Below are 288,358 nucleotides of genomic sequence, written 5' to 3' on the forward strand. Positions count from 1 at the left end.
CTACTAATATAGTTTACATGTTGGCCCCAGGATAACTTTTCGTCTAAATAAACTCCCAGGAATTTAACAGAACTAGGGTCATCAGATAGTGGCTTGTCTCTTAGAGTGAAGATTATCTGCTGAGTTTTATTTTCATTTAGCAGGAAACTATTTGCTCTGAACCAATATGCTGCATGAGTGAGTGTATTTTCAGCACAGGTTTTAAGATCATTAAGACTGTTACTGCTATGGAGAAAAGTCGTATCATCTGCATACAATACAGTGGTGGATCTAATAAACGAGGGGAGGTCATTGATCATTATCAGAAACAGGAAGGGCCCCAGTACAGATCCCTGAGGCACACCTACTCTAACATTTTCTATGTTTGACATTTCCTTACCAACACAAACTACCTGTTTACGGTTGTTGAGATAAGCTTTTAATAGTCTGAGACTGTTTTCTTTGATGCCGTAGAATTCTAGTTTCTCTAGTAGTGGCATGTGCTCAACACAGTCGAAGGCTTTGCTTAGGTCACAGAATGAGACCTGAGCAAAGCCTTTGTTTTCAAAAACTTTGAGGATGTAACTGACTACCGTGTTGATTGCATCAATGGTCGACAGATTCTTCCTAAACCCGTATTGTGTAGCATTAATTATTCCTAGATTCTCAAAGTGAGATGATAATTGTTGGTACATGATGCATTCTATTACCTTGGAGAATGTGGGTACTATTGAAATAGGCCTGTAGCTAGATGGAGAGTCTTTATCTCCCTTTTTGTATACTGGGACGATCCTAGACAGTTTTAACTCATCAGGAAAATATCCCTCAAGTAAGCACTTGTTTATACAATGGGTTAAGGGGTAGAGAATGCAGTCACACACTTTTTTTAGCAGGTTGGATGATATGCCATATATATCTAAGCTATCAGATGATTTCAGTTGTTTTATGACCCCTTGTACATATCTAGGCGATACTTCGGAGAAGGTTACCATGCTTGTATTTAGTGACTGTCTACCCCAATTTTGGGAGAGTAACTCTGATGGACTAATGTCTGGTTTGATAATTGTGTCTCCTATTTCTTTCACTGAATTAATAAAAAACTCATTGAGTGTTTGTGGTGGGATATTAATTTTGTCTTTTTTAGTATCTCTGGCAGCACTGTTAATTACTTTCCACGCAGTTTTGCATTTATTGGTGGAATTATGTATGCTGTTGGCATTGTAGGTTTTTTTGGCTTGCAGGATGGCTTTTTTGTATTCATTCCTGCATTCCACATAGGCTGATTTGGCACAGTCAGACTTCATACTATTGTATATATTGTACAGTAACAAAACTTGTTTCTTTAGATCTGTCAGCTGTTTAGTGTACCATATATTTTGTCTGTTTTGAGATCTGGATTTGTGGCTGCTGTCTATTATTTTTATTTTCTTTATGGGAATACTATGGTTAAATAGGGTCAAGAATGCATTAAAAAATCTATCAAATATTATTTTGGCTGGCAGATCATTACTTGATGTGTAATGTCCATCAACACTACAATGGCCAAACCAGTCTCTGTCAGCAAGGGAATTACGAAATGTTTTAATTTTATCCTCAGTTATGGGTCTGGTAATCACAACTGTTGGGACAGGTCTGTTTGCATTGCACCTATTGAGGGGAATTTTACTTGCATAATTTAGAGATACGGAGTCATGGTCAGAGAATGGGAACACTACAACTTCGCATGTGTTTTCAGTGGTCTTGAAGTTTACAAAGATGTTATCTAAACATGCTTTGTTTCTTGTGGGCCTGTTATTAACATGATGTAAATTGTATTGTCTTAGCAAGTTTTCCAGATCTGCAACACTACCCTTACATTTAGTAACATCAAAATCAGCATTCAAATCACCTCCTATTGCAATATCATAATGTAGCCATTTAATATTACTTAATTCACTCAATAGCATGTCCATTTTTTCTAAAAATATGTTAATGCTTCCCTTTGGTGATCTGTACATGGATACTACTATTAGCTTATGACTATTAATGATTATACCCGTAACTTCAAAGTGCTGTTCATCACACAAGGAATTTAGGTCTAGTTTGGTTATTGTACAATTGAGTGACTGGTTGGAATAAATTGCCACACCACCTCTAATGTGCTTTTTCCTACAGTAGCTATTTACTATACTAAAATTGTCAAATTTGGCAACTGCAAGTTCATTCTCATTAGCCCAGTGTTCACTCAGACAAAAAATATCAAACTGGTTATCAAGTCCAAACTCATTTATGATAAGTTCTTTATCTTTCAGTCCTTGAACGTTAAGGTAACATATTTTAAGATCCATGCTCTTATTGCTAACACACTGAACACTATGGTGATTGGTTTTCAAACGTTTTTCAGGGCTTATCTTTTGGATTTCTGCCTCTTGTTGCCTTTTACTAAAAAATTGTTCACTTGGAGTGGTAGCACATCTACTGTTGTATACCTACTCTTCCCTCCTTGTGATGATATTGTAGATGAAGCTGCTACTAGAGGAGTTGATGTAACTGCTGTTATGGTGTCTGGAGGCACTGTTGTGGCACCTGGTGACTGAGGAGAGAAGGTGGTTGCTTCTTCTTCTCCTGCTGTTGAATCTTGCTGGTGAAGTGTGATAGGTACTGCTGCTGCTGCTGCTGCTGCTGTAGGCATTGTTGTGGCAACTGGTGACAGTGGAGATTTGGATGTTGCTTCATCTTCTGCTGCTGTTGAATCCTGTTGATGAAGTGTGGTAGGTATTGCTGCTGCAGCATTTGTTATGTGTGTAGGTACAATTGCTGCTTCCACCTCTACTTCTACTGCTGCAATAGAAGTAAACATTTCTTCAGGCTCTGCTTGCGTCAAGCAAGGAACTGGAAGAGCAGCAATTACTTCTTGGTTGTCAGATGGAGCAAAAGACTTTAATTCAAACTTGCCCTTAGTTGAGTCATGATCTCTCATAAACTGAACTTCGGAAGTTTTGTAAATTTCATGTAAATTAATTGTAATATAAATAAAACTGACACACACAGCAGATAAATAAGATACAAACTTGGCCACAAATAAAGGGATTTGAAGGCCAACCAGGCCAAAAAATAGTTTAAGTTGTACTTACAGATGAAATTTGATTATTTTATGTTATGTATGTTTGTAAAACAGTAAAGGAAACAAAAGAAAAATTTGGAGTAGCAATTAAAATACAGGAAGAAGAAATTAAAACTTTGAGGTTTGCCGATGACATTGTAATTCTGTCAGACACACCAAAGGACCTGGAAGAGCAGTTGAATGGGGTGGCAGTGTCTTGAAACGAGGGTATAAAATGAATATCAACAAAAGCAAAATGAGGATGATGGAATGTAAAACTTCCTGGCAGATTAAAACTGTGTGCCAGACCGAGACTCAAACTCGGGTTCGGCACACAGTTTTAATCTGCCAGGAAGCTTCATATCAGTGCACACACTGCTGCAGTGTGAAAATCTCATGATGGAATGTAGTTGAATTAAATCAGGTGATGCTGAGGGAATTAGATTAGGAAGTGAGACACTTAAAGTAGTAGATGAGTTTTGCTATTTCTGGAACAAAATAACTGATGATGGTTAAAGTAGAGAGGATATAAAATGTAGACTGGCAATGGCAAAGAAAACATTTCCGAAGAAGAGAAATTTTTTACCATCAAGTATAGATTTCAGTGTCAGGAAGTCATTTCTGAAAGTGTTTGTATGGAGTGTAGCCATGTATGGCAGTGAACCATGGATGATAAGTAGTTTGGACAGAGGAGAATAGAAGCTTTCAAAATGTGCTGCTACAGAAGAATGCTGAAGATTAGATGGGTAGATCATGTAACTAATGAGGAGGTACTGAATAGAACTGGGGAGAAGAGGAATTTGTGGCACAACTTGACTAGCAGAAGGGATTGGTTGGTAGGACATGTTCTAAGGCATCAAGGGATCACCAATTTAGTATTGGAGGCCAGCATGGAGGATAAAATTCATAGAGGGAGACCAAGTGATGAATACACTAAGCAGATTCAGAAGGATGTAGGTTGCAGCAGGTACTTAGAGATAAATAAGCTTGCACAGAACAGAGTAGCATGAAGAACTGCATCAAACCAGTCTCTGGACTGAAGACCACAACAGCAACAATGTTTATAAAATGCACCATTTCTGTATACTGTTGTCCAGTAATATGGACAATGCCAGTATGCAGTAGGGAGGCAGTTCTGACAGATATTATTTTGGTTTTGCCATGAACCATATGTCATTTAATAAGTATTGAAACACTGGAGGGTGTGGGGCAAAGATGCTGTCTAAACATGCCTGTGTCAAAAAGAGATATGTGCATAAAGAAAGATAAACATATATCTGTATTCTCACGTTTCCTTAAGCCGATATCAAATTTTTCACTCTTCAACTATCTGTCTCTTCCCGTTCGTGATGCTCGGTAAACATGTTGTATGTGTGTCAGAGAGCTATGTGTAATTGTGTAAAAGTTTTTTACAACATATCTTCTGGAAATGGAGCCAGTTCCTTTCATCTTTAAATTATTCATCCTGAAAATGATACCTGGATGATCCACACCCTGCCATATTTGGTTATAATGGCAAAACATCTATGATTGCATTATATTGCTTTCTTGATCATGGCAATGGATGGCACTTCCCTTTCTTCAAGAAAGAAGAAGCAAATATCACTCTGTTCAAAGGAGAGTTAATATGTTAATGTATTTAGACTGTTTTAGTGGTAATCGTAGGGAGATACTGTGGTGGCCAAACTTAGATGTGTGAATTGTTGCTGGTGAAAGTATCCGCCAGGTACATGCCTCGAAATAATACACATTATTCGCACCTCCTTACAGTGCCAGTATTCAAATACTAATATATTTTGGTCAGCTGCCCTGATGTATTTCTATTATGATCCAATATTGGGTTACTTGGGACTCCTGATGACTCTAGACAAAATCAGTAGGAGGAATCAAAGACAAGGTTTCCACTGGGTCATTAGACATTATGCAAGCCACTGTAAAGAAAGCTAGCAACACAGCAAATGCTGCAGTTACCTCTGGGACAAATGACATCAAATCCACCAGCAGCACTAGCTGAAGTCGACAAATGGGAATCCATTGATAATAGACTGCACTGGCTACCTCAGCCACTATGCTGTCACCAAAGCTATGTTGACAGTCAAAGCTCCAGAACTTGCAAGGTTCTTTGGAAAAGACATCACTTTGAAGCATGGAGCACCCTTACAATGATTTGTGGAAAAGTAACTATTTGAAGTTATTTCACATTGCAACATCACTCAAAGAATAACAACTGCCCACAATCCACAGACGAGAGGCCTCACAGATGCTATAACAAGACGTTGGCAGATGTGCTCTCCAGTGTACATTGATGTCCAACAGATACTGGTATACATTACTGTTCATTGTCACAATCACATATAACATACTGAACAAGACATTACAGGCTTCACACAGTTCTTTCTTCTTCAACAGCTGAGGCAACAATAGACACACAGTTCTCATTTTGACTGGACAATACTTTTGATAATCATGTGAAACATGTAATCATCAGGACTGAATAAATAAGACAGCGGGCTCACATATGGTCCCTGAATGCCCAGGAGAAGGACCAAGACCTCTATAATGCCAAGCACCAACTAGTGAGATACGGTCTAGGCGACTTCGTATGAATTTTTACACTCATGTGGGAAGCAGGACTATTGAAACAGTTACTAGAATGCTGCTTTGAGCTGAATGTATCCTTTGCCACTTATCAAATGTCAACTACAAAGTCAAGGATTATGACTCGACATCCGAAAGACAAAAATGCAGACACATTATCCATGGCATCCAAATGAGGTACAGATTGACAGTGGGGGCAACTTTATCACGAAAACTGTAGGCCCACTCAATAATCACAAAGTTTTGATGGGGGTGAGACAGGTGGGGGGCAGGGGAGGAGGCACCTCTGATGCTCATCATGGTGAAGAGGATGTGACAACATGAGCCAAACAAAAGGATCCTGCTATACTGCCACAAAGAGGACCACTGACAAGATCTAGATCTATCATTGCTGTATTCAGCTTGAATGAGAATTTCTGAATTAGTGGGGCAGTGTTTTTCTGGGAGAGGGAATAATGCCATGACCTGTGCTGCATACAGTGTTGTGTAGGATCAGTGTCACTGGTTGGTGTGGTGTGGCTCACCAGTTCAAATAAAATCACCAGCAAATATTTGTTGTTTAATATTTGTCATTTCTAGAAGCTTCTTGGAATTCATTATGTTTTTAATGTCTGTACATTCTGGAATATTCAATATCTACATAAATAGCAGCACTCTTCATCCAAGAGGCAGTTCTGTTTGGTCTGTATGTCTGAGTCCCTAAGAATTACAGTTTCAGTGCTAATCATTGTACTTCACTAATGACCCTTGTAAGCTAACATCCCAAAGATGTTCAGGCTCACATGCAGTTCTCTTTCGACGAAATGTCTTGGCTCAAACTCATCTAGGAGTTGAACCACACATGTCGCATTACATGCCCTAAATAGACACTTGTGACCTTTTGGTTAAATTGTCTGGCTGATAGCAAGATTGTGAAATACAAAGTTAATATAACATATAATAATAGTAATAACAATATTGGAAACTAAATTAATGACCCATAAATGACATAGGCCACGCAGTTGCAATTTAGTTAGAATAATGTTTATTCAGGAAGCAAACTAATAGCGAAAGTGGTTGTATTTAGAGTTATTGTTGCACTTGAGTGCATATCCATTTGACACAGTTCGATTATTCACAATCTCATCATGAAATACAAGTATCTAAGCATGAAGTTCACACCAAGCATGCGGCTGCTTACTGCTTGGAGACTAAGCCCCACAATACCACACAACATGAATTTTTCTAAGTCGTTTCACTTCCTAGTTGCCTAAAGACCGACTGTCCGCTTTTGTGTCTCAATCCGAACTGTACCCTTTGGTGTCTCCAACCGAACTGTTCCTCTCTGCCCCTCTCTGGCCATGTTTTTCCGGGTGCTGAAATCCTTGCTCAACTGACTGTGGCAATTCCCTTCCCTGAAGCCGTCCATCTGATCGGCTACAGCTTATTCTACATTATTTTACATTTTAACATATTTAAATAATCAAAACTTTACCACCACTTTCACTTTCTAAATAAAGTGACAATAATATCCATTACATAATAAACATTAAATTCTTTTACATAAAACCAATACAATTTCCTTCTTAGGTTTGAATGCCATGGCCAGTAGCCTTGCAACAATGTGATTTCTTATAAATAAATAAACAACAAAACTAACTATTATGCACTAAACTTTACAACAAATATTCTATTACCTAATGATTCAATAAGATGTCATGTTGTCATCTTTCAGTATGTGTTGTGTGGAGGAAATGATGATCTGATGCTTAACTGAAAATACTGATAATTTAAATCTACTATATCTTTTAAACAAATAAAGTTACAGAGTTGATATTTACAACATTTGTCATTTTAATGATGCTCTTCAATATGAAATGCCAATCATTAAGATCGACTAAAGCATTCAGGTTTTAGCATTCAGATCTTTGTTACAAAACTTGTGAATTTCACTTTAACAGTAAATCCTAAACTATTATAGATATGATCAATATTCAAGTTTTATTGAGATCGCCATGAAAATTTATGAAGGATGCCATATTAAAATTACTGTGGCTTCATTCCTTGAATTACTACAGAATTAAATAGTTTACATAAGTGTTTCCCTTTATGGCCGATCTTAGGTCTGCCATATTTGACACTGCTACGTGTCCTTGGCCACAAACAGCTTCTACGGGGTTTCCCTATGACATAGGTTTTTGTCTGTCTCACTCGCATACTACTGTGCTTAGGCCTCAATAGACAACAAATGCCTGTGAGTTTCCCCATCTTGTAGTGAATCTGTGCTCTTTGTGGCATGCGGTTCTGGACAACGGGGTTTGTTTCACAATTCCTGACGGTGACGGCTGACTCTTTCAGCCATATACTTAAATGAGACTGATGTGCTCATTAACTCATCCTCGTTTTGAATTTGGACTTTATTGTGATTTCAATATGACAGTATCAATACTTTAAGTTTTATGTTCTGGTATTAATGACGTTATCAACACAATTAACCATTCAATCTTTATTTGGCTTTGAAATGTAGAAGCTACTGTACTTTTTGTCTTGAAATCATTTTTTATATTTTGTTGCAGAATAGAAAAGCTGCTTCCAAATGATGAATCAAAGTGTTTATTATCAATGAAAGATCTTTGCCCACATCAATAGGAGAATACTAAACTTTTACTGAAATGGCATCCGAGTCATGGTTAGAAGAAAAAAACTTAAATTAATGTCACCAATGGAATTCTGGTAGAGTTTAAAAGATGAATGTCCTTGTGACATAAGTTTGTATTACTGTAGTACTTCTACCATTTGCATCAAGATATGTATAGAAAAAAGGGTTCTCAGCTTATAGCTGTCATTAAATGTTCCAGGTTGCATAGTTGTGATCCATGAAACTTTTTCACTTGGAGCTGCACTGGACATTCTCAGAAGTGCAGCTCTGGACATAATGGTAGGAACGAAAAAGTTTCATGGATCATGACCTTACATCCGGGAAGATTTGCTATAAGCTGTAACATCTGGTTGTAGATGCTTTAATTGTATAATCAGCTGCTGTTTTTACAAAAATAAGTACTGCAATAGACTTGATGTTGAACCTGCCATGATGATTCAACTTCGATTCATAAAGCTTAAAGTGAATCAGATCTATGAACATATGAACCGGAACCACTCATCTCACTACAATTTAGATTTAAAAGTTATGTTTCAAAATGTCATTGAAAATTTATATTACTTTAAGAACTTTTGTGTTAATTTTGAAATTACTTTGAAATAAATATTATTTGAAATAACTGTGAATTTTTTTGCAAATAATCATTTTGAAGAATGTTGCATTAAAACATACTATAGAAACAATCCAGGAGTTGGACAATAAAAGTGGACATTGAAAAAGTCCCACTTATCGAAAATAATAAGAAACATTGCTCTATAGCAATCCAGATGGCAATTTGTTAGTCAACTGTGTGTTAAATTGTTTCTGATTAAGATATTTAAGGAGGTATGTGCGTCCAGCTAAATTTATACCACCTGTCACAGAGATGCTGAATTGTGTATGGGAGGCTCTTTAAGTGATATTTGATGAGTGATAACATACTCCACATTCTCACCAAATCAAACCATGTCTGTTCTCACTTTGTAAACTAAACTAGTACTCACTTGTGTAGAGAAGTGTGCTCTACTGATTATGTGACATGCCCCATGAAAATTATCCTTCCTGTAAGAAGATGTGTGCTACATGTGCAGCACTCAGATCAAATAAATGTCATTATAAAAAACATCATTGACTGGTATGAATTATATCACTTGGCTTATTATATGCAAAACCTGTAATCAGAAATTTTGCCATAACACACATGCCACCTGACCACTCTTAAATTTTATGTGCTTCCAACTTACTAAAGAGCTTCATGACAGTTAATTTTTTTAATTATACACCAATGCTATTTCAAGAAGTTTGCTATAATAACTATCTTCCCTCTCTCTTATGGTGTTTTCTGCTTTTTTCTACCCTTGTTCTATGTCTGGTGTGTACAATGATAATGAAAGCTGATGATGAAAGTGGATCACAATGCTCCTTGTTTGTATGTATTAATTTTGTCCTATGCAGTTGTGGTGAAAATATATTCTTTGTTTGATACAATTCCTGAGATGGAAAATCCAGGACAGAATACAAATATCACTGTTTTGGCCCAAAATTCATTGATGATGTATTTTCACATAAATATTTATTAAAGTAAAGCTGGCCTCAATCTAAAAGTTGGTTTGGATATTATTGTGCATTACTGGTTCACTATAACCAGATGTGAGGTATAGTCAGAGAGAGTGAAAGTGATGGAGGTTGCAGTCTGGGCTGTTGCCAGGGGCAAAGAGTTTTTTGTACTGCTTCTACAGCCTAAGTAGAGTCTAAAGTTCTAACGATGTAATGTGCTGCTATTTTTGGATGTAATATTTTTTCCTCATAGTTATCAAATATTGTGCAATACTATTGAAGGACACAAAGTTGGACACCTTCTAGTCATATATGAAGCAAAAACAAAGACACAGTGGGGCAAGCATCATGATCAGAAAAGCAGCCTGTGATTGGTGGAAAACCTGGGAAATTTATTTTATTATTTATTTACATGAATAGGTCAGGAGTTCACTACGCTCAGCTGGCGGCTACACGGGTAGCGGAGGCTGTGTGGCATGGACTGAGCGGTTTTTTAGGTTAGAAGGCCTCGGGAAAGTACGGGGTGGGCTGCAATCTCAAAGGGTGCATGGCAAATACAGGATGTGCTTGGATCAAGGAACAGTCGGAATTGTAGTTGTAAATTGTTGTAGTTGTGCTGGGAAAGTCCCTGAGCTTCAAGCACTAATAGAAAGCACAGAAGCTGAAATCATTATAGGTACAGAAAGCTGGCTAAAGCCTGAAATAATTTCTGCAGAAATTTTTACGAAGTCTCAGACGGTGTTCAGGAAAGATAGATTAGGCAGAATTGGTGATGGAGTGTTTGTGTCTGTCAGTAGTGGTTTATCTTGTAGTGAAGTCGACGTAGATACTCCATGCGAATTGGTATGGATGGAGGTTATACTTAACAGCCAAACTAAGTTAATAATTGGCTCCTTCTGCCGACCCCCAGACTCCGATGATATAGTTGCTGAACAGTTGAAAGAAAATTTGAGTCTCGTAACAAATAAATACCCCACTCATATGGTTATTGTTGGTGGGGACTTCAACCTTTCCTCGATATGTTGGCAAAAATACTTGTTCAAAACCGGTGGTAGGCAGAAAACATCTTCCGAGATTGTCCTAAATGCTTTCTCCGAAAATTATTTTGAGCAGTTAGTCCACGAACCCACGCGAATTGTAAATGGTTGCAAAAACACACTTGACCTCTTAGCCACAAACAATCCAGAGCTGATAGAGAGCATCATGACCGATACAGGGATTAGTGATCACAAGGTCGTTGTATCTAGGCTCAATACCATTTCTTCCAAATCCACCAAAACAAACACACAATAATTTTATTTAAAAAAGCGGATAAAGTGTCACTAGAAGCCTTCCTAAGAGACAATCTCCATTCCTTCCGAACTGACTATGCAAATGTAGACGAGATGTGGCACAAATTCAAAGATATAGTAGCAACAGCAATTGAGAGATTCATACCTCATAAATTGGTAAGAGATGGAACTGATCCCCCGTGGTACACAAAACAGGTTTGAACGCTGTTGCAGAGGCAATGGAGAAAGCATGTGAAGTTCAGAAGAACGCGAAATCCCTAAGATTGGCTAAAATTTACAGACGTGCGAAATTTGGCACGGACTTCAATGCGAGATGCCTTTAATAGGTTCCACAACGAAACAGTGTCTCGAAATTTGGTAGAAAATCCAAAGAAATTCTGGTCGTATGTAAAGTACACAAGCGGCAAGATGCAGTCAATACCTTCGCTGCGCAGTGCCGATGGTACTGTTACTGATGACTGTGCCGCTAAAGCGGAGTTATTGAACGCAGTTTTCCGAAATTCCTTCACCAGGGAAGACGAATGGAATATTCCAGAATTTGAAACACGAACAGCTGCCACCATGAGTTTCTTAGAAGTAGATACCTTAGGGATTGCGAAGCAACTCAAATCGCTTGATACGGGCAAGTCTTCAGGTCCAGATTGTATACCGATTAGGTTCCTTTCAGATTACGCTGATACAATAGGTCCCTACTTAGCAATCATATACAACTGCTCGCTCACCGATAGATCTGTACCTACAGATTGGAAAATTGCGCAGGTCGCACCAGTGTTTAAGAAGGGTAGTAGGAGTAATCCATCGAACTACAGACCTATATCATTGACGTTGGTTTGCAGTAGGGTTTTGGAGCATATATTGTATTCAAACATTATGAATCACCTCTAAGGGAACGATCTATTGATACATATTCAGCATGGTTTCAGAAAACATCGTTCTTGTCCAACGCAGCTAGCTCTTTATTCGCACGAAGTAATGGCCGCTATCGACAGGGGATCTCAAGTTGATTCCGTATTTCTAGATTTCCGGAAAGCTTTTGACACCATTCCTCACAAGCAACTTCTAATCAAGCTGCGGGCCTATGGGGTATCATCTCAGTTGTGCGACTGGATTCGTGATTTCCTGTCAGGAAGGTTGCAGTTCGTAGTAATAGATGGCAAATCATCGAGTAAAACTGAAGTGATATCAGGTGTTCCCCAGGGAAGTGTCCTGGGACCTCTGCTGTTCCTGATCTATATAAATGACCTGGGTGACATTCTGAGCAGTTCTTTTAGGTTGTTCGCAGATGATGCTGTAATTTACCGTCTAGTAAGGTCATCCGAAGACCAGTATCAGTTGCAAAGCGATTTAGAAAAGATTGCTGTATGGTGTGGCAGGTGGCAGTTGACACTAAATAACGAAAAGTGTGAGGTGATCCACATGAGTTCCAAAAGAAATCCGTTGGAATTCGATTACTTGATAAATAGTACAATTCTCAAGGCTGTCAATTCAACTAAGTACCTGGGTGTAAAAATTACGAACAACTTCAGTTGGAAAGACCACATAGATAATATTGTGGGGAAGGCGAGCCAAAGGTTGCGTTTCATTGGCAGGACACTTAGAAGATGCAACAAGTCCACTAAAGAGACAGCTTACACTACACTCGTTCGTCCTCTGTTAGAATATTCCTGCGCGGTGTGGGATCCTTACCAGGTGGGATTGACGGAGGACATCAAAAGGGTGCAAAAAGGGCAGCTCGTTTTGTATTGTCATGTAATAGGGGAGAGAGTGTGGCAGATATGATATGCGAATTGGGATGGAAGTCATTAAAGCAAAGATGTTTTTCGGCGCGGCGAGATGTATTTACGAAATTTCAGTCACCAACTTTCTCTTCCGAATGTGAAAATATTTTGTTGAGCCCAACCTACATAGGTAGGAATGATCATCAAAATAAAATAAGAGAAATCAGAGCTCGAACAGAAAGGTTTAGGTGTTCGTTTTTCCCGCGCGCTGTTCGGGAGTGGAATGGTAGAGATATAGTATGATTGTGGTTCGATGAACCCTCTGCCAAGCACTTAAATGTGAATTGCAGAGTAGTCATGTAGATGTAGATGTAGATGGCCTTTATTGGACCACTCTAGCCAACTTTATACAGAGAATTTTTCAGTTTCCTGTCAGCCCAATACTTCTTTATTCTCTCGGGTCTCATCCTTCTTTCTTCATCGGAGATCACCCTTCCTATTGTCTGTTTGTTGATTTTCGTTTGCAGTCTGGTTTGTTTGTCTGTGAGTTTCCTGATTTTGTCAGTTTTGTTTCTTAGGTCTTCCAATGTAGAAAATTTATTTTACTATACAGTATTTACTACTTGTTAAGACTGTGGTGTTTTATTTTTAAACAAAGGAAGTAAATACTAAATTTTTGTACTATTCTCAACCATGCAAAGACACATGGTATTAATGTAAATAAGTGAGGTGAAAGACAACCAATGAGTGCACTTCTTGGTGGGGTCAGTGAGTGGTGGAGGACACACAGGAGCAGGTCCTTAGAGAGACAGAAGGAGGCAGAAGCTGCTAGATGCAGATGTGTGATCAGGATATAGGATGGCATACAAGGTATTAGAAGCAGTTATTTTTATCTCCTTAAATCATTATAAATTATTGTCAGTGCTCCTTACAAAACTTTCTTGTGGGTAATTTAGCAGGAAATGACATCAGAGCAGTTAGGTAGCTGCCTGGCGTCATCTTGCTGGAGTCAGTTCTGTGAAGACAGCACAAGAAAGTAAGCTGCCTGACTACCCAAATCTGTGACCAGTATAATTGCAAACAATGGACTTGGCTGCCTCAGGTACCTTTCACATGATTATTCCACTGTTGTGAATTGGTGCTGGAACATTAATTATTAATTTCTTTCATTAATAATTCTGTAGTAAAATAAATTAGAAACTTTTGTTTTTCATCTCAGAGCTTGTGCTAGTGAGGGATATTGGTATGAATGTAGCAAGTTTTACTTTGTGTGAAGTTCATTATAACCAGATGTGAGGTATAGTCAGAGAGAGCCAAAGTGATGGAGGTTGCAGTCTGGGCTGTTGCCAGGAGCAAAGAGTTTTTTGTACTGCTTCTACAGCCTAAGCACAGTCTAAAGTTCTAACGACTTAAAGCGTGAGTGTGAATCTGGGTTATTTCAGTTTATTCCCCCAAACCACCTCACACTTCTTTATGAGATGACTTACTTGGAACTTGCAGCCACTCTTCTTTACTGGCTAGACAGCTGCTGGGAACTCTCTTGACTTCTTCTCTGTTGAATAACGCTAGGTACAGGAATTTTTAGATTCATTCTACTTAGGAAATAAGTAGACATACAATCTTTATTTTTCATCAGTTAATGATGTATTTGCCCTCCATACACAATAGAACTCCCACTTTCACATAAATATGTAACTTCCTGTAAGTCTCTCATACAGCCAAAATTGAGCTACAGTTAAAAGAAAGTTGGCTTAGATGCCATAACTTTTCTTAACATGGATCAGAAAATAAGTCTTGCCTATAGCAAGCTTACGTCAAGAGTTTTCAAGAGTTCTTTTTCAACTGTCCTTGTTTTAATAACAATAGTCAATGACACAATAAGTACAGAGCTGCATATAAACTCCATGGTTCTTCCTTACACACTCACTAAAACATCTATGGATTGCCTGACAGGCTGGTGCCATTCATCTGCTGCGTCTACTTTCTTCCTGCGACTGAGTTTAAACCTGCACACGCAAGCATGTGATGAGCAGTAGGTACGATTCTATCATCCCACACTCATATCCAGAATATCATGTGTTCGAGGCGGTAGAAGGCTGAGTGGTTCTAGAATTTACACAGCAATTCTCCAATCACTACAACAGCTGGAACAGATTGCCAGCTGGTTATGTAGAATGTATTTTTTTAGTCGTCAGTACTTTTGCTTTGAACATGCAGTTTCAGAGGTTATAATACTGAATCCAACTAAATACCAAATCTAAAACAGAGTCCCATAACCAAAACATTGTTGCACCTTAAAGGAAAAGCCAGTTTTTATGACAGCTAGTGTGTAGTGCATTATAGGTTGCAATTTAAATATTCCAAGTGTTAGTGAACATTACAGTTGTATGCTCTTGCCTTCCTCCACTCTTTGGACTGATTTTCTCAGACAGAGGCATAGGGAGGGATCCTACAGCTTAACATAAACTGTAGACTGTGGTGAAACTTGGGATTTTTCACATTAATAGATCATTTCAGAGGCAAAAAAGTAGTAAATTACACAAAAAATCTTAGAACTGAATGGGGATGAGTCCCCATATCTTTGGATATGTACTCTAGTACTAGCCCATTGAGCTACCAACTCACAGTTGCCTAATTTTTGCAAAGTTATTATGGCTTTCATAATTTTTTGCTGATTTATGTTCACAGTTTCCCAAGGTGGAAAGTGTACTTTATGGAAAAAGTCATGTTACAGTGCACATTTTTTATCTTCACAATTATATGTTTTTTTATTAAAAACATATTATGGTATCTGTTAATGGTTTTAAAAGACTATATAGTACACTTTGATGTTGTGATCATTTTCTTGAAATTTTTTGTGGTACACACATCTGAATCTATACTCTGCGAACAACTGCGAAGTGTGTAGCAGCAAGTATGTCCCACTGTACCAGTTACCAGAGCTTTTACTGCTCCATTCATGCATGGAGTGTGAGACAAATAATTGCTTAAATGCCCCTGTGCATGCTGAATAAGTCCAATCTTATTTTCATGATCTTATTGAGAGCAATGTGCAGGGGGTTGAAGCAAATTCCTAGATTCATCACTTAACGTCAGCTGTAGAAACTTTCTACCCTTTCACAGGACAACATGCATATATTTTCAAGCATCCTTCAATTCAGTTCTGTCACTAGCTTTGTGACACTCTCACATGGGTCAAACAAATCTGTGACCATTCATGCTGCCTTTCATTGTATCCATTCAATACTCTCGGTAACTCCTGTTTACAGGTGCCAACTACTAGAGCAATATTCTATGATGAGACACACATGTGTTTTGTAGGCAGTCTCCTTTATCAGACTGATTGAATTTCCCTAGTATTGTACCAATGAACTGTAGTCTACCATTTGCTTTACCTACGACAGACTATGTGATTGTTCCATTGCATATCCCAGTATGTTATGCCCAGGTATTTTTATGAATTGACAGATTCCAGTTGTCACTCACTGATGCTGTAGTCATAGGACATTGTATCTTTTTGTTTTGTGAAGTGCACAGTTTTACATTTCTGAACATTCAAAGTGAGTTGCCAATATTTGCAACTCTTTGAAATCTTCTCAAGATCAGAATGAATATCTCTGCAGCTTTTATCAAAAAATACTTCATTATAGATAATTGCATCAACTGTAGAAAGACTGGAGTTACTGTTAATGTTGTTTGCAGGGTCATTAATATATAAAATGAACAGCAAAGCCCCAACACACTTCCCTGAAGCACACCTGAAGTTACTTCTGCATCTGTTGACAACTCTCCATCTATTGTAACATGCTGCGTCCTCCTCACCAACAAATGTTCAGTCCAGTAACAAATCTCACTTGGCGCCCCATATGCACATAGTTTTGATACTACTGAATAATGGAAAATTCAGGATGGAATAATGACAATATTATTGTAGACTGCTACTCACCATATAGTGGAAATCTTGAGTCACAAACAGGCACACGGAAAGACTGCTAAACAAATAAGCTTTGGGCCAAAAAGCCTTCTGATTAAAACAAAACACACACACACACACACACACACACACACACACACACACACACACACACACACGCGCACGCAACTGCAACTCGATACTTGGCCTCTGTCTCTGGCTGCCTAGGTCAGATTGCGAGCAAATGTGCATGATGGGAGAAGCAGTCCGAGTGGTAGGGGTAAGGAGGAGGCTGGGACAGGGAGGGATAACAAGGTAGATGTGGGTGATGGTAAAGTGTGTACAGGAATGAAATGGACAGAGGATAGGTCAACTAGGTGTATTAGGTGTAGTTGGCAGGTTAGTTGGTGGGCTAGGAATTGGGGGGGGGGGGGGGGGGTGGAGGTAGTAGAAAGGAGAGAAGTAAAAAGATTGTGGGTGTGTTGGTGAAATAGAAGGCTGTGTAGCACTGGTATGGGAACAGAGAAGGGGATAGCTTGGGTGAAGGACAAAGACTAACAAAGGTTGAGGCCAGGAGGATTACGGGACCATAGGGTATATTGTAAGGAGAATTCCCACCTGTGCAGTTCTGAAAGGCTGATGTTGGTACGAAGGATCATGACGGCAAAGGCTATGAAGCAGTCACTGAGATGAAGAACAATGTATTGGGCAACATGCTCAGCAACTGGGTGATCCAGCTGTTTCTTAGCCACAGTATGTCGGTGGCTATTCAAGCACACAGACAGCTTGTTGGCTGTCATGCCCATGTGGAACACAGCACAGTGATTTCAGCTTAGCTTGTAGATCACATGACTGGTTTTACAGGTAGGCCTGCCTTTGCTGGGGTAGGTGGTGGTGGGAGGATATATGGGACAGGTGTTGCATCTATGTCTATTACAGGTATAGGAACCATAAGGCAAAGGGTTAGGAGCAGGGGTTGTGTAGTGATGGATGAGGATATAGTTTAGATTCAATGGGTGGGAGAATACCATTGAGGGAGGGATGAGAAGGCTACTGGGTAAGACATTCCTCATTGCAGGGCACTACAAGTGGTAGTCAAAACACTGGCAGATAATACGATTCAGTTGCTCCAGTCCTGGCGGTACTTAGTCATGACAGGTGTGTACTTCTGTGGCCAGACGGAATTTCGATTGGAGATATAAGGCATGGGAGATCTGTTTCTGTACAAGGCTGGGATGATAATTACGGGGCTTGCCTGAGTATGAAGCTTGGTAATTTTGACAGGGACTGCTTCTCACAACAGATGTGATGACCAAGGATAGCTTGGTACGGAGTGGGTGGCAGCTGTAGAAGTGGAAGTATTGCTAGTGGTTGGTAGGTTTGATATGGATGGAGGTACTGATGTAGCCATCTTTGAGGTGAAGGCCAACATTGAGGAAGGTGGCCTGTTGGGTTGAGGAAGACCAGGTGAAGCAATTGCGGGAGAAGGTGTTAATTTTCTGGAGAAATGTGAACAGGGTGTCTCCACCCTCAGTTGATACTACAAAGATGTCATCAATGTATCTGAATCAGGTGAGTGGTTTAGGGTTCTGAGTGGTTGGGAAGGATTCTTCTAGATGACCAATGAATAGCTTGGCATAAGATGGTTCCCATTGCTGTAGCTCAGATTTGTTTGTAGGTGATGCCCTCAAAGAAGAAATAATTGTAGGTGGGAATATACTTGGTTGTGATGCCCAAGAAGGAGGTAGTAGATTTGGAATCTTTTGGGCACTGGGAAAACTAGTGTTCAATAGCATCAAGGCCATTGGTGTTAGGGATGTTAGTGTAAATGGAGGTGACATCAATACTGATGAGTAGGGCACCATGTGGTAAAGGAACAGGAACTGTGCAGTCAGTGGAGGAAATGGTTGGTACTTTTATGTAGGAGGGCAGTTTGTGGGTGTTAGATTGAAGGTACTGCTTTATAGAGCAGAGATTCTCTCATGGGATAAACAGTAATTGGCCACAATGGGACATCCTGGGTGGTTGCGTTTATGGACTTTAGAAAGCATGTAGGAGGTAGGAGTGCAGGATTGGTAGGGGTAAGGAGAGAGATAGATTATGGGATGAGCTTAAGGATTCTAGGAGAGAGTGCAGATCCTGCTGGATTTCTGGAATGGGTCATTATGGCAGGGTTTGTAGATGGACAGCTGGCAGAAACATTCCACCAGGTACTTCTTGTGGTTCAAAGCAACATTGGTGGTTCCTTTGTCAGCAGGTAGGATAAAGTCAGGATCAGTTTTTAGGTGGTGGATTGCAGTTCTTTCTGTGAATGTAAGGCTAGCTTGTAGGTTGAGGGTTTGGAGAATGATGATGAGGCGAATGTGAGGATAAGAAACTCTGTAAAGTTAACAGGGAGTGATTTGGGGACATTGGGGGTGGATCATGGTTTTACAGAGGAATGAAAAGAGTCAGCCACAATTGTGATTGGTCTTTGGTTGAGTCTGGTTGGTAGGGTTGGTGGCAAAACAGTGTTTCCTCTGTAGGGACTGGGAGAAGGAGAGGTTTTTAACAAGACCAGCATGACTGAATTTGGGGATGGAGCAAATGGTAAGGCCCCTGAAAAGACTTAGCCCCACAGAAGTAACAATACTTTCCCAAGGACTTACCCTTAGCCCCAGTCCCAAATTCAATCATGCTGGACTTGTTAAACATCTTCTCTCCTTCTCCTGGTCCCTACAGTGGAAACACTTTTTTTGGCACCAACCCTACCATTACCAATCGGACTCAACCAAAGACCAATGTAAAGCCCTGCCTGACTCAGTTCACTCCTCCATCCAACCAAGATCAATGCCCACTGGCCCCTAATCACCCCCTGTTGACTTTCCAGAATTTCTTAACCTCGAACCTTGTCACACCATCATTCCCTAAAGTACCTCAACCTGCAAGCTAGCCTTACATCCATAGAAAGAACCGCAATCCACCACCTAAAAACTGATCCTGACCTTATCCTACCTGCTGACAAAGGATCCACCAATGCTGCTTTGAACCACAAGGATTACCTGGTGGAAGGTTGCTGCCAGCTGTCCTCCTGCAAACGCTGCCATAGTGACCCATTCCAGAAATCCAGCAGGATCTACACTCTCTCCTAAAATCCTTAGGCTCATCCCAGAATCTATCTCTGTCTTTACCCCTACCAGTCTGGCACTCCTACCTTCTACATGCTTCCTAAAGTCCATAAACCCGACCACCCAGGATGTCCAATTGTGGCCAATTACTGTTTGCCCACTGAGAGAATCTCTGCTCTATAAAACAACACCTGCAGTCTATTACCCACAGCCTACCCTCCTACATAAAAGTACCAACCATTTCCTCCACTGACTCTCCACAGTTCCTGTTCCTTTACCACATGGTGCCCCACTCATCAGTATTGATGCCACCTCCATTTATATTAACATCCCTAATGCCCATGGCCTTGCTGTTATTGAACACCACTTTTCCCAGTGCCCAATAGATTCCAAATCTACTACCTCCTTCCTGGGCACCACTTCCAACTACACTCCTGGAAATGGAAATAAGAACACCGTGAATTCATTGTCCCAGGAAGGGGAAACTTTATTGACACATTCCTGGGGTCAGACACATCACATGATCACACTGACAGAACCACAGGCACATAGACACAGGCAACAGAGCATGCACAGTGTCGGCACTAGTACAGTGTATATCCACCTTTCGCAGCAATGCAGGCTGCTATTCTCCCATGGAGACGATCGTAGAGATGCTGGATGTAGTCCTGTGGAACGGCTTGCCATGCCATTTCCACCTGGCGCCTCAGTTGGACCAGCGTTCGTGCTGGACGTGCAGACCACGTGAGACGACGCTTCATCCAGTCCCAAACATGCTCAGTGGGGGACAGATCCGGAGATCTTGCTGGCCAGGGTAGTTGACTTACACCTTCTACAGAATGTTGGGTGGCACGGGATACATGCGGACGTGCATTGTCCTGTTGGAACAGCAAGTTCCCTTGCCGGTCTAGGAATGGTAGAACGATGGGTTCGATGACGGTTTGGATGTACTGTGCACTATTCAGTGTCCCCTCGACGATCACCAGTGGTGTACGGCCAGTGTAGGAGATCGCTCCCCACACCATGATGCCGGGTGTTGGCCCTGTGTGCCTCGGTCTTATGCAGTCCTGATTGTGGCGCTCACCTGCACGGCGCCAAACACGCATACGACCATCATTGGCACCAAGGCAGAAGCGACTCCCATCGCTGAAGACGACACGTCTCCATTCGTCCCTCCATTCACGCCTGTCGCGACACCACTGGAGGCGGGCTGCACGATGTTGGGGCGTGAGCGGAAGACGGCCTAACGGTGTGCGGGACCGTAGCCCAGCTTCATGGAGACGGTTGCGAATGGTCCTCGCCGATACCCCAGGAGCAACAGTGTCCCTAATTTGCTGGGAAGTGGCGGGGCGGTCCCCTACGGCACTGCGTAGGATCCTACGGTCTTGGCGTGCATCCGTGCGTCGCTGCGGTCCGGTCCCAGGTTGACGGGCACGTGCACCTTCCGCCGACCACTGGTGACAACATCGATGTACTGTGGAGACCTCATGCCCCACGTGTTGAGCAATTCGGCGGTACGTCCACCCGGCCTCCCGCATGCCCACTATACATCCTCGCTCAAAGTCCGTCAACTGCACATACGGTTCACGTCCATGCTGTCGCGGCATGCTACCAGTGTTAAAGACTGCGATGGAGCTCCGTATGCCACGGCAAACTGGCTGACACTGACGGCGGCGGTGCACAAATGCTGCGCAGCTAGCGCCATTCGACGGCCAACACCGCGGTTCCTGGTGTGTCCGCTGTGCCGTGCATGTGATCATTGCTTGTACAGCCCTCTCGCAGTGTCCGGAGCAAGTATGGTGGGTCTGACACACCGGTGTCAATGTGTTCTTTTTTCCATTTCCAGGAGTGTATATTCCCACCCACAATTACTCCTCCTTTGAAGGCATCACCTACAAATAAATCTGAGGTACAGCAATGGGCACCATCCTATGCCAAGCTATTCATTGGCCATCTAGAGGAATCCTTCCTAACAACTCAGAACCCGAAACCACTCACCTGCTTCAGATTCACTGATGACATCTTGCAGTGTCAACTGAGGGTGGAGACACCCCATCCACATTTCTCCAGAAAATCAACACCTTCTCACGCAAATGCTTCACCTGGTCCTCCTCTACCCAACAGGCCACCATCCTCAATGTTGGCCTCCACCTCAAAGATGACTACATCCGAACCTCCATCCATATCAAACCTATCAACCACCAGCAATACTTCCATTTCAATTGCCACCAATTCCATACCAAGCCATCCATGGTCATCACATCTATAGCGAGGAGCAGCCCCTTTCAAAATATACCAAGCATTGCACACAGGGCTTCAAACACTGTAATTAATCTCCCAGACTTGTACAGAAACAGATCTCCCGTCCTTGTCTCTCAAATCACACACCACCTCTCAAAGTTCCACCGTCCGCCCACAGAAGAGCACACCTCTCATATCTAAGCACTACCAGGACAGGATCAACTGAATCACATACTTTGCCAGTGTTTTGACTACCTCTTGTAGTGCCCAGAAATGCCATCCCTCCCACAATGGTATTCCGCCACCCATCGAAACTAAACAATATCTTCGTCCATACCAGCCCAAACCTTGCTCCCAACCCCTTGCCTCATGGCTCCTATCCTTGTAATAGACCTAGATGCAAGACTTGTCCCATGCATCCTCCCACCACCACCTACTCTAGTCTGGACACAAGCATCACCCAACCCATCAAAGGCAGCCCTACCTGTACAACCAGTCATGTGATCTACAAGCTAAGCTGCGCTGCATTCCATGTGGCCATGAAAATCAACAACTTGTCTGTCTGCATGAATAGTCACCAACAAACTGTGGCTATAAAACTGCTGGATCACCCAGTTGCTGAGCATGTTGCCCAATACAGCGTTCGTCATTTCAGTGACTGCTTCACAGCCTGTGCCATCACTATCCTTCCTGCCAACACCAGTTTTTCTTTCACAGGTGGGAACTCTACTGCAGTATATCCAATGTTCCTGTAATACTCCTGGCCTCAATACATGGCCTTATTTTCCACCAACACAAACTGCCAGCTGGACCTAGCTTACCTACACCCTCCTCCACTTCATTCCTACGTGCTCCCACAAGCAGCACTTTTACTGTCCCCCTCTCCCACTGTGTTATTCCTCTGCCTTCCAGCCTCCTCCTTACCCCTACCACCCAAACTGCTTCTCCCATCAAGCAAATTTGCTTTCAGTCTGACCTTGGCACCCAGAGACAGTGGTCAAGTGTCTGTGAGTTACATTTGTGTATGTGTGTTTTGTCCAAATTGAAGAAGGCTTTTTTGGTACAAAGCTTACTTGTTTAGCAGTCTTTTTGTTGTGCCTGCTTGTGACTCTTCATTTCCACTTTATGGTGACTCAGAATCTATCCTTCCCATAATACATTCAATAATAAAAGTATGTGTGCTACTGAGTCAGCTTTCTTTTGGAATTTGAAGAATACTGCATCTACTTGACTGTCTTGTTCCATGGTTTTTAGGGTGTCACGTGAGAAAAGTGCTTGGCCTGGAGAGGATGTCATTCTATTCAAGATACTTCAATTCAATTAAGCTCAGAATGTATTATAAGATTCTACAGCAAATGTATGTGAAGTAAATTGTACAGTACTTTCATGTATCACTTCTGCTGTTCTTCTTGTACAGGGTAATTCATAGGAAGTAGTATATTTTCATTTGGTTTTTGTGAGGTTTAGCATATGATTACACAAAATAGGATCTATTGATAGCTTTTCTGTACACATTTGCAGTACTGAAAAGCCAAACACAAGTTTATTTCTTTAAAAGATCATCTCAAAAATGGCTACCAGCAATGTCAATGCATTGTTGAAGACGTTCGCCGAAAGACCTCATTGCATTATCACTCATTTCTTGAGGAACAGCCTCTATCTCTTCCCGGATTGCAGCTTTCAAACCAGTAATGTGTACTTGCCATGAAAAACTTTTTTCTGGACATAACATCACAGAAAAACGTCAGGAGATGAAAGCTGTGATTTCTCTGGCTACAGGGTATCACCAAATTGTAAGTGTAATCGATATGGAAAGTGGTGCCTCAGTGTAGTCTATGAATCATGGGCCATATGGTCTGTAGCCATATCATGTTTAGATGGCAATGTCCCTCCAATTGCAGTTGTTGTTGTTGTGGTCTTCAGTCCTGAGACTGGTTTGATGCAGCTCTCCGCACTACTCTATCTTGTGCAAGCTTCTTCATCTCCCATCGTACTGCAGCCTACATTCCTCTGAATCTGCTTAGTGTATTCATCTCTTGGTCTCCCTCTACGATTTTTACCCCCCACACTGCCCTCCAATACTAAATTGGTGATCCTTTGATGCCCCAGAACATGTTCTACCAACCGATCCCTTCTTCTAGTCAAGTTGTGCCACAAACTCCTCTTCTCCCCAATTCTATTCAGTACCTCCTCATAGTTATGTGATCTATCCATCTAATCTTCAGCATTCTTCTGTAGCACCACATTTCAAAAGCTTCTATTCTCTTCTTGTCCAAACTAGTTATCATCCATGTTTCACTTCCATACATGGCTACACTCCACACATATACTTTCAGAAACGACTTCCTGACACTTAAATCAATACTCAATGTTAACAAATTTCTCTTTTTCAGAAACGCTTTCCTTGCCATTGCCAGTCTACATTTTATATCCTCTCTACTTCAACCATCATCAGCTATTTTGCTCCCCAAATAGCAAAACTCCTTTATTACTTTAAGTGTCTCATTTTCTAATCTAATTCCCTCAGTATCACCCGACTTGATTTGACTACATTCCATTATCCTTGTTTTGCTTTTGTTGATGTTCATCTTATATTCTCCTTTCAAGACACTGTCCATTCCGTTCAACTGCTCTTGCAAGTCCTTTGCTGTCTCTGACAGAATTACAATGTCATCGGCGAACCTCAAAGTTTTTATTTCTTCCCCATGGATTTTAATACCTACTCCAAATGTTTCTTTTGTTGTCTTTACTGCTTGCTTAATATACAGATTGAACAACATTGGGGGATAGGCTACAACCCTGTATCACTCCCTTCCCAACCACTGCTTCCCTTTCATGTCCCCCGACTCTTATAATTGCAGAATGAATAAATAATCATGGCCACATACCACTCAGAACTGACATTCGCTGGCCAGCTGTTGTTGTCTTCAATAAAATATGGCCCAATGATACCAATAGACTGTTAAACAGCATACTAGGTGATGAACTTTGGGCTACCCTGTACCTTTTCATGAATAAACTATGAGTTTATGTCTGAGTAATATCAGAAGTTTTGTTCCATCATCTTTCGGGCGTGCACTCGGGACAGCGACAATTTATATCGCCCGAAAGATGATGGAACATTATGTCCGCCGGGAAAACTTCAAGAATCACATCAGAAGTTTTGTTTATTGATAAACTCCTTTGGATGAAAGTTTGCCTCATCAGATATAACAAGAATTGTCAGAAATGCATCATCCTGGTCAATCCTGTCTGTAATGTAGTGCAGAAACTATGCCTACTCACTTTATTTCCTGGCTGTATCTGTTGAGTCACTTGCAGCTTATAAGGATGATAAAACTTTAAATCCTGTTTTACAGTCCTCCACAAAGACATGTAACAGATTTGTAATATTCTGGAAGGGTAATGGACAAATTGCTGTGGGCCTTATTGTAGAGCTGCACACACTTGTTGGATATTTTCCAGTGTTTGAACTGCCATTTCAGGTACCTATGCTCCATATTGGTTACAGATGTCTCATGTCATTGTTTTATCCATCTGGATATTGTGTGTGAATTTGTAAGGGACCAAAATGCTGAGGTCATCGGTCTCTAGACTTACACACTACTTAAACTGGCTTACGCTAAGAACAACACACACATCCATGCTCAAAGGTGGACCTGAACCTCCAACAAGAGGGCCACGCAATCTGTGACGTGGCGCCTCTAACCACGTGGGCACTCCACCTGGATATTGTCATTCTCTCCAGAACATAGAAATGGCAATCTCTTCCATGGCACATTAAGTGTTTGATAGTCACAATACTCTGCCCACAACGGAAATCCTCCACTGGTTCAATACACACCTGCACCAGCCCACATTCCATACGAATTGAATGAAATACTATGTGAGTCTAATTAGATGCAATAGACTGTGCAAGCCCATCTACATCATGGCAGGGTGGCCAGTTAAAAATGTACTATTAGCTGTGGGCCACCATGTTGAGGGATGTCACCTGTGCTTTCTTTCAGCCACTATGCACAGTTTCTTATTCCTTGGATCTTTGATATATTATTGTTAAAAGAGGTGTTAACTCAGCCACAAATTCGATATGGCATTTGGTAGAGATTAAATCAGGCTCTGGAGCTTTGCTCAATTTTAACAATTTTAGCCGTTTCTTAAACCCGCTGACACTAAATATCACTTTGTCATGTTTGTAGTGGTACAAGAATTGAATTGGGGCATTACTTCTGGGTTTTCCTTTGTGAAGGAACATTTGAAAATGGAGTTAAGTTTCTTGCTTTTGCTTTGCAATCCTCAGTTCATCACCTGTTTCATCCATGAGTGTCTGGACACTAACTTTGGTGCCATTAGCAGTCTCTTCAAACAATGAGAATTTCTTCATGTTTTTTTAAAGTTCTTTCAATAATAATCTGCTGTGGTAGTCACTGAAGGCTTCACACATTGCCCTCTTGACAGTTACACATGTTTCATTCAGCATCTCTCTATCTATAGTCCTATGCTTTGTTTTCTCTCTATTATACAGTAGTCTTTGTTTCTAGAGAAGTTTCTTTACAGTGACTGTTTACCATGGAGGGTCTGTCCCATCATGAACTGCTGTATTCTGCAAGGTACATATCTGTGCACAAAAGCATTAGTAACTCAGTCCTTACTTCACTATGAAGTACAGGTGGAGCCCCATAAAAGTGACATGCAGAGCCTGAATGCCTCACAACTAGCCAATAAAGAAATCTGTTGCTTTTTTTTTTTTTCATTGCTGGTTTTGTATCTTGCTTGCTGTGAGCATCTGTTTGTCTTTGATTACACATTTGTGCAACTTTAGCTGAACTTTTATTTACCTGATATTAATTCACAAGCCATCTTGTACAACTTCTACCTTATTGATTTAAGGTTCCGTAATCATTTTGCCTTGTGAAAAATGTAAAAGGAAATGTCCAGTTTATTCAGTGGAGACAGACTTGTGACGAAGCAAGCCAGGATAATTTTACTTCCCCTCTTGTTTTGCCATCTGCATCCTTAAAAATTCATTTTTTCACTTCTGACTAATTAGACTAATTACCATTCATATACACATGTACAATCTGCATTTTCATAAAAGAGAAAAGTTGGCCCTTAGTCTTAAAGAATATACCACCAGATCTAATTTTGTGCTTTGTTTTATGTATGTAACTAATTTTCTAATTTATTTTGCCTATGCCTAGTTAGCAACTTTTGTTATAGCATGAAATCAGTAATTGTTTCGTAACTTAAATTCTATTATTGACATGTAAACATTTGGAAGACAAAATGCTAGTAATTTTAAAGTATTTATTTGGCTCTATTCAAAAAATATTAGCAAAGCCAGCCCTTAATTAATTCCAAAGTAATAAATAAACAGTTTTGTCAAAAGTATTGTTTGCATAACTATGTGTGTTAATTTCATGATTTAAACAAATAATTCGGTTTAACCCTTGTAATAGGAGAAACTGTTTAAAAGAAGGTGGTGTTCAGTAGATTTAATGAGTTAAGTTTTAAATGTAATTTCTGTAAATTTAACTTCACACCATCTGTTGTTGCAGTACCTATTATTGTGAGGATACATAAGGGCCCAATTTTTGGTCCCAAGACAGTCAGTCCACAGCCAAGTTTCAGACCAGACAAGAAACTGTGTTGGTTAGAACAACAACAATGCATCAAATTAACTGTGAAATAAGTATAACACAATTAGGGTGTGTGTTAAAACAATGACAGTGTCTATTCAATATGTACCGCAATATTCTGCAAGACTTTTGAACTTTGTGGTTAGGTTTTTACTGCTCATAGATGTTCAACAGTAAACTATTGTAGCAGTATGTGGAGGTTTGGCTGCAAACTATTAATGCAGCGGATGGAAAGTTAAAACAATGGTGCACTGGCCATATATAACTGTGAATTATTAGAGGGTTGTGAACAGTGAAAGTAAACTACTGTGAAATGCAACTGTGTGCATGTCGGCTACATTATTTAAACTAGTTAGTGTTGTACTTCCACACCCCATTTCTCAGCAAGCATCACAATGCAGTACTTTGACACTGAGGACAACAAACGAAGAAATAAAGAAGAAGAACTGTCACAGACTGACAGAGACTTATGAATTTAAGCTCTCTCATGAAAATGAAGTATTAAGTTTGGAAATGATTAAAAATTTGTTTGCATATTATGACTGAGTGATTGATGTTCTGAACTTAAGTATACTCATAATTGCCAGTTGAACCCTGATTCACTGAAGCAAAATGTAAAACAAAGCATTTAAAAATCAAGAATTGTAGCTTTGCTGAAATTTGACATACATGAATTTATGAGCACAGTATCTAGTATTTTTGTATTTTCTCAACAAACTACCAAGAGGATTTAATAGCTTAAACAGACAACTGAAGGTTTGTCTGACTAAATCAACCTGTGACTTTGTTATAGCTCCCAGTTTAAAATAATTATCACAATAATAAATATCATACATCTGAAACATGATTTAGCCTTGCTTCAGTATTTTAGTGACTAAGCCAACTATTTTGTACAGTTAATATTTTCTCTTCTGATTTCATGATTATTAGTGTTTCCAACAGTTTGAGGTAATTCAGATCTGTCTGAATAAAGAAAGAAACTATAACAAAATGAAATATATTTAACAAAAGACAATACAAAATAATGTAATACAATATTCCAAAAATATTCTTGAACAATAAAACACTATCTTTGGTATTTTTGGCAGTTTCAACTGCACTCTCAAAATGATTCACGCATGAACCTGAATGATGTGCCATTTTTTGAACATTTATAACAATGTTTTTTAATTTCTTTTGTTAATGATGTTGGACCACTGGCAAATACTGCAACATTTGGCCTGTAAAGAAATTATTGTGATTAGAATGTTTAGATAAAGGAGGAGAACAGTAAGCTATCTTAATGAAAATGGGACAAACCCTGACAACATTAAACTGAACAAATAGAGTATTTTTTTTTTTTACACAGGCATACATGTTTCTTTTGTGAAAATCTCTAGTTTTTAAAAGAATATTTGGGACCAATGAACACCACTCAGTGATACATCATATTACTATAGTAATGGTTATGAATGTACAAAAATATTTAATTTTAAGAGCAGAAGCACTGAGTTGAAGGCAGGCACATAAACAAGACTGAAAGCTTCTTTAGCTTTTGGATGAGTCCTTTTTCAGGTTGTGTGTGTGTGTGTGTGTGTGTGTGTGTGTGTGTGTGTGTGTGTGTGTGTATCTGAGAGAGAGAGAGAGAGAGAGAGAGAGAGAGAGAGAGAGAGAGAGAGAGAGAGAGAGAGAAATATCTCCAAACTCAAACTTAGTCTACAGACGAATTCTCCATCTCATATGCTTACATACCCCTGACCCTCCCTCATCACCCACTATACTCCTGGACTGGTATAAATGAACCATATCCTTTTCCAGAGCTTCAGCTATTTATCATTGTGCTTAGAAATGAGGGATGTATTATCCATATGTATTTGTAGGATGTAACTTTAATTTTAGTATTGTTAATAATGATACTTCTAGCGATGGTAATGGTTGGTTTACTGTTGCCTTTGTGAAACTTGTATCAGTGTTCCTGCAGCTGCTGCACTGGAGTGTTAAGATTCATGTAATGTGATTACTTATCATGCATGTCATATTGGTGGGTAGATAATAAAGATTTTGGAAGACACAGGTGCCTGACCTCTCTGATACATCCACCCAGCACATCCTGTTCCAGTCCTCTGACAGGATTATTCTTTTCCATCAGCAGTGGGGTCAATTGTTGAAGCAATTCAGTAATACACCAGCTCTGTTGCAGTTTCTGTGGAATGTATGTGTGTAGGACCATCAACTAATTGGCCACCTGAAAGAATGGCCATTCCCAGCTGTGGCCAAGCACTGACCTGACAGACCAGTGACAGAACATACTGCTGGCACAACATACTCATTTCAATTGCTACTCCATAACTCCTGCCATATGGATCCTTCTCCCCAACACCAGCCTCTCTGAACTACTTAGATGGGAGTTGTCCTTACTTTACCTCCTTCATTTCCATAATCCTCCTGCCCTCAATCTCTGCTAGCATCCTGCTCTACACAATGGAAATGCAATGGTTGTCTTGAATACGACCTAGCATGACAGCAAGATTATCTGCTAACATATAGGAAATTGAGTAAAGACTTTACTGACAAATTTCTTAGAACTGTTACGCAGTTGATAAAGAAGTCCTCTATTGAATAGAGTGTTCAGAAAGGTCAGTTCAATTCATTTGCACTACCAACAAGACTTTATCGATTGCAGAAGGTGCACAAAGAACATGATCCTTTAAGATCTTTAGCGAGTGTTATTGTTTCGCCCACATATTCTGTTGCCAAGTTCTTGAAAATATTATTACGACCGTATGTTGGCCGATCAGATTCATATATCAAGAATTCAGCACATTTTATCAGTAAGTTAAATGGCATAGTGGTACAGCCAGAGGACATATTAGTTAGTTTTGATATGGTGTCGCTATTAATTGTGGTTCCACTCAACAATGTGTTGCAACAGCTGAATTGGATTTTTCCTCCCAATGTTACAGAATTGTCTAAATGTTGCCTCACAACAATATATTTAAAATGGAACAATGAGTTCTGTGAACAGATGGATGGTGTCACTGTGGGGAGTCCTTAAGCCCACTTAGGGAGTCACTTAGCCCACTTATAACAAACTGATTTATGGAAGAATTTGAGGAGCAGCATTGGAAACAGTGAACAAGAAAACGAATATCTGGTTCTGGTATGTGGCTGATACGTTTATTTTGTTGTCATGTGGCAGGGAAGAACTAGATCAGTTTCACAAACATCTCAATGAGATCAATCCAAAGATTCAGTTTATCATGGAGGAGGAGGCAGGTGGAAGATTTAATTTTCATGGTGTGCTAGTTTTCAAGAAAGAAGATGGTAGCTTGGACCACACAGTTTTAGTGAACCCCCCCCCCCCCCTCCCACACACACACACACACACACACACACACACACACACACACACACACACCCTGTTTCCTACATGGGATTCCAACCACCACTCACAACAAAAGTGAAGCAATATAAAAAAGTTTGTGGATAGAGCAAGGCAAATTTGCAAACTAGAGTTGTTTGACAAAGAATTAAAACATCTCACCAACACATTACTCAAGAATGGTTATTCACTCACAGAGGTGAAAAAAGTGTTAAGACTACCATGTAGAAATCATGGCAATGTCCAAGCAGCAATGAAATTGGAAGTTTTCCTGCCATTCAGTAAGGACATTACTGACCGCATAGGAAAAATCTTGAGAAAGTGGAACATCATGGTAATCTACAAACCCACATGGAGGGTACAAGTTCACCTAAAACCTGCCAAGGATACTCACCTACTGCTGGAAAAAGCAGGAATTTATAGGATTCCATGTAGTTATGGGGAGGTGTCCATGGGTACTACAAAAAGAACAGTGAAAAAATGACTGGAAGAACATAAGGGCAATTGCAGAAGAGGGGAGGTTGACAGATCAGCTGTTGCGGAGCATACTTTGCAGCCAGGAGACCACCATATTCATTTTAATAGGATTCAAGTACTGGCAGCCACAAGCAGATACCATGAAAGGCTATACAGAGGCCATACAGATTTCAATAGGAATGAGGCAAGCATGAAATTTTATGAAATCTGGATTCTGGTCTGAAGAAGACGTATACTAGTCTTTCACCATGGTGTGACAGCAACAAGGGATGATGGCATTTGATGTGAGCCAATTGTACTCATGTTATTCTCAGACTCCCATCTCAACCTTTTCTTTGTTTTTTGTCCATATTTGTAAATCTTTAGTTTCTACTTGGACATTACAGTTCACTTTGAGTTAAGTTCTCATCTTCCATCTCTGAAAACATGAATTTTAACTGTTAGCTCACTAGCTTCTGAGCTACTTCCTTGCACCTTGTCTCTCTTACAACTGACAGAATGAAAAAAATATGTCCTTCCCTCTAGTGCTCGTGCATCTTACTCATTATTTCTGTTTATGCTATCCCTTTCTCCCGACAAAGCAACTATTTAAATGGTTTAGTGGAGGAGATAAAAACTTTTTTTAAATTTTTATTTTAAAGGCTGTCAGCTCCACATCAGTTGGTTCTGTTTGAGAGTAGGTAAGCAGATACTGTGTTACTGCCTTTATTTGTTTCCTGTGTGAAATTTAAAAGGACAATTTGAATATAAAATTAAAAAAAAATATTCTTCTCACTTCAATTCATTGGAATAAACAAACAAAATTCACAATAAAAGCAAACATTGAATGAAGTAAACTATAATTCTTTGCTTACTTACCTTCTGTACATATTTTTCCATTGTTTAAAAAGACTACCCCACTTTGGACGACCATTCTGAAGTCGGTGTAACAAAACCTTGTATTTCTGGCTAATTTCAACCTGCAAAAAATGAAAAAAATATTCAGACACGATATTTACGCTGAAATCAGCATCTTAAGTAATAAGGAAATTAGCTTTGTACTCATTCAATCTGTTATGTTGCAATGCAAAGAGAAGGGAACAGATACTAGATGAAACAGAATTATATGGAACGCACACTGTTGTAATAATAATCTGCCAGAGCTGCTCTTTTATATTTAATTCACCATTACTGATTTCAAATGATGCCTCACTCTCATATTTATATAGTTTTGGTTTTAGGTATAATTTTTAATAATGTTATAAGATCGTAAATGTTATTCTTCAATTATGTGCTACTCTTGTTTTGTCATATTTGAGCATGACTGTTACAATCACAGTCTAACATAATAGTCATGACACTCCATCATTTTTTTGTTGCCCACTGTGACATCAGTGCACCAAGCAGCCAAAAAGTTATACTGTTGAGTTTGGTGAGATCTTGTGAAAGTGAAAGCAGATCTTAATTGTTTATATTGATCTGCAGAATAGCTTTTACAAATGGGAGCACCCATAGTGCAATAAATTGTAGCAATAACAATAAGAAGGCACCACATTTGTCTTTTTTTTTACGTTTCCTAATGACCCTAGGAAGTGTGAATCGCTACTCTACAAAACAGTTTATTTACGATCTTCTTGTAACCTACAGATATTTGCTGGGGAACGTCACATTCTTTACGGACAAAAACATTGCTAGTAAAAAGCAGAAGACCTGATATTTTGCAGAAAAGTATCACATAACTACTAAAAAATGTTATATTTTCTTCACAACTTTTCCAGTCAAATCAGTGAATGTGGAACATAGGAAATGTGTATGGAATGCAATACCTACATTATTTAACATATCAGATAAGCTACCACAACTGTAACTGAAGGAAAAACCACATAGACATGATAATAAAAGAACAGAAACAATAAAACTGTTTCTCAACACAGAAGAAACCAATTCCAGAATTGTTACTGCATCTGAGCCACAACTGGCACTAATCTTCGCCACATTTGCTTCTGAAGCAAAAGTAATTAAATTTACAAAAACATTTATTTATTAGAGATTCAAGTAAAGTGTAAGAGGTTGCAAAACATCTGGCTTCCAACAAAGTCACCACATGAGAAGGAAAGTGCATATCATGATAAGAACAAACAAGAGAAATGTATTCTTTTCATGAATGAAAAATGTGATTATATTCTCTTGCTTTCAGCAGAATAAACTTCAATTATACACACATTGGAAGGTATTTCTTAATCATTAAGTTGTAACTTATGTCACTGAATCAGGGAGATTCAACTGTTTTTATACATATTTCATAATCATTCATGTCTCTTGATAATTTATTAATATTTGGAACACAAAAATGTAATACCCGTTCTGATAAGTAACTAGAAAAATAATTAAAAACAAACTTTAATTTTACAGCTGCTTTCTCACTGCTTGGGGTGCTAGTGTTGCACCAACTGTCACATGATAACATTTTTCATAGCAGTGAGTGTCGCAACTGTACATGTTAGACTGTGGTTGCAATATTGATCTCTGTGACAGAGATGTTATTTGTTACTCAATTTATATCGTTAATGAAAATCAGTTTATATTGTTTGTAAAATTCAGAAAAAAGGCAGTTCTAAATTTTACACATAACATAAACAAACTTTCATCAAAAATATTAACAAATCATAATTTGACACATAAATCAATACTGTAACAGTGCATGCAAAAATATGACAAAATAAAAGTAAACAGTAATGGAAAATTGACGTTTAAGATCTTATAATGTAAGTAAAAATTGTACATATTAATAAAGCCTTGACTATATTTACATATTGCTTGAGAGTGAATCATCACTAGAAACCAGTAGTGGTAAATAAAATATTAAAAAAGCAGCTCTGGTGGTTTATTACTACAACAGGATGCATTTCAAACAATTTGTTGGCCAATTTCAGTTGAAAGAAAAGTGGAATTTGTTGTGGGATGTCATGGAATATTCGCACTTCAGCTCCTATGGTTTCATGAAGTTCCAACTGTATGTAGCCTTTCTGTAATTGAGTTTTTTGTTGGGAAACCAAAACATCATAGATTTTCATAAGTGCTCACAGAATGTCTACAGAGAACTGGCAATGAACAGAATACAGTGAGTTGTTTTGGGTGATGCATCCGTCATTCTCGCAATGAAGTGACACTAACCTGTCTGATCTCATGTATGCCGGCCAGCCGCACATAGCTGTGATAACTGCAGTGCTGAAACGTGCGGATATTCTCATTCGAGGTGACTGATGGAACACAGACAGACACCTCACAGTTCAACTGGATATCTCTGTTGGGAGTGCTGAACACTTATCCATCAGTTGGGATACGCAAAGGGATGTGCCTACTAGGATCCTTGCTGCCTAACAGAAGACCATAAAGAGCAACGAAGGACCATCTGTGCAGAATTACTTGCACAGTACAAGGCTGATCATGACAGTTTTTTGTCAAACATTGCCATAGGTGATGAAACATGAGTTCATCACTTTGAAAAGGAAACAAAATGGCAATCCGTGTTGTGAAGTGGCACCATACCACCTCTCCTGCGAAGAATAAGTTCGAAGCTGCACCCTCAGCTGGTAAATTCATGGTGATGGTCTTCTGCGATCCTGAAGGGGTTATTCTATTTCTATTCACAGTGCAGTAATCAACTCTGAAATGCATTGTGCTGTCCTCAGGTAACTGAAGAAATGACTTCAACATGTTTGTTGTCACAAAAATGCAAATGAACTCTCCTTCTTCTCCATGACAACGCAAGGTCTCTGAGAGGAGGTTGCAAAATTTCATTGGTCTGTTCTTCCACATTAATCCTACTACCCAGATCTTGCACCTTCTAAAATCCATCTGTTTGGCCCAATGAAGGATGCACTTCATGGACAGCAGTATGTGGATGTCAGGGAGGCTTTTGATGCAGCAAGATGTTGGTTCTGATGTCAACCAGTAGGGCGGTACCATGCTGGCATACAGGCCCTCCAAGTAAGGTGGTATAAGGCCATCTCATTGAATGAAGATTATATTGAAAAACAGGATTTTGTAGCCACAAGAGGGGGAGAGGGTAATATGGTGTATTGGAATCCTGAATAAAACCAACCATTCAGAAAAAAATATGTTGTATTACTATTGAATGCCCCCAGTACTTACACTGTGCAGAAATGATAACTGAAGCATGTAATCCATTTAGGAAACTGACTCCTGGAAACTAATTTATTTTTAACTGTTAAGGGATAAAGAGTTGGAGAAGTGCTTCTTTATTTATGCCACTCATTCTATTTCTCTAATGTGTCTGGATTATTTTTGATGTTATTTAAAAAGACAATCAAAGTTTTGTTGTAGTGTTACTCTGTTACTGTTTTGTAAGCAGTTCTTCTCTCAATAAATATAATGTGTGTGATACAACAGTTTTAGTTCATTACAATAATGATTATGGGCCCAGTTGTGCTAATTGAGAAAATAGAAAACTGTGTTAGTGTCAATTAGCCAATCTATAAAACTCACACATGTGGTGAACACAAAATATCTGCCAATACAGGCTGACCATTTTCACGCATTCATCATCATCATCTTGGACAGTTTCCAGCCACTGGCTGGGTCTGTCGGGAACACAAGCCTCTCCACCGTGTTCTGTCTTTCCACCATTCCCCCTCTTCCACCTTCGTCCAGTTCTCTCCTCTTCTCATCACACATTCCTTCACTCCCTTCACCCATCTATCTCTTGGTCTTCCTCTGGGCCTCTTCCCCTCCAGTTGCAGATCAAACATCCTCTTTGGAATTCTTCCCTCATCCATTCTCTTCATGTGTCCATACCACTGCAGTCTTGATTTTTCTATCCTGTCCTGTACTGGTTCCTCCTTTAGTCTTTCCCTCACATACAAATTTCGCAATCTGTCTCGTCTTGTTACACCCAACCTGCTCCTCTGGAACTTCATTTCACTAGCCTGTATTCTACTTTTGTCGCTTTTGTGCATTACCCATGTCTCACTTCCGTATGTCAATATGGGGACAAAGTAGGTTCGGTATATAATTGCCTTGGATTTCTGTGGCACCTCCTTGCTCCAAATAAGCCCCCTAATGCATTTGTAGAACTGCCCTGCTTTTCTGCATCTTTCATTTATTTCCATTGCGTTTCCCCCCTTACTTTCAATCACGCTTCCCAGGTACTTGAAGTTCTCTACCACTTGTAGTTTTTCCCCTCCACAAGTTATATCCACATTTGGCCTATTCTTCTTCCTTGTTGTGACGATTATTTCACTTTTCTTTGCAGAGAAATGCATTCCATATTGTGCTGCCGTTGCCTCCCATGCATCTAACTGCTCTTGCACCTCCTTCACGCAATTTCCCCATAACATCAGGTCATCGGCAAAAAGCACTGCTTTCATTTTATGATCTCCAATTGCATCTGATACTTGCTGTAGGATTTCATCCATAACAATAATAAACAATAAAGGCGAAAGTGCACTTCCCTGTCGCAGCCCATTTTCCAGCTTGAACCATGCAGTACGTTCCCTCCCCACTTTCACACAACTCTCACTTCCCTCATACATTTTTCTGACTTTTCGTGTAATCTCTTCGTCTATCCCTTTTGCGTTCAGCACATCCCAGAGCTTGTCCCTACAGATACTATCATACGCCTTCTCAATATCCAAAAAGGCCATGATTAAGTCCTTCCCGTACTCATAGTGCCTTTCCTGCAGTTGCCTTACCGCAAATATGAGGTCCGTTGTTGATCTTCCCGGTCTGAAACCGTACTGCTCCTCTTGCAGTCTACTTTCAATACTGCTTCTTATTCTCTTCTCCAGCATCTTTTCATAGATTTTTCCACAGTGGCATAGCAGGGTGATTCCTCTGTAGTTCTCACATCTCCTTTTATCCCCTTTCTTGAAGATCGGGACTATAATTCCTTTCTTCCAATCCTCAGGAATTCTGTTCTCCTTCCACACCACCCTCAGCACTCTGTATAGCCACTGGGTTCCTACTTCTCCTGCTGCTCGTATCATATCCACTGTTACTTCGTCCCAACCTGGTGCCTTGCCCCCTTTCATCCTCTTGCACTTCGAAAATGTTAATTGACTGTGACTGTGTTTGTGATTTCAGGGAAAAGAAAATAACAGTAAAATGGGTAGATGTGATGGAGAACAGACACACTTCTGAGAAATTAAATGGAGTGAATTACGCTTTCTGATTGTATCAGATAAAAATGATTCAAACAGACTCTGATTTGTGGACTATAATTCAAACTGGTGGGATGGAACCTGGTGAAGGTACATCAGCTGTTGATTAAAAGGCATGTTCAACACTTCAAGGGAAGGAGCTAGCAAAAGTTATACTTCACATATGCAACGAGCAACAAATGCATATAAGAAATTTGTCAAATCCAAAAATAGTATGGGAAGAACTTCAAGAAATATTCACCCCAAGGGGTGGCAAATTTCACACTGTGCAACTGAGGCAGAAGTTATATTCACTAAAAATGAAGAATTGTGAATGTATGGAAAATTATTTAGGACTGATAAACAAAACTGTAGCAGATCTAAGGGGAGAACATTGGAGACAAAAATGAAGACTGGAACAAAAAAAAAAACCTTTTTTTGTAATCAGTTGATGTTCGATCAAAATAAATAAATAAATAAAAAAGGGGAGATTTAGCACAACCAGAGGTTGTACAGAGTTTCAGGGAGAGCATAAGGGAATGATTGACAGGAATGGGGGAAAGAAATACAGTATAAGAAGAATGGGTAGCTTTGAGGGATGAAATAGTGAAGGCAGAAGAGGATCAAGTAGGTAAAAAGATGAGGGCTAGTAGAAATCCTTGGGTAACAGGAGAAACATTGAATTTAATTGATGAATGGAGAAAATACAAAAATGCAGTAAGTGAAGCAGGCAAAAAGAAATACAAACGTCTCAAAAATGAGATCAACAGGAAGTGCAAAATGGCTAAGCAGGGATGGCTAGAGGACAAGTGTAAGGATGTAGAGGCTTATCTCACAGGGGGTAAGATAGATACTGCCTACAGGAAAATTAAAGAGACCTTTGGAGAAAAGAGAACCACTTGTATGAATATCAAGAGCTCAGATGGAAACCCAGTTCTAAGCAAAGAAGGGAAAGCAGAAATGTGGAAGGAGTATATAGAGGGTCTATACAAGGGCGATGTACTTGAGGGCAATATTATGGAAATGGAAGAGGATGTAGATGAAGATGAAATGGGAGATATGATACTGCGTGAAGAGTTTGACAGAGCACTAAAAAACCTAAGTTGAAACAAGGCCCAGGGAGTAGACAACATTCCCTTAGAACTACTGACAGCCTTGGGAGAGCCAGTCCTGACAAAACTCTACCATCTGGGGAGCAAAATGTATGAGACAGATGAAATACCCTCAGACTTCAAGAAGAATATAATAATTTCAATCCCAAAGAAAGCAGGTGTTGACAGATGTGAAAATTACCGAACAATCAGTTTAATAAGTCTCGGCTGCAAAATACTAACGTGAATTCTTTACAGACGAATGGAAAAACTGGTAGAAGCTGACCTTGGGGAAGATCAGTTTGGATTCCGTAGAAATATTGGAACACTTGAGGCAATACTGACCCTACAGCTTATCTTAGAAGCTAGATTAATGAAAGGCAAACCTACGTTTCTTTCGACAATGTTGATTGGACTACTCTCTTTCAAATTCTGAAAGTGGCAGGGGTAAAATACAGGGAGCGAAAGGCTATTTACAATTTGTACAGAAACCAGATGGCAGTTATAAGAGTTGAGGGACATGAAAGGGAAGCAATGGTTGGGAAGGGAGTGAGACAGGGTTGTAGCCTCTCCCCGATGCTATTCAATCTGTATATTGAGCAAGCAGTAAAGGAAACAAAAGAAAAGTTCGGAGTAGGCATCAAAGTCCATGGAGAAAAAAAAAAACTTTGAGGTCTGCCGATGACATTGTAATTCTGTCAGAGACAGCAAAGGACTTGCAAGAGCAGTTGAACGGAATGGACAGTGTGTTGAAAGGAGGGTATAAGATGAACATCAACAAAGGCAAAAACGAGGATAATGGAATGTAGTCGAATTAAGTCGGGTGATGCTGAGGGAATTGGATTAGGAAATGAGACACTTAAAGTAGTAAAGGAGTTTTGCTATTTGGGGAGCAAAATAACTGATGATGGTTGAAGTAGAGAGGATATAAAATGTAGACTGGCAATGGCAAGAAAAGCGTTTCTGAAGAAGAGAAATTTGTTAACATCAAGTATTGATTTAAGTGTCAGGAGGTCGTTTCTGAAAGTATTTGTATGGAGTGTAGCCATGTATGGAAGTGAAACATGGATGTTAAATAGTTTAGACAAGAAGAGAATAGAAGCTTTTGAAATGTGGTGCTACAGAAGAATGCTGAAGATTAGATGGGTAGATCACATAACTAATGAGGTGGTATTGAATAGAATTGGGGAGAAGAGGAGTTTGTGGCACAACTTGACTAGAAGAAGGGATCAGTTGGTAGGACATGTTCTGAGGCATCTAGGGATCACCAATTTAGTACTGGAGGGCAGCGTGGAGGGTAAAAATCATAGAAGGAGACCAAGAGATGAATACACTAAGCAGATTCAGAAGGATGTAGGCTGCAGTAGGTACTGGGAGATGAAGAAGCTTGCACAGGATAGAGTAGCATGGAGAGCTGCATCAAATCAGTCTCAGGACTGAAGACTACAACAACAACAACAACAACAACATTCTGTGTTGACTTCCAGATGAATAGAATGCAGTAGTTACAGCTTTGTGCAACTTGCCAGAAACTGATGCTACAATCTAAAGGTGCCTACTTGTGAATATGTTAGATGTCATGAATATAAGGAAGATAAACACTCCACAATGTTCTTGAAAACTAGTTCTGGTAATCAAAAGTACTGAAATACACCTCTTAGGGAATGGGACTAAGGACTGGAACAAACAAAGAAAGAACCAACACAGAAGGCAGTTTTGTTTGCTACAACTGTCACAAAGTTTGTCACATATCTACAAACTGTCCTGAAAGAGAGAAATTTAAAAAAGAACAAAAGAAACTAGGCACATTAGCATCAGTGCTGCTTGTGGCACAGTTACATTGATTGGTGATAACTGGACAGTGGATTCCAGAGTAACTCATCACATGGCTCCAAATGAAAATTATTTTTCAGCTGTCAATAAAAGTATTTTAGCTGGGATTATAACCTTAGCTAATGGCAGAAAAAAAGAAGCCATGGGGAAAGGTACAGTTAAGGTGAAGAAAATTAACAAAAAAGGTTTGCCCAAGGAATTCATAGCTAAGAATCCACTACTTGTGCCTGAGATTGACCATGCAATCTTATCTGTGGGGCAGCTCACTAAAAAGCATAGAAAGGTTGTTTTCAATAAAGAATGCTGCAAGATCTATGATGAACCTGGAAGAGTGCTCATTAAAACTTAGCAGGAAGATCGTTTATATTAATAAACAACATCATAAAAAAAGGAAGCAGTTCTGGGATTAGACTGTGAAAAAGGTGAAATAAACCTGTGTGATGGCTGTTTGGCAGGTAAATCAACATGAAGACTGTTTCTGAAAACTGTACCACAAGATTTGAAGGAATGAACGATCTCTTTATATCACATTGGGCCTATTGATATTCCAAGTTTTGGAGTCAACAGATATTTAATGAGTATTGTGGATGATGCAAACAGATACGTATTTGTGTGTTTCTTAAAAAATAAGGATGAAGTATTTGAGGAATTTAGGAAATGAAAGATCCAAATGGAAAACAAAATCATAAAATACTTGAAGAGAATTTGCACAGGCAATGGCCTAGAATTCTGTTCATGCAAATGGTCAATTCTATGAATCTGAAGGAATTTGGCATAAAATAACAATGTCATACACATCTCAGCAAAACAATACAGCTAAATGCCTCAACAGAACATTAATGGATATAGTAAGGTCACTGTGGTTAGAAAGTAATTTACTGAAGATTTCTTGGGCTGAGCTGATGTACACTGCAGCGTACATAAGAAATTGTGTTGCAAATAGCCACAACAATGAAAAAATGCCTCATGAATTGTGAACAGGTAGGAAGCCTAGTGTGAGACATTTACAGGTTATAGGATGCAAAGATTTTGTTCACATGCCCAAACAAAGACATTGTTATCCAAAAAGGCAGAAAATGGCATTCTTATAGGATATTCTCTATATGGTAATGGATAAATGATTTGGATACTAGAAATGAAACATGTTGTGAAATCAAGGGACTAATTTTTGAATGGCAAATGCTCAACTCAAAATAAGAAACGGAAAGAATATACTGAACTGTACAATGATGGAGCATTATCATTTCCAAGTATTGAAGATGAAATATGAAGTGAAAGGGAAGATTCAAACACTGACAAGGGATTTTGTGGTTTCTCAGATCAGAAGGAAATTTTGGAAGAAACCGAAGATAATCATGAACTTGTGGAACATGCTGCAACTCCACAATGTAGATGCAGATCAAGAAAGGGTGTAAAAAAAAAAAAGTTTTAAGCAAATGTCAACCAACGAAAATTTGTTCCAAAGAGAAGGTTTATGCTGAAAAAGCACAAATAAATGTCATGCGAGGAAGGAACAGTGATGAACTGTTATTGTATCAAAGCAGTTAATTCTGATGAGGCAGTGGAATGGATAGTTGCAATGAATGAAGAAATTGACTCCTGGAAGAATCATGATGCTTGGAAAGTGTTTGAGCTACAATCTGATGTAATTCCTGCAAAGAACAGACAGGTATTTTGAAATGATTTGCCTACTGATAGCAGCCAGTGCTGAGAAAAGACAGTGTATTGATAAGTATGATCTGAAGAGAGCATATCTGAATAGCAAATTAAAGGGAAATGTTTATATGCTCCAGCCAGAATGTTTCACCAAGAAGGGCCAAGAAAAGTTTGTCTGCGAATTAAACAAGTCAATATATGGATTGAAACAAAGTGGCAGATGCTGGAATGATCATTATAACTCACTACAAAAGCTGGAATTTATTCAAAATGATATAGGTCCATGTGTGTACGAGCTATGTTCAAAGGAATGATATGCTTACATTTGCACAAAATGAAGAGTTGAGGCAAAAGATAAAAACTCTTTTAGAAAGTTGCTTTGAAATTGAGCATTTGGGTGTCACACATGTTAGGAGTGAAATTTGAGGGCAGCAAAGATGGAGCAATTAGTCTTTGTCAGAAATAATATGTTTATAAACTACTTGATACATTTGGGCTCCAAAATTCTGAGCAAGCCAAAACCACCAATGAAAATGAAACTGAATCTCACTGATGTGAAGTGTGATGAGAAAGTTAAAAATCTTCATATCATGAGTTTGTTGGTGGACTCCTTTACCTTTCACAGAGGAGGCAACCAGACATAGGTGTCTCGGTGGCAAAGTTGTCACAATATTGTTCAAAATTTAGTATGAACCACTGGAATGCAGCAAAAAGGGTACCAAGATACATGAAGGAAACAGCACATTACAAACTTACATATTATCCCACTAGTCAAAAACTTGAAATTTTCACTGATGCTGATTGGGATACTTATAAAGGTGATCACGAAAGTATTAAAGGCTATGTAATACTACTGGCAGGATCTGCAGTGTACTGGAGGCGTTTGAAACAAACTGCAGGTGCACTAAACACAATGGAAGTAGAATATGTGTCAGTGGCAGCCTGCACAAGAGAGGTGGTCCAGATGAGAGAATTACCAATGACCCTTAAGCTGAAAGAACTGAAGGCTCAACATTTGTGTGGACTGATACTCAAGATGCAATCATACATGTCAAGAATCGTATAGCCAAATCCACAATGAAATGTACTGCCATAAAATGTCGTTTCATCAGGGAGAAGGTTACGGATGGAATGACTGACGTTCAGTTAATTTAAACAGATAAAAATCGAGCAGACTTGTTAACATAGCCACTAAATCAGAATATTAATGAATATCAATATAAGAAAAAGCTACGTTCAACTCCATTTCTATGACATAGTTGGATTATCTCTGATGTTATTTAGAAAGACAATCAAAGTGCTGCTATAGTGTTTCTCTGTTACTGCTTTGATGGCGTATGCAGTTTTTCTCTCAGTAAATATTATACATGTGATACAACAGTTTTATTCTACAACATTTACCAAAAACCATACAAATAAAAAAATTGGAACTGATTTTCACATGAAATTTATAACTTAATTTCCCACATTACAAAAACAGTCATGCCTGAAACCAACCAACCAAAACTGTCCTTGTCTCTTCAGTTTTCATTGATCTTTACAGAATAATCGACTGCTATCCATCATTATATGTAATCTTTAGTTGAAAATGATCTGCTTCTACATAATATTTGACTTCCTGATGTATTGTAAAGGCATTTGGATGCTTTCCTTTGCTGATGCTTAGTTACAATGGTATACAGAGTATTGCTAGTATTTTATTATGTATACATTTACATTTTATTGCAATTATTTTACCAATTCAGAAATGAAAATATGCTCAAGTTCTAGACTTGCTCCACTTTCTTAAGCATCACTTCACTTAGGACCTGTGCAATGAACATTAATCTAACGTTATTAAATTTCTCTCTCTCTCCCCCCCCCCCCCCCCCTCCCATGACTTTGTTTTAAAACTGGTGACCCATGATTTGAATTCTTATGAGGGGATAATGTTTACCAAATTCAATAAGCAATCTCCTGGCTTGTGCTTGTGAGGGTATAATGTTTGCCACATTCATTGAACAATCTCTTGGGTTGGCTATAAAGTCTTTTGCCCTTGACCAAAGTTTTCTCATTCATTCTGACATGTCAAATTCAGAAAAATCTTGAGCTTTTGATGACTAACTCCCTCAGTGTCATCAGGGGCTAAGACTGACTGTCATGAAACTGGCAAATCTACCAGTTTATGCCCAGAGGTTGGTACCTGATTGGCTAGAATATGCCATGATGACATCACGGAGACAGAGCATGCTGAGACGCCACTCTCTGCACCTATACATTATGTTTGTGTTCACTGTCCAGAATCACTGACAGCACGAACACTCATATCAGGCAGTGAACTATGTGAAGTCTTCCTCTATGATCTTTCTTTGTCGAGCACGTGCTCTTATGCATTGTTAAGTTCATAGCCGATGTCTCTGTTGAAGTTATTATATGTAGTGGAATTTCCACTGATTCCCTAATCACAGAGTCCCAATAGTTCCAATCATGAGGGAGAATTCTCATCTATTCAAAAGTAAACTTATGTTTATTCATTAACAGTGATCAGTCAAGAAAGGTTTTTCAAAATTGTTGTACTTCTTTTAAGATGCCAACTCAGCATGCACCTTCTCCATAATGTCATCATGGCATAATCTACCAATCGGATGCCATTCTCTGGCCATAAAAGTGGGTGCCTCACATGTTCATTCAGACTCAGACCATGACAATCACAACAGAACACAACACAACACATACTTGCTGAGTAAATTGTGTTCTACCTGAGTCATCCCAAATTTCCCAGGCTGCACAAGGGATCTCAATGGATCCTACCACACAAACTTACAACACTCATAATGGTATGGGTGTACCATCTAACAACAATAACAGCCAAAAATCCAAACTATCTTATGAGGATAATACTCCAAAACTAAAACCGAGTGAGGTGGCGCAGTGGTTAGACACTGGACTCGCATTCGGGAGGACGACGGTTCAATCCCGCGTCCGGCCATCCTGATTTAGGTTTTCTGTGATTTCCCTAAATCGCTCCAGGCAAATGCTGGGATGGTTCCTTTGAAAGGGCATGGCCGACTTCCTTCCCCATCCTTCTCTAATCCGATTAGACCGATGACCTCGCTGTCTGGTCTCCTTCCCCAAAACAACCACCCTCCAAAACTAACTGCAGTGAAGAAACTACTGGACAGTAACAGAACACCAAATGGTTTTCTTGTGTTGAAAAACTTGACTCCATGCTCTGCGCTTATTGGTAGCACATCGTGTTTTGTACACATCCACCATGGCACTCGTGGTCACAGCACCAAGTTACGAAACCTGAAGGTGAGCGTATAAGAGCCTGAAACTGGTCGTGTGTTAAATAAAAGAATGTTACAACTGTAGCGGTATTTTCAATTCTGGTAAAACACAGAAAGTTATGGTCACAACATGAAATCCATAAGCTGAAATGGAAAAAGCTGACCAAGCTATCAAACCACCAGTATTTGTAACATAATTTGTTTCTGTGACTAGAAAGTTAGTGGAGGCAAAAAACTCCTTTCACTAACATCATCAGTCGAAGCTGAAGCAAGGACTTGTACTTTCTAGTGTTCCAGCTAACAGCCACTTGCGAGGACTGAAACTATTAGCCATTCAAACATTTCTTGACACACATCAGATGTGCTCTGTCATTAGAATCTATGTAGTTTCAAGTATCTATTATGGAAACAACAACCAATTAGCCAACTACCACAGGCTCTCCAAGCTGACCAAGGCCAAAAGACAAAGTAAAGTACTTATGGAAGTTTGGGTCTGTGCTGGAAGTGTGCTCAGACAGCCAAATTGGTTAAGGCGATCACTCATGACAAATGGGAGATCTTGGTTTGCATCCCAGTCCGGCACAAAGTTTCAGTGTCAGCAATATGTAATATCACTGTCTCTGGCCACTAAGGCTGTGGCAGTTCAGCTTCAGTGGCTAGCACCAGCAGTCATGTGTATTTGAGTTGTACTTATGTGACTGCGTGTATCTTCTACTTCAGAAGAAGGTCCATTGGCTGAAAGTGTAAATATAAACCACTCTTTTTGATGTGCCTGTCTATGACTCCTCGTGTCCTCTATATGGTGAGTAAAATGGTTCAAATGGCTCTGAGCACTATGGGACTTAACACCTGAGGTCATCAGTCCCCTAGAACTTAGAACTACTTAAACCTAACAAACCTAAGGGCATCACACACATCCATACCCGAGGCAGGATTCGAACCTGCGAACGTAGCGGTCACACAGTTCCAGACTGAGGTGCCTAGAACCGCTCGGCCACTGCGGCTGGCTATGGTGAGTAGTAATCTATCCTTTTTGTAATACCATCATTATTCCATCCTGTATTTTCCATTTTTCAATAGATGATATCATCATACCTAATGCAGCTAACATCAGTAAGATTCTGCAACTGCAAATAAAATTTCACAAAGAAAAGCTCACTGCTTAAATGGATATTTTACAGCAGTGGATCATTAACAGGTTCAATATTCATGTGGAGGATTTAAGACCCAGTGCCTTTGCTTGCAAAGCTCCATTTTTAAAGTGTTTGAATGGGGTAAGGGCTAAATGTGGGTTTGCTATCTTTATCGATGATAGATACCATAACTAATTTTCTCTCTCTCAACATCAACTTACAAGTAGTGGTTGCTATTATATCTTCTCTATATCCTCCATCAGCTCCACCTGTCATAGGTCCAAGATTGATAACAGTAGTCAAGATTAAACTGACCAGCAAGAAAGACATGATCCAGATTTTGGCAGAGCATTTAGGTTGAATCACTGCCATTGCCATCCAATATCTGGCTACTGAGGGATGGTTAATGGAAGTGGTTAGGATTTCAGTTCCACCAATAATGAACTTTACAAGTATCTCTTCTCTGTGTGTGAGCTGGACCTGGAATTATCTGAGGCATGTGATGTGTCAGGAAATGGTAAAATCCATTAGAGCATGTTTTGGTACTCCACTGGAAATGCTAAAGGAAACCAACTGAAATATTTTAATCTAATGTGGGAAACAAGACAGCTTCCTGATACATGGAAGGAAGCTATCTTAATCACCCTTCTTAAACCAGGAGAGACCCAAACATGCCCAAGGTATACATCACATCCAGGCCTATTTCAGTTGTTTACAGCTTTTGTTTGGTAACAGTTTGATTTTGATTTCATGGTATATGGATCCACTGTACTATCACACCTTAGGATATTCGACACAGTCCATCATCAGGATCTTAATTTGGCCATACTTTACATCAGGTAGCCACTACTCATGGAGCGAAAGCATGCAAAATGAAACTTCCTGGCAGATTAAAACTGTGTGCCCGACCGAGACTCGAAGTCGGGACCTTTGCCTTTCGCGGGCAAGTGCTCTACCATCTGAGCTACCGAGGTACAACTCACGCCCGGTCCTCACAGCTTCACTTCTGCCAGTATCTCGTCTCCTACCTTCCAAACATTACAGAAGCTCTCCTGCGAACCTTGCAGAACTAGCACTCTTGAAAGAAAGGATACTGCGGAGACATGGCTTAGCCACAGCCTGGGGGATGTTTCCAGAATGAGATTTTCACTCTGCAGCAGAGTGTGCGCTGATATGAAACTTCCTGGCAGATTAAAACTGTGTGCCCGACCGAGACTCGAAGTTGGGACCTTTGCCTTTCCCGGGCAAGTGCTCTACCATCTGAGCTACCGAGGCACGACTCACGCCCAGTCCTCACAGCTTCACTTCTGCCAGTTTCATATCAGCGCACACTCCGCTGCAGAGTGAAAATCTCATTCTGGAAACATCCCCCAGGCTGTGGCTAAGCCATGTCTCCGCAGTATCCTTTCTTTCAGGAGTGCTAGTTCTGCAAGGTTCACAGGAGAGCTTCTGTAAAGTTTGGAAGAGAGGAGACGAGATACTGGCAGAAGTGAAGCTGTGAAGACCGGGCGTGAGTTGTGCCTCAGTAGCTCAGATGGTAGAGCACTTGCCCGTGAAAGGCAAAGGTCCCGAGTTCGAGTCTCAGTCGGGCACACAGTTTTAATCTGCCAGGAAGTTTCATATCAGCGCACACTCCACTGCAGAGTGAAAATCTCATTCTGGAAACATCCCCCAGGCTGTGGCTAAGCCATGTCTCCGCAGTATCCTTTCTTTCAGGAGTGCTAGTTCTGCAAGGTTCACAGGAGAGCTTCTGTAAAGTTTGGAAGAGAGGAGACGAGATACTGGCAGAAGTGAAGCTGTGAAGACCGGGCGTGAGTTGTGCCTCAGTAGCTCAGATGGTAGAGCACTTGCCCGTGAAAGGCAAAGGTCCCGAGTTCGAGTCTCAGTCGGGCACACAGTTTTAATCTGCCAGGAAGTTTCATATCAGCGCACACTCCACTGCAGAGTGAAAATCTCATTCTGGAAACATCCCCCAGGCTGTGGCTAAGCCATGTCTCCGCAGTATCCTTTCTTTCAGGAGTGCTAGTTCTGCAAGGTTCACAGGAGAGCTTCTGTAAAGTTTGGAAGAGAGGAGACGAGATACTGGCAGAAGTGAAGCTGTGAAGACCGGGCGTGAGTTGTGCCTCAGTAGCTCAGATGGTAGAGCACTTGCCCGTGAAAGGCAAAGGTCCCGAGTTCGAGTCTCAGTCGGGCACACAGTTTTAATCTGCCAGGAAGTTTCATATCAGCGCACACTCCACTGCAGAGTGAAAATCTCATTCTGGAAACATCCCCCAGGCTGTGGCTAAGCCATGTCTCCGCAGTATCCTTTCTTTCAGGAGTGCTAGTTCTGCAAGGTTCACAGGAGAACTTCTGTAAAGTTTGGAAGAGAGGAGACGAGATACTGGCAGAAGTGAAGCTGTGAAGACCGGGCGTGAGTTGTGCCTCAGTAGCTCAGATGGTAGAGCACTTGCCCGTGAAAGGCAAAGGTCCTGAGTTCGAGTCTCAGTCGGGCACACAGTTTTAATCTGCCAGGAAGTTTCATATCAGTGCACACTCCACTGCAGAGTGAAAATCTCATTCTGGAAACATCCCCCAGGCTGTGGCTAAGCCATGTCTCTGCAGTATCCTTTCTTTCAGGAGTGCTAGTTCTGCAAGGTTCGCAGGAGAGCTTCTGTAAAGTTTGGAAGAGAGGAGACGAGATACTGGCAGAAGTGAAGCTGTGAGGACCGGGTGTGAGTCATGCCTCGGTAGCTCAGATGGTAGAGCACTTGCCCGTGAAAGGCAAAGGTCCCGAGTTCGAGTCTCAGTCGGGCACACAGTTTTAATCTGCCAGGAAGTTTCATATCAGCGCACACTCCGCTGCAGAGTGAAAATCTCATTCTGGAGCATACAAAATATTTTATACACCCCAGCTCCTGGTTTTATCATACTGTTTCTTGTCCACCAATGGGGCACCTTTTCAATAATTGTTTGTGAGCAAAGAAGCCATTTCAGATCTGTGCAAAAAGCCATTTTTCAAAATGTGTGTGTTAAATATTAATACTTACAGGAAACATCCCTTGACTTCTCAATAGTTCTCCCTTACCATATCTTCAGAAGCTGCCTATCAAGTATGTCTACAGTGTTCCATGTTGAATAATAATTGATTCTGTTAACGCTGGAACAGATGAAGTGAAACCAAAGGCAAAAAGTTTCATCTGCTCTTTTATAACTATCAGCAAACTTACCCAGCAGAGGAGCAACTCCAGAACATAAAGGGCTCCCTCCTCTTGCTACCAAAAATGGGTAGGGGGAATAGGCTGCATTTAGCTGTGTATCAAGTCACACAGTAATATTTGAATGATGGGAAAACTGAACATCATGCATGGGAGGAAGATCCACTGTTCATTTATTGAGTTCTGTTCATCTCAACATACAGAACATTCAGGACATAGAGCAAGTCAAGATATATTGTAAGAAAAGAGAAGCAGAGATTTCACAGTCTGCTATTTGAAAGAGGGATGTGATCTCCACAATTTCTAGTATATGCACTATGCTACCTATAGGGGCAGACCTCATGCACAGCTATGAAAAGTACCTTTGTGAACAGTACATAAAGTTTGACATGTTCTAATTAACCTATCAGAAACTCAAAACACATGAAAATATCACAATAATGAAACAAAATTACTGCCACTTAGCAGATAATTGTATTGGAAAAATTAAGAAAATCAGAACAGTTTGCATAAATCAATGCTTATACAAAATTAATAGCTTGTAGATGCATACAGCTATAGCTGCAAATAAGATGTCAAATGGTAGCACTCTTATCATGTTGACTGTATGCACAATTTATTGTAAAATTGAATGTTGGGCTATTTAATTAATATTTAGTGACTATGCTGGAGTTTGGTCCAAAGCTCTTGTGTATAAGGAAGAGTGATGAGTTGTTTGTGGTCTTTTACAGTTTGTTACTCACTGAAGAGTTGACTGTAAGATAATGCTATACAACATCAATATGCATTCTGGTGTATTTACTATTTAACTTTAGTGAAGCTGAGGTGCCACAGGAATTCCTATTTATCCAAAATTTAAATAAACAAACTCCAAGCCTAATTGCACTTGTAATATATTGTATATTTAGATAGTGACAACAGGTGGGTCTTTCTCATCTTGGGGTCTGAGTGTCTTGCTGATCCTTTCCAACCTCCCCAACCCATCCCTCCTCAATGCCTGCTGAGGAAGGAACTAATGGTTTCAAAAGCTAGGATTTGTGTTTTCAATTTGAAATGTACACTCCTGGAAATGGAAAAAAGAACACATTGACACCGGTGTGTCAGACCCACCATACTTGCTCCAGACACTGCGAGAGGGCTGTACAATCAATGATCACACGCACGGCACAGCGGACACACCAGGAACCGCGGTGTTGGCCGTCGAATGGTGCTAGCTGCGCAGCGTTTGTGCACCACCGCCGTCAGTGTCAGCCAGTTTGCCGTGGCATACGGAGCTCCATCGCAGTCTTTAACACTGGTAGCATGCCGCGACAGCGTGGACGTGAACCGTATGTGCAGTTGACGGACTTTGAGCGAGGGCGTATAGTGGGCATGCGGGAGGCCGGGTGGACGTCCCGCCGAATTGCTCAACACGTGGGGCATGAGGTCTCCACAGTACATCGATGTTGTCGCCAGTGGTCGGCGGAAGGTGCACGTGCCCGTCGACCTGGGACCGGACCACAGCGACGCATGGATGCACGCCAAGACCGTAGGATCCTACGCAGTGCCGTAGGGGACCGCACCGCCACTTCCCAGCAAATTAGGGACACTGTTGCTCCTGGGGTATCGGCGAGGACCATTCGCAACCGTCTCCATGAAGCTGGGCTACGGTCCCGCACACCGTTAGGCCGTCTTCCGCTCACGCCCCAACATCGTGCAGCCCGCCTCCAGTGGTGTCGCGACAGGCGTGAATGGAGGGTCGAATGGAGACGTGTCGTCTTCAGCGATGAGAGTCGCTTCTGCCTTGGTGCCAATGATGGTCGTATGCGTGTTTGGCGCCATGCAGGTGAGCGCCACAATCAGGACTGCATACGACCGAGGCACACAGGGCCAACACCCGGCATCATGGTGTGGGGAGCGATCTCCTACACTGGCCGTACACCACTGGTGATCGTCGAGGGGACACTGAATAGTGCACGGTACATCCAAACCGTCATCGAACCCATCGTTCTACCATTCCTAGACCGGCAAGGGAACTTGCTGTTCCAACAGGACAATGCACGTCCGCATGTATCCCGTGCCACCCAACGTGCTCTAGAAGGTGTAAGTCAACTACCCTGGCCAGCAAGATCTCCGGATCTGTCCCCCATTGAGCATGTTTGGGACTGGATGAAGCGTCGTCTCACGCGGTCTGCACGTCCAGCACGAACGCTGGTCCAACTGAGGCGCCAGGTGGAAATGGCTTGGCAAGCCGTTCCACAGCACTAAATCCAGCATCTCTACGATCGTCTCCATGGGAGAATAGCAGCCTGCATTGCTGCGAAAGGTGGATATACACTGTACTAGTGCCGACATTGTGCATGCTCTGTTGCCTGTGTCTATGTGCCTGTGGTTCTGTCAGTGTGATCATGTGATGTATCTGACCCCAGGAATGTGTCAATAAAGTTTCCCCTTCCTGGGACAATGAATTCACGGTGTTCTTATTTCAATTTCCAGGAGTGTATTTATCAGTTGCACTGGAACTTCATCTCCGACAGGAAAGTATAGCCAGTCATTCTATCTCTTTGTAATTGTAAGTAAGTTCCTCACATACAAATAATGAGGACAGGCAACCACATATCTACAGATGCTAAACCCAAGTCCCAAGTCATTTACACACACACACACACACACACACACACACACACACACACACACACACACACACACACACACACACGTAAGTGCACTCTTGTGTTTGTACTTTAGCTCGACACAGGATTTATTCCACACGCTACTAAATCTTCTTTTTCTTTTATGTGTGTTTCAATCACTCAATGCCTCTGCTTCTCAATGAGTGATCTTCTTTACTCTTAAATTAATTAGGTTTTATAAACATATGTTAATGAAATCAAACATTGAATGTCATCATTACAACAGGCTATTTCTTGTACATCCTAGAACATGTTTGATATTCACAATATGATATATGATGATCTTTACTAAATCTGTTTAAATCTTTATTTTTAATGAAATGGTCAAAATATATGTGGCATATTTCATTATAACATTCTGGAAGGAAGTTCTTTATTCAAGTAAAGCTTTACTTGTACAGACAAACATCTCTTAGAATGATATTTGAATTCAGGGCTCTTAAAGTCTGAATAGTAGATTGTAAAAGTAAAGTTTCTTACTGTGTTACATGCTGAGCTGTAGTTCTTTGTGACATGTAGTATTATGTTCAAACGGTCAGGTTGGTTGTTCATCCAGAACTGCAACAGAATCCAGATTTTTATAGGAAAAAAAGAAGAAGACACTGCTTGAAAATATATAATAATATGTCATTCTTACTCTGTCATGCAATGAACACAGTAAGCTTGCAAACCACAGTAGCTGTTCCACATTTTTCAGTAACCAGACAAAATGTAACCGTTCTGGTAAGTGAGGAAGTGCTGTGCAATCCCTGTTGACAGACAAGGAAAAGAAATCCATTAAAACAGTGTAGCAATGTAACAAAATCAGACATGAGGAGCTGGAAATAACAAATGACAAGTAAAAGCTCTGGCCACTTCTTCAGTATTGATGTGTAACATGTACCCTACCAGCCTAAAAAGTTTCAGCAGTGGATTAATGAAAAACAGAAAAATCAATTGGTAGCTTTAATGCTTCAGATGTTCTATATAGTCTTCCTATAACACCCCCATCCCCCACTTAAGTACAGCACACAGAACGTTCATACAACCATGTGAAACTGGGAAAGTCCTTTTTCAGGATGTTGTTCAACTCACACATCATGCTGACTCAAATGTTGATTATGTCATCAAAGTGTTGAATATTCACATGAATTTCTGCATTTTGTCGTTTTGTGGAAGGTTTGTACTGATAACACCAAGTCTCATCACACATGCTACACATCAATACTGAAGAAGTGGTCAGAAAAGAGTTGTCCAGGTTTTACATTTCAATCAGTTCGCAACAGGCATCTATGCATTGTTTTTGTTTGGGAGTCACAGCATGCAGGACAAACTTTTCACACATTTTTCTCCACTTCAAATTGTTCTGGAGAAGTCCTGAACATTTGGTTTAGAAGTGCTGCTCCATTGCACACACTATGGTTGAAGACACACTGCTTAACACTACCAGCCCACAACTGACTGGTGAAATGCACACCTCCTGTTACAGTTGTTAGTTCAAGCTGCCACCATAGTTACTGCGCTGACATCACTCATATGCCAGGAATAAAATTAATCTTGGAACTTTTTGGATGGATCGTGTAAGTTACAAGGTATCACTGAAGTAGCAAAAAATCTCTGTAAGAGGCAACTCAGAGAACCCTCTGAAGAACTGTGTTATGGCTTAAAGTACAACACAACAGTGGACACTCTCAATAATGAATACTGAAGATCTGTCAAGACTGACAGCTCCCATTGCATTTTAATTACTGTGTAGTACACAGTACCACTGTTTGCATCATGACAGGTGTTTGGTTTTGTTTCACGAGACAATTACAGCTGTTGTTTCAGTTAGGTGGTAGCTTCTGTCCCTACAACAGCACATTGAAGCATATCATTTCATTTGTGAGTTGACATAGCTTCTAATACGAAGTGACTTATTTGGATCCCTGTGTGCTCTTTAGATTAAACTCATAAATTTCTTGTATGTTTGTGTATTTATCAGGCAGTGTCCTTTGCTTTAATAACTGTCTAGAGTTTATTTCCATCATCTTTAGTATGGATAGAGATAGTGATTGCTGAGTTAGTGACCCTTCACACACACCTCCATGTGGTACTGGCTTCTGTCATGCAGCTTGAGGCTGTTGCCAGTGGGCATCTCCATGGTGGGTCTGATGTGGAGATCCGAGGGATGCTCGAGTGTGTTGTAGGTGTCCCCCAATCAGTCCTCTACTCTGATTACCCCAGGTACTGCCCACATTGAGATTGCACAATTTGTCTGATGAACAGCTGACAAACTAGAATCAATGGATAACAAACAGTCTGCACTGGTACATCAACCACCCCACCAGAGCTATACCAACTGACAAAGTTATGCATATTGCTATATTTCTTCTAAAAGACATCATTTTGAAGTGGAGAATATGCCATGTGATCATGTGATGATATCTGATCATGGAAAAGGTTTTCAGTCAAGACTAGTATCAGAGTTAATTGCAAATTGTGTATCACCCATGGGATGACAACTGCCCATCACTCACAGATCAACAGCCTCACAGATTGCTTTAACAAGACGTTGCCAGATACACTCTTGATGTATGTTGGTGTTGAACAGAGAGGTTGGGAGACAATATTGCCCATTGTGATGTTCACATACAACAGTGCAAAGCCATTTACATCATTCTTGCTGCTTCATGATGATGAGGCTGAAATAACAATGGATATACTGTTCTGATTTCATCTGGACAATACTCAGCATGGCTATGTGAAATACTTCATCATTAGGGTCAAAGAAACAAGACACCTTATTTCTATATAGCCCCTGGACACCGAGGAAAACAATCAAGAGTGAGCATAGCCCAGGAGACTTGGTATGGATTTTTACACCTGTATTAAATGTGAGACAATGGGAGTTATCAAAATGCTAATTTTCACTGTATTGTATAGTCATCAACCGATGGAGATCACATGCTGAATCTAGGATTATGGTCCTGAAAGCCCACTCAATGATCACAAAGCTTTTCAGGAGTGAGTTAACTTGGATGCTTATCATATTGAACAGGATGTGACAACATGTTCCAAACATAAGGATCCTCCAGTTCTGCCATGCGGAGGAGCACTGACAAGACATAGATCTAGAATGCTGTAGTTGCCCCAGTGATAACTTATGAAATGGCAGGTCACTGTTTCTCCAGGAGAGGGAATAATACCACAAGCTGTGCTGCATGCACTGTAGAGTATTGGTTTGCATCACTGGCTGGCATGCTGCAGGTCCCATTTAAATCCAATCACCAACAAATATTTGTTATTTCACTTTATAATTTCTAGAAGGTTTTCAAAGTTTCTTATGTTCAAAAATTCTGGACTATTCAATGTCTGTATAAATAGCAGCACTCTCCATTCACAAGGCAGTTCTGTTACATCTGTACAATGGTGTCTGTGATAAATGTGCTTTCGGTGCTAAATGTTGCACTTCATAATGACAACCCTGCTTTCAGATTTGGATGTGACTGTGCTTACAATGTGACAATAATAATAATAATAATAATAATAATAATAATAATAATAATAATAATACCAACAATATACAAAATATTAACTTCAGTCATTACACAGAAATTAATGACACATACAACACAGAACAAAATTATAAATGAAGAACAAAAAGGCTGTTGCAAAGGAACACGAGGATGTAAAGAGCAACTGATAATAGATGCAGGGGTGACATATCAATCTAAAACTAAACAAAGATCACTACACTATGCATACATTGATTACCAAAAAGCTTTTGATAGTGTACCCCACTCATGGTTACTACAAATATTGGAAATATACAAAGTAGATCCTCAATTTATACAGTACCTAAACATAGTAATGAAAAATTGAAAAACCACACTTAATATCCAAACAAATTCAAATAATTTCACATCACAGCCAATAGAAGATTAAGCATGGAATATACCAATGAGACTCATTAAGTCCTTTCTGGTTCTGCCTTGCTCTGAACCCACTATCCAACATGCTAAATAATACAAATTATGCATACAATATTACTGGAACATACCCACACAAAATCACACATCTGCTATACATGGATGATCTAAAACTACTGGCAGCAACAAGTCAGCAACTCAACCAATTACTAAAGATAACAGAAGTATTCAGCAATGATATAAATATGGCTTTTGGAACAGACAAATGTAAGAAAAATAGCATAGTCAAGGGAAAACACACTAAACAAGAAGATTACATATTGGATAACCACAGCGACTGCATAGAAGCGATGGAAAAAACAGATGCCTATAAATATCTAGGATACAGACAAAAAATAGGAATAGATAATACAAATATTAAAGAAGAACTAACAGAAAAATATAGACAAAGACTAACAAAAATACTGAAAACAGAATTGACAGCAAGAAACAAGACAAAAGCTATAAATACTTATGCTATACCAATATTGACCTATTCATTTGGAGTAGTGAAATGGAGTAACACAGACCTAGAAGCACTCAATACACTTACATGATCACAATGCCACAAATATAGAATACATCACATACATTCAGCAACTGAAAGATTCACATTAAGCAGAAAGGAAGGAGGAAGGGGATTTATCAACATAAAGAACCTACATTATGGACAGGTAGACAATTTAAGAAAATTCTTTCTAGAACGAGCAGAAACTAGCAAAATACACAAAGCAATCACTGATATAAATACATCGGCTACACCACTGCAATTTCATAACCACTTCTACAACCCTTTAGATCACATAACATCAACAGATACGAAGAAAGTAAATTGGAAAAAGAAAACACTACATGGCAAGCACCCGTATCATCTAACACAGCCACACATCGATCAAGACGCATCCAACACATGGCTAAGAAAAGGCAATATATACAGTGAGACTGAAGGATTCATGATTGCAATACAGGATCAAACAATAAACACCAGATATTACAGCAAGCATATTATTAAAGATCCCAATGCCACAACAGATAAATGCAGACTTTGCAAACAACAAATAGAAACAGTAGATCACATCACAAGTGGATGTACAATACTAGCAAATACAGAATACCCCAGAAGACATGACAATGTAGCAAAAATAATACATCAACAGCTTGCCTTACAACATAAACTTATAAAACAACACATTCCCACATACAAGTATGCACCACAAAATGTACTGGAGAATGATGAATACAAATTATACTGGAACAGAACCATTATAACAGATAAAACAACACCACATAACAAACCTGACATCATACTCACCAATAAAAAGAAGAAATTAACACAACTAATCGAAATATCCATACCCAATACAACAAATATACAAAAGAAAACAGGAGAAAAAATTGAAAAATACATCCAACTGGCTAACAAAGTCAAGGACATGTGGCATCAGGATAAAGTTGACATTATACCAATTATATTATCAACTACAGGAGTCATACCACACAATATCCACCAGTACATGAATGCAATACAGCTACATGCAAACTTATATATACAACTACAGAAATCCGTAATTATTGATACATGTTCAATTACCTGAAAGTTCCTAAATGCAATATAACATATACCATACAGTTAAAAGGAAGTCACGCTTGATCAAGGTCACTTTCCATTTTTGACCAGACATAATGTCTGAGAAAAGAAAGAAATAATAATAACAATAATAATAATAATAATAATAAGAAGAAGAAGAAGAAGAAGAAGAAAAGAACAGACTATACTAAATTATGTAACAGAGTTGCAGATATAATTTTATAAAGAGTTAAAACAATTGTAAGCACGGCTTATACGGTAATGAAATTTTACAGTGTTTATGAAATGCTCATATTGTATAATGTGTGAAATGTGTAATAACAATAAACTTACAATAGATATTGAAAAATGCTTGCAAATGGGGTCACTCCAGAACCTCCTGCAATACAGATGGCAACTGGTGTGTGAAGAATGCTTTGCAATGAACTGCTAAATGGTCCATCTACCAGAAACCTGTTCAACAGAAAAAGAATTTTGAAACGGTTTTGAGGGAATTGTGATTTGCAGTGCATTGAAGCTACGTCAGAGACATTTATTTTTACCCTGTCCCATAAAGATACATAAAGATCAATCAGTACATATTTCAGGATAGACCACAATTCACCAAATAGAAAAAGTATTATGCAACAACTATACATTTAAGCTTTTGGCCAAAAGGCCTTCTTCCAAAGTAGAAAAAAACACACTCAGTCACAGAAGCCAACTCATACATACAAAAGAGACAGTGGTCACGTGGTGTGAGTTGAGATTTTTTTTTTTGTGTGTGAGTGTGTGTGTGTGTGTGTGTGTGTGTGTGTGTGTGTGTGTGTGTGTGTCGCATAGAAATTGATAATAATTAGATGAGCTTTTGGGCAAAGCCTTCCTTCAGAGAACTAACAAAAAATGATCACTCCTTCCCATCCTGATCGAGTTGAATCTGCCATATATTTCTTGACTAGCCTTCCATGCATGCATAAATTCCATCCACCCATGGAAGATTATGGAAACAGCTGCTTCATTCATATATGTATGACACCTCGACATTCCCATCACAAAGTTGTTATAACTCCTAAAGTTTATGGTGGTGATAGCTGTCAAAAGCTCCAGAAGTGTAACTCCAGATGAATTAGCTAGAAAATGGAGAGGATGTCGTACAGTTTTGTATTTGCCTAACAGAACACACAGAGTGCATTGATAAGAGTACAGACAGGTATAACAAAAAGACTGTTATACATTGAAACTTTTGGACAAGAGGCCTTTTTCCAAAGTAGAAAACACACACACACACACACACACACACACACACACACACTCACATACCAAAAAAAAAAAAAAAAAAAAAAAAAAAAAAAAAAAAAAAAAAAAAAAAAAAAAAAAAAAAAAAAACTCAACTCACACCACGTGACCACTGTCTCTTTTGTATGTATGAGTTGGCTTCTGTGACTGAGTGCGTCTTTTTCTACTTTGGAAGAAGGCCTTTTGGCCAAAAGCTTAAATGTATAGTTGTTTTTTCGTTACATCTATCTGCGACTCAACATCTCTATATGGTGAATAACAATCTATTCTTTCCATAACACTGTTGCTATTCCATTCTGAACTTTCCACTGTCTCCTGATTTGTTGCTTTTCTTGATAGAATTTCCTTTGATGTGATTAAATACATTAATTTTATGTTATAGCAACAATTTGTGTTTTACCTTTGAGGTCCTCTTGGCCAAAGTATATTACATTATTGTAAAAGGTTGTAATTGCTGTGAGGAACTATGGCACAGAATTAAAGCAATGGGATATAAGAAATATTCCAACTCATTTTTGAAAAGCTAAAGTTTATGGCTCATGTATTTCATTCCCACTGAAAACCTATTAAAACTGAACTTGCATAATATTGCACATCTTTCTGTACAATAATTAAGAAAGAGTTACTCAACTGTACATTGTATTTGCTGGCAGTCTTTACTGAGTGAATGCTGTGACTCCTTATGAATGAGTTCATATTATTGACTTCAGATATGACAAGGTAGTATAAGCTGTAGCAATAACAGTGTTGGAAAGGGAAACTAAAATGTTACAGCATTAAAGACTTTTCCTTGTATAGCTGGAGTCATATTTAAACAATTACAAACAATGGAAGCATTAACAAATTGTATCACAGAAATAAAGCTGAATATGGTGACCAATAAGTTGTAATGCTTGGCACACTCCTGGTCTTCACTTACATAAATGATGCTCTTCATACTTTGTGTATGTAGAGAACAACAGGGGTCCTAACATACTTCTCTGGAGCAATTCTATTGTCTCTGATGTACACTCACTGTCCAGGATAACATACTGGGTTGTATTGTTTAAGATGTCATTGGCCCACTTGCAAAGTCTTGGAAGTCTAGGAATATAAAACCTGCCTGTTGCCTGTCACCCATGGTTCTAAGGATATCGAGTGAGTAAAGGATAAGCCGAGCTTTGCATGGGCGATGCTTTCTAAATTCATGCTGATTTGTCAACAAAAGCTATTCTGCTTCAAGTCCATTTATTGTACTCGAACAAAGAATATTGTAAGCATCCACAGTTGTCAAACACTTCTGTGTTCAGTGAAAGTTGACAGACTCCTGAAAGATACTACCTAGTTAGTTATTAGTTAGGAACTCCATTAAAGGAGTAGTCCAACAACTTGAAGTTAAATATAGATTTAATCTTCTCTTGACATACAGTAACTGACTTGTAATGAGTCTAACATTTAAAAGACCCAACTAATGCCATTACAGAAAACATTAATGTACTTGAGATTACTGCTCATCAGACATTTGGGTCACCAGTATCCCTCGAAGCAGCATACAATATGGAAGTCTCTTTGCTTACTTGTGGACACAGCTCGACTACACTTAGTGCTGCATGAAGCACAAAAGGAATAACTCAGACAAATAGGGAAACAAGAGGACACAATCTAAAGTAACACTGATATTATTCAACTTTCCAATAATGTGAAATTCATCATTCTTGTTCATTTATAGACTACTACTGTGTGGGAGTTTCCAGTCAGTCCACTGAAAATAATCATGGAAAATCTCATACCATCCAAATATGCTCAATAATTCTGCAGCAAACCAATGTTAAGGGTATTGGTCTGTAATTTTGCTGGACTGTTCTTTTATCCTTCTTATATACAGGAGTCACCCGCACTTTTTTTCGAGTTGCTTGGGACTATGGACTGGGTGAGAGATGCACGATAAATGCAAGACAAGTATGGGATCAATGCCAAAGATTATACTCTGTAAAACCTTAAGACTTATTTGATTTCAACTATTTCAGTTGCTTCTCAACACCAAGGATGTCTATTTCTATTTTCTCCACACCGGAGTCAGTTCAACATTCAAATGATGGTACGTCTGTACAGTCCTCCTGTGTGAATGATTTTTTTCATGTGAAATTTAAAAATTTGGCTTTCCTTTCACTGTCTTCTACTGTCACATCAGACTGGTCTATGACTGCATAGAAGCCTTCAATCCACTTAGTGATTTTACATGGAACTAGAATTTTCTTGGGTTCTTCTGAAGATATTTCACTACAGCATTACTGTAGGAGTTGCTGTATGCTCCATGCATCAATCTTGTTACAGACATATGAATTTCCACCATCTTCTGCGTTTCAACAAATCCGTGTTCTTTTCCAAATCAAGAATGCTACAATATCTGTTTCCTTAGCATTTGAAGGATTTTATTATTAAACCATGATGGATCTTTTCTATCCTTAATCCACCGACTCAGCACATAACTCTCCCACGTTACAATTTGTTTAAACTCATCACATAATTCCTCTGTGCCCACTGTACTGTCACTAAATGATGTCCAGTTACTGTCTAACAACTGCTCACCTGCTCTTTCTAGCAAAAAAGCTCTTCTATCCTTGTTGATGAATTTGTGAACTTTATAACAGTTGTTACATCAGAATCATTAATCCCTGTCTCCACTCTGACACTGTCTATAAGGTCAGGCCTGTTTGTAGTTACAAGGTCTCGAATATTTCCATTGCAGTGGTTGTCAAACTAGCTGATCAAGATAGTTTTTAGAAAATGTATTCTGAACCACTTCACAGGACTGTCTGTCTGTACCACCTGCAGTGAATCCATAGATGTCACAGTCTATACTTGATAGCACAAAGTTGCCTCCAACTGATACGGCATGCTTAGGGGACTTTCACGCTAGTGAGTGTGGATTTTATTTTAACAATTCTACAACCATCACAGTGGAGTCAGGTGGCCAGTAAAAATATCCAATGATTAACTGGAGTTCATCCAGGCCAGTTGGTTGCATCCAGATAATGTCACAGTCAGAGTAATTTTCAACCTCTATAAACAATATTTTTGTTGATTGCAATGAACACTCCCTCTCATATGGCATCCATCCTGTCTTTTCGATATATATTCCATGCCTCATTAAATATTTCAGAGCTTTCTACTTCTGGTTTTACCCAGATCTTAGTTCCCAGCATAATCTGAGCAAGACAGCTTTCCTGAAGGGTTGCAAATTCAGGAACTTTTTTACAAATGTTTTGGGAATTTACTGTTAAAATTTTGCAATTCAAAATGTCTTTACTTTGTACATTATCTGATTTCGCTTTCTGTGGTTTGATTGGTGAGCATTCATCAAAGGACCCCAAACTACTGTCTAGCCTAAAAAAACCCTTGTTACTCCACAAGTACTCTACTACCTGAGTAGATGCTTCCTCTGTGCAGTGCACCCCTGACTTATCAAGGGGAGTCTTACAATTCCCAGTCCCATAACAGAGGTCCAGAAATCTGCAGCCAAGGCCACCACAGAATTAGTGGAGTCTCTGCCTGAGACCCTCCACTCAGCTCCAAACCAACAGTACACAATCAATATTGGGTATGATACTGGAAATTGTAGGCCGTGCTTGCACTGTGAATTAGGCCTGCAGTCTCCACAGCTGCACATATGAATGGAGGATGGCCTTAGAGCCCAAGCAATAGGTGTCACTGGTGGTGACATGAGTCACAACTTGAAGGTGACCACACCTTGCATCCTCAACAGTCGCAAGCAGGACCTCCTCCCCATCTCAAATGTGGACCCATGGCAAAAATACTGAGGATACAATGGACTTCTTTCCAGCCTGTATTCTATTTCCCTAAGGGGTCCCACAACACCACTAACATTGAGGTTCCCAAACCTCTCTCTTAGGTGTCTGCTTGGACCCTGCTGAAGGAGCAGCCACTTTTCCACTTCCAGAGTGAAATGAAACCAGTATGTAGATACGTTAAACAACTCAGTTCCGCCGCCTCCATCCTCAAACCCTCACCCTCATGTTGTTGACATGCAGTTGAGACTGTTTGCATATTTTACATTAATCACTCGGTACAGCTAAGGTCAAAAAAGTATTTATTCTATAAAAGTGCACTCCCTTACTTTGTTTTCAAATATCTATAGATTTCCATTTCTCTATATGCTGTCTACAAGCAACCAGTTATATATTCTCGTACCAAACATAAAATTCCTCTCTGAAATCTAGGCAGGGGTCCCAAAAAAAAAAAAAAAAAAAAAAAAAAAAAAAAAAAAAAAAAAAAAAAAAAAAAATATAAATAAATAAATAAAACTCCTTTCTGAATCCTAGCCATGGGTTCCTTAATCTACATGAAATTATTTTTCTTCTAGGATTGCACTTGTGAATTTAACAATTCCTTCTGAATTCACTCTCTTTATTAAGCATGAATAACATTATGGGTAAATGTATTGATACATTAATGTGAGAATCCCTAGGTCTGTGAAGAGGTTTGTGCAATATACTTGATTATCGACTTGTGATAATAAAACTTTTTTTTGCAGGAACTCTGTTTCATATACTGCATTCCCTGTGGTTTTTTTTTGTCTGTTGCTATGTGTTATAAAAATCTATACATAGTATAGTCTTTGCTGTTATTTTGCTTACCTCACTGGTTCTGGAGATGGCCATCTGCAGAGCTCAGTTGTTTGCTGGCAGTGCGAGAAAGGCACCAAAACACGGCCACAGAGTTCACCTAGGAAGATCATTGCTATGAATCAGTATTCTATTTTATCATTTTTTTGTAAGCAGCATTACTCAAGCTATATATACACTCCTGGAAATTGAAATAAGAACACCGTGAATTCATTGTCCCAGGAAGGGGAAACTTTATTGACACATTCCTGGGGTCAGATACATCACATGATCACACTGACAGAACCACAGGCACATAGACGCAGGCAACAGAGCATGCACAATGCCGGCACTAGTACAGTGTATATCCACCTTTCGCAGCAATGCAGGCTGCTATTCTCCCATGGAGACGATCGTAGAGATGCTGGATGTAGTCCTGTGGAACGGCTTGCCATGCCATTTCCACCTGGCGCCTCAGTTGGACCAGCATTCGTGCTGGACGTGCAGACCGCGTGAGACGATGCTTCATCCAGTCCCAAACATGCTCAATGGGGGACAGATCCGGAGATCTTGCTGGCCAGGGTAGTTGACTTACACCTTCTAGAGCACGTTGGGTGGCACGGGATACTAGAGATGGGGGATCCGCTCCTGAACTAGTTCATAGAGTTGAATCTTTCAAAGGAGTGAACAATCAGTGATTCAGAAAAAAAGAACGGTAGCTCCAAACGTTTCCCACAGCAGAGAGAGAGAGAGAGAGAGAGAGAGAGAGAGAGAGAGAGAGAGAGAGAGAGTCGGGGCATACTAGTAGGGCCTCTGCTGGTCAGAGCACACTGCACGCCACACAACACAGCCAGCGCCGGCCTCTACCCTGCTTCTGCCTTGGATGCCTGCATTGTGCAGTGCCCCATTGGATTTTGTGTTTCACACATCCTGTGCCATCTCTGTGCTTCCTCTGCCGCGTGCAGTGTCTGGCGTACCTGAACTCCGTCAGCGATCATTTCAGTCGCACGTCCTGCCCTCTGGGCAGTTGATGCGAACAACAGGACAGAGAGCCTCCTAGCAGAGAACATAAGAACTACTTGCAACAACCTGCTCGCAAGAGAACGGACCATTTGTCTCCGAGCGGGTGAGTGGTGGCCGTTCACCGCTCCCCCCACCCTCGGAACTCGCCCGCTCAACGCTCACCCCACCGTTCTCGACTCTGCCATAGCGTTGAGCAAAGCAACTCAGGTGTCACTCTGGTCTCTGGGGTCTTAGCTCGCGAGGTAATACAGCTCGCGGCTCGACCTGCTTGACTCAGCGCCTCTGCATCGGAGTTAGTCTCTACTGGATATTGTTCTTCGTAGTAATACCGTTATGTATATTACATAATTATGTTATGTATACATCATTTGTATTTATTTTATTTTTATTTGTTTAAACTGATCAGATTAGGTTCCTGATGGCTCCTCTTACTATAGGATTCTTTATTATGGTCACTCGAATTTACACTTTAATTACGAGCGAACCGATAAACGTATAGCAAAAGTGATACACCAATTTTTCCTTGTTTTATTCTGCGGAAGGCTATATGCAGCACTTTGGTCTTACAGTCAAATTTATATATTTTTTTCTTATTGTAGTACGGATTTTGCGATTTTACGCGTCTTTGGAAGGAAATGTTCACTTTAAAAATATATGGCTTGCGATGTATTTGTACGAGGTTAATGAAGTTTTAATACATTATAGCCAAATATATTGTTAATGTAAATCTCAAGTTACAACATTTTCCGATCACCCAAAAAACCACGATAGTGCAAAATAAATCAATAATCAAAAACTTTGTCATATCGTGGAAATTTCAATAAACAATACAAAATTCTTACTCATTATCTGTGTTACTTCAAAATAGGATCAAATAAGATCAAAATACAGGTATAGTACTGGAATAAACCAAGTTTAAAGGGCAATGTGCCTTCCATTTATTTTCTGTTGTGAATGAGTGGTGAGTCATGAAAAAGAGCTAATTCATTTCAGGGAGTGAACAGTTCTGATCCGATCTCTGAAAAGAACAGTTTTGCCCATCTCTACGGGATACATGTGGACGTGCATTGTCCTGTTGGAACAGAAAGTTCCCTTGCCGGTCTAGGAATGGTAGAACGATGGGTTCGATGACGGTTTGGATGTACCGTGCACTATTCAGTGTCCCCTCGACGATCACCAGTGGTGTACGGCCAGTGTAGGAGATCGCTCCCCACACCATGATGCCGGGTGTTGGCCCTGTGTGCCTCGGTCGTATGCAGTCCTGATTGTGGCGCTCACCTGCACGGCGCCAAACACGCATACGACCATCATTGGCACCAAGGCAGAAGCGACTCTCATCGCTGAAGACGACACGTCTCCATTCGTCCCTCCATTCACGCCTGTCGCGACACCACTGGAGGCGGGCTGCACGATGTTGGGGCGTGAGCGGAAGACGGCCTAACGGTGTGCGGGACCGTAGCCCAGCTTCATGGAGACGGTTGCGAATGGTCCTCGCCAATACCCCAGGAGCAACAGTGTCCATAATTTGCTGGGAAGTGGCGGTGCGGTCCCCTACGGCACTGCGTAGGATCCTACGGTCTTGGCGTGCATCCGTGCGTCGCTGCGGTCCGGTCCCAGGTCGACGGGCACTTGCACCTTCCGCCGACCGCTGGCGACAACATCGATGTACTGTGGAGACCTCACGCCCCATGTGTTGAGCAATTCGGCGGTACGTCCACCCGGCCTCCCGCATGCCCACTATACGCCCTCGCTCAAAGTCCGTCAACTGCACATACGGTTCACGTCCACGCTGTCACGGCATGCTACCAGTGTTAAAGACTGCGATGGAGCTCCGTATGCCACGGCAAACTGGCTGACACTGATGGCGGCGGTGCACAAATGCTGCGCAGCTAGCACCATTCGACGGCCAACAGCGCGGTTCCTGGTGTGTCCGCTGTGCCGTGCGTGTGATCATTGCTTGTACAGCCCTCTCGCAGTGTCCGGAACAAGTATGGTGGGTCTGACACACCGGTGTCAATGTGTTCTTTTTTCCATTTCCAGGAGTGTATTTGCTTCAAATTCGGCACAGGGTGGCTGTTCAATAGAAGTAATATTAGAGATTAAGTCTCATTCACTGTATTTAATTTCAGTTTTATGTTATCAGACACACATTTTCCTGCCTATCAGTGCATTAAAATGTCAATGGCAATATAAGAAAAATATTACCAGTGTTAAACATTTTCCTATGTAGATGTACAATGGTGCTAATGAAGCCTTGTAAATGATGAATGTACTTTGAATAAACCATTTAGAAATAACATGACCGTTACCCATACACACATAGTTCATACACACATAGGAACACACAAAGTGATGAAATATTCTCACATCACCCACAGGACCTATGATATGATGAATTTTATGATAAGTCACAATAGGAATGATCTCAGGATGAAAACAATAATCAAAATTCAGGAAAAGCAACCACATATCAATCAACTACAGTTCTGTGCATTATGCATTAAACAGCTATAGATTCTATGCATCGTGTGCCAGTCAGCTATGAAGGTGGGCGCATTAGGGGTTCTGTGAGGTTGTATGTATGAGAGAGTGTTCTTAAAATATGGAAAAACTGTGGTAGCGTAAAAGTTAATAACATCTTTGCAGTTCTGGGTTTCTAAGTGCGTGCACCAGCCAGCTGAAGGTGAGTGTCTTTCCTCATTTTTGTTTGTAGTGGACTTCAACATATGTTGCAAAATGATACACATGTCTAAAGCAGTACTGCAAAAGAAGTTAAACTATAATTTCCTTACTGAGCAGTGAAGTGTTACAGCTTTAAAAATCCAATAAAAATTAATTCATTTTTAGAAAATGACGGACGGTAAATCATCGAGAAGAACAGAAGTGATATCTGGCATTCTGCAAGGTAGTGTCATAGGCCCTCTGCTGTTCCTGATTTACATAAATGATCTAGGTGATAATCTGAGCAGCCCCCTTAGATTTTTTGCAGATGATGGTGTAATTTACCGTCTAGTAAAATCATCAGATGATCAATTCCAATTACAAAATGATCCAGAGAGAATTTCTGTATGGTGCGAAAAGTGGCAATTGGCACTAAACAAAGAAAAGTGTGAGTCATCCACATGGGTACTAAAAGAAATCTGATAAATTTTGGGTATATGATAAATCGCACAAATCTAGGGGCTGTCAATTCGACTAAATACCTATGAATTACAATTACAAGCAACTTAAATTGGAAAGACTACATAGATAATATTGTGGGGAAGGCGAAACAAAGACGGTGCTTCATTGGCAGAACACTTAGAAGATGTGACAAACCCATTAAAGAGACAGCCTACATCACTCTTTTCCACCCTCTGCTGGAATATTGCTGTGCGGTGTGGGGTCCTTACCAGGTAGGATTGACGGGGGACATCGAAAAAGTGCAAAGATGGGCAGCCTGTTTCGTGTTATCGTGCAATAGGGGTGAGAGTGTCACTGACATGATACGTGAGATGGGGTGGCAATCACTGAAACAAAGGTGGTTTTCTTATGAAATTTCAATCACCAACTTTCTCTTCTGAATGTGAAAATATTTTGTTGACACCCATCTACGTAGGGAGAAATGATCATTATAATACAATAAGAGAAGTCAGAGCTTGAACGGAAAGATTTAGATGTTCCTTTTTTCCCACGCGCCATTCGAGGGTGGAATGGTAGAGAAGTAGTATGAAAATGTTTTGATGAACCCTCTGCCAGGCACTTAAGTGTGAATTGCAGAGTAACCACATAGATGTAGATGTAGAAATATTTAATGATAAAGTAAGTGGAGCTGTGTTGGGCAAAGCATATACTGGTGCATTAATGAGGAAACAAATTATGAAGATAGGTAAGCACAGCTGATTTTTGTGCTAAAAGTACTGGAAATGACAGTAAAACCAATTTTTTCTAATGTTATGTAAGTTAAAAAGCTGGACATAACATTCTGTATATCATATTACTTAATGTGATCAAGTTTCAACCAAAATGATGCAGGCCTACTTTCTACTCTTGGAATATATGGGTTTGATTTTGATATCTGCTTCAGTGATGATCTCATGTGTTCTTGGTCTTTATGCATAGTAGTTGTATAACTCAAGAAGTTTTGTTGTTAAACAATGGAAAATCTGGGATGGAACATAACAGTATTATGAAAAGGATAGTTGCTACTCACCATGCAGTGGAGATACAGAATCACAGATAGGGACAACAAAATGACTGTCAGAAACTGAACTTTCAGCCCCCCCCCCAACACACACACACAGATGGCTGGAATCACACACATGGTCTGAGTCTCTGGTTTCTGTGGTCTTAGCAGCCAGAGACTGCAGTCGTGTGTTCCAACAAAATCCTTGTTGGCCAAAAGCTCACTTTCTGACAGTCTTGTTGTTGTTGTTGTGTCTATCTGCAACTTAGCATCTCTGCTGTATTGTGAATACCAACTATTCTTTTCATGATATTGAAGTTTTGTTGTTGCTATAGTTCATTAATGGTAACTGCTAACAAAGCAAATGGAGCAGAAGGGTTGAACAGCTATAGTGGGAAAAGCTTGTTCACAGCACATAAAGTTAGTTGATGTTCACAGAAGAAAAAGGGGAACAAGTGAGACATATTTTTGTAAAATATAACCTCCTTCACATAAGAAACAATGTGCTCTTTATGAAATATAAGTGTTTGGAGTTGCATTATTCCATATTTGTGTACTTTTCTGTTTGAGGTCAATGCTTTCATCTTTATTGTTTCTGAAATTTATATTTCAGAACTTTTTACTGTTGTTTTGTGCCCATCACTAGTAGTCTGTGGAACAAGTAAATTTCTAATGTAAGTACTCACAATCTCAGTGCTTATATGTCTTGTATCTGATATAAAGACCACAAAGTTTTATAGTTAACTAAATTAATGTGAAATCCATTTAAAATTTTATGTAGGCTGTTGGCTGTACATGATAATAGGTTGATAGTTTGAGTTTGTTCAACTCATCTGACCTGGCTATTATTCCTCAAATGGCTCAAAAGCCCACACACAATGTATATATATATATAGGGAAACATTCCACATGGGAAAAATTATATATAAAAACAAAGATGAGGTGACTTATCGAACGAAAGCGCTGGCAGGTCGATAGAAACACAAACAGACACATACATACACACAAAATTCAAGCTTTCACAACAAACTGTTGCCTCATCAGGAAAGAGGGAAGGAGACGGAAAGACGAAAGGAAGTGGGTTTTAAGGGAGAGGGTAAGGAGTCATTCCAATCCCGGGAGTGGAAAGACTTACCTTAGGGGGAAAAAAGGACGGGTATACACTCGCACACACACACATATCCATCCACACATATACAGACACAAACAGACATATTTAAAGACAAAGAGTTTGGGCAGAGATGTCAGTCGAGGTGGAAGTGCAGAGGCAAAGATGATGTTGAATGACAGGTGAGGTATGAGTGGCGGCAACTTGAAATTAGCAGAGACTGAGGCCTGGTGGGTAACGGGAAGAGAGGATATACTGAAGAGCAAGTACCCATCTCCGGAGTTCGGATAGGATGGTGTTGGTGGGAAGTATCCAGATAACCCAGACGGTGTAACACTGTGCCAAGATGTGCTGGCCACAGGGTGATCCTCATTACCAACAAACACTGTCTGCCTGTGTCCATTCATGCGAATGGGCAGTTTGTTGCTGATCATTCCCACATAGAATGCATCACAGTGTAGGCAGGTCAGTTGGTAAATCACGTGGGTGCTTTCACATGTGGCTCTCCCTCCGGAGATGGGAACTTGCTCTTCAATATATCCTCTCTTCCCCTTACCCACCAGGCCTCAATCTCCGCTAATTTCAAGTTGCCGCCACTCATACCTCACCTGTCATTCAACATCATCTTTGCCTCTGCACTTCCGCCTTGACTGACATCTCTGCCCAAACTCTTTGTCTTTAAATATGTCTGCTTGTGTCTGTATATGTGTGGATGGATATGTGTGTGTGTGCGAGTGTATACCCGTCCTTTTTTCCCCCTAAGGTAAGTCTTTCCGCTCCCGGGATTGGAATGACTCCTTACCCTCTCCCTTAAAACCCACTTCCTTTCGTCTTTCCCTCTCCTTCCCTCTTTCCTGATGAGGCAACAGTTTGTTGTGAAAGCTTGAATTTTGTGTGTATGTATGTGTTTGTTTGTGTGTCTATCGACCTGCCAGCGCTTTCGTTCGGTAAGTAAAGATGTAGTGACTTACCAAATGAAAGTGCTGGCAGGTCGACAGACACACAAAAATATATATATATTCCATAGCAGCAGACACAATTTCAGATATTGTTTCTGAGACTGAATGCATATAAGTAAAACAATCAACATGTCAATAGGATGAATGGACACATACAGAATGTACATACTGCAACACAAAGCATGCTGCTGCAGAGCACCCACCCAGCTGACCACAATTTATGGCAATTATTCTTATGCTGTTCTTCTTCCTCTTCCTAAGGTCTTCCTTTGAGTTATTTATGTTTCCATTACTACTATATTTTATGTTTTAGTTTTGCCTTCATTTTAACTTGTTTATGAATTATCTCTATTTTTTGCGTCTTGTTTATTGTTGTTCCTGCCACGTCTAAATTATTATGTTTTCAAATCTTGTCTGGTGCCAACAATCTATGTTTCCCTCTCATCCCGCCTGTTCACTAAGTTTTCCTTGACATTGGGTCCTGGGTGATTTTTATGATATTCTTAAACCTTGGCTGTATCTTTTCCTTCAACATTTTCCTCTCTACAGACAAAAAGATTTCCCCGTTCCAAAAGCCAGTTTGCAATTTTTTCCCCTCTATATTATAAATAAGTAGAAATCTAACTACAAAAGTTAGGGTACCTTAAATTTAATTATGTGTTGTTAACATAATAAACAACTTTTACAGTTGATATTTGTTATCATACATGGGTATATCTTCCATAACGGCCTGCCTAATGAGAACATTGATTCCCTATTCTCTATAGTAAAACTTCATACATAATATTAAAGAAAAGTAGTTGAATAAAGTAAAGTTGTAATCTTTCAAGCTAAATATTTTAAAAAATAGACTTTGGAAAAGCAAAATCATAATCACATTATTAAAAATATTCCATACTGGATTTTCCATCATATTATTAACTTGTTCAATGTACCTGTCCAATCTCCTTTAGCCTGTATGAGAATACTGAAACTGGAACAGCCATGTAAATTACCTGAAAAGGAAATACAAAACTATAGGTACAATGTAAGACAGGAAACAGTAAAATTAAGACATTATATAACAGAGTACAAATATCACCCCATAATAATAACAATAACAATAATCTTTATTTGTCCATATTAGCTTTACAGTCTTGGACATCATTTTTTGTGCAGTTACAACAACGATGTCATGCCATCCATATAATTAATACAGCATCAAGTAGCACATTATATATTCTTATATAAATATTTATCTACAAAGAAAGATGATGAAACTTACCAAACAAAAGCGCTGGCAGGTCGATAGACACACAAACAAACACAAACATACACACAAAATTCTAGCTTTCGCAACCAATGGTTGCCTCGTCAGGAAAGAGGGAAGGAGAAGGAAAGACAAAAGGATATGGGTTTTAAGGGAGAGGGTAAGGAGTCATTCCAATCCCGGGAGCGGAAAGACTTACCTTAGGGGGAAAAAAGGACAGGTATACACTCGCACACACACACATATCCATCCACACATACACAGACACAAGCAGACATTTGTAAAGGCAAAGAAACTCTTTGCCTTTACAAATGTCTGCTTGTGTCTGTGTATGTGTGGATGGATATGTGTGTGTGTGCGAGTGTATACCTGTCCTTTTTTCCCCCTAAGGTAAGTCTTTCCGCTCCCGGGATTGGAATGACTCCTTACCCTCTCCCTTAAAACCCATATCCTTTTGTCTTTCCTTCTCCTTCCCTCTTTCCTGACGAGGCAACCATTGGTTGCGAAAGCTAGAATTTTGTGTGTATGTTTGTGTTTGTTTGTGTGTCTATCGACCTGCCAGCGCTTTTGTTTGGTAAGTTTCATCATCTTTCTTTGTAGATATATTTTTCCCACGTGGAATGTTTCCCTCTATTATATATAAATATTTACTACCACTAATATACCACAGTATATAAAAGTAGGATTATCTGTATTGCAGCTCAGAATTCTTTAAGTGAGTATAAACATCTTTCAATTAACAACTGTTACCAGCACAGGAAATTTAATTCAATCTGAAGGTACAGAAAGACGAGGATCACAGTGTCAAACCATTGGGACTAAAAACAGACCATAGGTTCTCATGGGATGACCATATAAGCTATCTGACAGGCAAACTAGCACATATGATATTCCTGCTGTATAAACTAAGATATTCTGTCAGTAAAAGTTTATTGATGATTTGCTACTATGCATTATTTCTGTCACAGCTACAATATGGGGTTCTGTTATGGGGTAATTGAACAGGCACGAACTTTGTATTCAAATGAAAAAAAAAAAAAAAAAAAGTGAAACCTGTAAGGAGCACTTCAGTCTATTAAACATAATGACCCTCCTAAGTCTCTACATGTGTACCTGCTTAATATACATAAAAGAAATATACAAAAATTTACACAGAGAATTAATTTACATTTGCACAGCACTAGAAACAACTGCATGCTTGGTATACTGTGTTCCAGGCTGTCACTAACATACAACAGTCACAAACACCTCAGTCTAAAGTTTTGTAATAAACTCCCACAATCAGTCAAAACCCTCACCCTCTCTAAATTTAAGGAGGTATTGGACTCTCGGTTTAAAAATAAAACATACTACTCAATTGAAGAATGTCTTGGAAGTAATTTGGAAGGAATGTATAAACAATGAAATATTGAAACTATCATTAACTAAATGTGTAAAACTGTAAATTAAGTCTTGAATGTAAACTATATAATGGATATTACTGAAATCTTATGATAAGTAGGAAGTTTATGTATTTATGTGTATATATAAAATGATAATGTGCGTAAAATGTAAAAATTACCAACTACTAAAAAGATGTATGTATATATATGCATAATGTATACTGTAAAAATTAGCAACAACTACATTTTTATAAATATGTAAAATGTATTTTGATGAAGCCAACTGCATGGTAAACATGCTGAATGGCTAACAAATAAACATATATTATCATAATTTAACAAGAACTTTATTACTATGGTCCTGTCCTTATTCAGTGTAGGTTTATTCATAGTTAGGTATTCTGTGATCATTTCAAAGTTTTCTTTATTGCTTTGGAATGGTAGCTGCTCAGTACGCTCACTAGTTTTGAGTTTTGTGACTGTGTTGTGTCATTAATATGTACAAGAAACAAGAATGGCCCAAGTATACTTCCCTGAGAATTCTTTTGATTTTACTGTTTGGATCTTACTTTCATTGTGTTAACTTAGTTTAGTGCACTATCTTCTATCTTGGAGATAAGAACTTAAAGAATTTCAGTGCTAATGCTCTTATACCATAGTTTCTAACTTGGATAATAGTATTGCTTGATTCACAGAATCAAATGCTTTAGATAAATCTAGAAAAGTCTCAATAACTTTGTTTTTGGAAGCCATACTGTGAGTTGTTCAATAGAGTGCTCTTATAGAAGACAGATTCCATTTAATCTAGAATTACTCTTTCTAGTGGCTTGCCAAGTGTTGACATCAATGAGATTGGTCTGCACTTATTTATGTCAGTGGTTGCACCCTTTTATACACTGGTTGGATCTCAGTAATTTTTAAAAGTTCAGGAAAGGTCCCCTGGCCAACTGAACCATTTATTAAATGTGTTATTGGTTTCATGAATTCATTTTTTGCACTCTTTCCATAACATAGATGATAGGTCACCCAAGCTACCAGATGTTTTTATTTTGAGTTTAGAGATTATTTTCATGACCTCATATTCTGTTACACTCCTTAGGGAAAATGAATTACTCATTTTAAATGAGTTTATTTGTATTGTTGATCCATCAATTTCTTCTCTGGATGCCTTACTACAATGTTTTATGAAGATCTCATGTACTGTCTTTGGTTCATTCAACAATATTCCATTGTCTTCTAGTGCTATATTGCTGCAGCATGGATTCTCTCTATGTTCACGTTCTTCATTTAAAAAAAGCCAGGCTGTTTTGATAACATTAATCAATTTACTTATAATGGTATGTTCTTAGACTCTTCAGGGATTCCCTATATGTTTTTCTGCTGTTTTTGCTCTTTGTTAGGAACGACTGCAATTCAGAACAAAATATATAAGTATTTCATATTGTCTTTTAGTTGATGGATTTCTGGAGAAATTTTAAGGTTTCTTTGTGTGATCCAGTTTCCTTTTCTCTATTGGACATGCCCGATTAACACCATGGTTAAATATTTCATAGAATAGGCCCTACTTTTCATTAATATCATCGATCTGTATACCTTCTGCTAGTCTCTCTGTGCAAGTTCTTGAGTTGATATACACTTGATACTCAAAGAATAAAACTACTTTTAATTTTTTATGCACCACTTGTTTCTTACTTCAGTGATTAAGAAAATTGTTGATATGTTGTGTTATATACCTACTTACAGATGTGATGGAGAATGGATGCCACTCGAATGAAGATATCACAGGACACTGAAGTAGAATATACTGAAAAAATAAAGATACTAGTCAGTACTAACTTGCTGGAACACAACAGATGCCTGTAGATAAGAAAATATATTTCTTCAACATACTTACTGTCAGTTATTTTCACAGCAGAAATGTAAAGCATTTGACAGAATGTGTCAACTTTATTTTTATAAAGTGTTAACAGAACTGATGCAAAAGTAATTTCCAGTGATATAGCAAAATGCAGAATGTCCAGCAATTATCTTTACAACTTTACACTTTAATAATGTTAAAACTATACTAAAAATGACAACTGATTCAAGTGGCAAGATAACTCAGAAGAATTTTAATTTTATTTTCTAGGTGCTGAAGATATGACAAAAAAATATGGATGTTGCAGGAAGCTCAGCATGTAGCCCATCTGATACCCAAGTGTAATGAAACTTTTGAACATAATGTGGAAAGGAACCATCATCCCAACTAACTACTCAGATTTGGCATATGTTATTTATGGAAACAGGTAGTGTTCCCGTGAACAGAGGGTTGGTCCCTCATCTATTTAAGACACCAATGTGAAAAAGTTGCAGCAGGCATTTGTGAGGAGTCTGACAAAATCCATGTCTATGGGAACCAGAGAGTTGGAAATGCCACAATCAACAGTGCATGAAATCCTGCATAAGAATTCATGTCTTTATGCCTACAAGATGCAGCTGCTTCATGTCTTTATGCCTACAAGATGCAGCTGCTTCAGGTACTAAGGCAATCAACAAATCACAGTGCAAATAGTTTGCAGTGGATATGCCAGCCAAGATTGATGGAAACAATGACTTTTTTGGAAAAAGGGTTGTTTCTCCAATGAGTCAATTTTTCATATAGGGGAAAGAAGGGCAAAGTGGCCAGGTTGGGAAAAGTGTCCACTGCTTATTTTATATTTTCAGCAGTGGCCAAACTAAGTGTAATCAATACCATTAGTGTTGTCAGTGATGTTGACAAAGGAAACTTGCTCCATTACCTTTCTGTGAAAACATTTAGGTTTTTCGATCATTTGATGTAAGTCACCCATATTACTTTAGTTGCTTCACTTTCATGCGATATCATGGTTCATGCAATGTTTTTTGGCTTACAAATATAAGTCACTGTCATTTCCTCCAGTTGCACTGTTTCACAGATGAACCACTGATACAGACATGACGTCCGATCGCGTAAATCGGTGATGCTACATCTCGGAAATAGTGGCAGAGGTGGCCACGTTTCATGATGGATGGCCACTATTCTCAGCGGTTCATTTTCAATCTATTTTTTCCAATGAGAAATAGCTAACTCCATATTTTATTCACAGTATAACAACTGAAATTAAAACATTATAAATCATTTATGTACAAAACTAATATCCGTTATACTGCTCTTCTCCAAGGGTTTGCAAGAACATCAAGATACCAAAAAGTACATCCAGAAAACAGAGCAACAAACATGAGACCCTGTTGCCATGCATAAGACAATCAAAGCAGTAAAGAATGATAACCCACCTTTCTCAGCAGCAGCAAAGCAATCCAATATTCCACATAATATGCTAAAATGATGACTTCTAGGGAAAAATAGAGATGCAGTTGGCAGTAAAATGGTTCTGGGCGGATTAAGGGCTGTGATCAGAGGAGAACATGAGCAAGATATCCTTAATTACATTTTTGAAATGGAAAAGTGATTTTATGTAATTATAGTGAATGACCTGCGGCGAGTAGCATTCCAGTTGGCAGGGCATAACGAAATACCACATCGTTTCAACAAAGAGTCTGAAAATCAGGCAAAGACTGGATGGCATGCTTTAGAGCAAGGTACCCTAATATAAGTCATACAAAGCCAGACTCTACCTCTATGGGTAAAGCACAAGCATTTAACAAGGTGAATGTAGACAAGGTTCTTGATATCCTTAAAACACTGCAAGATAAACAATTTGATTCTGCTCATCGTATTTAAAATGTAGATGAAACCAGTGTTCAACAGTTCAGTCCAAGAACAGCAACGTATTTGCAATCAAAGGAATACAAGCCAAAGCCGCTACTTCAGGTTTGCTGTCGCATTTTGTAGTGTGCACATCTGCAGGAGGAAATTTTATTCCCCTTTTGTGATCCTCACCAGGTGAAGAATGAAGGTTGAACTTAAAAATGAGGCTCCACCAGGAACCCAATTTGCAAGCTACGCTAGCAGGTGGAAGCACAGTGGAAGATTTTTGGACTGGTTTGAAACATGCAAAACTAACTCCTCAAGCTCCGGTTCTTATAATCTTAGATGGTTACTCTATCCTTACTTGGAACACAGGTTTCACTGATAAGGCTACAAAAAATTATACAACTGTTTTGTGCTTGCCCCCAAACTGTAGTGACAAGTTCCAACATTTGGATGTGGCATTTATGTCTCCTTTTAAAATCTTCTACACACAAGCTTGTGGAAAATTCCTTCACAGTAATCCAGGAACAACTATTACACACTTTCAAATAAGTGCACTCTTGGGTGAAGCGTTTCTTTGTGCAGCCATTCCAATGACAGCAGCCAATGGCTTTAGAAAAAGTGTGGGATTTTTCCTCTAGACCCTAATGTGGTTACAGATGGAGGCTATACTGCAGCTAAGGTTACTGATGTTCCTTTCAATAGGGACAATAATATTGTGCCTTGCTCAAATATTGGTTTTTCTCATTGTGAAACTGCTGAGTCTTCAGGAAGTGCTAGTCCCTCTGGATGCCAAGCTGCTGTGTCTTCTTCAAATAGCTCTATTGGTTCATTTCCAGCATCAACTTATGAGCTGTCTTTAAATACAGGCTGCCTTCAGATTACAGGTGATAACTTTCTCCAAGAGAAGGTTCCCCTCAGTATCCAACCACTGAAGAAAGTCCCTCTGAGTATCCAACAGGTGGGTTCCACATATTCCCAAAGGATGTAAAACCTTTGCCTCATAAACAAAGTGTGAATCAAAGACAAAGTAGGAATCAAAAAGGAAAGACTGGCATGATTGCTTCAAGCCCTTATGTGTTGGCTGAAGATAAAGGAAAGAAAGATGAAGAGCTTTTAATGAAAAAAGGAATTTCAAAGAAAAACAAACAAATAGGTCAATATTCTACAATGTAAGCTAACAGAAAATACAGGTAAGAAGCTAAAACTGGAACCAAAAGCTCCAAGAGAAGAAAATTCCACTTATGTGGACAGTGACACAGACTACTTGTATTGCAAGGAAGCATCTTTTGGATCTAAAGAAAATGAAGGATGAATAAGATATTGGAGCTGTAAACATTGGGCTCATGAACTGTGCTCTGTATGTGATGAGGCTGATCACGACTTCATGTGCAAATTTTATATATGACTCAATGTTATTTTCGAGTGGATAAACTCTGAATGCATTAGACTGAAATAATACCCATAATTAGTCATCAATTTCTCTATTATCATGATTAGGAATAATTAATACTTCTCATTTGTTGACCTTTTTGTGCCAACAGTCTATTTCAACACATTTCTTTCTCATCTGTATATTGTTCTCCTAATAAAAATCAATTGATGAAATAAAAACTATCACTCTACCCATTTTTTAAAACTAAACAATCTATTTGGGAATGGTGGCATAGGACTGGCCAAATTATGACATTAGTTAGAAAAAAATGGCCACAATGTATGCATTCAGAAAAATGTTTATATATCCTATAAAATATATTTTTACCTTAGTTACAAAGATTCAGTGTGATACCTTACAGTACATAGACTCAAGATGTATATGCCACAAGGTTCTGTTGATAGCCATGATTTCATGAAAAGTCAATTTCACTTACATTGGCCACTTTACTCCACCTTCCCCTATTCAGTAAATTGAAATGTCATGACATTTGTATCTGGGAATCAGAGTGTTACACATGAAATGGAAAGAGACAGTGGTGCAAACATAAGTGCAATTACATCATTTGTTCATCCTCTTTCAGCAAGTCTGTTGTAAATACTGAAGTTTACAAGGTAGTGTAACCACATACAGTGCCCATACAGAACCTTATGAGAGCTAGCTGCACACATGCAATGAGTTACAGCTTCACTGTGACAGATGTTACTCATGTTAACCAGCTTACAACTTAAGCCAAGATGTGATGAAATATTACATCCATTATTATAAATTGAGGGGCTGAGAGCAGAAGTGGTACAAGTGCTTGCTGTATCGAACTGAGCAAAAAGCTGCCAAAGTTAAATGGCTATTGATGTATTATGTCAGTTATTATTGAAAAATCAGATTTTTTTCTCTAATGATCATTTAGTTGTAGCTATGGTTAGACATTGTAGTTCCTGTGCATTATTTTTTATAAAATATTAAAAATACTTATACTCATTGCATGTTAAAACTAATGCAATATTTTGAAGATTTCTTTTGTACAACACACATGATATACATAGCAAAATACACATGTTCATTATAAAACAAGAATCTTTGATTAACTAAAGTGAAATCAATATAACAAGTGGAAAACAATAGGTAACTAGCAAATGAAATTAAAATACCAAAAATATATCAGTATGGTTACAACACACACAAGAGATTATTCATAGCCACTTTCTATAATCCTCTCACAGTGAAGTGTCTACAGAATCATAATCATTTCCTTCTGTGGTATCTCTTGAAGAATGATCTTCCTGGATAACACTTGGAATGCTGTACTATTTATCGTGTATTTTCCAGTCTTCCTCATACCTTTCTTTGACAAAGTATGCAATTGATTAGTTCTTTAGAGTTATTACTGTAGTCAGTTGAGGACTGAGATAGATCATTTCATAGTGTTAACCTCAGCTTGTATTTAGGAATTGATCTACACATGGAATTATGACTGCCAAACAATCTAGCTTCCAGTACTCTACCCATTTGGGATGCTCTTTAAATAGCAGTTTGCAGTCATTCTTGTTATATCTACCCACTTTCACATTCAATTTAGAACTTCATGACCTTTTGCCAGAAGTGCCTAATTCTACTAATGCTGAATTAATTACTTCTTTGAAACTGTTACCATGCAAAGAGAAGGAGCAAATGTTTTGGAAATGACAATTACCTATATTTCAGAGTTGCAGTATCACAATAAAATACTCAAACCAATTTACCTCATTTACAATTGCTATTTTATTAATCATAGAAATGTTTGGATATTGTCAGTATAGAAGTGGTTATTGTAGAATGAAACGTACCCCATCTCCCTGGTGCTGCCCTGCCTGATCCACATACTGAAGGAAATTATAGCCCCCAAGAATTGGCAGATACGGGTGTTTAACAGAATATCATGAAAACAAAATTGTTTGTACATACATATGTGCCAAATGCTTGCATAAGTTACACATGTTTATTGGAGCCTAAGTAAGACATCTGTAAAGTTTCGAACCACATTTCAGTTTATCCCATACATATTAGTTGTCATACTTGAAAAATATATTTTTAATGAATATTTTATTTTGGGATTTTATTCCCTAACATATGTTTATCTCCATTAAGGAACAGATTGTGAGATTTACTTCTGATGTACCTTGCACCAATTCACTGGTGTACCCATTTGAGAATGTTTACTTAAACCTTCATACATGGCATGGGAAAAAAACTATGCAAGTATTACCTTATCAACTTATTCCTAGTCTCCCTTATGAATGAGTATTTACTATGTTCCTTGTACATTTAAATTACCTTTTGGGATGCTGAATTCATGTAACAGTTGTATTTACCTAGGCATATCCTATTCATGTTGACACTGGTATAGCTAAAGCCTTTCATTTCTGGATTCATATGCTTTCCCACAACACCTCACTGCTGAATACATCTTATCCATCTACTTCTTATTATGACTCATGATTTATTTTTGTGAACATGAGTAACTAGAGGAGGATATTGTGGCTGTTATGCTATCTACAGAAGGAAACCACTCTCCCTTTTTATCAACCCACGCAGATAACAGTGGCTATTATTGCCATGCTTAACATATTCTTAGATATATAAGAAAGGCACCAGTCCAGTACCTACTTATCTTCTTAGACTAGTTTTGGATAATTCATTTTGAAGCTGATAAGGCACTGAGAACATGTAACTATTTAGGTGACTTAATGAGTCACATTATGACGAATTAACTACATCAATTTACAAAACATACTTGTACAGTTTTGACTGCCCCACAGAAAGAACTCTTAGTGTAAGTAAATGGTCTATGACGCTGCAGTCATGGACTGTGCGGCTAGTCCCGGCAGAGGTTCGAGTCCTCCCTCGGGCAAGGGTGTGTGTGTTTGTTCTTAGGATAATTTAGGTTAAGTAGTGTGTAAACTTAGGGACTGATGACAGTTGAGTCCCATAAGATTTCATGTACATTTGAACATTTGTAAGTAAATTTAATTTATGTCATTTTCCACCACTCACAGAAAGATATATGTTTTACATAACTTAAATTTAGTCACTTCTGTTCTCAAAGTGAAAAGGTAAACATTAGAGTAATTAATGTTAAACTCTAACTTCTCTGTATTCACAAAGAGTTTTAAACAATAATGTTCTATAGCACTCCCTGTGGAATGATAAAGTAGTAGCTCCCCAATTACAGTATAATCTGTACATATTTTTTCCTGACTGGGGTGCATGGATTAATTGTATTGAGGCCGGTAATGATCCACCACTAACATAGATCCTGTTACACTACAGAATTGTTGTGGCCTCAGCCTGTGACATATCAGTAGCACATTAGAAGTGAAGTATTAACCATATGTTCACTTGTTAATTATGGCTACAAGTACTTTTTTTCACCCATACAGAGCTAAAGAAAATCTTAAAATTACTGAAGACCATTTTAACCAGTGAAACAAACAGTAATTGCTAAGCATTTTGCAGCCAAAAAATGAAGCATTCAGACCTTGCAAAAAGGCTCTTTGTTTATGTAGATCAGAAGTGACAATATAGATGCATGGTGAACAGTGAAATCTGTGAACTCAAAGCATTGACTTCAGCCAAAGAATTAGGCATTCCCAGTTTCAAAGCTAATCAATGCTGGCTGTCAAAATTTTTCAATTGAAATGAATTAGACTTTGAAGGACAACTAGCAGCACTCAATGCTTCCAGGAAATTATGAGGAAAAAGTAGAGCATTTTTGTTACTATGTGATATATTTGTTCTGCAAATGTTCCTATATGTTATCACAAATTGGTGATGTAGATCAAACATCAGGCCATTTTGAGATGTTGCTCAACAACACTGTGAACAGGAAAGGGGAATCCAGGACCATGATATGAGCTGGTGGTAATAAGAAGCAAAGGTATACAGCAATGTGTGTAACTTTCAATGGATGAAGGCTACAACCTTATGTGGTATTCTGAAGGAAAACTATTCCAAAAATACCAGTGAAAGGCATATTGGTCCTAGTCAGTCTGAAAGGGTGGATGGAGAATGACCTTGTGTTTGACTGGGTGTTGCACATTTGGCAATGTTGCCCAGATGTTTTATTGAATTTATGTAACATGTTGGTCCAGAACAGCCTCCACAGTCATACAACTACGGAAAGTGGGGGACAAATTGCGAAAAGGAAAACTGATTTGGTCATTACACATGGAGGCCTTATATCCATCCTGCAACCACTGGATGTGTATCTAACTTGACTATTCAAAGCTGCACTTAAACAGCGATATAAGCAACAGATGGCTGATGAAATCAACAAATTCACATGGAGCGGAATAATCAAAAGGCTAGATGTGTCCCAGACTTGTGAGTGGGTGAAATCTGCTTAGGAATCCGGAATGCTACCACTGATGGAAAAACCCTTCTAAAAATGTGGCATCACAAATTCACTCCACAGAAGCAACGAAGATGCTCTGTGGGAAGATGGTGACAACAATAATGATTCTTCTACTAGTGGTTATGATGAAAGTGATGATGAATAGAATCATTATGTTGGAATAATGTTTTTGTAAATAACCCAATATTTCTTTTTCTTTCCTTCCTCAAGATTAGGGTGCATAGATTACTTGAAGGTGCAGTTTATTCATTTAGACACAGTACTATCTTCATATGAATCATAAAAGTTTCAGCTCATCTTCACTTATACACCATAGACACAAGGTATACAGCAACGTGTGTAACTTTCAATGGATGAAGGCTACAATCTTATGTGGTATTCTCATCTGAAGATGAGTTACATAAATGTTATTGTTGTCTTTAATGGCCTTCTGTAACTTACGAAACGAAAGTGTTGGTACGTTGATAGAGACAAAAAACACACAAACACACACACAAATTTCAAGCTTTCGCAACCCAGGGTTGCTTCATCAGGAAAGAGGGAAGGAGAGGGAAAGACGAAAGGATGTGGGTTCTAAGGGAGGGGGTAAGGAGTCATTCCAATCCCGGGAGCGGAAAGACTTACCTTGGGGGGAAAAGGGACAGGTATACACTCGCGCGCACACACACAAACAAACAACACACACACACACACACACACACACACACACACACACACACACACACACACACACACACACACACCCATCCGCATATATATATATATATATATATATATATATATATATATATATATATATATATATATATATATATATATATATGATTATAATAGAGGGAAACATTCCACGTAGGAAAAATATATCTAAAAACAAAGATGATGTGACTTACCAAATGAAAGTGCTGGCAGGTCGACAGACACAAAAACAAACACAAACATACACACAAAATTCAAGCTTTCGCAACAAACTGTTGCCTCATCAGGAAAGAGGGAAGGAGAGGGAAAGACGAAAGGATGTGGGTTTTAAGGGAGAGGGTAAGGAGTCATTCCAATCCCGGGAGCGGAAAGACTTACCTTAGGGGGAAAAAAGGACGGGTATACACTCGCACACACACACATATCCATCCACACATATGTCTGCTTGTGTCTGTATATGTGTGGATGGATATGTGTGTGTGTGCAAGTGTATACCCGTCCTTTTTTCCCCCTAAGGTAAGTCTTTCCGCTCCCGGGATTTGAATGACTCCTTACCCTCTCCCTTAAAACCCACATCCTTTCGTCTTTCCCTCTCCTTCCCTCTTTCCTGATGAGGCAACAGTTTGTTGCGAAAGCTTGAATTTTGTGTGTATGTTTGTGTTTGTTTGTGTGTCTGTCGACCTGCCAGCACTTTCATTTGTAAGTAACATCATCTTTGTTTTTTATATATATATATATATATATATATATGATTATAATAGAGGGAAACATTCCACGTAGGAAAAATATATCTTCATATTCGGGAGGATGGAGTTTGACCATTCTGATTTGGGTCTTTCCGCAGTTTTCCTACATCACTAAAGCAAATTCTGGGACGGTTCCTTAATTGAGGCCACAACCAACCACCTGTCCCCATAGGCTACCTGTCCTACACTCTTATGGCATGTTATGTATGGTATCTATCTAAAAACAAAGATGATGTGACTTACCAAACGAAAGTGCTGGCAGGTCGATAGACACACAAACAAACACAAACATACACACAAAATTCAAGCTTTCGCAACAAACTGTTGCCTCATCAGGAAAGAGGGAGGGAGAGGGAAAGACGAAACCCACATCCTGTCGTCTTTCCCTCTCCCTCCCTCTTTCCTGATGAGGCAACAGTTTGTTGCGAAAGCTTGAATTTTGTGTATGTTTGTGTTTGTTTGTGTGTCTATCGACCTGCCAGCGCTTTTGTTTGGTAAGTCACATCATCTTTGTTTTTAGATATATTTTTCCCACGTGGAATGTTCCCTCTATTATATGTATGGTATCTGTTATTTTTGACCCGCTGATTGGCACTGTATTAACTTGACAAATCCTATATTATTGTGAGATGATCTTTGGATGAATAAAGATAAATAAAATGACAAAGTCATTGTTGCCCATACTTCTAGCTTGACCATTTGGTGCTGTCCATCTCCTCCTCCTCCTCTGCCCATCATCTACTCCTCCCTCTCTCTCTATCCATCTACTTTTCCCCCTCATTCTATCCATCTACTCCCCCCCTCTCGTCTCAGTCCATTCACTCCTCCTTCACCTCTCTGTCCATTTACTCCTCCTCCACCTCTCTCTGGCCATCTCTTCCTCTCCCCTCACTGTCTGTCCATTGCCTCCTTCTCTTCTCTCTCTGTGCATCTCCTACTTCCCTGTTTCCTCGCCCCCTCTCATATCTCACTATCCTCCTCCTTCTCCCCCATCTCTCTCTGCTCACATGCCCATCCACTCACATAGCCCCTGGAACACAGTCCAATACTACCCGCATAACACATTTGTCGTGCCGGGCATCCTAGATGTTAGGGGTTAAAAACCCCCCTCACTCCCACCCCCTTCCCTATGGGTGCTAGGTGGTTCTTGAAACTTCCTGGCAGATTAAAACTGTGTGCTGGACCAAGATTCGAACTTGGGACCCTTGTCTTTCATGGGCAAGTGCTCCACCATCTGAGCTACACAAGCACAACTCACAACCCACACTCACAGCTTTATTTCCGTCAGTACCTCGTCTCCTACCTTCCAAAATTCACAGAAACTCTTCTGTATACCTTGCATAACTAGCACTCCTGGAAGAAAGGATATTGCAGAGACATGGCTTATCCACAGTTTGGGGGATGTTTCCAGAGTGAAATTTTCACTCTTCAGCGGAGTGTGCACTGATAATAAACTTCTTGGCAGATTAAAACTGTGTGCCAGATCGAGACTCGAACTCGGGACCTTTGCCTTTCGCAGGCAAGTGCTCTACCATCTGAGCTATGCAAGCACCACTCATGGCCCATCCTTACAGCTTTAATTCTGTCCATATCTCATCTCCTTGGGTAGATCAGATGGTAGAGCACTTGCCTGCGAAAAGCAAAGATCCTGAGCTTGCGTCTCAGTCTGACACAGTTTTAATCTGCCAGGAAGTTTCATATCCGCTCTCACTCCACTGCAGAGTGAAAATTTCATTCTGGAAGCATCCCCCAGGCTGTGTCTAAACCATGTCTCCACAATACCCTTTCTTCCAGAAGTGCTAGTTCTGCAAGGTGTGCAGGAGAGCTTCTGTGAAGTTTGGAAGGTATGAGATGAGGTACTGATGGAATTAAAGCTGTGAGGACAGGTCATGAGTCGTGCCTGGGTAGCTCAGATGGTAGAGCACTTGCCTGCAAAAGGCAAAGGTCCCAAGTTGGAGTCGCAGTCCAGCACACAGTTTTAACCTGCCAGGAAGTTTCATATCAGTGCACACTCCACTGCAGAGTGAAAATTTAATTCTAGGTGGTTCTTACCCCCATTGTACTTCTTCTCGGGCAATAAGTAGTATGTGTACCAAATTGATTCATTGATTAAGGATGAGATGCCTAAAACACACACACACACACACACACACACACACACACACAGCTACTCTGATCTTCTGGGGTGTGTTTTCAAAATGTTGATTTCTTCAAACATAACTTTAACAATTTCCTGAGCATTTTAAAGTGTTAATACATCAGTTTTGCATCAGCCACAGCAAAAGTTGTATTGTACCACATCTCAAAATCTGTGATTCTGATTTTTTTTGTCAGAGGTACTTGTACATACTGTCACTAGGTATCCTTCCTAAGAGTGATCAGGTGTATTTTCTCTGACAGTTTGGTAAATATCTATACAATTTTGATTGCATGGCAGCAGCACTCAGGGCAGGCCAGGGTGATGCTGTCATTGCTGAAGTACTTGTTATTTTCATGTTTTAGAGTCCCTGTTAATACCTATCAATAAAATGAATAGCACACTACACTAATTTGACACTACCACAATAGTATGGATATATGATGCTGCTTTGGACTGGATTATTCCAGTGTAACAGCAAAATGAGGACCTTGGGAAAACCCTACTGAAAATTGACTGAAATTGCCATACTGTAACTTTTTTATATTGTCTCAGTATGTTACAATATAAAGTAAACAACTATGATAAGTATGTATCTGGTATAATCCTGTGTTTGAGCTATTACGGATGAGCAAAGGATTTAAATCACTGGGTGAAGAGAGGGGAGAGGAGAGGAGAGGGAGAGAGGGGAGGGGAGAGGAGAGGGAGAGGGGAAGAGAGAGGGAGAAGGAGAGGGAGAGAGAGAGAGAGAGAGAGAGAGAGAGAGAGAGAGAGAGAGAACCGTACTGGTTGTATATAAACAGCACCCCTTCAAACCCACCAACTAATTCTTCAACCTAAAAGAATTGATGTAACAGATGAAAGAGTGTAGATAATAGTTTCTGCCTCAATTCTATGACACTACAGAGGTTTGAGATTTAGCTCAAGTGATACCACACCTTGTCAATCAACACAGATGCAAACTGAATGATCAAATGAGTCAGCATCCCCCTGATTTAGAAACTACCATCATGGAAATAAGATGCTGAAAAACTGAACTGGCAGACACTTGAAGACAGATAAAAACTACTCTGTGAAAGCCTACTTACAACGTTTCAAGAACTAGCTTTATGTGAGGAATCTCCCTACATACTATTCCCTTAGAATCATGCAGACAAGATTAGAGTAGTTAGAACACACACAGAGACATTCAAGCAATAATTATCAACACCTAGGAATGGAATACGAGGATGCACTAGTAACTGGAACAATGGGAAGTACCCTTTGCCATGTACTTGACAGTGGTTTACAAAGTACAGATTCAGATGCGGATAAGCACTGGTTTACCACAATTAGTATGCTGTGTGAATGTTTTTCCATTTGCTTCCTTTTCATTGTTATGTCTACCTGCAGTTTCTGTTGTATTACCACAGCTTACCTGACCAGGCTGGCATGTGAAGGAACATTGCAGCTGAAGTCTGATGGCTGCACCTGGTAGTCTTGTAACTTGTAATACAGTTACAGATCTAACATTTCGTCGCATTACTCTGTACGTGGCATCTACGCTGTATATACTCAGTGGTAGTACAATCCATAGCCAACCCTGAAATAAAATCTATTCTCAGTACACATTTTAGAAATGCATGTAACCGGTTTCTATCTCATTGTACAGCATATAGTCAGTCCCATGAAAACACAAGTTCAGACATGCTCAGAGATCTTAGCAATATTGTAGGGCTCTAATATCTTCAACCAACATGGTTGATGGTGTGAGCTAACACATATACATGTAAGTGAGCATGACATTCTAAGCAGGAGGTATTTTCAAGTAAAAGATAAGGTGTTACACGAAAGTGTAAATGAACACAATGACTGGTATCAAGTACAAGTTATAAGAGAAGAATTAATAAAAACTAGTACTGAAAGCAAAAGGAAAGTACACATGGAGCACAACTGCCTTTCTTGGCAGAGTGCACCCCTATTTATAAACACATGGGATGTTCCAGCAGATTCCAGTATTTCATAAATAAGGAAGTCCCACACCTTTGGTAAATGAATGATAATTAATTCCAGGAAGCAGAATACAAAAGATGGCCCACATGTTGCCAACCAGTGTCTATAACCACATGCATGTTGGATGATGGACAACATGCAGCAAATTTGTTGCCTAGAACATATGCAATTAATGTTTCTAAATTTTCTAAATTAAAATTTAGTATAATGTATTACCTGTTGGCTTTTGTCTCAAGGTCTTCTGTCAATGTTTGTATAAATGATTTATCTGACATTTCATTAGAGTGAATGGTTGGCATTGTTGAAGAATCATCCTCCATTGCTGGTGATGGGCTGGAGTCTAACCCACAGCCAGAGATTCGAGGGCTTTTTCCTGGTCATATCATTGTGGTTCTCACAATTTTATCTGCAATTGGTGCAGCTCTGGCATGCAGGATCTGTCTACCTTGATGCTTTTTTCTCTCTTGTTAAAACTTTTCTTATGTTTTATGGCTTCCCTGATCAAACAGGTATTTTAGCTTCTGTTCACATTGAGAACATGTATATTGGTGAATTTTATTACATGGATGGTTCCACAGAGCACATGCTCTGCCATGACCGATTTCTCCACCCATCCCTGCCTGCAATACTGTTTATGTTCAATTATGCTGATACTGATGGACTGTTTGGTCATTACAACATTGGCTTTTTAATACTTTTTTCCTTTTCCAGTCAAGTTGGCAAAATATCAGAAAAACCATAAAACAAACTTTGGGCAATGATCCTGAGCAAAAGCCACAAAACCCTCAACAATAAAGCTGAGTATGTCTGATGTTTGTAATTTTGGAACTCATGAGTTATTGGCATTAGCACCCATGGTTTTACTGAATTATTGTTTGGACATGTGGAATTTAAAATAATAAATGATGGATATTCCTGTTTCTGCAAACCATTCAAATGTATGAACTCTTCAATTTTAGTTACATTTGGGTTATAAATTTAGATTAGATTAGATTAGATTAGATTAGATTAATACTAGTTCCATGGATCATGAATACGATATTTCATAATGATGTGTAACGAGTCGAATTTTCTAATACATGACATAATTAGGTTAATTTAACAACATACTTAAGTTAATGTAACAACTTTATTTTTTTTGTGTTTTTTGTTTTTCTTTATTTTTTATTTTTATTTTTTTTATTTTTTAAATATTTTTTTTTCTTTTTTTTCTTAATTTATATATAAAAATTCCTCTATGGAGTAGAAGGAGTTGTCATTCAGAAATTCTTTTAATTTCTTCTTAAATACTTGTTGGTTATCTGTCAGACTTTTGATACTACTTGGTAAGTGACCAAAGACTTTAGTGCCAGTATAATTCACCCCTTTCTGTGCCAAAGTTAGATTTAATCTTGAATAGTGAAGATCATCCTTTCTCCTAGTATTGTAGTTATGCACACTGCTATTACTTTTGAATTGGGTTTGGTTGTTAATAACAAATTTCATAAGAGAGTATATATACTGAGAAGCTACTGTGAATATCCCTAGATCCTTAAATAAATGTCTGCAGGATGATCTTGGGTGGACTCCAGCTATTATTCTGATTACACGCTTTTGTGCAATAAATACTTTATTCCTCAGTGATGAATTCCCCCAAAATATGATGCCATATGAAAGCAATGAGTGAAAATAGGCGTAGTAAGCTAATTTACTAAGATGTTTATCACCAAAATTTGCAATGACCCTTATTGCATAAGCAGCTGAACTCAAACGTTTCAGCAGATCATCAATGTGTTTCTTCCAATTTAATCTCTCATCAATGGACACACCTAAAAATTTGGAATATTCTACCTTAGCTATATGCTTCTGATTAAGGTCTATATTTATTAATGGCATCATACCATTCCCTGTACAGAACTGTATGTACTGTGTCTTATCAAAATTCAGTGAGAGTCCATTTACAAGGAACCACTTAGTAATTTTCTGAAAGACAGTATTGACAATTTCATCAGTTAATTCTTGTTTGTAAGGTGTGATTACTATACTTGTATCATCAGCAAAGAGAACTAACTTTGCCTCTTCATGAATATAGAATGGCAAGTCATTAATATATAATAAGAACAACAAAGGACCCAAGACTGACCCTTGTAGAACCCCATTCTTGATAGTGCCCCAGTTTGAGGAATGTGCTGATCTTTGCATGTTACGAGAACTACTTATTTCAACTTTCTGCACTCTTCCAGTTACGTACGAATTAAACCATTTGTGCACTGTCCCACTCATGCCACAATACTTGAGCTTGTCTAGCAGAATTTCATGATTTACACAATCAAAAGCCTTTGAGAGATCACAAAAAATCCCAATGGGTGGTGTTTGGTTATTCAGATAATTCAAAATTTGACTGGTGAAAGCATATATGGCATTTTCTGTTGAAAAACCTTTCTGGAAACCAAACTGACATTTTGTTAGTACTTCATTTTTACAGATATGTGAAGCTACTCTTGAATACATTACTTTCTCAAAAATTTTGGATAAAGCTGTTAGAAGGGAGATTGGACGGTAATTGTTGACATCAGATCTATCCCCCTTTTTATGCAAAGGTATAACAATAGCATATTTCAGTCTATCAGGGAAAATGCCCTGTTCCAGAGAGCTATTACACAGGTGGCTGAGAATCTTACTTATCTGTTGAGAACAAGCTTTTAGTATTTTGCTGGAAATGCCATCAATTCCATTTGAGTTTTTGCTTTTAAGCAAGTTTATTATTTTCCTAATTTCAAAGGGAGAAGTGGGTGAGATTTCAATTGTATCAAATTGCATAGGTATGGCCTCTTCCATTAACAGCCTAGCATCTTCTAATGAACACCTGGATCCTACTATATCCACAACATTTAGAAAATGATTATTAAAAATATTTTCAACTTCTGACTTTTTGTTCGTAAAGTTTTCATTCAATTTGATGGTAATACTGTCTTCCTCTGCTCTTGGTTGACCTGTTTCTCTTTTAATAATATTCCAAATTGTTTTAATTTTATTATCAGAGTTGCTGATTTCAGACATGATACACATACTCCTGGATTTTTTGATAACTTTTCTTAATATAACACAGTAGTTTTTATAATTTTTGATAGTTTCTGGGTCACTACTCTTTCTTGCTGTCAGATACATTTCCCTTTTCCGGTTACAAGATATTTTTATACCCTTAGTAAGCCATGGTTTGTTACAAGGTTTCTTACGAGTATATTTAAATATTTTCTTGGGGAAGCAGTTTTCAAATGCATTTACAAAATGTAATGAAATAAATTATATTTTAAATTTGCATCAGGTTCACGGTACACCTCATCCCAGTCTAACTGCTGTAGGCTTTCCCTGAAATTTGTAATTGTTAAATCGTTGACTGAACGTACTACTTTGGAGGACTGTTTAGTATTTGTGGGCTTCACTTCCATCTGAATGTTTTCAGTCCTGTACTGCATGTTCCTATTTATCTTGTGCCAACTGATAAAGATCAATTGAAGCGTGTAAAGATTTAAAGACAATTTTCATCAGTACTGCTTCGGTTCTCTTCATGTAAGGTAAGATTACTATTATTAAAAAAATTTTGAAATGAAATTTAGATGAGCATTGTTTTTATTCATTTACCTGAGACTCCATTGGAACAAAAATTGCTTCACTTTTGCATAAGATATGTTTTGAACTTTGCACTTCTGTGATGTTGCCAGTGACATTTATGAGGCAACCAGGAATATGTTCCTCTGGATTTTTTAATTCCTTCAGTACACCACTAAAACAAACAGTTAAGGAAAGGTAAATGCACATGGAATAAAAATGTGAAGAAACAATATCAGACTTGTATTTACCATACAAAACAGAGCACAGAAATTTTTGTGACTATATCATACTGCAAAAGATTTATCTGCTGTAGTCTCATCTTCTGCAATTTCACAAAAGTAACACATGTATGTAATTTTGTGTGTACTATAATAAACTGATGCGAGATCAAGTAGATAGTTGCTAGTGACTACTGAGGTGGAACAGGTGTAATAAGAACAATGGGGCATAATCATTTGCAGGTGATAGCTTATGTATTATGTTGAAGCAGTGGTTAGTTAAAAAAGAAATTAGTAATTGTAATGGACATGATGTAGATGAAGCAGGATATGAAAGAGAGAACATTGATTACAAAACATAGATCAGGCAGTATATGACAGAAAGAATACTCATTACATAACAATGGACCAAGGTATTGAAACACAATTATAAATGTGAAGGAAGAAAGTTGGTGGATGGATATGCAAATGCAAAAGTGGAACTCACAAAAAAATTAATCAGAGGGAACAATTCATATTATTCTACATTTCAAACTGAAGTGTGAACAGAATACAAGACATTATAATTTACAGTATTGTGAAAATTACAGACTGTTACTCACTATAAAGATGACACACTGAATTGCAGACAGGCAGAGCAAAAAGACTGTTTCACAGTGAGCTTTTGACCAAAGCTGTCTTCAGAAAGTAAGTCCACAGGAAAAACGCACACATTTGCACCAGCCAGCACACCCCAAGCACACATGACTGCTATCTCCAGCTGCTCCAGTCAGAGATAGCAGTCATGTGTACATGAGCTGTGCTTGCTTGCATGAATGCGTGTATTTTTCCTGTGTACTTCCTTTCTGAAAAAGGCTTTGGATGGAATAGTCACCACAATGTGAGACACACACCATGCTATGACAAACAGGATGTGCAAGTTATATGAAGAGACAACTAAAAATAAAAGCTGTGGAAGAGAAATGGTGGAGCACAGAGTATGGTTTTGGAAATATAAGTTTGGAACTATGTTCAGACATGTTTCACAGAGAGTAGGAAATACAGAATGACAATCAATCCCAAGAAAGTGAAAATCTTGTTAACAATATGAATGAACAGTGAAAATCTGAGATTGACAGACTGGTTTGGTGAGAAATTGAAACTATGAGGGCAAGCAGACAATTTACTGGGAGCCAGTCAGCCCATGCTAGTGAAACAGGGTCAGTGAACACCTTGAAACAAATTGCACAGCTTACTAGGAACAAAGTCTGCAGCTAGAGTTCTGAGACATTACCATAAGTTCAAAGATTGTGCCATTTGGCCTATTCCAGTTCAGCGGGACATACTAAAAGGACAAAATTATGCAAACATGACTGAGCTATTTGTTTTAACATATGCTTTTGGTCTGCATTTGACAAATGAAGCATCAATGTTACATGAAGATTTCTCATATTTATTTCTTAAAATAAAATGTATCATCTTTATGTTTTTATATGTGCATGTCATCAGCTGTTTCATAGACTTTTAATTACTGATTCTGGAATAATATAGTGTGTGGTTCCTTGGTATTTTGATCTGTGGATTCAATTTTGGGACAACCTTCATATGGATAATCAAGAGGAGTACAGCATGTTTGAAATAGCTCACTCATTTCTTAACTGTTGATAATGGTAGAACAAACTCCTTATATTACTTCATCAAATTTGCCCAAATTTTTGTTGATGACATGCTCTCCAAAAAAAGGAAACAAAGGTAGTATGGTATTTCAGTTTAGGCACTCAAAAGAAACACACACAACATGGCTACTCAGAAAAGTTAGACAAATAAACTTATTCTACACATAAAGATGTTCTCACAACATCTCTGTGGCACATTAAGAAATTCTTGACCAAGTACTTTACGAAAGAAAAGAAATTTCAGTTTGAAAGTTGTACTAATTTGCAAGATAAACAGTGTTGAAGTAACAGCTGGAGCTTAAATCAAACATGATATGTTCCTGTCTCTGCTGCCACTTAATACGGAAGAGCTGCAAAGCCGGATAATTAATATGGTCACTGATACTGCACATAACATTGTCGCCAACAGTAATACACGATCTGTCTCTTTGCTAAGCATCACAATACCTTATAACTTTGTTGCACGTACAGATATTTGCAATTATGTCATTTTCAGTTTACACTAATCATTGTATAACTGAAATGGAAATAACAGTTGACTTCCAGAATAAAATATGTAAACAGAAATTTCATAAGATGTGCGAACGAAATGATCATCATGTAAACAAATGTAACTTTTATAGTATTCTGCATGCAATGGAGCACCCTAATATGTGTAAAACAATAAAGATTTCAGACTATAGTTAGTGCTATTGTAGGTGATTAGAATGGTAATTTGTTTTTGATGAAATCTCACATATTTGTATGTTAATTGTTAAAGAAACAAATTACAAAATTTATTTTAGAAACATGTTTTGCTTTACAAAACAATTTACATAGAATTATTCATTCCTGCTAAGTATTTTGCCACATTTACAATAATTTTTGATTCTTTTCAAAACATTACATATAGTTAAACATTATGATATAAAAGTTATTTACAATCATTTTTACTATGGAATTCACTTATAGTGTAAAAACAGTGTTCCTGCAAATACAATTTAAGGTTTTCCCTAAAACAGTACGTGTTATCTGTTTCTTTTATTTTCTGTGGCAGTTTATTATCCAGTTTTACACTTTCATGCAAGAAACTATTTTGAGTCTTACATTTATTTTTCTTGTCTAGGTGAAGACAGTGACTTGTTTTTGTACTATAGTTACAAAAACTGCTATTTGTACTATAATTTTCTTTATTTTTCTTGATATACACTATGGTTTGGAATGTAAATTCACAAGGAACAGTCAGAATTTCTAACATTTTAAAAAGTTCTCTGTAGTGGGCCCACTTACTGCTTTTTGACATAAACCTTACTGCTCTCTTTTGCATGTTAGATATTGTTTTAAATTCTGAGCACTGTTTCCCCAGAAAATTATACCATAAATGATTACTGAATGAACATAACTGAAGCATACAGTACTCAGACATTCATCACTGCATGCAGATGCAAAAACTCTTAAGTGCATAACATGTTGTGGATATCTTTATTTGAGAGTTTCATAGCATGTTCATTCCACTTAATTTGGCTGTCAAAGTGCAACCCTAAGAATTTTGTTGTAGGTACACCATCTATGGAGATGTCTAGTTTTAAATTTAAGGGACTCTGTTTGCTGTTCATACTAAAGCATATCATATTTGTTTTCTTTACAGTGAAGGTTATTTTGTTTTCCTGTTACCATTTGTAGACATCCCTCAGTACTTCAGTAGAATTTTCTAGCATTTTTGCTGGTGTCTTAGTGGTGATTAATATCTTGCTGTCATCAGCAAACAACATCTTCTCTCCATGGCTGATGTGTTGCAGGAAACCATTTATATATACCGGAAACAATACTGGGCCCAGTACGTTCCCTTGAGAGACCGCAATATTGATATATTGTGGACCCAATATATGTTTCTCAATGTACTTTGATCCTCTGGAGATGTGTGATCTCTACTGACTGTACTCTGTTGAAATGAATGAAACCATTTGTTAACCACTCCCCTAACTCCTAGTGCCTCTAACTTATACAACAGTTTCTGGTGGTCAACTGTATCAAATGCCTCAGACAGGTCTAGGAAAAGGTCCGTTACATAGCTGTTCATGTATAGAGCTTCTAAAACTGTTTTTGTGAGTTGTGCTATTGCCGATTCTGTGCCTCTGCCAGGCCTGAAACCATACTGGTCATTGCAGAGGAGGTTGAATTTGCTTAGATAGTTCAGAAGCCTGTTTTTCATTATTGTCTCTATCACTTTGGAAAAGGATGACAGCAGGGATATTAGTCTGTTGTTCTCAATGTTTTCTACAGTTGTTGCGGAGCTGCGAGAAGGAAGTGGTTGGAAGTGGAAACTGTTAATGAAAGAACAATGTACATAGCTTGGATATAAAAATTTGAAAATATAAAATCTCTGCCTAGATATCAAGTATAGAATTAACAAATGAAAAATCCAGATTTTTTGCTATATAACAGAATGAAGAATTATCACAGTTAAACAGTCTGTGGCTGCATAAACCCTTCAACTTAAGTATTTAAGAACGCTTCAAAACACTTAAGGTAGTTCAAAAATTTCATTTAATCACTTGAGAGTAATGCAATTTGAGACTAAATACTTTTTGTGTCAATTTTTGTAAACATATGTGATGTAAGAGTGTTACAACTTATTGGAACATGTATGGCAATAGTTTGAGTATCATACTTGTGATGAAGCAAGTTGGGATCTCTTTACTTGCTCTCTTGTTTTGACACCTGCCTCCTTAAATTCATTTTATTTTCATTTTTTCCTAATTACCATTAAGATGCATGAGTATAATCTGCATTTCGATAAAAGAGAAAGGTTGGCCCTAATTCTTAAGGAATATAGCACCAGGTCTAATTTTGTGATTAGTTTTGTGTATGTAATTAATTCCCTAATTTATCTTGACAATTTATAGTTAATATCGTTCGGTACAGATCATTATAGGCTAATTTAAACCATGTGTGTAGCGCCATATGCTAAATAAATAAATTCTAGGCTAAAATCAGTAACTGTTCTATGACTTAGATTCTACTGTTGACTTATAAACAAATATAAATTCTGTAATAATTATAAACATTTGGAAGAAGAGCTACTAGGATTCTTAAAATATTTACTTGGCTCTATTCGAAAACATATTAGCAAAGTGAACCCTTAATTAATTCCAAAATACTTACCAGGTTTGTCAAAAGTATTGTTTGTATAACTATATCTGTTAATTTCATTATTTAAACAAATAATTTGGTCTAACCTTTGTGATAGAAGGAACTGTTAAAAAGAAGGAATTTTTCCATTTTTTAGTTAACTGAATGAGTTATGTTTTAATTGTAATTTCTGTAACTTAAACATCGAAAAATGTATAGTTTCAGTGCCTGTTATTGTGAGGATATATAAAGGACTGATTTCTGGTCCCGAGACAGTCAGTCCATGGCTGATTTTCAGATGTGAAACATGTATTGGTTACGTTAACATCAATGCATCAACTTAACAGTGGAATAAGAGTAACACAAGTAAGCTGTGTGTTAGAACAGTTAGTGACAATGTCTGTTTAACATATTTGAAAAATAGTGTCACACGCACCGTAATATTCTGCAAGAACTGTGAACTGCGTGGTTAGGTTTTTACTGCTCACAGATGTTCAACAGCAAACTATTGTAGTAGTATGATAATGTTGCCCGCAAGCTATTAATGAGGCTTATCAACATTTATTGGAGAGGTTGTAAACAGTGAAAGTAAAGAAATGTAAAACACAATTGTGCAACATCATTTACAGTAGTCAGTGTTGAACGTCTACCCCCCCCCCCCCCCCCTCCCATTTTCCAGCCAGTATAACAATGCAGTATGTCGACACCGAGGACTATCAACAAAGAAATAAACCAGGGTGAATGTCACATACTAACTGACATTTGCCATGTCACAAACAGTGCTCATATTGAGCAACAGAGTTAAAAAACTTGGTGGGCTGCTCTATCCACTGAAATATGTGCATTTTCTGTATATCTTGTAGTTTTTACACAGTCGTCTTCTGGAACCCCGAAGGTCCTTATGAATAATTCTACATATATGAACTACTGTGAACAATCTTACAGTTTTTCAGTACTACTGCAAAGAATTTCAATCATCATCCTCTCTGCTCAGCTCAGTGCACATTCATTTGGTCAGGTGCACAATTAATAAAATGTTTTTAATTTAGATGACTCCTTTGAAGAGACTCTTACTCTTTTGTTATTGTGCTCTCAGTAGAAGGCAAAAAACCTGAATTTAGAGTTTGATACATACCTACCTGAGAGGGTGACACAACAGCAGGAGCAAAAAAGGCAGGAAAAGATGATGTGTGAACCAGAAGGCATTGTAGTGTCTCTTGCGAACATATCCCACTGACATCACCGCAAGGATGCAAAGCAGGACAACCATAGCCACTCCAGTTATTCCTGCCACTAATTATGACAATCAATAAGATGTATTAAAAAGGATACTTCTATATACATTATCAACAAACTGCAAACAAATATGCATCAATTCTAAAATTTTGTGTAACACTGTAAGTAAGAACTACAAAATACTGCAGACAAGCAATAGTTATTTTATATTATTATGCCACCTATACATATAATGTCATGAGGCAAGCTATATACAAAATATCAGTGACATAAATCAGAATTGGTCATTATAGGGAATATGAAAAGTCTACTACAATTATAATTAAGATTAATGACAAATAGGAGAATTAGGAAATTCTTTCATGTGAACTTATTACTTCCTCCTTTTCTCACACTAAAGAGAAAGTAAGTGGAAAGAAATAATCAGCTGTGAACAATTTGATATATAAATGAGATGTGCTTAATTCTTTTTCCATCTTAACACAACTTTTACCACTCATCTTTTTCTCCCCAGCCTGATGATCATGAAATCTTTGATGTTTACAGTTAAACATTATATCTTAACATAATTAACCTCGCACTCTGTGACTGTTAAAACTGTATGTTGAAGTGGGACTCAGACCCGGAACCTTCCCTTGTATTAATTTGTTAGAATGTTTCGAAGCAGTTCAAACTCCACTGCAAGCTGAAATAATCATTCAGAAAACAACCTCTAGCCTGTGGCTAAGCTTAATCTCAGGAATATCTTTTCTTCCAAGTGTGCAAGTCCAGCTTGGTATTCAGGAGAGCTTCTGTGAAATTTGGTAAGTATGAGACGATTACTGGCAGAACTGAAATTGCGAGACTTAGGCCTTGGATGTGTCTTAGATAGGTCAGTTGGTAAGATGATGGATAACAAAAGTCAAATACCAGATTCGACTGTGCATCTGGTACACAGTTTTAATCTGTAAGGAAGTGGACATTCTACATTAAAATTTCTCATATTACAGGTGTGCTTCCATAGCATTTTAAGATTTTGCATAGGACTTTTATTATGTGCCTTTCTGTAGTTTGCAATTCTCAGTTTTGTATCGAACATAAACATGTTATAGATCATTTTATGAATATTATCTTTGACTTAGTTCTCTATGTTATTTGTATTTTAAGCCTATTCAAATCATGATTAAAAATACTTTATCGACTATGTATAACAACAATTTTATCATTTTCACTCATATTATTCATCATAGGAAAATTAATATGAAATAACAATAAGATCTGAATGAAAGGATTGGGGTTTTTTGCTATAAAAATTCATTTTTCTCTATATAATAAGTTCTTCCAGGAGGTTCTTACATTCACCTTCCACGGTAGCTAAACATCAAGTTCCCAAAATGTCCAATTAAGGCAGAGTATCAGATTCACTACCTTTATCCTCATACTGGACGATCTCTGCACACTATGACTGAAAATATATATATCTAAAAACAAAGATGATGAGACTTACCAAACAAACGCACTGGCAGGTCGATAGACACACATACAAACATACACACAAAATTCTAGCTTTCGCAACCAACGGTTGCTTCGTCAGGAAACAGGGAAGGAGAGGGAAAGACGAAAGGATGTGGGTTTTAAGGAGAGGGTAAGGAGTCATTCCAATCCCGGGAGTGGAAAGACTTACCTTATGGGGAAAAAAGGACGGGTATACACTCGCACACACACACATATCCATCCGCACATACACAGACACAACACAGCCAGCGCTTTTGTTTGGTAAGTCTCATCATCTTTGTTTTTAGATATATTTTTCCATGTGGAATGTTTCCCTCTATTATATGGTTGACATTGTTCAAGTATTCATATTTTTTATTGTTTAGGAGTTCCCAGTTAACATCTCAAACTTCTCTGTGAAGGGAAGGTAGAGGATGGTGTCCACTTCGTGACTCGCGAAGCAAATGGGAAATCTATTTTTACAAAATGAATGTGACACTGACATGCAAACCATTTAAATGGAAAAGAGGTGGAGATCTTGCCTTATAACTTGCATAAAAAATTACTGTATTTATTCTATCATATAACTGCACCAGCCCCAATGTGAATACTGTTCTCGGGTAGTTGGTATGCATAAGCAGCTGGAAATCACCCTGACTACTTGAAACATAGCAAAGTGGAATAGTCCCCCTTTAGTCTGCTATCGATACTAATATAAATATTATTTTTTTTCTTATCTATGCTGTACATAGTATTTGAATAAAATGTCAAAAATCTTGTACAGCGTGTATTTTTTATTCTTATCGTCTAAAGCATAACTTAAATTTGGTGATGATCAGAGTACAAAATATAGGCCTACCACATAAAAACATTTTGCATATGGAAATATTTTAACATGTAAGATTTATGTGAACACATGCACTCACAATTTTAACCCCGATAATAAGTGTCTGATTCATGACTTATATTCCTCATATTGAAGTCCTTTTTTACATTTTGTGTAAATAAAACTTTGTATCTCTGCAAATTTCATAGTTGAGAAAACATTGTGACTAACGAACATTATTTTCACCAAAAATTCAATGTTACCATTTTATATATCTGATTTTTCTGTAACTATAATTGTGTACTATTACTGGGAAGAAATCTTATTCAATGAAACATTTCAAATATGAGAAATGTGGAGAAAATCTGTGTGCCTAATAATCTGATTATTCATCAGAATCCCATATTACATCCATTTAAAGAATGACTAAAACAATAGTTACACAAAGTAACTTCATGTCTAAATGAATGTAAATAATGCCTACAATTCCTGTATTTTATCAAATACCTAATTAGTTAATATTCTAAAAATTCATAAAGCATTTAAAAAAGCATTTCCTTAATGAGTATTTTAATAGGTATTTTAGACAGTTCTCACACTCAGCAGTTACCACTCTTCATGAAAATGTTCTCACAGTCAATCACTGACAACTCAGTTCTGAACATTTAACTGTAAGCCAACACTAAGCGACAGTTATATTCTAATAGGTGCCATGAGTTATTCATCTGCAGCAAGTCTTGTCAGGTCAACCTCAATCAGTTATGTATTCAAAGTTGGAACACTGCTGGACTACTCCTATTGCAGCATGCACAGAAACATTTAATTAGTTTTTCTTCCCACACTAAATGACAAGTTGCACAAGTTGGTTTTGTAAGAAGCTCACTATTTGCGGCATCACACTCAGAATTTATTGTGGCCCTCTGGTTTGGAGCCAGTGAAAAGTCAAAATCTCTAGAGTGTCAGAGGATTTCTTGACCTCTTAAATCTGGTGGAGATTTGTTGGACCCCCCTCAATAGGGCTATGGCACACTGGAAAAAGGAGCTGCTATCAGGTTAGCAGAGTACCATGCCACACACTTGGTGGTTTTTTTAGGTTAGAGGAGTCCAGCTTTGGAGTCAATGATATATTGTCTGCTGAAATCAAAAGATAATTCAGCCACTTAGTTTTAGACAACTCTCTTCCTCGGAAACAGAAAAGAGAAAACGTTAATGTGACATTAGTAAACTACAGGAACACCTATGATAAGATCCCAGAATCAGTATTGATTGTTAAAGGTAATATTGCCTGCATAGTATTAGGAACAGAAAGTTTGCTGAAATGTGAAGTGAACAGCAGGAAAATTCTAAATTTAGATTGGGATGTATATCACATATATAGGTTAGATGCCAATGCTGGCAGCATATTTGTTGCTGTCTTATACCTAATAGCAACAAACAACCACACTTTCAGAATCGGGTAACAGAGGAGGTCATCAGCTTTCATAAGGCTCTGATAACACCAGTAACTAAAAGTGTTACACGGAATCCATCCAGAATTTGGTCTTCCACGATTTCCCTAAATCGCTCCAGGCAAATGCCAGAATGCCTTTGAAAAGGACATCGCCAGTTTCCTTCCACATCCTTTCATAATCTGAGCTTATGCTCCATCTGTAATGACTGTGCTATCGATGGGAAATTAAATTGTAATTTTCCTTCCTTCCTTCAGACTATTCAACATCAAATATTCAGAGCTGGGACGAAGATGTGGAGCACAAATAGACAAAATTCAAAATCATTATTCAATGCCTTAGGCCAGTATTCTCCAAGCAAGCTTCTGAAGGATGGGAAGATTCATTATGGTTCAATACATAGCTGCTAAAGTTCACAGATATAAGTGAAATCAAATACTAGTTGACAAACAAAAGATGAATGAATCCTAAATGAGTATAATGAGAGCAACAGAAGAAGTGTTCAATAAATTTGAAGGTAAAATTTTGCCAAATGCAGTAAACAAATCAAAAACATATAATCAGTCATAATGACACTGAACTGGAGGATGACAGAGAGAAGGCAAAACAATGAATTGTTTCACTGTGGATAACACAATACAGTTCCTCCTTTTAATTGGTCCATAAATGCCAAGGCAGCATGGCATGTGGACCAGATGAGATTCCTGTGAGTGTCTACAGAGATTATGAGAAAAGACTTGAAAACATTTCAACTTTAGTTTACTATAGATTGCTGGAGCAAGAAAGGGTACCTATCAGATGGAAAAAAGTGCAGATAATTTCTGTTTTCAAGAATATCTGAAGAACAGATGCACACAGTTATAGGCCTGCATCACTGACATCAATCTGCTTGTAGAATTACGGAACATGTTCACTATACACGTATTATGACATTATTGAAGAATGAAAATCTCCTCTATAAAAATCAATAGGAATTTCAGAAACAGATATCTTGCAGAACTCAGCTCATTCTCTTCATTCATGAGATCCAGACCACTGTGGACCATGGCACCAGGTTGATACTGTCTTCTTTGGTTTTGGAAAGGCATTTCATACAGTTCCACAGTGTCATTTAGTCTGCAAAATACAAGCTTACCATTTATTGACCAGATGTGTCATTAGAATCAGAACTTCCTTCAGAATAGAATTCAACATATTGCTCTTACTGGAACAAAATGGATGGACATAAAGGTAATTTCAAGACTACTTCAAGGTACTATGACAGAATCATTACTGTTTATAATATATATAAATGATCTAGTGGCTAACATTGGAAGCTCCATGAAGCTGTTTGTGCACAATACAACTGTCTATACAAAATCTCAGATGACTGTAGCAGATTGGAGAATGACCTGTAGAGGATGGATGAATGGAGCATGGAGTGTCATTTGACCTTGAATGTAAATAAATGTAGTGTAAGGTGCATAAACAAGCAAATAAATCCACTGCTGTTTGAGTACACTATTCATGATAAATCACTGGAGAGTAACTACTGTAAAATATTTAGGAGTAATCATCCAGACCAACCTAAATTGGAATGCCCACATAAAAAAATTGTAGGAAAAGTAGATGCTTAGTTGAATTTCAATGGAAAAATCTTAAGGAAATGTAATTTATCCACAAAAGAAATGGCTTACAAAATGCTTGTTCAACTAATTCTTGAGGATTACTCATCAGTTTGGGCCATTCGTGATTTGCATTAACAGAAGAGATAAAGAATATCCAACAAATAATGGCACATTTTCATTACAAGATTTTTTAGTGAATGTGACAGTGTTACAAAGATAATCAACAAACTCCAGTGACGCACACTACAACAGAGGAGTTGTGCATCAGGAATAAGTTTACTACTGAAATTTTGAGAGATTGCAGCCTGGAAACAGTTGGGAAACATATTACTTCCATCCACACATGTGCTACAAAATGATCACAATGAGAAGATCAGACAAAAATAGGAGCTCATATGGATGCTTACCAACAATCATTTTTCCATGCACCATTTGTGAATAGAATGGAAATGGGGTGATTAATAGCGATACCAGAAATGCTCTCCACCACACGTCGTAAGGTGGCTCATAGAGTGTAGATGTAAGCAGTCTTCTATGTAGACTGTCTGCCTACCAATGAACCATAGTCTTTATCCATGACTGAACTTATGACATCATTCCACTCCATATCTTCATAAATTATTACAGGCTAGAATATGTATGAGTTGACTGATGTCAACGGTGACTCTCTGATACTGTACTCACTTGAGTGATCATAAAAAAGATAACACTTTGTGGAATCTAGGTAGGTTACTTAGCTGGTTTTAAGAAAAGTAATAAACAATAAGAACAGCAAGCCCATTGTCAGGTGTGTGACAGAAAATAAATAGAATTCAACTATGAATTTAATTTCTGAAGTGCCACCTTTGTTAGTGAAAAAATTTAACATCTATTTTATAATTAATTGAGGCAGAGAGGACATCGTGCAAACCATTAAGGTCTACATCTGCATCATTACTCCACAAAAAATTGTTGAGTGCATGGCAGAATGTACTTCCCATGTACCATGTATTAGTGTACCTTCCTCTTTCATTTGGTATGGAAATGTGAGGACCTGTCTCTGTGCATGCTGTAAACAGTCTACTCTTTTACCTGTGGTCCTTTCAGGAGCATTATGTAGGGGATTTAATACAGTCCTAGATGCTTCACTCAGTACTGGTTCTCGAAAATTTCTCATTAGGCTTCAAGGAGAGAGTTGGTAACTAGCCTCAGGTGTCTGCTTATTCACATTTTTCCATATTTCTGTAATGGTTCCCCCCATGAGTCAAATAAACTGATCAAACCTAGGACCATGGAAAATCCAGGATGGAATAATCACAATATTATGAAAAGGATATGTTGTTACTCAGCATATAGTGGAGATGCCGAGTCACAGACAGGCACAACAGAGAGACTGCTAAACAAGTGAGCCTTCAGCCAAAAGGCCTTCTTCTAAAGCAGAAAACACACACACACAACCATACATCTCCATTATATTCTGAGTAGCAATCTATCCTTTTGATGATACTATCATTAAACCTAGGACCATTTAAGTTGTTATTATGTGTAAATGTTCAATACCTCCAATTTGTCCTATTTGGCATGAATTTCACACATTAAAGCAGTATTCTAAGATGGATTACTTGCGTGTTTTGTAAGTAATCTCCTCTGTAAGCTGATTACTTCTTCCTACTTTGTAAACTGATTACCTCTTCTGAGTACAGAAGTAATGAACTGATGAATGCATGGTTTATCTACACCTAACCTGTTACCCATGGCTTCAAGCACGTGTGTGTATGGCACATACACTGAGGTGACAAAAAGTAATTGGAACAGTGATATGCACATACAAAGATGGCAGTAGTATTGAGTGCACAATGTATAAAAAGGCAGTGCATTGGTGGAGCTGTCACTTGTAGTCAGGTGAATCATGTGAAAAGGTTTCCAACATGGTTATGGTAGCACGACGGAAAGTAAGAGACTTTGAATGCGGAATGGTAGTTGGAGCTAGCTGCATGGAACATTCCAATTTGGAAATCATTAGATAATTCAATATTCCAAGATCCACAGTTTCAAGAGTGTGCGAAGAATACCAAACTTCAGGCACTACCTCTCAATATGAACAACACAGTGGCCAATGACCTTCACTTAAAGACCAGGAGCAACAGTTTTTGCGTAGTTGTCAGTGCTAACAGACAAGCAACACTGCATGAAATAACTACAGAAATCAATGTAGGATGTACAGTGAATGTATCTGTTAGGATAGTGTGGCAAAATGTGGTATTAATGGGCTGTGGCAGCAGACAACTGATGCGAGTGCCTTTGCTAACAGCATGACGTCGCCTGCAATACTTCTCCTGGGCTCGCGACCATATCAATTGCACCCTAGGCAACTGGAAAACCGTAGCCTAGTCATCTCCTCCTCTATCCCTCTCTCTACATCCTCTCCTCCCCACTCTCTCTGTACATCTCCTTCTTCCCCATTCCTCCATAGATCTTCACCCTCCTCTCTCTGCACATCTCATCCATCCCTATGCTATATCTAACTCCTCCTCCCCCCTCTCTGTCCATCTTCTCCTCTCCCACTCTATCCATGTAGTCCTTCATCCCCTCTCTCTTTCCACCTCCTCCTCCCCATATATCTATCCGTGTCATCTTCCCCCCATCTCTCATCCTTCTCTTCCTCCCCTCTCTGCCCATCTCCTCCTTCCCCACTCTCTGTCTATCTATCAGTGGCGCAGCGTGGTTGAAAAGGTTGGGGAGGCTCTGCAGTGATTATAGGGAGACAAAATGGTGCAATAAACAACAATTTAAACAAATGAAACAAAATGCATCAAATAAAACAATAACAACAACTACTACTACCACTACCACCGCCACTAATAATAATAATAATAATAATAATAATAATAATAATAATAACTTGTTCAAGAAACGATGACAAATTTTTAGAACTCCAGGAGCAAGAGAAGAAGCACTTATATATTTTCTTGTACACAGGTGCAATGCGCCTGTCTTTTCTTTCCACGAATAAGTCTATAACTCGGTCTACAAAGATCTAATCACTGGATAGCTCTCCAAATAGTGTCTTTTCTATTGCCAATGTGCTCAAACACGACAGCCAGATGTTGGACATTGAATTCCTTAAATAACTCTTCACTCATTTAAGAGTACTCATGCTTCATTCACTGCTTGCTGTTGTTGCGGTTAGGGTCAAAACCAAACGCAGGAACTTTGTTGTTACTTCATAAACAGAGTCTAAATCATTGTTGACAATGTACTTTAAGAGGATTCTTGCAAATAGTGTTTTTTCTCATCAGCTTATATGTTCCATAGTTCATGTTCAAGTTGTTCTTGTTTGAAAAAGGGTACTGTTCTAATAATTGAAGCAGTTTCAACTTTGGGAATTCTTTTTGATAGTTTGGGAAACACTTTTCGTTCAAAAGTTCAACAAACTGAATTGGGGAATGTCTTGAAACCTTCTTTCCATCTGAACAATTAGCAAATCCAGTATCTTGTAAGTTAGTGTCCTGAGAGATGTCTTTTGACTGTCACAGAATGATAAGTTACCATTCAAACACAAGTTGCATTTAATGCATTCATCAATGAATGTTTCTGTTCTTAATTGTCATAAGTTTCTCAAAACAACTCTTATTTCGTCTTGGCAAGCAGTTATACTGACGGATTTTGGCTGAATAACATTAAAGAGATGATCAACATAAACAAAGCACACTTGGTAGAAGCAAAGCAAGTAGACAAACATAGGATCATCCCTCCATTGTTTCATTCCCACAGCACAGCTCAATGATTCTGGGTCCCACTGAGAGTCTGTATCATCAAATATATAATTAAATACACTATATATGACTGAGAAATGGCTAGATGTTGAAAATGCCCTGGAACGGAAGTTCCAGCGAGTGTTGCTCGCATGTGGCAGTTTAAATCCTTTCTCAGTTAGCAATACAGTTCGTTTTGATGATTTGCTGAAAACCAAATGGAATGCAGTAAGATCACTTACAAACATGCGTACTTCTCATATGATTTTGGAGGAATGTAACTGTACCAAATTCAGTTGGCTTGTGTAACAATGAATAAACAGTGCATAGGGACAGAACTACTTCACCAATTGTTGTAGTCCTCTTTCTCTGCCTGCCGTTACTGAAAATCACCATCATATGTTTGACTAACCACGTTTCCTACCACATTCCATTCTTTCAATACTGCATGAATATTGTTTGACAAACCTTATACTATTTGACAAACCTTCAGCAGTTTTATCTCCAGAAACATCATAAAATCCAACGAATCTTTCCTCAATTTTGTCTGCAATATTATACTCATTTGACTCTTGCATGACACGTCTAATGTTTCATCAGCCTGAATCGAAATGAAATTGCAGTTTTGAATTTGAGATTTTATTTTCTCATTAACTGCCAGAGTTATCATTTCTATTACATCATTCTGTATATCTGGAAAAATTCCTTTAAAGGTTGAAGAGGATGACAGATGGTCTCTAGTAAATCCAACAATTCGAGATAGTTACCTTTGTTGCTGGAGGATTCGTCTTCTTGATGGCCGCGAAAGGCTAGTTCTTCTTTACAAATAAATACAATTGCCTGAATAAGATGAGCCAATACTTTCCTGCTGGATGCAACTTGTTTGTTGTATTTTATTGAAGGTGAGCGGCTTCGGAAAGGGCATGCTCAATTCTACTTTGCCCTATAACTGAAATGATTCTTTGTTCTGCAGGTGACATTTTGATATCTGATGAATTTGTGCTTTCCTGTCAAAGTTATTTATTGTACAGATGCCCTCATTGCATCATTCCTTTTCACCACCAAACAGAAGACATATATAACAAAATAATATGTTATTGACTTCATTCGCAGTCAGCCAAGCATACTTATCATACCAGGCTGTCTGAAAAGTGTGTTTTTGTTTGGCTTCACTTAAAACTACACTGAGTATAGGAGTAGGTCGTTTGTCCTTCAATTCTCACTTTTTTTGTATTTTAATGTAGAAAAAGGCGTTTTTAATAAAAATTATATAAGGTGTGTAGTTGCTGGCTCACTCATGTTGGCGACACAACAAAAATATGCACTAAAATCACACAATAATGATTATGAACACAAACCACGTGACGTCACTTCCACGTTAAAAGCCAGCATAGAAACAGCAGAGACTAGTCTTGATAACTGCTAGCAACTGCAGCGCACTGGTCTTCGTGGAAGAGGGGAAGTGGAGAGGGTGCAGGCACACACAGCCAGGTAAGGGAAGGGAGGCAGAGACTGAGAGCAGTCGAGTCTCAAGCAGGTAGATACATCAATACTCAGGGTGCGGCGGCACGGGCTACAAATCAGGTGTCTTTGCACATTTAGTGCTCTCAGTAGAAAGTTGTTTATATTTTTGTTATGAATTACTATTGCATCTTTTTTAAGCACGAATACAGGGGAGACTAAGTCTCAAAGTCTCCCCTCACGCTACGCCACTGCTATCTATCTCCTCCCCTCTCTGTCTCTGTCCATCTCCTCATCTATTTATCACAACCTTCCTCCATCCATGCCCATCTGAATGTGGAGTCCCTGAAAAACAGGTTGATAAAGCAGGCCAGTATTATTCCAACACAACATGCTTGTCATGCAGGGGAGCCCGAACAGCATGGGCTGAAAAAACACGTTTCTGCTGTATCCCCACTACTATTGGAGCTAAACTCTGCAGTGCTGATACTCACAGAGTTTATTGTTCGTGTGCCAAAGCTGGTTGAAATCTATCCAGGAGTTTAGGAGGAGATCCTAGACATACACACGTACATGTTACTTTGTATTATAACTAGCCTTTTCCCCCTATGCATACAATTCTTCCTTCCTCCAGCTTTCTGTCTACCTTATGCTCCCATGTCCCACGTCCATCTATCTCCTCCTCTCCTACTCTTCATTTATCTTCTCCACACCCTCTCTCTGATCATATCTTCCTCCCCTATCCATCTGCCCATATCCTTCTTCCCCACTCTCTGTCCCTCTTATCCTGCTTCACACTCTCTCTGTCCACAACATGCTCCCACCTCTCTCACTATTCATCTTCTACAAGTCGTCTCTTTCTGCTCAGCTGTACCTATCTACACGTGTAACTCCTGTAAATCAAGCTGATACTATTCTCACAATATGCCTTTTGAGAAGGGCAGCCTACATGCTAGAGGCTGTAAAAATCACTTCCTGGCCCTTATGTGTAGGTTGCTCTGCAAAGCAAATCATTAAGATAGGCTGATACTATTCCACACAGCACAACATTTGTGCAGAGCAGATATACAACAGGTGCAGAAAAAACACCTTCTTGTTTGTATTTCTGCTCTTATTGGAGCTGGGAGTTTCTAAACCCCAGAGCACTGATACTTGTGAAGTTTGCTGTTTGTGTGCCAGATTTGGTTAAAATCAATCCAAGTATTTGGAAGGAGATCCCAGACATACATACATGCTGCTTCATATATATGAAGGGCTTATTTCAATAGTGGTATAAGTCCATTTTTGTTCATTTTGAGATACAGAGTCTTAAAGTTAAATGAGCACCGTAAAATCTGCAGTTGAGATACCAGAAATATTCAAGCATATGGCTTCTTGCTAGAGATGAACCTTTCTTTCTGTTTGTTTGGATCATTAGTTTCAGAAGCATTATAGGAAGAAAAGTGGAGGTAATGGTCTTGTAGCACTATTGAAATAAGCCCTTCATAGATGAGTAAATATGTATGTATGTATGTATCTCCAGGATTCCTCCTCCCAAGCCCCTGGGTTGATTTCAACCAAATTTGGTACACAGACATCGTACTTCATGTGTTGGCAAAGTTGATGGACATAGGCATATGAGTCAGGAGGAGATGGAGAAGGAGAAAGGGAGGAGTAAATGGATGGAGAGAGAGATGGAGGCAGAGGAGGAGAGGGAAAGAGTGAAGGGGGAGAAGTAGATGGGTGGACACGAGTGGGGAGGAAGAGGTAGACACAGAGGGGGGGAAGAAGAGATGTGTGCAATATATGTGTTAAACATGTATGCAGATAATGCCATGAGAAAAAGGATATTATATATCTATTTATGTCCTGTGCCTTTTCCTAAAACCCTGAATTGATTTCAGCCAAATCTGGCACACTTACAGCAAGTTTCATGACTACCAGCACGTGGAATTTATAACCTCCTATCTCCAATAATGGTGGATATACTTTGCAGTCCCAGAAATACAGGGTGCTCTGCACATGAAGTGCATGTTGTATTGGAGTAGTCTTGGCCTACCTTATCAACAATCTTTGCAGGGCAGGCTATGTGTCTGTGGAAAAAAAATTTAAGCCCCGCACGTGTAGGAAACCTTGTCTCATATACATATTGTGGGAGTATTGCCAGCCTGCTCCATCAAATTGTTAGGCTGGGTCTACAGGTACAGATGGGCAAGGCTGGAGGAAGGCTGAGATGACTAGAGGAGGGGATGGCCAGAGAGAGAGGGTATGAGTGGATGTATAGGGTGACAGGGGAAGAGAAGACTGATAGAGAAAGGGGAAGGACAGAGCCACAGAGAGAGGTGGAGGATGAGATGCATTGGGAGAGGGGGAGGAGGAGATGGATAAGAAGAGGGAGCAGGAGGAGATGAATTACAGAGGAGGGCAGGAGACGATGGGCAGAGCCAATGTGACAGGAGCAGATGGACACAGAGAGAGGGGGGAGAGGAGAGGATGGACAAGGAGACAGAGGGGGGAGGAGGAAGTGAACAGGGAGAGGTGGAGGACAAGAAGGAAGGAGAGAGAAGGGGGAGGAATAGTTGGACCAAAATAGGGGGAAGGAGGAGATTTGTGCAATATACATGTCAAACAAGTACACAGATGAAGCTGCAGAGAAAAAGCTAGTCTGTTATAAGCATAAAGAAGAGTGTAAGTGTGTATGTGCTGGATCTTCTCCCAAGCCCTTGGATCAATTTGAATCAAATTTGGCACAGAAATAGCAGGTCTCTTGGGTATCAGCACTGTGGGGTTTATAACTTCCTAGCTTCACAACAAATGGAGGTACAAGCAAAAATGTCTTTTGCAGCACCTGATGTATAATGTGCTCAAAGGGAGGGGCAGGAAGATATGGTCAGAGAGAGGGAGTGGAGAAAATGGAAAAAGGGAGGCGCAGGAGGAAGAGAGAGATAGATGAGGTGGACAGGTAGAGGTAGGAAAAGGAGATAGACAGAGACAGGGGGCAGAAGGAGGAAATGGGAGAAGAGGAGGGAAAGGAGGAGATGAACAGACAAGGGTGGAAGGAGGAGATGGGCAGAGATGGTTGTTAGGAGGAAGTAGATAGAGAGGGGTAGGTGAGGTGGTGACAAGCAGAGGGGGAATGGGAGGAAGTGATATGTGCAATCTGTGTGTCAAACATGACTAGTGGGAATACTACTGGAAGAAGAGGACAGAAAGAGACAGAGACAGACACGGAAAGAGAGAGAGAGAGAGAGAGAGAGAGAGAGAGAGAGAGAGAGATAGATAGAGAGAAAGAGAACAGCAGACATGGTGTGCAGGTAGTATCAATATGCCTTGCAGGGGCTATGTTCATCGATTAATGTGGCTGAGCACAGAGTCAGCAGGAGGAGATGAATAATGAGAGATGGGAAGGATGAAGTTGGCAGAGAAATGGATAGGAACAGATGGAGGGACGGGGAGAAGAGGGGATGGCCAGAGAGGGGTAGGAGGGGGATCCATAGTGAGAGTAAGGAGAAGGAGACAGATAGGGAGATGCAAGCAGAAGGAGATGAATATGGAGAGGTGGGGGACATGGATACAGAGAGGAGGACAGGCAGAGATCGATTGGGACAGTGGGCAAGAGAAGATGGCAAGTGAGGAAGAATTGAATAGAGAGAGGCGCGAGAAGGGTTCACCAGAAAGATAGGTGGAGGACTAGATGTACAGAGAGAAAGGAGGAGGAGGAGATGGACAGAGAGAGGGGGAGGAGATGGACAGATAAGGGGTAGAAGAGACAGAGACAAGGTGAGAGGAGAATATGAACAGAGAAATGAGTGATGGGGGAATTGGCCTGAGAGAGTGGGGAGGAGGAAATGTGCAGATAGAGTGGAGATTAGGAGATGAACAGAGAGAGGGGGAGGAGGGGATGGTCAGAGATAGGGGGAGGAGAATGTGGACAGAGAGGGATGAGAACAAGGTGGTAATAGTGGGAGGGAGGATGAGATGGACACAGACAGGAGGACACAGAGATATACAGACAGGGAATAGGAGGAGGAGATGGACAGGCAGACGGTACATGCATTAAATGGACCACGGATACATATTCCACGGTGACAGGACACCCCAATGTTTGATATCACATAAGGGAAATCCTTCCACTTTGAACAGTTTTCAACTGTGAAACACTACCGACCACAAAATCAAAACAATGGCCACCAACGTAGCACAATTTTCTCAATGTGTCATTTCAAATCAAGTTCACATCATTTCATTAACAATTACAGATTCAAACAAATAAATACTCCACATCCCCTGCACCTAGAGATGGGGAAGACAGAGGTGTTCATAGTGAGAGGGGAAGGGGATATGTGCAATGTATGTGTTGAATGCATACATGGGCAAAATTGTGGGGGTGCATAAGAAAGTAAACAGATTAAATGTTTCTTACCTGATGTGAGTATCATTGCCAAAGGGGCCTGGAAGTTAAAAATAAAACATTGTTAGAACAAGAATGCAGAATGTATACAATTCAATTCTTTCATGCATAGAGTTTAAGCATACCAATCATTATCACTATTATTTGAAAGAAAAATTGCCATAATTAGATGAAACTGAATATCATTCATGCTTCTTTACAAACTGCCATAATTAGATGAAACTCAATATCGTTAATGCTTCCTTAAGTAGAAATCTCTCTATTCTGTATTTCTTGTTGACTTTCAGCTCAACCTACGAAAACAATTTAATACCAAATACATATGTCTGCATATTTACTCCCCACAAATCTATTTTATTACTACCCGCTCCCAGCCTTACTGTGGCTCAGTGTAGTTAAATGGAAAATAAAATAAAGAGAAAGCACATATTTCTAACATGTATGGGAATTGAATATACATCCTAATCTCCTTCTCTCCTCTGTCTGTGTCCATCTCCTCCTCCCCCCCTCTCTGTCAATCTTCTCCTCCTGCCTCTCTCTTCATTGTCTTTTGCCCCACCTCTCCCCCACTCCCCCATCTCTGTCCATCACCTCCTCTCCCTTTCTCTGTTCATTTTCTCCTCCCCCTCTCCATCTGCTGCTCCCCCTCTCTCTCCATTGTCTCCTCCCCCCTTTCTGTGTCCATCTTTCTCATGCCCCTCTCTTTCCAGCCTCTCTCTATCCATCTCATCACCCAGCTTCCTATGTACATTTGCTCTCACCCCTCTGTCCATTTCCTATTCTCCCCCTCTCTTTGAGCCATGTTAATTATTATTTATAATAAACCAATTACAATAATTTTGCTGTTTGCTAACAATGTTGAGAGAGAGAGAGAGAGAGAGAAAGAGAGCCTACATGTGTTCATACATGTATTACAGAAATGTGTAAAAATTGAAGTAAATAGGTCAAGAACTTTTTGAAATTTTTGGTAATAATGTTTCCCCTTTATATATTAAACACATATCTATATATTACACATATTAAAAGTATATAGCCTATATCCATCTGAATGTTCATCAGAGTAATGTGTAAAAATCTGAAGTAATAAATCAGTCAGGCACTTTTAGAGACTTTTGGCAACAACATTTCCCCTCTATATGTACTATATGGCACTTCAATTAATACATAAAAATAAGCACATATTCACATGCAATGTAATGTCATAATTTGAACACAACTGGTGAAGTTTCAGAGATGAAAGATTTTGAACAAATTACCATTTATGATTTTATTTACATAGATATAAATGTTCATTAGTACAAAATCATAAATTTCCAAAAGTTTTTCATTGATTCCTTTGAAAGTTTGACACAACAATGCATTTGAATAAATGTGTTTTTGTATACTATGGGGGAGAGAGAGAGAGAGAGAGAGAGAGAGAGAGAGAGAGATAACACACATGCGCACCACAGGGTGATTCACCTAAAATTTGAACTGCAAATAGTGTGATGTAGAATACGTTATTGCTGTGTAGTTTTTACTGAATGGATTGGTAGTCAGAGGCTCATATTGTTAGTCAATAAATGGATTATAATAATACTTACAAAGGAGGATCTTTGATTAGCAATGAACGTAAACACAGTGTCTGTCTGCTGTTGCAGAAGTCTTCCAAATACTGGTTTAAAACAACTGTTACACTTCATAAACTTGATTGTGTTCTAGTCTAATGCACTAAAGTCACTGTCATCTAATTAATTTCAGCACAGAGCATACAGCTCCTGTGTAATCGAGTTAAATAGGGCAGCTCCATTGGTATGGCAAGCTCCTTTAAATGATCACAGCGCTGCACTTCAGTGAGTTGTCAACACCGAAGCTGTGAACATGCTTGGAAATGGGTGCACTATTGAAGCTTCCAAACTGAATCATCTCAACAAACGCCAGCTGCTCCAGCAAAACAGCAATTTCTATGTTTACGAACTACATGACCTCGCCAGGAAAAGCTGTCATCATCAACAATGTTCCCAATATAGTAATAGATGACTGTAAAATCAGTAAGAGACAATTTATGGCATCAATATTTAGCATTGTTCTCACATATGTAGAGCCAACTTTTGTATTTTTACAAGAACTGTAGAAAATGTAGATAGATTAGTGTAAGAGTGTGATTTGTGTGTTTAAAGAGATAATGACACCAGTAAGGCATTTTAAAAAAGCCAATACACAAGTTGTCTTTTCTAATGTATTTCCATTTATTAGTAATGCTGTAATAGTTAACAAAATGTCTAAATGGGGATGTGTACTTGGGCATGTCAGAGATATTCCAACCATGGTTCAGGGATACTCTCAAACAAAATCATTTTATCGCACTGCTCATACATATTAGACGATTTAAGCAAAGTACCATCCGCTGTACACATCGCCTATGAAGGAAATCATTTCAATGAGTATATTACCATGGATGACATTGTATGTCATCATTGCAAAGGTGTTGGTCATATCAAGGAAGATTTCTCACAGTTACTGACTATTCCAAATGGTGAAAGCGAATTTCCTGCTCTTGCACACAATGCTACTACACAAAAGTCTGTACCATTGGTAGAAGAACCAGCTCCAAAAATTCCTCAGCGTCCCTCACAGTCTGGAAAGGAGCAACATACATCTGATTCTTCTACTGCAGTACTAGAAATATCACCATCAGTATGAGAAGTAGTTCCAATACTTTCAACAGTTTAGTCATCAGTAAGAACAATATTTCTTCCAATGAACACCAGATTAAAAATCTGTCAAGAGAAATTGTCAATGTCCTTCCTATGGAAACTAATGAATTATCTGAATTTAGTGTGACTGATAAATCTAATACTAAAGCTCACATAGTATCAGGTGCAACAGCTACTACTGAAACACTACCTGCATCTGGTGCACCACAACAAAACGACGACATGATAGATGCAGAATCCAAATGTGATTCATCAGCATCATCAAATGAGAAATGAGCCCCTGGCAGAAAATATCCATAAAGATTACCTCATGTCTTCAAAAGAATTCAAAGCCTGTATAAAAGCAACAAGAAATCAGAAAATAATACTTCTGGTTCCAAAGCAGTACACTACAGATTTTGTACCTTTGCAACAATTAATTGATAAACAACTTGCAAAAACCAAAGAACGTCATCACCTACAGTGATTCTTAAGTGCGATTAAAAGAGAAACAGCCACTAAATCAAATATGTGTTTGTCACCTCCATGTTCGAGCAAGAACAATGCAGTAGCGTAGATACGTCAGAAATAAATAGTACACAATGCAAACAGAACATTGATTATCATTAATGGTAAAACCAAATACAAGTTAAACAACTTGGTCTCTACAAAAGCAAAATCAAGTGCATACAAATAAACCTACAATGCTCCAGAGCTGCAACAGCTAACCTGATGCAGCTTATTGTGCAATATCAGACTGACATTGCTTTCATACAACAACCATATTGTTATCAACAAAATGTAGATGGAATCACTAGAAGCTGCAAGATATTTATTGCAGGTGACAAGGAAAAGGGCAGCAGTACTGATAGCCAACGAAGATATTAATCCTGTAATGATTAGCCACTTATTCATCAAAGATGCAGTATTTGCAGAAATAGTAAAAGAAAATTTGTGATTTTTCATATCTTGCATGTACTTAGATATCACAAAACCCATCAAATATGATGTGAGAAAAATGATATGATGATCTACAATAAAGGAGTTGGTTTAGTAATTGATATGGATAGCAATGCAAGATCTAGCATGTGGCATCAGACAGTAACAAACTCCAGAGGAAAGGATATTTTTGGCTTCCTCTGATCTATACATAGTGAATGAGGGGAATCACAGACCAACTTTTGAAAATAGTAACAGAAAGAGCAATAATGATTTAACTATGGCCACCTCTTATCTACTGCCAATGCAAAGCCTATGGACTTGTGCTGAAGAAGGGAATTGTTCCAACCATAATATTATTACTTTTAGCATTGGAGTGTGTCCAAACAGCATGTGCTGAAAGCATAACCCAAACTAACAAATTTATTGTTATACAGATGTAACCAGAACTGCCATCTATATGCTAAAATACTTTGTGCCTGAGGATGATCAAATTCAAGACTCAGAATACCATAAACTAATATGATTCCAAATGCTATGACCCGGCAGAATGGTAGATGATGTAGCTTTCACACAGACAGAAATACTGTAGAGGAATTAATAATGAACTTGCCTGAAAACAGGACTCCTGGTAAAATGGTGTTATTAGTAAGATCCTTTATCAACTGTATAGCATTTTTCCCCAACTATCTTACTGCAGTTGCCTAAAGAATGGCTGCTTTCCAAGATCATGGAAAAGAGCTAAAATAGTAACCACTCTCAAAGCTGGCAAAGAAAACTGCATGGAAGTGTCCAAATTTCATCTCAGCAGTCTTCTGTATATGGAAGAAAAAGTATTGGAAAAGCTGTTAATTAACAGAACTATGCACCTTGTCTTCTCTAAGCATCTCCTAAGCAATCAGTATGGACTTACTCCAAAGAAAGGATGCACTGTTGGCTCTTATGAACTTCATATAGGATAGCATATCACAAGGACAGTATATGGGGTGAGTCACTAACTATTGCCATCTAGAATAACTCTGACAGTATGATAGGAGCTGAAACGTTTGTGGGACAAAAGTTGCATGGGACAATGGGGGACATTATAAGACGTTGGTTTTCTGTTGCTAGGTGGGGTCACTTCAGAGATATGAAGGTCAACTTTGTTTTTTTAAATGAGATGCTATAGTTTGGTACTTATTTTCTGATAGCGGCTATTGAGACGAGTCCAGTGATGTGTAACAGTTAAGGTCTTTGAAGGTCAATGAAGGTCACAAAGGTGGCATGAACGTGCATTTACAGAAGGTGTTCGAAGTGATGACCACAGGTGTCAATGCAGTGCTGCAATCTTCTTATCATGGGTTGAGTGGTATTCCTTATCACATCAGCACTTATCGAAGCACATGCTACGACAATTCTCTCTCGCATATGTTCAGGTGTAGTTGGAATGTCTGTATAAACAATATCTTTTACGAATCCCACAAAAAAAAATCCAGAGGTGCCAAGTCTGGCGAACGAGCTGGCCATGACACATCCCCTCCGCGTCCAATCCAATGATTTGGGAATTGTCTCTGCAACTCATTTCTAGCCATCAGTAAAAAATGTGTTGGACACCCATCGTGTTGATACCATATTCTGTTCCTTGTTCCTAAAGGTATTTCTTCCAATAACAGACATAATGTTTCTTGCAGGAATGTGATGTACTTCCTACCATTAAGATTTCCTTCAATGAAATAGGGGCCTATAATTCTGTCCTCCAGAATCCCACACCATACATTCACTGACCATGGTTTTTGGTGTGCAACTTGCCGCAGTCACCATGGATTTTCAATTGCCCAATAATGCATGTTATGCAAATTACCATTTCCATGGTTCATGAATGTAGCCTCGTCAGTAAATAAAATGAAATTAATAAATGTCTCATCCCTCTGAATCTGAAGTTGAGCCCATCGGTAGAATTCAATGCGAAACAACAATCTGTACCAGTTAATTCTTGGTGGAGACTGATATGGTATGGATGATATTTATGGTGATGCAGAACATGAACAACACTGCTCTGGCTAATGCCAGATTCCCTTGCGAGTTGACACAACTAACACAATGATCTCGAACCACAGTGGCAAGAGTACCAATTTCCATTTCCTCGTTGGTAACTTTCCTTTGCTGGATAGGTTTCCAATGTGTTAAAGATCCAGCTGTTCTCAATTTATCATACACTTATTTAAATGAACAACATGTAGAGTGAGTACGTTGAGGATATCTTTCAGTGCATAAGTCTCTAATTGTCACTGAACTTCTTTGGCATTCTCCATAAATGAGAAGCATATCAACTTGTTCTTCAAAGGAATACATCATTCACATTTGCTTGATTGAATGATACTCGTCTTACCATTCCTATTAGTGTTGTATTGTGGAACCATCAAATGGTGTTTACATGTCAATGGGATGTTAGAAGGATATGCCATGTTCGACGAATATTTACTATTTGCACGATATACGAGATAGAGCTGTCAGGGCATGTGCTTCGTTAAATGCTAAAGTGATAACGATTACCACTCAATCCATGATAAGAAGACTGCAGCACTGCATTGACACCATTTGTCATCAGTTTGGACAGCTTCTCTAAATGGACGTTCATGCCATCTTTTTTACCTTCGCTGACCTTCAAAGACCTTACTGTTACACATCATTGGATTTGTCTCGACAGCCACTATCAGAAAATAAGTACCAAACTATAGCATCTCATTTAAAAAAACAAAGCTGACCTTCATATCTTTAATGCAACCCCACACAGCAACAAAAAACCAACTTCATATTATGGCCCCCATTGTCCCATGCAACATTTGTCCCACAAACTTTTCAGCTACTATCATACTTTTGGAGTTATTCTTGGTGGCAATAGTTAGTGACTCACCCTGTATAATAATGGTCACTCTTGATGCTCAGGGAGCTTTTGACGCAGCTTGGTGGCCCAGCATCCTTAAAGTGCTATTAGACTCTGAATGTCCTAGAACTTATATAACCTAGTAAAAAATTATTTCAGTGATAGAATAGCAGTGCTGGTAACAGCATCAAACTAGAAAAGAAAGTGGTAAAAGGATGCCCACAGGTATCTTGCGATGGCCCAGGTTTCTGTAATATACAGTATAATTCTCTGCTTAATTTGGATTACACAGCAAACTTAAAAATGATAGCATCTTCAGACTGTGTTCATCAAAGCAGATACTGTCATTATTGCTGAGGAGCTCTGCAATAGAGAAATGGAAAAAATCACAGCTTGGGCCCAAAACAACAAAATCCATTTTAATGAGCAAAAATCGAAAGTAATGCTAATAACAAGGGGAAGACATACAGACAAAGCAACAGTTAGTATCATTCTAACCAGTAATATTTTGCAACAAGTAGAATGATTAAAATACTTGGGTATAATTATTGATTCTAAATTTCTGTTCAACCAATATAAACAATACATGACTGAAAAATGCATGAAACTTATTCATTCTTTATCTAAATCAGCAAGGCTCAATTGGGGACTTGGTTCAGGAGCAATGAAAATTATTTACAAAGGCGTATTGGTACATGCAGCTCCTGTTTGGATGGACACACTAAAAGGAAAATATAGCTGCATGAAAATTCATAGAATGCAGTGCTTGATCAACATAAAGACTACCAAGGCTTCCATAACCATGTCTACTGAAGCATTGTGCATTCTGACAGGTCTTAAACTGATAATTATTAAACTGCAGGCAATAGCTGAAGAAAGGCAAAGGTCCCGAGTTTGAGTCTTGGCCCAGCACACAGTTTTAATCTGCCAGGAAGTTTCATATCAGCGCACAGTCCACTGCAGAGTGAAAATCTCATTCTGGAATAGCTGAAGAATATAAAACTACAAAAATTGAACCCACCATCCATTCTATAGACACTGCATTAGATTACAAACAGTGGCTCCATCCAGCAAGTACAGTACCTTTAGAAGAAAATTACAAACTCAAGGAACATCCTATGGAGATTTATACTGATGGATGTCATTCAGAGAACTTAACAGGATCAGGAGTGGTAATAATGATTGATGGGACACCTGCCTATCAGTTAAAGTACACACTAAAGAATGGGTCCACCATTAACTGAGCAGTACAATTACCAATCTTGCAAGCCTTAGAGAAACTAGTGAACTTACGGGAAAAAAATGGCAGCTGTAATACACACATGCAGTTGTATTAAGCTGGAGTCATTAAAAAATTCTCAGCACAATCTACCCTGCAACAATCATACAAGCTTTTCAGATTGTTTCTGACCACCCTGCATGAGAATCCTATGGCACATAACAAATGTAGTGAAAGCTGGCGTCCTAGCAACTAGCTACCCACACTAGGAAAACCCACCAAGAAATGCTGCAAGTCCATCTGACAACAGGGTCATTCACACATACAATCACAGATTTCTCTACAAATGATGTGATCGAACATCCCCTCCCCTTCTCCCCCTGAAAGGTGTGTTCCAAATACTAGGATGTTAATAGGTAGGGCGTGAAAGAATTTAGTGTGCAAATATGGCTGTTGTTAGAGGTTCAAACCCAAACAATGATATAAGGTGTGAAAGATTATCTTAAGTTCCTGAATACTGATCAAAAGCATGCCTCAGAGATCTCTCTGCACAACATGTCAAGTCCTTTCACCTCAACATTCATGCACCACAATAATGTGCTGTAGCTCATGTTGGCATAAAGTTGTGGAAAGTGTCTCATTCAGAGCTCATCAAATTGATCTGTGTGTACATCACAACAATATCTGAAGTCTGTTTTCATCTTTTTCTGCTAATTCTTTACATTTTCACATAACAAAATACAGGAATTTGTGTTACACATTACATGATGTGCAGCTGAAAGCTTTCTTTGCAGAGTATTCTGAAAACACACCCCTTACACACACATCACACAAATGTCAGTCATAAAATTAGAGATTATATAGCATCCCAAAAGTATCCTGTCAATTATTTTTATTACACAGCATAAAATCATTCAAGTAGAATGAATCAGTGTTAAATTCTATACAGAGCTATACTTTAAGTGAAAAGCAGAACAAAACTGTGAATACAAATACTTTTTGTGCAATTATCAAAACAAAACAATACAAAGATATGTCATCAGGAAACACGGCAATGGAAAGTTCAAGCAGAATGTAAATAATTTACAAGTAAGTATAACAACTCATCACCTTTACTGTTTGATGAGTTGTTAAATTTACTATTAAATCATTTACATGTTTTAAGCAACATTTAGTGCCCTACTTAGAGGGGAAAATGTCCTGTGGGCAGACTGAGGCATAGATGAGAGGACAATGTGAAGGCTGATTTGAGGAGCCTAGATATTGAAGGTGAATGGAAGGAAATAGCCCAAGACAGGGACAGATGGCGAAAATACGTTGCTGCGGTAATGGACTCTTGAGTCCAGTATGACCAGTGAGTGTGTAAGCAAAATTTAACTGAACTAGATGAAGCTCTTGTGATAAATTTATGGTTGCTGGTGTTCAGTTTTCACATCATGCTGGACAAAACAATGAAAAAATCAAAGTTGGAAATTGTTCTTATGCAGCCTGCCATCTGCTTCGGTTGTATAGTTTATTGAAAAAATTCAAAGTTCAGATGTTCAGGCAACTGATACAATTATTTATACTGTGTAAACGTGGTATGTGAAGTTACAGAAATAATACTTAGGTAGTTTGCTCTTTTTTAAAAAAAAAAAAAAAGTTGAGGGAAACACCTTAAGGAAAATTCTCTTTGCATTACAAGTATCAGATACAGTAGAACAGCATGTCTGCTGGATTGAAATTTTTACAGTAGACCCAATGAAAAGCAAATGTCTTGTTTTGGAAAGTCATGTTAATCACACGTACACACTGGCGACTTGTGTGAGACTGTGATTTTGTTCACTGTAGAAAAAAGTCATGAGGTAGGACAAGAAACAAATGGAGAGGTAGACTATAAAGGAGGTTGATGTACAGGATGATTGGCAGCAGAGAACAGGAAACAACATACTGGAAGAGGTGCCTTGTGTTCAGGCTCCTGGGCCTGATCATAATGGATAAATAATGATGATGACAATTATAATAGGGTTAAGTTGGTAACTTTTGAACATAAAATCTGACAAGCAATGGCTCTGTGATCACTTTACACTCATGGTATACAACAGAATAGTGTTCTGCACTCCTCAAGATTGTCAGTGCTAATATTAAAATACAGTGTTGCCATTGTTATTTTAATTTGTGTAGTGACACATTTTTGATGCCCAATCATGGTAATTTGCTCACATAAGACAAAAACTTTAATCATGAGTTAGTCCTACTCAGAACTTAAAAATATAACACAAAGTAAGGTAGTACACTGGTAAAGAACTGGGACTAATATATAGGAAAATTGGGTTTCAAATCACAATGTGCCAATCCAGATTTACCTGCACCATTCACGTCAAATGGCATTATGGTTCATTTGATAAGTGCCCTCCTGATTTCCTGTTCCATTCTCATTCAATATATGTCTGTACTCTGTCTCTAACTACCTCATCATCAGCATAATAAACCCTTTTGAATATTTAAGATATTCTAAATGTGCATAAAACAAGAGAGCTCTGTCATAGGAAGCACTTGTAGGCTATACAAGAATGGACATACCTGTCCTTCATAACTGGCCCAGTTGATTTCGGGAAAATTGTGAGAATAATATCTGGAGAAATTCACTGCATTTGCAACATGAGCAGCTGTATGTATAGCTGAAAAAAATCAAGAAATTCAACATAAGTATTTTATCTTGCAATGACTTTTTGCTTTTAACTACATAAGTACTATAGATATAAGGGGCAATTAAAAAGTTTCCATTATAAGATCATACAGTCCAGAATCGATATGCCTATCAGGCAAAATCACCATGAGCACTGAGGCAATCATCCCTTTGATGCACCAGGTTGAAGACTGGTTACCTGTTTGGTAAAACACCATGTGTTGCTGCATAAGGATTCCATAACAACAGCACATCCTTGTTTGACACAAATCGTTGACCCTTCAAGGCCATTTTTAAGGATCCAAAGGCATGATAATCACATGGGGAGAGATCAGGAGCATAGGGGAGGTGGGATGGTGATCAAGTGTCTCCCACTTGAGTTGGTGCAACTTCTATGTTACGACTTTTGTGATATTGCATTGAGCATTATTATGAAGTTACAGCATGGAACTTGGCACACCATTCCACAATGGAGGTTTTTGACAGACATGCTGCCCCATACACATTCTTTTCTTCTCTGATGGATGTCTACTAGCATTTGTCCTATAGGATCCAAGGAAATAATAACAGCACATTGGTCCTGTTAGACACATTAGGTAATAACATTGCCTTAGTGCATGTTGCTGCATTTACTGCACATATGTTGGAAAGACACGAACGCCACACTAGCCTCTTGCCTACATATCAGTGCTTACATACCCACATCAGAGTTGTACTACATTGCATTTATGTTGCAGCAACACCCACAAATAGAAATTTTTTGACTGTTCAATACGTATCAGATATATAACTCAATGGCAATGATATTTGAAGAAGAACTGGAACATTTTAATAGCAGTTATTTTGAATTATATGTAGATACTCCACACTTCCCTTTTTTGAGAATGTGATGATAATTTTTAGTTGTGTGTAACCAGTTTTTGTCCAAAAATAGTAGTTATTTCTCACTGCACACTAACAAAAAGAATGTTTGTTTCTGGTTGCCAATTTTATTTGACACACTACTGAACTGTTGGCTGCAAATTAAGTTACAGATGCAAGCAATTTCATCAAATTAATTAAAGATAGAGAAAATAATTTGCTTGTATTTAAATAAAAAGAGAAATAACAGATCATCGGAACTGCAAGTTTCGATGTCCAAATATTCCTTCTTACAGAATGAAGGTGATGAGGCTAGACAGCTACACAATATTTAAATGAACATAGGCCACATGTGAAAATAGACTGCTCATAAACTTTTGACATGAGATTATAGTAAAAAGTAAATCTTGAATATAGGCCACACTACTAAACTGACTTACAATTGCAAAGCATTACTACCACATACATGATCCAGACACTAAAGTATGTTTGCAACCCTACATGACAACTGAACAGTGCAGAGCAAGAGTATTATGTTTTGTGCTTAGGACCTATATGAAAATGAATATTAGAGAAATTGGTGGGATACATTTTCCTGAAAATTAATATATAGAATGTGGGCCAGCAGTGTGGGCATAGTTGGTTAACCATGAGATCTGGGGGCATCAGGAGCTTGCATACATACTACAATCTCAAAATCGATGATGGTGTGCTTTAGGTCCTTGTGGTTCTCAACATCTCACTCCATCTTCTGTTCCTCCCTTCTTCAACTACCTGATGACAAAGGATGAGACCGAGCGAGGTGGCGCAGTGGTTAGACACTGGACTCGCATTCGGGAGGACGACGGTTCAATCCCGCGTCCGGCCATCCTGATTTAGGTTTTCCGTGATTTCCCAAAATCGCTCCAGGCAAATGTCGGGATGGTTCCTTTCAAAGGGCACGGCCGACTTCCTTCCCCGTCCTTCCCTAATCCGATGAGACCGATGACCTCGCTGTCTGGTCTCCTTCCCCCAAAAACCACCACCACAAAGGATGACTCATCAACAACAGGGCAGGTTTTATGTAATGGGAGGTCTGGTGACATAACTTATTCAAAAGACACTCTAAGAAAATTGAAGATAAGGATGGGAGAAAAGTTGATCATTTGATTTGTGAGTGATGATGGAAAGAGATGTATTAGTTACATAGTGAAATTTAAACTTCACACTATCAGCTATGCAAAGGAACTCAAAAAGTGGGAAACTATGAAGATTTCATGTTGATGAAAAAAAATTGTCATTGGTGTGCAAGTGAAGAAAACTTTTGAATAATTCGAAAAGTTTATGTTCATTTTGACGACAAAAGTGCAAATATCCAGATGTGGAAAAAGACTAGCTTGATTTTGCAGTTTGAAACACACAATGTGGATATGCCATTCAACTGAAATGATTCAACTTCTTTTTCTTTTCTTCCAATTTCTTGGCTTTGGGATGTGCCCATTCAGCCATCTCAATAGTGGAATGTCAATTACGGTGATACAAACATAAGGGCAACACAACACCCAGTCTCCGAACAGAGAAAATCTCCAACCCAAGAATTGAACCCAGCCTCCTTCACTTAGCTATCTGTCATGCTGACTGCAGTTACTGAGGCAGACAATGATTCAAATTGAAAGCTGCAAAATAGCATGTGAAAGAACTATTTCACCAATGGAATTTAAGTTTCATATGGGTGGGTTCAGCAATTTATGCAATGAAATGATTTATCTGTTCATCGCAGAACTACAATTGTGCAAAAACTGCCTCAAGCTTATGAAAACAGGTTGATATCTTTTCAGTGTTATGTGATCCAACTTTAACACAAAATTTTTTATTTACATTCCCAAGTAGAGAATGGAGACCGAATGTCAGTCTATTTTGATATGCCAAATAGCACTACAGTAAATAATGCAGGGGGACATAGTGTGCAAATACATACATGTGGTGCTGTAAAGCTGCAGTGCAAAGTGATTGAGCATTAAAGCTGATGGGTGAAAATTGCCACTGCATGTGGTTTTTAATCATAAAACTCTCTCCAAAGGAAAAAATTTCTCAGCTGATATTGGAAGAGCTTGTGATGACAAAGGGAGGAAGAAGAACTGGTCCTAGATCAGATTTCAGCAGTGTGAAGTAAGCAGCCAGAAGATCTTCTTCAGTCAAAATCAATGCCTCTACTGAGTAGTTTTCATGAATACAATGGTGACAGAGTGAAAGAAAAACTGAAAGAAGGAAACTCTAACATAGTTATTATTCCTGGTGGCATGATAAGTGTGTCACAGCCTTTGGATGTGTGTATCACTCATCCATTCAAAGGTAGTGTAAGACAATTCGACAGAAAATACATAATGAACAAAGCAATTTTGGTGCCAGGGGGCCATTTGCAAAGTGTGTGAGTGTAAGAATGTGCCATGAAAAGTTAAAAAAAACTGGAATTTCTAAGAATCTTAATGGGACTGAAGATGTCTTTCTTTATGATATAGAATCTTAGCAGCATTCTGGGTCATCTAGTAAGGGGGAAGAATCAGATGCTGTTGATGCAGAGATGGTGGGAAGTGACTGTGCTTGATTTTGGTACAAACAAAACAGTTCTGTGAAATAAAGTTGCTTTTCTTTCTTAGGAACAGGTACTGTATTCTTTAACATGGTGTAAGTTTTTCTGCTATTTTATTCTTAAGTCTTTGATAGTTAGATAAAGTAATTGCAGTAACATGTAGTAGTATTAATTTCAACCCACATGAGTTGTGTACGTGTAATTTTGAAACTGACAATTTACAATCTAAGAGGAAATATCTCAATTATAGGCCACACCATGAGTTTTCAAGCCCAAATTTAGGAAAACAAGTGCAGCCTATATTCACCATGTGTGAAAATGATTGAAATGTAAGAATAAAATCAAACAATTGAAAATCCAGGATGGAATGTAACAATATTATGAGCTAAGCTGCAACCATTATGCTGCATTCTATGTAGGCATGAAAACGAACATGCTGTATGTCCTCATGAATGGCCACTGACAAACTGTGGCCAAGAAACAAGTGGACCATCCTCCATGCAATATATCCTACATTCCCATAACCCTCCTGGCCTCAACCTTCATTAGTCATTTTTCTCATTCATCCAGCCCCTTCCCTGTTCCCATTCCAGCATTGCCCAGCCCTCAGTCCACCAATGCACCCAGTCTTTTTACTCCTCTCCTTTTCCAGAAACTTCCCCCCCTCCCCCCACCTCTCCCCTGCCCTACATCTAATATCCCAACTGCACCTAACTGACCTGCCCTCTCTTCACCTTGTCCTTGTGCACTGCCCAACTGCACTTCACTGTCCACCACACTTAACCTGCTATCCATCCCCTCCCCAAACCAGCCTCCTCCTTAGCCCCACCCAGTTGCAACTCCCATCATGCACTGCATTTGTTGCTCGCAGTGTGGCTTCAGCTGCCAGAGGCTGCAGTCATGTGTGTACGTGAGTTGCGTTTGCACTTGTGTGTGTTTGTGAATCTGTCATCTACTTTCGACAAAGGCCTTGATGGCTGAAAGCCTCTATTGTGACTGTCTTTTTGTTGTGAATATCTGCGACTCAGCATCTCCATTATATGGTGAGTGGCATCTTTTCATAATATTGTTAAATGTAAGACTGAAATTTAAAAGTAATTCAGGGCTCACCATAAAATGGAGTACAATGGGATAGTGGGAAATGAGACAGGCACTGTGAGTTCGCATTGTAGTTTTACTCTAAAGAGCTTTCACACTTACCTCTCTACCATCATCCTAATATTCCATAAATATTTATTTTAACATTTGTCTAAACTTTCTGATTCAAGTAACTCTTATTTCTAAGTAGAAATTGCACCTATAATTGATAGTATTAAAGTACTCACTGTTGGCTGTTCTTCCCTAATATGGAAATTTTGGCTGTTTGCTCATCATGAAAAATGTTAATGGTGCTGTGTTGTTGGATAATGGAGCTACAATACTAACAATTAACCTCCAGAAAATAGGAGAGAGATATCTGACAGACATGGCACTGTGTCAGAGGATGTGCTTGTGTATTTATATGACTGTGATACATCTTACTATAAGTCTGACTAGTGATTTGATCATGAGTAACAAAGAAAACAACAATATCAGATATAGCTCAAAGTGTGAAATAGTGAGCCTGTACAGATCAAGAAAGAGAGAAATGTCATAACAAGTAACAGATTCACTAACATTGTTTTTCCCACACCTATCTAATCTATATACAAAAGTTACTTGAATTACTAAAATTTTCTGATTTTTGAGTTTAAAGTAGAATTTACATTTCATCAGTTATCGTGAAACAAAAATTCTTTATAGAAATGTTCAAAAAATATGCCAAAGTTACAGTACATAAAATCATGTGCACACAAGACTTCGACATCACTAAGTGTCTGTTGCAGGATTAATACACCCATTTTGAAAAGCCTTTTTTCCTTAATAACAAAAGCACTTTATCTTGTTTTAAGATTTTGTAGTTTAGAATAAATTATATGATGCACAAGGAATCAAGAAGAGAGTGAAATATATGAACAGAGAAATCAACGAAACTAAGAAGGATAGGAAACTCACTGATCCTAAAGCTGCACATTACCTGCCAAGCACATTGTCCTACAACAAAGAATATTTGCAGACTCACAATACATTTGCTTCCAATGATATTCTAAATTATTAATTAGACTTTTACTCTATTCACTTAACAGATCTAACTATCTCTTGTGATTTTATTGACTAACAGACTGCATTGTCACAGTAATCATGAAACAGCTAATTATATCAAATGAAAAATTTACTTGAAAGTGTAAAAATTACAAAGCTACAGAAATTATAATATATTTCACCATCTCCAAACGTCAGTAGTAGCTCTAGATTTCATGGTATCAACACTAGATACAGCAATTCCTGCACCAACCAGCTTCTTCAGTTTGTGCATTGCTCCAGGTTTATTTTTTCTGTAAGCACAACCTAATTTTCCATTTAATTCCTCTACTTCGTTTGATCTCTAAAATCACTAAGGTCACATAAAGATATCTGTAATAAATGTGGCTGTTGCTACATCATGATGAAGAAGTTGGCTGCTGCTCAGAACAACTAGAAGCTGTGTTGGCCACTGACCAACTTAATACAGTCACTGCGAATTGCACTGGTGACACTGTAAATCACACTGATGATGGAATGGCAGGGTTGCCTACTATTGCAAAGGCACTGCAGAGTTTGCCAACTACTCTTTCAGCCAACATCATCTGCAGAGTACCCTGCTCTGGTATCAAGCTGTCATCCGACAGTGCCTGGTAGAAAATGCCCAGAACTGAAGCTACTGAAGGGCTGTATGTGGCTAACAAATTGCCCCCTGCTGATAAAGAGAAAGAGCCAAAAAGCCTTACTCTCTTGGTTCAACAGACTGGCTCTAAATCTGGAAAGTTAGAATTTCAAAACATTAGTAGGTAACTGCCATGGAATTCACAGGAAAGTCTCAGAGCTTGCATCTCTCATAGAAAGCAATCACCCCCTAATATCAGAATAACTGAGATTTGATCAAAACCCAAAATAGAGCATAGGGAAATTTTCAACAACCCAGGGAACATATATTGGAAAGATAGATTAGGCTCTCCAGGAGAAGGAGGGTTTGTAATGGTAAGTACAGCCATTATTCCTAGTGAGATATCAAATTATCGACTATGAACTGATATGAACAGGAATAACTGGGAGCAAACTGATATGAACAAGAATAACTGGGGTCAGTGGGCCTACATTAACAATCGATTATTTCTATCAACCACTTGATTCAGACCTATCAGTCATACAGTCACTCAAAGAGAGCCTAAGCTTTATAGCATGACAATATTCCAAGCACATCTTAGCAGTAGCTGGTTCTGGAGTATCAAGTGGGAAACATAGAGAAGTATTAGCGTTTCATTGGCCAGAAATATAGCAACTAGTTATTAAAAATTCTTGCATAAGAGGTCCCAGCATTTTTTCTGCCATAATGAGAACTAAGATTCCAGAACATGTAATAGCACTCATCAACTGTTTTGTATTTTAAAAGGATCAGTTTGTCCATGAATTTGAATGACTTACCTGCAGCAAGTAGAATTGTAATGGCACAAGTTATATGGATGAACTTTCCTTTCTGCAACCAGAAGGAAAGTGCAGCATAGCCAAATGTAGAGTGGAGTGCTGAGCTGAGACTGCGGCACATAGGGATCAGTACAAGACAGCATGCAAGATTCAGGACAGCTGCAGTTGCACGAGATAGGCAGAGTCCTCGCTGCATCAGACAAGAAGCCACAGATTTCACCAATCAGTATCTTACAACTTCAGACAAAAAATATCTTACAAATCAAACAAAACTGTTTCTTGTAGTTTGTTGGACACTAAGTTGCCAACATATCACACACAATAAAGTCATCTCCTTTTTTGTGAGAAACCAGCTACGCTCTCCATGTAATATTTTTCATTTCTGATAGTATCTCCATCCCCATTATGTACCTAATAATCAATAAATTAACTGTGTTAGTGTAACCCACTTTCCTTCTGAACAAACAGAAAAATAAAACTTTTCAAATAAATGTAAATCTTCTATAATTTTTTCTTTTTTGTTCTAAACTGGCTGTACGCAGTAGATGCAAACATTTATAACAATGAAAACAACCAATTTTCTTCAAAATAATTCAATCGGATAGATAAAAGAATTTACTCACCAAGTGGCGGCAAAACACACTCTTTAAAGAAGGTTGTAATTGGACAATATTTTGGAGCCGGTAGCCCTTTCTTCAGGCAGAAGGGTTGAAGGGGAAGGAAGAGCAGTAAACAAAAAGAACTGGAGAGGTCTAGGAAACGGGGTTGATTTTGGGAAGTCACCCAGAACCATGGGTCAGGGGAGACTTACCACATGGGCTGAGAAGGAAAGACTGATTGTTGGGGACTACATTGGACAAGATTTGAAAATCTGGATTTTCATAATTGAAAATATTTGGGTTTTCATATTTGAAAATTTGGGTTTTCATATTTGAAAATTTGGGTTTTCAAATCTCGTGTGATGCAGTCCCCAACAATCAGTCTTTCCTTCTCATCCCTTGTGGTAAGTCTCCCCTGACCCACAGTTCTGGGTGACTTTTCCAAAATATACCACTTTTTCTAGACCTCTCCAGCCCTTTTTCTTCATCTCTCTTCCTTCTCCTTCAACCCTTCTGTGTGAAGAAAGAGTTACTGGCTCTGAAAGCTTGTCTAATTAAAAACTTCTTCAATGTGTGTGTTCTGCCACCACTTGGTGAGTAGATTTTTTATCTAGCCAATTAAATTACTTTGTCACATACAGACATTTGCTATAAGTTCCAATAACTAGCCCCAAGATCTATTAAACAACTGCAGCCTATTGAGAAACACGAGCTGAATCAGACAGCTGAATCTCAAAACCTGGTCCCAGGCCTTAAAACAATGTGGCATTAAAACAATGTGGCATTAAAACAATGTGGCATTAAACAATAAACCAACCATTTGGAATTTACCAGAGGGTCTCAAAATAATGAATCACTCATTTCTGCAGAAACAGAAACACAAACCATCAGCAAATACAACACATGTACAGTTTTGATCTTTCCATGACTTCCTGATGCGGCATCTGATGACCAAGGTGAATGGCTTAGGGCAGTTGCTATGAAGGTTGGTATGACTAATGCCATATCTGACATGGTATTGTGCAATGTGGGTACCACAGCTCTATAGCTCTATGCATATATGAAACTGAGAAATGTCAGACAATACAGTCCTTTACTAGACTCACCTATCATCAACTTCCATATCTTTACACACCCGTCTCTCATCTTGTGCTCCAAAACTTGTACACTGATTGCATCTCCACTACCCACGTTCTGTGTACCATATCGCCAAGCAACATATTGGCCCATGCCCTGCCCTCTTCTTTCTCTCTCTCTCTCTCTCTCTCTCTCTCTCTTTCACACACACACACACACACACACACACACACACACATATGCATGCAGGGGCTGAGATATCTTTAACTTTTGAAATACCAGTAACTTGCACTACACACCGGAAGCAGCTACTAGGGTAGCAGAGTACGTGTGGCGTGCACACGGGGGTTTTTTAGGTTAGAGGGACCCCCCCTTGGGTGAAACGATAAAATACCTGACGGCTTACCAGAGAGGACATTATCATCGTTGATAAAGAATGTCCGTCCTCAAAGACCAAAAACAGGAAAAGTTAACATAATATTGGTAAACTGCAGGAGTATCCAGGGCAAGGTTCCTGAATTAGTATCACTTATTGAAGGAAATAGTGCGCATATAGTATTAGGAACGGAAAGTTGGTTAAAACCGGAAGTGAACAGTAACGAAATCCTAGACACAGAATGGAATATATACCGCAAGGATAGGATAAACGCCAATGGTGGAGGAGTATTTATAGCAGTAAAGAATTCAATAATATCCAGTGAAGTTATTAGCGCATGCGAATGTGAAATAATCTGGGTTAAGTTAGGTATCAAAGGTGGGTCAGATATGATAGTCGGATGCTTCTATAGACCACCTGCATCAGCAACCGTAGTAGTTGAGCGCCTCAGAAAGAACCTGCAGAACGTCGTGAAAAAGTTTCGTGATCATATTATTGTAATAGGGGGAGACTTCAATCTACCAGGTATAAAATGGGATAGTCACACAATCAGAACTGGATCCAGGGACAGAGACTCTTGTGACATTATCCTGACTGCCTTGTCCGAGAATTACTTCGAGCAGATAGTTAGAGAACCAACTCGTGAAGCTAACGTTTTAGACCTCATAGCAACAAATAGACCGGAACTTTTCGACTCCGTGAATGTAGAAGAGGGTATCAGTGATCATAAGTCAGTGGTTGCATCAATGACTACAAGTGTAATAAGAAATGCCAAGAAAGGAAGGAAAATATATTTGCTTAACAAGAGTGATAGGGCACAAATCGCAGAATATCTGAGTGACCACCATCAAACATTCATTTCTGAGGAAGAGGATGTGGAACAAAAATGGAAAAAATTCAGAAACATCGTCCAGTACGCCTTAGATAAGTTCGTACCGACTAAGGTCCAAAGCGAGGGGAAAGATCCACCGTGGTATAACAATCATGTACGAAAGGTACTACGGAAACAAAGAAAGCTTCATCATAGGTTTAAGAGTAGTCGAATCATAGCTGATAAGGAAAAGCTGAACGAAGCGAAAAAGAGCGTAAAGAGAGCAATGAGAGAAGCATTCAACGAATTCGAACATAAAACATTGGCAAACAATCTAAACAAGAACCCTAAAAAGTTTTGGTCATATGTAAAATCAGTAAGCGGATCTAAATCCCCTATTCAGTCACTCGTTGACCACGATGGCACCGAAACAGAGGACGACCGAAGAAAGGCAGAAATACTGAATTCAGTGTTCCGAAACTGTTTCACTGCGGAAAATCGTAACACGGTCCCTGACTTCAGCCGTCGCACGGACGCCAAAATGGAAAATATTGAAATAAACGATATCGGAATTGAAAAACAACTGCTATCACTTAGTAGCGGAAAAGCATCCGGACCAGACAAGATACCCTTAAGATTCTACAGTGATTATGCTAAAGAACTTGCCCCCTTTCTATCAGCAATTTATCGTAGATCGCTGGAAGAACGTAAAGTACCTAGCGACTGGAAGAAAGCGCAGGTCGTTCCCATTTTCAAGAAGGGTCATAAATCAGATGCGAATAATTATAGGCCTATTTTGCTTATGTCAATCTGTTGTAGAATAATGGAACATGTTTTGTGTTCTCGTATTATGACGTTCTTAGATAATACAAATCTCCTTCATCATAACCAACATGGATTCCGCAAACAGAGATCATGTGAAACTCAGCTCGCCCTATTTGCCCAAGAAATTCACAGTGCCGTAGACACTGGCGAGCAGATTGATGCCGTATTCCTGGACTTCAGGAAGGCATTTGATACGGTTCTGCACTTACGTTTAGTGAAAAAAATACGAGCTTACGGAATATCGGACCAGGTTTGTGATTGGATTCAGGATTTCCTAGAAGAAAGAACACAACATGTCATTCTTAACGGTTCAAAATCTGCAGATGTAGAGGCAATTTCGGGAGTACCGCAGGGAAGCATGATAGGACCTTTATTGTTTACAATATACATAAATGACTTAGTTGACAACATCGGTAGCTCCGTGAGGCTATTTGCAGATGACACGGTTGTCTACAAGAAAGTAGCAACATCAGAAGACTCGTACGTACTCCAGGAGGACCTGCAGAGGATTAATGCATGGTGCGACAGCTGGCAGCTTTCCCTAAACGTAGATAAATGTAATATAATGCGCATACATAGGGGCAGAAATCCATTCTAGTACGATTATGACATAGGTGGTAAATCATTGGAAGCGGTAACGACCGTAAAATACTTAGGAGTTACTATCCAGAGCGATCTGAAGTGGAATGATCACATAAAACAAATAGTGGGAAAAGCAGGCGCCAGGTTGATATTCATAGGAAGAATTCTAAGAAAATGTGACTCATCGACGAAAGAAGTAGCTTACAAAACGCTTGTTCGCCCGATTCTTGAGTATTGCTCATCAGTATGGGACCCTTACCAGGTTGGATTAATAGAAGAGATAGACATGATCCAGCGAAAAGCAGCGCGATTCGTCATGGGGACATTTAGTCAGCGCGAGAGCGTTACGGAGATGCTGAACAAGCTCCAGTGGCGGACACTTCAAGAAAGGCGTTACGCAATACGGAGAGGTTTATTATCGAAATTACGAGAGAGCACATTCCGGGAAGAGATGGGCAACATATTACTACCGCCCACATATATCTCGCGTAATGATCACAACGAAAAGATCCGAGAAATTAGAGCAAATACGGAGACTTACAAGCAGTCATTCTTCCCACGCACAATTCGTGAATGGAACAGGGAAGGGGGGATCAGATAGTGGTACAATAAGTACCCTCCGCCACACACCGTAAGGTGGCTCGCGGAGTATAGATGTAGATGTAGATGTAGATGTAATGAAAAATGAATGTGAAAAGTATCATGTATTTGTTCAGACAAAGGCATCTGAAATTTAATCAGAAAGTGCAAAGGCAGTATACAAAGAAATGCATTGGGATGATAGATTGTGCTCCAGTAAGCCTGCATCACATCCCTCATGTTTCACCTGGACCCGCACCAGATATCTTTCAATGGTAAGTTGTTTTTTGTTTTTGTTTTTGTTTTTTTTTTTCTAAGCAAAGCTAGCCTATTTATACCTCTCCACAACTCTTTTGTAGACAACTGCTCTATCTACTGGGAACTATGTACAGGGTATCTCTCATAAGAGTCGTCAAGTGAATTTCCTTTGCTGTTTCCATATGTGCTGTAGTTTCATTTTTGCAATGTGTAGCTCAAATTGGTCCAAACAAATATGTTTCTTATGATACCCTGTGTCAACAGAAAACTTCAGTTTGTTTCCTGTTATAAACAAAATGAATTTTAAAGAGAAATTTTAGACACATACTTGATAGAATGGTGCCGAGTTAGTCTAGTGTGATTTTCAGTTTAGCAATACATAATAACAGGAATAGTAAAACAGCTTGATTAACCAGCACTCCAGCAACAAATGAGTAACACTGCTGCATGGCAGTAGCAGACATCACAGGTCAGGCGGCACACAAGACAGGGCAATTTGGGCAACGATTGCTACTCAAGTGCTAGCTATTCTTCATGTTTTATGGTCGCTGTTAATAAATATTGATAAAATGAATATAGAACTAGACTAATATGGGACCATTCTATCGAATGCTTCACATGCTTTACATCTACATCCACATAGATACTCCACAAGGCACCATATGATGCATGGTGGAGGGTACCCTGTACCACTACTAGTCATTTCCTTTCCTGTTCCAATAGCAAATAGAGTGAGGGAAAAACGACTATCTGTATGCCTCTGTATGAGTCCTAATTTCTCGAATCTTAACTTTGTGGTCCTTAGGTACAACGTGTGTTGGTGCCATTAGAATTGAATTTACTCACTAGTGTTTCACGAAAAGAATGTTACCTTCCCTGCAGGGATTCCCATTTGAGTTCCAGAACCATCTCCGTAACACTTACGTGTTGTTCAAACCTACCAGTAACAAATCTAGCAGCCTGCCTCTGAATTACTTCGATGTCTTCCTTCAATCCAACCTGGTACAGATCCCAAACACTTGAGCAATACTCAAACATAGGCCCACCAATGTCCTACGTGCAGTCTCCTTTATAGGTGATCAACTGATTCCTAAATTCTCCCAACTAACCAAAGTCTACCATGCACCTTCCCTACCATAGTTCTCACATTCTTATTCCATCTCATATCACTTTGCAACGTTATGCCCAGATACTTAAACAACTTGACTGTGTAAAGCAGGAGACTAGTAATACTGCAACTGAACATTACAGGTTTGTTATTCCCACTCCTCCACATAAACTTACATTTTTCCACATTTACAGCTAGCTGGCATTCATCACACCAACTAGAAATTTTGTCTAAGTGGTCTTGTATCTTCCTACATTCACTCAACTTCAACATCTTACCATAACCACAGCACCATCAGTAAATAAAAGGCAGGTTGCTGCCCACCCTGTCCTTCAAATCATTGTAAATGTCATGTGACTAACACCTCCCATCGGGTAGACTGTTTGCCAAGTGCAAGTCTTTCGATTTGACCCCTGGGGCACTCCTGATGGTACCCTTGTCTTAGATGAACATTTGCTGTTGAGGACAACATACCTGGGTTCTATTTTTTAAGAAGTCTTTGAGCCACTCACATATCTGTGAACTTATTCCATATGCTCGAACCTTCATTAACAGCATGGAATGGGGCACTGTTCAAATGCTTTCCAGAAATCTAGAAATATGGAATCTGCCCATTGCCTTTCATCCATAATTTACAGTATATAGCATGAGAAAAGGACAAGCTGAGTTTTGCACAAGTGGTGCTTTCAAAAACCATGCTGATTCATGAACATAAGTGTTTCAGTCTCAACGAAGTTTATTGTATTCAAACAATGTTAAAGGATTCTGCAGCAAACTGAAGTTAGGGATATTGGTCTGCAATTTTGTGGGTCCATCTTTTACCCTTCCTATGTAATGAAGTCACTTGCACTTTTTTTCAGCCACTTGGGATTTTGTACCAGGTGAGAATTCACGATAAATGCAAACTGAGTAAGGAGCCAATGCTGTGCAGTACTTTTTGTAAAACTGAACTGGATTCCATCTGGAGCTGGCAATTTATTTGCTTTCAATTCTTTTAGTTGTTTCTCTATGCCAGTGGTGCTTATTACTATGTTGTCCATAAGGGAGTCTGTCTGATGGTCAAATGGTGGTATGTTTATATGGTCCTCCTGTGTGAATGATTTTTTTAATATGAAATTTAAAACTTTGGTTTTTGTTTTGCTATCTTCAACTGCCACACCAGACTGGTCAACAAGGAACTGAATGGAACCCTTACAACTGCTTAGCGATTTTACACAGAATGAGAATTTTCTTGGGTTCTCTGTCAGATCTTTAGCTAAGGTGTGATGGTGGGAGTTGTTGTATGCTTCGCACATAGATCTTTTCATAGATGCACGAATCTCTACTACTCTTTGCTTGTCATTATTTGTGCATTCTCTTTTGAACCGAGAGTGCAACAGCTGCTGCTTCCTGAGCATCTTCTGAATTTTGTTGTTAAACCATGGTGTGCCTTTTTCATTCTTTATCCACTTACTAGGCACACTACTCTCCAGACAATGATTTACTATCTGCTAAACTGCTTACACGTTGCCCATAATTCCTCTACGTACATCTTACTGGAACTAAGTGATGTTAATTCACTTTCTAAGTGATATGCTAACAACTGCGTATCTGCTCTATCTGGTAGAAACACTTTCCTAGTCTTCTTCACTAATTTATTAACTCTTGTAACCATATTTGCTATAATAATATAATGATCGGCTAATCCCCATTTCTATACTGACACTGTCAGTAAGGTCTGGCCCATTTGTAGCTAAAAGATCTAAGACATTTTCATTGTATGTGGGCTGCTGAGCTAGTTGCTTAAGACAGTTTTCAGAAAATGTGTTCAAAAGTAACGTTACCTCCAACTAGTATTGCGTGATCTGGGTATTTCCACATTATTGACTGTAGACTTTCTTTGAATGACTCTAGAACTGTCACAGCAGAGTCGGGTGATCAGTAAAAACATCCAACAATTAACTTAGTTTCATCAACACTTGTTAAACGTGACCGGATAACTTCACTGTCACACTTGGCTTTGACCTCAATAGAGGTCAACTATAATGAACACTCACCCTCATATGGCCTCTAATCTGACTTTCTGATGTACATTCCATGACTCACTAGATATCTCAAAGCTTTCTACTTTGGGTTTCAGTCAGCTCCTGGTCCCAAGAATAATTTGAATGCGAGAACTTTCCTGGAAGGCAGTAAATTTGGGAACTTTATGATGGATACTTTGAAAGTTTACTGATAAAATTTTGACAGTCGAACTGTCTTTACTCTGAATACCCTCTCACTATTGACTGGTGAGTGAGTTAAAGTATGTAAACCAGGACTATGTGTTTCCTGTCCTTTCCCCATGACGGTACTTGGTTTTGTGTTGTGTGAAATTCTTTGCTCCTAAGAGTGTCTTTTTTCATGTTTTTACTCTGAGTTTTTGATACTATGTGCATTTTTTTTACATATTAAAGGAAGAAGATCACTTTCCTAAAAATGTTGTGTTCTTGCTATAAAATTATATCCTAAGTTCACCAAAACAGTTTATGGGCCCAGGTTTGAATGCTTCTGGTTGTGAGAATTATAGTACTAGTACACTGGACTATTTTTCCATTTCGTGAGACTGCAAGATTTGTGGAATGGCAGACACAGTGCTTCGGTTGAGTGATAACTATAGTCATACAAAATTTGCAGGTTGTCAAGTGAAGATTAGTGGGAAACATGGAAATGGCAGATTCACTCTGTTTAAAGGAACATTCACTTTATTTGATTATAGATGGTACATGTCAGCTCTCATCATTAACGGAAGGAGACGAACCATCTGACATACATCAGTGCTGGCAATGGGGCAATGCTTGGGCAGCTTGTATCATTGGAACAACACTTGAAGAGGAACCTGTTATTCATGTAAGAAAGAAGACTAATGCAAAAGAAATTTGAGACACTCTTACATTGGATATATGAACAAGCTTCACTTCAGCAGCTATATACGTTGTTCGACTGTTTCTTTGAAACATCAAAAGATGATGTCACTACTTGCAAACATTTTCCATGACTTATGCAGTGAACTGAACTAAATTAATTCAAATGTAACTTTGCCCCTTTTGCTGTTCCACCATCATATTTTCAACACATTAGGACTCAGATACCAGATTTACAGGTTGACCTGAGCAGACAACAAAGCTTCTTATTGAAAATTTGCATTTCATTGAGAACTGGCTAGCTACACAGGCAGCTGGTGCTTTCTACACAAAATCAAAATCATATGAGCAACATCAAAAATAGAAGAAATTTTCACCAGAGGGGGAATGCATCAAAGAAGACAGGAAGTCGTACATGTCTGTATTGCAAGACAGCTGGACATATCATCACAAACTGCTGAAAGCACATGGTCACAGAAGAAGTAAAAGCAACAGTTAAAAACAATAATAATTCAGTTTAAAAGTGAGCAGCAAACCAAACACGTTTCTAGTCACTAGCTTGTTGTTTTGTGTTAATTCTGATACTGCAGATTCTTGGATTTCAGACTCTGGCATGACACAGCATACCTCAACAAATAAATGGCATTTTGCTATGTTCAAAAAGTTTCCAATTCCACAGAGTGTACATACAGCTGGCAAAGAAGTTATTTTTGCACATGGAGCTGGCAGTATTCATACTGAAATATTCGTAAACAAAAGGTGGACACCTGTTTTGCTCGAAAATATATGGTATGTATCTCATCTCAGACACCAACTTTTCTCTGTCCATCAAGCTGCACAAAGAGGATATAACGTGACTTATGATAACACAGATGTTATCATTTGGCAACACAGTGAATTAGTCACAACAGGAAGACTAGCTGGTTCAGTAAAAATTATGGACATGTGAGTTTGTCCTCTGGATTCACAAGTAATTATTAATTTAGCAACTTTGTAAAAACAACTACAATGTTGGCATGAGAGACTCTGTCATTAAGATCAACGTCATGTAAGAGATGTGCCCTCTCGTTTTGGTATATCAGTTAAGTGCCCTAACACCACATCATTTTGTGATAGATGTGTTCTTAGCAAATTCCATTGCAAACCACTTAGCCATGGCAGAGATTGTCTGCAAACTGTCAGTGAGTTGATCGATGCAGACATTAATGGAACAATGTGTGTTGACTCATAAATGGTTTTCATTACTATGTGATTTTCAAAGATGATTATTTTCATTTTGTTCGGATATATTGCATGTGAAATTTATCTGAAGTGGCTGAAAATTTGAAAACATTTTGAAGGAGCGTGATGCTGTTGGTCATAAGGTAAAAGTATTTCAGTCTGATGGTGGAGGAGAGTACAGTTGTATCATGGTAGCTGCAGTGCTACAAGGCTGTGGTAATGAGTTTTGTCTTATTTGTCCAGATGCTCTTGAGCAAAATGGTGTTGCTGAACAAGCAAATCGACATGTAGTTGAGTTAGCTCACTCAGTGTTAACATCTAGCAAGTTACCTAAATCATTTGGGGCTCGTGCATGTGACGCAGCCATTTTCTACTCAGTCATACTGGGAGGTCAAGAGTTGAGGGTAAAACAACTTCTGAATTGTGGCCTGGCAAAATGTTTAACAGTTTCAACTATCCATGTCATTTGTGGATCAAAATGCTATGTTTATTTGACAAATACATTTTGTTCTAAGTTCGATGACAAAGCTACTTCTGGCCATTTTTTTTGCTATATGAATGACAAAGATGGTTACAATGTATAGATTCCATCAAAACATTGTGTGATGAAATCATGCAATGTTGATTTTCAACCAGAAAAGCTATTTACAACTGAAAATTTGATTGAGTTGGAATTGAATTCCATACCTGAAGAAACATGAGAGAAAAGTGAACCTACTGTTGATTAGATTGAGACAAGCGACCAAGAACATTCAAATGAGTTAGCAAATCGATGTCCAGTTCATGAAATACATCCACCAGTGAAATTTAGTGACTACAAATTAGGATACCAGCCTCACCAATCTCAAGAAGCAAACACATTAGACTGCCTGGCAAAAGCAATCCTCAAAGAGCTTGTACCAACAAACTTCAACATAGCTATCGAAAGTAGTAATTCCAATAAATTATTTAATGTGATGAAAGGAGAAATAAAGGCATTTGAAGAAAATGATACCTGAAGCTTGATAGAATTGCCTAAAGGAAAACATGTTATCGATAACTGCTGGGTACTTAATATTAAATATAAATATGATGGGATTGATTGATCCTTACTGTGCTTGCTCAGCTGTGTGCGGTATGTTTCAACGTGACGGACTTGATTGTGATGAAACTTTTAGTCCAGTTGCTCTTTATGATGCTATTCATGCTGTAATAGCAATTGCAGCAGAAGAAAATTTGAAACTTGGTCAATTCAACATTAGAACTGCATTTTTATATGGTGACTTGGATACAGAAATAGACATGACTCATCCAGGCAGTTTTGATGATGGCTCAGGTTGTGTTTGTCACCTTATGAAAAAAATGGCTTTATTAGTTCTACAGCAGATTCTTGCATTTATATTTTAGAAAAAGCAAAACAGAAGAATTGCTGATGCTATTTATGTCAATGATGGACTTACTGCAGGCACAACTCAAAGTGCAGTGAATTCATTTTAGATATGTTAAAGTCAGAATTCAAAATAACAATTTGAACTTTAGACTCATGTTTAAGCTTGCAAATAGAGCAACGAGAGTCTGACTTGTTTATTTCACAGCAGGCATACACAGGGAAGAGTCTACAGCATTTTAACTTAGCTGATTCAGAACTATTAAAAACTCCCTGTGATAACAATTAAACAAATATAGCATTGTTCCTTATTGTTCAGCTGTGAGATCATTAATATACCTGGCATATTTTACTCATTCAGAGCTCACTTATGCTGCTTCAAAAGTTGTCCAGTCTATGGATAAGCCCATTTCTTCTGATCTGAATGCTGCAAAACACATTTTCCAATATCTTCGTGGTACTTCAGACATAGGTCCCTTCTATAATTCATCTGGCAGGAAACGTCATGCCTATGCTGATGTTGACTTTGCTGGCAACACTAAAACGGGACAATCAACAAATGGTTTTGCTTCCATGATTGGTGACATGGCTGTGTCATGGGCATCTCAACTGCAGAAATCAGTTGCACTATCCACCACTGAAGTGGAGTTCATTGCTGCAAGTGAAGGAGCCAAGGAATTAGTATGGCTTAACAGGCTGCTGTTGGACATCAGTGGAAAAAGAAAAATTTCCATATCATTCATTGACAATGGAAGTGCCATTAAATTAGTGAAAAATCTAGAGTTCCACATACACTTTAAGCACATCAAATTACAATATTATTTTGTGTGGGAACTCTGTCAAAATGGGAATATCAATGTGGACTATATGTGTTCTGAAAATCAACTTGGTAACATGTTAACAAAGGCTTTAAAATCAAAAGAGTTTAAAGAAATGTGTACTAAGATAAGACTTCATAACTAATGTGTTTTCACCTCTCATTTTTTATTTAAAAGTTATTCTGTGCACTAGAGTTTGATTTAGGGGGAAGTAAATAAATCAGAACTGTGTGTTTCCTGTCCTCTTCTATGGTGGTGCTAGGTTTTGTGCTGTGTGAAATTCTTTGTTCCTAAGAGTTTCTTTTTTTTTTTCAAGCTTTTACTCTATGAAGTCTTTGTTGCTATGCGTCATGTTTTTAGATATTAAAGGAAGAAGATCACTGTTCCTAAAAGCATTGTGTTCTTTCTATAAAATTATATCCTAAGTTTATCTCAGCAGAGTGTTCATTGAAGCCCCTCAAACTACTGTCTAGCCTAAAACAACCTTTTGCACACTCCACAAGTACTCTGTTACACAAACAGCTGCTTCCTTTATGTAGTGCACCCCTAACTTATCAAGGGGAGTCCTACTCTGCAGCCAAGACTGTCACAGGATCGACAAAGCCTTTGGCTGATACTGTCTACTCGGCTCCTAACAAAAGGACCCCGATCAACTCTGGGAACAATGCTGCAAATTGCGAGCTCTGCTTGAGCCCTGTGTGCAAGGCCAGCAGTCTTCACAACTTCCACCGGCCACCTGTATGAAATGAGGATGGCCTCAAAACTCATTGGACAGCTATTGTTGGTGCCAACTTGAGCTGTAACTTGCAGATGACTGCACTCTGCATGCTTGGTAGCCACAGGCAAGGCTGCCTCCACATTTTGGATGAGGCCCTCTGGCAGACATGGCGAGTGCATATTAGATTTCTTTCCAGCCCTGAATGCTATCTGCCTAAGGGGCTCCATAACACTCCTTATGTTGGAGCTTCCAATAACTAATAAGCCCCCACATGTGGACCTACTCAGATCATGCTGAAGGAGTGGCCAGCTGTCTACTCTTAGGGTGAATGAATGAGGTTACGTGGGCATTCTCCACGTTGCCCCTCTGCCTTGAGCAACGCAATCGTATTACCACCTGCCACTCACCCTGCTGTACGGGCAAATCCAACAGATCAAGTTCACTATGAGGTGCCTCAGAAGCAGAACACGTGGGCAAACAGGCAACACTGAGGTTTCCCATGTGCCTACCAGAATCTCTGCCACTGCCACACCCCGAGGCAGCAGCCTGAAGGTAACAGACCATAGCCAAAGCGCATTCAGCCATTCATAAACTTCAGCCAGCTTCTCCTGCATCTGCACACAGCATGCACACATACTAACCATCCTAACAAGACTAACTGAAGAAGTAAACTAAACAAGCAGACAGAATCCCAGATATGCAACTTGCTACCCTCCTGATGTGTCACCAATGGACACTGATGGCTGTTCTGTGAGTAATTATTGTGACACAGACTAAATGAAATCACTCTTACAAAAATGTGAACCACCAAACCTCTTAAAAAGAAAAACATGCAGAAAATTTTATTAATATTTTGTTTGTAACAGGAAACAAAGTAACACTTTCCATTGACACAGGGCATCACTTGAAAGATGTGATGACTAATATTTGTTTGGGCCAACCCAGCTACACATTGTTGTTGTTGTAGTCTTCAGTCCTGAGACTGGTTTGATGCAGCTCTCCATGCTACTCTATCCTGTGCAAGCTTCTTCATCTCCCAGTACCTACTGCAACCTACATCCTTCTGAATCTGCTTGGTTTATTCATCTCTTGGTCTCCCTCTATGATGTTTACCCTCCACGCTGCCCTCCAATACTAAATTGGTGATCCTTTGATGTCTCAGAACATGTCCTACCAACCGATCCCTTCTTCTAGTCAAGTTGTGCCACAAACATCTCTTCTCCCCAATCCTATTCAATACCTCCTCATTAGTTATGTGATCTACCCATCTAATCTTCAGCATTCTTCTGTAGCACCACATTTTGAAAGCTTCTATTCTCTTCTTGTCTAAACTATTTATCGTCCACGTTTCACTTCCATACATAGCTACTCTCCATACAAATACTTTCAGAAACGACTTCCTAACACTTAAATCTATACTCAATGTTAACAAATTTCTCTTCTTCAGAAACGCTTTCCTTGCCATTGCCAGTCTACATTTTATATCCTCTCTACTTCGACCATCATGTTATTTTGCTTAACAAATAGCAAAACTCCTTTACTATTTTAAGTGTCTCATTTCCTAATCTAATTCCCTCAGCATCACCCGACTTAATTCGACTACATTCCATTACCCTCATTTCGCTTTTGTTGATGTTCATCATATATCCTCCCTTCAAGACACTGTCCATTCCGTTCAACTGCTCTCTAAGTCCTTTGCTGTCTCTGACAGAATTACAATGTCATCGGTGAACCTCAAAGTTTTTATTTCTTCTCCATGGATTTTAATTCCTACTCCGAATTTTTCTTTTGTTTCCTTCACTGCTTGCTCAATATACAGATTGAATAACATTGAGGAGAGGCTACAACCCTGTCTCACTCCCTTCCCAACCTCTGCTTCCCTTTCATGTCCCTCGACTCTTATAACTGCCATCTGGTTTCTGTACAAATTGTAAATAGCCTTTCACTCCCTGTATTTTACCCCTGTCACCATCAGAATTTGAAAGAGTGTATTCCAGTCAACATTGTCAAAAGCTTTCTCTAAGTCTACAAATGCTAGAAACATAGGTTTGCCTTTCCTTAATCTAGCTTCTAAGATAAGTCGTAGGGTCAGTATTGCCGCACGTGTTCCAATATTTTTGCGGAATCCAAACTGATCTTCCCCGAGGTTGGCTTCTACTAGTTTTTCCATTAGTCTGTTAAGAATTCACGTTAGCATTTTGCAGCAGTGACTTATTAAACTGATAGTTCAGTAATTTTCACATCTGTCAACACCTGCTTTCTTTGGGATTGGAATTATTACATTCTTCTTGAAGTCTAAGGGTATTTCACCTGTCTCATACATCTTGCTCACCATATGGTAGAGTTTTGTCAGGACTGGCTCTCCCAAGGCTGTCAGTAGTTCTAAGGGAATGTTGTCTACTCCCGGGGCCTTGTTTCGACTCATGTCTTTCAGTGATCTGTAAAACTCTTCATGCAGAATCATATCTCCCATTTCATCTTCATCTACATCCTCTTCCACTTCCATAATACTGTCCTCAAGTACATCGCCCTTGTATAGACCCTCTATATACTCCTTCCACGTTTCTGCTTTCCCTTCTTTGCTTAGAACTGGGTTTCTTGATTTTCATACAAGTGGTTCTCTTTTCTCTAAAGGTCTCTTTAATTTTCCTGTAGGCTGTATCTATCTTACCCCCAGAGAGATCAGCCACTACATCCTTACATTTGTCCTCTAGCCATGTCTGCTTAGCCATTTTGCACTTCCTGTTGATCTCTTTTTGAGACGTTTGTATTCCTTTTTGCTGCTTCATTTACTGAATTTTTATATTTTCTCCTTTCATCAATTAAATTCAATATTTCTTCTGTTACCCAAGGATTTCTATTAGCACTCGTCTTTTAACCTACTTGATCCTCTGCTGCCTTCACTACTTCATCCCTCAAAGCTACCCATTCTTCTTCTACTGTATTTCTTTCCCCCATTCCAGTCAATTGTTCCCTTATGCTCTCCTGGAAACTCTGTACAACCTCTGGTTTAGTCAGTTTATCCAGGTCCCATCTCCTTAAATTCCCACCTTTTTGCAGTTTCTTCAGTTTTAATCTACAGTTCATAACTAATAGATTGTGGTCAGAGTCCACATCTGCCCCTGGAAATGTCTTACAATTTAAGACCTGGTTCCTAAATCTCTGTCTTACCATTATATAAACTATCTGATACCTTCTATTATCTCCAGGATTCTTCCATGTATACAACCTTTTTTCATGAATCTTGAACCAAGTGCTAGCTATGATTAAGTTGTGCTCTGTGCAAAATTCTACCAGGCAGCTTCCTCTTTCATTTCTTACCCCCAATCCATAGTCACCTACTATGTTTCCTTCTCTCCCTTTTCCTACTGCCGAATTCCAGTCACCCATGACTATTAAATTTTCATCTCCCTTCACTATCTGAATAATTTATTTTATTTCATCATACATTTCTTCAATTTGTTCATAATCGGCAGAGCTAGTTGGCATATAAACTTGTACTACTGTAGCAGGTGTGGGCTTCGTGTCTATCTTGGCCACAATAATGCATTCACTGTGCTGTTTGTAGTAGCTTACTCCTATTTTTTCATTCATTATTAAACCAACTCCTGCATTACCCCTATTTGATTTTGTATTTATAACCCTGTATTCACCTGACCAAAAGTGTTGTTCCTCCCGCCACCGAACTTCACTAATTCCCACTATATCTAACTTTAACCTATCAATTTCCCTTTTTAAATTTTCTAGCCTACCTGCCCGATTAAGGGATCTGACATTCCACGCTCCGATCCGTAGAACGCCAGTTTTCTTTCTCCTGATAATGACGTCCTCTTGACCAGTCCCCGCCCGGAGATCCAAATGGGGGACTATTTTACGTCCAGAATATTTTACCCAAGAGGACACCATCATCATTTAACCATACAGTAAAGCTGCATGCTCTCGGGAAAAATTACGGCTGTAGTTTCCTCTTGCTTTCAACCGTTTGCAGACCAGCACAGCAAGGCCATTTTGGTTAGTGTCACAAGGCCAGATCAGTCAATCATCCAGACTGTTGCCACTGCAGCTACTGAAAAGGCTGCTGTCCCTCTTCAGGAACCACACGTTTGTCTGGCCTCTCAACAGATACTCCTCCGTTGTAGTTGAACCTACGGTATGGCTATCTGTATCGCTGAGGCACATAAGCCTCCTCACCAATGGCAAGGTCCATGGTTCATGGGGGAGGGGGGGGCTACACATTACAAAACTCAAATTGCAAATATCTACAGAAACACCAGAGAAAATTCTCTTTATGACCCTTAGGAGAGATGTCCAGTGTATACACAGGGCAAAAACGAGGAGGAATAGCAGGGTAGGGATGAGTGCTGAAACTGCTACTGCTACCTATAGGAGTGTGCAGAGGGATGTGAAAGGAAGAGGATAGTGTGCTGTTAAGTGTAGAATCAAGAGCCACCTCCAGCACCAGACAAATAAATCAGAGATTAGTTCCAAAGAAAGTGTATCAGTGATAAATACGGGAAGTGAACTATAAGTATCTCCAAATGGAGTAGATAGATCAAAAGAAAAATATTCCTAGGGCTGTCTGAGGCTCCCAAAACAACAGCCCATGCAAGAAGAGCCCAGAAATATCACTTTAGTAGTAACCAGCAGTTTATTCATGCTAGTGAAACAAAGTGGCAACAATAGTGCACAACCTCAAAATTATATAATCAGAAGAGTTAGATGGTATACAGAACAGGTTACTTAAACACGTCATGGCATTTTTGAGTAATCACAAAGTATCATCTATTTATGGCTAAGGCATATAGCTTTCAGACTCACACTTATCTTTCTAAAAAAAAATCTGACTATGTTTATTCTTTCTTAATAAAATGAGATTTAAGAGTGTTCACAAAAGATAACCTGTGATTTATAGAGAACACAAATAACTGCATGACTATAAGGCCAATTGACAATACTGAAATGACTGCTGAGCCAAAGGACAAAAATAAAATGAAGGTGAAGGACATTGCTGCCCATGCTGTTCTTGATGGTCCTGGTGTGTTTGCAGGCGGTATTCTGAGTTTCTCTCTCTTGTCAAGAATAATAAATTTAGTCACAGTGCTGGATGCCTTATTGTGTCTATTGTTCGCTGTGGAGGTATTGAGAGTATAGGTGGCCTTGAAAGTTTAAGTAAGCGTGACGTCATTACTTACCACACTTTTTTAATGTAGCTGAAGTTTTTAATAAAGACATCAGCACATCTTTTTTTATTGTACAAGACCTTTTGTACTCAGGAGCCGTGGACATTGTCAGATGGATCAAGATGAAGGAATCTGGTGTTTGTGAAGCAGTAAAATATGTTAGTGATTTGACGGTATATTATTATAAATAAAGAACCATGATTCCCAAAGGTAGTGAGGGTTTAGGTGTCATGTTCCTATGCTCTTTAATGGCTGTCCATGCCTATCATCATCTCCACCTTCCCCTTGCAGTGGGCCCCCCTCTCCCATTCCCCTCAATAACTTCCACAATCACCTCATCCAAGGCAACCATTCAGCTTCCATTTCTGGGAGAATGTGGTTGAGTGTATTTGAAGGATACCAGTTTTAAAATTAAGTTTCTAGTACTTCCTAATGAACAGCATTAACTTACCCCTAAAATGCTCCGAAGATATATATGTTGTGGTTTGTTTTTATATTGTGAGTAGGTCTTCCAGAAGATTGTAGCACTTGCAGAAAGCCAGAACACCTGGAACATTATTTTCTTAGTGTAGAAAACTGATATGTTGACTTATACACTATAAATGACATGAAAATAAAAATGCACTTAATTATGGTGAAATATCACTATCACTCAGCACTCTGAGCCACAAAACTTTTTGTCAGCAAGAGGATTGTAACAGGGAACAAAACATGACAGTACTGGCTAAAAAAAAAAAAGTGAAGAAGCCAAAAAAAAAAAGAGTGAAGAAGCCAAAGAACAAATATGTTACAATGAGCATTCAAATTTTGGGTCAAGAGGAATATTTGATACGAGTCGATGCCTTGCACAGTGATGTAAAGTTAATGGCTGCTGTGACAACACATTTTTGTGAACATATTCACAGTTTGTGGTGACTTACTGATCTGTTGCTTAACCCGAGATCTAGGTTAGGGTGGAGGGTGACAGTTTGGTTGTGAGTTGATGAAGAGACGAATGTGAAGCTAAAAAATGGTTGTGCTGACAGACTAATTTGTACCTTATCGTGTTTGAATAACTCTACACTGTTATCAAGTTACAGTCACCATACTGTTTACAACGTTCGTCATATGTTTCTTACATCACTTGTCAAAGTCGATGACTCATAATGAATATTCCTTTTTATCTTAAACGTCTTGTACAGTCTACAGTCCTGTACTTAAAATTAGATTGTCATTTACACTTGCTTTGTTAGTACTTATCACAAATAGCTTAGGGCATTAATCTATACAACATATGAATGAATCAACAACCCTTTTAGAAGTATCTACAGTGTATGAGTGATGTGTCTATGTGAGTGGAGCTCTGTCTCTGGCAGAGAACAATAATCTGAGAAAACAGCCAGGAGTACTACGTAATTATAGGTCAAAGGAACTAGGTCATCACTTGTTCGGGCTGCAGATCAGTAATGATAATCCCCCATGAGTAGGCCAGAGCTATTCCCCAAGAGACATTACAAGTTTTTCATCTTGACAAAACTAGGAGTTTGCAGATTTGCATTTTGTTCGTTATTGATCATTGTGTCTGGTCATTACGGACGTTGCAAGACATCCTGTTCAAGTTCGGTGGTTGATCGTTCCACTCAGTTTTTTATTACAGAGGCCAACCGGCTCTCTGACCGAACACACTGAGCAACCATGCCGGCAGCTAACTGAGCTACTCAAGCACGAGTCATGCCCTGTCCTCACAGCTTTACTTCTGCCAGTACCTCGCCTCCTACCTTCCAAACTTTACAGAAGCTCTCCTGCAAACCATGCAGAACCAGCACTCCTGAAAGAATGGATATTGTGGAGACATGTCTTAGCCACAGCCTGGGGAATGTTTCCAGAATGAGATTTTCACTCTGCAGTGGAGTGTGCACTGATATGAAGTTTCACTTAAGGCCACAACAAAAACATCGAAAGGTACATATAGTAATTCAGTTGAGTCTTTTGGATTTCAAATTGTCTCTAAGCTGACACGGAGGGAACATACAGGGTGTTTCAAAAATGACCGGTATATTTGAAATGGCAATAAAAACTAAACGAGCAGCGACAGAAATACACCGTTTGTTGCAATATGCTTGGGACAACAGTACATTTTCAGGCGGACAAACTTTCGAAATTACAGTAGTTACAATTTTCAACAACAGATGGCGCTGCAAGTGATGTGAAAGATATAGAAGACAACGCAGTCTGTGGGTGCTCCATCCTGTACGTCGTCTTTCTGCTGTAAGAGTGTGCTGTTCACAACGTGCAAGTGTGCTGTAGACAACATGGTTTATTCCTTAGAACAGAGGATTTTTCTGGTGTTGGTATTCCACCGCCTAGAACACAGTGTTGTTGCAACAAGACGAAGTTTTCAACGGAGGTTTAAAGTAACCAAAGGACCGAAAAGCGATAGAATAAAGGATCTGTTTGAAAAATTTCAACGGACTGGGAACGTGACGGATGAACGTGCTGGAAAGGTAGGGTGAGCGCGTACGGCAACCACAGAGGGCAACGCGCAGCTAGTGCAGCAGGTGATTCAACAGTGGCCTCGGGTTTCCGTTCGCCATGTTGCAGCTGCGGTCCAAATGACATCAACGTCCACGTATCGTCTCACGCGCTAGAGTTTGCACCTCTATCCATACAAAATTCAAACGCAGCAACCCCTCAGTGCCGCTACCATTGCTGCACGAGAGACATTCGCTAACGATATAGTGCACAGGATTGATGACGGCGATATGCATGTGGGCAGCATTTGGTTTACTGACGAAGCTTATTTTTACCTGGACGGCTTCGTGAATAAACAGAACTGGCGCATATGGGGAACCGAAAAGCCCCATGTTGCAGTCCCATCGTCCCTGCATCCTCAAAAAGTACTGGTCTGGGCCGCCATTTCTTCCAAGGAAATCACTGGCCCATTTTTCAGATCCGAAACGATTACTGCATCACGCTATCTGGACATTCCTCGTGAACTTGTGGCGGTACAGTCTGCCTTAGACGACACTGCAAACACCTCGTGGTTTATGCAAGATGGTGCCCGGCCACATCGCACAGTCGACGTCTTTAATTTCCTGAATGAATATTTCGATGATCGTGTGATTGCTTTGGGCTATCCGAAACATACAGGAGGCGGCGTGGATTGGCCTCCCTATTCGCCAGACATAAACCCCTGTGACTTCTTTCTGTGGGGAAACTTGAAAGACCAGGTGTACCACCAGAATCCAGAAACAATTGAACAGCTGAAGCAGTACATCTCATCTGCATGTGAAGCCATTCCGCCAGACACGTTGTCAAAGGTTTCGGGTAATTTCATTCAGAGACTACGCCATATTATTGCTACGTATGGTGGATATGTGGAAAATATCGTACTATAGAGTTTCCCAGACCGCAGCGCCATCTGTTGTTGAAAATTGTAACTACTGTAATTTCGAAAGTTTGTCTGCCTGAAAATGTACTGTTGTCGCAAGCATATTGCAACAAAAGGTGTATTTCTATCGCTGCTCGTTTAGTTTTTATTGCCGTTTCAAATATACCGGTCATTTTTGAAACACCCTGTATTAGTTCTATTAGTAACAGGATAGCATGTGTAACATCCCTTACCGTATATAGAAACTATCAAGGTTATTATGTATAGCAGTTACTGCTTAATATCGATGACTTACAAACCATTCTTTGGACTATCCGTGTGTGGCATTTTTCATGTAGATAAAAAAAGACGTACGAGAAATGTTGACACTGGGAATTGTTGCACCTCAAATACTGTTTTATTATTTAAGTGCTACTGACATTAGCTAAATTAGCAGTTTTTTTACATAGTTACAGGGGTTTAATTTTAGTGCATTTACAGCTATAGCGATATTATCGTATCCATACCTAGGAGATACCAGTGTTACAGCGAAGAAATAATTTAAGTCACAACAACGTAGTCCATAAAGGGAAAGTTTTAACTTTTAAAGAAAATATTGGTAACCTGTATGTTCGCAATTACTAGTTTTCATGTTACTTCGGCGTTCACAGAACTATTATTTAAATAACTTGTAATATAACTGGAAATCTATTATGCTTTGTCTCGATTTTGTCATGGCCGTAAACTAAATTCCATTTCGTGGCCTGTATATGTTTTCATCCATCGTATACCGTAATTTTCAACTGGTCAACAGATGGACTGGGTTTCTCAGACACTCGCGGATTTCGTTTTGAAAATATCTGCAGTAGTACACTACTAATTAGTAAGCCATTGTAGCTTTCAGTTAAAATTCTTAGAGGCCACTACTTGATTCATAACTCCACTTTGTTGGTCAGTTGATTGTTGACGCTGGAAGAAACGTGTACTATGTTTCAGAGACCCTTCCCTTCCGTTTAGTTAGCTGTTTTTCTGTTTACACCGAGTGTACACGATAAAACTGCACGAATTGAAACTGTTATTGGAAAATGATACTGGCGATTCAGTTGTGGACCTAATTTTTTTCCAGAAAGTGATCACGACCCAGAAAGTGAAGTGAGTGACTAACAGCTGGACAGCGAAGATACCGTAATTCCTGTCAGGAACGTGAGTAGCCTACTCCCCAAACCACCATACGGTGCAGTGCAGAGGGCACCTTGTACCACTTCTAGTATTTCCTCTCCTGTTCCACTTACAAACAAAGCTAGGGAAAAGCGGCTATCTAAAAGACTTCGTACAAGCGCTAATATCTCGCATCCTATCTTCATGGCACTTATGCGAAATATGCGTTAGTGACAGTAGAATCGTTCTGTAGTCGGCCTCAAATGCCGGTTCTCTAAATATGCGGAATAGTGCCCTGCGGAAAGAGCATCTTCTTCTCTTCAGAGATTCTCATTTGAGTTCATTAAGTATCTCCATAATAACTGCGTGCTGATCGAACCTACCAGTAACAAATCCAACAGCCCGCCTCTGAATTGCTTCGATGTCTGCCCTTAATCCTACCTGGTGGGGATGCCAAGCACTCTTAACAGTACACAAGAATGAGTCACACTGACGTTGTATACGCCGTCTTCTTCCAATAAGACGAAGTCGAACATTCGCCTTCCTTACTATCAACCTGACGTGCTCATTTCATTTCATATCGCTTTGGAATGTTCCGCCCAGGTATTTAATCGAAGTGACTGTGTCAAGCTGCACCATAGTAATGCTGTATTCGAATATTACACGTTGTTCCTACTCATCCGCATTAACTTACTTTTTTTTTTTTTTTTGCATTTAGAGCAAGCTTCCATTCAACACGCCAACTAGACATTTTGTCTATGTCATTCTGTATATTCCGTCACTCAACGACAATACCTCGTCATACACACAGCATCATCACCAAATAGCCATAAATTGCTGCGCACCCTGTCCGTCAGGCCATTTACGTATTTAGAGGAAAAAGCGGTCCCATCATACTTCCCAGGGGCACTCTGACAATACCCTTGTCTCTGATGCACACTAGCCATCGAGGAGCACGTATTGGATTCTATTACTCAAAACGTTTTTGAGCCATTCACATACCTGAGAACCAAAGTGCATGCTCGGATGTTCATCAACAGTCTGCAATGGGACACCATGTCAAATGCTGATACTAGAGTTTGTTGAGCATCTGTGTAACGTTCTTAACTAAACGATGCCGTGACGAAAACACGTTACTTTTAGTCGCTTCTCTATCTCTCTCTCTCTCTCTCTCTCTCTCTCTCTCTCTCAATCTCCCCCCCCTTTCTCCCCCCTCCCCCTCTCCCCCCCTCTTTACCACTAATTCAATTTGGTAAGAGTGTAAGACTGATGAACAATACTTAAGAATAGCTCCAACAAGTGTTTTGACAGCCACTTCTATCGAGGATGGTTACATTTCTTTTAAATTCTCCCAGTGAGTGCTTTTTCCAGACTTTATTTTATGTGGTCATTCCGTTTTAGATCACTCCAAATGGTTATTCCTAGGTGTGTTAAGGAAGTTTCCGTTTCCATTAATTTGCCACCAATAGCGTTATCTAACATTAGTCGATTTTTTCACATACTTACGTGCAGTGTGTTACATTTATTGGCGTTCAGGACTAACTGCCAGTCCCTCTCCAGTCGTCTATCGCCTCCACGCTTTCGTGAATTTCGCTAGTCTTCTGGCTTTACAATCATCTATAGACAACAGTATCGTCCATTAATAGCCTTGCGTTATCCACCAGATCTTAGTATAAATAGTAAGTAGTAACACCCTGTAATACTCCCGAAATTACTCTTACATCTATCCTCTCTGCTCTATGCAACGGCCTTGCCGCAGTAGAAAAACCGGTTCCCGTCAGATCACCGAAGTTAAGCACTGTCGGGTGTGGTCGGCACTTGGATGGGTGACCATCTGGGCCGCTATGCGCTGTTGCCATTTTTCGGGGCGCACTCAGCCTCGTGATGCCAATTGAGGCGCTACTCGACCGTACAGTAGCGGCTCCGGTCAAAGAAAACCATCATAACGGCCAAGAGAGTGGAGTGTTGACCACATGCCCCTCCTATCCACATCCTCAGCTGAGGGTGACACGGCGGTCGGATGATCCCGATGGGCCACTTGTGGCCTGAGGACGGAGTGCTGCTGCTGCTTTCTGTTCTATTGAGAACGACTTCTATCTGCAAGGTAGTGCTAACACTGTCACTGCTGGAGAAGCACTTTATGGAACTCAGCAACGATTTACACCGGTGGTTCCCAGCCCTTCCAAACCCCATTATCCCTGAGCTCGTTCTGATATTGGCTGATCTCCTCCACCTGCCCCCCCCCCTCCCATTCTGCCCACTCCACCCTCCCCTCCATCATTACCATCCATAGCGCCTAACTAAACTGTACAATGGAAAATAATTTTTATTGCCTATTTTCATTTTTAAAATGACGAAAGATAAATGATGTTTAGTTTTTGTGGGTGTTTGCATTAAACTACGCACTACCGAGTCAGTGATACAATTATACAGCTTACACTCTGGTGACAAAAGTCATGGGATAGCGATATGCACATGTACAGATGGAGGTAATATCAGGTGCACATGGTGTAAAAGTGCAGTGCATTGGCAGAGCTGTCATTTGTACTCAGGTGATTCATGTGAAAAGGTTTCCGAAGTGATTATGGCCGCATGACGGGTTTAACATATACTGAACCCAGAATGGTAGCTGGAGCTAGACACACAGGATATTTCACTTTGGAAATTGTTAGGGAATACAATGGCAACGGCCTTGCCGCAGTGGATACACCAGTTCCTGTTAAGCGCTGTTGGGCGTGGCCGTCACTTGGATGGGTGACCATCCAGCCACCATGCGCTGTTGCCATTTTTGGGGGTGCACTCAGCCTTGTGATGCCAATTGAGAAGCTACTCGACTGAATAGTTGCGGCTTCTGTCAAGAATACCATCATAACGACCGGGAGAGCAGTGTGTTGACACCACGCCCCTCCTATCCGCATCCTCCTTGAGGATGACACGGCGGTCGGATGGTCCCGGTAGACCACTCGTGGTCTGAAGACGGAGTGCTTTGAGGGAATTCAGTATTCTGAGATCCGTAATGTTATTTCTCACACGGACAACGCAGAGGCCGCGGCCTTTGCATAGAGCAGCAGCGTTTGCATAGAGTTGTAAGTGCTAACAGACCAACAACACTGTGTGAAATAACCACAGATATTGGCGTATCCGTTAGGACAGTGCTGCGAAATTTGGCGTTATTGGGCTATGGCAGGAGGCGACCGACACGAGTGCCTTTGCTAACAACAGATCACCTGCCTCACCTCTCCTGGGCTCGTGATCATTTCGGTTGGGCCATAGACGACTGGAAAACCTTGGTGTGGTTGGATGAGTCCTGATTTCAGTAGGTAAGAGCTGATCGCATGATTCGAGTATGACGCAGACGCCACGAAGCCATGAACCCAAGTTATCGACAAGGTATTGGGCAAGCTGGTGGTGGCTCAATAACGGTATGGGCGCTGTTTACGTGGAGTGGACTGGGTACTCTGGTGAATCTGAACTGATGAATAATTGGCAATGGTTATGTCTGGGTATTTGGAGACCATTTGCAGACCGATGACCTCGCTGTCTGGTCTCCTTCCCCAAAACAACCCAACCCAACCATTTGCAGCCATTCATGGACTTCGTGTTCCCAAACAACAAAGGAATTTTTATGGATGACAGTGCGTCACGTCACCGCACCACAGTTGTTCGCGATTGTCTCGAAGAACATTATGGGCATTTCGAGCGGATGATTTGGGAATACAGATCGTCCGGAATGAATCCCATCGAACATTTATGGGACATAATCGATAGGTCAGTTCGTTCACAAAATCCTGCCCTGGCAACACTTTCGCCATTATGGACAGCTATAGAGGCAGCATGGCTGAATGTGTCTGCAAGGAACTTCCAACGACTTGTTGAGTCTATGCCACGTCACGTTTGTTCACTGTTGGGTGTAAGGAGGTCCGACATGAGATTAGGAGGTATCCCGTGACTTTTGTCGCCACAGTGTATTTCTAACAACATCTTTCTTATGTACAAAATGTTTTTTTTAATGATATTTTTAAAATGGTGCTCCAACGCGTCACTGGTACTATCTACAACTTCTTCTCAAAAAAAGGACGTTATCTATCTACATTGAGGATATACACTCGCTACAAAACATGCTTCCTCTGCACCGCTCCTCTCTCTAGCAAAACTTGCTGCACCCAAGCCTTGCACTCTCATTTTAATTAATTGTAATTTCGTGTGGCACAGTGGGTTGGTGCAAGTCTTTCAATAGCACGACACTTCAGTGACTTGCGTGTCCCCAACTTACCCCAGTTATCCAGCTGGGGATAGGCAGCCTACAGTTTAACGCGGATCCGAACGAACTGTCGTTTCTGGAGACTATCACGCCTTTCAAGGCAAGGTTTAAAAAAAGCAGACTGACAATTTCGTGATCCATTCGGGACTCGATCCCGCGATCTCTCGAAGTTCAGGCACGCACTTTACCTCTGTACTACCAGGCTCGTCAATCAACCAACTTAAAATGCATGCACTACACTTAAGCCTACCGTTTGTAAAAGACTTGACGCTGGACTCCTTACTTCTGAACTGGCAGAAATTGGAAGACCATAGGCTGCCTATGCTTTGTGTCTAACCATCGCCGCTAACACCCCCACCACCATCACCACCACCACCACCACCACGGCCAAAAACAACAACAACACAATAGTAGTAGTAGTAGTAGTAGTAGTAGTAGTAGTAATACAGTGCAGGCCCCGCAGCAGTGTAATACCCAGAACGCGTATTTACTGTTTTATTGTACTGCCAATTAGTTCATTTATTGATGCAAAGCGAATGATGAGGCAGTTAAGGCTATTGCTGAAACTACCTACAACTCAGAGAAGGCATATTTAAGTATATGTGATGCATACGTCTGAATTACTGTCATAATTGAAAACTGATATAGACATGCGTAGTCAAATACAGAGATATGGAAACAAGTAGAATACGGATCTACGGTCGGCAAAGCCTATATAAGACAACATGCGTCTGGCGCAGTTGTTAGCAATTGCTAAAATGGCAGGTTATCAAGATTTAAGTGAGTCTGAACGTGGTGTTATAGTCGGCGCACGAGCGATGGGGCACAGCATCTCCGAGGTAGCGATAAAGTGGGGATTTTCCCGTACGACCATTCACGAGTGTACCGTAAATATCGGGAATCCGGTAAAACATAAAATCTCCGAAATCGCAGCGGCCGGAAAAGGATTCCGCAAGAATGGGACCAACGAGGACTGAGGAGAATCGTTCAAAAGGACAGAAGTGCAACCCTTCCGTAGACTGCTGCAGATTTCAGTGCTGGGACATCAACAAGTGTCAGTGTGTGAACCATTCAACGAAACATCATCGATATGGACTTTCGGAGCCGAAGGCCCACTGGGTACCCTTGATGACTGCACGACACAAAGCTTTACACCTCACCTGGGCCCGTCAACATCGACACTGAACTGTTGATGATTGGAAACATGTTGCTTGGTCGGACGAGTCTCGTTTTAAATTGTATCGAGCGGATGGACGTGTATCGGTATGGAGTTACCATCATGAATCCATGGACCCTGCATGTCAGCAGGGGACAGTTCAAGGAGGTGGAGGCTCTGTAATGGTGTGGGGCGAGTGCAATTGGAATGATACTGGACCCCTGATGCGCTTAGATACGTCACTGATAGGTGACATGTACGTACGCATCCTGTCTGATCACCTGCATTCATTCATGTCTATTGTGCATTCCGCTGGACTTGGGCAGCTCCAACGGGGCAATGCGACACCCCACACGTCCTGAATTGCTACAGAGTGACTCCAGGAACACTCTTCTGAGTTTAAACACTTCCGCTAACCACTGACCTCCCAGATATGAACATTATTGAGCATATCTGGGATGTCTTGCAACGTGCTGTTCAAAAGAGATCTCCAACCCCTCGTACTCTTATGGATTTATGGACAACGCTGCAGGATTCATGGTGTCAGTTCCCCGCAGCACTATTTCGGACATTAGTCACGTGAATGACACGTCGTGTTGCGGCACATCTCTCGTGCTCGCGGGGGCCCTACACAATATGAGGCAGCTGTATCAGTTTCAAAAAAAGTGTTCAAATGTGTGTGAAATCTTATGGAACTTAACTGCTAAGGTCATCAGTCCCTAAGCTTACACACTACCTAACCTAAATTACCCGAAGGACAACACACACACCCATGCCCGAGGGAGGACTCGAACCTCCACCGGAACCAGCCGCACAGTCCATGACTGCAGCGCCTTAGACACGCGGCTAATCCCGCGCGTCTGTATTAGTTTCCTTGGCTCTTCAGTGTAGCAGAGTACGGACAAGTGGAGTATAGACAATCTGCTTAGCAGACATGTTGCATCTTCTACGAGTTTCGACGATAAAACACAGTCTTTGGTTTGCCTTCCCCACGATATTATACAGGGTGTTACAAAAAGGTACGGCCAAACTTTCAGGAAACATTCCTCACACACAAATAAAGAGAAGATGTTATGTGGACATGTGTCCGGAAACGCTTAATTTCCATGTTAGAGCTCATTTTAGTTTCGTCAGTATGTACTAACATGGAAAGTAAGCGTTTCTGGACACATGTCCACATAACGTATTTTCTTTCTTTGTGTGTGAGGGATGTTTCCTGAAAGTTTGGCCATACCTTTTTGTAACACCCTGTATATGTGATCGTTCCAATTTAAGTTGTTCGTAATTGTAATTCGTAGGTATTTAGTTGAACTGACAGCCTTTAAATTTGAATGATTTATTGTGTAACTGAAATTTAACGTGTTTCTTTTCATAGTCATGTGGATAACCTCAAGTTTTTCCTTATTGAAAGAAAACTGCCATATTCTGCATGTTACAGGTATCATAACAGTTGCTTCGATATTCATGCATTGTGAGTTGTCTGAAACGTATTCGTGTATACGCATATATAAGCACGCCATTCACATTGTGAAACACGACCTGTATTAGAATCCCAGGTGACAGCTATCTGTCTGTTCATTGTTGAATTTATTTGTGATCAAGCGCTTGTGTAATGGAGTGTTATGTTGTCTTATAGATGGGACAGGGGAAATCTTGTGCCCGCATGTATCCTAGCTTTCTCAAGAACAACGAAAGAAACTGCCTAGTTTAATGTCCCTATTCGAAGGACATCTACAACGTGAAACGGATTAGATTTTCACACTGTATATTGGCGCAATTTGTGGCTTATACTATCCGTCAAATCACAAAGATGAAAATTTATTACATTGTCAGCATTCAAACAGACTACCTTCACGATACGTGCCACCACTACTTGAAGGAATCAGACACAGAAAAAAATACGTACAGACAGCAGGTGAGGATAATACTGACGTTCATTATTTTGCAGTATGCTCGGAAAAAGAATGTTACACGATGCTTCGGTTGTTTCGAAAATCAGCCTTATGCAAACACAATTAGTTTATTTTTATATTTAACCAGCCATGTTCCGACATCTACGTGTCATCTTCTGTGGGTCAAATATTTATTTTATTTTATTATTATTATTATTATTATTATTATTATTATTATTGACAGCATTTCGTCTGCAAAGTAGCCATGAAGAAAATTATTGCGTAAAAAAAAACACAAAAAAAGATCACACAAAATCGGTGTTTAATAATACAGTTCACTTAGCGATGTAATTTTAAGGTGAGCGTCCAAACAAAACAAAGCAAGTTGCACATATTGTAATTCTTAGGACTTCAACAGTTAAATTATTATAAATTTGATGTACTTTACAGAAATAGAAATTTGACCCACAGGAAATGGCACATAGGTGTCGAAACATGTCTGGGTAAATATAAAAATAAACTAATTGTGTTTGCGTAAGGCTGATGTCCAAAACAACCCAATTTTTAAATCCCAAACACGAAAGAACATCAATAGGAGTTTGAAACCTTTGTAAAATGATTACACGATTCGTCATATATTAATTCATTCAGAATATTTTCATTGCTTGAGTTATAGTTTGGAAAGGACTTAAAAAAGTAAGTTACACATGTCACCCACACTACTGCCACTGCACAATAATAGTGGCTCATTGTCAGATGAGAGAACATGTTTTGGGATTCATGCAGACACATTTCTACTACAATACGAATAACAGGTGTATCAAGGTGTAGGAGTGAAATGACGTACCAACTACACTCATGCTCATAAATTAAGCATAATTGCAGAATGTGGTGCCACACAACTTGGCACTACACAAAATTGGCGCTAATAGCATAGGCACATAAAGAACACACACGACACAGATCTGTAAGTCCACAGTATTGGTGATAAGTTGAGAAAACTGTCCCGAAACACATGTGCTACAAAACGCCAATGTTTCCTGCGCATGTACCCCGACATCAATATGGGATATGATCACCATGCACATGTAACAGGCCGCACAACGGCTGGGCATACTCTAGATCAGGTGGTCGAGCAGCTGCTGGGGTATGGCTTCCCATTCTTGCACCAGTGCCTGTCGGAGCTCCTGATGTGTCGTAGGGGTTTGAAGACGTGCAGCGATACATCGATCGAGAGCATCCCAGAAGTGCTCGATTGGGTTTAGGTCTGGAGAACAGGCAGGTCACTCCATTCGCCTGATATCTTCTGTTTCAAGGTACTACTCCACGATGGCAGCTCAGTGGTGCCGTGCATTATCATCCATCAGGAGGAAGGAGGGACCCACTGCACCCCTGAAAAGGTAGACGTACTGGTGCAAAATGACCTCCCGATACACCTGACCTGTTACAGTTTCTCTGTCAAAGACATGCAGGGGTGTACGTGCACCAATCATAATCCCACCCCACAACATCAAACCACAACCTCCACACAGGTCCCTTCCAAGGACATTAAGGGGCTGGTATCTGGTTCCTGGTTCAAGCCAGATGAAAATACAGCGAGAATCACTGTTCAGATTACACCTGGACTCGTCTGTGAACATAACCTGGGACCGCTGTTCCAATGACCATCTACTGTGTTCTTGACACCAAGCTTTAAGGGCTCTCCTGTGACCAGAGGTCAGTGGAATGCACCTTGCAGGTCTCCAGGCGAATAAACCATGTCTGTTCAGTCGTCTGTAGGCTGTGTGTGTGGAGACAACTGTTCCAATGGCTGCGGTAAGGTCCCGAGCAAGGCTACCTTCATTACTCCGTGGTCATCTGCAGGCACTGATGGTGAGATATCGGTCTTCTTGTGGTGTTGTACACAGTGGACGTGGTACTGTAGTACCTGGACACGTTTCCTGTGTGCTGGAATCGTTGCCATAATCTTGAGATTACACTTTGTGGCACACGGAGGGCCCATTCTATGACCTGCTGTGTTTGATCAGCCTCCAGTCGCCCTAGTATTCTATCCCTCATAAAGCCATCAATATGTGTTCTCTGAGCCATTTTCAGCACACAGTCACCATTAGCATGTCTGAAAACGTTTGCACACTTACTCGCTGCACTGTACTCTGATCTGCACCAACACACCTCTGCATATGTGGACTGCTGTCAGTGCCACCGTGTGATGACCGCAGGTCAAATGCACCGCATGGTCATACCCCAAGGTGATTTAAACCAGCAAACTGCCCACCAGAGCGTTGTTTCACCATGTATCAGCATTATCCTTAATTTATGAGCATGAGTGTAGAACCGTACTCAAGAGTTGTAGAATGTGGGTCAGTGAGATTCTCGTTGGCAAAACGACTTAGTCGCATACAGATTCACTGTGAAATTCTTGCGATGTGTGGACCAGAGGCAGTGTCACCTACAGCCGTAGTGAAATGGTGCCAACAGTTTGACCAAGTTCCCATGGCCATGAGTAATGCTGATCGCCAAGAAAGATTATTAACATAGATCACAGACGACAACATCCAGGAACTTAATTCGCAGCAATCGCAGACTTTCCGGCGACAAGGGGTTTGGATAGCAGTAGTAGTAGGGCAACTTATGTTCTGTCCCACATTTCGGTTTGCCTACATTCAGGGGCAAACCTATTGTTATCTTTTGACTGACAGTTACTTAACCTATTGTTCCCCCACCCCTGCTCCTCCTCTTCCACCTCCTCCTCCTCCTCCCACTCCACCTCCTCCTCTGTCATCTCTCTGGGAACTTCCCTCGCCGATGTTGAGGAGGTGTATAGTAGATATGAAAGAGTTGTGATGATACAACAGACAATTAAGAAAAAGAAATGGGTGGTTTTTATGCATGATGGAGCCCCAGATGGACGGAGTTTAAAGTATTTTACGTAAATCAGCTATGCTATCAATTCTAAAGCACTGTTCTAGTGTGTGAGGTCAGTATCAAGAGGGTGTTCGTAAGAGAAAACATAAACACATGCACTCCTAATGCTACACGGTTCTGTCCTTAAAACACCGTATAATATTAAACTGTTGTGGTTTCTGACCTATTAGTTGCATGAAACGCAACTCTGTTACTATCCCAATGTCAGAAATATATTTCCAGCAGACGATATACATTCTCCTTGCACAATCATCTATGATAAACTACTCCCTTAAAACATCGATTCCCTGTGATTCATGTACAATATACCTTTCCAGAGAGATGTATAGCCCCCACTATTCACATCCGATCACAGTTCATAAATTATACTATACTCGCATCAGTTAGTAATGGAGAATGTCTCTTACAAAGAAAGAGACAAACGCATAGCAGCGGTGTTTGACACGTAATTTCACATGCTATGCAGCCATAACTCCGTCAGACAGATGTATACACGGGGATTGCAGTACCTTACAAACACCTGCCACTAAATTAGAATCACTGTAGCTATGAAACAGAAGACTCGATTTTATGCCCAAGGTGCGGCAGGGGAATGGAGTGCCTTGTATAAATCTTTGTTCGTCTAGAGGAATGTGTTGAAACAGCATGGACATATGCACAGACACTGAATATAGGAAAGAGAGCAAACGCACTGTAACTTTAGAATTTGTGGTTGAAGGTGACTGGATGTATTCGAGTACAGGGCTGTACTATGCCGCCCTACCAGAAAAATAGTGCATTTGCGCTATGTGTTGGCAACTGTACTACATTTACAAGCACTTTTAGAATATGGAACGAGAAGTGATGTCATGATCACATGGGTAGAAGAGACATAAAATCGATAAAAGTACAAAAAATGACGGAAAATAAGCATAAATTGAGGAAAAATAGGCCAAAATGCAGGGAAACTAAGTGAGTACTTGCATGTCTTCTGCTTGGTGCAGAAAAGTTCTTGTACATGGGAACGAGTTTGTGGCAGCAAGAGGAATACGAGAAAACATTTACATGGAAGCACTGGGAACCAGGGAAGCAATCATATTTCTTGTCGAAGCAGCATTCTACTGTATGTCTATTGAGGTAATAGTGATACACGTGAGTTGACTGCTGTTTTTGATGCTTTCCTGGAAAAAAGGGAACCGTCTGCCTCTAAACTTACTTGCATCTGCGTTAAAGGACGACAGAGAGTGAATGGAGTGATCAAATGGTTCAAATGGCTCTAAGCACTTATGGGACTTAATATCTGAGGTCATCAGTCCCCTAGACTTAGAACTACTTAAACCTAACTAACCTAAGGACATAACACACATCCATGCCTGAGGCAGGATTTGAACCTGCGACCATAGCAGCAGTGCGGTTCTGGACTGAAGTGCCTAGAACCGCTTGGCCACAGTGGCCAGCAATGGAGTGATCAGTTGAGGTGGAGTTGTAATGAGGTATGATTTAATGGTAGACTGATGATGCATTCTATGGAGAGAGGGAGATGTCACTGCAGGTCGTTTGACCGTTTTCTTCTGTTGTTATGTCGGGATGCATCAGTTGTGCGAAATACCCTGCAATCGACTCATATCCAAATGTTGTGTTCTGTGTGTGGCTTAGAACATTGTCTACTTGCAATCGTTAACAGCAAACCTCTCAGTCATCAGACGAATTCACTCTCATGTGCGACGAAACATGTCCATCCTGTTTCGACGCTCTCCTCTGGGCTAACAAAGATTTATGCACCCACTCCATTCCCTGCTTCATCTTGGGCATAAAATAAAGTCTTCAGTTTCATAACTACAGTGATTCTAATTTAGCGACAGGTGTTTGTGACGTACTACAATCCCCATGTATACATCTGCTTGACAGATGTCCTGTTCATGGAGTTAGTGGTGGAAAGACGTGTAATTTCACATGTCAAACACCGCTGCTATGCGTTTGTCTCTTTCTTTGTAAGAGGCATTCTCTCTTACTAACGATCATTTTATGTAGGACTGGTGCGAGCATAGTATAATTTCTGAACCATGTTCGGATGTGAGCAGTGGAGGCTATACACCTCTGAAAAGCTATACTGTGAATGTATCACAAAGAATCAATGTTTTAAGGAAGTAGTTTTTTTTCATTTTACAGTTTTTCACTATAGTTTGTCATAGAGAAACCTGCAAGGAGAATGTATGTCATCCACTGGAAATATATTTCTTTTGTGGGGATAGTAACAGCACTGCATTCCACATGACATAGGTCAGAAACCGCAACGATCTTACATTATAGTGTGTTTTAAGTGCAGAACCGTGTAGCCTCAGGAGTGCATGTGTTTATGTTCTCTCTTACCAACCAACACCTTCTTGGACTGGCCCCATGCACTAGAACAATACTTTAGAATTGATAGTGCTGTTGATTTACATGAAACGCTTCAAACTCCGTCCATCTGGAGCTCCATCATGCAAAAAAACCACCCATTTCTTGTTCTTAACCGTCTGTTATATCATCACGACACTTTCATATCTACTAGACACTGATAAGAGGTTCAAACCACCTCGACATTCGCGCATCTGGAGAGGTCTTGTGATCTGGGATGGGTGCAGGACAGCAGTTATGGACTCGGTTCGCTCTGTTCCTTCACGAAACGTGGAATGTAGCTGTCTACTTCTGGTCAACTGCAGATTAATTCGGTGACAGTGTTGCAGGGAGCGTTGGTCAAAGACAACGCGAGGAGATCCTTCAGTTTCTAACTTTATCCTAAGAATCCAACAATGCTCTGTGAAAGATGGATAATCATAATCGTAAATTAGTCACTATGATCGAAGTGCTAGAAATATGTAGATCGCTGTATGGTATACGTTGGTATGTATGTTCGAGAATTAACAGTGAATGGATGTACTGCACAGTCATCTATCTACACTCGAAATGGTACTTGCAAAGCAGAGGAGGGGCGATTTAACGATGATACAGAAATTGAGAGGCGTGCAACCATGTCACTGGTTGGTGTTATAAAAAACTGGTACAGTTGGTAAAATTGATCACACTGTCAACTGTGATGCTTATTACAGTACATCAGTGGTGTCTTTTTCATCCCATATATCCACTGGTATGCTGTTGATTACCGCATAATGCCTGACAGACATCGCTTGTTTGAGATGGAGAGTCTTGATGGAGGGGCAACACCTTCCGGGAATGGGTAGCACTGAAACAGTGATCGCGAACATGACTGCAATATGAGGAATCAATCGAAACGGTACACTGAGGTATCCGCTATCCTGTCTCTGTGCAAGATGAGTTTAAATGTAGAGGTCGTCAGTCACCTTCAGACAGCAGTTTGGAAACGCTCCACAATGCCACAAAACTCTTCTAGTTTCCTTATGTTGTGGCTGTCTTTTCTTTCAATTATTCAATGAATGTGTTGTGGGAGTAGCAGCAACATGGTTTACACCATGTGATATCCAGTTTTCTGTGAGAGCCAATGGATCGAAACGTGTTAATGTCAGTTTAGAACATAACACAGACCTCCAAAGTTGTGGCAAAAAAAAGAACACACAAAATGCATTGCGGTGTACAAAGTGTGTTACTGCAGAAAGAAACAAAACAGAGACCATCTCTTGCGACTGATAGTCTGAGGTATATGGTCCTCCTATAGTACAGGCGATGAAACTTTGCACTGGTCTGTGCAAGCGACTTCGATCATTGGCCACCTGCTCCAGTGGATCAATACCTGCACATTTAATAGGATCACCACAAATGCTCGATGCTGGCATGCAGACAGTATTTGTTTTCGATATATCAGAAGAGAGAGATATGGTAAAAATCTTATCGAGTTCTCTGTCGAATGGACTTAGCAGAGCTTTTATAGTTTGTAGTTTTTCTCTGTTAGATGGTACAAAATACCTATGATAGAATGTTTGGGTGACAGACATTAATGCACCCTGAGGGATGCAGATCTTCAGACTGTAGTACATGTATGTAGTTTGGAAGCACTTCGCAGAGCAGTAGCAAAATCCTCTCCATTCTTCCAGTTCTTGTATGATGTGGAGTCCTCCTAATTTTCCCGATAAGAAACATCACCATCACTGCTTGTAATGTCTTTTATACTGACTCGTGTTGCAGGAGAAAGCTTCATTTTGGCGCTGACCTTACACATCATACACCATTGGCGGAACTATGACAACATGTTCCCACTTCCATAGAGTGGTCAAAAGACGGTCCTGTGGCATTGATTCAGCTTACCCTGTTTCTACACGGGTTGCAGAACGTGGTATATATAGTGTTTTCTGACTTATGCTCAGTTCCGACTTACATTGGGATGATCGCATGGACGAAGCTGCAGGGAGGCTGATGTAGAGACTGAGGAACAGCTACAAGTTGCAGATGAATTGTCCAAAACAACTTTGGAGTTTTACTGTAGCAGTTAAGTTCGAAAAAGGTGACTCGTTTCGAGGTACGAGAGTAGCATGAATATTATTCACTAGTGGCCATAATCATTAAAAGACGACTTCAGAGGATTCAACGCAAGTATGTGGTTGAGTGGAGAGACTTGGTTCCAAATCACTGACAGCATTTCTACCAGAACGACTCTTGGGTGTGCCTGTAGAACCAAGACCAATTTTTATGCAGGGTGGCAGTAACATAGCCATTGTGATCGTGTTTTTAATAGCACGGTCCTTACACATAATGTATGTTGTTGACGGTAGAATCCTTCTGTGGTCAGCCTCAAATGTCAGTTCTCAATAGTGTTCCTCGAAAATAACTTCGTCTTCCCTCCAGGGATTCCCATTTGAACTACCTGGTGAGTGTAATCCGACTACTGAAAAAGAAAAATTACATGCCATTTAAAGTGACCCTCATGATCAATTTAATTAATTAGCCTGTCAATTTGATGTCGGTGACATGCCATGTGGCGTGTGTGGGCGATGACTAGAGCACCACGTATATGATACTTCACTTGGTGTTTTTTTTCGTTGAGGGGTTATTTCAGTCGTCTACTTGTACAGGAAGAGACAACCATCGTAATAAAATCAGATGTTTTACCGAATTTGTAAAGTGATACGTAGTGTAAAACCTATATTTCAACTTCTCTGTGCTGTTACCTTAAGACACCTCACATGTGACGAGATATTTGCTTGCAAGAAGAGAGAATACGAAAGTAAGGAAGCGTCCTGTGACCGTGGTGGATCTTACCACTGTGTCTTGAGCCGAAAATGAGATTAATATTCTAGTCCTGTGACGCATGACATGACATATAAGAAAAGATATTTTTCTACCTGATCAAAGGATACTTAGAGGGATTATAGCCTATGACATAATTCTGTACAGGATTTTCATAACAAATAACAGTACTTTAGAACTGTGAAAACGCGTGTATTGTTCGACTTCTTCTATCTTCGGAAATAACTCGTATAAACGGGAGGAATCTACATTTTGTATGAGAAATTCGCGGTGTACAGTCAACAACATCGTTGCCTCGGATTGCGCAAAGTAGATTTCTTAAACTGGTGGGTCTATGCCGGGGTGGAATTGTTTAGAACTACTGTTTGCGTCCAAGCTGCAACTGCTTATCTCACAGTGCACCGCAGCTGCCTGCAAGGGTGGTCACTAGGAATCGCCAACCGGAAGTAATGGATTAGCTCAGCTTTTGGCGTGTACAAAGTATGTGCCTACCTCTCTGATACTGCTGGCGAAGTGACCAGTGTACTGAGTGAGCACAACAGAAGCGGACGTGTGTGTGTTGCGTGAGAGAGGATTCAATATGATGGGTGTTTGCACCGGACATATTAATAACATCCGAATTCCTGCCACTCCAATAACCCCCAGATGCCATCCATGGCCAGGGATGGTGGGCTCTGGCATACACATGCGTCCATGACTGCGACTGCGGCCACGGCGGTAATTTTCCCGGATCTTTTTATGCGGCACTGGTGGTGTGCATGGGGACGGGCGAGCTGTGTGTGGATATCAAAACAGGAGCGGGCGGGATGCGCTAGTGTTTCAGCTACCTCCGACATCATGACAACTACTACTACGGACTGGATCGTGATTTAAGTGTGTCGCGTTTAGCACTTCTCTGTACGTATCAGTGGGGCCTGTCTTGCAGTGGCATTTGCTATTGTCACTTTCCTATCAGGCAGTAGTGCTTCCTCCTTCCTAAAGTAGCGGAGAGAACCAATTTTAAGATTCTATAGTGCTCTATAAACCCAATCGCCACGTCAATTTCCGACAGATAGCGATCTCTAACATCTAGCCACGACAAGTAATACAACTACAGATTAGATCGTGGTTTAAGTGTGCTGTGTCTATTGCTTCTCAATACATAGCAGTGGGGGCTGTCTTGTAGTGGTACTTCCTGTTGTCTCTGTTGTATCACGCACCTTGCTTCATCCTACCGAATGTAGCAGAGAGGACCAATTTAGAAATTCTACAGTACATTTAAAAACCCAGTCAACCCAATCGCGTTCCTTATAGCTCTAACGCGCGCACGCTCGCGTTCGGGTGTGGGTCTCTCTCCCGATCCGTGCGACGGGGGCTACGCTATTAGCAGCAAATGGCACGCACCTCGCGACCGCTAGTTTGTGTGATCGGTAAGATTTTTTTTCATCAGATGTGTAGTTGTAGTGGAATGTTGTGGTGGAAGAGAGTGTTAGTGCTCTCAAACGTTTGTGTGCACAAGACCTCAGATATATTTAGTGCTACGATCTGTTTGTGATGGAAATTTCAGTGACGAAATAAATCTCGGGTGAACAGCCTGGTATGGGTGTGAATAGGACACAATATTTCGGCAATCGACCACGTTGCCATCATCAGGTGCGCTGATATTTCCCAGCGTGTACCGACTTCGGGGAGGAGGGAAGAATAACGAGAGAGGTGCCGGCAGACCCTCCTGAACGAGAAGACCTAGGACGCAACGCCCAGACGGCGGGAGAACGGACGCTGTACCTGGACCGCACCGACTCATAGGAAGCGCCTGAGGGAGGAGCGGGAGGGGGATTGTCCTATATATACATGGTGCCGGCCCACCGCCGGTCAGTACATCAGCGCACTTGATGATGGCAACGTGGTCGATTGCCAAAATATTGTGTCCTATGCACACTCATACCAGGCTGTTAACCAGAGATTTATCTCGTCATAAAATACGCCTGGAGAAATTGAAGAAATTTCATTACTTGATTTGCATAATGTTGGTGTGCGATACTCAAATGTTGAAAAGATGTTTGTATTGAAGGATCACCATAAGGTGGAAGTGAGTGTTTTAAGCGATCTATTTGACTCCTGTAAATTGTTGAACTATTAATTCGAAAGGGTAGTGCAAACGGCTTATTTCACCCTGTTTTTGATGTAGAAATTACGTCAGCTTTCCCTTTGTCTCCAGCATTAGGCGACAGGAATTCAGTATTATGAGGAGAGGAGCAAACCATCTGCATGTTTTGGGACGTTTGTTGACACTGACAATCATTTAGTGGCCTCCAGAGAAAGACAGGGACAGGAAGCGAGCCCGGACTTCTCCGATCAACAGGCCGCGAGATCAAAGGAGATTGATATGTGGTCTGTGATCGGTGGTATTTAGTAATGTGATCTGTAATTAGGACATCGGGCGGTTTTGACCTTCGTTGTGTGCCCTGGTGTTAGAGACATGAACCTGAGACCCTAAACGGTGGCTACTACACCGCAATTCATTCCATTCGTGATCTGTAGGCCATTTTTGCGGCGCTCAACTGTCAGTGCAATATGACTGCTTTATGTTTCTCGTTTTGTATAAAATGGTTTGTCGCTGAGATTCTAGTAATTTGTGCCTCTGCGGAAAGTGACGTTTGGTTTAGACATGTGTCATGAACTTCTAGATATGTAGTTGTTCTGGTTTCCCCATCTGTGTTTAGACGCCAGTGCACTTCGAAAAGTGAGGAAAATATACAGGTGTAATAAAAGCCTTAACATCCCTGATTCTGGCAGCAAATATAAACTAAACTAAACAGGCGCGATCAGAATAAAAAAAGCGTCGCAACTGTTTAAATATTCCATACTGCCTTGTCACCCACAAACTGTTTAAATAAACAGTATTCCATACAGTGCAGTCAATTTCCCGACAGATGCTTTAACTAAATAAATGAATTATATCCCAAACACTGTCTTGTATCCCATAAATTGTTTAAATAAACAATATTCCACGCATTGTCTAAATTAAATTGTTTAAACAATATTCCATACACTGCAATCAATTTCCCACCAAGTTCTTTAAAGTGAATAAATAAACTACATTGTCTAAATTCTTTAGACAATATTCCATACACTGCAATCGATTTCCCTCCAAATGGCTGATCAACTGAGTCTTTTCTCCGCCATTTTCCGGGAGGGGGAGGGGAGTCGGAGGGCTGTGGGGTTTCTCAGAGGGTTGATTTAATTACTTGGTCGATTTAGTTAATTAGTCAATTACACTGATATCCAAAGTGTGCTTGTATTGGTGTGGAGAGTTCCCAGATGGATGGGGGAGGAGGAGGTGCAGCAGGAGGAGGAGGGGGAGAGGTGGGGGAACAGTAGGTTAAGGAACTGTCAGCCAAAGGAACGATTATCCTCAGGAGGTCATGAGCTGTCAGTCAAAAAGATGAATCACCCCAGGGGGTTTTAATCCTCTTAGCAGAACAATAGGTTAAGGACTGTCAATCAGAAGAGAACAATAGTTTGCCCATGATCTGTTTGTGATGGAAATTTCATTACTTGATTTGCATAATGTTGGTGTGCGATACTCAAACGTTGAAAATATATTGTATTCCGAAGAAGGATCACCATAAGGTTGAAGTGACTGTTTTAAGCGATCTATTTGACTCCTGAAATTGTTGAACTATTAATATGAAAGGGTAGTGCAAACGGCTTATTTCACTCTGTTTTTCACATCGAAATTGCGTCAGCTTTCCCTTTGTCTCCAGAACTATTTTGGTGTGACGTCATAAGCGAGTGACTGCGTGTGAGATCGCTCTCTAAGTTTTTATATATTTTTAGGTTTCAGATACATATTTTAACGGTTTTTGTGATAATATTTACTATATAAGTGACTTATTAGTGGTTTCTTCATTCACCTCTGTCTTTCTTGTGTTGTGACCTGATATTTGTGAGTGTTTCGTATCGAGCAACGTAACCTCTTACCTGTGTTTACATTCCGCGCTGACCAGTTGCAGCTGTAGCGGCGCATCGAAAGCTAAGTACTAATTAATTGTTTGTGTATAGTGGTTTATTTAGGAACTTTAGTAGTCTTCAACCGGTGTTTTTTGTGTTTTCTAGTGAAATAATTTCAGAAGAACCTTTTGGGAACTGTTTTCAGCTTCGTTACTGTGTCATTAGACGTTTGATTCTCTTTCTGTATTAGTCTTTTGTTATATTCGCATTTGTTGTTTATTAATACTGTTAATAATAGTAACTTCCCTTGTAGAGTAAGTTTGTGATTATTGTAGTCAGGTTTTTAACATCTTCTTATTGTAGTAGCGGAACTTAGAAAAAGTAAAATTTTACCATGAGTGAAAAGTGTGGGCTTTGCCGTAGGTTCGTGAGTAGTGGATTGCGGTGTGGGACTTGTTCGAAGTATTTTCACTGGGGGGAATGCAGTGGGGAAGCCAGTGGGCATTCTGCTGAGATCCTCTCCTGGAACTGTAGGTTATGTAGCAAGAGTAAGTTGATAGAGGAGCAGGAGAATAAGATCTGTGCCCTTCAGGTGCAGTTGAAAAACGCAGAGGAGGAGCTAGATAGGATGAGGAGGGAGGAGGGGGTTGGGGAATGGGAGCTGGCTGTTGGCAAGAGATCTGCTAGGAGAAGAAGATTTTCAGATAGTTTTACTATTGGTGTTTACAATAGATATGACCAACTATCAGAGTCTAGTGGAGAGGAATCTCTAGTAGCTGTGGATGTAGGAAGTATGCAGCAGACCTCAGTAGTTACGGTGGCTAGAACAGTTGCAAACTCGAAGAGGAAGAAGAAGGTTCTGCTGTTAGGTAGTTCTCATGGCAGAGGTGTAGGCCAGCAGTTGCAGGAAGTGCTGGGGAGTGAGTACCAGGTCACCAGCATTGTGAAGCCTAATGCAGGATTGGCTCAGGTGACTGTTAACATAGGGGGGTTATGTAGGGATTTTACTAAAGAGGATCAGGTAGTGATTGTGGGTGGGGTGGTAACAGTATTGATAGGGATGGGGAGTATGACATAGATGGTCACCTGGAAAAGATAGCCACTCAGACTGGCAACACGAATGTGCATTTCGTGGAACTGTTTCAGCGTCACGATCGGCCTCATCTTAATACAGCCGTCAGGCGTAATAACATGAAACTTGGGGGTGCGCTGATGACAGAAAGCATGGGTCACATTTCAGTGGTGTCAGTGGAGTCTATCAGCAGGACAGGTTTCACTAGACATGGCCTGCACCTCAACGGGCATGGGAAGGGGAGGTTGGCAAAGCTTATAGGTGACAGCATAGGTGGGGTTGGTGGGATCACTCATGGGAAAATTCCTGCAGTAGTGGGTGTTAGAGCTGCACCTTTTTTAGATTGAAGTCAGCTGATAGGTATTCCTGCTTAAGGGAAGTCTCTCTAACAAAGGAACCACTTTTGAAAAAGCTTAGGTATCCGAGTAATGAGAGAATTAGTATATTTCATCAAAATATACAAGGTATTAGAGATAAAGTTAGTGAACTGCTTATAGATGTTGACTCTGAAATTATTGGTATATCTGAACACTTCTTAAATAAGGAGATAATTCAGAGGCTTCCTTTACCAGGATACAGGTTGGCTGGCAGCTTTTCGAGGAGCTCTTTGCGGTGTGGGGGAGTAGCCATGTATGTGAAAAACGGCATCCCATTTGAGTCAATTGATGTTTCAAAGTACCGCACTGAAAAGGTGTTTGAATGTTGTGCAGGTGTGGTTAAACTTCTTACTGTTGTTATTTATAGATCCCCAGACTCCGATTTCACAACGTTTTTGCTAAAGCTAGAGGAGGTTCTTGGTTCACTTTATAGGAAATACAAAAAGTTAGTTATATGTGGTGACTTCAATATTAATTGTATAAGTGATTGTGGGATTCCGTAGAAACACTGGAACACGTGAGGCAATACTGACCTTACGACTTATCTTAGAAGAAAGATTAAGGAAAGGCAAACCTATGTTTCTAGCATTTGTAGACTTAGAAAAAGCTTTTGACAATGTTGACTGGAATACTCTCTTTCAAATTCTAAAGGTGGCAGGGGTAAAATACAGGGAGCGAAAGGCTATTTACAATTTGTACAGAAACCAGATGGCAGTTATAAGAGTCGAGGGACATGAAAGGGAAGCAGTGGTTGGGAAGGGAGTAAGACAGGGTTGTAGCCTCTCCCCGATGTTGTTCAATCTGTATATTGAGCAAGCAGTAAAGGAAACAAAAGAAAAATTCGGAGTAGGTATTAAAATTCATGGAGAAGAAATAAAAACTTTGAGGTTCGCCGATGACATTGTAATTCTGTCAGAGACAGCAAAGGACTTGGAAGAGCAGTTGAATGGAATGGACAGTGTCTTGAAAGGAGGATATAAGATGAACATCAACAAAAGCAAAACAAGGATAATGGAATGTAGTCTAATTAAGTCGGGTGATGCTGAGGGAATTAGATTAGGAAATGAGGCACTTAAAGTAGTAAAGGAGTTTTGCTATTTGGGGAGCAAAATAACTGATGATGGTCGAAGTAGAGAGGATATAAAATGTAGGCTGGCAATTGCAAGGAAAGCGTTTCTGAAGAAGAGAAATTTGTTAACATCCAGTATAGATTTAAGTGTCAGGAAGTCATTTCTGAAAGTATTCGTATGGAGTGTAGCCATGTATGGAAGTGAAACATGGACGATAAATAGTTTGGACAAGAAGAGAATAGAAGCTTTCGAAATGTGGTGCTACAGAAGAATGCTGAAGATTAGATGGGTAGATCACATAACTAATGAGGAAGTATTGAATAGGATTGGGGAGAAGAGAAGTTTGTGGCACAACTTGACCAGAAGAAGGGATCGGTTGGTAGGACATGTTCTGAGGCATCAAGGGATCACCAATTTAGTATTGGAGGGCAGCGTGGAGGGTAAAAATCGTAGAGGGAGACCAAGAGATGAATACACTAAGCAGATTCAGAAGGATGTAGGTTGCAGTAGGTACTGGGAGATGAAAAAGCTTGCACAGCATGGAGAGCTGCAGCAAACCAGTCTCAGGACTGAAGACCACAACAACAACAAAGTGATTGTGCAAGGAAGAGGATGCTGGTACACCTCCTTAATTCATATAATTTTATGCAAACCGTATTCTTTCCAATGAGAGTGCAAAGGAACAGTACAACAACCATAGACAACATTTTTGTTCATTCCTCATTACTAGAAGGGCATTCTGTTAGCAAAAAGGTGAATGGCCTTTCAGATCATGATGCACAAATTTTAACTCTAAAAGATTTTTGTACTGCAACACGTGTTAAATATAGTCATAAGCTGTTTAGGAAAGCTGATCCAGTTGCTGTAGAGACCTTTGTAAACCTTATCAATGAACAAGAGTGGCAAGATGTTTATAGCGCTGATACAGTAGACGATAAATATAATAGTTTTATCAAGACTTTTCTCGTGCTCTTTGAAAGTTGCTTTCCGTTAGAACGTTCAAAACAGGGTACTAGCACAAACAGGCAGCCTGGCTGGCTGACTGGAGGGATAAGAATATCTTGTAGAACAAAGTGGCAATTATATCAAAACGTTAGAAACAGTCAAAATCTAAATGCAGCAGCCCATTACAAACAGTATTGTAAGGTGCTTAAAAATGTTATTAGTAAGGCAAAAAGTATGTGGTATTCAGATAGAATAGCTAAGTCTCAAGATAAAATTAAAACCACATGGTCAGTCGTAAAGGAAGTGGTTGGTCTGCAGAGACAGGTCGAGGATATAGAATCAGTACGTAGTGGGAATGTCCGTGTTACTGATAAGTCGCATACAGTATTTAATAATCACTTTCTGAATATAGCAGGTGAACTAAATAGAAACCTAGTCCCAACAGGGAATCATATAGCGCTCTTAGAAGAAAGTGTTCCGAGACTGTTAACTGAAATGCTCCTCCATGATACTGACAAGAGGGAGACTGAGTTAATAATTAAATCACTAAAGACCAAGAACTCTCATGGATATGACGGGGTATCTAGCAGAATACTGAAGTATTGTTCTATGTATGTTAGCCCAGTACTTAACCATATCTGTAACTTTTCCTTTAGGAGTGGTCGGTTTCGTGTTCGATTAAAGTACTCAGTAGTGAAGCCACTTTATAAAAAGGGAGACATTGATAATGTTGCCCCACATAATTTGCTGTCGAATGTTCAGTTTGGTTTTAGAAATGGTTTAACAACTGAAAATGCTATATTCTCTTTTCTCTGTGAGGTTTTGGACGGCTTAAATAAAAGGTTGCGAACGCTAGGTGTTTTCTTTGATTTAGCGAAGGCTTTTGACTGTGTTGACCACAAAATATTATTGCAGAAGTTGGACCATTATGGAGTAAGGGGAGTAGCTTACAATTGGTTCGCCTCTTACTTTAAGAACAGAAAGCAGAAGGTAATTCTCCGAAATATTGAGAGTGGTAGTGATGTTCAGTCCCAATGGGGCACTGTTAAGTGGGGTGTTCCCCAAGGATCGGTGCTGGGGCCACTGCTGTTTCTTATTTATATAAATGATAGGCCTTCTAGTATTACAGGTGATTCAAAAATATATCTGTTTGCTGATGACACCAGCTTGGTAGTGAAGGATCTTGTGTGTAATATTGAAACAGTATCAAATAATGTAGTTCATGAAATAAGCTTGTGGAAAATAATTTGATGCTAAATCACAGTAAGACTCAGTTTTTACTGTTTCTAACTCACAATTCAACAAGAACCGATATTTTGATCAGACAGAATGGGCATATTATAAGCGAGACGGAACAGTTCAAGTTCCTAGGCGTTCGGATAGATAGTAAGCCGTTGTGGAAAGCCCATGTCCAGGATCTTGTTCAGAAACTAAACGCTGCTTTATTTACCATCAGAACAGTGTCTGAAATAAGTGACACTTCAACACGAAAAGTAGCCTACTCCACATATTTTCATACGCTTATGTCGTATGGTATTATTTTTTGAGGTAATTCTTCTGATACAAAAAGGGTATTTTTGGCTCAAAAACGGGCTGTTCGAGCTATATGTGGTGTAAGTTCGAGAACCTCTTGTCGACCCCTATTCAATAGTTTGGGAATTCTGACATTGCCCTCACAGTATATATTTTCTTTAATGTCGTTTGTTGTTAGCAATATTAGCCTATTCCCAAGAGTTAGCAGCTTTCACTCAGTTAACACTAGACAGAAATCCAATCTGCATCTGGAATGCACTTCCTTGACTCTTGTGTAGAAAGGAGTGCAGTATTCTGCTGCATCCATTTTCAATAAGCTACCACAAGAACTCAGAAATCTTAGCAGTAGCCCAAACTCTTTTATGTCTAAACTGAAGAGTTTCCTCATGGCTCACTTCTTCTATTCTGTCGAGGAGCTCCTGGAAGAGCTAAAAAATTAAGCAAATTCCAGTGTTACATTGTTGATTTTCTTTATTTAAACTTACGACTTGTCACCTGAATATGTTTTTTTATATTTCATTTTATCTGTTTCTAATATCGTGTTATAATTTCATGTATTGACTCGTTCCATGACCATGGAGACTTCTCCTTAATTTGGTCCCACGGAACAATAAATAGATAAATAATAATAAAAAAAATGAATGTATGATTGCCCCTGATGTGGGCAACCTGCAAAGTGGGGTAGAAGATAGGTTGCCCTTATACTAGCAGTTCTGGAATGGCTCTGTGACCATGAAGTAGTTTTCTGTCACCGAGGAACTGAAAGATTTGTAGAACTTTCCGGCCATTGGTTACAGAGACTTGGTGAGTATGTTCAAAAATAACATCATGTGTGTGTGTCACTTGGAATGTAGTGCAATTAATGATGTAAAATGCCTGGACATTTATAAGTTGGGGCAAATGAGCAGGATAAATTGCGTGGGCAAATGCCCAAAATTCATACATACCTGGGCATTTTTGCATTTTAGGGATTAATTGATAAGTGGGGCTTATAAAAAAATTTAAAGCTGATATTTTGTATTTGGAAAGGTGTTTTGCAACACTGCTTATTTATTGGTTGGGTAACAAAGTTCAGAAAGCTGCTTGAGAATTAGGGGAGTTATAAGCGGAAATAAATTGGACTGTAGACATAACTTTTTACTTCTTTAAAGAGGTCAATTTTATGTTCAGATCAGTGCAGTCATTCGGAAGTAGATAAAGGAAAGAGCAGAACAGGAAACTATAGTCAGTCTGAAATGTCGCTACGTCTGACAATAAGGCATTTTTTTTTCACTGCAAACATTGATCATCAAGAAACACACGCTAGCTGAACAATACATTCTGTAAAAAATTTGCTATCAATAATCATTCTTCAATAATATTCAGACATTTGATACGGATTATAAAATGTGTCACATTACAAAGCGATAACCTAAGGGCAATATAGTAAAAAGCATGCTTCCATCTTCTTTCTTTTCGTTCTTAGTAATAAAGGCAGTGAAGGATATATGTAGGCTTAAGTGTACAATTTACTAACTTTTAATCGGGAGTATGTCACATCCCTTATTTTAATTGATAATTTATATATTCTAGCAGTAAACACTTTAAAAAGTAATATTTTATAAATGCCGAGATTTTGAGCAATTGCCGGCCAGAGTGGCCGAGCGGTTCTAGGCGCTACAGTCTGGAAACGCGCGACCGGTACGGTCGCAGGTTCGAATCCTGCCTCGGGCATGGATGTGTGTGATGTCCTTAGGTTAGTTATGTTTAAGTAGCTCTAAGTTCTAGGGGACTGATGACCTCAGAAGTTAAGTCCCATAGTGCTCAGAGCCATTTGAACCATTTTGAGCACTTAAAACTGCTTTGGGCAAATCCCCAGGCAAATGCCCATTTATAAATGTCCTGCCCACTGGACATGTGCCCGGTCCACACCACTTAGTGCAGTATTCGATAAAAGTCGGTTAACCTGCCACAAGAATGAGTAATTTACTTTTTGAAGTCCCCTCGTATAAGTGAAGTACTGGAGAGGATAACGGTTTGACATTTCATGAACTGAAGCAGGTGAGATCATCCGTCTTATGAGGTCTTAAATCTCTGAGTCATTACCAAGAGAACTCGGTGAACTTAATAAAGCCGCAAAGTTATGGGATCGCACTGCGCTGTGAATACTCATTCAACGTCTATTTCTTGTAATCCACTGGCTTCTTGTAATCCACTGGCAGTGACCAGACATAAGACGTCATGAACCCATCGTCTAATACAGATGCCTAAAAGAGAGTCGTGTTACGTACAGTACCTGTTAAACTCTATATTTTAATTTTAAGAGGCAGAGCGAAAGTATTTACTCCTGATATGATGTGACGTACCGTCGCAACGGCTGAAGTGGCACAAATGTGGTGACTCTAATAAGGATAAATACTATTACTTTGATGTAATTCAAGACAGAATATAGTGAAGAAAAATTAGCACAATATTTAGAATCAGGGGGAATACAGGGGAATACACTGCGCGACAAAGAAAGGGAAGCATCCATAAGATATAGCCGGATGTCAATGTAATTTCGTAGACGTCCGGGTCACTGTGAAAATCACTTTGAAGAACACGGAAATGCCACATGCTCTGCGTTCAAACGAAACGACTATCGGGCACATGCAATCAAGTTAGCACTCTCTGGAAAATGCAAACCAAAATCAATTCAGTCACCATAACAAGATCAACACGCGATGTTCCTTCCATTCTGTGAAGCAATGTCAAGTGAAACTGACAAATCGTAAAAAGACATGGAAATAAAATCGTACATTGCCCACTTAAGAAAGTCAAAGTCTTGTTACGCCCTGTGAAGGGCAGTAATGGCGTCAGAGTCAAGGAGTTTACAATATTTCATGAGAATGATGACGCAGCTACATCGGATGTTCAAATGGTTCAAATGGCTCTGAGCACTATGGGACTTAACATCTCAGGTCATCAGTCCCCTAGAACTTAGAAATTCTTAAACCTAACTAACCTAAGGACATCACACACATCCATGCCCGAGGCAGGATTCGAACCTGCGACCGTAGCGGTCGCGCGGTTCCAGACTGAAGCGCCTAGAACCCCTCGGTCCCTCCGGCCGGCTCATCGGATAGTCTCATCTAACCGTTTCCCAACTCTGTACCGAACATCAGTTGCACATCAAACACAAAAATCTAGTAAAATATGCTGTTGTCGAATACAGCCCTATAACTAAGCACAAGATCTTGTTTGAGCAGACGGATTCCACTCGAACGCTTTAAACCACAGAAATCCATCCATCAACAGTGGCGAAGCGTCGATTAAGGCTCTAGGGCCGAGCCTACCAAAAAATTTCAAAATTCTTCGGGCATACTGAATTTAATCCGATCTGGTCACGTAGTATCGTAATGTTTTCAAATATTTTACATTTGAACTTCGTATCTGCATCCGCCAATGTATTGTACCACTCCTTTAGCTTTGTAACCAATAGCAGCTCAGACTTCAGTGCTTCTTACAAGCAAGCGCAGTAAGTCCGTTTCTTTTACGTGGTGGATTGGGATTTCTACATCGTGGATACTGATTTTCAAAGCTGACATTTGATTTATTTCTACTTCTCGCCAGCAGGTGGATACACACCAGTGTAATGACAAGTCTTTGAGCAGTTCCCTAACAGATAGCGCTAAATTGCACCGTCTAGCACACTAGCAGTAAACCAGGCAGAATGAGAAAGCATAAATTCTTAATTTAAGTGTTTATTTGAAACACGAAGGACGAGAAGACATTCATAATTCATAGAACATAAATGTGAATGCATCAATGGATGTTGTTCGATGATGACAGGAAATAGCTTATGTACTTTCACTGTTCCACAGATTAGAATTTAGTGGCCTTATTTATTTCAAACGTTGGTAGTTCTGTAGCGTGTCTGTTGGTTTTCAGATCAACATATACATGGTTCAAAATGGCTCTGAGCACTATGGGACTTAACATCTGAGGTCATCAGCCCTCTAGAACTTAGAACTATTTAAACCTAACTAACCTAAGGACATCACACACATCCATGCCCGAGGTAGGATTCGAACCTGCGACCGTAGCGGTCGCGCGGTTCCAGACTGTAGCGCCTAGAACCGCTCGGCCACTCTGGCCGGCAACATATACATGCTTATGGTTAAACCTGGCGCATGGACTAAATAGTTAAAATGTAGTAAACAGTAGTAGTGGTTATCTGATTAATAAAATATGCTTCAGTGTGGCCAGCCACGTGTTAGGTATCATCGTTAATCTGTCTTGACACTGTGTTGTCGAAGGGAAAACTGTAAGTTGCCTAATATTTAAATCACTATGTTGTAAAACATGGTACTGCTGATACTGCTGACTACATCAAACTCCCATGGACGCCTTTATTTCATCACAGGACCTACTGAATTTTTTAACTGAAAAAATTTGCATTTTTCTCTCGTCTTTCTTTGAAAGATAAACTCCTGGTGAAAGAACGAAAGCCAACGTCAAGTCTGTCAACTAAGAAAATCTTATGGAAAATTTGTAAGACTTTTCCAAACACAATGGCACAGTTCAAAACGTGGTTAAGTGGCAGCGTTGAAAGGAACAAACTTTTTGCTTTTACTGTGTGCTATTGGGAATTAGTAATGACGATTTTAAATGGCGCAAGTGAGGAGTAAGCGAAGAGAGTCTTCAAAATTTCCTTTCGAAAGCTAAAAAGCATGAATGTTCCATTTCACATTTTTTTCCTTTATTGTTATTTCATTCCCCATAATGGGGCGGGCTGGCAGCTGCACAATACGCTGCTCTTCAGCCAAGAGAGTTACAAAAAACATAAGCACATGAGAAAGAATACATAAACGAGAATGGTAAAAATGGGTGCATAAACGATAACAAAAACAGATGTTTATAAAAGGTAGATTAGAAAAACATAGATAAGAGCCACACATATGCGGAGAATGAGCACTGTAGACCGAAGTAAAACAAAGAAGCACCACAGTGGGAACACAAATGAGTGACACTGGCGACACTGTTGGTGGCGATGTAGCGTAGCACTGCACACGGCACTGGTTAACACTGGCATAACAAAAAAAAACGTTAAAAATCACTGCACCAAGGGGAGGGGGGACCTACCACCATGTGAAGGGTAAGGGGGAGAAGAAAAGGGGGATGGGAGGGGGAAACCAGGAGAGGGAGGCAGTGGAGGGGAGAAGGAAAGGAGCCGGAAGCCCAGGGGGATGGAGAGGAAAAGAAGGTGGGTGGTAGGGGAAAAGGAGAAAGAAGGGAAGGGTGGAGAGCATGGGAGAGAGGGAGCCCTGAGGAGGGGGGGAGGCGAGAAGGGGGGATTAGAGCTGGTAGGAGGGGTATATGAAAGGCACGAGGACATTATCCGGGAGGGGGGGTTGGTGGAAGCCACCTTGGGCGAGGGTATGGAGCGTGTGGAGATGGAGACCAGGTGCGACACTGGTACAGGCGCAACAGCGAACTGGGGTGGAAGAGGATGGGGGAAACCAAAGGGTGGGATGGATCCAGTTTGTGGGAGATGTATAGGATTTGTACTTGTTGAAGGAACAGGAGGAGATGGGGGAAGAGTATGAAACCATAGAGGATCCGCATGGGGGACAGGAGACGGATGCGATAAGCGAGGCATCAAGGATTTGGAGGGATTTGTAGTAGATGGGGGGGGGGGGGGGCGGGGGCTGAGATCCAAGTGGGGTGGGCATAACACAGGATGGGGCCAATGAGGGGCTTATAGGTATGTAGGATAGTGGAATGGTCTAATCCCCATGTTCGACCAGAGAGGAGTTTGAGGAGACGGAGATGGCTAAGCGCCTTGGCTTGGACTGTCTGGAGATGGTGGGTCCAGGAAAGGTGGTGGTCGAGGGTGATGCCAGGGTACTTGAGGGTGGGAGTGAGGACAATGGGGTGGCCATAGATGGTGAGGTAGAAATTCGGGAGGCAGAAGGAGAGGGTGGTGTGTCCCACAATGATTGCCTGTCACTTCACATGTCACAGCAGCTGTTTAATACAATCAGCTAGGCACATAAGAATTGACCATCCTCGTTCAGAAGAAACACGCTTGGAAGTTTCAAAACACAACGAGAATGTTGATTGAAACAGAAGTACAGGATGCATCAAAAAGAATCAACCAATTTAAAAACATAGTAACTATTTTGTTATCTGAGCTATCTGCATGAACAACGCACTGTGGAAAGAACAAATTCTGGAGTTTTACACGATTCCCGCTAGGTAGCAGTAGTGTGCGCCCCTTTAGTTCTAGTAAAAATGGTGGCAGGACAACAGAGAGCGTTTTGTGTTCTACATTTTGCACAGTGCGGGTCAGAAATAATTTTTCAGCATGACTTGCGTACTAGGTATGATGTCGATCCTCCTGCAGCACAGAGCATTAGACGATGGAATAAACAATTCCGAGAAACACGTTGTTTGTGTAAAGGCAAATCGCCGGACCGTCCCCGAGTGTCTGACACAGACGTCGAACGCATCCGCCATAGTTTCACAAGGAGCCCGCAAAAATCAGTTCGCCGTGCAGCTCGACAGTTCAACATACCCCGATGTCCATCTGGCGTGTGTTGCGTCGACTTTACACACGAAACCATACAAAATTCAGGTACCGCAAGCTCTTCGTGATGGTGACAAACAATAACGTGTGGAGTTCTGTAATTTCATTCTTGGCAAGATGGAAGATGACAGTTTTCTTCCACACTTAGCATTTAGTGACGAGGCAACATACCATTTAAATGGAAAGGTGAACCGTCACTATGTGAGAATACAGAGTACGGAATAACCACATGCAGTCGTACAACATGAGAGGGACTCACCGAAATTTAACGCGTTTTGTGCAGTTTCATGGGGAATGGTGTATGGTCCATTTCTCTTTACCGAGAACACTGTTACAGGAAGCACTCTCGATATGCTGGAGAACTTTCTTTTCCCTCAGTTGGAGACTGATTCGAACAACTTCATTTACCAACAGGATGGGGCACCGCCACACTGGCATCTGCAGGTGCAGGAATTTTTAAATCAAAGAATTACTGAACGATGGATCGGTCACTCTGGACCCAATGATTCTGCCTTACATTACTAGCCTCCAAGGTCACTGGACCTGACTACATGTGATTATTTCTTGTGCGGGTTTATAGAAGACTGTTTATGTGCCTCCATTCCCAACAGCAATGCATGAATTGAGACATCGCATAACAGCAGCTGTGGAAGATGTAACTCAAGGCATGTTCGCTGCAATGTGAGAACAATTTGAATACCGCATTGACATATGCCGTGCATCTCAAGGGGGGCGTATTGAACACCTATGAAAAGTGGGTCCAGGAAAGGTGGTGGTCGAGGGTGATGCCAGGGTACTTGCATCATTTATGTATTTCAGAAATATAGATGTGCCAGATCGGATGATTCTTGTTGATACACCTTGTATAATGAAGAGACTTATTTCGACAATCTGCTTTTTAGCTCAGCAAGAGTTAGCTCTTCGAAGTCATGATGAATGTGAGGCGTCAGTACATAAGGGAATGTTTAGAACTTTTGGATTTATTAGCAGAAGAACCATACATCAAAGATCACTTAGCATCCCACGGAGTATTTAAAGGCACTTCCTCTGACACACAACACAATGATTTGTATTACAGATGTTGTTAAAGAACAAATTTCAAGTGAAGAAGCCAACGAAACAAAGAATGTCTCAACTAGAAGTCAAATCAGTTTAATTTTTCGTTTTGCAAATAACGAAACAGGAGGAATACAAGTGCTCAAGACATAACCACTATTTTGTTGCAAGTGCTAAACAGTTAAAATATTGGTAAAAACAAACGCAGACATACGACAGCTACAATGCAATGGCACGGAAAATTATGGTGTCCATTCTATTGTAAAACAAGCGTATCCTCTTGCTCTCTCTATGCACTGCTATGCATCTCAGTTGAACATAGTCCTCCTGTGTGCTTGTAAAAAACTTATGCAATTAAAATTTTTTGTGGCAAATCTAACATGATTTCACACATTTTCAGCTCCTGTAACCGAAGTGAATTTCTGAGGGAAAAGGGATTCAAACTCCAGGTCTTTGTGAAAAGAGATACTGTCATTCATGCACTGTACAAACCACTATTCTCCACTATACAGACGTGAGAGCAGCGTTTAATGGTGTGGTAGACGATGAAGGGTAGGATGATAATTCTTTACATCAAGCTATTGGGCTAAGTAGTATACAGGAAGACCAGACTTTCCTTTTTCTACAGCAGCTGTACAATTCGATTTTCCAGCAAACAATTATCTTGTTTGATATCTTGTAAAGTAAAATTGTGGACGTAAGATGCTGTAAGGTACAAATTAAAAACTGCATTAACGCTGGTGAAAGACTAAGATGTGAGAAAATTATTCTGAATGCATAGTGGAAGGTAAGAGCCTTATAAACTGAAGCGCCAAAGAAATTAGAATAGGCATGCGTTGTCATATAGACAGAATACGGCGCTGAGGTCGGCAATCCCTACATGAGGCAAGTGTCTGGCGCAGTTGTTAGATCGGTTACTGCTGCGACAATGGCAGGTTATCAATATTTAAGTGAGTTTGGCCGTGGTGTTATAGTCGGCACACGAAGGATGGGTCACAGCATCTCCGAGGTAGCGATAAAGTGAGGATTTTCCCGTATGATCATTCCATGAGTATACAATGGATATCAGGAATCTGGTAAAACATCAAATCTCCGACATTGCGACTTCCGGAAAAAGATTATGCAAGAAAAGGAAGAGCAACGACTGAAGAGAATCGTTCAACGTGATATAAGTATAATCCTTCCGCAAATTGCTGCAGATTTCAATGCTGGGCCATCAACAAGTGTCAGCGTGCGAACCATTCAACGGCACATCATCGGTATAGACTTTCGGAGCCGAAGGCCCAAACGTGTACCATTGATGACTGCATGACACCTCACCTGGGCCCGTAAACACCAACATTGGACTGTTGATGATTGGAAACATGTTGCTTGGTCGGATGAGCCTCGTTTCAAATTATATCGAGTGGATGGACATGTAATGGTATGGAGGAAACTTCATGAATCCATGGACCCTTCATGTCACCATGAATATATGATTTTAGTGATCTTGGAAGTAGAAAATTTATTCAGTGTTTATAAAAAAATTCGTGAAGACTGCTGATTCAGAATTTCAACTTTAGCACTGGAATTTCCGAACGTCAGCCAACTGCTTTGCCCAAATTGTCTCTGAAAAGTTGCATTTTCGCAAATTGTGCACATGTTGAGTTTCCAGGCCATTTATTGAGACACACCAATAGGAAAAAATGGCTTGTGTTCTTGATTTTTTGAACTGATGTCATAAGGAAGGTATCAATTTTTAGAGAACACTGTCACTGGAAATTAGACATAACGTGGGCTTCTCACATGACGCAAGAGTCTAATCGTCAGTCAACGGAAAGGCGTCAAAGACATCACTAAAAATCCAAGGCCAAGCAGACAATGTTTACATGCAAGGTTATGGCATCGTGTTTTAGGATGGACATGGAGTCTTCTGACCAAACTTCTGCAAGCTTTATAGAGTAAGTGATGTGGCCTTCTGATATCTGGAGTTTTGTTGCTGCATGACAATGACAGACCCCATTCTGCCGTTCACACCGACAGTCTCATCAGATACTTTGGATGGGAACAGACTGTCCCATTCCCGTGCAGTTCAGACTTCGCACTGTGCGATTTTCACTTGTTCCACTACGTAGAGTTTCTCAACGGCAAGCGCTTCGCCGCAGATGATGAAGTGAAAGAAGTGGTTAAAGACTAGTTACCCTCCTAGGCAGCAGGGACTATTACTTAGGGGTACAAAAGCTTGTGGAACGTTACGACAAATGTTTAAACAAACATGGAAACTAAATACAGAAATAGAGAAACATGCAAGGAATTAAATAAAACTACATTAAATGTATTCGCAGTTGCGAATATGGAATGACGGCTATGAAAATTTGTGCCGGAGAGTGTCCCGAACCGATTTTCCCAAGTATCACGAGTGGTCGCCTTACCGTTTGGCTATCATTGGGACACTACGGCTCTCGGCAAGATCCAAACTTCCATATGTCGTGAACCATGCGTCATTCATGCTTGTATATCCAAAGGAACTTTGCACTGTAGATCAGAGTAACACATGCACTGCAATATCGTATTAAATAAAAACAGTTTTTTGAAAAAGTCTGTAATGGTTTATGTATTTTTACTTTCGGAATAATTTACGTATCTTGCAATCCACATCCTATAACAAGAGTGAGAATCACTGCAGACAGTACGGTTTCAGTTGACATCCGTCAGCGAGCTACATTCAGTTCGACTAGCTACTGAATGATGCGAAAAGTGACAACACTGGATATCAGTACGTGCACATAAAAGTATGACTCAGCAGTACCATCAGGTAAATGACAAAATGGAGACGAAGCTAAATGTAGAACTTCTTAGCGAAATTTCACTGAGATGATAAAAGTCATGAAACAGTGATATGCACACGTATTTGTGCTCAGCTGATTCATGTGTAAAGGTTTCCGTCGTGATCATTGTCACACGACGGAAATTAACAGACTTTGAACGCGGGATGCTAATTAGAACTAGATGTAAGGGGCATTCGCTTTCGAAAATCGTTAGGGAATTCAATATTCCGAGATCTACAATGTGAAGAGCGTGCCGACAATACAAAATTTCAGGCGTTACCTCTCACACAGACAACGCGGTGGCCGACGATTTTCACTTAACGGCCGAGAGCAGCAGCGTTGGCGTAGAATTGTCAGTGCTAACAGACAAGCAACGCTGCGTGAAATAACCGCAGAAATCAATGTGGGACGTACGACGAACGTATCCGTTATGACAGTGCCGCGAAGTATGGCGTCAATGGGCTGCGGCAGCAGACGACCAACGCTAGTGCTTTTGTTAACAGCACAATATCGCCTGCAGTGCCTCTCCTGGGCTCGTGATTGATTGGACCCTCGACGATGGAAAACCGTGGTCTGAGTCTCGGTTTCAGTTGGTAAGGACTGATGGTAGAATTCGAGCGTGGCTCAGACCCCACGATGCCATGGACACAAGTTGTCAACAAGGTACTGTGTAAACTGGTGGTGGCTCCATATGGTGTGAACTGTATTTCCATGGAACTAATTGGGCCCTCTGGTTCAACCATAACGACACCTTTTGCAGTCATTCATGGACTTCATGTTCCCCAAACAACGCTGGACCTATATGGATGACAATGCTCTATTTCACCGGGCCACAACTGTTTCTGATTAGTTTGAAGAATATTCTGCCCATTTCGAGCGAGCGATCCCGACATGAATACCATCGAACATTTATGGGATGTTAGTTCGTGCACAAACTCCTGCACCGGCAACGCTGTCGCAATTGTGGACGGATATAGACGCAGCATGGCTCAATATTTATACAGGGGACTTCCAACAACTTGTTGAGTCCATGCCACATCGAGATGGTGCACTACACCGGGCCAAAGTCCGCCCCGGTAGCTGAGTGGTCAGCGTGACAGACTGTCAATCCTAAGGGCCCGGGTTCGATTCCTGGCTCGGTCGGAGATTTTCTCCGCTCAGGGACTGGGTGTTGTGTTGTCCTAATTATCATCATTTCATCCCCATCGACGCGCAGGTCGCCGGAGTGGCGTTAAATCGAAAGACCTGCACCAGGCGAACGGTCTACCCGACAGGAGGCCCTAGCCACACGACATTTCCATTTTACCGGGCCAAACGAGGTTCAGCACGATATCAGACGGAGTCCCATGACTTTTTTCACCACAGCGTATCACTGCGCCGCTAGCTAGACCATCCGAAATGCACGAAATCGATCAAATGAGAAAACGACTGGACAGTTGTGTGTCCAATTATGATACACAGTATCGATCCAGTTACTTGTTCACTCACTCCGTCGTCACGTATCTCAGGGTTTCGATTTTCCGAGAGTAACATTGTTCCAGGTAATATCTGCGGTGATAGTGATTGACAACCAGTCTTTAGTGACTGTGGCGGCCAATGACTGTAGAGCCGTAACACAGATAAAGCGAGGTAAGTGCATTTAAATCTAACTAGCACTTCAAACGACCTGTCACTTCCGACGTTATTCGACACAAGCTACACAAACTGGGCCTCAGTTTCTGGGTGATAATCTCCAAACACTGTTCACCGTTAACATCGTGCGTTAACCACATGATGGTGCGATGAAGCAATTTGAATCAAAAATGTCAGAATAATAAGAGTGTCACACTGAAGGCTTTTGGGAACAGAATGATAATTCTTGCTATTTTGAACACACATCACAAGACCTTCTGAGGCTCTTACCCCCTCAAGATGTTTCTTACCATGTCCAACCATTCTTTGTACGGCGTATAAAAAAAGAAATGAGCCAGAGGCTGTAAATGAAAACCGCTGAAAAAATCATTTTGTCATTGTCTGGGGAAGAAAGTGCGGATCATATAAGAGCGCAGAGGTCTCAAATTCGCCACTAGAAGATCATGAGCGCACACCTACGTGACGAAAGAGCGAGCACGCGCATCGCATCAAGCGTTCACTTCATACATTCGTGTTGAAGACAGTGAAATGTTGATTTAAGAAGACGAGCAAAGCGGTTTAGTGTGTTTACTGACAACGGAAGGACTGCAAGACACGGTTATCCATGGAGCATGACAAAAATGCACGGAGAGCATTGCATTTCCTTTGGAAGGGTCAAGGCGTGGAACAAACGAGTCGGGGAAGGATGGATATAGTTGTTCGGTGATGCACGGTCTGCAAAGACAACACCGTATATTATATATATGCGTCTTGACGGCGATTAATGATGAATCAGTGCAGATGCACTGTTTGTCCAGCATCTTGCGGGAATCAGCGTGTGGATGGGAGCAAAGAGGGTAATTCACAAGAGACTATACATACGCTACTGGCCATTAAAATTGCTATACCACGAAGATGACGTGCTACAGACGCGAAATTTAAGTGACAGGAAGAAGATGCTGTGATATGCAAATGATTCTCTTTTCAGAGCATTCACACAAGGTTGGCGCCGTTGGCGACACCTACAACGTGCTAACATGAGGAAAGTTTCCAACCGATTTCTCATACACAAGCAGCAATTGACCGGCGTTGCCCGGTGAAATGTTGTTGTGATGCCTCGTGTCAGGAGGAAAAATGCGTACCATCACGTATCCAACTTGAATAAAGGTCGGATTGTAACCTATCGCGATTGCGGTTTATCGTATCGCGACATTGCTGCTCGAGTTGGTCGAGATCCAATGACTGTTAGCAGAATACGGAATCGGTGGATTCAGCAGGGTAATACGGAACGCCGTGCTGGATCCCAACGGCCTCGTATCACTAGCAGTCGTGATGACAGGCATCTTGTCCTCATGGATGTAACGGATCGTGCAGCAACGTCTCGATCCCTGAGTCAACAGCTGGGGACGTTTGCAAGACAACAACCATCTGCACGAACAGTTCGACGACGTTTGCAGCAGCATGGACTATCAGCTCGGAGACCATGGCTGCGGTTACCTTTGACGCTGCATCACAGACAGGAGTGCCTGCGATGGTGTACGCAACGACGAACCTGGGTTCCGAATGGCAAAAGATGATTTTTTCGGATGAATCCAGGTTCTGTTTATAGCATCATGATGGTCGCATCCGTGTTTGGCGACATCGCTGTGAACGCACATTGGAAGCGTGTATTCGTCATCGCCATACTGGCGTATCAAAAATGGCTCTGAGCACTATGGGACTCAACTGCTGTGGTCATTAGTCCCCTAGAACTTAGAACTACTTAAACCTAACTAACCTAAGGACATCACACACATCCATGCCCGAGGCAGGATTCGAACCTGCGACCGTAGCAGTCGCACGGTTCCGGACTGCGCGCCTAGAACCGCGAGACCACCGCGGCCAGCCGGGCGTATCACCCGGCGTGATGGTATGGGGTGCCATTGGTAACACGTCTCGGTCACCTCTTGTTTGCATTGACGGCACTTTGAACAGTGGACGTTACATTTCAGATGTGATACGACCCGTGGCTCTGCCCCTCATTCGATCGTTGCAAAACCCTACATTTAAGCAGGATAATGAACGACCGCATGTTGCAGGTCCTGTACGGGCCTTTCTGGATACAGAAAATGTTTGACTGCTGCCCTGGCCAGCACATTCTCCAGATCTCCCACCAACTGAAAACATCCGGTCAATGGTGGCCGAGCAACTGGCTCGTCACAATACGCCAGTCACTACTCTTGATGAACTGTGGTATCGTGTTGAAGCTGCATGGGCAGCTGTACCTGTACACTGCATCCAAAATGGTTCAAATGGCTCTGAGCACCATGAGACTTAACATGTAAGGTCATCAGTCCCCTAGAACTAAGAACTATTTAAACCTAACTAACCTAAGGACATCGCACACATCCATGCCCGAGGCAGGATTCGAACCTGCGACCGCAGCGGTCGCGCGGTTCCGGACTGAAGCGCCTAAACCTGACTAACCTAAGGACATCACACACATCCATGCCCGAGGCAGGATCCGAACCTGCGACCGTAGCGGTCGCGCGGTTCCAGACAAGCGCCTAGAACCGCTCAGCCACTCCGGCCGGCACTCCACCCAAGATCTGTTTGACTCAATGCCCAGGCATATCAAGGCCGTTATTACGGTCAGAGGTGGTTGTTCTGGGCACTGATTTATCAGGATCTATGCACCCAAATTGTGTGAAAATGTAATCACAAGTCAGTTCTAGTATAATATATTTGTCCAATAAATACCCGTTTATCATCTACATTTCTTCTTGGTGTAGCAATTTTAATGGCCAGTAGTGTATTTCGTGTGCGGCAAGTTGGGAATTTGTGTTGGAGATAAAGCGTGCTCAGATAGCCACATTAGTTAACGTGACAGCTCACATAAAGCGGAAAATTTGGGTTCGAGTTCACGACTGGAACAAATTTTCACTTGTTTCTATTGAACTAATTTAATCGACCGGTTGCGGATGATGTCGGAATTCCAATTCCGTGAAACTAGCAAGTGAGCTTATCAATAGAGACACACATTTTCGGCCAAAATCTGCTTTGAATCCTACTGTCGTCATGGTCGAACAACAGAGGAACACACTTAATGCTACTTGCTCACCTGTTGCTGGTTGTTGTTTCACTATTGATGACGTCTGAAGTTGGTCATCTTTGTTTGTGTAATGGCATTAATTGCCTTATTGTGTGTGTTTTACTTCTACATCTGCCAGCTGACGGTTTCCGTGTCGGCGCAGCCCTGCCCACCAATGGCTTAAATTGTCACGCACATTTATCTTTCTTTGCCTTTGACTTGAAAATGATCGGATGGCGAAATATTGGCGACTGCCAATGACGTTAGCCCACTGCATTCCCGATAAGTTGTTTAAGCATTGTTATTACCGGTTAATCAATTATTTTGTAGATTCTTCTTCTTTTGCTTGTGCGTTTGTTCCGCCTTAGCGCAGGCTCGGGAAGGTTATTAACGGCTTTGGCAAGGCTAGTTTAGAGAGTGTCTAGGATACCAACCCTGTCCCCACAAGAATGAATTTAGGATCAGTTATGCAGTTCTCAACGATAATAGTAGAGGTAAAAATAATTTCCAACTCCTACAATTTATCAGAATATGTAGGCTCGGGAATTTAAATTCCATCGTCCTCTAATCTTTGTATTAAACAGACCTTGTCTCTGCCAGTGTGTAGGCTGCGTAAAGTTATATTATGTCCGTCTTTTAAGTGTTGCATACAAATAGATGAGCAGCAGAAGAGGAGATACTGGGACCATCATCAAAATAGCTGTTTGTCTTATAACATACACAAATAAACATTGTTGTTGTTGTTGTTGTGGTCTTCAGTCAGAAGACTGGTTTGATGCAGTTCTCCATGCTACTCTATCCTGTGCAAGCCTCTTCGCCTCCGAGTAACTACTGCAACCTACATCCCTCTGAATCTGCTTACTGTATTCATCTCTTGGTATACCTCAACGATATTTACCCCACACGCTTCCCTCCAGTACTAAATTGATGATCCCCTGATGTCTCAGAATGTGTCCTACCAACCGATCCCTTCCTTTGGTCAGGTTGTACCACAAACTTCTTCCCAATTCTATTCAGTACCTCGTCATTAGTTACGTGATCTACTCATTTGATCTTCAGCATTCTTCTGTAGCACCACATTTCAAAACCTTTTATTCCCTTTGAAACCGGTATTACCTCGGCGTATCTTAAAACGCCCAAAGGACTAAGCGGAAGGACTAGACCTTAGGGCAGGGGAGCATTCACCTTTTATTGTTAGCAATATTTATTAAAGTCACTGAACAGAAATAACAGTTGTCATAAACTTCAAGTGAGAACATATGTACATGAAGCCTATCAGTTGGCTTTCAGTACCCAAGCAAATATAACAACTCTTCGAATGAGAAAGACAGTGCCTTAAAAAAGGGTAACATTGCACATGAATCGCAAATAACTGTATTTTGTATTAACAAATAGTGAAGAAATAACATTTACAATAATAAACTCCCAGTCAGAGACATGAATGTCCTTCGGAACGACCAGCACGAGCAACATTTGGTTGTGCCGTTCGGACCAAACTTATCGACACAACCGAGGGTTGGGTTGTTTTGGGGGAGGAGACCAGACAGCGAGGTCATCGGTCTCATCGGATTAGGAAAGGACGGGGAAGGAAGTCGGCCGTGCCCTTTCGGAGGAACCATCCCAGCATTTGCCTGGAGCGATTTGGGGAAATCACGGAAAACCTAGATCAGGATGGCCGGACGCGGGATTGAACCATCCAACCAAGGGCGCGGAGTACAGTAGGTGTGTCCGACTTCACTTCCTGGGTGCTCCTCCCCCTCAAACGGTTAATTCAGAGGCATGTTACTGGGTGCACCTGGGTCTCAACGGCCGGCCGGTGCGACCGAGCGGTTCTAGACACTTCAGTCTGGGACCGCGCGACCGCTACGGTCGCAGGTTCGAATCCTGCCTCGGGCATGTATGTGTGTGATGTCCTTAGGTTAGTTAGGTTTAAGTAGTTCTAAGTTCTAGGGGACTGATGACCTCAGATCCTCAGTCTCATAGTGCTCAGAGCCATTTGAACCATTTTGGGTCTTAACGGAACGTTCAATTCCGTCAGATTCAAGAACAAGGGAGAACCCGAAGGTGTAGCCCAGAACCCATAACCTTGGTACATCATATCGTTCAAGATCCACCAGATTGTCTGGAACACACTAAACACTCAGTTTTAAAACATTATCCACAATAAGCCCCACGGCTAGGATGGTAAAGCGGAACGCCGATGCTACTATACACCAAGCAGCAAGAGTTCCATCAAAATCGTGCAACAAATTGCGCAGGGTTCGACCACATATGGATTACTAACAGATTTTCGTAACTCAGCACTTGCTAATAGTTTGTCTCAGCTGAGGAACACTTGCAATACGGGAGGCAGAAGGTACATGGCCAGTGCAAAACATGAACAGAACGACGTGACCTTATCAGTCCAGCGAAATAATCCAATAGTCCAAAGGCATCAGAGAAGTAGGTCACCACTACAATCTCCTAGTAAGATGTCATCGGTTAACGGCCACCAAGTGCTTGGCTGCGCAGACCATCTCAAGACATAGTCGGTACAACTGTCGCCTGTACAATGCCTTTCGAAAACACCTCTTTACCGACCGGGTTACCTCCCCTTCTTGGGCAATCCCACCGTCTTCTCTGCATCTCCCAACAACCGACTCAACAAGCGTCGAAAGGTTAGTATCTCTGAACAAATATCGATAGCTGCAGAGTCGGCATGACTCGCTCTTCTTTTCTAAAGTATTTATCGTCCATGTTTCACTTCCACACATGGCTACACTCCATACAAATACTTTCAGAAAGAACTTCCTGACACTTAAGTCTATACTCGGCGTTAACAAATTTCCCTTCTTCAGAAATGCATTTCTTGCCATTGCCAGTCTGCTTTTTATATCCTCTCTACTTCAATCATCATCAGTTATTTTGCTTTCCAAATAGCAAAACTCATTTACTACTTTAAGTGTCTCATTTCCTAATATAATTCCCTCTGCATCACCTGATTTAATTCGACTACATTCCATTATCCTCGTTTAGCTTTTGTTGATGTTCATCTTATATCCTCCTTCCAGGACACTGTCCATTCCGTTCAACTGCTCTTCCAAGACCAAAATTGCAATGTCATCGACAAACCTCAAAGTTTTTATTTCTTCTCCCTGAACTTTAAATTCCTACTCCAAATTTTTCTTTTGTTCCCTTTACTGCATGCTCAATATACAGATTGAATGACATCGGGGATAAGCTACAACCCTGTTTCATTCCCGTCTCAACCACTGCTTCCCTTTCGTGCCCCTCGACTCTTATAACTGCCCACTGGTTTCTGTACAAATTGTACACAGCCTTTTGCTCCCTGTATTGATCCATGCCGCCTTCAGAATTGGAAAGAGAGTATTTCAGTCAACATTGTCAAAACCTTTCTCTAAGTCAACAAATGCTATAAACGTAGGTTTTACCTTTACTTAACCTATCTTCTACGGGAAGTCGTAGGGTTAGTATTGCCTCACGTGTTCCTACATTTCCCCAGAATCCAAACTGATCTTCCCCGAGGTCGGCTTCTACGAGTTTTTCCATTCTTTTGTAAATGATTCGTGTTAGTATTTTTCAACCGTGACTTATTAAACTGATAGTTCGGTAATTTTCACACCTGTCAGCACCTGCTTTCTTTAAAACTAGGATTATTATATTCTTCTTGAAGTCTGAGGATATTTCGGCTGTCTCGTACATCTCGCTCACCAGATGGAAGAGTTTTATAATGGCTCGCTCTTCCAAGGCTACCAGTAGCTTTAACGGAATGTTGTCTGCTCCCAAGGCCTTGTTTCGACTTAGACCTTTCAGTGCTTTGTCATATTCTTCACGCAGTATCATATCTCCCTTCTCATCTTCCTCTATGTCCTCTTCCATTTCCATAATGTTGCCCTCAAGTGCAACTCCCTTGTAAAGACCCTCTATGTACTCCTTCCAACTTTCTGTTTCCCTTCTTTGCTGAAGACTGGTTTTCCATCTGAGCTCTTGATATGCATACAGGTTGTTCTCTTTTCTCCAAAGGTCTCTTTAATTTTCCTGTAGGCAGTATCTAATTTGCCTCTAGTGATAAATGCTTCTATATCCTTGCATTTGTCCTCTAGCCATTCCTGGTTAGCCATTTTGCACTTCCTATCAGTCTCATTTTTAGACGTTTGTATTCCCTTTCGCCTGCTCCATTTATTGCATTTTTATATTTCACCCGTCATCGATTAAATTCAATATTCAGAAAACACTAACTGATCAAAAATATCCGGACACCTACTAGTGGTCGTTAATAAGGGGTTTGTCAACACTTCGCCTCTGGTTTGAACTGTGCTGGGGACACTTTCAGTGGGGTGTCGGAATGTCTGAAGAGGAATTGTAGCCCGGTCTCCCTCAAAATGTGAAACCAAAGAAGGTAGTAATGTTGGTCAGTAGGGTCCGGAGCCAAAACGACGTTCTAACTCATCACAAATGTGTTACATGGGGTTCACATCTCGACTCTGGGCAGACTAGTCCAGTTCATGAATGTTATCGTCCACAAACCATTGCCTCACACCTGCTTTATGATAGAGTGCATTGTCATGCTGATACAATCATCGTTTCTGAACTGTTCCTCTACTGGACGCGATACACAATGCTTTAAAGTGTGTTCATATCCTTCCACATTTAGCGTTTCCTAAGCGCAATAAGGGGACTACACCCTAATCACGAAAAATACCTCCATACTGTAACACCTCCTCCTCTGTACCTCATTGTTACCACTACACATGATGAAAGGTACAGTTATCCAGGCAGTCGTCGAACCCAAACTGTGCAACGGATTGCCACAGGATATTCATCACTCCAAAGAACTCTTTTCCTGTCATCCACTGTCCCGTAGCGTCGCTATTTCCAACACTTCAAGTGACGCTTGCATTCATTGCGTAAATGTGTGGCTGACGGGGAGCTGTTCGACCGTAGTACACCATTCTTTTTGGCTCCCCTACGCACAGTCACTGTGCTAGCTGGACCGCTGGTAACATTCTGGAACTCCTTCCGCTAATTTCACGCGATTCTTTACAACCACCCTCTGCAATGCTCGGCGGCCGCTGCCTGCCAAACATGAGGTCTGACTGGTCTTCGTTTAGCTGCAGCTGTTCCTTGTCGTTTTCACTGCAGAATTACAGGGTGACAATTATTGAACTATATGAAAAAAATGGAAATTAGTTACAAACTACGGCGTGCACACACTTTATTCAACATTTAAACGTCACTACAGATATTTGGATTTAGGTTATGACATATACCTGCTATCATTGGCGATGATGTGGGGCAGACGAATAGCGAACTTCTGCATGACCCGCTGAGGAGTCGGAACATCAATGCTGTCGGTGACCTCCTGAATGGGTGTTTTTAGCTCAGCAACGGTTTTGGGGTTATTGCTGTACACCTTGTCTTTAATATAGCCCCACAAAATGGAGTGGCCTATGTTCAGATCCAAAGAATATGGCGACCAGTCGAGGCCCATGCCAGTGGCCTCTGGGTACCCCAGAGCCAGAATGCGGTCCGCAGATTGATCATCTAGGATATCAAACACTCTCCTGCTTCGATGGGGTCGAGCTCCGTCTTGCATGAACCACATCTTATCGAAATCAGAGTCACTTTGGATGATGGGGTGAAATCATCTTCCAAAAGCTTCACGTACCGTTCGGTAGCCAATGTGCCACCAAGGAATATCGCACCGACTGTTCCGTGACTGGGTACTGTACACCACACAGTAACCCACTGAGGGTGAAGAGGCTTCTGGACTGCCAAATGCGGATTCTTAGTACCCCAAATGCACCAGTTTTCCTTATTGACGGACCCATGGGCTTCGTCGCTAAACCAAACCATATTCACATCGAACTCCTATTCGTCAATTCTGTGGACAATAATGGTTGCGAAACACAACCTGGGGCTTAATGGCTGATGAGTTTGAATTTTGTGTGGGAAGAGGTGCAGGTCTTCAACAACAATTGTCGCAGTGTCTCCCAGTTGATTCCCACCTGTTGTGCAGCTCGTCTGATCGATTTACTGGGGCCGGTTTGAAACACAGCACGTGTCTTCTCGATGTTTTCAGGCGTTTTCACCTTTTTTGGACGACCGACATTGGCAACACTGTCATCATGAACGCTACCCGTTCTCTCAAACTTGCGAATCAAATTCTTGATTGCTGTTGTCTTCAGCTTGAACTCGGTCGCAAACTTCCTTTCAGCCGAGGTTGGGCTGTTATTGCTCGCATAGTATGCCTTGGGTTGGGTTGGGTCGTTTGGGGAAGGAGACCAGACAGCGAGGTCATCGGTCTCATTGGATTAGGGAAGGACGGGGAAGGAAGTCGGCCGTGCCCTTTCGAAGGAACCATCCCGGCATTTGCCAGGAACGATTTAGGGAAATCACGGAAAACCTAAATCAGGATGGCCGGACGCGGGATTGAACCGTCGTCCTCCCGAATGCGAGTCCAGTGTCTAACCACTGCGCCACCTCGCCCGGTAGTATGCCTTCACACGCTCTATACGCTCAGACACGCTGTACCGTGACATTTTCACGTGCAAATGGCTGACAACAACAAGGCGCATGCGCATGCACTTACTAATTCCAATCATGCCCCGCGGCCAACCGTGCAATTTGAACTTCCTAACGCAAACCGTGCAGAAGTTATGATGATTTTATTTCATATAGTTCCATAATTGTCACCCTGTGTATCACCAACATCGACTTGGGCATCTTCAGTAGGGTGTAAATGTACCTGATGGATTTGTTACCTAGGTGACTCCAGTAACTAGCCCACGTTCGAAATTATGATGTCTCCTGAGCCACCCATTCTGCTGTTATTGCTTCTCTGGTCACAACACAGTATTCGTCGCCTCCTTTTATACTGGTGAGTCCGCCTTTTGTGAAATGTGGTGGTCAGTTTCACTTTACATAGGGGAGTACGGATACTCTGTCCGTCCTGCAGCTGAGCGGCCAGCGTAGCTGGCTGGCATAAGGAGGACCCGAGTTAGATTCCCAGTGCTGCCAAGGATATTTCCTCGATTGAAGGACCGGTGCAGGATGCCCTCAGCCTCGTGATGCCTATTGAGGAGTTACTTGACCGAGTAGAGTGCTGGGTAGATTGCGTAATACATGAATCGAACCGGCACGAAAATAAATTTATGACTAAACAAGGCATCAACTGATAGACACATGTTGAGGCATCAATGAACAGTTGATTGAGTAATGGAGCAAAGTTAGGGAGAGAGTGGTGAAAATTGTGGATGCTTGACTAGAGTAAGCGATTCAAATTGATGTGGGAAACATTAGTTATACACAAATGAAGAGGCTTGCCTGGAGAGCTATATCAAACAACTATTTGGACTGAAGAGCACCACGGCAACAACATGTAGGTAAGTAAATGTCGTGTGACTAGGGCGTCCCGTCGGGTAGACCGTTCGCCGGGTGCAAGTCTTTCGATTTGACGCCACTTCGGCGACTTGAGCGTCAATGGGGATGAAATGATGTTGATTAGGACAACGCAACACCCAGTCCCTGAGCGAAGAAAATCTCCGACCCAGTCAGGAATCGAACCCGGGCCTTTAGCATTGACATTCTGCCACGCTGACGACTCAGCTACTGGGGGCGGACAACACCATGTAAACTGTTAGTAAGTTGGAGCTAACATCATTGGACATTGCTGTTTTCGGCAATGAGCTAACGGTAAGAGCCATCGCGTTCAGCCCAGTTTGGAAATTTGCGAAGTGTTCTCAGCAGTACGAGCGGCGCGCGGCGTCACCGTGCTTTCAAGCGCAGCGTATGTCACAGGGCGACGCTGCCCATAAAGCACAGGCTGAACAAAGCGAAAGCGGCACGCCCAAGAGCGTCCGGGCTTTAAACGCACCATTCGCCCGAAGTTCCTCCTGTGTGCCCCCTAGAGGACGTAACGTGGCTCGTAAACACCACCTTACAAAGAGAAATGCGCAGTGAGTCGCAGATGTTGAGCGAAATGTGATCTACAAATGGCTATTCGTTTCAGAATCACACGTAAAAGACCTGTAAACTGTCTATGACCTTAGTGGATTTGAAGAACCATTTCCTTTCCTCCTTTTACTTGCAAGCGGTGGCATATAACATCTATTTCCTTTGCGAGTGTCTTTCCGTCCGTGCAGGATATGCGTTTCTTTGCCATTTAGTTACATACACCACCGGGCAGCAAACGTTTACGTTGTAGTAGTCGTACTTCTTGGAAAACATGATGGCACTGTTCAAAATTAAAGCAACAAACGGAAACTTTGCAATGTTATGTTTATTTTCCCACAAAACAGTATAAACAGGTGTTAGTAAAGAAGAAACAATGTAAAGAATACAAAAGTAAACAATGCAATATATATAACGATAGACAAAAATATTCTTCGTTTTCTTCAACTTAACGGGTTTGCACACACATGCCGACAACTGGTTAATGTGCTCGATATGGGGTGTGACCACCTCTGACAGCTGTATAGGCCTAACAACGATTGGGCATCCTGTGAATGACATCATCAATCTCATGTTGAGGCAATAACACCCATTCTTCATGGAGAGCGGCTCGCAGGTCTTGGAGAGTGGTTGGTGGATGCTTACATGATACAACCTGTCCCCCTAGTGCACCCCAGACATGCTCTATGGGATTTAAATCGATAGGGCGAGCAGGCCACACCATGCGTGCAATATCTTCCATTTCCAAGATAACATTAACCGTCCTTGCTCTATGAGGTCGATCATTATCGTCCATCAGCATGAATTCTGGGTCCACACCAACTCGCAACAACCGCACATGAGATCCCAAGATCTCCTCACGATACCTGACAGCAACTAAACCTTGCCGATTCACCCACACAATTTCATGAAGACGTCTTCAAGTGGTGAACATAATGCCTGCCCACAACAAAAGGGATCTCCTCGAGTCTCCTTCGATAATGTTTGGGTCCCGAAATCGTGTTCCATATTCCCTCCAGATGCGAATGCGCCGAGAATCGCTCTCCAGTCCAAATCGAGACTTATCTGTGAAAAGAACATTGGCCAACTGTTCGACCGCCTGGTCTGTTGACGGCCCCACTGTAGCCGTTTCCTTCTACGAAGACGCGTCAGAGGTACACACACACAGCAGCTTTCCGACAATAAAGGCCAGTCTGCCGAAGCCTTCTGTACACAGTTTGTCTCGATGCAGCATGTACAGTGGATGAAGCGAGGTCAGATGCCAGGCGCCATTCAGTACTAAGGCGGTACTGTCGTTCCCTTACATCCAAATAACGATCCTCTCTTCCTAATACCACACGTGGTTGGCCCTACCCTGGTCTCTGGAGTACTGTTTAGGTCTCTATAAATTGTTGCCGCAACCGATAAACAACGGAACGACTCACATTAAACCATCGGGCCGCATCAGTTTGCGACTGCCCTGCTTCCATTCTTCTTATGGCTCTCCACCGCAGAGAGTCTGGTAGGCGTCTTCTTTGTGACACACTGCACCGCCGGTGACTGTATATACAGTGATTGTGGATGTGGGACTACCCGGCAAACACTACCCCGTTTGATAGGTGGCTTGGCGTCATCGTTGACCGGAATGCCATTTTCGGTACAGAACACGATTGTACAGACATCTATTGATAGTTTGTATGGCTGTATTCTGAATTAGACGCAGGATTTTATTTTTGCAATTTTAAGGAAAGTACCATTCACCACAAAGGAGATTTTGCCCAAGTTTTTATGCATTCTCGCATGATCATTCAATGTCGATACTTCCCGGGAGAACAACAGAAGGGTCAGTGAAAAATCTAATAGCGCTGCTGCCGCTATGTGACAAATTGTTTATGTATGCTCAGAACTATTGTGGCCATATTACGCGTCCTTGGGGCACATATAAAATTATTTGTATTCTCATTGCACTAACATCGCCCGGTATAGCGCAGTGGATTCAATTAGTCAGAAATTCGTTGAGACACTGGCATATCTATGAAAACACTCCATACGATCGTATCTTTGTTATTAATCGAGAATGAAGTGCTGTCCTGAATATCTTTTGGAAATGAATCACTCGGTGATTATAATGGTAACGAAACGGGAGATGCTAGGCAGAAAGGAGAAAATACTGAATTCATTCTACAAAATCCACCACCGAAGTAAAAAATACCGAGTTAAATGATCACGAAATATAGTATCAGTTCAAATAGCTCAAAAATGGAAAGGCACATGGGCATGATGAGGAACGTGTAAGATTTTATAGAAACTATGCGGAAGAAATTCATATCCTTCCAGTAGCAGTTTGTCGTAGATCATTGGAGCAACGAAGGAATTCAAGCGCCTGGAAGAAAAGCATTCCCCTTTTCAAGAAATGTCGTTAGAAAACAGGACACAATTGTAGGCCAGTATCGCGGGGATGTCAGTCAGGTGTAGAATTGTGGAATACGTTTTATGCTCTCGTTGCACGATCTTTTTGGAGAACGAAAATCTTCTCTATAGGAATCACTATGGAATCTGCAGAGGTCTTATGAAATTCTTTTGTTCATGAGATCCAGTGTGATGCCATATTCCCTGAGTTTCAGAAGCCGTTCGATGCAGTTCCCCACTGTCGCTTAGTGAATAAAATACGAGCTTACTGGGTTTCGAAACAGATTTGTGAGTGAACTCAACATGTCGTTCTTAGCGGGACGAAATCGGCAGATCTAAGAATAAGTTCACGAGTACCACAAGGGAGCATTATAGGACCGTTACTGTTTACAGTGTGTATAAATGATCCAGTGAATAACTTGTTAAGTTTCAGGAGGAGTTTCGCGCCTGGTGCTGTTGCCTGTGGGAGGGCTATAACACAAGAAGACCGCAATGAAAGGAGGGAAACGGTAGCCACTGGCAGTGGACGCTGAGGGGAAATAAATGTAACGTATTGCGCCCAAATATGCGGAGAGATACTTGATTACACTGTTGTCGATAGATGACTGGAAAAAGTAATGACAATAAAATACCCTGGAGTATGCGCCAGGAGCGGCTATGTAATAGTATCAGCGCGAAAAACAGTTGGCAGGCTGGGAGCCATCGTAGATTCATTCCGGTACGAAACGAATGGTATGCAAAATACTCGTTAGACCTATTGTTATGTATTGTTCGTCGCTCTGCGATCCTTACTGGGTTGTATTAATAGAAGAGATAGTAGATCCTAGAAAGAGCGGCACGTTTGGTCACGGGATCGTTTAGTAAGCGTGAAAACGTTACTGAGCTGCTCACAGACTCTAGTGGCAGACGCTACAAAAGGTGATCTGTGCACCACGGAAAAGTTTGCTAGTAAAATGCCGATAGCGTACTTTCTAGAGGTGCAGGAAAAGATTTTACTTAATTCCAACCGCGGGGGGTAGCCGCGTGGTCTTGGGCTCCCACCGTCGGGGTTTCGAGCTCTCCCTCGGGTATGGATGTGTGTGTTGCCCATATCGTAAGTTAAAGTTAGATTAAATAGTATGTAAGCTCCGGGACCGATGACCTCAGCAGTTTGGTCCCATAAGACCTTACCAGAAATTTCCAAACTTAATTCCACGTAGCCGGCCGTACCACTGTATGACCAGAGCTCTGCATGTAATTGCGTACAGGAGGTTTCTACGCTATAGGCACACCTACGTTTCTAGTACTTGCAGACTTAGAGAAGGCTTTTCACAATGTTGACTGGAATACCCTGTTTCAAATTCGGAAGGTAGCAAGGATCAATCACAGGGAGCGAAAGGCTATTTACAATTTGTACAAAAACCAGATGGCAGTTATAAGAGTCGAGGGGCATGAAAGAGAAGCAGTGGTTGGGAAGGGAGTGAGACAGAGTTATAGCCTATCCCCGATGTTATTCAATTTGTATATTGAGCATGCAGTAAAGGAAACAAAGGAAAATTTGGAGTAGGCATTTCATGGAGAAGAAGAAAAAAACTTTGAGGTTTTCCGGTGACATTGTAATTCTATCAGAGACCGCAAAGGAGCTGGAAGAGCAGCTGAACGGAATGGACAGTGTCTTGAAAGGAGGATATAAGATGAACATGAACAGAAGCAAAATGGGGATAATGGAATGTAGTTGAATTAAATCAGGTGATGCTGAAAGAATTAGATTAGCAAATGAGACACTTTAAGTAGTAGATGAGTTTTGCTGTTTGGGGAGCAAAATAACTGATGATGGTCGAAGTAGAGAGGATATAAAATGTAGACTGGCAATGGCAAGGAAAGCGTTTCTGAAGAAGAGAAATTTGTTAGCATTGAGTATAGATTTAAGTGTCAGGAAGTATTTTCTGAAAGTATTTGTATGGAGTGTAGCCGTGTATGGAACGGAAAGATGGAAGATAAATAGTTTGGACAAGAAGAGAATAGAAGCTTTTGAAATGTGGTGCTACAGAAGAATGCTGAAGATTAGATGGGTAGATCACATAGCTAATGAGGAGATATTGAACAGAATTGGGGAGAAGAGAAATTTGTGGCACAGCTCGACTAGAAGAAGGGATCGGTTAGCAGGACATGTTCTGAGGCATCAAGGGGTCACCAATTTAGTACTGGAGGGAAGCGTGTGGGATAAAAATCGTAGAGGGAGACCAAGAGATGAATACACTAAGCAGATTGAGAAGGATGTAGGCTGCAGTAGGTACGGGGAGATGAAGCTGGCGGAGGATAGGGCTGCATCAACCCAGTCTCTGGACTGTAGACCTCAACAACAACAGGCACAGATATAGAAATCCATCTACACTGATGAACCAAAACATTATGGTCACTGCCTGGTGCCATTGCGAGAAAGTGACGCGGTAAGAGAAGTAAATAAGCGTAGCAGGGACGAATGGGGAATCATTTTAGCAGCGGTACGGATCTAAAATGGAGAAAACTACTTATATAGAGGCCTCTGACAAGAAACAGGGCAGATTATTACAGCCCGACGCCTGGGAACGAGCATTTCAGAAACGATGAAGTTGGTCAGCTTTTTCGTTCTACTGCCGCGAGTATCTATGGAAAATGCTTGAAAGAGCCGGCCGGTGTGGGCGAGCGGATCTAGGCGCTACAGTCCGGAAACGCGCTGCTACTACGGTCGCAGGTTTGAATCCTGCCTTGGGCATGGATGTGTGTGATGTCCTTAGGTTCCAGAATGAGATTTTCACTCTGCAGCCGAGTATGCGCTGATATGAAACTTCCTGGCAGATTAAAACTGTGTGCCGGACTGAGACTAGAATTCGGGACCTATTGCCTTTCGCGGGCAAGTGCTCTACCGTCTGAGCTACCCAAGCACGACTCACGCCCCGTCCTCACAGCTTTACTTCTGCCAGTACCTCGTCTCCTTCCAAATTTCGCAGAAGCTCTCCTGCGAACCTTGCAGAACTAGCACTCCTGAAAGAAAGGATATTGCGGAGACATGGCTTAGCCAAAGCCTGGGGGATGTTTCCAGAATGAGATTTTCACTCTGCAATGGAGTGTGCGCTGATATGAAACTTCCTGGCAGATTAAAACTGTGGCCGGACCGAGAATCTTACTCGGGACCGAGTGTTAGGTTTAAGTAGTTCGAAGTCTAGGGGACTGATGACCTCAGATTTTAAGTTCAAAATGTTCAAATGTGTGTGAAATCTTATGGGACTTAACTGCTAAGGTCATCAGTCCCTAAGCTTACACACTACTTAACCTAAATTATCCTAAGGACAAACACACACACACACCCATGCCCAAGGGAGGACTCGAACCTCCGCCGGGAGCAGCTGCATAGTCCATGACTGCAGCGTCTTAGACCGCTCGGCTAGATGTTAAGTCCCATAGTGTTTGGAGCGATTTGAATCATCCATGGACTGCTTTCCGCGGAGTTTGTCCATCATTGGCCCAAACAGATGGAAGTTGTAAGGTATGAGACCCATGCTGTAGGGAGGATGAAGAAGAACAGTCCATCTACGTTTCGTGAGCTCCTCTCGGTTACGCAGACTTGTGTGAGGCCTTACCTTGTCATGGAGAAGGGGAAGTTAGTTTGCATTTTTGTGACGACGAACACGCTGAAGTTCAAAGGGTTCAAATGGCTCTGAGCACTATGCGACTTAACTTCTGAGGTCATCAGTCGCGTAGAACTTAGAACTAATTAAACCTAACTAACCTAAGGACAGCACACACATCCATGCCTGAGGCAGGATTCGAACCTGCGACCGGAGCGGTCGTTCGGCTCCAGACTGTAGTGCCTAGAACCGCACGGCCACTCAGGCCGGCCACGCTGAAGTGATTCCTTCGGTTTCCTGAGGGTAGCACAATACATTTCAGAATTGATCGTTGCAAATTGAGAGAAGACATCAAACAGAGTAACTCCTTCAGATTCCCACAAAACTGTCGCCATGATTTTACCAGCTGAGGTTGCGCCTTTGAACTTTTTCTTCGGAGGAGACATGGTGTGGCGCCACTCCATAGATTGTCGTTTTGATTCCTGTTCGAAGTGATGAACGCGTGTTTCATCGCCTGTGACGGTGTTAGAAAAAAAACTGTCACAATCAGCTCCGCAACGCGCAAGCAGCTCAGCTCAGATGCACCTTCCTCGTTCTTTGTGGTCTTCTGTTAGACGATGAGGAAACCAGTGGGTGTACAGCTTTGAGTACCCAACTGGTGGACGAGTGTATTAGAACTACTAATAGAGACGTCCAGTTGTGCAGCGAGCAGTTTGATTTTGATCTGTCGACCACCTCTAATGAGAGTGTCCGCACGTTCCAACATTGCAGGAGTCACAGCTGCGTTCTGCTAGCTGGGACGCGGAAGATGGGAGAGGTTTGCGCGACCTTGTTGTGTTGATGGCAGAGGACTCGCTCGATGACTCACTGTGCTTTTTTTTTCACTGTCAGGTCTCTGTAAACAATCTACAAGCGCCTACGAATATCTGCGTTGCTCTGCTTTTCCGCCGAAATGAACTCCGCTTGCAGCGCACCTCTGTTACAGACGCCATTTTGAAGGCTATGTATAGCACTGCCACCTATCGGAACTGCCTGAAACTGTAGGGTCTGTAACTGAAATATTCCGCGATGTTCCACAAGAAATTCCGTATTTTTTCAACCGAACCTGGCCGAGAAACACTATGCGTTGCATTACCTATGCTCGTAAACATGTGGGGCGGAAGGTGGAAATATAAAGAATTATTTCTATTGTATGTTACCGTTCTCAACACAGGCTAACTACAATGTTGGCAACCAGAAAGTGATTAGGAAAAACGTGATGCTTGCAATTAGAGTTCACTGTGCCCACTCTGATGGAGAATTAGAGTTATTGATTATTGAAGTTCATTACTCTGAGGATTTAGGATGATGTCTGGGATTCATAGAAAGTGCAGTTTACTATAACAATTTTCACTATATTCTGAAAACGATAAAGCGTAAAATTCCAGACAAATGATTACCCATATCAGCTATTGTACTATCAGAGCTGTTCAGAGTCTATTGCGCAGATCCTACTATCCCTAGATAATGAAACTGTTCAATAACTGTTATGTAAATGTTCAAAGTGAATGCTCGCCAAAATTTGATGTTAATACTCATCAAACGCCACACTAGTAATGGTAGAAAGTCTGTCCTGCGGCGACACGTGAAAATACGACATACGCAAACTGAAACTACATCACTGGAGTCGTTCTGTTATTAACTATCTATCACAATGCGAACTCATTGTTAAGTGCATATTGAGTTACGTAATACGGCATTCAAGGCTGTTCCTGGCAACTGCTTCAACGTGACGCGGCTTCCGACACGGAGTGCGTGCCAATACGAATCTAGAAGAGAACTGGGACTTTAGTTTTTTTTTTTTCTTTATTGTGATTTCATTCCCCTGCCCCATATGGGCAGGGGAGGGCTGTCAGCGGCACAATCCGCCACTCTTCAGCCAAGAGACATGACAACTAAAACAAGAATAAAATGATACATGCATAAGGAGATAAAAAAGGGGAACATAAAACAGAGTAAGGGGAGAAAATGGAGGTAAAAAGACATGGACATGTAGACGTTCATGGGGGACAGTTAAAAAAGTCACCAGAAAGTTAAAAAACACAGTTGGAGATTCTTGAAACACAGAGAAGACACTGAATGCGCATGCACAGGTTAAAAGTTGGCCACAGTATTAAAAACACTCCAAAACAACACACTTAAAACCCACTTGGAGCACACATGACGAAGAGTAAAACTACCAGGTGGGACCTGCCGAGGGAAATGTCAGAGAGGATGGAAAAGGAGGGGAGAGCATGGGGCAGCTGAGGAAGTGGCAGGATGAAGAGAGGAGGGGCAACTGTGGGTTCACGAAGAGGCAGGAGACACATGGTGCGGGAGAGGAAAAGGGAAGACAGGGCAGGAGGGAGCGCAGAGACACTGAAAGGAGGCACAAGAGATGGAGGGGGAGTAGGAGGGGAAAACCGCTCAGAAGGAGGGAGGAGGAGTAGAGGGAGCCCTGAGGAGGAGGCAGGAAGAGGGGGTTAGAATTGGTAGGAAGGGTAGATGTCAGGGCGAAGCTCATCATCCGGGAGGGGTAGATGGTGGAAGTTGTGTTGGGACGGGAGATGGAGGGTGTGGAGATGGAGAGAGGGAGGGACACAATGGTAAAGACGCAGCAACTGGTTGGGAGTGGAGAGGAAGGGAGACACCAGGGGGTGAGGGGGATCAAGGCGGCAGACAATATATAGTGTGCGGATGTGTTCAAGGAAAAGGAGAAGGTGGGGGAAAGGGATGAGGTCGTAGAGGATGTGCATGGGGGATGGAAGGCGGATGCGGAAGGTGACGCAGAGTGCACGGCGTTCGAGGATTTGGAGGGCTTTATAGAACTGGGGAGGGGCGGAAATCCAAGCGATGCTGGCATAACAAATGATGGGGCGGATCATGGATTTGTAGGTGTGAAGGATGGTGGAAGGATGCAGACCCCACGTCCGGCCGGACAGGAGTTTCAGGAGGCGGAGGCGGTTGTGAGCTTTGTTTTGGATGGTAAGGAGATGGGGAGTCCGGGTGAGGTGGCGGTCGAGTGTGAGGCCAAGGTATTTGAGGGTAGGAGTGAGGTGGATAGGACGGCCATAAATGGTGAGGTAGAAATCATGGAGGCGATAGGAGCGGGTGGTGCGGCCTATGATGATCGCCTGTTACTCTAGTTCGCATGCTCTTATTTATATAGCCGCGGTGCGGAGCAGCTGACAACATTTGCCTTCTTGACCAGCCACTGGGGCTAGCAGAACACCACTTCAAGTTACTAAATAGTTAATTACTTCATTCACTGAAGGCCAATGAAGCTCTCCATTTAATTGTGCACTCAGCAGACAGGTAAGTATCTTGAATAAAATTCTAACGTGGCTAGGTGAAATACTTTTGGCGAGAGAATTATTTTAGTTGTACTGTGTGCAATAGATGAGCTATGAACTTGTCCTTTGGAGAGACGCTACAGCTATAGTTTTATAGCTACCTTTTTGAAACTTCTCACATCTTCGTTATTATAGCGTATCTCCATTCTACCTAAATCTAAACATCCTAGCTTTATCTAATCACTTACTTAATCTATCTTGCTTCTGTACTCTTAGGACACAAAAACAGAAAATCATGAATTTCAAGCAAAATATTACTTTGTGAGATCCAGCATGCTGTTTCCATTAAATTACAATGAAAAAGAAATCCGAATATAAATTTTGAAGTTTATAGCTCCTTCCTGTCGCACCGATGATTTTTACGTAGAATGTCCAAATTTCGAAAACTATTTAAGTTACCAAGCTGAAACTTACCACTTTATTATTTTAGCATCACTACTGACATGCTATTAACTTTAAAAAAAATGGTTCAAATGGCTCTGAGCACTATGGGACTTAACTTCTGAGGTCATCAGTCCCCTAGAACTTAGAGCTACTTAAACCTAACTAACCTAAGGACATCACACACATCCATGCCCTAGGCGGGATTCGAACCTGCGACCATAGCAGTCGCGCGGTTCCCGGCTGTAGCGCCTAGAACCGCTCGGCCACTCTGGCCGGCATTTTAACTTTTCAGATTATTTACTTTATTTTTAAGGTATTGCGCAACATTCGTGACGTCATTGCGTGCGGAACGATTTGAAGTGGAATGATCATATAAAATTAATTGTTGGTAAGGCGGGTACCAGGTTGAGATTCATTGGGAGAGTGCTTAGAAAATGTAGTCCATCAACAAAGGAGGTGGCTTACAAAACACTCGTTCGACCTATACTTGAGTATTACTCATCAGTGTGGGATCCGTACCAGATCGGTTTGACGGAGGAGATAGAGAAGATCCAAAGAAGAGCGGCGCGTTTCGTCACAGGGTTATTTGGTAACCGTGATAGCGTTACGGAGATGTTTAATAAACTCAAGTGGCAGACTCTGCAAGAGAGGCGCTCTGCATCGCGGTGTAGCTTGCTCGCCAGGTTTCGAGAGGGTGCGTTTCTGGATGAGGTATCGAATATATTGCTTCCCCCTACTTATACCTCCCGAGGAGATCACGAATGTAAAATTAGAGAGATTAGAGCGCGCACGGAGGCTTTCAGACAGTCGTTCTTCCCACGAACCATACGCGACTGGAACAGGAAAGGGAGGTAATGACAGTGGCACGTAAAGTGCCCTCCGCCACACACCGGTGGGTGGCTTGCGGAGTATAAATGTAGATGTAGATGTAGATTGCTAGTTACAGCGGACTAGGCTGGCACACAATGGAAAGCATATGAATTTTATGTGGCGTGAGTAGGCTGCTACCCTACAAACAGTTTACAGAGGGGACAAAGGGGCGAAGGAATAAGACCAGCCGGGCGCAGCTTGCCACGTTTTGTCGCGTCACAAACAAGAGGAAGTTTGAGATGGAGTCATCGCCAGCGCCGCGCGTCTGAGTGCTGCCAGGCCCGGCGCCTGACAAGGCTCCCCGAGCGGCGCGCCTAGCAGTAACGCCGGGGAGAGCGCTGCCAGTATCTAATCTTCCGGAGCGGCGAGCGCTTCCCCCACACCATGCCGCGCCACCAGCGACGACGCGGCGGGCGTGCCCCCAGACTGTTCCGCGGCGCCGCAGACCAGGCCGCGCGGAGAGCCGGTCGTAGCCGAGGTCAAGGCAGCCGCGCTGAACGGTGGCTGGCGCGCGGCTGCCGCGAGCCGGGACCTGCCGTGGTTGTGATCAGAACTGTTCGAATCAAACTGGGGAATGCACAGGGCAGGCTTTTGGGACTGGTATTTACAACCTTGGTGATTTTCGTAATACATTGAGATGACAGAAGTTACGTGATAGCGATATGCACATATACAGGGTTATTACAAATGATTGAAGCGATTTCACAGCTCTACAATAACTTTATTATTTGAGATATTTTCACAATGCTTTGCACACACATACGAAAACTCAAAAAGTTTTTTTAGGCATTCACAAATGTTCGATATGTGCCCCTTTAGTGATTCGGCAGACATCAAGCCGATAATCAAGTTCCTCCCACACTCTGCGTAGCATGTCCCCATCAATGAGTTTGAAAGCATCGTTGATGCGAACTCGCAGTTCTGGCACGTTTCTTGGTAGAGGAGGTTTAAACTCTGAGTCTTTCACATAACCCCACAGAAAGAAATCGCATGGGGTTAAATCGGGAGAGCGTGGAGGCCATGACATGAATTGCTGATCATGATCTCCACCACGACCGATCCATCGGTTTTCCAATCTCCTGTTTAAGAAATGCAGACCATCATGATGGAAGTGCGGTGGAGCACCATCCTGTTGAAAGATGAAGTCGGCGCTGTCCGTCTCCAGTTGTGGCATGAGCCAATTTTCCAGCATGTCCAGATACACGTGTCCTGTAACGTTTTTTTTCGAAGAAGAAAAAGGGGCCGTAAACTTTAAACCGTGAGATTGCACAAAACACGTTAACTTTTGGTGTATTGCGAATTTTCTGCACGAATGCGTGAGGATTCTCTACCGCCCAGATTCGCACATTGTGTCTGTTCACTTCACCATTAAGAAACAATGTTGCTTCATCTCTGAAAACAAGTTTCGCACTGAACGCATCCTCTTCCATGAACTGTTGCAACCGCGCCGAAAATTCAAGGAGTTTGACTTTGTCATCGGGTGTCAGCGCGTGTAGCAATTGTAAACGGTAAGGCTTCTGCTTTAGCCTTTTCCGTAAGATTTTCCAAACCGTCGGCTGTGGTACGTTTAGCTCCCTGCTTGCTTTATTCGTCGACTTCCACGGGCTACGCGTGAAACTTGCCCGCACGCGTTCAACCGTGCGAAGCTTTAAACTGCGCATACCATCGCCGAATGGAGTTAGCAGTTGGTGGATCTTTGTTGAACTTCGTCCTGAAGTGTCGTTGCACTGTTATGACTGACTGATGCGAGTGCATTTCAAGCACGACATACGCTTTCTCGGCTCCTGTCGCCATTTTGTCTCACTGCGCTCTCGAGCGCTCTGGCGGCAGAAACCTGAAGTGCGGCTTCAGCCGAACAAAACTTTATGAGTTTTTCTACGTATCTGTAGTGTGTCGTGACCATATGTCAATGAATGGAGCTACAGTGAATTTATGAAATCGCTTCAATCATTTGTAATAGCCCTGTACAGATGGCGGTAGTATAGCGTACACAAGTTATAAAAAGGCAGTGCAGAGGCGGAGCTGTGATTTGTACTCGGACGATTCATGTGAAAAGATTACCGACGCGATTAAGGCGGCACGACGGAAATTAACAGCCTTTGAACGCGGAATGGTACGAGGCGTGTTTTATAATTAAGTACCGTTTTGAAATTTAAAAAAACACGTGATAAGATATCTTAATAATTTTATTTTTACATGAAAGCCTGTACCTTAATCTACTTTTCTACATAATTTCCGTCAATATTGAGGCACTTGTCATAACGCTGTGCCAGTTTTTGAATATCCTCCTCATAGAAGTCTGCCGCTTGACTCGTTAACCACTACATCACCACTGTTTTGTCTTCATCATCGTCTTGAAGACGCTGACCGCCCAGGTGTTTCTTCAAGTGCAGGAACACATGGTAGTCACTGGGCGCAAGATCGGGGCTGTGCGGAGGATGATCTAGAGTTTCCCATCGAAAAAATGTGATGAGATCTTTGGTCTGATTCACCACATGCGGGCGGACATGGTCTTGCACCAAAACGATGCCCTTCCTCAACTTCCATGGACTTTTGCTTTGATTCTGGTGTGACGTAGGCCACCCATGTTTCATCGTCCGTAACAATTTGGATTAAGAAATCATCACCGTCGTTGTGGTACCGCTCAAGGAAAGTCAATGCACTGTCTAAACGTTTGGTTTTGTGTACATCCGTCAACATTTTCGGTACCCAACGTGCGCACAATTTTCGGTAATTCAAGTGCTCGGTCACAATGTCATACAAAACACTACGAGAAACATTAGGAAAGTCATCCCGCAAGAAGGAAATCGTAAAGCGTCCGTTTTCTCTCACCTTGTTGTCCACTTCCTGCACCAAACTTTCATTAACGACCGAAGAACGTCCACTCCGTTGTTCATCATGCACATTTCTGCCGCCAACTTTAAATGCTCTCACCCACTTTCTTAACATTCCATCACTCATAATGTTCTCTCCGTAAACTGCACAGATCTCACGATGAATATCGATCGCTTCTAGGCCTTTAGCACTAAGAAATCTTATAACAGCCCGTACTTCATAGACGGCGGGACTCACGATTATCGGAGGCATCTTAAACACTCAGTACACAACGTAAACAAGGAAGAATCAGACTGTAATGGCGTCAGTGCGTAGATAAAGGTACAGGCTTTCATGTAAAAATAAAATTATTGAAATATCTTAACACGTCTTTATTTAATTTCAAAACGGTACTTACTTAAAAATCACGCCTCGTAGTTGGAGCTAGACGCATCGTTAGGGAATTCAATATTCCGAGATCCACGGTGTCAAGAATGTGCCTAGAATACTAGATTTCAGGCATTACATCTCACCACAGACAACGCAGTGGCCGACGGCCTTTACTTAACGACCGAGAGGAGTGACATTTGCGTAGAGTTGTCAGTGCTAACAGAAAAGAAACAGGCTCAGAAATCAATGTGGGACGTACGACGAACCTATCCTTTAGGACAATGGCGTTAATGGGCTATGGCGGCAGACGGTCGACGCGAGTGCCTTCGCTAACAGCACGACCTTGCCTGCTGCTCCTCTCCTGGGCTCGTTTGGTTCAAATGGTTCAAATGGCTCTGAGCACTGTGGGACTCAACATCTGAGGTCATCAGTCCCCTAGAACTTAGAACTACTTAAACCTAACTGACCTAAGGACATCACACACATCCATGCCCGAGACAGGATTCGAACCTGCGACCATAGCGGTCGCGCGGTTCCAGACTGAAGCGCCTAGAACCGCTCGGCCACACGGCCGGTCGGCTCGTTTGGTTTTTGGTTTGTGGGACGCTCAACTGCCAGGCTCTGCTGGGCTCGTGACCATGTCGATTAGACCGTAGACGACTCGAAAACCGTGGTCTGGTAAGATGAGTCCCGATTTCACTAGGTAAGAACTGATGATTGGGCTAGAGCGTGGCGTACATCCCACGAAGCCTAGGACCCAGGTTATGAAAAACGCACTGTTAAAGCTAGTGATGGCTCCATAATGGTGTGAACTGGAAATGGGTGTGTTCGGCTACTTGGAGGCCATTTGCAGCCATTCGTGGACTTCATATTTCCAAACAACGAAGTAATTTTTATGGATGACAACGCACCAGCTCACAGGGCCAAAATAGTCCATGATTGGTTCGAACAACATTGTGGCCAATTTGAGCGAATGATTTGGCCACCCAGATCGCCTGACATGAATCACATCGAACATATAGGGGACATAATCGAGAGATCTGTTCGTGCACAAAATCCTGCTCCGGCAAGACTTTCGCATTTATGGTTGGCTACAGTGACAACATGGTTCAATATTTCTACAGGGGACTTCCAACCACTCGTTGAGTCCATGCCATGTCAAGTTGCTGCACTCCGTCTGGCAGAAGGAGTTCCGACACGATATTAGGAGGTACCCCAAGATTTTTGTCATCTCAGTGTAAGATTTCTTCGTTTCTTTGTGACTATTTCTTTACGTCATTAGGTGGCGTCTTTACTGCTTACGGGGTGTGTAGGATATCAGGCACAGTCTGTGCGATGGCTGCTCATAATTAGCAACAAAACATGTCGGCCTATAGCGTGTATTTCACCACTTAACTCTATACAAACAATCTGATATCGGGATCTATAAGGCTAAAACGAAAGCGGTATTTTGAGTGCAAAGGTTACTACGTAAATTACATTGTACCTTGGCTCGGAGTGTTTCACTGACCGAACGTGCACACTGAATTGGATTTAAGTTTTACGTGCTTCTTTCACAAAATTTCTTGAGTTATATCCCGAGTTTGTTCCTTAATTAAGTCTGCGTTCGTGTTCGGGTTAACGCTTCATCTTTAATTATCTGGATGTCGACGTAACGTTAAACTGTTGGCTTTCTTCAAAAGGTTTCTCAGACGTTTTGGATCTTACTATCAAAATGATGATGGATAGACAGAGAGGGGAATTAAATCATAATTGTTTTAGTGGTTGTCTGTACGTCGGATGACATTCTAACATGGCCTGATGAGTCAGCTCGCTCTTCTCAACTGCAGACTAACACAGATGGATGTGGGGTTAACAAGGAAGGGTTAACGGTTATACATTTGTCAGGGCCAGGCCTTTGAACTTCTGAAGCTGAACAGGTTATTGCCACAAGTCCTTCTTGTTTCGAAACAACGTGAATTATTGGATTCCCTAGCGTGTCACATTGTGCTAAAAGATGTTAATATTAGACCTGAAAGCTAAGGTTAACTCGAAATAGCTCTACATCACAGATCAGGCAGCTTTAAATAAAAACACTGTATAATCATGAATTTCCCTTATGACCCGAAAGAAGCAGAAATGTTGGGTTAGTGCATAAGCTCGTAGTGTTTCAAGGAACACAACAGATAAACATAACGGAGACTTTAGTCATTAAGAATATTTTCTCCTTCACTATTTACAACAGTCTGGCAACGCTGGAGTAACTTTTCGATTTCGCGACTGTGGAAATCACGTGGTTTTATGGCGAAGAACTCGTGGAACCATGTTCGGAGCGCGTTTTCATCCGGAAAGTAAGTTCCTAGAAGGTTGTTCGTTAGTGAGCGGAAGAGGTGAAAATGTGAGGCCGCAAGATCAGCTGAGGTGGGTGCGGGATGACCTCCCAACCCAACTCCTGTACAGTCTTTTTTGACAGTCTAGCAGAATGCTGGCGGCCGTTATCGTGGAGCAGCATCACTCAGTCTTCCTGGTCATTGTTCTTGGATTGCGTCTGCACGACATCTCAGTTGTTGAAAATATATGTCATCAGTGATGGTTGCACCTCGGGGAAGCAATACTACATCACACCGTTGTTGTTCTTCCAGAGGCATAATATTATCTTTTGTGGCGAATAGGTCTTTGTACGGGGAGTGGGCTCAAGCATTCTTTCCTTTTCCTTATGTTAGCATAAAGACGCCATTTCTCGTCACCTGTAATGATACAGGATAGGAATGGTCGGTGTTGATCACGAGCCAGATGGTGGTGAGCAAGCAGAGATGCAGATATGGTCGCCCACTGATTTTTGTGATTTTGGCTTAGAGCATGCGGTACCCAAACACCCAATTTTGAAACGTTCCCCTTTGCAGGCAAATGTCGCACAATGGTGGAATGATCACAGTTCATCGCATTTGCAAGTTCTTGAGTACCCCGAACTGGAGAGCCCTAATGTCATAACGAACCTCCTTAAAAGGAGAAAATCATAGTCTTGCCGTGTTTCTGTACCATAGCATTATCCTCAGACATGGCGCAAATGTTTCTTGTTGACTCTGCTGCTGTCGCCACTGTACTGAACTCATACAGAAGAATATGTTGGAATTGTTTTGATTTCTGCACTTGGCACTCCATTTTATAGCGTCCACAACTCCACTTACGATCTCCAAATGACAAAATGGCAACTCAAATAACAACAGTGGACTACAAATAAAAGATGACAATAGATAAATAAACCCATAGTAACTGTAATACCGACATGCAAAACAAAAACGGTAAGAACTTTTGCACCAACCTAATAATACATGTGTTGGGCAACGGACTCGCTTATAAAAACACCGATGAATCCCTGAGGCGCTGATCTACGAATAACGTGTGTAAGGCTGGATGCAGTTTTAAGGCAGGAGAAAGGAAACAATTCATGTGTAAATGATGTAGGCAGTCACTGGAGAAAGAGTTTACGAAAAAATATGAAAAGAAAAAATCGCTTAATCACATCGAAGGAACGAAAGATGAAATAGTGTAAGAAGAACAGTGTAAGGTGGGAGAATCTTACAGATAGGGTTCACTGACCGAGACAAATGTGAAACAGAAATTTAGATGACGGGGGAGGGGGACACAATGACCCCCTTGTTCCTAGATTTGTTTTTCGTTTATTCCATATGCAGGAGCTTATTTTGATCGTGTACTCTTAGTTTAGCATCAAAAACTTGATAAGCTATGATAACAGTAGGATGAGCTCTAGTACACAATATTTAACGTGGCTTTCGACAAGTAGTAAATAAGCTTCCCATCCTCCCCGGACCAAATGAAGTGCCCTTGGAACACTCGCCGAAATATCGATCACTATGGCAATATGACAACGCAGTCACATTCCTGGAAATTTTTTACCGAAAGCACAAAATTTTCTGTAAGCCTAATAAGTTAATTATTGAATTCAACTTGACTATTATACAACTCTGAATGAAGATGAAGTGCGAAGAAAACCGAAAACATGCCACGTCTGGATCCCGAAGCTTCTTCCAGTACATCAATCCTACTCCAAGAATGGCAGGAACAGCAAGTGGCTGAGTTTGCCTGTTTCGTAGATTGTGAGGCCAAGTGCTGTTATGGGTAGACTGCAAAAAGAAAACAGTATTAAAAGCTGATACTGTATTTGTCTTCAAGATGTATACCTTATTCTGAAAGGCAATGTTAAAGGTCTTCGAGGAGTACGCTAAAGAAAACATCATGTCACGTCTTTGAAACATTTTACTGCGGATCTGGTCCAAAGACATTGAATGACTGTGTCGTGTTGTTAAAGACTGACGAGCACTATTGTCAGTGATCGTCATTATCTGGATCACTGACATGGCTTATAGAAAAGAAATGCGTGTTAGGAGGACTGATGATTCGGACACCAAACGAACTGAAGCTTCAGGTCAGCATGTCTGAGTTAGTCAGTGCTAGAAACAATACATGTCGTGTGGAACTGTCGTCTGGGATATCCCTTCAGGTAAAGTCGCCTATATAAGAATAACTTTCTTTATTCGGATTCATTGGGTATCTTTCCCTTACGAAGAGTGAGTGCTAGGTTGTAAGTGTGACTGTTTTAGTGTAGTACACTGTGATGATGGTTAGTTCGCGGGGCGCTCAACTGCTCGTTCATCAGCGCCCGTACAAAGTCCCAGTCTTTACACAGTCCAATTTAGCCACTTTCACGAGTGATGAGGACAAAACAAACACACAGTCCCCGGACAGAGAAAAATCCCCAACCCAGCCGGGAACCCCCGTGATCCAGAGGCAGCAACGCTAGCCACTTTTTTATTATTTTTCATTTTGTCCAGTGTAGTTCGTTGCACTTGGTCTGGGCGGACGTCACATGGCATTCGTTCAAGTTGATCGTTGATTTCTTTACTCAGTTTTTTTTTAATTACAGAGGGCCCTCTGACCGAACACGCTGAGCTACCGTGCCGCGTCACTTGACCACGAGCTGCGGACGTCGACCGTGATGAGTGCGTGTGGATTGGAGTGTCTTCAAAGTACTGTGTGAGATATTGACAACGAAAGGAGAGGATGCTGTCTCCTTTCGAATAGCATTAAGGAAGGCGTCGAGCTTAACTTCCTCATTTTTTCACTGCATTCAGTAATGAGTCAAATCAATATGACCATCGCCAAGCGCGAGATTGACTGCTGCTTGGTGGCGATGAGGACATGTGGTGCGGTAAGGAAAGTATATAAGGGAAACAGAATCGAATATGGAGTCATTCTAGCAACGATACAGGCTACGAATAGGATGGTGAAATCAACTGGCTTTCGTGACTTTGACGAAGGACAGGCGCCTGGGAAAGAGCATCTCGGAAATGGCGAAGCTGGTCGGCTGTTTGCGTGCTACTGTCGTGGGCATCTATGGAAAATAGTTGAAGGCTGGTAAAACCACGATTAGATGTTGGACGTCCGCGCCTCATCACGTAATGTGAACGTCGGAGGCTTTCCCACTCTGTAAAGCAGGATAGGCGACGATATGTGGCAGGTCTGAAGACAGGATACAGCCCTAGAGCAGGTGCAACTGTTTTGAAGCATACGGTTCAGCACACGTTGCTGAACATGAGATTCCGGAGCAAACGACCCCTACACTTTTCCATGTTGACACAAAGACATCGTCAACTGTACGAGAGTCGTTCAATAAGTAATGCAACACATTCTTTTCTCGGCCAACTCCGGTTGAAAAAATGCGAAATTTGTTATGAAAGACCGTGGACTATTCCTGCTTCAGCCCCTATTATTTCATGAAGTTTCGATTGGTGGCGGCGCTACACATAGTCTTCAAAATGGCGTCTGTCGTGGAGGTGCGTTCCAAGAAAAGAGCTGTCATTGGCGCATAACCACAGCATCGCAAATGTTCATAGGAGCTTGCAGAACGTCTACAGAGACCTTACAGTGAACAAAAGCGAGTCGAGTCGTTGGGCGAGGCGTCTGTCATCATCGCAACAAGACCGCGCAAAGCAGTCCAATCTCCCCCGTGCCTCCCGACTTCCATCTGTTTGGCCCAATGAAGGTTGCACTCCGTAGGAAGCAGAACTAGGATGATGGGTAAGTTATTGATGCAGCAAGACGTTGGCTCCGATTTCGACTAGTGGAATGGTACCATGCGTACTTACAGACCCTCCCAGTAAGGCGGCGTAAGGTCGTCGCAATGAAGGGAGATTATGTTGAAAAATAGAGTTCTGTAGCCAAAAGATTGGGGAATAATATTGTGTATTTGAATAGTGAATAAAACCAACCTGGCTTCAGAAAAGAAAAATGTGCTGCATTACTTATTAACGCCCCTCGTAATTGCAGTGGGCAGAGGCTCATCGGCACTGGACGGTGAATCAACGGAAACGTGTCGCCAGGCCGAATGAATACCGTTTATTGTTACGCCAGGTCGGTGGTAGATACGGCATTCAGACCAACAGTTTCTCGAAATACGCACTGCGCCATGAACGCACGCTGTTGGTGAGATTATTATGCTATGGCTGATATTCCCCGGAGCTTCCACCTAACCTGAGGTGGTAACGGAGTCATCATAACAGCTGTGGACTTCATGAACGTTATTGCGAATCACTTGCAACTGTTCATTCTTGATGTCTTGCCCGATGGGATGCCATCTCTCAGCAGGATATCTACCCGTGTCACAAGGCCAGATTCGTGCTAAAATGGTGTGAGGAACAAGATAATGAAGTCACTTAATGACGGAGGCACAGAATTAGCACGATCAGAGCTAGATCGAACACTTCTGGGACGCTACCGGGCGCCAGCTGTGAGCTAAGAAACTACTCGCCCGTAATGTTCGGGAACTGTGTGATATGTCTGTAGACATCTGGTGCTACATACCTCCGGACACTTACAAAGGACTATAAATAAGCCATGCCACGTAGAGTGTCGCTGTATTGCGTCCCGAACGTGGACCAACGCGCTATTAAGCGGGTAGTAATAATGTTTTGGTTCATTAGCGCAAGACACTGCGAAGCGTCTGGAACTTAAATTAAGCAATTATCCGAAAGTATGGCGATTAAGAACTATACACTACGACCTCTCCCCTTGCTAGCCAGATACTACCACAATTTCTACCACCAGGATGATAAGCGACTACCGCAGAATTAAACACCACCGCAACCAGCGTGTCTTATCTTCCCTACATAGGTGGCTTAGAAAACTTGATAGCTTGAAAACAAAGAAGCTGTGCTACATTCCGCTAAGAGTGGCTGAATCTTTCGCTTAGTTTGCAGCGTCATATTTTGCTAACAGCAATGAAAGAACTGTTGCGAACTTAGGAACAAGTCGTGTTTTAGAGCAGCAAAATGTAGTACTAGCAGTACCTGTAGTAAGACAACGATGAGAGAAGACGTGAAGCTGTTACTGAACAGGCGAACATTGGAAGTTACATGCCCGTTTTCTTTTATGCTCGACGAGAACTGTGAACGCTAATTTCATCACTGACAAATTTCGCAGGTGCTCCTGCTTATCATAGCAGACCTCTGAACGTACATTGTTGGTGGTTTGGTACTCATTAACTACATAGCATGTTTAATTCATATTTGATTTACTGGGAAGCTCCCGTTTGAACTAAAATCTCTCTAATTTTTGCCTTCACGGTATTTTCGCGAGATATACGTTGGAGAGAGCAATGTATTGGTTGACGTAGGTGAAGAGAAACTGAAATAAATCTGGAATTTAACACATTTGTAATCTCATCAGAATGTTAGAAATGGACTGAAAAATTTCTCACACACAAGACTAAAATACAGAAAAATTATTTAAATAAAAATCAGCTTTTAATCTACCATGTTTTTAAATCGGACTAATAATTTTAAATAATGTCTCCCAGCCCTGTAAAGTTCCTAAGGCCATACAAATTGTCCCTAAAATTTGTGACTGTGAATGAAGCTACTGTAAGATTTAAAAGGGAACATGTGGGGCGCATGTAATACGTCATTAATGCGTAAATACGAGTTCACCTTCTTCCTAATATATTCATTGCACGCGCCTCACGTTCTCGTGTTTTAAATCCTATAAGTATTTTAGTAGATATTAAAAATTTTCTGTCACAAATTTTCAGGACAATTCATATAGGATTAGAAACGTGCACAGGGCTAGGAAGAATTTTTTAAACTTTTTTGCCCAATTTAAAAACCTGGTTTATTAAAAACTGATTTAACGGGAACTGTGTAGTGAGCGGTCTAAAGCATCAGTTAATTTTAGCATTCAGTATAAATTTTCTTATAATTATATATTCGAAAGACCGAGTTCTTAATGAAGAGAAAACAGAAAAAAAAGTTCACCACCAGAGAAACATGGAGATAATGTATGTATTAGTTACACCAGGAAAAAACCTGCCTGTCGTAATAACATATCAGTAGAAGTTCAAAGTATCAGAAAATTGTCTTAAGTATACAATTGTGTTGGTGGTACACGTTCCAGAAATATAAAAAAAGTAAGGAGAGAGACTGTGATGACTTTCAGCTAATGGATATTCCTGCTTTACTATATGGAAGTCAAATGTGAATTCTAATGAAAAAGAAGCAAAATGGTTTACATATAGTACACCTACATCTGTACTCTGCAAGCCATCTTACGGTGTGTGGCAAAGGACACTTCTGATACCACTATCTCTATCCACCCCCTCCCTCCTTTCCCTGTTCCATTTGCAAATGGTGCGTGGGGGATTGACGGTAAACTTCCACATTAACTGTAATTTCTCGGATTTTCTCGTTGCGATCATTTCGCGAGACGTAAGTGAGAGGAAGTAATATGTTGCTCGTCTCTTCCAGGAATATACTCTTTCGGAATTCCAGCATTACGTTTTTGAGAAAAGCTGAAGGTAGACAAGAAGAGACAGGGGAAAAATGTAGACAGAGGAACAGAATTACAAATACTCAGCGTGAGACAGCATGCAGGGCTGTAGGACAGAATTAATAAATCAGTTTCGTAGTCGCGACCACACCCTTGTACCAGAAAAGATATGTACATTCAAGCCCAAGGGTGACAGAAGATCGGGAAAAATGTGGGAAGACTGACATTGTCAGCAATAAGAAGCCCTAAAAAGATACACTCAGCAACGAGAAGATGGCGCCTAAGTTGGTTTTGTATGGTAGTGTCTGGCAATATAATTAACATCACCATATGGTCTGCAGCAAGGAATTGTTAAATGTGACAGTTTTTTTAGTGGGCCCTATTGGCTAAAAATGAGCACGAGGTGCCCGAAACGCGTCACAAATCTGCATCTGTGCTCTACAAACCACTGTGAAGTGCGTGGCAGAGGGTACATACCATTGTACCTGTTAGTACTTTTCCCGTTCGATCACACATGGAGCGCGGGAAGAATGATTGTTTAAAGGTCTCTCTGCCTGCTGTAATTAATCTAATCTTGTCCTCACTATCGCTATGGAAACGATGTGTAGGGAGTTGTAATATATTTCTAGAATCATCATTTAAAGACAGTTCTTGAAGCTTTGTTAGTAGTCTTTCTCGAAATCGCTTCCGTCTGTCTTTAAGAGTTTGCCGGTTCAGTTATTTCAACATCTCTGTGACAGTCTCCCGCGGGTGAAACAAAACTATAACATTTCATGTTGCCCTGTTATTCCTATTTGTTTCGGGTCCCACACACTTCTGGGATGAGTCGCACAAGTAAATTGTAAGCAGCCTCCTTTGCAGACTGACTGTGCTTCCCTGGTAGTCCACCAATAAACCGAAGTCTGACACCTGTTTTACCCACGGCTATGTGACTGTTCCGTTTCACGTCCCTACTAAGTGTTACTTCAAGGTATTTGAGTTTACCGATGCCAGCTGTGACTCACAGTTATTATATTCGTAGAAGACAACGTTTTTTTGTTTCGCAATGCGCACAATTTTACATTTCTGAAAATTTAAAGCACGTTGCCAATCTTCGCATCACTTTGAAATCTTATAAAGGTCTGACCGAATGTTTGTACGGCATTGTTCAGACTGTACTTCATTCTACATAACTGCATTATCTGGGAAAAGTCTGAGATTTGCTATTAATATTGTCCGCAAGGTTATACATTTACGACGTGAACAGAAAGTTACTTCTGCATCTGTCGATCACTCCCCATCCAAAGTAACATATTGCGTCCGCGCAATGAAGAAACCCTCAGTCCAGTCACAAATTTCGCCTCATACCCCATAAGATCATACTTTTCATAATAAGCGTAAATGTGGTACTGAGGCGAATGTTCTTCGGAAATACTGCAAAATCTCCCATCTAAAACACGTGTTATTCATAACTGCTCACCAACAAGAGTGACTGTGAGCATAATGTAGCTGTGCGCTGCTCCTTTACTCCGACAGAGCAGCACGTGTGATATCAGGGCGACGCCCCAGAGAGGTGAGCGCTCGGCCTTTGTGCTCGGTTAGCCCGTTCACTCACCAGCAACCAGAAAGACGCGCGGCGAAGCCAGCTCCGACCTCTGCACCGGCGGCGAGCCATCGCAGCACTGGCTCGCCGCAGCAGCCGCGTGTGCTGCCGGGCTGCGCGCGAACCGGAGGCTGGGAGAACGCGGGGTAGGAATGCAAGTGGGAGGGAGAAGAGAGAAGTGGTGGAGGCGAAAGACGAGGAGGCAAGCAGGCGGGAGCCACCCTGCGCATGCGCGCAGCGTGCCGCCTCCGTGGGCTACAGCGCCGTCCACTACCGAGCATCGTGAAGCATCATTCTGCAGAAATTTCGGCCCTATTTGATGTCTCGCGTTCTGCTACATCATGTTATTACAGACATTTCCTGCTCCTCATAATCTGGTCCATATTGTTTCAGCTGTTGATGCTGTTAGCTTGTTAATTAAATTTTTATTCGAACAGACAGAAGCGATGTCGTAGCACAAGTCGCAGGAACTAGTCGAAAGAAAACAAACATGAGTAGTCAAAAAATAAATATAATTACTACGAGGTTCCAAAACGAAAATAATACCCAAATAATACCATTAAACAAGCAACTATAAAGGCACATTTGCATGCCGAGCGTGAGTTTCCTCGGAAACGCGAAATATTAATTAAATAAATAATCAGTGACAAATAAATAAAGCCTATGGCACACAACTGCAGCGCTGTGTCGCTGATAAAACAAAAGCACAATTACGTTACTCTTATGTTTGATTAAGAAAGGGAGAGCTCTGGTTGAAGTGGTGCGAGAAGCACGTATTTTATTTTATTGTCTGGCACACCGTCATATTTCATGTTATAGAAGAATACTGCGAGTTGCAACCACACTAGGCACTCGATTCTGTAAAGAATTTATATTTATAAAAGTAAGTAGGATTATGAACTGTAGGCTTATTCATTGAATATATCTGATTTAACTAACTGTGTAACTTTTTTATGTTTAGTAGACAATCACCTCTGTACGACGTATTGGCATGGCTGGCAAATTATTGTAATATTGAGATTTAGATTATGAGTCCGCACCTACCGCAGCAGTCTTTGGAAACGATTTAATTACGAAGTCCGATTATTCAGTTTTATTTCACGGTCAACTACGAGTAACATTGCCTTTACGAAAAAGCCATTGTCAAGCGTCTGATACCGAATAATTAAACGTCCACGTTCCAGATAAGCAAATACAATTGCAATCACAATCACCATCATACAGATAGAATAATTAACATATTTAACATAACATAACATTTTTTATTTATTTTATTTATTTTATACAACGTAAGGATTTACTGCATTTACCTATTTTAAAATAGCTACGAAATGCGAAGGTGTGTTAGTGGAACTTGCCCTGTCGGCGTTTGTGTGAAATAAATAGGGTAAACCAAAAACAGGATAAGTAGATGAAAGTAGGGTAAGTGAAGTCTGTATGTGTCTCAATGTGAACAAGCTTTGGTAATTTTTGCCAAAATGTTATACCATTTGGCATCCAAGAATTAAAAGATAAAACTCTCTTAATTTCAGTGATCACAATTTTCAGTATGAATTTTATGTACCGGTACTTGCATCGTCTTTTCCTTCCTTGGTTTTTCCCTCGATGCTCTTCTGTATGTTCTAATTGTACTGAACTTAGTGTCCAATTAATTTCATATTTCTTATCTGTATGGTGTTAATCAACATCCTGATTTCGTTTTTTTCTTTTTCTATTTACTCAAATGCTTTTTATCAACACATGTGTTTTTTGTGACTGCATATCCATCTAAGTCGAAACAAGGCCCCGGGAGTAGACAACATTCCATTAGAACTACTGACAGGCTTGGGAGAGCCAGTCCTGATAAAACTGGCGAGCAAAATGTATGAGACAGGCGAAATACTCTCAGACTTCAAGAAGAATATAATACTTCCAGTCCCAAAGAAAGCAGGCGTTGACGGAGGTGAAAATTACCGAACTATCAGATCAATACGTCACGGCTGCAAAATACTAACGCCAATTCTTTACAGACGAATGGAAAAACTGGTAGAAGCCGACCTCGGGGAAGATCAGTTTGGATTCCGTAGAAATATGGGAACACGTGAGGCAATACTGACCCTACGACTAATTTTAGAAGCTAGATTAAGAAAAGACAAACCTACGTTTCTAGCATTTGTAGACTTAGAGAAAGCTTTTGACAATGTTGACTGGAATACTCTCTTTCAAATTCTGAAGGTGGCAGGGGTAAAATACGGGGAACGAAAGGCTATTTACAATTTGTACAGAAACCAGATGGCAGTTATAAGAGTCGAGGGGCATGAAAGGGAAGCAGTGGTTGGGAAGGGAGTAAGACAGGGTTGTAGCCTCTCCCCGATGTTGTTCAATCTGTATATTGAGCAAGAAGGTAAAGAAAACAAGAGAAAAATTCGGAGTAGGTATTAAAATCCATGGAGAAGAAGTAAAAACTTTGAGGTTCGCCGATGACATTGTAATTCTGTCAGAGACAGCAAAGGACTTGGAAGACCAGTTGAACGGAGTGGACAGTGTCTTGAAAGGAGGGTATAAGATGAACATCAACAAAAGCAAAACGAGGATAATGGAATGTAGTCGAATTAAGTCGGGTGATGCTGAGGGAATTAGATTAGGAAATGAGACACTTAAAGTAGTAAAGGAGTTTTTCTATTTGGGGAGCAAAATAACTGATGATGGTCGAAGTAGAGAGGATATAAAATTAAAATGTAGACTGGCAATTGCAAGGAAAGCGTTTCTGAAGGAGAGAAATTTGTTAACGTCGGGTATAGATTTAAGTGCCAGGAAGTCATTTCTGAAAGTATTTGTATGGAGTGTAGCCATGTATGGAAGTGAAACATGGACGATAAATAGTTTGGGCAAGAAGAGAATAGAAGCTTTCGAAATGTGGTGCTACAGAAGGATGCTGAAGATTATATGGGTTGATCAGATAACTAATGAGAAGGTACTGAATAGGATTGGGGAGAAGAGGAGTTCGTGGCACAGCTAGACTAGAAGAAGGGATCGGTTGGTAGGACATGTTCTGAGGCATCAAGGGATCACCAATTTAGTACTGGAGGGCAGCGTGGAGGGTAAAAATCGTAGTGGGAGACCAAGAGATGAATACACTAAGCAGATTCAGAAGGATGTAGGCTGCAGTACGTAGTGGGAGGTGAAACAGCTTGCACAGGATAGAGTAGCATGGAGAGCTGCATCAAACCAGTCTCTGGACTGAAGACCACAACAACAACAACATCCACTCTGCACAGCATCCATTTTTTCTTCCCCGCTTTCCTATAGTTTACCAGTCACTACTATATCTTCTTTATTTCTATATTAATGAATTACTTTTCAATTTGAAGCCTAGTTTGCTCACACCAGTTTTCTTTTAATAACCATTAAAATCCTATTGTCACCACTTCTTGTAACAGTAATCATTTTGTTACTGAGCAGCTGTCATTCATATCCTATGTTTACTCTCCTCATAACGCTCTTTGACGACCTCAGTTTATCTTTTTTTCTATGTTTCTTCTGCACATCAATCAAAATTCTAAACGAATAATTACAGTTCTTCTCTGAATATAGGAGGATACCGACATCGCCAGTAACGTAATGCAGCATATCTTTTTACCGTTAGTTTTTATGACTTTTTGCGATTTCCTTAATTTTTATTACGTTTCACACACACAGACGAAATAAACAGGAGGAGAGGGGACAGTTCTGGCATACGAATCTTTCCGCTCTAGTTTCTTTCGAAAAGCCATTAATTTCTGTGCTCTAGGTTAGGGAAAACTCAGAATTAGTTTCCTCCAGCGTGTTACAGTTTTGTACAGATCTGCGAAAAATAGTTGCAAGTCTATTTTATCTAATATTTTTTTCTATACAAATCACTATCGAAACAATAAAAGTACCCCTGGAATATTTCTGACGCACTTTGCAGTACTAAACATTGTCACATCGCACAAACGTTGGTTATGGGTTAATGCTCCTAACTCATTTCCCTTTCCCAAACCACCAAAATTAGCTTCAGTTCGACAATCGCTTGTTCGTTCTCTCAGATTTTAAAGACTTGCCCTGTTCTCATGTAATAAGAGACTTGGAATTTAATATTTGTTGATGAAGTCACTGATCTCATTAGTTTCATGGCAACGAATTATACATTAAATTTGTGACGTTTTGCTGATGGTGGTCGTAAAAACTCCACTACCTTTGACAAAAATGACCAACGTAGAGAGAGTATACGAAATGTACGTTGTATTTTCATAGCAGAATGGCTCATTATGACTTTTTTTTAAAAAAAAAAATAACGCCAATTTCTGGTATCCCGAAACGCCACGTACAGTTCTCAGTGTATTCTACTTCAAATGACATCCACTGGACCATCCAGTCATAACACTTAGCCCAGAACTTCAGCGAAACTATAGGAGTGTATTTTCTGAGAAATGGGCATTGAAAAACGGAGGATTGATGGATAGTAGTCCTCGAGACCTGGTTCAAGTTTCTAAATAGATAGGACCTTAGCAATTATCTAAACTATTTATGTCATCACTGTATGTCTTTCGTGTAGATCACTGTGTTGTGTTTATGTTGTAGACGGGTAGGTACAAGGTGAAACTCTGTGACAGAACATAATTTAGTTCTGTCAAAAAGCATATCGTGTACCTAATTGCAACTGTTCTTAAGTGAGACAAATGAAAGATAATTCTTAAAATAAACGAAGTCTTCTTTTGTATCATTCCATGACATTGGCGGTAAACGTTTTGAGCCTAATATTTCATTAGATAATCAGGGGTAACATTACCGAGCGAACGCATGAAGACAGTTGTAAGAAATGCGTATCGAAGACATTTGTTGGGAGAATTTTAAGCAAGTTCAGTGCATTTGTTCCCATACAAACTCTAGCGCAACCTGTTATAGAGTATTGCTTTAGTTTTTTGGTTTTTCTGAAGTCCGCATAACGAAAGATGTGGAATGAATTTAGAGACGTATTGCTAGGATTGTAAAAGTTCTGTATAATAGAATTGGTCAGTGAAATTGAATTGGAGCCGTTGGAGGACAGGCGACGTTGATCTCCCGATTCCTTATTGGGTTAACTTAGAGAACCGGTATTCGAAGTAGACAGCATATCAATCGTATTTGTGGTGCGGTAACAATGACAATGAGACAAACGAGACTAGGTTTCGTGAGGAAGCGTACAGTCATTTTTATCTTCATGCGCGAATGGAACGTCCAGGCTAGGGAATGACTAATATTAATGAGACATATCCTCCGCCATATACTGGACAGCGTCTCGCGGTATGTGTGCTCTGGTGTCCAAAGCTTTTGCATGAATGTGTCACTGCCTAGTAACATAGCTCGATTAAACTTGGACCACACATAGAAAGAAGTGCTACAGTATAGTACGGGTGCTAACGGAAAGAAATACGCAAAGAGACGAACACAAAGGACACTTTTATTCAAAGACAATAACTACATTGAAGTCATCGCGATTTATGAGGGTCCCATGGACATTACAAACGGTGGGACACGGTTTCTAATAGCGCGTGTGATCACTACGGAAGGAAATGCGTGCACTGCTATATGCTCTCATACTGGCCACAAGCTTGGTAAGGAATTCTTCTGGTAGGGCGTTCCATTCCTCCATCAGTTCGATACTCCACCTGCACTGTTCGGTGCGTTGGTGCAGTGTTAACTAAAAACATAAGATCCCTTAAGTCGCACATTTTGAAGGAGTACAGTGTCTCAGTAACGTTGACTGGTGAATGTTCCATGTTCAAAGATTTGGAGGTCAGCACGCCAATGCAACATTACGCCCCCCTACACCATGAAACACCAAAACGATAATGTTTCACAATGTTTCTGTGCGTTACGTGTTCGCATCTCTCGCTATGCGGGAGTTCGTCAAGCAGTGTCGAACATTGTCGTTTTGGTAGTCCAGGTGTTATGGTGTGGGGACGAATAGTGTTGCATGGGCGTGCTGACCCTCACCACACCGTGACACAACAAAACGTTAATGTTTGACAATGTTGCTGTGTATTAATTGTTCCCATCTCTCGCCATACGAGAGTTCGTCAAGTATTGTCGAACATTGTCGTTTTGGTGGTCCAGGTGTTATGGGGTGGGGAAGAATAGTGTTGCGTGGGCATGCTGACCTTCCCCACACCGTGTCACACCAAAACGTTAATGTTTGACAATGTTCCTGTGTATTTAGCGTTCCCATCTCTCGCCACACGAGGGTTTGTCAAGCATTGTCAAATATGATCGTCTTGGTGGTCCAGGTGTTTTGGTGTGGGGACGAATAATGTTGCGTGGGCGTGCTGACCTTTCCCACACCATGACACACCAAAAGGATAACGTTTGACACTGTTCCAGTGCATTACGTGTTCCCATCTCTATCCATACGAGAGTTCGTCAAGCATTGTTGAACATTATCGTTTTGATGGTCCAGGTGTTATGGTGTGGGGACAAATGTTGCATGGGCTTGCTGATCTTCCAGTCTTTGAACACGGTTCGCTCACCAATCAACGTTGCTGTGACACTGTACGCCTTCCCCATGTGCGTCTTTTCAGGGGCGCGTTCGGGCCTGACTTTATTTTTATGGATGACAATGGGCGACTAAAATCCCTTCGAGCACGAATGGCATGCCTTGGGGAGAGGTGTGGCAGCACATCCGCGTGCACCAGCGGCCATCCAGCAGTTGTCAACTGCGCTGGTGGAGAAATGGAAGCCCCTACCACAAGGACTGCTTACTAACCTTGTGGCCTGCATGGGAGCACGTGGCAGAACATGCGCTGCCGTTCCTTGTGATCATGCACGCTATCAAGAACCATGTCCCAGCTTTTTTAATGTCCACGTGACCATCATGAAACTCGGTGACTTCAGTGTAATTGTTATCTTTGAACAATAGCGTCATTTGTCTTCGTCTCATTTCTGTGCCAGACTGTAGCAGTTGTTTCTATGTATCGTCAAAGTTCCCTCGAGCTATGTTGTTGGGCAGTGACACTCATGTGAAAGTTAGTTTCATCCTTAACTTTTAGAAATCAGTGTATATTGACTACAGTTATTCGGCATGCACTGTATGATACATGCGATGAGACGGATAGGTGGGGCCGTGCACAGCCGCCGTTCCCCAGCCACCTTCAGCCTCCCAACGATCTCAATCCTAAATAATCTGTCTGTTGGCCGCCTAGAGCAATTTGTTTATGTAGGAGACCTTTTTAAACGGAAACTCTTCATCAGTGTTTCACCGAAACCGTTCGACTGTCAGGTGAAACATTTCTAATATCTTCTAGAGACCGGATTAAAACTTCTCTGAATTTAACAATTGTGTTTCTGAAGAAAATACCAAAAATACGTTGGCCAACTCTGAGCGAAATTAGAACATCAAACCCTAACTGACAAAGTACTGTTGGTTATAACCCACTGCTGCAGTAAGCAGCAGTTTACAGTGGTAGGTGTGGTAGATGACACTATACTGACACTGACCTAGTTACCAATAGTCCAACCTTTAAGGCCGACAACATTTTTTCAACACCTCACACTCACTTGACCTTATGTTCACTGCAGTTATCAGTACACTGCGCTCCAACACGTGAATTCTGCTCGATTAAGTTTCCAACAAATCCGGACCCTACATCCGCAAATAAAGAGAAATTAACTGTGGTAAAAGTTATCTATATTGTGGAGGCATAGTGTCCTCAAATTAAGTAGTTGTACGTTCGTAACTACATCGCGGCCAACCTTACGTCATACTCGCGATTGATGCGTCCCACACGACATAAACTTCGCTCATTAACAACTTGCGTCTAAGCCTCCGCAGTTTATCACCAGTAGAAATATACTTAAAACACATTCACAAAGTTCACTGCATGCACGACTTTACTTAGACAACGTTACCAGCCAAGCATGAGCATTAGCAAAGCTCACTGTGCAATTAAGACGGAACGACACTTGGTACACATTCGTCAGGTTCGACCTCTGAGCCAAGTCTCTCTTAACAATGGCGAGTCGTCCTGTTACGTTTGGTGGTGGCAGGGACTTCAGATACTACAGTTTACCAATTATTAACTCTGCTTGTATTTCATTCTCTACAATTCACTAACGTGGGGACAAACTCTAAACGTTGCTTTAATAAGTGCTGCAAATTGTCTACTGTTCACTACAATAAAATTTAAGGTGGACTATTTTTTCTTGGGCTTGGTAAACAGCATCCAAAGAGAAGAACATGCGCCCTCATGAAACAAGGTTTTATTTTTTACTCCGGGTGATTCTTTAGTATCTCTCTGCCTGCTCCTCCACTTTGCAGACCCCGCTAGCTTAGCTGCCAATGCTGACTTGAAATATTGGGGGCCGTTGGCTGCGTCTACCTCCGGAAACGCTATCGTGCCTTCTCGCGCTTCACCCGCAACCGAGTATATTCTGACCAGCGGAAAAATGCTATCGGAGAACAAAACATGCGAATATGTTCCTGTTTATTTAAAAGAATCTGACTGAAAACTGGGATACCAGTTGCCTTATTGTACCTTCCTCATCTATAAAAATTTTCCCCAAAATGTTTGTATGCTAACATATTCGCGCTTTTTTTACATGAAGCTCACCTGAAGCTTCCACAAGCTCCCCTAACTGTAACTCACTCATAACTCCTAGTCCATCGCTGTAAGTCACTCGTACCCATCCATTCCCAGTTGCCCTGTCTCACTCGCTCATTCAGCCCAACTGACTGTTATTATCTCTTTGTATGTCTCTGTCATTGTCTCCTGTGACATATCCACAGTTCCCTTCGTTCTGTCCTATTGTTACAATCTCCTCGCACTGTCACTTTCTTTCTCTTGCTCTTTCTTTCTGCTAATAACTCATTCCTTCCTTCCTACTGCTACTATGTCATCTCACTATCACTATACCTCTCTTCCTGGTTGTTGTCGTCATATATACTGAAGAGCCAAAGAAACTGGTACACCTGCCTAATATCGTGTAAGATCCTCGCGAGCACTCGAAAGTGCCACAACACGACGTGGTATGGACTCGACGTCTGAAGTAGTACTGGACGGAATTGGCACCGTGGGTCCTGAAGGCATGTCCATAAATCCGTAAGATTGGGGGGGGGGGGGGGGAGGGGGTGGTGATCTCTTCTGAAAAGCACGTTGCAATGCGTCTCAGATATGCTCAGTAATGTTTATGTTTGGGGAGTCTGGTGGCGAGCGGAAGCGTTTAAACTCAGAATCATATTCCTGGAGCCAATCTGTGGTAATTCTGGACGTGTGGGGTGTCACATTGTCCTGCTGGAATTGCTTCAGTCTGTCGGAATGCACAATGGGCATGAATGGACGCAGATGATCAGACAGGATGCTTACGTACATGTCACCTGTCAGAGTTGTATCTATACATGTCAGGGGTACCATATCACTGCAACTGCACATGCCCCATACCACTACAGAGCCTCAACCAGCTTGAACGGTCCCCTGCTAACATGCAGGGTCCATTCATGAGGTTGTGTCCATCCCCGTACACGTCCATCCGCTCGATACAATTTCAAACAAGACTCTTCCGACCAGGCAACATGTTTCCAGTCATCAACAGGCCAATGTCGGTGTTGACTGGCCCAGGCGAGGCAGCAAGTTTTGTGACGTGCAGTCGTCAAGGGTACACGACTGGGCTTTCGGCTCCGAAAGCCCTTTCGATGATGTTTCGTTGAATGGTTCGCACGCTGACACTTGTTGATAGCCCAGCATTGACATCTGCAGCAGTTTGCGGAAGGGTTGCACTTCTGTCAAGTTGAACAATTCTCTTCAGTCGTTGTTGGTCCCTTTCTTGCAGAATCTTTCCCTGGTCGCAGTGATATCAGAGATTTTATGTTTGACCGGATTTCTGATATTCAAGGTACACTCGTAAAATAGTCGTACGGGAAAATCCCTACTTCATCGCTACCTCTGAGATGCTGTGTCCCATCGCTCGTGTGCCGACTATAAGACCACGTTCAAACTCACTTAAATCTTGATAACCTGCCATTGTAGCAGCAGTAACCGATCTAACAACTGCGCCAGACACTTGTTGTCTTAAATAGGCGTATTCCGTATTTGATTACGCATGCCTATACCAGGTTCTTTGGCGTTTCAGTGTAGTTCGTCTCTCATTATCGCTGGCTGTCGCCCACTTTTACTTTCCCTTTATACCTCCTCTCTCTCCAACTGACACCGTCTCTTTCACTCTTTACCTAGCATTGTTCTGTCACTGTCAACTATGTTCCACTCTTTCTCTCACACTGCCATTGTCTCCTTCGCTCTCTCTGTAACACAACCTCTATACACTATCTTCCGGTATTTATTACTTTCCCGTCTCTTTGCCACTGCCGCTGTCTTCTTGACTCCCAGCATTAAAAAGGGGGAATATGTCCTCATGCCGAAATTTTTGGGAACATTGTTAAAAGTGTTGAGGAAGATAGAATGAGGCAGCTGGTACTCCACTTGTCGGTCAAAGTATTTAAATAAACAGGAACGCAGACATATTTTTTGTGCTCCGATAGGAACATTTTTCCGACATTGGTTCCCTTCCTTTCCCTCATGAAATTGGGCATGTAACTCGTACGAAAAGAAATGTATTGGTCAGTAAAATCTAGAAGGTTTACTTGTGTGAAACTGAAATAACACAAAAATAATTTTACACCGGATATTAAGCGCAAAAAAAAAAAAAAAATTGCGTGTGCTTCAGCACTGCATCTTGTGGTTCCCTGATGTTAACGGAGGTACTTTAAAGCATATTTCTCAATGCTACGTCACTTTAGAAACTACAGTTTGCCTCACACTGGATTTTGCGTGGACAAGTAGGGTAAATTTTAACCTCTTTATCTCGCAAACTGATAAAAATATGAAGAAAATTTTCAAGACAGTCCGAAATCGGGATCTTAGTAATTAGTAGTAAAAATTACAGCGATTTGCTTTGCATAGCCGCATGGGACTCCGCGGTTGTATATCTTTCTCGAGAGCGGATAAAGATTTTTGAAAATGGAACGATGGCTCTTCTAGATAAATCCTTTGAGAATATACGGTTAAAATTTGAGCAATTTGCTGCGGTTATTTATTATTTAGATTTCGCTTCACACGGGATATTATGTGTAGAAGTAGGGTAACTCTGAACCTCTGTATCTTGGAAACGGATAAAGATATCAAGAAAATTTTTAAGGTTGTCCCAGATCCGGATCTTAGAAATATATCGTAAAAATTTCATCCACTTTCTGTGCGGAGCCGTCTTAGGACACTCGACGAGGTTTTGGTCCACTGTTGGCGGCGAAAGTATAAAAAAAACTTTTTGTGGGGTTTTCCGAGGAACCACCTGAACTAATGCTGCCTCTGTAAGTTCCATCAGGCGCACCGTGGACGACGTCAAATGAAAAAAGGCTCAACCGATTTGCTTTTTTTTGCCTAAGTAGATGGAAGTGTGCAACAATTATACTTTGACCTTGTAGTGTAGGAAGGTGACACTAAGACTATCCTTCAGTTGGGTATGCAAATGTTCCCTAGCCCAAGGGCTACTGGAAACACTTGACCCTACACTTTTGTCACCAATAGAACCCGAAGTATGAGCAGAGTGCGGAAGAGGAGCGATGGAATTTTGATGAGCTGGTAGGGTGGCGGCGTTTTGGAACATACACACATCAAAAAAAGTGTTGCATCACCCCACTTCCCAGAACTCCTGAAAATAGATGTTGACTGTGGATATTGTATCACAGACATGGTCCCTTTGACTGTTCATAAATGTCACTAAACCTGCCCAAAGATGTAAACAACCATGCATGAGCAGCGCCTACTAGACGGAGGGGTCCGACAGCCATTCAGTTCCAGTCATTCCATCAGGAAAGAGGTGCACGGCTCGTGTTGTCTGTAGTTGAACTAGGCCTAAACGGTCAATACCGCTGTTCGATCCCGTCCGCATTGTTACTTTGTGCCAGGAAGGGCTCTCAACAAGGGAAGTGTCCAAGCGTCTCGGAGTGAACCAAAGCGATGTTGTTCGGACATGGAGGAGATACAGAGAGACAGGAACTGTCGATGACATGCTTCGCTTAGGCCGCCCAAGGACTACTACTGCAGTGGATGACAGCTACCTACGGGATATGGCTCGGAGGAACCCTGACAGCAACGTCACCCTGTTGAATAATGCTTTTCGTGCAGCCACAGGACGACGTGCTGCATGATGCGCAGCTTCACTCCCGACGTCCATGGCGAGGTCCATCTTTGCAACCACGACATCATGCAGCGCAGTACAGATGGGCCGAACAAAATGTCGGATGGACCCCTCAGGATTGGCATCACGGTATCTTCACCGATGAGTGTCGCATATGCCTTCAGCCAGACAATCCTCGGAGACATGTTTGGAGGCAACCTGGTCAGGCTGAACGCCTTAACGCCTTAGACACACTGTCCAGCGAGTGCAGCAAGGTGGAGATTCGCTGCTGTTTTGGGGTGGCATTATGTGGGGCGGATGTACGCCGCTGGTGGCCACGGAAAGCGCCGTTACGGCTGTGCGATACGTGAATGCCATCCTCCGACCGATAGTGCAACCATATCGGCAGCATACCGGAGAGGCATTCGTCTTCATGGACGACAATTCGCGCCCCCCATCGCGGACATCTTGTGAATGACCTCGACTGGAGTGGCCAGCATGTTTTCCAGACATGAACCCTATCGAACACGACTGGAATTGATTGAAAAGGGCTGTTTATGGATGACGTGACCCACTAACCACTCTGAGGGATCTACGCCGAATCGCCGTTGACGAGTGGAACAATCTGGACCAACAGTGCCTTGATGCAGTTGTGGATAGTATGCCACGACGAATACAGGCAGGCATCAATGCAATGGGACGTGCTACTGGGTATTAGAGGTACCGGTGTGTACAGCAATCTGGACCACCACCTTTGAAGGTCTCGTTTATGGTGGTACAACATGCGATTTGTGGTTTTCATGAGCAATAAAAAGGGCGGAAATAATGTTTAAGTTGATCTCTGTTCCAGTTTTGTGTACAGGTTCCGGAACTCTTGGAACCGAGGTGATACAAAACTTATTTTTATGTGTGTATTAGGTAAGCAAGCTGTCACATGCATACCTGTAGGCAAGCTGATTAAAACTCTAATAACTATATATACTCCAATCGTTACTCCGTTTTTACCATTATTGTTGTAATAAAATACGTCAGTCAGCATGTTTTTCCAGCTAATTGATTTTCATAATTACTGTGCTTAATTGTCCAGTTCTTTAAATTATCAACTTGAGCATGAGCGGCGTTATGGCAGCACACTGCCACGTCTCACACCGTTGCTGTTATAAGACGATTGTGTCGAACCAAGTGGACGAAATTTCAGTATTTTTTGCAAGTTATTAGCTTGCAGGCATTTATAACAGTTTTTCGGTAATAACGGTGGGTTTTCAGATACGCTTATAAGGGGATTTTTCGTGTTTCCGTGTGATAAATCCATCCCACGAAGTTTGCCAAACCATATTCTGAATGCAATTTTTATGAAAAATAAAAAGTTTATTAACAGTCGCTCAGACCCAAGAATGACATGTTTTCTAGCTGACGTGATGGTTCGCTATCCGTCTGTTTCTCGCCTGCACCTGACTGGACCCATATGATTTTGGCATCGGCGTTATGCGTCAATTGGATGGGCTTTCCTAGCATCGAAAATTCACCTTCGCGTCAGGAAAACAAGACAGAGCCAGCAGTGGAACTCCTCACTCAAAACGCAAAGCATTTTTCAGGAAAACTGGAAATGATCATGCTGCTACTATGTTATACTCGTACCCCGAGGCGGTGTTCGCTGGGGTCAAGATCTTGCTCTTGGGGTTGTTTATTTAGAGATGGAGAAGATGTAGAGGCGATGGATTATACCGGTAAAATGCCGGCAGTGCGCCTGGTCAGAAGGCAAGAGTGATAGGATACGGGTTGGATGTTACCTTTACGAGAGTGGAAAGTCATTTTGAGTGTTGGGTCTGGAAGAGGAGAGATGGAATTTTGATGAACTGTTAGGGTGGTTGGGAAAAGTATTCGGACAGAGAAACGAAGATCGATACATTTTGTGGTCCCGAGAGACTGGTGACATAGTTGGGAGGAAAGATGGTTCAGAAATACGGGCAACGATCGTAGAGGTAGTAATGAATTAGATAGACCTTCTGTGCGTGTGGTTGATGACAAACGACTGTGGCATCATGTTTCACCAGTTAGTAGTTTTCTGGGATAAGTACAGAGGGGCTGCTTTACGTGATGTCACTTACAAAATCCTATCCATTTGCGTATTAAACAGGCTGATCCCCAGACTGAAGAACTAATTGGGACAAACAAAGGGGTTTCCACAAAAACAGATCCACAATGGGTCATATATTCAGTCTAATACAAATTACTTCAAGTACGTGTAAATTCACTGTAGACATATGCATATATGGTAATGGAAAAAAAGAAAAATTCGGAGTAAGTATTAAAATCCATGGGGAAGAAATAAAAACCTTGAAGTTCGCCGATGACATTGTAATTCTGTCAAAGACAGCAAAAGACTTGGAAGAGCAGTTGAACGGAATGGACAGTGTCTTGAAAGGAGGATATAAGATGAACATCAACAAAAGCAATACGAGGATAATGGAATGTAGTCGAATTACGTCGGGTGATGCCGAGGGAATTAGATTAGGAAATGAGACACTTAAAGTAGTAAAGGAGTTTTGCTATTTGGGGAGCAAAATAACTGATGATGGTCGAAGTAGAGAGGATATAATATGTAGACTGGCAATGGCAAGGAAATCGTTTCTGAAGAAGAGAAATTTGTTAACATCGAGTATAGATTTAAGTGTCAGGAAGTCGTTTCTGAAAGTATTTGTATGGAGTGTAGCCATGTATGGAAGTGAAACATGGACGATAAATAGTTTGGACAAGAAGAGAATAGAAACTTTCGAAATGTGGTCCCACAGAAGAATGCTGAAGATTAGATGGGTAGATCACATAACTAATGAGGAGGTATTGAATAGAATTGGGGAGAAGAGGAGTTCGTGGCACAACTTGACAAGAAGAAGGGACCGGTTGGTAGGACATGTTCTGAGGCATCAAGGGATCACAAATTTAGCATTGGAGGGCAGCGTGGAGGGTAAAAAGCGTCGAGGGAGACCAAAAGATGAATACACTAAGCAGATTCAGAAGGATGTAGGTTGCAGTAAGTACTGGGAGATGAAGAAGTTTGCACAGGATAGAGTAGCATGGAGAGCTGCATCAAACCAGTCTCAGGACTGAAGACCACAACAACAACAACATATGTATACTGTTTCTAGATTACAAGAAGATGTATAAGAGCATATACCGTTGGACATTCCGTAGCATAATGGGAGAATTTAAACTACATTCAAAGTCAATCAGATTAGTTAAAATGTGTATCTGTGAAACTTCGTGCCATATAAAATTTTAAAGTATACATTGAACTGAGCCAAGGAGATGCAATGTCACCTACGTTATTTAATACTGTCTTAGAGAAGATTAAATCACAAGTGATCTATCCACACAGTGTGATCATTACTAGACATGCTTATGCGGATGATACAGCATTAATAGGTAGTTCAAAAACAGAACAAATCAGAGCGATGCTACACTATTACAAAATGGGCGAGAAAACGATATATAGTGTTAATGTTGAAAAGACAGAACATCTGGTCATAAGTAAGAAAATCCAAAGGGATTCAATTTGAAGACAGTTGACCGCTTCATGTACTTAGATCGCCTTTCTAATAAAGACAACAGATAGTGTGTGGAAAAACGTGCGCCTAGTAGCATCCAGTAGAAAGCTTCACACTTAAATCAACATCTAAAGGAAAAGATCAATTAGCACTAACTTCAGAGGTCACCGTCCTCAGTAAACTATCTTACCAGTAATATATGGATGCGAAGGTTTAATATATACAAACATAAGTGAAGAAGAACTATTTATATTCGGAAAACAAGCATAAATGAAAAAAATTTGACTTGTAATCGAGAAAAAGAACGTAGAATGGCAGTAAGAGAGAAATGAAGAATTATGAGAGCTGTACGAAACCTATAACATTGTCGAACTGTTAGAGAAGAGAGAACTGAGCTAGCCTAATCACATAGCAAGAATGTCGGAGATCAGATTCCTTAAAGTAGCAGTCTTTAGGAGAATAGTTTAAACGACAAGAAGGTGACGAACCACAATTAGTTGGTGAGAAAACATCCGGAATGACACAACTAAAATGAACAACTCAGAATGGACAACCATAGCACTCGGCAGAAAGAAATGGAAGAAGATAGTAGAGAGGGTTAATGGTAGGTATGGCGCTTGCTGCTTAAATTGGTAGTATTGTTTTCTGCTGCCGACTTCTTGTTAGATGAGTTATTAATGACTGCTCAGTTAGAAGTTATTCCGAGATATTTTCGTCAGAAATGTGTAAATTTGACGTCCATGGACATCGACGTCATTACGATGAAACACTGATTCAGACTGATGTCGTGTTTCTTGACTTCCGCAAGGCGTTGGATACAGTTCCCCACAGTCGTTTAATGAACAAAGTAAGAGCATATGGACTATCCGAACAATTGTGTGATTGGATTGAAGAGTTCCTAGATAGCAGAAAGCAGCATGTCACTCTCAATGGAGAAAAGTCTTCCGAAGTAAGAGTGATTTCAGGTGTGCCGCAGGGTAGTGTCATAGGACCGTTGCTATTCACAATATACATAAATGACCTTGTGGATAACATCGGAAGTTCACTGAGGCTTTTTGCAGATGATGCTGTGGTGTATCGAGAGGTTGTAACAATGGAAAAGTGTATTGAAATGCAGGAGGATCTGCAGCGAATTGTTGCATGGTGCAGGGAATGGCAATTCAATCTCAATGTAGACAAGTGTAATGCGCTGCGAATACATAGAAAGATAGATCCATTATCATTTAGCTACAAAATAGCAGGTCAGCAACTGGAAGTAGTAGTAGTAGTAGTAGTAGAGGGGTTTATGAGCGCACGACAGCAAGGTCTTCAGCGCCCGTTCAGTATCATAGTGAGACGGGTGTCAAGAAAAAAAACTCAGAACATTTACATAAAACGGAACCAAAAACACGGGGAACAATCATTGGAAAATATGTACTCACCCACACCGAAGCGTGGGATGAAGCAGGGCGTCAGCAGTAAAACATGGACAACACAGGAAGAAAAAGGGAGAGGGAGCTAAAACAATGTAGCAGATGGAAGTGGCTGGCTGACCGCAAGGAAAAACTGGGAGGAGTCAGCCACTCTGCAATACACTAAATCCTCCAGCCTAAAAGTTTAGGCCAGAATCCAGACACATCACAAAACTTAAAAACCCTAGATACACACGTCTCATCGTTAGCTAAAACACAGGGCAGATTCCCATAAACTTGTGCTTCTGCCCTTGCATCACGGTATGAAATGCAGTCTGTTAAAATGTGTCGGACAGAGATGTGCACACCACAAGCATCACAAAACTGCTGCGGAAGCAAAGGGAACTTCACAGCAAACATAAACATAGCCAAAGCCTTGCAGACAAACAAAAACTACTCGAAGCGAAATGTAGTGTGAGGAGGGCTATGCGAGAGGCGTTTAATGAATTCGACAGTAAAGTTCTCTGTACTGACTTGGCAGAAAATCCTAAGAAATTTTGGTCTTATGTCAAAGCGGTAGGTGGATCAAAACAAAATGTCCAGACACTCTGTGACCAAAATGGTACTGAAACAGAGGATGATAGACTGAAGGCCGAAATACTAAATGTCTTTTTCCAAAGTTTCACAGAGGAAGACTGCACTGTAGTTCCTTCTCTAGATTGTCGCACAGATGACAAAAAGGTAGATATCGAAATAGACGAGAGAGGGATAGAGAAACAATTAAAACCGCTCAAAATAGGAAAGGCCGCTGGACCTGATGGGATATCAGTTCGATTTTACACAGAGTACGCGAAGGAACTTGCCTCCCTTCTTGCAGCGGTGTACCGTAGGTCTCTAGAAGAGCGTAGCGTTCCAAAGGATTGGAAAAGGGCACAGGTCATTCCCGTTTTCAAGAAGGGACGTGGAACAGATGTGCAGAACTATAGACCTTTATCTCTAACGTCTATCAGTTGTAGAATTTTGGAACACGTATTATGTCCGAGTATAATGACTTTTCTGGAGACTAGAAATCTATTCTGTAGGAAGCAGCATGGGTTTCGAAAAAGACGATCGTGTGAAACCCAGCTCGCGCTATTCGTCCACGAGACTCAGAGGGCCATAGACACGGGTTCCCAAGTAGATGCCGTGTTTCTTGACTTCCGAAAGGCGTTCGATACAGTTCCACACAGTTGTTTAATTAACAAAGTAAGAGCATATGGACTATCAGACCAATTGTGTGACTGGATTGAAGAGTTCCTAGATAACAGAACGCAGCATGTCATTCTCAAAGGAGAGAAGTCTTCCGAAGTAAGAGTGATTTCAGGTGTGCCGCAGGGGAGTGTCGTAGGACCGTTGCTATTCACATTATACATAAATGACCTTGTGGATGACATCGGAAGTTCTCTGAGACTTTTTGCAGATGATACTGTGGTATATCGAGAGGTTGTAACAATGGAAAATTGTACTGAAATACAGGAGGATCTGCAGCGAATTGACGTATGGTGCAGGGAATGGCATTTGAATCTCAATGTAGAAAAGAGTAATGTGCTGCGAATACATAGAAAGATAGATCCCTTATCATTTAGCTACAAAATAGCAGGTCAGCAACTGGAAGCAGTTAATTCCATAAATTATCTGGGAGTACGCATTAGGAGTGATTTAAAATGGAATGATCATATAAAGTTGATCGTCGGTAAAGCAGATGCCAGACTGAGATTCATTGGAAGAATCCTAAGGAAATGCAATCGAAAAACATAGGAAGTAGGTTACAGTACGCTTGTTCGCCCACTGCTTGAATACTGCGCAGCAGTGGGGGTCTGTACCAGATAGGGTTGATAGAAGAGATGGAGAAGATCCAACGGAGAGCAGCGCGCTTCGTTACAGGATCATTTAGTAATCGCGAAAGCGTTACGGAGATGATAGATAAACTCCAGTGGAAGACTCTGCAGGAGAGACGCTCAGTAGCTCTGTACGGGCTTTTGTTAAAGTTTCGAGAACATACCTTCACCGAAGAGTCAAGCAGTATATTGCTCTCTCCTACATATATCTGGCGAAGAGACCATGAGGATAAAATCAGAGAGATTAGAGCCCACACAGAAGCATACCGACAATCCTTCTTTCCACGAACAATACGAGACTGGAATAGAAGGGAGAACCGATAGAGGTACTCAGGGTACCCACCGCCACACACCGCCAGGTGGCTTGCGGAGTATGGATGTAGATGTAGATGTAGATGTACACTGGATAAGGAGGAGACAGAATACGGCTATAGTCATCTTCAAGGAAACATCCCAGTATTTATCTAAAACGAGTCAGGTAAACAACTGAAAACTTGAACTGAACAACCGGACTAGGATTTAAACCCTGGTTCTCACAAAAGCCAATGCAGTGTCATAACAATTATGCCACCGTTTCGGCATTAGCTATTTTAGTATGTATGTAGTATGTAATTTAAACTTATACAGAGAGCTGCTTTCGATGCATCCTTACTTTTTGTAATCAGTTGCCAGTCGGTATTACCAGAATGAACCTTACACATTGCCGTAGAGTGTAGCCTATAATGAAGCTTCCAAAAAAACTTTATACAGTAAGTACACTTTCATAATTTATGTACCCAATGACATATGTAGCAATTAATGCAAATACGTGTATTGTGTGAAATTACCATGTATAAACTATGCTTCCTTGTTTGCGTTAGCTGTAAGATTATCTTTCCGTGTTAAGAAGTGAATTTAAGTACCTATAACCACTGAGACACATCACTCAACTAAAGGCAGGAAGACGGAAACGACGAGAGCTACGAGCTACCGTTATTATCTAGGTTTTAGGGAAATTAATCTGAAGCAGCCATTAAAGACACTACTAGCTGAGCTAATTGGAGTGGAGCTGAAAGGATCTCTGCGATCGATGGTGGGTCGAAGAGGGCAAGGAGTTCCATGTCAGTATACAGGAACAACCGAATCAACGATGTGACACAAAAAATGGTTCAAATGGCTCTGAGCACTATGGGACTTAACATCTGGAGTCATAATTCCCGTAGAACTACTTAAACCAAACTAATCTAAGGACATCACACACATCCATGCCCGAGGCAGATTCGAACCTGCGACCGTAGCAGTCGGGCGGTTCCGGACTGAAGCGTCTAGAACCGCTCGGCCACAACGGCCGGCGATATGACACAGATAATTCGTTTCTATACAGGATGTCCCAGAAATGTTGCGACAAGCTTCTAGAAGAGCTGAGGCACAGAACAAGGATTGAGAATTGTTTAGCAACCCATGGTCGCAAAAGTCAGGGGGTAAATGGTAGCAGAGGTCGAAGACCGGAAAGAAAACGAGAGAGTGGTTCAAGTGAAACATTTATTGGACACATTGCGTACACGTGGTGTACAACATGAATACAGCCCTAATTTACAACAGATGACTGACACAGACGGAGCACTGACTGATGGGCATGCACGAACACACAGGTTTGATTGTAGCAGCTGCGCAGACGATTATTGTGACGAGATCCCTTCCAGACTCCATAGGATCGCGATACCGAAGAGGTTTCATGGCTCCCCATTGAAAGAAATCAGGGCTCGATAAATTCGCTGTGCGTGGTGGCCAGGGCACCACTCATCCTGATCAATCCATCGCTGCAGGAATATCCTGTTCAAATGCCTACGAACAGCCAGTCCAAAATGACCAGGCGTATAAACATTTTAGAACTACAGGCTGCGCCTCACATTTGTTGCAACATCTTAAAGCAAGCCGAAACATCATGTTCCAGAAACGTCCAATAACTCGCGACGGACAAGGGGGATGGTAAAAGGTACGGCCCAACAGACTAAAACTTGCCTACACAATAACTGTGAAGTGGTGATGTGTTGCGTGGTGCCGCACACCGTGGGGTTTCCGTGGTGCCCAAAAATGCTTATTGCTGTGATTGAATACCGTATCGGCCACTTTGTTGCAGAAACCACTGTGCGAAATGCACACTTGCGGGATGGTCATCGGTGTACAATAACTGCACTATTTGGAGTCGTGTAAGGTCTCTGCATTCAAAACACGCTGAACACTGCTACAGGACGTTTTTAAGTCTGGGGCAACGGCATGTATGTTGATGCTTGGATTAGTCTCCACGGCATCCTACACACTTTCTCCTCTAACGACAGAATGTGCCGATCGTGGGCTGCCCTCACTAGCCCTGCCACTTCTTAGGGACCCTTACTCACACAACTCTCAATGCAGACATGCAAACAAACTGCGATGCTGTTGATGTCTGGGAAACGTTCTCGATAAATGCATCCAGCGGTTCATCCATTGCACTCAACTACTCCATACCTCAAGTGCATGTCTGTAAGCTCACCATTCGTATACCGTCCCATGTATGCTGTCTGGCACTCGAATGAGGAAATCCTCACGTGTACTGTATCCCCGCGGCGGTCCTCTCTAGTACTTTGTGTACAGCACGACCTAGAGGTGTGCAACGACGTTTGTGGCCGTGAGTTGCCATGGAATTCTCAATCCTTCTGATGTGCTGCACCTGCTCTACAAGTTTGTCGCAACATTTCTGTGACGCCCTGTTTTAACGAAGTCACATGCATTCTATTCTAGCTACTATAGTTATGCCATATCTTTCTCTCTATGCTAGTTCTTCCCATGTTGCAGTTGGTGTAGTTGATTAATGAAGGATGTAACAGACCTATTGAGCAGACTACCTACATTACGCTGAGCGGTGTGGGATCCTTACCAGATAGGACTGATGGAGCAAATCGAAAAAGTTCAAAGAAGGGCAGCACGTTTTGTATTATCGCGAAATACGGAAGAGAGTGTCACATAAATGATACAGGATTTGGGCTGGGCATCATTAAAAGAAAGGCGTTTTTCGTTGCGACGGGATCTTCTCACGAAATTCCAATCACCAACTTTCTCCTCCGAATACGAAAATATTTTGTTGACGCCGACCTAGATAGGGAGGAACGATCACCACCATAAAATAAGGGAAATCAGAGCTCGTGCGGAAAGATGTAGGTGTTCATTCTTTCCGCGCGCTACACGAGATTGGAATAATAGATAATTGTGAAGGTGGTTCGATGAACCCTCTGCTAGGCACTTAAATGTGGTTTGCAGAGAATCCATGTAGATGTAGATCTTGTTTATTTCTTCATAACTTACATGGCTCTTTTCATATACTTTTTTTCCCTATCCTAAGTTACAGTGAGCTATTCAAGTAATGACCGACTGAACAGTCAGGGTAGTTTCCTCCAAATACCAAGCAAACTGTAATGGGGCAGAGAGAATCCCATTTGGTGACAGTTAAGAAGAAATTTCCAAGTCTAGCATTTGACTTTCAACCAAGGGAAACTTCCTGAAGCCTTAGTCAGAAGTGAGGGAATGGAAACCATTTTATCATGTTATCAGGTCGCTTTCTTGTCTGTCTGTCTGGTCAGTAAATATTGCACAATTTATTTCAAACTAAGTGCCTGAAGCATTACAGACTTGAAACTTTAAACATAGCTCAGAACTGGATGGTAATGAAATATTTACTCACGTCCTTCTGTCTCATTCACTTAGCTCCCAGGAGGAGGAGGGGGGGGGGGGGGGGGCAAGGGAGGTTGCTAAAGCCTGAAATCTCGGCTGCCCTGCAGGACTGGCATGTTGTGTAGGTAGTATCAGAATGTGGCCAGGCAGTATGAGAGTGGGCAGGCATGGCTGAGCATAGAAAGGGGAGAAGCGATGAATATTGTCTGTCTGTTAGGTACAAATTATGCAACTGATTTCAAACTAACTTCCCAGTGAGCTAGATGTCTGAAATTTTAAACGTAGCTCAGAATTGGAAGAAGATGCAATAATAACCTGCTTATCTGGTGTTTGGCGAAGAGTACTTGGTTTACTAATGTCATTTCTCGATGAGCTAGAGACTTGAAATTTGCAGCATAACGGAACATTATTAACTCGCTGTCTTGTCTGGTGTGTGGCGGAGGATACACTTTTTACCACTTTCATTTCCTGATGAGCTAGAGACATGAAACTATCAACATAACTCAGAACTGGAAGACAATGCAATATTAATTCACTTTTTTATGTGGCATGTAGCGGAGGGTACTTCGTGCACCATTGCCATTTCCCTCTTTTCCTGTTCCAATCACGAATGGTTCACAGGAAGAATGAGTGCTTGTAAGCCTCTGTGTGAGCTCGAATCTCCCTAATTTTTACCTTCACGGTGTTGAGTCAGGCGAAGAAAAATGGAAATAAACCTGAAATTTACTACATGTCTCTGTCGTAATCTCATCAAAATATTTGAAATCGATTGAAAACGATTGATGCACACAAGACTAAAAAGCATAACATAACTGTGAACATAAAAATTAATTTGTAATATGCCACGTTTTTAAATTGGAGCCAAAAGTATGAAACAATTTCTCTTAGCCTCAAACAGGTTCCTAACCCCATACGGACAATGTCAGAAAATTTGTGGTTGTGAATTTTTACTAGCTATGAAAATAATTGTAAGATTTAAAAGAAAAACCTGAGGCACGTGGTATAAATACTTGATGCATGAATAGATCACCTTTTTAATATTACATTACTTACTAAATGATGTGTGAATAGTTCCCCCTTTTACTAGTATCTATTGCATATACCCCACGTTGATAAATCTTACAAGAATTTTCCCAGGTATTAAAAACTGACTATCATAAATTTGTTTGAGGTTATACGGAGTAAAGCCGATGATTTGTTCGACGTGTAAAGTACGCCAGCTGCTAATCCTGTCGTTGTTATCTAGTAAATCACCTACTCAATCGCAGATGCAAAAATTACTGGTATATTGAAATGAAATAGTGACAGAATATTTTCCAGAGTTACACTGTGTTTCTATGTTTTTGTACACCAAATAGTCATTGTAACTTGTGTTAATGTATATTTCAAAGATTCACTAAGCTTTTGGATCAATAACGACAACTCGCTATTTAACTTCTACGTCTCTCTTCCCTATTTTTGATACACAGTGGATGTACCAGTTTTCTTCTGACACAAAGAGTGTGGAAGTGCACGTTTCTAGGCTGCCATACACGGCCGAAAGCTTTAACAAAATTACGGGAAATGTAGATATTGCAGGTTTGCAGTTTTTGAGGTGGTGGGATACGGAGCATAACTTGACGTCATCTTGTCGTAAGTAGTCTACCCTCTATTCACTGCAAGTAAACAAGTAAGACATATCTGCAGTTTCGCAAGAGGACTTAAGAGCTGAGCGAGCAGCTGAGAGTTGAACCCGTTATTGGATTAAGGCATCACGTTTTCTCGCTTACATGAAATGGCTATGCTCTAACGACACAAAAAGCGCTTTTATTTTATCATGATTCTGAGGGCATTGTGACTCAGTACAGTGCTACGTAATCAGCTGTTTCAGTTCGTTTTTTTCCCACTCCGTCGATGTTTTACAGGCGTCTCACATAGCGCGCTCTCGCATATTAATAGGAGTGACGCAACGAGATTGAAGGCGAGGAGGAAAAAATAGTGCAATTATAGCAAGCCCTGACGAAGTCGTTAGCTGCTTCAAAAAAGCCGTGTATGTACGTGTGAACAAGCGTCCTTTCTCTGCAGGTCCCTGATGTGACTCCCTCGTTACTCCTGCCGGGCGAGGTGACTCTGGTTTACAGTGCAGGTAATATTAATGGGTATTTAAATCTTATATCTTAAGACGGAAATAGAATCTTGTAAATAACAAAGAACACTAAATCATACTTTCTACAAGATAATCATATGCACTGATTGTGCATTAACTGTAAAATACGTAGCCATGTACGAGAATAATGTACTCCTACAGATATAAATTACGCTACGAGGTAAGCGCCGCGGTAAAGTGAAAGGTTCATTCTAGAAACGTCAATTACAGAAAGCAAAGCGGCTATATTACCGAAGCAGCTCTTGGGTGCGTCTACAGTCAAGAGAAGAGATTTTTATGTGAGAAGAGCGTGGAGTGATTATTAAGTCACTGGTATCGTATTCTCGAAGAACTAGGAATAAGCTTCGGCCCAGCGATGCTACTGTAGATTTGCTAAGTCATATGACAAGTGATAAAAAACATCGGGTAAAGGAGAAACACTTACATCAAACTTTCCGTTCTCATAAAATAGCAGTTTTCAGCACTATATTACAGTTGGGGTCTCGATCTACTGTTTGTGCCTATCCTATCATAAGCTTACAAACTGCTTTACGACGCCGTACTAATGACGTGAGTTCCACATACTTGTTCCACACTTTCGTTGTAAGAAATGTTCATGCAGACATTTCTTGTGGGTTCTGGAGCTTGATTACCAACCGAGAATCCATTGCGTTTCCAGCAGTGTGAACTATAATTTAGTTTTACATCCAGACACGAAAGTAAAGCTCAAACTAGAAAGTGTATTTTCCCGTTATTTGAGCGTTTGCAGGTAAAGTTAAATATACGAACTTCCAGCAGGACAGGAAGACGGAGTCATTGCAGGCTGCAGCTGGTGTTAATCAATACAACGGAAAAACAGCCAAAGTTGCAAATTTCACTTTTATTTACTTGGTGATTAGTTTCGGGCTGGGACCCATTTTCAAGTTATCCATATAGACAAAATGGTATTTCCCAAAATAATGGAGTCATGTCAAGATAACAAACACACACGCCTAACAAAGTACAAATGAATCCTTACAGAGCATACAGATAAGCTAACCAGAAGTCATGACTGTTTTATGACAGGTATATAATGTGGAAAAGCTGTTCCACATTACATAACTATCATCTCCGAACTATATTATAGCCTGGCTAGGGGGTGTGCTACTTTCCAGAACCGTGACGGACGCTCCACTTATCACCTCATCAGACTGTTCTAAACTGCAAAACTGTTGTGATTCCAAAATATACATATTGCATTCCAACTGATCAACAGTTAAACTCAGGTAGTTTGTTCAATATGTCCTATACGTGGGCATGTGGGAACCAGCTCAATTTATCCACGAGGCTGGAAGGAAATGCTACCGGCGATTCGCCTGGTTCATCCTCTGCAATTTGATTTGCTATTAGTTACTCCCATTCATTATTCTGCCATCGAATCGTGACTTTTTACTTCTACGAGTAAATAGCAGAAAGCTGAGAGATGATTCATTCCGTCACAATGCATAGCTGATACTTCCTTCCCTAGTCATAGCGCAGTTGAAGAAGACAGAAAGATGAGATACTTGGTGAAGAAACCAACAGAACAGTGATTTAAGGAAATCATTGAAAATGGAAATCAGAATTACTGACAGACCATTACATTTCAAACTGCGCTGTCACGCACCGTTGGCATTTGCAATACCACCTGTACCCACGATACAGTTGTGGTGTAATAGTGAAAAGAGCTTGCTAGTAAAATGTCTCTGATCTGATCCCTTGTAGGGTCACCAATACCTATCAACTTTTTATCATTTTATTTTCTCGATACTCTAAAGAAAGAGCCGTATGGCATTGTTGGGGTGAAGACTTCAAGGGATAGATTCAGAGCCTTCTAATCGGAAGAGGGTTTTCTTCCTATTAGGAAGTTGAACCTGCCCTTCAGGGTCTCCGCTGCGTACAATGGTTCCTATCCTCATGGAGAGTAAAACCTGAGTCTCAAGTGCCTCTGCCGAGGGTGAAGCTGAAAGATGGGTGAGGGTGAAACCTGGTACAGCCTCGTAGCCTACTCTTTTCCGGTAGCACGAAGAGATCCGCCTAGTGTAACGTCTCTATCCTAGGGACGGATCAGCATCAAGATTGTCACAATTCCTCGCCGTCTGAGACACTGCGGAGAGGTTTGAAATTTAATTCAGGACACTGGCGCAAAATCTTCCGATCGGACAGTCTTCTCTCCTCCCCTTTGCGATTAAATACTGGCGGTGAAGGTGTCTTCCACTGCCAGGATTCGAGCAAGTTACCTCTGACTTCAGCGCCACCGCACAGGCTTGAGGTGCGGACATCGGCTACGGAGGTGAATTCTCGATAACATTTAATTGGGATTAACAAAACAGAAGAGCTATTCGTTTCGAAATCTTGAAATACTTTGTGATGTAGGACGAATATTTCACTCTTAGCGGAGTGTGCACTGTTCTTGCTGCCTTTCGCGAGCAGTGTTCTTATCGAGTGACCTATCCAAGCACGACTCACGACCCAACGTTCCAAGCTTCACAGAAACTGCGTCGACAAGCACTTCTCCCCAGACGCCCTGACAGAAGAAAGGAAATCACGGAGATGTTGCTTCACTATAGTCTGGGTGCTGTTTCCTGTATGAACCGAAGGGTAAGCTGTTCGTGAAACTTCCTGGCAGTTCCAAACTAAGTGGATTGGTTTCAAGTCCAAGTCCATCTTATAATTTTAATCGGTCAGAATGACTCACTTTGTGAAATAAGTATCGAGAGAAAATAGAAAACAGCGTTAAAAAGACTGATGATGTACGCCATGTGAACAAATATTAATATCACAAGGGAATTACATATTAATATAAGTGATCTACGCCTTTGGCTCGGATGGCTCTGAGCACTATGGGACTTAACATCTTAGGTCATCAGTCCCCTAGAACTTAGAACTACTTAAACCTAACTAACCTAAGGACATCACACACATCCATGCCCGAGGCAGGATTCGAACCTGCGACCGTAGCAGTCCCGCGGTTCCGGACTGCAGCGCCTAGAACCTCACGGCCACCGCGGCCGGCATCTACGCCTTTGTTTGGCATAAGTAATCCATGTGCTCGTATTATTAAAGAAGATAATGAAACACTACGTTAATCCGCATTTGATTCAGGGATTCAGTGAGTAAGTAGGGAAAGTGTTGCACTTAGAGGATAGTGTACCTACGAACACACGACTTTTTTTAGTTGGTAGCTCTGCCTGCTCACTTATTTTAGAATCACATGGAGGAATGCAGACTAGAGACCACCGTAAGCAGCTTTCACCATTTGCTACAGTTTTTGTTGTTGTTAGACATGATACCGTGTTTTGAGCAGCACTGCTTTGTAAATACAGGGTGACAGAGAATAACCGGAGTGATCGAAATGAGTAGTGCCAGCCATGGTCAGGTGGCAGCACTGCGGTTTCGTGACAGTTAGCGAGGACAAAGTCGGCTATTTCAGTAACCATGGATCAGTGGAGCGGACAACAGCGTTCGTTAGCCATGAAAATGTTTTATAAAAACAATGATAGTTTGCTAACGGCACAGATGGAGTTTTGACGTTTCTATAACTTAGGACGTCATGATGCCGTTCCGTCGAAACACGCGATAAAACTTTGAATTAATAACTTTGAAGAGATTGCCCTCAAGAAGAAACCAACAGGACAACCAGGAAGTGTGCGTTCTCCAGCGAACATTGATGTTGTACGCGTGTCCGTCTTACGGAGCCCACGGCGTTCAATTCGTAAGCGAGCAGCAGTGGTTGGAATTTCCCGGGAGAGTGTTCGCAGAATTCTTCATCTTGATTTAAAATTCCATCAATACAAACTACAGATAGTGCAACAATTGAAGGACAACGATTATCGGTTACGATTAGGTTTCTGTCTACAGAAAAAATAATCAATGATGACGAATTTCTAAACTAAATGTAGATGTCACACGAGAAGCATTTTCATCTCACAAGTTGTGTGAATAAACAAAACTACCGTTACTGGTCAAACACACATCTCAATTTATGTTCATGAGCGCCCTTTACACGTTAGTAAAGTGACAGTATTGTGCGGTGTTTCATTACATGTGATTATTGGACCGTATTTTTTTCTCAAATGAACAGGGAAACACAATAACTATCAATGCCGATCGTTACGTGGAGATATTACGAACTTTCGTTACACCTGCATTGAACAACTTTCCAAACGTTCAAGATGCCTTGTTTTTACAGGACGAACCGACATCACACGCTGCATGGCAGTCGATGGCACATGTGCGAGAATTGTTTGGCAACCGTGTGATCTCACGATTCGGTAACATTCCCCGGCCCCCTAGATCGCCAGATTTATCCGTTTGTGATTTCTTCTTGTGGGGCTACCTCAAGAGCAAAGTCTACACGACTCGACTAAGAACCCTGGATGAGTTAAGACAGAGAATTCGGGATGCAGTTCACAGTATCCCAGGTGAGATGTTGCAGCGGTCAATTAGGAATCTCATCAGCAGATTCCACGAATCACATGGTTTTAATCTTTTTAGGTGGTGATTTTTATTCTTTTATATTTTTTATTAAGCTTGCTATTATATCCTTTGGCTTTATTTGAGTTCGGGGTACTTTACCACGGTTCCGTTATGATAAATTAATACACTTGGCTTGAAAAAGATTTTTACCTTTATCTTTGAATTTTTTATTTTCTTTGTTGGTTTAAAGATTTTATTTATCTCATTTATTTAGTGAAATTTTTAAAGAAAAGTTAATAGAAGAGTTAAACTTCTAGTTTTATGAAAGCTATTTGGAATATATTGTTAATTTTTCAGGTACAGAATTTTATAGTGAGTTAAGTTGGTTCAAATGGCTCTGAGCACTATGAGACAACTTCTGAGGTCATCAATCCCCTAGAACTTAGAACTACTTAAACCCAATTAACCTAAGGACATCACACACATCCATGCCCGCGTCAGGATTCGAACCTGCGACCGTAGCGGTAGCGCGGTTCCAGACTGTAGCGCCTAGAACCGCTCGGCCATCCAGCCAGCTAGTGAGTAAAGTGCTGTTATATTTATATAATATGTTTATGTAACTAGTGGACAGTAAAACCATATTTCGTCGGTTGTAGATCATCTTGTACCCTGAAATAGAAAAAAGTCTTTTAGCGTGGAACATGTAATACTTGCAAATGAACTGAGTTTATTTCATCTCTTAACCATTTAAATGGAAATTTATATTAGTTTTCAGTAGCTTGTACTTCAAAATTTATTTAACTTTAACTGGTTTTTGATAATGACTCCGCTTGGTTTGATATATTTCCTTATTACTGGTATGTAACAGAGTAGTAGTGTAACAGACAGACTACTGAATACACCATTGACAAGATTTTCTCGATTGCAACGTCTTTAGATTTCAATCGAATATTTATTCCTAAGAACATGAACTTAATGTATCTTGGAACATGTTTACACACTTAGAAAAGCCTTAATTTTGCGGAGTAATTTTTGCATATTCAGAAAAAGAACGCAGCACATTAAAACTGAATGCAATAATAAAAAAAAATAATAATAAAATATAATAAGAGCATACATTAAGCTTCTTCTATAGGTTAGGGTCTGAAAACTGTACCAGTGTCCAACACTCTCCCCTACTGGACAACAAATGCAGGACTTTCGTGTCATTACCATTTCTTTCATTTCTGACAATGATTCTTTAATGAATATGTAATAAATCTAAAAAAATCGTCACTTCCATTTTATTTTATAGGCTACCGATAAGGGCGATATAGTTCGCCACCATCAAGCCCTCAGTTCTAGATAGTGGATAAATTTTTCAATGACGAAAATATACTCGTATACGAAAGGTAACCTCGAAGGTTGTTGAAAACAACAATTCAGACAGCAAAGAGTTTCAAAGTTTTGTTCTCTGTTGTGTACCAAGATTAGCTTATGTACCCACTACTTTAGCACATGTCAACAGTTCGAATACAAGTTGTATTCCAGTTGTTGACATGTCGTACGTACATAGGTTGGTGTTAAGACGCTATTTTTCGCATATCACATACATACATTTCGTCGTTGAAACATTCAGCCACTATCTAGAATTGAGGGGTTAGTGACGAATTATGTCGCCGAAACCGGTAGCGTATAAAATAACTTTGATATGAACTTATAGGTGTTGGCTTTTTTTTTACGTTTCTAGATTATAGCTACATCTACATCATACTCCGCAAGGCACCTAATGGTGTGCAGCGGAGGGTACTTCTGGTACCACTAACCGTTCCCCGCTACCATGTCCCACTCGCGAATGGAGCTTGGGAAGAATGATCGTCGGTAAGTCTCTGTTTTGACTCCAATTTCTTGAATTTTCTCGCCGTGGTAATTACGAGAGATATATTGTCTGATTCTTCCCGGAAACTGATCTCTCAAAGTTTCAGTAGAAAAGCTCTTCGTGTTGCACAATGCCTGTCTTTTGGCGTCTGCCACTGGAATTTGTTGATCATCTCTGTGAAGCTCCCGCGCTGACTAAATGTTCCCGTGTCGAAACGTGCCGCTCTTCATTGGATCTTCTCTATCTCTTCTGTCAGTCCTACCTGGTGAGGATATAATATGGTGAACAACAATCAATTATTACGTACATATCGACTGCTGCCCCGCCATCCAGCGTAGCAAGAATTTATGCGCCTAGGATTCGTTAATATGAATATCGTGGTACAATGCAGGTCCTCATCCGTCCTATTGACTGGCTAAGTCAGCTCAAAGGTCGGAGGAAGGCAATGGCATACCACGTCCAATAGGACTATGTCTAGTAGAGCACAGGAGGTGTTAAAACTGCTCTTCGGGTTGAGGAGAGCTTTCCCTTTTTAAAAGTGTAGCAACTGCCAGATTGTGCAAAAAGTAGCTATTACGAGGATGAGTCAAATGAAAACCCTAAATATTTTTTTAAATATTATTTATTGTGCAGAAGTGGTACAAAGCTGTATCACTTTTCAACATAATCTCCCCCACGCTCAATGCAAGTCCTCCAGCGCTTTCAAACTGCATAAATTCCTTTAGAAAAAAATTCTTTTGGTAGTCCGCGCAACCACTCATGCACCGCGTGGCGTACCTCTTCATCAGAACGGAACTTCTTTCCTTCCATTGCGTCTTTGAGTGGTCCAAACATATGGGTTGCTCGCTCTCTTCCTTTCCGGTTGGTGGAAGTGAATCCAGGTTTCGTCCCCAGTAACGATTCTTGCAAGGAAGCCATCACCTTATCGTTCAAAGCGCCGAAGAAGTTCTTCACAAGCATCAACACGTCGTTCTCTCATTTCAGGAGTCAGCCGCTGTGGCACCCATCTTGCCGACACTTTGTGAAACTGGAGCACATCATGCACAATGTGGTGTGCTGACCCATGACTAATCTGTAAACTTGTTGCAATGTCATTCAGTGTCACTCGGCGGTTTTCCTTAACTATGGCTTCAACTGCTGCAATGTTCTGTGGAGTCACAACTCGTTGTGCCTGAGCTGGACGAGGAGCATCTTCCACTGGAGTCACATAATTTGCGAACTTCCTACTCCATTCGTAGACTTGCTGCTGTGACAAACATGCATCACCGTACTGAACCTTCATTCATCGATGAATTCAATAGGTTTCACACCTTCACTATGCAAAAACCGAGTAACAGAACGCTGTTCTTCCCTGGTGCAAGACGCAAGTGGAGCGGCCATCTTTATACTGGTACTGCGACGGTATGTGTGCATCTGCACTATGCTGCCACCTACAGGCAATTCTGCACGCTGTTTGTAGCACGCTTATCAATTTACAGGATAACTGCGTGAAATTTCGATTTGTTATTAGAAATTTAAGGTTTTCATTTGACTCACCATCGTATATTACGGATCCACTGGTGATACCGTTCTTTAGAGCGGTACCTTGAGCGAGTCGTAGTTTTTACTAATTACAGTTTATCTCCTGGAAGCTTGTTGAACACCACTTAACAAAGAATTTCAATTCAAGTTTTATTCTCTGGTTATCCTCATTGTCCGGTAATACAGGGTGTCCCACATGGCTCTGTTAATCATCTCTAGTCTCAAGTACAGACCCCATAGAAGAATGTAAAGCAATGTTTCAAGCGAAGAATCCTGGTAGGAAACTCCCCACGACTAGCACTATTCATTATCTGTACAAGAGGAATAGGCGACCGACAGAGAGAACCCTTGAAACTATGAACAGAATTTGCATGGACATTACTAGAAGTCCGCGCAAGTCGGTAAGGAATTATCGCAGCAGGCTGGTTTATCTCGTACATCGCGTCATAGTGTACTGAAGGGTATGAAATTGAAAGCCTGTCATGTAAGTATAGCGCAAGAGTTGAAATTTGAGGATCGGCAAAAAACGTTCATTATTGTAACTGTCTGTTAACATCAGTTGGTAACGGTTATTTGGACCCCTTGCTTTACTTAACGTCAGATGAGTCCTCATTATGTAAATTCCCAGAATTGCAGGTAGTGGTCGTAGGACAACCCACATATTCTGCATGAAGAATCTCTCCACTCAGAGAAGGCAGGTGTTTGGTGTGCGTCGTCCGGCATGCGCATTATTGGCCCCATATTTTTATTTAAGCCTTAAATAGTGCCAGATATCGAGAGATCTCTCAAGGCCCACGGACTTAACATGTGTAATTTTTATTTATAGGGGTACACTGAAAAGCAAATTGTGTGCTGACGATCCTCGCGTATCAGAGATCTTAAACGGAACATTACTATAGAAATTAACATCACGCCTGTAGAATTACAGCGTGTTGTTGGTAACGTCATCACTTTAAGTTAGCGTTGCCTGGATGCCCAAGGCCACCATGTCCAGCATCTCTTATAAACAGGTAACTGTATGTTTCTTTTAACTTTACTGTTATCTATTCTTTTTTAGTTAATTCATTGTTACTCGAACGTGAGGCGTACTGGTTATATGTGGGACACACTGTATTAACTTCAATTTTTAGATCGCAGGTTTGGCTTTGTTCAGTGTCTGCAGTAAAAGATAATAGGGTAAATCGAGCAAGGACAGCGATTCCTATAAACTTCTAATATATCCGTCGTCAATAGCATTCATTATCAGCACAAAACTTCTATACACGTTTTAAAACTAATTAACCAAATTATTTTGTCTTAAAATTGTCTTCATATGCATAAATAATACACTATCCATTTGTCGTATGTTCCATGCACTCCTCTTCAGGCGCCAGTGTATAGTAAAAACTGAAACATTCTTCAGGTAAGATTAATTTCCGTCTCCTTCATATTTCAATATATTCAAATTTAGCGCAAATATTTCTCTAACTTTCAATCTTAAGTGAACATTTATTGATGCTAAAATGAAGAAGCCTATCTGATAAACTACTCATACATACTCCATTGACATGAAATTCCAAATTACTTTAAAAATCTCACGGAAGGAACAGGAGCAATATGTGATCGTTACTCAGAGGAACGATGACCTTCGGCGCAGTACAGCCTGTGACTCGATCTTCTACAACGGGGCCTGTCTTCGGAGGCATCATTCATTGTCCACTTGATCAGCCATTAGATGAAAAAAAAGTTTGATTTCGTTCATCGTATTCGACGTTTTAGGGAAGCCTGTAACCGTGTCAGTCGTGACTTAAATAATGAGAAACTGCTCCTGTTACGTATTTTTTCATGTTTACGTAACGCGTTTCGAGAATTTATTCTCATTTTCAAGTACATTTGTTTACATGAATTTTTTGTTGATGTCTGCTTGTGTAATTTTTTGCCACGCTTACATTGTATATGTGTTATTGATGTTATACTGCACTCGGAAAATTGAACAAAATGAATCTTGGAGTATTTGAAACTTGGAAATGGTCTTTTTTGTCTACTTACAGTTATTGTGCAAATACCCTTTCTAACATTAGCATATGAAAACACTTCGATATTTATTTTGTCCTAGTTTTCGATTGCAATATAATCTCAAAGAGACATTTACAGTGCAAGAGAGGCAGAAAATCAGACATGCAAACGTTACCAAAAATATTAACTTAAACAAGAGCACTTGAAAATGAGAATAAATTCTCGGTAACTAAACTCCTTTTACTGGCTTTGAGGGCAAGTACTTTACACCAAAACAACAAAAAAAGTCTGGTAAACACACGCTCTGAAATACCAACCTTAAGAACTATGAGCACGTGTTCCTCTTCGCTAATGTGAAACAAATCTCTCTCACGGAACAAATGAATCGGTCATTTTAGAAACGACGTAATTCCACATTTTACGCAAAATGAGTTATTTATGTCCAAGCCTTTTTCAAGGGTAGACGCAGCGTTCTGTTTATAAACGACGTAATTTCCATCTGCTTTTGTATGTCTTTTGTGTCTGGTGAGTTCGTGTAGTTTTAGAAACAAGGTAACTCCTGGAGTTCTGGTGTTTCTGGTGTTAAACGTGGCAGCATTGTCGATTTTGTTAGGAGTTCTGCGTGATCTGTTTATTCTAGTAACAAGATATGTAATTGTTGAAGAGTTGGTTGTCTTTTAGACAGAACAGAACATTGTTGGTCTCTGTTACCTGATGTGATTACGTGGCAGCACTGTTGATTTACTGGGAGTGCTGAGTGATCTATTTATTCTGTAGTAAGATATGTAATTATTGAGGAGTTGGTTGTCTTTTAGTCAGAAGAGAAGAATGTTGTTCTTGGTTATTTTATGTGATTACAAGATGCAGGTTGATAGCAGTTTTATTTTAAAGTTCTGTGATGGATGAAGACTTCACACAACGAAAGAGGGGTGTGAGGAATGAAGCTGAATACAGGGTTGCGGTAATTAAAAGAGCACATGTTCAAGGAAGTCAATACGTAAACTAAGCAGGGAAAAACAATTCCGGAAGGAAAAACAGGTGAGGAACGCAGTTGTAAGAAAGCATATTTTGCTAATGTTGACATTAGCATCAACATGTCCATCAGACATCTTTGTTAGATAGATTTAATAATTTCAAGAGCAAAGACAGACGGGATATATACTTACAAGGTCTCATAGTCTGTAACAATGTAGAAGGACCTCGTCCATCTAAACATGAGTCAGCCAATAAGCGTAATCACAGTTTCAAGTAGACTACTTCATCATACTCAATGATGAAAGGAAGAAGTTCAGCCAGAAAGCATTTATAGCTTTCCATGATCTTAAGGGTGACAGTAGACAACTTCATCTGAGGAAACTATGGCCGGTAAGTCTCCGGTTGATTGAAGAGGAAGAAAACCCACAGCAAATTCAATGCCTGCCGAAATTAAGATGCTGATTCATCAACATATTGAGTCTTCTCCAGGAAAACAGACCCACTATTCCTCCAATGTGCAAAAGTACCTTGTTGAAAAGTTAAATGTGTAAACTGAGTTACAGAAGTTTGAGGAAAAACATCCTGACATTACGTATCGCTACTACGCTGAAAACTTCAAAGATCATTTTCACCTCAGTTTAGGGAGACCTCAGGTAGGCGCCTGCTGCACATGCGAAGTTCTGGAACAGAAACTGAAGTCCCCGTTCCTTAACGAGAAGGCAATGAAGGTCGCTACAGTAGAATTAATCATCCACAAAAGAAGAGCTTAATATTTTACAATACTCTTCAAGCTTCAACGAATATGAGCACAAAAAGGGTGTACCTGCCTATTATAAAATCTCACTACATGCAGAATATTTCACTGCCTAATATTCTGGTGCAGGAGTTGGTTTTTCTTAGACAATTAACCCTCAACGGTTTTGAAATACATATGAGGTCTGTTCAAAGAATTCCGGAACGTTCGTGATTTCGCACCAATGATGTGTTGGATCGAAATGCGGTTGGCATCCATACACATGCCTGTGTTCAATGTGTAACTGCCGAAAGTTTTATTGTTGTATGTCTGTTAGTTATCGTTCAGAGCTGTATTGAGTAGAACGTTGTGTCGCACAGTTTGCGAATTTCGCGATGGCAGAGTTATAAGGGCAGCACGTCTGCATTAAATTTTGCTTGACACTCAAGAAAACCTTTACAAAGACACCAAATGATGTAGGAAGCCTACAGTGATGAGTGCTTAATCCGTTCTCGGTGTTACTAATGGTTCACACAGTTTAAGAATGGCCGGACGGAATTTAAAGATGACCCTCATTCAGGACGCCCTTTGACGTCTACCGACGATGCTCACGTCAGGACCGTCAACGAAACTGGCTGTCCGAGAGGTTGCAGAAGAATGTAACATTTCTGTTGGGTGCATGAAGTCCAGACACAGAATCTTGGAATGAATCGTATTGCCGCCAAGTTCGTCCCATGGCTCATGAGTCAAGACCAGAAAGACCTTTGCCACGCAGTCTGTGGAGAGCTTTTGGATCGCGCAGATAAGAACGAGATGTTCCTTAACAGAATCATAACTGGTGATGAGAGGTGGCTCTACGGTTATGATGTTGAGACCAAGGTTCAGTCTTCACAATTGGTTGGGAAAGGTTCTCCAAGACCAAAAAAAACCTGGTCAGGTCAAATCTCAAAGCCATGTCGATAGCTTTCTTTGACATCGAAGCTTTAGTTCATCATGAATTTGTGCCACAGGGACAAACTGTTAATCGATAGTACTACCGGGACGTGTTGTGATGCCTATGAGAAAATGTGGCAGCATCCTGAAATGTGGCGGTACAATTCACAGCTCTTGCATCACGATAACGCACCCACACATTCATCCCTGCTGGTGTGTGGCTACTGCACAAAAAATGAAATCATTGTGCTGCTTTGTTCTCCGTACTCTCCAGAACTGGCCCCTGCGAATTATTTTTTTATTCCAAAGCTGAAAACCCCATTGGAAGGATGAAAATTTGCAATAATAGACGAGATAAAAGAAAATTCGCAGATGGTGCGTCGTGCGACCCAGTAAGTGGCGTCCCAAGACTGCTTCCGGAGGTACAAATGACGTTGGAGCAGTGTATCAATTGCGGAGGAGAGTAATTAGGAGGAGACCATGCACAATAAGTAAAACGTAAGCGAATAAAAAATTTATGGACAAAATTGCAGAATTTTTTGAACAGACGTTGTAAGGTGGCAGATTGAGTGAATGTCAATTTTGAACCTTGCATGAGAGATTTTCTATGTCATAACAAGGAGATGAAAATGCCACCTAACATACTTCAGCGATAATGAGCAGATTTGCTTATCAAAATGTACAGTATGTAATGCAAAGGGATGACACTCGATTCAATGGTATTAACAAACCAAACCCAAATCCTGCATGTCAACGAGCAAAAGGTGAAAAAAGCTACTAGAGGAAACGTTTTAGTTTGGGGACAGACGCGAGTTGCGCCATCACAGGCTGAGTACAACGGACGCTTATAAAATGAAGTTAGTGACCCACGACGAGAAGGACAATGAATGCGCCAGGCGATACATCGAGGGGAGCAGGCAGCGGCGCAGTGCTGCTTGCTATAGAGAAATTCTTTAGAAAACTGCATTGGGGAAGTTCCAGATGGATAGAAACAGTGACGCAGTTGATCACGTCAAATGCCCGTGGTATGCTTGTAATGAATGCGAGTAATTTCTAGGCGTCAGGAGCTGCCACAAAATGCACGATTGGCTGGAATAAACTAGGAAGGAGTAGAAGTGGGGGTATTTCGATGCAGTGTAAAGGTAGTCCCTTTGCGATTGGCAGAGGTAGTTTCCACAAGATGAAAGGAACACTCCCATTGGTTTGAAAAAGCTGTAACGTGAAGCACGAAAGGACACAGGTGGGGGACAGTTTGCTACAAAAGACACAATACCGAAAACTTTGAGGACTCTCCTCTGAACCAGCGTCAAATGTAGAACAGGGCGCACCACGCTCTTTACGACGCCAAAAGAGGAATTTTATGTGAACACTGTGTTCACTTTGGCTGACATACAGCTAGAAATTAGTTGAAGAGTCGTTGTGCTCCTATAGTGGAGAAACGAAACAGCCACATAGCTAATTGCTCTTGTGAGAACCGAGAGGACACTGAAGTATACACGTTGCACTATATATGCACATATACAGGGTGTTACAAAAAGGTACGGCCAAACTTTCAGGAAACATTCCTCACACACAAAGAAAGAAAATACGTTATGTGGACATGTGTCCGGAAACGCTTACTTCCCATGTTAGAGCTCATTTTATTACTTCTCTTCAAACCACATTAATCATGGAATGGAAAAACATAGCAACAGAACGTACCAGCGTGACTTCAAACACTTTGTTACAGGAAATGTTCAAAATGTCCTCCGTTAGCGAGGATACATGCATCCACCCTCCGTCGCATGGAATCCCTGATGCGCAGATGCAGCCCTGGCGAATGGCGTATTGTATCACAGCCGTCCACAATACGAGCACGAAGAGTCTCTACATTTGGTACCGGGGTTGCGTAGACAAGAGCTTTAAAATGCCCCCATAAATGAAAGTCAAGAGGGTTGAGCTCAGGAGAGCGTGGAAGCCATGGAATTGGTCCACCTCTACTAATTCATCGGTCACCGAATCTGTTGTTCAGAAGCGTACGGACACTTCGATTGAAATGTGCAGGAGCTCCATCGTGCATGAACCACATGTTGTGTAGTACTTGTAAAGGCACATGTTCTAGCAGCACAGGTAGAGTATCCCGTATGAAATCATGATAACGTGCTCCATCGAGCGTAGGTGGAAGAACATGGGGCCCAATCAAGACATCACCAACAATGGCTGCCCAAACGTTCACAGAAAATCTGTGTTGATGACGTGATTGCACAATTGCGTGCGGATTCTCGTCAGCCCACACATGTTGATTGTGAAAATTTACAATTTGATCACGTTGGAATGAAGCCTCATCCGTAAAGAGAACATTTGCACTGAAATGAGGATTGACACATTGTTGGATGAACCATTCGCATAAGTGTACCCGTGGAAGCCAATCAGCTGCTGATAGTGCCTGCACACGCTGTACATGGTACGGAAACAACTGGTTCTCCCGTAGCACTCTCCATACTGTGACGTGGTCAACGTTACCTAGACTTGATTGTCCCTAGACTTGATTGTCATCCTAAATAGTGCTGAACTTAGAACCGGAATCGGATGATTTGTCGTAATATTGGCCAACTTCACAGTGTAGTGGTAAGAATAATCTTGTAGAGAACCTTCTATTTAAATTTGATATTGTTGTGTTCAGGGTTATTTCTACTGAACAGGACGTAATGCGTTATATTGACAACTGTCCTGTAAGCGACATGTCACAATCTATGTAAATTTGTGTACTCCTTTGACAGTAATTCTGACATGAAACAAACTGTGTACAGCTAAACAATGATGTGCTCTGTCATAGAATAAGGATCCACTCCTAACGCCAGTCATTTATTCTATAGATGCTAACACACTCACAGGGTGTTTTTGCTGATGTCTGATGAATGTAAAAAGGAGTGGTGTGTCAAATAATGGCGATCCAGCCAGGATGACAATTTTCTGCCAGGATGGCAATTAGTCAGATTAGAAAGGCAAATTAAAATTTGGCATCGAAAAGAAAACAAAAAAATTATTTTTTTGAAAACAAAAATTTACAAGGTTACTCAATGCATGTGTCTGCATAGTGGTCAGATTACTGTAAATGTGTGATACACTGAGTAGGAAAGGTTGCATTAACGAGTAAAGAAAAATTTTCGTGTTTTGTGTAAAAGTAGTTTGTGCATGACCTTTCTCGCGCCCGCAAATTTATTCACGGGTTGTTGAGTTGGTTTGAATACCCACTAACTGTGAACAACGGTGATAATAATGTGTTAAAGACATAAGAGACTTTCTATGATATTTTGGAGACGTGGTGGGTAGTATAACTTCGTGTTGACTAGAGCTCAGGCTCGCGCAAATCGTGAAAGACAGAGGTTAGTTAGACGGTTTGAGATGGTGGAAGGACGTAGATCATCGCATATAGGGCAAAGTGAAGATCTTGATAGGATAGAAATTGAAGTACAAAAAAAGGAATCGAATGCAAGTGACGAAACGGAGCGAAGTGATAATGCAGAGGGAATGGCGGCAGTTTTAGCGATAGGTATATCAGGTTGAGACCGCACAAAACCAAACAGATGGCAGATCTAGTGATTCAGAAGCAGAATTAGAGGACGCGCAACTGCGGTACGTTGAACCAAATGTTGTAATTCTGAATCAGACGGGACAGTTTCCCACGGAAAGAACATGTGTAAGTGCGTCAGCACTATGCAGAGAAGTCGGTGGGACGTCACATGAAAGACGCAAACGACGCAAATGGCGAAGAGTCTGATAGTGTATTCGCATTGTCGAAGCAACGCATTATTGTTGTCAAGCAAACTAATGTAGGGTTAGCAGACTTAAAAACAGAAACAAATGCAGGTTTAGCAGACTTAAAAATCGAAACGACGAATTTAAAAATCGGAACGGCGAGTTTAAAAATCGAAACAGTGAATTTAAGAACAGAAACAAATGCTGCTTTAAATGGTCTCAAATTTGTAACCAATGCTGGGTTCGAAGAAGTTCGCAAAGATCAGCAAAAGTTGCGAACGGAAGTTAATGAACAGTTTATGGAAATCAGGAAGGAGGCGAGAGACTCGTGCGGACTAATTCAATCGCTTATGGTCGATCAGAAAAAGATGCGTACTGACATTGACCAGATACAGGATAGGGTGTCTAATACCAACCAAAGAATTGATAATTTAGCACGTAAGGCGTCTGGTAAGGCGCAACATATCGTGGAAGAACACTATCTCAGAAAATGTGTCACGCGAGCCACGTTAAAAAGATTCGATACACGCACTGCAAAGATCGTCTCGAAAAATAAGCAGCAGTATGAACAGCTTCGTACAGAACAGAAGCAGTGAATTGAGAACCGCAGAGAAAGCAGTGGTGAGGCGACGGAGTCGGTAGTATCATCTGGCATAGTGGTGGAAAAAAATCCAGAGGTAACCAAGTTCGTTAAGCAGTCTTCCGTGTCAGTTGCGAAAACCCAAAAATTCATGAGATTCTACTTGTATGTCCATAAGACGTTGCGTCAGTATTTTCCGATCCGAAACAGAAGCAAATGGTAGAAGTACAGGTGAAACAGGTGAGCGAAGCAGGTAATGTGCGTTCACAGCAGACAATGGGGACGCCGTAACAGCGCATACCAACAGAGCGGCAACCGATCCTCCGAACATACGCGAACGACGCGATAACAGAGCAGTTTACTGCGCCACACATACTAAACTCTCAGTTTGCGAGTTACAGTACAACAGGCCATACCGCAGGTCATTACGAAGCAAGTACAAAGATGATGTTCAGATGTGTGTGAAATCTTATGGGACTTAACTGCTAAGGTCATCAATCCCTAAGCTTACACACTACTTAACCTAAATTATCCTAAGGACAAACACACACACCCATGCCCGAGGGAGGACTCGAACCTCCGCCGGGACCAGCCGCACAGTCCATGACTGCAGCGCCTTAGACCGCTCGGCTCAAGTACAAAGACAAAGCACTGATCCAGTAATGGGAAATTTAAACATATCTTCCAGTCCGATATACGAGGAACGGTATGCTTTAGATTATTGCACCCCACTGTGTATATCCGATGCTAGACAGGACTCAATTGTCGTCTCAACAGCCAAATATGGTAGTACGAATAAGGAAAACATGACGAAACTGAAGGGAACAGAAAATGTTGCGAAAACACAAACGCCATGAGGTGCAATAGAAAAATTTGACAGTGATCAATTTTTGACAGTCAGAAAATTCCAACATTACGATGGAAACGGGAACAGCTTATACCCTCGCACGTTTATACGTCAATTCCAAATCGGTTTACCAGAACATTGGCCACTTAGACATAAACTTGATTTCATTTGCGGTCATATGGAAGGCGTAATAGCGGAAAAAATGCAAAGATTCGCTGCAAATTGTCTGTCAGTCGTATGAACAATTCAACTCTGCATTCTTGGAGCGATACTGGTCCGCGGAAACCCAAAATAGGATAAAATATGAATTGTTACAGAAGGCGTCATTTGAAAATTCGGGAGAAAAGAAGCCAGTTAGATTTTTTGAAGAAATGACGGAAAAGAATCAGTGTTGAGACAATCCGTAGAGTGATGGCGTACTGATACGTATGTGCACAAGGAAGTTACCCTTGCATTATCAGTAGTCGTTGGTTGGGAGAGCTGGAGATAATATACAGGCATTTAAAGGGATGTTAAGAGAACCTGAATTCATCTTCAGTGGAGAAACAACGTACACTGAGAGAAACCAATGGTATGGGAAATAATAGCAACCGATTGGCCCTTAATAATGTTTACAATGGCAATAGTAATGTTGGGAAAGGTAATCGTTCTTGGGAGAATAGTAATCGCCCATGGGATAATAATAGCCAGGGTTCTGGCAACTCACAGAGGTCCAACAATAACTATGGTTATGGTGAGCCGCGGAATTACGTTAATGGCTTCAGTTCTGGAAATTATGGTGGTAACTATAATTCACGATATGATCACCATGCAAACGAAACAGGAAGGTTTAGAGATTTTCCACCACAAACCCCAAACTATCCGGGTGAAACTGGAATGCCTAGAATGCACGCGAGTTGAACCGGTATAAGAAGTCGAGCTGAGGCCACCAAATCTTGGTAAAAAACAGAACTGACGAAATGAACGTTACGAAGACCAGTTACAAGAGATTCAGTTGCCAAATGAAGTTGTTTTTATAATTTAATGTGTAAATAGACTTAGCTTTGATCAACATGATTCTGAAGTAGGTTTATGGGGTGAAGAGATACAAATACCAGCATGCTGGAAGACAACTGACTGGGAATCGTCGGGTGATGAGGAACAATAGTTGTCAACAGTTAATGTATGCAGGTGTACAAAAGCTGATGATGACCTGTTTACGGAGTATGTAGTTCATTTATACAAAACCGAGAGAGGAACGGTATGCCAATTGGATAATGTACCATTGGCAATTCCAGTATTGATACCCAGATGATATATATAGGACAGGGACGTACGAAGAAGTCATAGAGGCCTTTGATAAAGAATATCGGCAAACAACTTCATCCCAGAACAGTCAGACCATCAACATCTAGTAAAATTGGCACTGAGCAATTTGAAGGCTGTGGCGTTAAATAGAAAGATCCGGACAGACAAAATGGCAACATCAGGAGTATTTGCACTAGGTCAAAAAGTACTTGTAAAAATCCACCATCTCTCTAGCAAGAAAAAACACCTAAGTCGTAAGTACTTTTCAGAGTGTAAAGGCCCTATGGACTTACGTAAAGTGGTTCATAATAATGCAGTCGAATTGATTAACCCAAAAACAGGAAAATCATTGGGCTTGCACCATGTGAGTCACTTGAAATTGTATAGAGGGTAAAACAGCAAATATTAACTCCACAAGACAAATCAGTTATATCAAATATCCAAATTCTAATGAGAGCACATTGTAGAACTCAAAGATTAGGAAAGCCAAGAAAATGCATACAAATAAAAATCTTTAATATGTACTTATTAAAATAAATAGGATAACTTTCTCAGTAGAACAAAAGGATAGTTGTGAAGGAAGAACAGTGAAGTAAGAACTAAACTAACTCTTCTGCAGAGGAGATGTATTATGGGGACTGAGTAAAAAGAAATGAGAAAGATAAAGATTAGCATGTGGATATTTGACGAAATAGTAGTAGATTCGTTCTTAAAATGTAATGTATAGTAGAAAGAAGTCGATTTTTGTGGATGAAAGGAAACCAAGAATTAGGAAGGAAGTAAAGAATTAGGTAAGAAGGACGTATTCATTTGTGGTTTGTTCCATCACGGAAGTGAAAATTTAGTTGAGGAGATATTTTGGGGGAAAATGAGAAGCATTCAGGACTTATGGAAGTTACCACAAGTTGATATTAAACGGAGATGTGAGGGTAACAGATATAAAATATTGTAAGGAAGAGTATGATAGGGGGAGAAAGTAATATTAAAGTTTGCTGTTTAGAAGAAGGAGGTAGGGATAACTACAACTAATAAAGGTACAAGCTCTAGAACAGTGGAATTGGACAGTGGAGAAAGTTTTAAGAAGGGAAACAAGAAATAGAGAAATATTGTATTTTGAAGCTCTGTTACAACTTACGCCAAAAAGAAGAGATTGTAGAGAAAAAGACACTGGAGTCTGAATCAAGGTGTGAAGTTTTCATGATAATATGGCGTACCTGTAGTTAGAAAAAAAACCGACATACTAACACACTAACCTTCATCACCACCAATTTTCCTCTTACTATCCATCATGATCAAGATGAGGAAACAATTACCTTTACAATAACAGAAAAAAAGGGGAAAAGGAAATGCACATATAGAATTGGGATTGATGTTGATCTCTTAAAATATATGTAAAGTTATGAAGAGTATAATAAGGAGAATCTTATGTATAGTTTAAATACAGAATTTTGTTACGTCTTTTAGTAGTTTAGTGTTTGCAAAGCTTGTAATGTATCTTAAGAGAGAAAGGGTTGTGGTAAGACAGGTACTAATATCATGTAAATTAGAGAAATTTGGAGATGTAAGAAATGTAAGGTGGACAAAAATGCGCCCAATGTTGTGTTATACACGACATCATCAAGAATGATGCATCATCATTGTGGTGAGATCGACAGCAGAACTGAGTAGAGCAGTTAGGCATGAGAGGAAGGAACACTCAATGTGGGTGCCTGGTATGTCAGCTTTCGAGATGATGAAAGGAAATGCCTTGGTGGAAGCAACAGTCCAAGAGGATAACACCTCCGGGGAAAAGTATGGGGATACACAACGAATCCTGGATACGGTCAACATGTACCGTGACGTGAGCTTATTCATGTGAAAGTCACATTCGATCTTCAGAACAAAGTTTTGCTAAAGTGATAAATCCTTAGCACTTCTGTTGCAAACTGTTTAGTGCAGCATAAGGAGATATGCTGGATGTCTACCAAAACGGACTGGAGGCGGACATGTTACATAAAGGACGAACGAATGTTTGAATTCACCGGAAGAAGAAGAGGCGCTTTTCTGTAACTCAAGATACAGAATGGCTGAAATTATCGTCATACTATATGGAATCCAGCAACTGCGAAACATTCCCTGAACACTATTGGGAGTAAGCAAGAGAATGATGGAAGGCTGTCCAATCTATCCTGATGAGCAACCTGATACAATAAAGGATACACAACGATTCGAAAGAAAACACCATAAGAACGGATTATACAATAACGAGATTAAGCAGGTCTTAAATCCCAATTCCCGGTCCAGAGAAGAATGAATTCACACAAGTGAGAAGACAGCAAGATGCAACAAAAAAAGAAGATTCAATGCAGAAGATTAGGAAGAAAGAAGAGCCAGGACCAGAAGAAATTAAGAAACCTTTCTAAATCCCTTCCCATACAAGACCATTATTGCATCTACCTACCAACAAAGAATTCAATTTTAAATGCTCCAGAAATACAAATGTCCAATATTCCTTATGGCAAATTGCAACAGTTTCAAATGTCACACCGAGATATGAGAGATGACTAATCATATAGAAAACAGGAGGCAGATTAATCAATGATGGATTGGCATAAGGATTCGAGGATTGACGAAGAGTATAAGTTTTCATGCTGCTAATAATAGATCTCTAATATAACTTCACGATGGGCACATGCAGAATAGAACAAAGGCAACCAAGCCTTCACGGTACCCTCAAATCTTCTGCAATCTTTCTCTCTGCAACCACCATTCCATGCTCAGAGCAGACATGTCAAGGTGCATGAAGATGAGGATGATGACTTCAATGAACCATGTTGAAAATATATAATAAAAAGACTGTCTGTGACAGACTAGTATCAGATGAAAATGAAAATATTTGTTTTTATGGACACACAGGGTTTGTTATTGTTTCATAATATTTAATTTTTGAATAATTTTGTGCAAGAAACAGATATTTGTTAACAATATTTTTGAGCTTTAACCTTGATGGATAAATGATATTTTCTTGTATTTCATATTTTAACAAAACATGTAAGTTAGGAAAACCAAATGTTGATATTTTCTTTGGAGGCTAAGATTCTAGTATGTAATCTGTTTGTTTACATATAGGATAAGAACAAAAAAGGGTTTTGCAATTTGATGATGTTGATTTAATATTTACAAGGTAATTAGTAGGATTAGGAAGTTAATATTTTTGTAAAAGTCAATGAATAATTTAATTCTTCTGTAAAGTTATAATGCATAAGTTTAAGATTTTTGGGCGATATAAATATGTTTGTGAATGGGATTGTGCTTGTACAGTTATGAGAATGGTGCTGTTAAGTATAAGATAAATTAAGGAATTATTGCATGAAATGAAACTGTCTTGATTTATAATTGCCATAGAAGCTAAACTAAGGTTGATAATAAAACCTAAGTATTGGGGATAATTTTAAAGAAGATTTCCTCAACTTCAATACATCTCCATAATCATTTAATGTAAGTCTTGATATCAAAAAAATCAGTCTCAAAAAATCATGAGTGTTACAAATTTATAGAGAATAACCATCGAATAGAAAGAAATAGCTTCATATTATTTAAATAGTTGTATTAAATCAGAAAATTAGTAAAAACATGTTAATTTTGAAAAAAACATTACTTTAGTGCTCAAATCAGTGGTATATAGTAAATCAATCGTGGTGAAAAAATAACAAAAAGAGACTGAAAGAACAAGTGTTTCATTATGCCATATTAAAATAGAGAGTTGGTCAATATAAATACATAAAAATTGCTACATTCAGCAGTTGTGAACAATTTTCCACTGACTTCAATCAATTTCTCAACAGATGACTGATCCAACGCAAAATTGAACATGGAAGGAGGAGGATATGTAAGGTAGCAGATTGAATGAACGTCAATTTTGCAGCTTAAATGAGAGATTTTATACATCGTAATAAAGGAGATGAATATGCCACCTAACATACTTCAGCAATAATGAGCAGATTTTCCTATCAAAATGTACAGTATGTAATGCAGAGGGATGACGCTCGATTCAACGGTATTAACACACCGAACCCAAATCCTGCGTGTCAATGAGCAAAAGCTGAAAAAAGCTGCCGGAGGAAACGTTTTAGTTTGGGGGCAGATGCGAGATGCGCCGTCATGGCTTGAGCACAATGGAACGCTTCTAAAAAGGGGCTAGTGACCTGCAGAGAGAGGGACAACGAACACGCCAGGCGATACATCGAGGGGAGCAGGTAGCGGCGCAGTGCTGATTGCTACAGAAAATTCTTTAGAAAACTGCGTTGGGGAATTTCCAGATGGATAGAAACAGTGACTAGGAAGGAGTAAGTGGCTATATTTCGATACATTGTAAAGGTAGGCCATTTGCGATTGGCAGAGGTAGTTTCCACAAGATGAAAGGAACACTCCCATTGGTTTGAAAAAGCCGTAACGTGAAGCACGAAAGGACATAGGTGGGGGACAGTTTGCTACGAAAGAAACAAGACCGAAAACTTCAAGGACTCTCCTCTGAACTAGCGTCAAGTGTACAACAGGGAGCATCACACTATGTATGACGCCAAAAGAGAAATTTTGTGTGAATACGGTGTTCACTTTGGCTGACATTCAGCTAGAAATTAGCTGAAGAGTCGTTGAGCTCCGATAGTGGAGAAACGAAACAGCCACGTAGTTAATTGTTCTTGTGGGAACTGAGAGGACATTGAAGTATTTACATTGCACCATCTATGCACATGTATATCGCTACATACTAAACAGGACGTAATGCATTATATTGACAACCGTCCTGTAAGTATCATGTCACAATATATGTAAATTCGTGTACTTCATTGACAATAATTCTGAAATGAAACAAATTGTGTACAACTAAGACTGATGTGCTCTGTCATAGAATAAGGGTCCACTCTTAACCCCTGGATTCTATTCTATACACGCTAACGCACTCACAGTTTGTTTTTGCTGATGTCTGACGAATGTAAAAAGGAGTGGAGTGTCAGAACCTCGTAATGCAAAATCTGGAAAAGGTCATTTTTACTTCTGTGAGGCACCCAGAGTAACAAGGAAGGAAATGAAGTAGCTTCGTTTCTTCTGCATTACGTAGGTGTGAAGGACTGCATCTCTTTAGTGACAGCTGTGGTGGTCAAAAAAGAAATCCCACTCTGAAAAGATTTTTAATGACTCTTATAGTAACAGAGTGTTTAGATAAAATCCAGCATTTCTTTCCCCAGAGAGGTCATTCTTTTCTTCCCAGTAATCGTGTTTTTGCTGTTGTGAAGAGGCTTTTGTCAAGCATGATGGAATTTATCTTCCAAGAGAAGTATGTGAGGTAAAAGTAAAGTCAAGACTCCCTGGGAAATTCAGGGTTACTATGGCAGGCGTTGAAGATGTGATTGACTTAAAGGATTTGTGCCCTCCTCCATAAAAGTAGATAGCAAGTTCACTGGAAAGTGAACATTTTTCAAGATACAAACGTACTTCATTCCAGATATAGATTTTAAGGCATTAGAAGTACTCATCTCGGCATCCAGGGGGAGTAGTTGCATCTCCATTCGTCAACGCAGCGGTGGAACACAAATTCATACTGCGACGCACTGGGAAGCGAAATGAGTGTTTATCGGAAACAAGTTCGTGAGACAGACAGGTTTAGTCACTGAAGCTAAACATGCTGAACTGGAGAAGATGGACAATCATTGATAATTTGAAGCGATTGCTTTCAGTCTTGCATTTGCATTGCTAAGTTATGATATTATAATATTGTTTTTGTTGCATAATTTTAAAACATGCTCGATGCCTCAAATTAATGTTAATGTTAAAGGCAATACATTACTATTTACATTTGTGTAAGATTGCTATTTAAATCAGTTTTTATGTATTTCATAGCTTTTGAAAGCAAATTGTTATTAAGTTGATTACAATAAGCACGCTTCAGGGATAAACTTTCGTGAGCATTTGAGCTACTTTTAGAAGAAACGTAACTCCAATCACTTTGATCACTGTTGGCTGGGTCTACTAGGAGCTGGAGATTATATTGTATCTTATATTACCCACCTAACTATACGATGGGCAAAGCAACTTTTGATATGTGTTGAACTTTCTTTTAAAAATAGTTTTTTATGTTTCCTGCAAAATTTGCATTTACAGAGTTACGCTGCTTTAAAATGACAGGCTCAACTGCTCATAGCTCTTTAAGGTGAGGATATTATGGCAATGTTCACTGGACGCTTTTTTAGGTTTTGGCCCATACTACCTCTTCACAAAATATGGAAAGCAAAGAGTTTGCAGTAGAAGAAATGTGTTTCACAATAATTGAAGATGAGTAAGTGGTCGTAGCTCTGTAGGTATGCACTTTAGAGCCCATGTTTAATACACACTTTTTGTTGTTTTGTCGTAAGAAACCTGTCCTGAAAATCTATGGAGGGAGTTTAGTTACATCCTGTAGGTAGCGAGTGTCTCTGACATTCGTGACACTACATTTACTGCCCAACCATTGTTTCATATTCTGACTCGAATGTCTTTGGACAGCAGTATCGGACTGACCAATCCGACCGTCACAAATCGTAGAAAATAAGGACTTGTTTTACGAAACAGACATCTGTAAAGGTAGCATTAACTCATACAGCTCAAATGTGTATCTTATAACTACTAGTTCATTATGTGCAATCCTTAAAGTGCTTCATTGACACGGATAACGTAATGTAACCAAGCTTCCATACCTGAAATGAAGCAAAGCACTGCATTCGACCTTACTGAATCTCCTCCTCCCTTTTCAACCTTCCCATCTTCCTCGTTAAGAAAACGATGTCACTGCAGGTATGACAGCACTTAATCTTAATAGAATTGCCACGCCCTTCACGAGAAAAATGCACTATGAGTATAAAGGTTGCAATGTGTCCTTTGTTGGCTAAATCCGAAGAAGCAGAAAAAAAGGAAGTCATGCTACTGCTAAATTGTTTGCTCTTCTGAATACGCCCCTGTCATTGGCGGATTCATTTTGGACAACTTTGTGCTTCCATATTAATATCTTCAGAGATTTTTGAGTCAGGAAGTAAGTGCTAGAATGAACTCCTGCAGCAGTCAACAGAAGTGTAAGTATGGAAATGTGTAAACGAGTGAAACACTATCGATGCAAGCAGTGCAGGGGTCTGGATGGGGGTTTGTCGGGGACGGCCAGCTCGTCCCACGCATCCCCCTATCGGACTACGGCTGTGGCTGCCCGGGATACAGCCCACATTGAGGCTGACCCCTCACCCGTGGTAGAGTGGGAGGCCGTCTCGAGGTGTGGCAGGGGGCGAAAGACATTCCGGAGGGCTGAACGGAAGGCCTCTCCGGTTTGTCTGACGAACCGGTTTCAGGCTCTGTCTCCGGCTGATACTGATCTTCGGCCGGACATGGTTGCTTGTCCTGTTCCAGAGGTTGCCCCTCAGTCTGCAAGATCCGGGCGGTCGCAGAGGGTGGGTTTACTGGTAGTTGGGAGCTCCAATGTCAGGCGCGTAATGGGGCCCGTTAGGGATTTGGCAGCAAGAGAGAGGACGAAAACCAATGTGCACTCCGTGTGCATACTGGGGGGAGTCATTCCAGATGTGGAAAGGGTCCTTCCGGATGCCATGAAGGGTACAGGGTGCAACCATCTGCAGGTGGTCGCTCATGTCGGCACCAATGATGTGTGTCATTATGGATCGGAGGAAATCCTCTCTGGCTTCCGGCGGCTACCTGATTTGGTGAAGACTGCCAGTCTCGCTAGTGGGATGAAAGTAGAGCTCACCGTCTGCAGCATCATCGACAGGACTGACTGCGGATCTCTGGTACAGAGCCGAATGGAGGGTCTGAATCAGAGACTGAGGCGGTTCTGCGACCGTGTGGGCTGCAGATTCCTCGACTTGCACCATAGGGTGGTGGGGTTTCGGGTTCCGCTGGATAGGTCAGGAGTCCACTACACACAGCAGGCGGCTACACGGGTAGCAGGGGTTGTGTGGCGTGGACTGGGCGGTTTTTTAGGTTAGATGGCCTCGGGCGAGTACAGAAAGGGCAACAGCCTCACAGGGTGCGAGGCAAAGTCAGGACATGCGGGGACCAAGCAGCAATCGGTATTATAGTTGTAAACTGTCGAAGCTGCATTGGTAAAGTACCGGAACTTCAAGCGCTGATAGAAAGCATCGAAATTGAAATCGTTATAGGTACGGAAAGCTGGCTGAAGCTAGAGATAAATTCTGCCGAAATTTTTACAAAGGCACAGACGGTGTTTAGAAAGGATAGATTGCATGCAACCGGTGGAGGCGTGCTTGTCGCTGTTAGTAGTAGTTTATCCTGTAGTGAAGTAGAAGTCGATAGTTCCTGTGAATTATTATGGTTGGAGGTTACACTCAACAACCGAGCTAGGTTAATAATTGGCTCCTTTTACCGACCTCCCGACTCAGCAGCATTAGTGGCAGAACAACTGGTAGAAAAGCTGGAATACATTTCACATAAATTTTCTCAGCGTGTTATAGTCTTAGGTGGAGATTTCAATTTACCAGATATAGACTGGGACACTCATATGTTTAGGATGGGTGGTAGGGACAGAACATCGAGTGACATTATACTGAGTGCACTATCCGAAAATTACCTCGAGCAATTAAACAGAGAACCGACTCGTGGAGATAACATCTTGGACCTACTGATGCCAAACAGACCCGAACTTTTCGACTCTGTAAGCGCAGAACAGGGAATCAGTGATCATAAGGCCGTTGCAGCATCCCTGAATATGGAAGTAAATAGGAATATAAAAAAAGGGAGGAAGGTTTATCTGTTTAGCAAGAGTAATAGAAGGCAGATTTCAGACTACCTAACAGATCAAAACGAAAATTTCTGTTCCGACACTGACAATGTTGAGTGTTTATGGAGAAAGTTCAAGGCAATCGTAAAATGCGTTTTAGACAGGTACGTGCCGAGTAAAACTGTGAGGGACGGGAAAAACCCACCGTGGTTCAACAACAAAGTTAGGAAACTACTGCGAAAGCAAAGAGAGCTTCACTGCAAGTCAGCCAGAATCTCTCAGACAAACAGAAGCTAAACAATGTCAAAGTTAGCGTAAGGAGGGCTATGCGAGAAGCGTTCAGTGAATTCGAAAGTAAAATTCTATGTACCGACTTGACAGAAAACCCTAGGAAATTCTGGTCTTACGTTAAATCAGTAAGTGGCTCCAAACAGCATATCCAGACACTCCGGGATGATGATGGCATTGAAACAGTGGATGACACGCGTAAAGCTGAAATACTAAACACCTTTTTCCAAAGCTGTTTCACAGAGGAAGACCGCACTGCAGTTCCTTCTCTAAATCACCGCACGAACGAAGAAATGGCTGACATCGAAATAAGTGTCCAAGGAATAGAAAAGCAACTGAATTCACTCAACAGGTGAAAGTCCACTGGACCTGACGGGATACCAATTCGATTCTACACAGAGTACGCGAGAGAACTTGCCCCCCTTCTAACAGCCGTGTACCGCAAGTCTCTAGAGGAACGGAAGGTTCCAAATGATTGGAAAAGAGCACAGGTAGTCCCAGTCTTCAAGAAGGGTCGTCGAGCAGATGCGCAAAACTATAGACCTATATATCTGACGTCGTTCTGTTGTAGACTTTTAGAGCATGTTTTTTGCTCGCGTATCATGTCGTTTCTGGAAACCCAGAATCTACTCTGTAGGAATCAACATGGATTCCGGAAACAACGATCGTGTGAGACCCATCTCGCTTTATTTGTTCATGAGACCCGGAAAATATTAGATACAGGCTCCCAGGTAGATGCCATTTTCCTTGACTTCCGGAAGGCGTTCGATGCAGTTCCGCACTGTCGCCTGATAAAGTAATAGCCTACGGAATATCAGCACAGCTGTGAGGCTGGACTAAAGAGTTTTTAGCAAACTGAACACAGCATGTTGTTCTCAATGGAGAGACGTCTACAGACGTTAAAGTAACCTCTGGCGTGTCACAGGGGAGTGATATGGGACCATTGCTTTTAACAATATATATAAATGATCTAGTAGATAGTGTCGGAAGTTCCATGCGGCTTTTCGCGGATGATGCTGTCGTATACAGAGAAGTTGCAGCATTAGATAAATTGCAGCGAAATGCAGGAAGATTTGCAGCGGATAGGCACTTGGTGCAGGGAGTGGCAACTGACCTTTAACATAGACAAATGTAATGTATTGCGAATACATAGAAGGAAGGATCCTTTATTGTATGATTATGTGATAGCGGAACCAACACTTACTTCTGTAAAATATCTGGGAGTATGCGTGCGGAACGATTTGAAGTGGAATGTTGTTGTTGTTGTTGTGGTCTTCAGTCCTGAGACTGGTTTGATGCAGCTCTCCATGCTACTCTATCCTGTGCAAGCTTCTTCATCTCCCAGTACCTACTGCAACCTACATCCTTCTGAATCTGCTTAGTGTATTCATCTCTTGGTCTCCCTCTACGATATTTACCCTCCACGCTGCCCTCCAATGCTAAATTTGTGATCCCTTGATGCCTCAAAACATGTCCTACCAACCGATCCCTTCTTCTAGTCAAGTTGTGCCACAAACTTCTCTTCTCCCCACTCCTGTTCAACACCTCCTCATTAGTTATGTGATCTACCGATCTAATCTTCAGCATTCTTCTGTAGCACCACATTTCGAAAGCTTCTATTCTCTTCTTGTCCAAACTAGTTATCGTCCATGTTACACTTCCATACATGGCTACAATCCATACAAATACTTTCAGAAACGACCTCCTGACACTTAAGTCTATACTCGACGTTAACAAATTTCTCTTCTTCAGAAACGATTTCCTTGCCATTGCCAGTCTACATTTTATATCCTCTCTACTTCGACCATCATCAGTTTTTTGCTCCCCAAATAGCAAAACTCCTTTACTACTTTAAGTGTCTCATTTCCTAATCTAATTCCCTCTGCATCACCCGACTTAATTCGACTACATTCCATTATCCTCGTTTTGCTTTTGTTGATGTTCATCTTATATCCTCCTTTCAAGACACTATCCATTCCGTTCAACTGCTCTTCCAAGTCCTTTGCAGTCTCTGACAGAATTACAATGTCATCGGCGAACCTCAAAGTTTTTATTTCTTCTCCATGAATTTTAATACCTACTCCGAATTTTTCTTTTGCTTCCTTTACTGCTTGCTCAATATACAGATTGAATAACATCTGGGAGAGGCTGCAACCCTGTCTCACTCCTTTCCCAACCACTGCTTCCCTTTCATGCCCCTCGACTCTTATAACTGCCATCTGGTTTCTGTACAAATTGTAAATAGCCTTTCGCTCCCTGTATTTTACTCCTACCACCTTCAGAATTTGAAAGAGAGTATTCCAGTTAACATTGTCAAAATCTTTCTCTAAGTCTACAAATGCTAGAAACGTAGGTTTGCCTTTCCTTAACCTTTCTTCTAAGATAAGTCGTAAGGTTAGTATTGCCTCACGTGTTCCAACATTTCTGCGGAATCCAAACTGATCTTCCCCGAGGTCCGCTTCTACCAGTTTTTCCATTCGTCTGTAAAGAATTCGCGTTAGTATTTTGCAGCTGTGACTTATTAAACTGATAGTTCGGTAATTTTCACATCTGTCAACACCTGCTTTCTTTGGGATTGGAACTATTATATTCTTCTTGAAGTCTGAGGGTATTTCGCCTGTCTCATACACCTTGCTCACCAGATGGTAGAGTTTTGTCATGACTGTCTCTCCCAAGGCCACCAGTAGTTCTAATGGAATGTTGTCTACTCCCGGGGCCTTGTTTCGACTCAGGTCTTTCAGTGCTCTGTCAAACTCTTCACGCAGTATCTTATCTCCCATTTCGTCTTCATCTACATCCTCTTCCATTTCCATAATATTGTCCTCAAGTACATCGCCCTTGTATAAACCCTCTATATACTCCTTCCACCTTTCTGCTTTCCCTTCTTTTGTTAGAACTGGGTTTCCATCAAAGCTCTTGATATTTGTTGAAGTGGTTTTCCTTTCTCCAAAGGTCTCTTTAATTTTCGTGTAGGCAGTATCTATCTTCCTCTAGTGAGAGAAGCCTCTACATCCTTACATTTGTCCTCTAACCATCCCTGCTTAGCCATTTTGCACTTCCTGTCGATATCATTTTTGAGACGTTTGTATTCCTTTTTGCCTGCTTCATTTATTGCATTTTTATATTTTCTCCTTTCATCAATAAAATTGAATATTTCTTCTGTTTCCCAAGGATTTCTATTAGCCCTCGTCTTTTTACCTACTTGATCGGCTGCTGCCTTCACTGCTTCATCCCTCAGAGCTACCCATTCTTCTTCTACTGTATTTCTTTCCCCCATTCCTGTCAATTGTTCCCTTATGCTCTCCCTGAAACTCTCTACAACCTCTGGCTCTTTCAGTTTATCCAGGTCCCAATTCCTTAAATTCCCACCTTTTTGCAGTTTCTTCCGTTTCCCTCTGCAGTTCATAACCAATAGATTGTGGTCAGAATCCACATCTGCCCCTGGAAATGTATTACAATTTAAATCCTGGTTCCTAAATCTCTGTCTTACCATTATATAATCTATCTGATACCTTTTAGTATCTCCAGGATTCTTCCAGGTATACAACCTTCTTTTATGATTCTTGAACCAAGTGTTAGCTATGATTAAGTCATGCTCTGTGCAAAATTCTACAAGGCGGCTTCCTCTTTCATTTCTTCCCCCCAATCCATATTCTCCTACTATGTTTCCTTCTCTCCCTTTTCCTACTGACGAATTCCAGTCACCCATGACTATTAAATTTTCGTCTCCCTTCACTACCTGAATAATTTCTTTTATCTCGTCATACATTTCATCTATTTCTTCATCATCTGCAGAGCTAGTTGGCATATAAACTTGTACTACTGTAGTAGGTATGGGCTTTGTGTCTATCTTGGCCACAATAATGCGTTCACTATGCTGTTTGTAGTAGCTAACCCGCACTCCTATTTTTTATTCATTATTAAACCTACTCCTGCATTACCCCTATTTGATTTTGTATTTATAACCCTGTATTCACCTGACAAAAAGTCTTGTTCCTCCTGCCACCGAACTTCACTAATTCCCACTACATCTAACTTTAACCTATCCATTTCCCTTTTTAAATTTTCTAACCTACCTGCCCAATTAAGGGGTCTGACATTCCACGCTCCGATCCGTAGAACGCCAGTTTTCTTTCTCCTGATAACGACGTCCTCTTGAGTAGTCCCCGCCCGGAGATCCGAATGGGGGACTATTTTACCTCCGGAATATTTTACCCTAGAGGACGCCATCATCATTTAATCATACAGTAAAGCTGCATTTCCTCGGGAAAAATTACGGCTGTCGTTTCCCCTTGCTTTCAGCCGTTCGCAGTACCAGTACAGCAAGGCCGTTTTGGTTAATGTTACAAGGCCAGATCAGTCCATCATCCAGACTGTTGCCCCTGCAACTACTGAAAAGGCTGCTGCCCGTCTTCAGGAACCACATATTTGTCTGGCCTCTCAACAGATACCCCTCCGTTGTGGTTGCACGGCCATCTGTATCGCTGAGGCACGCAAGCCTCCCCACCAACGGTAAGGTCCATGGTTCATGGAGAAGGGAAGTGGAATGATCATATAAAATTAATTGTTGGTAAGGCGGGTACCAGGTTGAGATTTATTGGGAGAGTCCTTAGAAAATGTAGTCCATCAACAAAGGAGGTGGCTTACAAAACACTTGTTCGACATATACTTGAGTGTTGCTCATCAGTGTGGGATCCGTACCAGGTCGGGTTGACGGAGGAGATAGAGAAGATCCAAAGAAGAGCGGCGCGTTTCGTCACAGGGTTATTTGGTAAGCGTGATAGCGTTACGGAGATGTTTAGCAAACTCAAGTGGCAGACTCTGCAAGAGAGGCGCACTGTATCGCGGTGTAGCTTGCTGTCCAGGTTTCGAGAGGGTGCATTTCTGGATGAGGTATCGAATATATTGCTTCCCCCTACTTACACCTCCCGAGGAGATCACAAACGTAAAATTAGATAGATTCGAGCGCGCACGGAGGCTTTCCGGCAGTTGTTCTTCCCGCGAACCATACGGGAGTGGAACAGGAAAGGGAAGTAATGACAGTGGCACATAAAGTGCCCTCCGCCACACACCGTTTGGTGGCTTGCGGAGTATAAATGTAGATGTAAAATATAGGGCGCACACAGAGCATTGTATAATTGCCTTTACCTTTGTTTAGCTGTGCGTAAACCTTACACCATTCAGGTTAGTAACTGCATCACGCAGCTCATCACTGTACTTATCCTATTTTGACAGTCGATCACAGTGTGATCATCATCGGGTTACAAAAGACGCAGGTAAATGGGAATTTCACAACAGCAATAATTAAAGTCTTGAACTACTTCATACTGATTAGTTATAATAATTGTGGAATAAAGAGTTTAGAAACTTCTTTTATGGCCAAAGTACGGTCAGATGGTGACCGAAGTCGATTGTCAAATGCTTATTACATGATGATTGAGTTCCTAACTTTTATTAAAACTGTTACACATTTCTTACGCAAAATTACACCGTTGATAATTAACTTAGTTTTCAGTTTCAACTTTTGCTTCTTACTAGACACTGGCATTTCGTACAACGAGACCACTAACTGTAAAACGCAAAGTAACAACAACCAATTGTTTCGTCGACTGGGAAGTATGAGATACCACTTCCTTCAGTCTGCTTCTGCTCTTTTGTTTACTAAAGGCATTCGCCTTTGTAAAGTGATTGCTAATTCGCTGAAGTGTATTTAGGAAAATCTGTTGGTTTTAATGAATATTTCATTTTTATGTCTTGCTTATGATTAAATATCAGAAATGATGCCAATTGATAAAGCAAAACTTCTTTACTTCTAAATCTCTTTGTTAACAATATATAGTGGACAAAATTGCGTCAGCCTGAGGTCTTAGATCTGTAAATACGCATGTATTTACTCTCCACATACGGTTCCATATACATCGTAACCATGTGTTTTAGATTTCTGAAAAACTGTGGAGGCCAAACAAAAATAAATAAATAAATAATAAATAAAAAAGCTTTCGTCGACTGCAACTAATGAATGGGAGTAAGACAAATGTAACGGCTTGTGAGAGCAGGTACGCCAACTTAGCTACCTTTGGACTAAAACCTAAATTCTTATATTCAGTTGTGTTTAAAATTCTACCTGTTTAATTTAAACGCTGATAAACACACTAGTGAACGGACTACATTATATTTATTTATTTAATCGGGAGGCGGGTTTTCAACAGCAAAATCGAGGTAGTCACGTCTAGTTGGGGATACCCTACAATTCTGATTGGTATTGTAAGTACAAGCAAATGTTGTAAGGGAATTTTGCGACCATTTTTAATGATTTTATTATGATTCCAAAAAACTGATAGGTCGCAAAAAGTAGTCACGAGATGTTAATGGAAAATGTTATGAAAATACACTGAGGCGACAAAAGTCATGGGATACCTCCTAATATGGTGTCGAACCTCCCCTTGTCCGGCTTTCAGTATTGCAGCAACTCGACGTCGCACTGGCTCAACAAGTTGGAAATCCCCTGCAGAAATATTGAGTCATCTGCCTTCATAGCCGTTCATGATTGCAAAAATGTTTCTGGTATAGGATTTTGTACACGAACTGACCTCTCGATTATGTCCCATAAATGTTCAGTGATATTCGTGTCGGGCCATTTGTGTGGCCATATCGTTCGTTCGAATTGTCCAGAAGGTTCTTCAATCCAATCGTGAACAATTGAGGCCTGGTGACTTGGCGCATTGTTATCCATAAAAATTTCGTTGTTTCATGATTGCAAATAGTCTACAGGTAGCCGAATAACCACTTCCAGTCAATGATCGGTTCAGCTGGGCAATAGGTCCCATTTCATTCCGTGTAACCACAACTCACCATTACGGAGCCACCGCCAGCATGCACGGTGCCTTGTTGACAACTTGGATCCATTGCTTCGTGGGGTCAACGCTACAGTCTAATCCAACCATTAGCTCTTGCCAACTGAAATCGGGATTCATCTGACCAGGCTATGGTTTTCCAGTAGTCTAGGGTCCAACCGATATGCTCTCGAGCTCAGGAGAGGCGCTGGAGGCGATGTCGTGCTGTTAGCGAAGAGACTCGCGTCGATCGTCTGCTGCCATAGCCCATTAACGCCAACTTTTGGCGCACTGTCCTAACGCATTCAGTCGTCGTACGTCCCACATCGATTTCTGCGGTTATTTCACGCAGTGTTGCTTGTCTGTTTTCATGCAGTGTTGCTTGTCGGTTAAAACTGACAATTAGGCAAAAACCACTATTCTCTGTCGTTAAGTGAAGGCCATCGGCCACTACGTCGTCCGTAGTGAGAGGTAATTCCTGAAATTCGGTATTCTCGGCACGCTTTTAACACTGTGGATCTCGGAATATTGAATTCTCTAGCGATTTCCGAAATTGGGGTCCCATGTGTATAACTCCAGTTAACCCGCCAGGTTAGCCGAGCGTGCTAACGCACTGCTTCTTGCACTCGGGTAGGCGCGCCGGCCCCGGATCGAATCCGCCCGGCGGATTACCGACGAGGGCCGGTGTGCCGGCCAGCCTGGATGTGGTTTGTAAGCGATTTTACACATCCCCCTAGGTAAATACCGGGCTGGTCCCCACGTCCCGCCTCAGTTACATGGCTCGCAGACATCTGCACACTTTCGCACTATTCCATGGATTACACTAGTCGCAGACAGTTGGGGTACACCAATCCCTTCCCGGGGGGTACGGGGTGGCGGCATGAAGGGCATCCGGCCACCCCTTCAACTTACGTTGCCACATCCGATTAACCATGCCGACCCTGCGTATACGCGGGAAAAACGGCACCAGCAAAAGAAAGAATGTGTATAATTCCAGTTACCGTTCCGTGATCAAAGTGAATTTCTTTTGTGCGGACACTAGGAAACCTTTTTACATGAATCACCTGAGTACAAATAACAGCTACGCCAATGCACTGCCCTTTTATACGTTGTACGCGCGACACTACCGTCACTTGTATACGTGAATATAGCTATCCATGTCTTTTGTCACATAAGTGTAAAGCAGTTACATTAACTTCAGTGGTTACTTTTTGCGACCTCTAAGCTTTTTTAGAATCATAACAAAAACCCTGGTTGGGGAGGCTAGTAGTCAGTGTGTTGCTATGCCGGTCGTTGATGTCGGCTTTAGCGACCGGACCTGTATTTTTCCTGCAAGTAGCTCATGAGCTGACTTGATGAAGCTGTGTGAACCCAAGTTCAGTTCTCACAACACTGTAAACAACTTGGCGGTATAGGTTTATATATAAAGGGTGATCATCACGAAAGCTCTACTGTTACCTCCGTATTTGTCGGTTACTAATCGAGGATTTCACGGGATGTGTGGCCGTAGTGTTATCCGTATTTCTGGGTAATATTACTGACTAATACGGTCGCATCGAGGACGATAGCGGACGAAAAGCGAACGAAGGGTAGCGGTTTGAAGAGCAAAGAGAAAACAGTGCCAAGACAAGCGCCAAGGAGAAGAAAAACCTCTGCGGTAGACTGGTGCTATAGTACGAGCAGTAGCGGTTTTCTTGCGACAGATCATGCAAGGGTTAGGTGGTTTGGGTATCGTACAATGGTCGGTACCGTTGTCATAACGTAAGTCGTCATAAAAAGTTTCAGTCCCATCGACGAAGGATACTGCTTGGCTGTGTACCTGTGACTCTCCCGGACCGGCTGCAGCGTCTTCACCTGTAACAAGCCAAGGTCGTTATATACGTGATCGATTGGTCATGGAGGGTTTGGTTGGGTTTGTTCGCGTTTTAGTGTGCAATACAGCTTTCCTGCGTTGCCGGTTGGTCGACTGGGTTACAGCTTGCAACGCCAGTTAGCTTTGCTGTGCTACAGGGGTTGACCAGTATTTGCTATGTCTGTGTCTTGGTGCAACCCATAGGTGGTTAATTGTTCCTAATTAGTAGTGTTTTTGGACAGTTATGTTTCCACCTATGGTTGTGATCGTAGTTTTCCAGGTTAAGGATGAAAGACTGTTCAAATGACCGAGCGAGGTGGCACAGAGGTTAGCACACTGGACTCGCATTCGGGAGGACGACGGTTCAAACCCGCGTCCGGCCATCCTAATTCAGGTTTTCCGTGATTTCCCTAAATCGCTCCAGGCAAATGCCGGGATGGTTCCTTTCAAAGGGCACGGCCGACTACCTTCCCCGTCCTTCCCTAATCCGATTAGACCAATGACCTCGCAGTTTCGTCTCTTCCTCCAAACAACCCAACCCCCAACTGTTCTAATGTCTCGTTTTCCTGAACAGTCGTGTGGTGAGTTTCTTTGAATACCTCCGTGAGAGTCTCAATGCGGTATTCTCTGTGGAGATCCGCGGTGCGTGTGTATAGTAGCCGGCCGGGGTGGCCGAGCGGTTCTAGGCGCTGCAGTTTGGAACCGCGCGACCGCTACGGTCGCAGGTTCGAATTCTGCCTCGGGCATGGATGTGTGTGATGTCCTTAGGTTAGTTAGGTTTAAGTAGTTCTAAGTTCTAGGGGACTGATGACCTCAGATGTTAAGTCCCATAGTGCTCAGAGCCATTTGAACCATTTTTTGTGTATCGTAGAGCGTTGCTTATGATACGTAGCAACTTGTTCTGTGTGATCTGCAGGTGATGCAGGCGTGTTAGAGTCGCGTATCCGCAGACTGGAGATGCATATGTCATCAGTGGTCTAATTAGTGTTGTGTACATGGACCTCGACACCCCCCTATTCGGTGTGCTTTGCCTGTTGAGCATAGGGTAAAACTGTTTGAGCCTCGTGTTATTTCGGTTGCTCAGGTTCAAATGGTTCAAATGGCTCTGAGCACTTTGGGACTTACCTTCTGAGGTCATCAGTCCCCTAGAACTTTGAACTACTTAAACCTAACCAACCTAAGGACATTACACACATCCATGCCCGAGGCAGGATTGGAACTTGAGATTGTAGCGCCTAGAACCGCTTGGCCACCCCGGCCGGCGGTTGGTCACGTATTCAAGGTGGCCCCTCCATACAAGTTTCTGGTCCAACCAGACACCAAGGTATCTGACTTTCTTACAGAAACGTAATGGTCCTTTGTGCAGGGTTATTTGTCTGCATTTTTGAGCCGTGAGGCAGTGTGGTTCTCCAACTGGAGGC

At 40.9% G+C, this 288,358-nt stretch overlaps 1 protein-coding gene across 2 annotated transcripts; it reads right to left on the minus strand.

The window, feature by feature from the left end:
- Positions 1-28,813: 28,813 nt before the first annotated feature.
- Positions 28,814-225,633, minus strand: LOC124711889 (NADPH oxidase 4-like). Of its 2 annotated transcripts, none has more exons than XM_047242132.1 (16): positions 225,558-225,633; positions 149,895-149,990; positions 131,044-131,233; positions 123,968-124,065; positions 113,722-113,749; positions 98,674-98,827; positions 92,581-92,722; positions 88,385-88,549; positions 75,592-75,658; positions 72,159-72,218; positions 64,002-64,089; positions 58,423-58,542; positions 53,210-53,321; positions 53,053-53,130; positions 32,440-32,540; positions 28,814-28,963 (listed from the first exon to the last, which is right to left on the minus strand). In XM_047242132.1, exons 1-16 carry the CDS (start codon positions 225,615-225,617, stop codon positions 28,846-28,848), a joined length of 1,677 nt encoding a protein of 558 aa, XP_047098088.1. In that variant the 5' UTR covers positions 225,618-225,633; the 3' UTR covers positions 28,814-28,845. The 2 variants fall into 2 exon arrangements, with proteins under 2 accessions (XP_047098088.1, XP_047098089.1); XM_047242133.1 differs by lacking the exon at positions 225,558-225,633 and adding an exon at positions 225,423-225,533.
- Positions 225,634-288,358: the final 62,725 nt, after the last annotated feature.

This window comes from Schistocerca piceifrons, chromosome 8 (assembly GCF_021461385.2).
Source record: "Schistocerca piceifrons isolate TAMUIC-IGC-003096 chromosome 8, iqSchPice1.1, whole genome shotgun sequence".
Lineage (NCBI taxonomy): Eukaryota > Metazoa > Arthropoda > Insecta > Orthoptera > Acrididae > Schistocerca > Schistocerca piceifrons.

Excerpts from the sequence above, each read along its gene's own strand:
- LOC124711889 (XM_047242132.1), bottom strand. The coding sequence starts at position 225,617 with ATGGCTCGCCGCCGGTGCAGAGGTCGGAGCTGGCTTCGCCGCGCGTCT. Across the intron at positions 149,991-225,557 it reads GCGCGTCTTTCTGGTTGCTG|GTGTTCTGGCTTTCTGCAAG; the intron begins GTGAGTGAACGG and ends ATAATGTTCCAG. Across the intron at positions 75,659-88,384 it reads TCACATGCCAGCCTGGTCAG|TATATTCTACTTCAGTGTCC; the intron begins GTAAGCTGTGGT and ends TTATTTTTTCAG.